Raw genomic sequence first — 260,403 nt, 5'->3', positions numbered from 1 at the left:
TCGCGTACGTGCAGTTACAGCGACACAGTATACCAGCATCTCACTCTCACACAGCCATCTACTACGACAGTAGTACCTATAACCCTCGTGTTGGCCATTTTGAATGGCATTGGACTTACATCCAATCCGACTTACGACCGATTGGTGGGAACCGATCCCGGTCGTAAGTCGGATGTTACTTGTATTTTACATTCCACGCCGAGAAAGGACCAGAAAAGACGCTGAGTGCCATAGGAGTATTAGGACACACTACACATGTGAACGCGCAAGTGTTCGGGTCAAAACCGAGTGTTAGGGTAAGAAATGGAACACAGCCTAAATCACCAATGCCACTAGTTAAGTTTGGACATGGCTAATAGCAACAAACTAAATAGACATTCGGTGCCCAAAACCTGCACAAGAAATGGAGCGAATAAGAAAACAGCTCTTGACAGTCATGGTTCTTCAGAATTTTCATTGAAATCTGTTTGTTCTTGAGGTTTATTTATTTATTTAAATGTACCCACAGACTCATATGGAGAAGCAGCTAACTTTGTCTTGGTAAGCAAGATGTTTCAGAGTGACTCAGCCACGACCTCATCACCAGAAACATCCGGTAGGTGAAAGCTACCTCTGGCCTGAGAATCAGTAGCGCAAGTTTGTTAAGAACCCAGCACCTAGCTTCAACACATACAACACGAAGCGAAAGACAATACTTGACATGCCACTGAATAGAGCGTCCTTGTTGTGCAAAGGGGTATAGAAAAAAAGGCCAAGGATGATGGCATCCTTGGTCGGCAGCAACAGCCGCACATGCCAACAGCTCTTCTTAATGGTATTCATGAGGAGTCATTCATGTGCTGCCTCTTGTTTGGTGTGTGCCTGCAATCCATACCATGTGCGAGCCATTTATAAATGATGTTGTCGACCTCTGAAAATGATGTTCATAACTGAGCTGCTGAAATAGCTGCGTCGCTAATATACAGTCGTCGAACAAAAGCGGATTTATCTTAAACGCCGGTGACTGCGACGCAACTGGAGCCAGCAGCCCACACAGGTGATGGATGAGAGCTGCTCCACATTAATAACAATGCAGAGTCTCTCGGAGCTTTGTAATTAATGACCGAAGTTGCAGTCTGGACTCCTGCAATGTTTGGCTGCTGCGCAGGGTGCAATTCTATTTATATGTAAAGAGAGAGCAGGAAATATCACACAGACACACTTGCAGGTCTGGTGGTTCATGTTGGTTCGTGTTGCATCGACAAGTGTGCTTCCTAATGGTTTAATAAAAGCAGCGGAAGCTTGAATTTGCACACGATTTCCGCACAAATCGTGCAAAGTACAAGTCATACACAGAAACTCTGTGGGGATTTAAGCATTTAAAATACAATGTCCCTCACAATGAGCATATTTGCCACCGGGTAGAGCTGGGCTTGTTTTAGCACGATGAGCTAAACCTGGTCAACAATTTGAGAGACTCACGTCTGCTCTGTGGGACTGACTCATGGTCTTGAGTACAGATGCTGGTTTGTGTGTCTTTCACTCAGAATTGATTTCACAATCCCACCACAAACTTTTGATAAGAAGGTCTTCTTTTTATTTTTTTTTAAGTGAATAACAGAAAACATGATGTCAACAGGTGTAGGCGAACATGTTATTTACTTTCTTATACAGAATTGCTCAAATGTTTCAAAGGAAAAAAAAAATCACTTCTCAGATGATGATTCATGAAACAGTGTCCTGACTTTCTTAGGCCTATAGATGGCACTATCTACAGTATAGTCATCGAACTATATAGTGACTGAACGCTTGCATAATGTTTAAACCAAGAGCACCACCTACTGAGCTCTGAAAACTAGGACACTGTTTCATGAAACCACATTTGGCCATCCCAAGTGTTGGACAATCACAGTGAACAGAGAACAAAACACACATGGCAGTCAGGACACACTCACAACAGGACAGTTGAATTAGCTGGAAGATTTTACGCAACAGGTGGCTCATCGACCTCTGATGGTTTATGGCTGTGTTTCAACTTGTCAAGCTCACAGAGCCGAAGTGAACGCAATTTAAAAGCAAAATAAAAGCAGAAAACAACTCACTTGCTTTGTTTGGGGAGGTGTCACTTTTTTATTTTAACCATCGATGAGTCATCTGTGAATTCAGAATCATAATAATGTGTTTTTGTATGTTTACAAACACAACAACAGACAGTGATGAAAGAATAAAAACAGACATGTTTACAGTTCATAAGTAGATCAGACCAATAACAACAGCTACAGTTTCACTGGAAAATCCATGAAGACATAAAGACACGTGAAAGGGGTCACGGATGCCTCGATACTCTCTTGGGGAACAAATGCATTATCAGCTGTCCTTCCACCAACAGGAAGGACCTTCTTGTGGACTCAATATAGGTGAGTGCACAAAATAGGATCAAGTTGACCCAAAGATGCGCCTTAAGAGCCACTCACAACGTACACGCCCCATTTACAATGCTACACTATTTTCAAGTGTTTGGGTCTTAAATATGGGCAGAAAATGACAAGCCACTGTCTGACAATAAGCTTTCTTTATATGAAGCAGTGTGGCGCGGCTGTGCTAGTTCAACTACAGAACATAAATGTTATTCACTCAGATGACTTCAAGCTTTTAACAGATTATAGGCCCAATCACCGTCAATGATACGGATGGATCGGGATACGGATGTCAGTGCGCTGCGTTCATTTCGTCCATTTGTCTGCACATTTCCACAAAGCTTACATACTGTATACAGGCCAAATGGAGCAGTACCGACGGAAACTGTGGGGGGCAGTGTTGCTGTTACTATGTAGCTCTAATGAGACACGAAGAAGAAATAGCAATGGCGGAAATTCTCCGTCCTCCAGTCGCGATGTATTTATATTTATTAATATATTTATAGATCCATCCATTTTCCTCTTTTGTGCAAGAGGTATGTTATCTGTACTTCTTCCACAGTCACCATGTTGGTTTTGGAATGTTTGACTGTGGGCTGCTCCCCCGGTGGATATATTGGTTAACAACAATACAGAATCAAAGAACACATGGAAGCACGTGCTCAATGACAGTAACAACGGACAGGTACAATTTCGAATTGTAAGGGAGCATAAATGGGCCTTTAAACAGCTTCCATTGACATGAAGCCCTTTATAGAGCCAGAGCTCAGTCATCCACAAGAGACAGAGGTCAGATGGAACTGAAAATAAATGAATTAAGGAATGGGTTTATGAGTGTCATTTGAAATATATCAATGAAAAGTTCCCTGACACGCTGTTCGAATGCAAAAGTTTGATGTCGAAAAAACAAAGAATGCTGAGAAGCTGACAGACGACGTGTTTGAAGTGGGAAACAAAGTCGAGGAGATCACATGGAGATCCGACAGAAGAAGAGAACACGCACGTGTGAGAGGGTGAATCAGACAGGAGGAAAACTCAACAACAAGAAAACATTGTGAGAGTATGGCGATGGTTTTTTTGCTGAAATGTGAGGAGCTTATTCTGCTGCTGTAACTGGCTTATACTCGCAACATTTCCAGAAATATTGAGAATATAGTTTGTTTAAGATCATATATTTGTCAGAACATTGTAGGCGCTAACACAGCTAACATGCCACATTCCCAATCAGCAATGCTCAGATCGCTCGGAGAAAAACTGTGACCAATTTTGGAGCTTGTGGTTTCTTCATCTGGGAGGGGAAGAGGAGGGGCAGCGAGGGGCAAGTCACATGATTAGGAATCAGGGTTCTGTCACATGGTTTGTGTTTGCAGGCTGAGCCACTGAGAGGAGGAGTGTTTTGCAAAAGTTTGTGTGAAAACAGGAAACTTTTGCCACTTCCATGTCCTTATTCTTGCTCTGAAACATCGGACTGGAACAACTGCAAGACGTCTGGACCAAAAGGCCAAAAATGGAGGTTCCAGCCATCAGTCTGAAGGTGACTTTGTTTGTTTGTTTGTGTGCGTGAGTGTGTGTGTGCGTGTGTGTGTGCGTGCAAGCAGGGCTAATAGTTTTGGTTAAGGACAACTGTATGCGGTGGAGTCATGTGAAAGTTATTCTGAGCACATTTGGCCTTTTGTTGCATCAAACTTTTTGACGGCGAATGTGGAACTTAATTAATCAAATAGTTTATTATTTCATTTATTTTGTCCTGAAGTTGTTGCTTCCATCGCAACATTGCAAGTGAATGAATATAAATTGTATTCATTGCAAACAGTGTTTAAAGTATGAGCGATAAATTGATAAAATGCCAAAAAAAAATTACATTTACAGAGTTAATTAAATACTGTTCATGACAAAATAAAAATAAAATGCTTTAATTATTGAAGAAATAAATAATACAAAAATCTGTTTGACAAGTAGCATTTTTAAGAAAAGTCAGCAGGATGATTTACTGCCATTTTGTATTGTCATATTCACATAGAAAATATCTCATCCAGCCAGATGCATGAATTTTTGGTTTCTTTTCTGATGATAAAACGGTCTGAACACTTCATTGCAGGCCATTGTCCTGGTCCACTGGCTGCTCACAGTGTGGTGAGTGCTGGCTCTTCTCTTTTTTGCACAAACCTGAGGAATTTCTCTCCTCTTGCCTCTGCGTTCTGTCACCATCTAACATGATGTGCATGTGTCAGGGGCTGCATGGCATGGCTGCCCTGGTCCTTTGCCTGGGGGAACTTCAGCATCTTAGCCGTCGGAGTGTGGGCCATCGCTCAGAGAGACTCCATCGACGCCGTGGTCATGGTGGGTTTCACTTCACTGTCTCGCTTACGCAGCCTTACGTTAGCCTGATATGTTAGCTCTGGTCGCAACACATGTCTTAAATAGAAACAAATACAATGGAGCAAGGTATGTAAACACATGAATTAGCATCACAGGTTTACTTTACATTTCAATTCACAGTGTGCTGCAACACCTCCTAATACGCTGTTAGCATCGTTAGCATGTTAGCATTAGCAGCTAATATCAAAACAAAATCATGTCCAGTAAAAAAAATAAATTACTGATATTAAAAACGAACAAATCGAGTCCTATACGTTAGCGATCACCTGAGTTATGTGTCACCATAAAAGTTAATATTTAGATGTATAGAATAAATACTTGTGCGGTGGACTTTCGCCATTGTATATATTTATTTGATTCAGTATTTTTCGTCATCTCATAACCACAATGTTTTTGTTTTAGCTAAATAGCACCTGCATTTTGCACAGTTCAAGTGAGTCGTAGTATGAAGAGGTCCTATCTTACCTCTTGTGCTCTTGTGTTATCCCTGCAGTTCCTGATCGGGTTAGCCATCACAATACTGACCGATGTCATTCATTTCGGGGTCTTTTACCCCCTACATGAGCTGGCCACGGAGGAGAGAGACTTGGTCCGCTTCAGCGTGGCCATGGCCATCCTCAGCCTGCTGCTCAAACCTGCGTCCTGCTTCTTTGTCTACCAAATGTACCGTGAGCGTGGGGGCGATTACAACGTCAACTTTGGTGAGTCCTTGGCAAGAATGGAGTGTGAAATCCACTGTGAATGCTAGCATCATGGCGTGACAGATTTAGCCTACGCGTGCTTCTGACACGATAGCATCATGTGAGCGCTGGTTTCTCTGAAGTCCGTTTTTCTGTCGAAAGCATTATTATGGTTTCAAGTTCCAGTCATTTCCATATTCTCTTGGAACGTTTTCCTGACCTTATCTCTGTCTGGTTAGCTTGAAGTTTAGCTCACCTTATATGACCAAAGCTGATGAAAAGTCTGCAACAGTTTCAGCATTGTCGCCAAAAACTGGGTCGACAGCAAACACTGATAAATATTTCTATTCCTTATTCTATTCTATGCCTACTTCTTTCCTTAAACTGTCATGAAGTAGGGTACTCTGTGAGTTTATTATTTAATCTATCACTGAAATATGTTTTTTCCTTTCTTGGAGTGTGACTTCTGTTTGAGATGACAGTCGAACCCAGTCAACCATCTGTGCGACTGGTGTCCCCTTCGTATCAAAGGACAGTCCTCTCTCCTGTTCTTATTCATTCATTCAGAGCTCTGGGGCTCTGGATTTTGTCGCCTTAAACATGCATTTAATACATTTTTGGACATTTGAATTGATTAAAAATCCCAAAAGGTTATAGCCAATGCTCTATTTTTGTCCTCAAATTTGACATTTGTAAGATCTCAACGCGTATTTGTGAAAATGATTGCCTGCAGAATAGACTTAATACTGGTATTTGCTACTTCAGTGGATAGTCTTCAGGTATTTATTGATTTACAATGAAAACCTTCAAATAAAAATATATATTATATCTATTATTTATATATATTTGCTGATGTATATATTATCAAATAGATAATTTCATGACATGTGATCGCACATTTTGAAATATGGAATTGCTACATTTTCTTTTCCTTTTTCCTTTGTTATTAACATTTCTTTTTTATATGTATTTCAGTTATTAATTTTGTCATTCTTTTGGTTTGATGGCCCCTCTATATATTGTGGCCACTTGGGATCTTTTTTTTTTTTTTTTTTTTAATTGACCACCCACCTTTAAAAGTAGACATAACATGCATTCTATTAAAACAAACTAACAACAAAACACCTAGTATTTAAGCCACCTATGAGCCTTGTGGTGAAAACCGATATTTGAGAACTTCGTGTTTTAACAACAAGCAAAAAGTCACATCAAATAAGCTAGTAAAAAGGTAGTCTTTTGTCCTAGGAGTCAAGATGCAAAATAGAATTGTTCTCCCCCACCACAAACACTGATTTATTTATTGTTACTTCCGGTTCCCAGATTTCATGAGCTCTCTGTAAACTTTCTGATAATTATTGATATTATAATACGCCATGTTTATTCTGGCAAATTTGTAATTGTTATGACTGCATTCAATAAATGATTCATATTTTTGGTTTTCAAATTGGTGCTAAATAAAAGCAGAAATTAGCTTTCACACACACTTCCTCCTCTTGTGACATACTAGTGGAACATGTGGTCAGTAATGTCCAGTGTTGCACCCACCATCACATGACATCATCTTTGTCACACAATATTTCGATTCCCCTGATGCTCCTCTCACACTGTCTTGACCAAGGTCTTTTTTCATCTTGTGGTCTAATCTGCTTTCCTTGCTGTTCCCCGGCTTCTCAGACTTAGAGACGTCTGTGGACAGTCGCTGTACTACGGACAGTGCGGACAGTGCGTTCATTGGCCGCCGCTATTGACTCCCTACCTCTTCCCCTTTTTCACCACTTCACTCCCTCATCATCCTCTCCTACCCTCCCCCAACCCACCCAGAAAGTAAGACTATCATTCATGCGTCTTCAGTGGTTTGTATGTTGTTTCTATCCCTGGATTTCTTCCTTTCATTTTTCTGTGCATGTTTTCTGTGTTGTTTTTCCACCTGCTAGTCATTTTTTAAATCCCCAGATGCGTTCAAAGTGGCTTTTTTTAGCCAGTTTTTTGAGGATTCATAATCGGTAATGGCTGTGACCCATTTTTAAGTTGAGGTAGTTTGAGGTTTCGCATGAGATCGTATAGAGGACAGAGGAGAGTCATCATCATGCGCTGGCTGCTGGAGAAAAACTGCATTAAATTCATTTTTATTTTACGTAGAAACGTAGACTTCAAACTTAAACGGCTACATAAACTCTTGCGATGTGCTTACAAATGTTTCCGTGGTGTCACTGAATTGAACTCCTCACAATGAGCCTGAAGACTGAGGTCTTCCTCCGTGGCCGATGAACCTCAAAACAACCTGTGTTTCAGACAGTGTTTCAAAGCCTCTGGGTCCAGGGCAGCATGAGGGTGACAATGTAGAATCAGCAGCCCTTCAGAGAGAGAAACAGGGGTTTGAATTTCTATTACTATGTTTCCCTCTGTCCAGCTTATCCACTCAGCGTTTAACTCGGCGATGGTAAAGCCTGTTCCCCTCAGTGGTTCTATATATAACCAGAGGCTGAGTAGATAACTAATCTGTACAACTGGGTCACAAATGTGTGGAGTTTGAAGCAGAAGGCTTTTCTTTGTGCCACTAATAATTATTTGTGACATTTTATTTACCTTAAAGTGCTCCATATGCGCTGTTTTCGCCTGCGTGTTCGCAGCTTCACCAACAGAGCCGATCTCCTGGAGAACAGGGGACTAGAACCAGCAGCTGAGACTGGCAGTGGAGTCGAACACGTGGGCGAAAAACGTTAATGTAAAGAAAAGATGTGAGGAAATCATGATTCAAAGTACATTGCCGAGTTTGTTTCATGAGTCAGTCTCAATGCTGGACCCCATTTTCAAAACTAGTTTAGAAGTGATCCTCATTCATTTTTAACTAGTGACTTCAACAGTGCAGACAGCACCACTGCACCTGTGGCTTTTAGACCGGTGCGTTTTATGTATGAACAAGATTTCTCTTCTGTCTTAAATTTAGTGGTTGCGGCTAAATATTGGAAATAGTTTCTGACTGTTGCCTTCCACAAACTTGAGATACACAAATGATTTCATGTAAATGTATTTTTTGAGAAAACGGGTTCACTAAATTTATACCATGATGAATTATATGCCGAGAAAGCCAACCTGAGCCACTGGAAGAAAGCAGTATGGAGAGGCTGGGGTCAAGACCTTACCAAAGGAATCATGACTCTATTTTCCTTTTCAAACAGAACAGACAGGTATCTGTTCAGTCGTGATGGCTAGATGAGGTATTACGAAACAGTATCGCAGGGTTGATAAACAGTGTCCCAATTTCCACTAGATGGCACTCTTGGTTAAAGAAATGGTTTCACTGAATTCGTTTTTCAACTCCAAACATTTCTCAGCATACAGCGCCCTCTGGTGGCCTCTGAAAATCAGGACACTGTCTCATGAAACCTCACCAACCCTTCAATTCTGTTCAGTTCATGGCCATTGCCTGTGACTTACTTAGAGTCGTATTTTACTGAGCGTTACTGAACATACCGATTCCTTCTACAGGTATTCCAACTGTAACACGAAACAGAGATGCCTATCAGTCAATCGACCAGCAGGGGGCGTCCTCATCTACAGCGAACCCATTCAACCAAGCTCAGGACAGCAAACAGCCCAGAGAGTACTGAAAGGACCCGAAACACTGGAGACCATAAGATGCTGTGAGAGTGAGATGAGAGTGGAACGTCGTGACCAAAAGTCTATTACAGGCGCGAAAAAAAGCTGTTGTCCCTCCAATCCGATGCTGTAGCTACTGACTTTTAGTTGTTTTTATGTTTGTACAGCGACATCTGTGGTACTAAGCGATGCACCCGTCTGAGCTGTGACTGTTTTTGTTCACGATACTGTCAAAATAAAATACTGAATCACAAACTGTATATATTTTTTCTTGATTAAATAAAAAAAAAAACTCCCTCTTGTGTTAAAAAACAAATTGGTAGAGATACATTTTCAAATCAAACAAGATTTTGGATTTAAGCATTATGTGCTGAAACGTCAAGCACGTCAAAAGTGGCAAGACGGGTACCTATCGGTAGATAACCTCGGGTGATGGTTATCTAGGAGTCAGAAAGTTGCACCATCTTTTACAACACAGGTCGTCCATGCAATGAAAATAACTCCAGAAAGGGTTTTTTGATCTATTGTTCCCTTTAAATTCCCACCTATTGTAGCATGATGTTGCCATTGCTTATTGAAAGGCAGATTTTCAGTGGCCAACACATGGCCCTGTCTGCTGTCAAATGTTTGTTTTTGGACAATAATTCAAGAAACTAAACCAAGAGTGCCCTCTAGTGGCCTCTGAACATTAAGACACTGTTTCATCAACTGTTTCATGATACCTCTTCTACCCATCACTGCCATTGAGTGATGAGTCCATTAGAAAAGAAAAACAAAAGGAAGTGAGGAAACAGGAACTGACTCACAAGACTCACAAAGGAGCACAACCAACGCTGGGTCAAAGAACTTCAGTTTGTGCTTGGTCTGAAGACACCACCGGTATGAAATAATGAGAAAAAAAACAATTTGTTTATTTGTTTTGTTTATTCTGGAAGGTTTTCAACCTCTTCGTACTTGACAAATAATAAAAGCCAAGACAAGCCGAGTTGCCCAGCATGTCCTTTGAGGCCAGGCAAACTTTTTCCAAGTTATGGCAACAACTGGAGTTTACTAAAATAACTTGATATGAAGGAGCTTTTCACACTGCGGGTTCTGTGTCTGGGGGCCTGAGTTTGATTCGCCCCCTGCTGTGCAGCCTCGCACATCTGCGCCTCAGGCGATGTCCTTTTTTCCTCCTCAGCTGGTGGCGCTCTACGTAAAATAGCTGGTTCGTGACCCACGACGAAGTACGTCTCAAGGAAGTCGTCATCAGCCGTGCGACAACCGTCTTCACCTCCTTATGTCTCTGTCAGTTCACACAACACCTTGAACACAGTGAGAGAGATTAATGACCATCGAGCAGATTTTAGGCATTTAAGCACAGATCCAGACATCAGAAATGAACAATGAATATTCTGGTATTCTTCAGTATCTTGGGAAAAATCAGAATCATCGTCTTTCCTCACCGCAGTCCTCCTCATGCAGACAGCTGCAAGATCACAGCAGTGAAAACAGTTACTGTAGAGTGCAGCATTATTCACTGAAGCAAATCTGTCTGTTAATAAAAACAGGTCTTTATCAGCCAAATAAAGGCGAAAACACGTGAGATATCAAACACCCGCACATATCACGAGCCCCGGACCGCTGCGCTGTGCTCCCCTTCCTGAGCACAATTTTCCTGCAGTTGAGGCTGCACACCTCAGTGTTCTGGGAGTTTGAGAAGTTGTTTTTGAACCATGTTGTCCATCCAGACAGCGATCAGACCCTTTACTGCCCGGCATCTATCATGCTTGTGTGGAGTCGCGCTTTACACATAGTTTCCGGAATCTAGCGCCGAGTCGCCTGAGGTGAGAAGCTCACCACCTGCTGAGAGTTTCCTGAGACAAAGTGCAGGTCTCCAGCCGGGATCAGGTCTGTGGCCGAAACCCGACTTGCTTGTTTTCACATCTCGGACTTCCGTGCCGAAAGAGCTTTGTCTCGAGACAGAACCTGCAGTGTGGAAGCACCCTGAGCGGATGGGAGAATGGAGAATCTCTTGCTGCTGCTTCTGGTCTGAGCCTTCAGTGGCAGGGCACATAGGTTTTTTTTGTCTTTGGGAAACCAGCTGGTTTTCTTCACACCGTCCATTTCTAATGGATTTGTTTACTGCCTTCGAGTCTCGCTGAGAAACGACAAGGGTTGACTCTTAATTACTGTAGTTGTTAATATTTAATTATCATTGAGCCCTCTGTTAATGGGATGTAAAGGCGGAGGAGGAGCCAAACAAGCTGTTGACTAACAGAGGTGGGGGTCTTCAGCCTCCCAGCTTTCAGGTCCGACACTCCCTCACCCAGTGGAGGATGTGCACACTCGCAGCTGCTGTTGTTCCTGAATCCAATAAAAGAAAGTCAATTTGTCTGCTGTGTTATTGCATTAGCATCAATCTCCAGAGAGATTCTGGAAGAATGAAAACTGCCAGTTTCTCTTCTACCAACAGAAGAAAAACCATTGAGGAGGCCAGCCTTTCTCACATTAAATGGTCTGACTCATGTTTTTTGAGTGACTGAAAGTATTGTGGATATCGTCTGAAACTTGATGTAACCAATTATCTATTGTGGCTCTCATGGTTGTCCTCTGTTGTGTTACAATGGGATCTGAAATCACAAATGTTTGTAATGTCTAGTCCTGTCTTGTGGTGGAGGACAGAGTAGAAAGAAAGTCACGTCCGGATGCTAGCTGAGCACAACAATTGGTTGCTATGGCAACTGTGAGGATCACATTGTTAGTTTACGGCAACACATCACACAGCTTGACACACAAGTCCTTGACTTGGTCGTGGAGGTGTGTGTATAGAAGAGAGTTTGTGGTTAGCACTATATAGCAACACTGCCAATAAATGGGAAGTCGTGGGTTTGCATCGAGCTGAGGTCACCAGTAGCCTAGACTAGACTAGTTAGTGTCCACTAAAACTCCTCACACTGCAGAGTGCTAAGTCACAGTTGAGGCCAGAGTACCGCTTCAATTTTTGCAAAGCTTTGCTTTCCAATAAACACAAGAGAAAAATGGAGGAGAAATTGTAAGACACCATCGTTGCATGACTCCCGTCTCCTTCTTTTTGAAGTGGTTGTGGCGGCTAATTCGGAAAGCTGTGGTGGTCTCATACAACCAACACTGTTGGACTCAAGAACAAGACTCGGAGCCAAAAGAACAGGACACGTACAGTTGACTACGCTAATTTCCATACCATAGAGTGCACAGGAATATTACTAAATTTAAGAAGGAGAATACATCTTGTTCTTACAAAAGCTGCACCAGTCTGTAAGCCACAGATGCTGTGTTGACTGTGTCTGTAAAATTGGGATCCAGCTTGGAGAATGACTCATGAAACGAACTCAGCAATGTTCTGAACTTGAATCATGGACTCTTCACATCTTTTATTGACATTAAAGCGCTCAAAGTGCACTGTTTTCGCCCAAGTGTCCAAAGTTCCGACACCACAGTCAGTCCTCCAGGAGATCAGGTCATAGGGTCTATTGGACAAAGTGGGTGCGCAATTGCAGTGGTATAAAGGGAGAAAGTGACGGTGCATAAATACTGTGGAGATTACAGGTTGATTTATAGAGTATTCACTGCTATCGAACTGCAGGGCCTTGTGCTTTTCTCCGGTTCAAAATGAAATGTAAGTGTGAAAAAGATCTATCTTTATTTGTTTGGACATAAAATACAGGAAAGCAAATCTGGCACACCACAGGAATGTAATGCTAAAATTGATTCTACTCTGACATTTTTATGCTTCAGGCCTTTTGCCTTCTCCAGGGTGCACTCTTTCAACCCTTGACCTTTTCTCTCCGAAGCCTGTGGTTGACGATAACAACAAAGAAATTGATTCCAGTTACCCTTCAGTCTTCCTTGACGTCTCCACTGCCGTTTGGATCAATTGTTGTTTATGTTCAAGTCAGAAATGGTGTGGCTAAGTGTGATGTAGCTTTTCATTTGTGCTGTCACAAATCCTTCGTCATGATTTCCTTTAATCTAATCCAAACCCTGAAGGTGCTTCCCAGAATGTTGTGCAGCGTTGACTGACTTAATACAGTTTTCTGTCCCATCATTTTCTGTCCCACTTTCCAAAAATTGCAATGCAAAACAAAGCTGTTTCAGCCATCCACATAAATTTACTGCAAATGATCGAAAACAGTGTAGTACATGTGCCAGGACTGTGGGGGCACTGTGATGCTGTTAAAAAAATAAGCATCTGCTGGCCGTGGTCGTGGTCGGGTGGACGTAAGTACGGGGTGGACGTAAGTACGGGGTGGGCGTAAGTAGTGCAGGTCGTAAGTTGGATGTTACTTGTATTAGCAGCGTTGCAAAACAAATAAAAAAGAGACGGTTGTCACTGCCCGATCTGGTCCGCCTGCCGGATATTACCAGTAAATGTCAGTTGGTACGCGTGTTACCAACGTCTGGTTCCAGCACCGCAATTTCCAGAAGTTTACTGATGATGCAGCTGAGCTTTTTTTTAACAAGTCAACCCTGAACGACAACTCGACAGAGGCTTGAGCAGGAGTGGTAAAGAGCGAGGTCAGCCTTCAGTTGAACGTGAGAGTGTCTGGCGTCCTACTCTGCTCCGTCAACGGTGACACTACACGTTCACTTGGTGTCATTAGAAAAGAGGGATAACGAACAGCCAGACAAATTCATGTTTAACAAGCTTAGAGGAGGGAATCGTGCCACTGAGGAAATAGAAGACTAACTCATTTGAATTGAGTCAATAAAGAGAAAAAGGGGCGAGCACAAACTTTTTAGGCATGAAAATGAACACTGCAGGTTTTGGTGACCTATTACATCATAGACTGAGCATGTTGGCCGAGAAAACCAAGTTAGAAAACTGAATAGTTTGGAGTTCAGACTTAAAATGCTTGTAAACAGCTTAGCCTGACTACTGGAGAGAAACTGGAATTTCTCTTAGTCGGACTACACGACCTGGATCATGTAGTTAATAGCTGGACTCAGCCGAGTAGCTCGACTGTGATCGGCCTGAGAGATGTCTAATAACCTTCTATACATTGGAGAAGTCATGTGTGTAAGCTGATGACAGATGAGTTACCTGTTAGAAATAGCAGAAGAGATTCACCATCCTCTCATGAGGTTGAACAACATGAGGTTCACTCTGTAAGCCAAGAGGGTCCCCGACCACAATCTGTTCCAGACGGCCGTTTGAGAAGCGTTTTGTTTGAAATCTGAATCGATTTTTCCTATTACAACTAATGGAAAAAGAAATAATGTGTTCCAAGCCTTAAAATAGTCTTTTGTAGGAGTGAATGTAGAGTGTCTGCTGCAGGTGGCTGTTCCTCTATGTGTGTGGCCGCTGCATGTGGGAGGGGTTGCCGAGTGAGTGACGTCTCTCCAGAAGTGAAGAGGTGCCCGGTGCGTGTCCAGCTCTGAATGTGCGCTTCTGTGCAGTTTGGCTGTGACAAAGTCATAAACCAAGTCACGCTCTGTCCCAGACTCGCCTCATCCCTGTCCCAACTCCAGCCCACAACAGGACATCAAACCCTGGAGTGAGCGCTCCAGCACCTCCCCTGTGACACTCTACCACGGTCCAGTGAGGAGACAGGAAAGGTTTTACACCTCAATATGAAGAAAAAACAGTCAGTAAATGTAGCTAACGGGACACGTCTGCATACAGAGGCTGCATTATACACAATAACAAAGCACGTCGTGGGTCAGCTGATCGGTCCACGCACCTTATGTTTTTACCGGCTCTTTCGGGGGCTTTCAAGTTCTGGATTTTGTTCGAAGTCTGGGACGTTCGAAAACTGAGGTACCGCTGTATATGAACACTATATTGTGTATTGTTAATAACACATTTTGGGTGTCACATTAGCATGATTGCTAACCATCGTCAAGCATGACCCCTCCTTGATGGGGATGGCTGTCAACTGTTGCTCTGAAGCGCTGATTCTGGTTCTGGTTCTACCTGTCTGCTTCTGCCTGTTCTTTTGCTACGGACAGCAGAACCTAAAGGACTGAAGAGCTCACGGCGCCACCCCTCACACAGAGGGGAACTACTCGTAGTTCAATAGTTTTTCCCACAAAAAAATGTTGGGACTAAAGTATGACTCAAGTCAAATAGAGGGAATCATTCAAGTGGTATCAGTACCTGATACTCATGGAGCTACCTCTCTAAATAGTACCATGAGCAAGTGCATTGCTCAAAAATACACAGTATTACTCCTCTAATATAAAGAGGTCGAGAGCTATTTTCAGTCAGATACTGAAGTCAGTTGAAGGGCGAGCAGAGGTGGCCATACTGCTGCTGCTTCTTATGGCTCCATTGTCGCGGGAATGCTTTCCACATTGGAGGCCATGTGAGATCTGCATCAACGCAAACCTGCTGAATAAGACTGTGCTCCAAAGAAAATAAGCAAAACTACTTTTTCCTTTCGAATTCCTGCCTTCTCAGGAACGAGGCACCTCGATAGAGAGAGTAATGACCAGAGAACGCGTAGCCGGTAGCTCGATGAAAGCCGATGATGAATGACCACGGGGATATAGTACAGATCCACCGCACCTCCATTTGTTACCCCGCTGTCACAAATGTATTTTTAATGAATCTTGCACCTCGGCAGAGCGGGACTTCTCCTCGAGGCTGCCGCGACCCGGATATTTTCAGAACAAACCCCAGTTTAGGTGTCTGCTCGCGATGCAAGTCATCTCTGAATCGTAAGAGTTGAACCTGGATGTTAGCAAGTCTTGTGGCTGTCATATACATCGCAGCAGCTTTCACCTCGAAACAGATTCTGAGAGTGAAAAATCCTGGTAAAAATAGCTTTCCTCTACTGCCTTGATCAATTCCTCATGTTTGCCTATCGACTGAAAAAAAAGTAGCTGAGAAATGGGGCTGTAGGAAGAAACACAAGGTCATCCAGCATATTATGTTTTAAAGAAACTAAAGCGGTGCGAGGGAGCAGAGTTCCATGAAACATTTCTGCCACACTTGACAAACTGTCTCATGCATTATGAGTACATTTGTGAGGCATCAATCAGCTATGCATTTAGAAGGTTTCATCGAAGATGTTATGCATGTTCATAATCATGGTGACAGCTTATAACCAGGTGCCACTGTACTGTGTCGTGTGGTGTAGACTTTGGTTGAGGCATCGCCGGTGGTGGATGGCAACTTGTCGCTGCTCTGTCGGACCTGCTGCTTGGGTTCTTCTAAGCACTTCTGGATATGAGTCTGTGTTCTCCTTTCCTTTCACTGTGAAATCAAATTCCTTTCATGGAACTACTGCTTTAGATTGGTCCATGTGGTAAGAGTAATTTTCCCCAACTACTCAGTCATCTGTCTCCAGTCATCCACTGTTTTGCGTCCTTCCACAGAGAGTTTTCCAGGATCTGGCTATTCGGCGTCCATTCATGACCTTAGTGTCTGTGTTTTGGAAGCATCTCATGGGTAGTCCAAAAGTCTCTAGCCTTATGGTTGTACTGGACCACGCACCACTGGCCACAACTCGAACGTAGGCATATTTACGTTCGAACTCCATTTTCATTTACAGTGAGTTTGCAAGGCTTAAAAAATAGTTCCTTCTCGATTTCTTGTCAAGATGTTTCAGTTAGGTGAAAATGAGGCATTACAAGAGAGGACATAAATCCTCCAGGCTAGTGATGTGCGAGGTCATATCTTGAACCATAATCTGAAGAACGGGATTAGGAATTGATTTGATGGAGACAGCACCGAAGCTTGGCCAGAATTCATTCCCTCAGAACATCTTCACCAGAACAAGATGGCTATTGTGAGCTGATTGTTGTTGTTGTGTTGACATTATTGAGCCTGTGTTATCACAGACCAATGCGCAGATGCAGCAGGAGAGAGACAGAGAGATGCCATGGGTGTTGGATTAAATCACCAATATCCAGCTACTTTCCCCAGCCCAGGACCACCATCCATCTCAGAGATGGTGTTTTTCCAGTATCTACTGAGCAGAGAGCGCTAACATGTTAGCACAGGGCTCTCTTGTAACTGATGTAAAACTGTCATAATTGTCAGGCCACACATCCCATTTGTCTGGCCTTCTAAGCCAAGTGACAATATATATACAGTGGTGCCTCGGTTTTCGACCGTCTCGGAATTCGAACAAATCGGAGTTTGAACAAAAATTTCGAGATTTTTTTGCTTTGGATTTCGAACGAAAATCCAGAACTCGAACGCCCCCGAAAAAAGCCGGGAAAAACATAACGTGCGCGGACCGATCAGCTGACCCACAACGCGCTTTGTTATTGTGTATAACGCAGCCTCTGTATGCAGACGTGTCCCGTTAGCTACATTTACTGACTGTTTTTTCTTCATATTGAGGTGTAAAACCTTTCCTGTCTCCGCACTGGACCGTGGTAGAGTGTCACAGGGGAGGTGCTGGAGCGCTCACTCCAGGGTTTGATGTCCTGTTGTGGGCTGGAGCTGGGACAGGGATGAGGCGAGTCTGGGACAGAGCGTGACTTGGTTTATGACTTTGTCACAGCCAAACTGCACAGAAGCGCACATTCAGAGCTGGACACGCACCGGGCACCTCTTCACTTCTGGAGAGACGTCACTCACTCGGCAACCCCTCCCACATGCAGCGGCCACACACATAGAGGAACAGCGCACCTGCAGCAGACACTCTACATTCACTCCTACAAAAGACTATTTTAAGGCTTGGAACGCATCATTTCTTTTTCCAGTCATTGTAATGGAAAAAATCTATTCGTATTTTGAACAAACAGCTTCTCGAACGGCCGTCTGGAACGGATTGTGGTCGAGAACTGAGGTGTACATATATATATATATATATATATATATATATATATATTTCGCTTTTTTGTTTTATGTTTTTATATTTGGTTCTATATCAGGCAACACACAATTGCCAAAAGAAAAGAAAACTGCTGACAGTATTCTCCAAGCTGCCCCCCCTTTCTTTGACACACACCAACACGACCTCCACATCGACATACACATCATTATATTAGCTCACACACTGGTTCAAGAGTCCGTTGGGAGATTGGACCCAGGAAGGCACCTATGCTTGGCTCGGGATGCTGCGCACACTGCTACACTGCTCCGGCTCATCTAAATTGAAACTCAGTTGCTTTCATGAACAGGATTCTCTTGGATGATGACGCTGTAACTTTAAACTGACCTGTGAAATGTCAAAAAGAGGATTTCATTTTACTCAACATCATTTTATTTACACCCAAAGAAGACGTAGTTGTCTTTCAGCTTCACACTCCAAAGTGACAACACAATAGTGACATCAGACTGTGCAACTCATTTAAAATGGGAAACAATAGACTTTTATCCCACCAATTCACCTATTAGCTTGAAATGATACGTCCAGTAAACAGCAGCCAAACACCCATGTTGGCAACCGTTTGCTAAATTCTAAAACAGTACAACAAGATTCTATGACCACTATAAACATTGTTGAATTGCTATTTAACTTTTGGAATAGAATACTTTTATCATTACCAAGCATTCATCAGCTACACTTTTTTTTGTCACTGACACCTGCTAATGCCGGAAGCTTATCCTGACAGGAAGGAAACAGATGACAATTAAACAAAAGACACTAAAACGAGAAAATCTTCTTCAGTACTTACATAAAAATTACTGCAGGAAACACACAAAATATTTTTTTTCCACAGCATAGCATGTAGCCTACTGGTAAGATCACTTGACCATCAAGCCACAAACATTTGAATGTCGTCTTGAAACGTCTTGTGCTCTTGTACTTCACGAATGAACATCATTTTCATGAAAAACAGAAGGACACAGTCATTTCAGAAGAATGCTTCTCTTCTCGCAGGGCTTGCTTCAACATAGGCAAGTGCTCTTCCACTTAGTCCCCGCTGTTAAAGGCTCCCATCTCTGGCTGCTGAAAAAACGTTTGGCATGTTCAGTGTGAGGACTGGAGAGTGAGCTGCATGCCATTGCCAGCCTGTTGCCATCGAATTAACCAGCTCTGCTGCTCCAAGACGCAGGCGTGGTGACAGGTTTTTATGAAGGTGTCACAATGAGGCTGGACGTCTCCGTGGGGCTGCGGTGCCTGCTGGGTCGATTGGTTTTGACAGGCGTCTCCGAGGACTCCAGAATCAGCGCATGGCTCTTCTGGTCCCCGTTGTGGTCGGTGGCCCCGCTTTGGTTGTCACAGTAGAAAGAATATTAAATTAGCTGCCTTGCTGTAAGATCAACACCCGCTACATAGATTTTTCTCCTCTGCAAGAGTGCTCACCTCGCTACTCTGTTTTCATTAATCATTCAGACAATGTGGAGAAGGCTGCATTGTCATGGAATCTAAAAATTGTCCGCATGACAAAAAATACTTTGTATTCAGCCAGCGACAGCAGGGAAGGATAGGAAACTGCATTACATTAACTTTAGTCCACATCATTTTGAAGATGGTTACCTTCCTTATGGCATGAAAACAACAACATCAACGCACACATTATTTACACTTTTTGTAATAATTTCTATTTCTAATTCCAAATGATATTTTTTCCATCATTCATTTCGACTGCACGTTTGGGAATGAAACAAAAGGGAAAGTTTGGACATTTACTGAATTGGTGACAACAAACCGCTATCTTTAATTGATGAGAAATAAATCTGTAAGATGCCGTCAACAGGGTCTGTCTCTTCACGTCAGGCTCGAATGCAGTACTTGAGTTCCAAGATCAGTCATTGAGATGTTTCTTACGGGAATCTTCCATGACAAACATGCTGAAAACCTTCATGTTCATCTCCACCTCCATGATGTGTTATGTGCTATGCGATTGTTTCGATGTTTTTTGATGTTTCCACTTCGTTTTATTACGTTTGATCACATGAGAGTAAATCTCACGCGGCAGCTCATCCAAAGAAAGTTACATAGGAGCGTAGCATTGGAGCTGGAGAGTCTGACTCTGGGATTTTTGACTGTTTAAACTGAAACCTGTCATCTCAGGAAATATGAAAATAATGTTTTTATGTCTAAATATTACGCATTGTTGCTTTAACATGGATATTACGAATGTAGTCCGTGGTGCGCTCGCAAAATGGCACTGTGGAGTGTCAGTTGGCTGCCCTACCATAAGCTACGTGAATCCATCAAAAAGTCCTTGGTCTACATGTGACAATAGTTGGTGTTTGGAAATAAAAGCTCATCACGAGTATTAAAATGTTGAGCAGGGCTGAAGCTCAACTTTCCAAATGTTCACCAGGAAATGGATGTGATTCCGCGTCTTGCTGCCGCCACAAAGTGAGAAAAAAAAAATCGATTGACAATTGAGAACTGATTCTTTCCCCAGCCTTAGTATAAAACAGTAAGTAAAAAACATGTACTTTCTGTTTAAGGCTGATTTTCCTCTTGGAAAAAAAAAACATTTCAGGTGTCTCTTTTCTTTGTGAAAAAATATTACATTTATGAATAAAATCTGGGACTGGAACACATTAATTATTAATTACACAAAAATAATAATCGATTTTTTAAGTATTAAGAAGTTTTCTTCGCAGCTCTCCAGGTGCACAACATTATATAATGTGACGTCACAACCAAAACATCCATGATGAGAAGACCCAGGTTCGCTCAAAGCCTGAAATGAACCTGCGACCTTCTCATGGTGAGTCTGTGTTGCAAAGCTAGCTGCGATATCTCTCACCTGTCATGGCTGTCTGTAGTGATGCTGCTGTCTTCATATATTTTCAGCATTGTTTCTGTGCGGTCATCATGAAGCTCTTTAGGTTCCTGGAACCTAGAGAAAGTATTTCTTGACGTCATATTATAAATGTTCATTAATATGCCCTGTTTACTTGTCAGAGTAGCATTTACAGCAGAGAATATCAAACCTGGGCTCCAGCCGCTCTTTGACCTTAGCTATGGACAGGATATATGGGCTGATCTGCCGTGCGATGGTGGTCAAATATGAGTTCTCCTGCTTCAGCTGCATCAGATCCTGCAGCTGAGCTGTGGGTCATTAAAAACAGAAATTAAATAAAAGCACTCTGGTTATTGAATTGAGGTCAAACCTTCATAAATCTCCTGCTCGTTCGTGACTCTTTGAAACGTGTCGTCCCATATCTGCGGCGAAAAGCATAATATAAGATGAAGACAGTGACACTACATTTAGCCTTCAATGGGTTGCTGTGGTTCCCGAAGAACCTTTGAATCTCAAAAACATTTTCAGGTGGAGAATAATTTTAAGCCATGACATCTTAAACTGAGTGTGTTGGTCCCCTCTCGTGTCTCCGCGGGTGTTGACCTTTCCAAGTCGTCACGTTTCAGTCAGTGAGCGTCTGAAGGTCAGAACATGGACATTTGTCACACCTCTTCAAACATGACTCTCATAGTTTCCACGGTGGAGTAGTGGGCTGTTATCTGGCTGTCGATGTGCAGTGATCTGTCCAGGATCTCGCCCATCTTATCCGTGTTGATGATGGAGTGGTGCTTGGTCAGGTCACGGTGCAGCTCCTGAACCTGGTCCTTCAGACTCTGAATTTCGGTCTGAAGTGTCTGTGTTAAAACAAAATGAAAAAGAATTAGAGTAGAGCGTAGAAAAAAAGTATCTGCAGGGATTTGATGGGAGTCTGGGTGAAGGGCATGGCAAGCTCGCAGCCCACTTGACAGGTTAAGGAGAATTAACTGTCAACTTTCTACTTTGAGGATCTGAGACGTTTCAGTTAAAGTGATCGCAGAGACGTGACGCTTCTGGAGGTGAATGTGTTTATATTAAGGTGATCCACTTAAAATTAAAAAAAAAAAAAAAAAGAAGTGCGGTATGATGTCACCTTCAGTGCATGTCTCTGTAAACCCGGAAAAAGAAGACTTGTTTTTCAACGCTACGCTTGTCAGAGAAATGCGTGATTCTTAAATGAGCAGTTCTGAAATAGACTGTTCAACTTTGTGATGCTTCACCCAAAAATTGGAATTGTGCAATGAAATACAGTAGATTGAGGCTGACCCGGTAAGTGTTCTCGTAGTTGTGGCAGTGCTCTGTGAACGGTGTCTCCTTCCCTTCGGCCAGCAGAACTTTGGTGCAGATGTTGCGATGAGACGTGGGTCGTCGCCCGAACACAGAGCTAGACGGCATGTCACTCAGAGACGGCGAGCGGCAAGACATGGAGAGAGGAGACTGGAGCCTGGGCAATTTTACATGAGTGAGTTTCACACCTAACACCTCATCAGCCATATTTCATACGGTCATGTTCAGTACAGTGATGATGGTGATCGAACTCCGAGGCTTGCACTTGTTACACTAGCTATACTTCAAATAGCATATATATATATATATATAGCAGATAAGACCAAAAGGTGGAAACTTGGAAAAATGGACAGAAATAAGCCAACATTAATTTCACATTAAAGATTAAGATGCAAGGAGCGTTTATGTTGACTCAGAGGGTGAGATGGAATAGTGAGTGCAGTCTTCACACACGACGCACTGAAAATAGTGGGTGCCTGAGTGTGCATGGAAAATCAAATGAAATGAAATAAACTCTTCAACTTCAAGAAACAAACAAGTAAAATACATGGAAATCTGAGGTGTTATGTTTAGCCAAACGGAAGTCACACCCTTGCAGGGCGGAAAAACCGACACCAAAACAAAGCTGTGTGGGATTATCTCATGAAAGTCTCATGAGGCTCGATGTTATATTGTCAAACTGCCACGACAGAGAACAACCTTCATTATTCTGCTGCTCTGAAACACTCGGTAATATGACAGTGACCTGTGTTAGACAAACAAATTAGAAAAAATATTTTTTTCATTTTGTTTGGTTTTGATTTTTGCCAATAAAAATACATCCAGCTGCACTGGTACCTTCCCTTTTCAAGCTCTATTTGGTCATAGATTTGTGTTTCATTCATTTCATAGTGATGTCTCTTGTGACCTGTGCACTTTAGAGAACTCAACACATGCTTCTTATGGGTTTCACTCTCTTCTTTTGGTGAAAATTCTATATTTATATCACACAAAGATCTGAAGCTCCAAATGAGTTTTGCAGAAGAGAGTAAATAGACTGTGGCCAAGTGAGAAAGAGAGAAAGTTGCATGACCGAGGCCTTAAAAGATGACATGGCTGCTGTTGATAAAAGCATATAAGAGACCGAGAACGCTACCATTTAAAGTTGTGATATTTGTGAGTCCTGGCAACAGCAACATATTGCGAACAAATAAAATAGAGTTTAAATGTACCTGGACTCTGGTTCCCTCCTCACATCTGCTCTCCTATAAAAACATCAGATCTGCTCCCGCGCTCGGCCACGTCTCGCTCTGCCAAAGTGGTGTCACTCGCCTAGACTCAGACCTCCCACCGCTGACGTGAATATTAGAGACTTTGCACGGACTAGAGCTCTGACATCAGCAGCTGGATCAAAGTGGCCGCCTGCTGCGCGCCAACTTCCACAAGAATCCTGGAGACTTCTGTGAATTCGGAGTAAAAATAGTGTGACAGTCGCTGGCCCTTGCGCCGGCAGAAAGATAAACAGAAGAGCCGGGAGGGAGTGTTGGCTGGACAGCAGACGTGGGCACTGTGCTGTTCTTGTACGGTGAGCATGTGAAATCCAACACCTAACAGGTTCAACATTCACCGTCAACAGTTGCTAGATAACAGTAAACACATCTGGAACACTTGTCTGTGTGTGGGTCCGGCTTGTATAAGACCTCATGACTGACCTTGGACTTCAATGGATAATTGAATAACAGAACACATTTCGTCTGCCTATTTTCACCTGTTTATTCCTGACAAGCTCCTTGAGGTACAACACAGTACGTAGCACCCCTGTTGTCATCTGAGCAAAATGAAACATCTGTGTTCTCCGTTTGCCTATGTTTATGTGTTTCGGTTCTTTCATGAAAACTTCCAGGTCGACAGAAAACTTCACTAAAGTTGTTGAAAAAAACCCTCACAAACAAGCATTGCATGAAAAGAAAAGTTCTGGTGCAAACTAAAATAGGTCACCGTTGAGGGAACATATATGTTTAGCAGAAAATGGTAACATTCCAAAGAAAGTAAGATTGGCCATGAAGTAGATCACCTGAACAGGCACTTAGACCCTCAAGGCGTTGGGCTCACCTCAACAGAGTACTTCCTGTTCTAACTTCATAATGGGTCCCTGTCTTGATAGTTGATATAACTAAGTGAAGGAAATGTGCATTTTTCAAGTGATTCCATTTTTTCCCCCTTATCAAGCGAGTTCCTCGAGCAGGTTCAAAGCCAGATTGAAGCCAACTTGCTGCTTGGGTCAACTCTCTTGGGTCTGCTATATCTGGAACGAGCAATATATGCACCATATCCAACGACAAACTCCAGGACAAACATGTGGACTGTGGAATCAGCATTGACATTGAGGAAAACAGATGCACCATTGTAGCAGGCAATGTGTTCGGTGAGGCCCTTAAATATATTGCGACTGGAATTGCGAAGAATTTCCACCATTGTTATGTCTTCTTCATGTCTCATTCGAGCCATGTAATAACAGCAACACTGCCCCCCACAGTTTCCAGTGGTACTCTCCCGTTTGGTCCGTATCCATACGCTTTGTGGAAATGTACAGAAATACGGACACAATGAACGCAGCGCACAGAAAGAACGAATTGAGCATAAATAGACCGGTTCAATCCAGAGTTTCGGCAGTCACCTGGCAGAGGTTTGCACTCTCTGAGTGCTTTTGCAGTAATCAACTGTTGCTCAAATAGGCATTTTTTTCTAGACATGAAACATGCATATTCACAAGAAGAGGGTGAGTATATCTCTCCTGGATATAAGTGCTATTCATGCTTCATGAGAGTCCAGTTTTCCCAGTGGTATCTAAAGCTTATAATGTCAACAGTTTATCTCCAATATATTTTAATAAGTTATTTACTTTATTTGAATCTTAGGTCAAAATTAGATTTTATTTCTATTTCAGTGACTGGTTTCATATAGTTTTTCCACATCAAAGCACTGTTTTGCTACTTAACTCTAGTCTTGTTCAAGAAAAAAAAATGATGGAGAAGTCATTTCAATTCAGCAGTACTAAATTTTCTATTACTACACAAAAGAAAGCACCATCATACTGTTTCTTGAGATTCTGGAACACTTTGGGAAGCTGCTGACTGACCGTCCTCTGTCTGTGCTCCGTCAGCCATGTGTGAAAGTGTCAAGGTGAGTTATGTAAACACATCAGCGGACAAAGATTACACACACACACACTGGATAGCTCTCATAGCCGGACTCAATGTGGCGCCTGCTCTCCTGTGCCCGCGCTCGTCACCGTCTGCTCTCTTTACGCGCAAACCACTCTGCTACTTGGAATTGAGATGCTTCACATACACCGATTTCCTGCTCATGGAAAGACCCACTGAAACAGACCACAAATTTACCCGGGAGAGGAAGGTGATGATGCAAGTGAGCAGAACCTCCCGTGGCTCCTTTGAAAACCTCCAGAACAGAGACCGTGCTAAATATATATTTGCTGATCTTACCGTGTCGCCACGCTTGAGCCGGTAATTGAGAGTGGGCAGCGCTGGCCGATCTGCAGCAACGGCTCCAGACAACGGGCAAACTCTGTCCTGTAATCCGTATTGATCTGAGGGAGAGCAAGAGAGCTTGAATGTTCTTGAAAAAGGGTGGCCGAGACTCAAGAAGCCTTGACCTCTTCCTTTACATATGAAATTATACACATCAAATGATGCTACTGATCACATGCTTGGAATGGAAACTTCTTCAAATTGAATGCAGCATGCGACCTACTTTGCTGCTCTGCACTGGTCTGAGTCTGTGTGGCAACTTCACGATCTTCTTCAGCCTCTCCATCAGTTGCTGTGGAAACACCAGCAGCCATTGAGTGGACATTGTCATGCCTCTCCAGTTTCAGCAGGGACACATCTCATAAAGACTCACCATCCATAGTTCATGAGTGAGCATGTCACATCACATTTCTGTGTGCATTCCTGAGCTGCTTGTGTTATTCTCACGATGCTGCAACTGTATTGGTATGTTGAAATGTCTGCTGAAAGTTGAACTAATAGAAGTCTTTCAAGTTCTGGTGTGTTCCTTTTTATTTCCCAATTTTCCCCAGTCAGTTTATCAGGTCTATGACATTCAAAATGATAAAACATGCAGAGAAAATGTAAATGAATATTCAAAAATGAAATAAAAAAAATCATGTCGCCCTCAGAGTCATAAACAAATGGACTTTTAAAGATGCTGTAAAGGAAAGTGCATCAGTCATGTCTACGTAATGACTTTGAAATATGCAGACTCCAAAAAGTGCAATTAAAAAAGGGAATGAAAAAAAAAACAAAAACATAAAACAGTGATATTGATCCACAAATATAATTCAAGTTAGTATTGTTCTGCTCTGCGTTGTTTGTTTCCCCCTTGGAATTACATGTGACTTAGGCACGAGAGTCAGTGTTTACAATCCTAGCGACCCTTTGTAAGGTTTCTTAAACATATATTCGGACTTTGCTGAACTAGCAACTGTCTGCTTCCTTTGTTCTACAGCATCAAGACGGCCCATGTCGTGATGGGTTGGCGAGGTTTTATGAAACTGCTGCAATGTGTAAACCTCAGTAGGTGGCGCTCTTTTGTTAAAAAATAATGATTCATATTTTGTCAAATTTCAGAAATATCTTATTTTCAACACAAAGACTTGTAAATTCCCAGAATATTGCGCTTAAATAAATAAACAAATAATAACTAATAAATAATAAGTAGTTTCTCAGGTCACATCCCTGTGTTGTTCATCGATTTAGAGTTTGACAGTCGCGAGAGAGGTTTGATGGAGCAACCTGAACCCTGGTGAGCAACCTTTTCTGCCCGACGCCATTAAAGCTGGGGCACGCTGGCATGACAACAAGTGAGTCAAACATACCTACCGCACCTTTACCTTGGCTATAGACAGGCTCAATGTTTGTGATCAGTAGTATTGTGAATAGAGGCAGGTGAGTAGTGTTTGGGGGCGCAGTGTGGATGATGTCATACTCACATAACCCATGTCCAAAAACTCAAACATGTTTGCAGAACTAAGGAAGGCAGAGCACGTCACCAGATGAACCTACAACAAGACAGATTCATCAGGACTGTAGCAGAGGCGTCCTTTGTTTATGACAGGTGTGATGACGTCACCTGCAGGGTGGGCAGGAGGACGCTGAGGTGAGTCAGCTGGTCCTTCAGCGCTCGCTCCTTCTCCTCATGTTGACTGCAAACCAGGAAGAGCTTTACTCTGACTGCAGTGTGGCGCCACAAACAACACATTTCCGTGGGACTATCTGACTCTTTAGCAGAATGTTGTTCTTGGAATCCTGAATTAAACCATGACTTGGTTTCCGTGCCACAGAATATCTTCAAGATACACTCAGTTTGGCTTGACACGTGGAACACCACTGAGCAAAAAGAAGTTCATTCAAATCTTATATATGGACTTTTTCTTTACTGAAACCTTTTTATTTTATAATCATTATTGAGTAAACAAATTGGTCATGAATTATCAATAAATATTTTTGGAATTAGAATAGTCAATAGTCAGTTTCAATAAAGACTTCAAATAAAAATGGAGCCAATTTATTGATGAATGTTTCATAAAAGATTCAGATTTGAAATTGCATTCTGTACTTCATGTAAGGTGGTGGCTTTATCACATGCCTGGAGCTGCACCACCTGCAAGTAGCTTAGCAGAAACTGAATTCAAAAGGCTGGTTTCCGCTGCAGAACAAAAGTTGGATGGGGACAAGTTGGAATAAAAATCACAACAGAACTTGGAGATTTGTATATCATCTTCCACAGGTGAACCGCCAATGATCAGCTTATTAATGGATTGCTTTTTTGCTTGTTGCTTTTCTAGACTGAAAAAATAATTATCCTCTATCCTCAAGCCATTTAGTCCGTGACCTAACAAATGTGTTCTTTGCTCTTTTTGTGTACAAGATGTAAAGTTTAGTCTGTAATCTTATCATTTAGAATTTGTCAGTATTTGTTAACTAGACTCAACTAGACTACTACTTAACTAGACTCTCTTCTTCCATTCTTGTTATTTAAGCTTTACTGTCACATTTCCTCAAAAAAATACCCACAAGTTCCCAGTTTGAGCTACAGTGGTACCACGGTTTTCGAACGTCCCGGAACTCAAACAAATCGGAGTTCGAACAAAAATTTCGAGATTTTTTTGCTTCAGATTTCGAACGAAAATCCAGAACTCAAACGCCACCGAAATAAGCCGGAAAAAACTTGATGAGGCGAGTCTCAGACAGAGCGTGACTTGGTTTATGACTTTGTCACAGCCAAACTGCACAGAAGCGCACATTCAGAGCTGGACACGCACCGGGCACCTCTTCACTTCTGGAGAGACCTCACTCACTCGGCAACCCCTCCCACATGCAGCGGCCACACACATAGAGGAACAGCCACCTGCAGCAGACACTCTACATTCACTCCTACAAAAGACTATTTTAAGGCTTGGAACGCATTATTTTTCATTGTAATGGGAAAAATCGATTCAGATTTTGAACTGATCGCTTCTCAAACGGCCGTCTGGAACGGATTGTGGTCGAGAACCGAGATTCCACTGTATATTTATTCTCAACTACAGCCTTCATCCAGTACCTAGTACCTAGTAGTAGATTTTTACAGACATCAACATCTTCTAACAGATTACTATTACGTTTCCAAAATAAAGATTGAGATCCTGATCTTTTTGGAAGAGAGCATTAATTTTAATTTAAAAAAATGGCTATGTGATCTGTAAGAGAGGTGGGCCAAATGTCTACGCTCTCACCTTCCTTTTCAAGATGATCTGAAATTAACCAAAAATCTACCCTTGAAAGATTGGAGCCTGATGGGGCGGCTCTGCCGTTAAGTGTCGTGCTGGGGGTGGAGTTGCAAATAATGCATTTATGTCTAAATGTTAGGCATTGTTGCTTTAACACCTTATAAGTGACCTTTGGCTTATTTTCAACAATGGAGCATTCGGGGTAGTTATTTGTGGAGCTTTACTGTGTTCTAATGTACTGTAATGTACTAAATGTGACATCCCATCTCTTTTCTTATATTTGTTCATGTTGCCGGGTCCATTGCGCACTGTTTTCCAATCTGTCCACAAGGACGCAAATTGGCAATTTGTAGTACCCACAGTTTACAATCCATCCAAACAGATTGGTGAAAATTTGTTTTTCTCAGTAGGAAAAGACGCTTGTTTTGGGCATGTTTGCAACGGCTGGTTGCTGATTTGTCTCACGAGATCTGGCAACCCTGACAGACACTCCGAGAGGCTGCGTGCTCAGCGGAGGAGGTTATCTAAAGTCATGGTGGACTCAAGGTCTAGGAGGTTTTTTGTCCCAGTCCCAGGCACAACATGGCCCGACAGTCTCCTCCTCTAAGAACGTAATCCTCGTACTTCTAGCTGTTTAACGTCTACCCTTCTATTCAAACACTTTCTGATGGAGCTTCTGCTTTGTTGTGCACCCAAATACATGAACTTTCTATTCAACATCTGACGACAAAATTGTGGAGCAGTAGTGAATATGATGTTGTTGTCGTTTACCTCTGAGCTGCTCTCAGTAGGATCTTCTTCCTCTCTGCAAGTTTCTCCTGCCGGATAAAAACGGTTAGATACAAAGCTGCAGAATAAGCTAAGAGTGCTCAGAGACCTCATGATATGTAATATTGTGCACTATTACAATAAGTGAATTTCTTTTTTGGCTCGGGTGAAAACATACGTTACTGGGCGGAACAACAGAGACATCTAATGGTTTAAAGTGTGAACTGCAGGTACGCATTTACTGACTTCCAATAAGTCAAACAGAATCATGACGATTAACTTTCTGTTCTGTGATTGAATTTGCTTATTGAATTATTTTCTCATTTTGCTACATGTAATAATTATTTATCCAAAGAAAAAAATAATAACGCGGCACATTTTGTATCACTTTAAAAAAGAATATTGCTGAACAATCCTTCATTTGTTTATGAAGATTTGAAAAAGGTACTGATTTTTGTTACAAAATAAATAAATGAGACCGAAAAGTAGTCACAAACAATGAATGTTTGTAATTAATATAATTTATCTGAAACGTATTTTAAGTGTTAAGCTGTGTGTGATCAAATTTAAGTCATTGTTTAAATCAAGGCAAAAAAGATTATTTTAGTAGTATTTGGTAAGTATTTTATACCCTTTATAATTGTGTCAGACATTTTTTTTACATTTGTCCCTGGTGTGTAAAAAAAAAAAAAAAAAGGTTATATAATACAGTGGTACCTCGGTTCTCGACCACAATCCGTTCCAGGCGGCCGTTCGAGAAGCGATTTGTTTGATATCTGAATCGATTTTCCCATTACAATGAATGGAAAAAGAAATAATGCGTTCCAAGCCTTAAAATAGGCTTTTGTAGGAGTGAATGGAGAGTGTCTGCTGCAGGTGCGCTGTTCCTCTATGTGTGTGGCCGCTGCATGTGGGAGGGGTTGCCGAGTGAGTGACGTCTCTCCAGAAGTGAAGAGGTGCCCGGTGCGTGTCCAGCTCTGAATGTGCGCTTCTGTGCAGTTTGGCTGTGACAAAGTCATAAACCAAGTCACGCTCTGTCCCAGACTCGCCTCATCCCTGTCCCAGCTCCAGCCCACAACAGGACATCAAACCCTGGAGTGGAGGTGTGGAGAGCGAGCACCTCCCCTGTGACACTCTACCACGGTCCAGTGTGGAGACAGGAAAGGTTTTACACCTCAATATGAAGAAAAAACAGTCAGTAAATGTAGCTAACGGGACACGTCTGCATACAGAGGCTGTGTTGTACACAATATCAAAGCATGCCGTGGGTCAGCTGATCGGTCCGCGCACGTTATGTTTTTTCCAGCTTTTTTTGGGGGCATTCGAGTTCTGGATTTTCATTCAAAATCCGAAGCAAAAAAATCTCAGAATTTTTGTTCAAACTCCGATTTGTTCGAAGTCCAGGACGTTCGAAAACCGAGGTACCACTGTGTCTGGAATAAAGTGTGGTTGAGAATTCATGAATTATCCAGTCGTCTCCGACCTAAATGAAGATAAATAAAGATGCATCTGATCGAATGTATTAGTTAGTTCCATGGCGTTGGCAGTCACCTGCAAGCTGTTGAAGAGAGCACAGATGGCGCTCTCCTCCTCCTCCACGTTCAGACACACCTCTCCAATCATGGCTCTCAGGAGATAAATGGCTTCTTGAGTGGACGTTTGAAGATCTTTCACCACCTTCACGTCGACAAAAACATATAAAAAAAAAACCCATTTAAATACAGCAAGAAAATGATTTTTAAATATTGGTAGATCTTTAACTTTTATTTTGTTTAAGCCCTTTCTTGATCCTTTCTTTTGCAGCTAGATTACAAATTATTATAAGACAAACTTTGATTTTTTTTTTGCATCACTTGACTGTATGTCTCCAGCATTTAAAATTGTGTTGTATTTCATTATTATCACTGTTTTCAAGAAACGTAGTTGGCCCCGGGTAACAAGTAAACTGTTGCTTAGCACCATGTTAGGCTAACCCAGTCCTTCCCAAATAGTGGGGCAGGCCCCCCTGGAGGGGCGTGGAGCGATAGGGGGGGGCGCAAGTGACCTCAGAACATGCTTTTTTCTGTATTAAAATAAAGTGTAATTGCACATCCACTCATGATTTATGTTTTTTTTTTATTTCAGGCAAATTGATGCTCTTTAAGTCTTTTCTGTTACAGACAAAAACAATGTTAATAATGTTATTCATTACTGTAAGGTGATCTATATCACTTAACAAGGATACAGTGCAATGCAGATGTGTACCATGATAATTTTACAGACAAATGATACTATTTACAGCAGTGACCAAGAGTTAGGGGGCGCGAAACATTTACTTCTCCCTGGCAGGACGCAACAGAAAATACCTTAATAATAAGTACTGGGTGCATTGTTATTTACAACAAACTAATGGAGTCCTACCAGAACCGCCTGGTCCAGTCTCTCACATCCCTGCATGTATGCCGTTTCTATATCAATGCAGTGCGTCCGACTCTCCCTGAGGATGCAATCACAAGTTCAGTTAAAGGAGCAAATTGAATCAGACTTAATAGCCTTGTGTGACTCACACTTGCATGTCTCTGAAACACTTGATACACAACATGGACTTGTTCTCAGTGGAGAAGAGGATGTAGGGCTCCTGATGGAGAGCTGCAGACAACCATGCACACTACTGTTACCCGACAGATTCAATGATTTACTACTGAACAGTTTGGGACTTACTGCACTTCCTGTGTTTTGCCTTGTTGCGCTTGGCCAAGGACACAATCTCATGATGGGCAAACATTCTGGCCTTATGTGTCAGCTCCCTGCAGGCGCTACACAGCGGCTGACAGCAGGTGTTGCAGTAGAACATCACCGCCGAGTCCTGCAGAAAAAGTTTCAATAATCTTACTCTGTCAATCAAAACATTCTTTTCATTAATTCTGTAGACATGCTAATAGAGTTCATTTGTTTTTGCCTTATTTGACTTGTCTCACTTGTGATACTTTAGATTATAAATATTGTTATTTATTTATATTATCTATTTATAGCTTTGCTTTATTTGTAGATGATCAATTCTGTTCTTTTGTTTCCCTCCTTCTATATGTGTGTGAATGTAAACCTTTTTATCGTTCTCTTCATCACAGTTGGCACATTGCACTTTCTCTTCAACATCCGCATTGTTGTCGACCAGAAACTTGAGCAGTCGATCCTCTGGTGGCAGAGAAGTGTTGCCTTTGACGATGGACAAGTATCTATCACAACGATATGAAATTGTTTAGGAGATATCCTGTAAAATAATCTCACATGCTGGAAAAAGGATCACATTCAATTTCGAACTCTTGAAGTACAAAGGCGTCTCATCTAAGTACAATTGGGAGTCTATGAGACAAACTGGAAAACTGAATATGCAGTACTGGTTTTAAACAGTGGCGGCAGCACTGAGAAGAATGCCGGCACTGCGGAAGTAGAAGAAGACATTGCGGAAGTTTCTAGAACACGTTCCTACGTCTGTCAACCAGAACATTCAAGCTGACAGTGTGCTGGTGAACGTGCGGTGTATTCGTCTGGAAGAATTTTGCCAACATGTCGGTCATTTCACAGACTAATGTCCGGGGGGAGAGTTTGTTCCGGGACATTAGCGCCGACAATGACGACGCCATGCCGACGGAGATTGAGAGCATGTGTATGAACTGTCACGAGGACGGTATGACCCGTTTGCTCCTCACTAAAATCCCGTTCTTCAAAGAGATCATCCTGAGCTCGTTTAACTGTGACCACTGCGGCTTTTCCAACACTGAGATACAGTCCGCTGGAAGGATTCAGGAGCAGGGCGTGTGTTACACTCTCAAAGTCCGATCCAAACAAGACCTGGACCGGGAGGTGGTGAAGGCTGACAGTGCAGTTACCAGGATCCCCGAGCTTGACTTTGAAATCCCTCCGTTCACGCAGAAAGGCTCGTTGTCGACTATCGAGGGTATTCTGGACCGAACCATCGCAGGACTGGTGCAGGACCAGCCTCTCAGAGAAGCTACGGATCCCGAAGTTGCAGCCAAAGTGTCTGAATTCATCGACAAGCTGAAAAAGCTGAAGGATGTCGAGGAAGAGTTCACGTTAGTGATTGAAGACTCATCCGGGAACAGTTTTGTTCAAAACCCATCCGCTCCTCACAAGGATGAGGCTCTGACTGTGACCCGATTCAAGCGCTCAGTTGAGCAGGATATGCAGCTGGGGATCAGAGCTGACGATGACTTCACTGAAGAGGAGAAGAAAGATGATCTGGACTCCATGAGAAGTGAGGTTCTGATGTTCAATACCAACTGCCCTGAGTGCAACGCACCAGCCTCCACCAACATGAAGCTGGTCCAGATCCCACACTTTAAAGAGGTGATCATCATGGCCACCAACTGTGACAACTGTGGACATCGTACCAATGAGGTGAAGTCAGGAGGTGCCACAGAAGACCTGGGTACTAAGATCACCCTGCACATCACAGATCCGTCAGACATGACCCGAGATGTACTCAAGTCTGAGACCTGCAGCGTTCTTATCCCGGAGTTGGACTTTGAGCTGGGTATGGCAGCGGTAGGGGGAAAGTTCACCACCCTGGAAGGTCTGCTCACTGACATCAAAACCCTCACCGTTTCCCAAAACCAATTTGTCTTCGGAGACAGCGGGACGGCCGACCAAATGGAGAAACTAAAGGCTTTTGAAGAGAAATTGAACAAGATCATCGCTGGAGAGATGGACGCCCACGTGGTGCTGGACGACCCAGCGGGCAACAGCTACCTTCAAAACGTCTATGCACCCGAGCCTGACCCGGAGATGACAACTGAAAAGTACCAGCGCACGTTTGAGCAGAATGAAGAACTGGGACTGAACGATATGAAGACAGAAGGCTATGAACAGTGAGCTGATGGAAAAACACTCGAGCTGTTTTGTGTTAAAATTAATGAGGGACTCATGAATTTCTCCACTTATTCTCTAATTTCAGTAACAGAAAAAACATTCCTCAGTGTAGAATTGCGTAAAAAATATAAAGCAATGGTGTTGCATGTTGGGGTTTTTCTTTTACAATCTTTGTTGTGCAAATAAAATCATAATTTACTGAAATTCTGCTTTTTATGTGTCAATTTTAATAACGACACGTGAGTGTAAGAAGTTAGACATGTTTATTGCCAAGTATGTGTATTATTTATATAAAAAAGTATTTTGTTATTGTGGGCGTGGTGAACAAAAATATGAATTTATAGTGCTATATACACACTTCATTGACCAAAAAAACTGTTGTTTTAAAAGGTCCCTTAACCTAGGATTGGAAATTTGAGGTTGCAGTTTGAATTGATGGAATAGAATTGAATAAAATGGAAAACATATTCTGTATATTTGAAATAATACAACATATGGACACATCAAGTGCATAACTAAACATCAAGACATAATAAATGTTAAGTATGGTTTTCCCTGTTGACAGTAAATGTCTTTTTTTTTTCCGATTCCCTCGTTGGTTTTTGTTTCGTGGTTGTCACGGCTGCAGCCTCTCCACACTCTGACCATCCGTGAAGGACATCGACATGTTAATCCAACTGGATTCCTTAATGGTGACCCACACGGACCATCACCGTGTCACTTTGATTGCTGTAAGCTGCCGCTCACGGTGCCACATTCCTGCTTGTGTTGTTTGTGGCATGACAGGTCATTGCGGAGCCATCTGGCCCGGATCAGAGCCACGGACCGCGATCTAAATCTGAGGCCAGTGTGACCCTGCAGCTGCTGCGACTGCTCATGCCGACCAGATCTTCGACGGACACTAAAGTGACTTGTGAACGGAACAATGCAAGCTTGAGGAAATACATAAGAAAATCCAAAGTAATTGCATTATTCCGCTTTCAATATTTATTTCAGATATTTTGTTTCTGGCCTCACACTGATAAATTCACCCTCAAGCATGAGGAATAACGTGGATGCTTTGTGTAACTTAAAGCATTTTTTTCTTTTTTTCGATTGTGAGTAAGGCAAGTAAATCTGACATGCTCTCAGTAAGTCATTTACGTTGTGGTTTGTTTTCATGCAGTGACCTTTTCTTACCCACAGAGGGGGCAGCTGAGGTGACACCCATTGGTCCGACCACGCAAACACCGAGCACAGAAGATGTGGTAGCAGTCCAGCAAGCAAGGACTCTGGTACTGCTCCCGACACAAGGGGCACACCAGCGGGTGCACGTTGGTACAGTCCACAGTACACAGATTGTCCAGGTTGGTGAAGATCCCTCCCGCCATGACTACTGTTGACCAGAATGTCAACAATCAGAACTCAAGATGAGACCTTTTTTTAGGGCCGTCTTACCTTAAAACGCAGCAGCAGTTTGTGGAGGCAACCAAACCACCATGGAGTTTGCTGGTGTGAATGCAGCCGAGAGCCAGAGAGCGACACACACAGAGCGACTGTCTTACCTTACAGTGGTGGTATCAGCTCCCCCAGTGGGAATGGCAACAATGCAGAAACTCTTCAATTGTAAGCTGGCACGGTCTCTCTGCCCACCAGCTGACAACACGCACACTCTCTCACACACACACACACACCAGGCCGGCCGAGAGGTGCCTGACCCAAATCTACACTCTCAGAGTCTTTCATGGGATGGACGGTCTTCTGCACCATTCGATCCAAAAGATCCAGACATTGTGCCACAGTATCCATAGATGGATAGATCTATCTAAAACAATATATAAGAGCCCGCATACACAAGTAAAAACCAACAACTATAACTGCATGACTGTTTTTAAACTATTAGTACTTGTGTTGTGCTTCTGCAAGTAGTAAAGTAACGTTTGTAAAACATTAATCCGATATATAAAATCAGCATTATCCATGAATGTGATGTGAAAACAAATGTAAAAGAGACAATGCTGTCAATTCATTTGCTTAATCAACCTCAGACTAATCGATCGAATCGATGATGCAGCGGTGTTTAATATTCCCTGCGCAGCGCCCGCTCCTTCCTTTTCGCTGAGTGTGTCCGACATGGCTCCGATTGTGAGTAGATTCGGCTCAAATATACGGCAGAATAAACCTTTCATTTTGAGAAAATTCGGCTCCGTTGCGCGAATACCATATAGAGGATTACAAACGTGCGTTCTATCTGTTTAATCTTTCAATTAAAGAACCTTTTTCATCTTGAGCAGAACCACGTTGAGCTAGCGGTTGTTGCTAAGCTAGTTAGCGTGCTGTAGTTGTGCAGGGAAAAAAACGGTCGCGGTACATGGGCTTTACTTTTTGTCGTGCCAGAGTTGACGTTCTCTTATAATGTGTTCCCTCGTGTTATGTTACAGAAGAAGCAGCCTGTGAGGAAGCAGGGTGGTGGGAAGAAGAAGAAGCAGATCCTGAAGTTCACTCTGGATTGCACTCACCCTGTCGAAGATGGAATCATGGACGCTGCCAACTTTGTAATTTGTTTTGAATTTATTTAGCGTTTCACTAGCTGACATTTCAGATTATCACTGTTACCGATGAATGATCATAGGGAGTTGTAAACAATACGTATGAATGCTGAATGTTTTTTCACCGGAACGACACTTGTTTTAGCATTTGAGGAGTAGAACCAGACACTTCCTGATAGTACACGTCCCATAGCCTTTATTACTGGAGGCATTTACGTTGCCTTGTCTAATATGGAGACATAAAACATGGCATCGTTCCCATCACTTCATGTTAAAGGTGCAATAAATAAATTGTTCCAACCCACCCACATGTCTCTGAGCTGGCCGCCATTAATGATGTGAAACGTCGTGTTGGAAATGGCCAGCTGTTGGAGGTGGGGGAGTCGCTGATGTTTTCCTTTTTGCTTGATCAGGAGCAGTACCTGCAGCAGCGCATCAAGGTCAATGGAAAAGCTGGAAACCTTGGTGATGGCCGTGTGTCCATTGAGAGGAGCAAGAGCAAGATTTCAGTGAACTCTGAGGTCCCTTTCTCCAAGAGGTAGGATCACCATCAGTTTGACAGTGATATATTTTGGTTCCTGACTGAAAGGTCTGGCTCTTTCTTGGCCTTATTTGGTATGTGCCCACTGCACCCGCACCTCAGTCAGGCCACTCGCACTCACAGAGGGGTTTGGAGCAGTGACGGATTGAAGTGCTGTCATAAGTTTGGATTCAAATCATTTTCTGATCTAATATAGTTTGTCTTAGTTCTGACATAACACTCAATTGAGGTGTGTACCATGTATTAGCATGTATTGCATGTGACACCAGAAACACTCCAGCTAAGGGAGCCAAGCTTGACAGCTGGCTATTATCCTGTCTGTTTTTTTTGGGGAAAAAAAAGTTTTACTTTCAAGTTTGTGCTACAGATGAGCTTACTTTAATAGTCAAAACTGGCAAACATAAGTTATGCTGAATATGTCATACTAATGTTAGTCTGATCTTGGTGAAATATTTTTTAACTGTGTGCAAAGAAAATTGTTTCACATTAATTGGTAAAATTCAAATGATGCCCAAACTGAATCATCACGATAAAAAAAAAAAAGAATGTCAGTAGTTAGCAGGTAGTTTTTAATTGTAGTAATTCACATGTCTAGTTCATGTGGTTTGCAAGTCATTTCTGAAATGGAACGCTTTGCTAGTTTCGTTGCTGCCTCACGTCCAGCCCACTTGAGTTGTGTTGCACATGCAGTCAGACCATCTGTTCAATAGCTTTTGTTCTACTGTAATACACCCATATGTGTGTAGTCTAACAATCACTGTTGTGTAGATGGACATGAACATCCAAAGTTTGTTTTGTGTTGCTTGACTACAATCATAACTTAATGGCAGTGAAGAATACTGCTGAAAGTACTTCCAGAATGTGATCCGAACTAGGTTCTTGGAAGAGCTTGTATGATCCTAACCACGAGGGGGCGGTGTTGCCCATCTGTTATTTATGAGCTCACCTAAATCCATGTAGTATCATATGCTTGTGAACCACTTATCAAACCTATTTCTTCTGCAGTTTAAACATCAAGGGTTCTGTGATGCTGATTCCTTTTTTTCTCCACAGGTACCTGAAGTATCTGACCAAGAAGTACCTGAAGAAGAACAACCTGAGGGACTGGCTGCGGGTGGTGGCTAACACCAAGGAAAGCTACGAGCTCCGTTACTTCCAGATCAATCAGGATGAAGAGGAAGAAGAGGAGGATTAAACTTCTGTCACCACATTTTAATAAAATATCTTCCAAAGTTAAATGGGCCACCATTTGGGCTTCGGAGAGTTTTATTTTCGATTCCTGTGTTGGTCAAATGTTATTTTGTTATGCAGATTTCTTGTCAGCTGGGCTTTCCTTAAGACAAAGAGCCATTGGGCTGATGCATCAAGAGGAAGCAGTTGAGGCGCCCAGTTTGTCTGGTCCGGATGATTTTGAAGACCTGTGAGGCAGACCTGGTTGTTGGTTCCAGCTCATGGGAAGAACCTCGCCAGCTGGCCGGGAAGATCAACAGCTTTAGTAAGATAAACAGTGTGGCCTTCTGCCTATATTTATGATGCCCTCACAGCAGTGTCACACTATGAAACTGATCAAGACACGTTTGGGGAAAGTAAAATGTAAAGGCCTGCTGCTCATAATCTAAAAATATACTGTGAAAGGAAAATACTTTTCTCCACATGGTGCCAGTTAGTTTTATTTTCATACTAGTGAGCGTTGCTTGGAAGTCTATTGCCTCTCAAAATAAAGATTATTTTGTTTTCATGTTCAGTGCACACAGCTAACACAGGTAGTACTTAATGTCGTAATACTTGCCATCATAGTACTTATTATTCTTCACTTATTTGTTTTTTTAAAGGGATTCGTTGAATTAAATGTATATTATAACCCATTAACTTCTTTTATTTGTTTGGCGCCGCCCTCCCAACAGTCCCAGTATATAATGTGTACTACAAAAGGACATTGAAGACGCAACAAAATGTTCACGATTTTAATTCATTACTAGAGAGTTGACATTCAACCATATTTTAAAGACTAATTAATTCATAAAACGTATGGGAACCTGGCACCTTTAAAGAGCTGTATTTTGCCCCTATATTTGAATGTATTTTTCGCGCGCGACAGCGGAGCGGCAGCTCTTTTGACGTCGCCTCGGTGAGGACATCGGTGTTACAGTGGTAACCTTGACAACCGACGGACCGCCGCTGCCACCAGCATCCACTTGAGTTGACTTTGGAACAACTCTCCGCGACACCGACGAGGCACCAACTCCAGCGTCCGTCAGGGACACGCATTGCTCCCGTAAACCGGTTCAAACAACCCCCTCTCTGCGTTCCCTTCTCACATCCCAGGAAGTTTTTGTCTGAAATCTCTGGACTCGAAATCTGCGTCCGAATCTGCGACCGCCTCTTTTCTCTTCCCCGATCGGCAAACGACAAGTTTACCTGCCGACTAGTCTGCCATGACTAACTAGTTGTGGCTGAAATTATGGGATGTATCGTCATGGCAACAGACCAGACGTCACAATCTGGGCATGTGTGTTCCATTTTGTCTTTTATTTTTCCGCCTGCGAGAGCCGCACAGAGATCAGAGGTAAATATATTTTCATTCGCAACACCCAGCTCAGTTTTTTTTTTTTAATTTAAATGGATAAAAATCTGTCGTGACTTTTTCTTTTTTCCCCCTTCTGGAGAAAGGATCGAGGCTGCGGCGCGTGGAGCGTTTTACTTTCTCGCTGTGAAAAGGAGGCGATGAGCTGAAGATGCCGGGGTCTCTGAGTAATGAAGACGAGGGACAGGACGACATGGATTTTGAGGACGACATGCCAGGTGAGGTGGGGGTGGGGGGGTGGTTGGAGGGGGGGCGGGGTGTCCTTCACATTATTTTTGCGCCGCTACGCCTTGAATGCGGGGAAAAGGGCTGAGACCAAAGAGGAGGGGTGGAGGGGGGCAGTCGAGCTGCTACCCAGCCGCACGACTCAAGGTGTGTTTGGACGTTTTCGCTGTGCCTTTGCATCCAACTGTGCGGACGAACGCAGAGCATGATGGAAAAAAAAAACCTGCCGCATGCTCGAGAAAGGATCTGCGCCTGCATGATAACTTACTAACAGTGCACCGAGCCATTTTGGATTAGACGGTTAACCCAACTTTTAATCGGTTCTAGAACACACCAGGTCGATTGTTAAACACTCATATAATGTATAGTGTTTCAGCCAAAAAGTAAATCTGCATATTTTATTTTCAAAATCATTTTAATATAGAATTTTAAAAGACCTGATCGCTTGTGTTTATCTGTCAAACTGTCCCGAAAAAAAAAAATAAAACAAATGTAATGGCGGATAATAAATAAGGTTTTAAGGACACGCTGATAAAAGCACTGGGAACATATGAGTCAATCCTGAATTAGCGTTTTGATTCATTCTGTGGCACAGAAGGAGCTCATGGAGAGTGATTGAGTACTGCCACCTGCTGGACATGTGCTCTCACGGCCATCAACAATGTATGAAATGCTAAAAAAAAATACCCCAAAAAAGAAGAAAAAACTACTATCGGCTGCTAAAACTGCTATCGAAACGTACAGATGAAACCAGGTAGTACATACCTGTGAACCTCTGCCAATAGCCCCCCTTATAAAGCGGTGCAATTCCCCTTATAAATTGAAAAGACACCTTACAAACACAATAGCGGTGAATTTTAATATTTTATTATTACTATCTACATCACAGCGAGACAGACAATCTACTGGAAAATGATAACAAAGACAACACATATAAAAGCTCTTGCATTGCATTTACCATGTGCAGCATGTTTTAAAATAAATAATTCTTCCATAGTGTCTTTCAATCAAAATATCATAGAACTAAGCATGGAAGAATCGGAGTCTGAATGATTCCTCTTGCGACACAATTCAAAACAACGGATGTGGGCCACAGTGCAACTCTCCTATCGGCAAAGCCGAAAGCAACGAGAAAGCTAAATGTGTGACTGAGGATAACTTTTGCTAGTATGATGCGCTGGCCGTCGTCAGCTACCAGCGAGATGAGACGATCCGTTTTGGATCCGAAATTGGCGAGTCAATATCGGCCTGACGTAAAACGTCAGTGGGAATTTTTGTTATTCGACTTTATTTTTCCCTTTATAAAAGTCGTACATGACTTGAAATTGTAAAAAAAAGTGTAGAACACAGGGAAAACATGTGAGTTGACAGGTATGGTAGTGTAAAAAAATCAGATGGTCAGAGGCGTCTTAGCACGACAATGCTAATGTTGCCGCTAAGATTTGTGTTCTACTGCCCATCGTATTCACACATGCAGTTTGAGGGCACGATATTTCTGCTTCATATTCAATGCAAATCATTCAGTCGGGGTGTGTTGATGTTGATATGTTGATGATACTGAGTTCACTGTCAAAGTAGAGCTGCACCTGCAGTGTTGTAAACTCTTTGGACTTGACACAGGATGTAGGTCTTCATCCTGGCTGAGGAACGTAATATGATCTCTATCTGAGGAGGCTGATAAAACACCAATCCTGACTGTGAAATGCAGGGAAAGATAAAGCTATTTTCAACGTATGTGGCTCTCAGTCAGATGTTGATGATCTGCTGATGTGTTAACCCTTCACGCCCCATACCATAAAAGCCAGATGCAACTGTCCACCGCCGTAGTATTTCTATTACAGCTGCAAATCTGTGTAAAAACGGTCCATTTTCTCCGCTCCTCCGTTGGATGTGATTACAGTTCACCCTTGATCTGAGTTGATGGGGCCATGCCAGGAGCTTTTCACACGCTGAGTGATGTAGAGGTTTTCTCCCAAGAGCTTTTCAGAAGAAGAGTCACAACCCTCCACTCTGTGATGGCTTGCTGAACGCTCTCCACCATCCTCACTTACCAGGCTCACAATTAAACTGCACAGACTCTGCAGAGGTGTAAAAACACTTGGAAACACTTGTCGCTCATTTATTTCCAAGCCAAAAAAAAAAAATCAGTTGGTCAGCCAGTGACAGACCGCGTGTCTGAACGTACGATAGCAGTGACCTGGGTCAACTGAACAAAAGTGGCCAACACATTTCGTCCAATCTGCTTCTCGGTGGTGGTTCTTCGTTGTTGTTGGTGAACCTGGATAGCAAGTCATGAGTGTTGAAATCTCAGTTACTCTGCTGCCCTACTACTCTTTGCTTTCTTCGCACGAGCATTCATGCTCATTCAGTTGAATGAGATTTAGATTTATTTCTGTTGAAGTAGACACTCTCCTGCTGGAGTAGAGCTGCAGGTGATGGTCATGTATCTCCAGGTTTTTCTGAGGACGTATCTGGTTTTGTTTAAGAGGCCTGGAGGAAGGTTCCTCACATCCATTCCTATTACCACTTGTCCAGTTCCCTCTTCCATTCTTGTCGTGATTATGATTATCAGCATATTTACAAAAATCCCCCCAAAATATATAAAAATAATAACATAAGTTTGAAGTACATGATGTTTCTCTAGAGAAAACATACAACATTTCTTTGTAATAACAGCGTCTTTAATAGGTGTAAGAAAATGTCGATATGCTCAAATGTTGCGATACTTGATTTTAAGATATTGTATCAATATATTTGCTAAAATATGGCAATACTTTTTGCGTGATATTGTCTTCATATTTTAACTTATCTATATCAAGATCAAATACATATATGCTTGGATATGCTGCTTCTTTTTTGCACATTGAAGTTATTTTGTTAATTCATTCCTCTGTTGGAGTGTGAAATTTAAGTAAACATGAAGTGAACTAGACACCATAACAAAAAACATGCAGATGCAGAGGTGCCTTTCTTTTCCGCAACATGCGTGTGCCTCAATTGAAAGCCTGATGCTTCAATGTGCAGAATGGAAGGCTGACTTCAGCGTCACTTTTGGGACGCAAAAATCCACTTGTAAGTCGTCCCTATTGGATTGTTGTCCTAAGCTCTATCTTTATTGACTGGGTAGCACAGAGGTAGTGATCCACAGCAGAATGTTATCAAAAATGTCATAATTCCCTCGAACACACTCCTTGAAACAAATGCAATATACAGTTTCGTACTGCAACTATCTGAGTCCTTAGAAAGCTGATCTGTATCTCAGAGCTTTAAGCACAATTCCAGAACAATTCAGTAAGTGAGCGCGTTTTGGGACATTTCTAATTGTTTTTATCCAGCGCTTCAATGTAACAGGGAATGTCAGGAATGTGGGTCATGTTCTTCTCATCATCAGGATTCTGGCAATTAATGCACAACAATGTCAAAGTGGGGGAGAATGAGACCTCTAAAAGCGTGTCCTCGCTGTGTTTGTCGCGGAGCACAAACTGTCCTCGTTCTCTTTGTTCCTCTGGAGATTCCAACGCTATCACAGCCCGTTTCCTGGTGTCTTCACTCTTGTTTTGTTCTTCGCCCCCTAAAATTGAAACATTATCACAGGCTTTTGTGTGCAGACTCATGTTATCCCCAGTTGAAAAATAATGTCTATTTTTGGAACGCACAGAAAGTTGACACCATTTCATTTCAGCTGCATGGATGCCTTTGAAATGTAGCGTCTCGACTTTAACTGCAGTCTCTTGCGTTTCATTACCATATCTATTAAACAGGATTACTCCTGAAAAACACGAGGGCCTCATTGGACAGGATGAGAGAACATCCTACCCTTCTTGCAAACTGGGCGGCAAGGTAGAAAAAAAAAAAAAAGATGAATTCACTTCCAGTAAACAGGCCTGCTCTCCAGGGAAAACCTTGCAACTGTTCTCACTAATGGGCCGTGCGCCGGTAGGATGCAACTCTGCTGTTACGCCGATGACTCGTTCATCTGACATGACTCCTGTCCGTTTGGTATCCTGGTGCCAAATGACTGGGCTGCCCTCACGCTCTTAACACCTGGCACCATCTGGCCACTAACAATACTCCACACTTTTGTCTGGTGGAGTCTGGAAGAATGATGTGGTTTGGCTCAGTATCGGTAAATAGTTAAGTATAAAAAAATATATACATATTAGTTTCTAATTATATCTGCGCTTCTGTGACTGCAGTCACATGCAGACAGTACTGTGACTAACAAAGGCACCGAGTCTTAGAACACTGTTGAATGTACTCCTTAGAGATTTTGAAGTTTTGAAGTGTTCCAATGTGTACCATTGGAGTCTAAGCCTAGAATTCTGCTACAGGAGTGCATCCACTTGTTAGCTTGTTGAAGTCGGAACCCTCTTGGATGAGGAGCCCTGGTGTTGTGCGTGACAGCAGGAACGCCTTCAACACTTGAGCGATGTTGCAAAGCGAAGGAATATTAATGGACCTCTAGCTGTAGTTTGCATGTTCCCCCTGTGCCTCACTAGGTCAATTGGATACTCTAAAATTGCCCCTACAGTAGGTGTGTGTGTGCCCTACCATGGACTGGCGACCTGTCCAGGGTGTAGTCCTAGCTCTCGCCCAATGACTGCTGGGATAGACTATGACAGACTACTAACAATGTATGTATGTATATTCATGATAATTTAGTTTTTTCCATCTTTTATTTGATCAACATTTTTGAAAAGGATAAATATAATGGTTATGTATGTCACGCTGGATGGTACAAAGGACTAGCATTACAGTGTGTCCTTTTGAAAGTGGCTTCACTTTTGGGTCATATGTTGCACTCCTTGATGTTCTAGAATTCTGACATGCTACGACGGTGAATGGGTCTTCACCTGGTTTTAAAAGATTACTATAAAACAACTGCATTCTCCCGTGAGCGTGGCGTGTCAATCGGTGTTAGCCAGCAGCAACACTCAACAAAATAAATGCCATAATCACACGCTATTGAGTGCAGATCAACTTTAACAGCCGCAGCACAAATAGATGGAGTGTCTGCCCTGCCGCTAAATGGGATCTCCCAGGAGGAGCACTGAGGGATACCGAGCATATCTTCCGCCTCTGTGCTTGCTGGAACCAGAGCGACCTGCTGTTGCTTGTCAGCTGTAATGATTCCGCGGCCGCCGTGTACAAACGTTGTGACTGCTGCCATGGAGAAGTAAAAGTCGCAGTCCTGATCCTAAACAACAGACCAAGCCACACAGATCCGAGCTTGTTCAGAGGGCAGCTCGGATTCGTTCTTACGTCCGCGTCTCATGTACAGACCGGAGGGCATGAAATATGCAGCGCGTGTATCAGAGTCAATCTGGCAACACTCGGCCTCCAGTTTAGTGCTCCCTTGGGTAGCAGGCGGGAAAGATCTGGGAGGAGGAATTCCTGTGTCGTCAGTACCTCCTCATCCACTTATCCTATTTAGCAATGAAAGCAGACCTGCGCGCACATCAGTGGTCTCCAAGCTTTAATCAGAGGAAATTACAGGTTGCAGCGGATTGAATCGATGTGACCCACAAACCGAGGCTAATGTGCACACAATGTCCATCCTAGTCTGATGGTGCTGAGGCTGATTTATCGCCATTGAAATTTTCATATGGAAGCAATGTGGTGGCGCTGTCATGATGTAAACGTGTTCATGGTACTGAACACTTTCCAGATGAAAAAAAAGTGCTGTCAAAGGTCATTTGAGTGTGAGGATGTCAGTTTTGCTCAGGGGCATTTGCAGAGCCCACGCTGTGTTATTTGGTGGCTTTAAATAGCTGTCAACAAAAACAGTGAAGAGGTGGTGGTGAAAGCTCAGAGACTTGTGCCCTGCCACCAATCTGCTTTCCATATCGTGGAGACCTTCAGAGGCTGAGCAAAAGGCCTTTTTACTGCTGTCCCATCTGTTCGTACCATCTGAACCTCCGTCTCTGGGAATGATTAAGTAGACTGACAAAAACTTCAGAATTATTGTGGCTTGCTCTCAGTTTCCTTGTGCATTCAGGTGGCATTGCCATTGCCGAGTGGTCTTTAGTCCCATTTTCGCTCCCTTTATATACAAAATTGTACCCGTCTGTTTCAAACCATAGTAGTGTTAATGATAAACCTTCTGTCAAAAATGAGTGTTGTATGACTGTCATAAAACTTGATGACCAAAATAAACCATTATGTTCATCATCTTTTTGACTCTGATAAAATGTTATGACTTCTAGGAGCAGGTGCAACTGGTGTCGGAAAAAAACTTTTTGAACCGGAGCTTGATCCTTGAACAATAATGGTTGCCATTACGACATACAACAGAACATGTTTTGAAAGAAAGAAAATATAAAGCAGGTAAATTACCCCTAAAGTAAAGTTTATGACTTCAAGATATTGGTTGGAACAAGCAGATACAGTGTTTTCCGCACTATAAGGCGCACCTAAAAGCCTTCAACTTTCTCAAAAGCTGTGCCTTATATATTGGTTACTCATGGCTACCGTAGTCAGGGGGCATCACCGAAGTAACAGAGGTAAGAATGGTAAAGAGGCATTCCAGTCCCACGCCATTTGTGTGTGTGTAAAGACCTCAAAATGGCTCCATTCAAGAGACACGCTTACAACACAGACTTCAAACTCCAGGCTATCAGTCATGCAGTAGAACATGGGAATGGAGCTGCAGCGAAAGAATTCAACATTCACGAATAAATGGTGTGAAAATGGAGGAAGCAACAAGATGACCTGCAGAAAGTAAAAAAGACACAACAGTTTCCGAGGGGACAAAGCAAGATGGCCACAGTTAGGGTGTTAGTGGGTTATTGACTAGAGAACAACAAGTAGAAGCGTCTCGACAGAATGAACTCTTGGAGTGAAAATGTGAACTTGACACCAAGAATTTAGAGGCGGTCCTTCTTGATGCTTTTGGTTTATGAAAAGACGTAATCTCGCCATCCGCACACAAACTAGTGTTTCTCAGCAACTGCCAAAAGACTACCAAGAAAAGCTGGCCGCTTTCCACACATACTGCAAAAACAAAATCGCTGAAAAAACGGATCAACATGGATGAGGTTCCACTCACCTTTGATATTCCTGTGAAGCGCACTGTGAATGTAGGCACCACAGGGAATGAGAAGTCATCATTCACTGCAGTTCTCGCCTGCTAGGCGAGTGGCCAGTAACCTCCAGCCATGGTTATTTTCAAGAGGAAAGCCTTGCTGAAAGAAAACTTTCGAGCCAGCGTGGTCATCAAAGCTAACCTGCAGGGATGGATGTGGCTGAGAGAAATTTGCGTCAAGAGACCGGGTGGCTTTTTTCACACAGCTCCGTCCAAGTCGATCTACGACTCCATGTGCTTCCATATCACCGATAGTGTCAAAAAAAAGTGAAGCATATTAATTCGGTGCATGCTGTCATCCCGGTTGGATTGACGAAAGAATCCAGACGCTAGATATTGGTGTCAACAGGGCATTTAAAGCTAGACTGCGAACTGCGTGGGAGCAGTGGGTGACAGAAGGCAAACACACGTTCACCAAGATGGGGAGACAGTGCCAAACCACATACGGCACTATCTGCCATTGGATCGTCAATGACCAGGCTGACATATCAGTCCCAACTGTGGTCCGAGCTTTCAGGAAGGCAGGAATTGTCACTGAACAGCAGCGACTCTGACTCGAATAATGATGACTTTGACGGGATGAAACCTGGCACGTTGGACGCCATATTCGCCCAACTGTTCAATTCAGACACTCAAGAAGAAGAATTCCAGGGATTTGTGGATGAGGAATGAACTGACAAAGTGAGCTTTACCTGTTTCTGAACGAGGATGGTAATATTGTGAATATGGACATGAACGTTGTTATATTGTTCTTGTTTTAAGAGTTCCTATATTGTGACTGCACTCACATTTGACTTTTACGTGTTTACTGAATCAAGGAAATGTTCCCTCCACTATGTGATAAAAAAAAAAAAACCTGTGCACCACCTGTTATACCTTGCTGTTGTTAAAAGCTGAACTGTGTCACAAAAATGCTACGTCACTGACATTACTTCGGGGAGAACAATAAAACAGCTGTTTATTCATTTTGGGAGTGAACAGAGTGGTCAGATCGCTGGTTCATATTCTATTACCGGTTATGAAGTTTGACTTATCTGACTGTTTAGTTGACATTCGCTTTAGCGCAGCTCCTTCTAGTGGATGGATAACGCAACCTTAGCCACTGCTTTAGCTTCTATTCTATGCGCCTTATAACGCGGTGCAGCCTACATATGAAAACTGTTTTAAAATAGGCCATTCATTGAAGGTGCGCCTTACAGTGCATAAAATATGGGGGTTAACGGTTGATAGTAGTTTTCAAGCAATTTAAAAATAAAGCCGTGTAAATGACCCTTAAAGCAGCAATATGTAGTTTAAGAATATTTGCTTTTGGCGATGCCAAAGCTGCCTTAAAGCTGGGTCTCTGGTCCCGCCCCCTATGAGGAAAGGCCATGGCGAAACAGTGAAAAATGTAATTACAGATGGCAATATACACAACACTGTCCAGCTTACACTTGCAAAGGCAACGCTAGAAGCATCTATCATTCAACATCAGGAATCGAACTCCGTCATGAAGCCAGTGAGGAGAGGCAGGATCCAGCAAGAGGCTGAAGCAGCTGCAAGACCGACAGGCCCAGATTATAAATCTTATGTTTAAGAAAATGGGAAAAGTTTGAGATTTACTGAATTGCTGACAATAAACCGCTATCTTTTGGTGATGAGAAAGAAATGTGTAAGACACAGCCGTCATCACGAGTCCGTCTCCTTCATGTTCATCTCCACCTACATGATGTGTTATGTGCTATCCGTTTGTATTGATGTTTCCACTTAGGCTTAGTTTAAATACCTTTGATCACCTGAGAGTACATCTTCAATAAGCGCTGCATCATGCATCATGACTCAGCGTATTTCAGTAAGGAGCAGACAAACAGAAATCAGAGCGTGAGCATCAAAACGTCCGCTCACACGTTTATTTCGAGTTGACTTTGGACACACACATCACAGTTAGAAACTATTCTTCTTCAATCAGTTCCTAAACAATCGCCAGGGATGATGAAATGTGGCGCTGGTCGCGTCTCTCAGCAGCTCTGAGCAGGTCTGCAGATCAGAGGACTCAACGGCAGCAGCGACAGACCAAACATGATATATAGCATGTTACTCTTGTCCAAACCAGATGGACCATAAACACTGCTAATGACAGTGAATCAACTATTTTTCTGTCTGATAAATGCTAGCGGAGGGTAACTGCTAGCGGCTAATGTCAGAGCTAATCCGTTTTGCTGGCGATATCTACACTATACTGTGATAAACACAATAAAATGAGAAACGGACACTTACACGTTTGTTGTCATCTCAAAAATAAGTTCCCCACATTTGATAAAACACCCAAGACCAGCGGTAAACACAAAGAATGCCTTACAAGTCCAGTACAAATACTGTTTTTCACAACAATATATTGACTAACATGACTAGCGTGATTATTAGCATCACGGCTAATCGGTTTTGCCAGCTATAGGTTCACTCTATGCTTCAACAGTGCATACAGTGAACAAAACTTTAACAGAGTTGCTAAGAAAAAAATTTGTCTCAAAGAAAGAAATAGCAGACTTTTAGGGTTCAACTTTATAAACAGCTTTCTAATTTGACTTCACCATTTTCTTCTGAACAGCACAAGTTTATAAAACATTCTAGTGTGTATTTTACAAAATACCTATATTCAGGTGCTTAGCAAATGAGGGATTGGCTGCAGTCAGCGTATCATAAGAGCCCGCGGGTGGGGTGAACACCTCCCCTACTTTCGGGTGCTTAAGGGACTATTCACACTGCGGACTCTTTCTCGAGACAAAGTGCTCAATAGTCCGACATGTGAACACAAGCAAACTGGGTTTTGGCGGCGCACTTGATCCTGCCTGGAGAGCTGCACCTCATCCCGGTAAGCTCTCCGCGGGGGTGAGGTTCAGGTGACTCGGCGCTAGATGCCGGAAACTACGTCCACACAAACATAATGAATGCCGGACAGTAAAGGGTCTGATTATTGTCTGGGCGAACAACATTGCTGCTTAAAAAAATCAAAATTTAACTTTTGTTTGAGGTTAACATGGGCACAGATCAACTGACCAGAAGTTCCATTTCTGTTTTTCCAGATGAGGATGACGATGGGGAGCGCCACTCTGTTCCCCTCAGTTCTCTTCTTCAAGAAAGCTTCTTCTCGGACGACGACTCCCTCAAACAACAGAAGAAGAAGAAGCCTAAAAAGATGAAAGAGGACAAGATGCCGAAGGTTAAGAAGAGGAAAAAGGAGGTATGGAGACTTTTTAGCATTGGATATGTCGGTCACAGTAGTTTGAGCTCAATATACTTTTAATAAGTAAGTTTATGTCTCTCTAGGCTGTTTTTCTTGAAGAAATGGTCCGTATTAAGTGGTGGTCACTTTCAGTAAGACCATGCACATGTTGAGTCATTGGGTAGCAGGAGGGAGGAATAAGAAATGCTGTTATATTGATGAGTCTGAGGACCTAAGAAGGACTTGAGTTTCTTCAGTAGACGCTTGGAAAACAACAGGGCTGAGTTGGGAGTCTGACAACTTCTGCTGTGAGTGGCTTGATGTTGGCCATTAGAGTTCACTTCAGTTGAAGTGTGAATGAACAGGGGTGAAGCAGGGGATCATTTTAAAAGGCAATTTACAGCAGGGTCTGAGTCTACGTTTCAGCATCCACGTCAACAGTTCCACAAACCCGGAATGCAGCCGTCTGAAACATTGTTTTATTCATTGGCAGCAGGAATGCACTGAAACTAAGCTACACGTGTGCGTCTGATTTCACAGCATCAGCGACATCGCCAGGATATTCCTCGCTGCTGGCGGGAGATGCCAGCAGTGCTGTGCGGAGTGTTGGCTGGCTGTCTGGCCCTTTGGCTGGTACACACTGAGCTAATGAGAGGAGACTCCCTCTGACACAGATCTGCTCTGTATTCTCTGCGATCTCCCCTCTCACCTTATACAGCTTTGATAACTGCTGCTCTGCCTGGTCCGGACTGAAGCATCGGTTCAGTCTCTCCCCAAATATCTCAGTCAGGCAAATGTCGGTCCTCCTCTAAATTGGAATAAGATGCTATTTTTTGATGCCGTGAAGTAAACTGAATATTATCGACTAGCTGCTCCTTCAGTCACCAGGGGATATCTGCCCCACTCCTGATGGCAAATCCATTATGAGGGAGCATCAGATTTGATTACAAGATCTGCACTTATCAGATTCCCTTCCCTCTTAAAGGAGTGACGGCACCTTTCGGGCTGTACCCTTCCTGTTCACCTACTGCAGCTGATGGTAGGAACATGACTGGCTCCACTGTGTCGGCCTCAGCTGAGATGAGGAGCCATCATTTAGTCTCAGTCATGTTGATATTCTGTTCCAACGCTGCTTGGCTTCACCTCAACTTGGCCAGTGAAAGCGTGGGCAACAAAGAATCTGTGGCACGCGTCCAGTTTTAGAATCCTAGACTTCACGATGTAGAGTCTTGGATACCACACACCCCATTCTGTCGGTGCCCCCCACACTCACTGTTTGTTTTCCGACATTGTTATTCTCAAGCTTACCCTGGTGTATGGGTTTGAGTCTGTCCATGTGTACTGGGATTGGCGAGTCCTCTGCCCCTCGCCCCGGCTGGGATGGGTTCCAGCCCCCCGTGACCTCGTTTAGGGAACAAGCTGTGGAAAACGATGCTGCAGTTTAACAGTCGTAACATCGCAACTGGGTCACACCACGCTTCGTCTTCATATGAGGACCAGCTCTCATGTGTACATGGAAGCTTTTGGACATATCTCTGACTGCAGGTGACTCATCTGAGGAGGACACAATATCTGACGTTCCTTTGTTTTTGTCATGAACCCCAAAGAAATTAAAGACGACTGATGTGGATCTCTTGCTATTGTTGCTGAGGAAGATGACAGCACTCCGGGTCCTCAGCAGTCTCTCTCTTGCTATTCTAAACTCTCCATTAAACCATTAAATGACATATTCTCAGCTTTGGTCTTTCACACACGGGTGCTTATCCTCCCAAAGGTTTGAGTGACAATGGTGACATGGAAAGCAAAGAGGCAGACTGAGAGGGGAAAAGGATCTGTAATCTAGCAGACAGGGGAAAGATACGTGCTGAAGCTTGAGCACGACTGAGAATGTATATGTGTCCTGTTAAAATCTGTGGCTGCTAGAATACAAGTAACGTCCGACTTACGACCGGGACAGAGGGAATTTAGACATAGACCCCATCCAGACGGCGATAAAAGGGTCTTATCCACGCAAGCTTTTGGTTGTTTAGGCCTGCCATCCAGACGAATCCAGTGTATCCACCCACTGTATCCAATACTTTTTAAAACTGGGTCCCAGATTTAGTTATCCTTTACAGATATGGAAACTCTTCTCTGTGTGGACAGTGGATCCGGTATTTTCTGAAAACATTCACATCAAGACATTGTTCCTCCTCTCTTATAGCCCTCTGACCCAGAAGGCATCAACAGTCACTTCATAACCACTAGAATGGTGAACTACGGCATGGCGCTCGCCCGGCAGCATCATTTGACCATACCGGAACTTTTAGCTGAACATCTGATCCACATAAACAGTCTGTTTACATCGCGCTTGCTTTTAAGCGCATGCGTTCCGCAGTCCTTTCTTACGTGTTACAGCGCTCCTACAGTCCTGGTATATGTACTACATTGTTTTCGCAGATTTATGTGGATGGCAGAAAAGGCTTTGTTTTTCACGGAGCACTTTTATGAAACCGGCGTGGAAAGTTTGTGTTGCTCCGTGTGGGTGTTGCCCTCAATGGGCAGAGATGGGCAGAATGAAGTGAGGGTGTTCTCCATTCATGTTAAAAAACGAATGAGGAAATTTCCAAAACGTGAGCGAATTAGGGATTTTAAATTCTCAAGGGCCAGTTATAGACTCATTGCTCATTGGATAGAAATGTTGCTTGGCCCCTTGTCAGTTTGACTCGCCTGCCATCAATTCTGTGGGCAGTGCTTTTTTAAACCTATGTCAGATGATCTGTGTTGAGAACTTCACCTTTAAATGGTCATAATGTAATGGCTAATGCATCTATGAAGTTTTTACAGTAAGAACTGATGGTGAGTATCTTATGTCATTTTTTTAAAAACTCTGAATATGACAAAAAAACTGGTGGATGGTTTCGATGTTGCTGCTGAACTGAGACTGTTGCTTGCTTCCACCTCATCTTTGCTTTCATCAGTTTTCATCTTTGGCTTATCACTTCTTCACCTCGATCATCAATGGTCTCCCCTCCCCCTCCCCAATCTTTCTCTCCCTCTCACACTGTTCTCTCTCTCTCTCTTTCTCCGACTCTCTCGCCGTCGTGCTCGCTCTGGCTTGTGCATAAATGAGATTTGTCTAGACGAGTGCTGGGGACTCAGCTCTGCAACCACAGGCCTCTGCATAACAAGCTTGTTTTGCACACGCTGCCGATTGGATGGCGGCGCTCCACTGACTGCCATCGAGTTGATGCATAGATGTTGAAAGGAGGGGTGGAAGATAGAGTGAAAGAAAGAGTGAGAGAGAACTAAAGCCAACGAGTGTAAGATTAATAGAGGGGTGAGATGTGCAGGAGGGAAAGTGAGAGAAAATGAAGGCGGGAGGGTGGGAGAGGAAGGAGAGGGAGCCAGACACTGCTCAATTTTGGTTGCCATGGCAACACTGCCAGGCTGCTGGTACAGGGATGGCGGGTGCTGCAGCAACGTGAGTCTTTCCACTGCGCCACAGAGCGAAACGCCAGTGAGTCTCTCAGTCGAATCACAGGACTGATGAGCAACAGGCAGAGAGCAGAGCAGTGCAGCTGCTGGGCTCCAGTTCTATCGCACACAAAGAGGAATGGTTTGATATAAACATACGCATCCATGGGATGAATATATTCAGAAGCCAAATACTGGGCAATGACTTCAGTTTTAAAACAAACACACAAAAAAACCCAGACAATCTTGTAATGGATCTTATGGTTGAAAGCAGCTGAAACCGACCGTAGTGTCGGAACTTTGGACACGCAGGCTAAAGCAGCGCATTTTGAGCCCTTTATTGTCAATAAAGATGTGTGGAGTTCATAATTCAAGTTTAGAACATTGCCCTGTTTGTTTCATGAGTCAGTCTCCATGCTGGAGCCCGTTTTCAAAACTAGTTCAGAAGTGATCCTCATGCATTTTTAATACAGGTGCATCACTGACCTTTCTACAACACAGTCAGCACCACTGCACCCGCAGCTTATAAACCTTACGCATGAACAAGATGTATTTTCCTTCTTACATTTAGTGGTAATTTATGGTAATTTCCCTCATATGTTCTTCTCCACAGGTCGTGATTTTGGTTGCTGTTTGAAGTAGTATTGATTTTCGTTTCAGCTACTGGCATTTATAGCTCTTGCGGGACGCCTTTGAAGTACTTGGTCCCCAGGCCGCGAGCCTGACACGTGTCTTTATTGTTAATCGTTGCTCTGTGGCTCAGGGGGGAATCCAGCCCACCTTCGACAGTGACCTGGAGGAGAACTCTGAGCATGAGGAGGAACGAGAACGTTTGGACATCGGGTCTGAGAGTGAGAGCAGCATGTTCGGCCCAACCAAGAAAAAGAAGAAGAAGCCCAGGGAGAAAAAGGAGAAGAAAGTGAGGAAGAAGAAGAGAGACGAGGAAGAAGACGATGACGACGACGATGATGAGGGAAACATGAAAGTGAGTTTAGAATAGACTGTCAGAACAATGATGAAAGTCAACTTTTTTTCCCACACACCGGAAGCAATGAGTATGTTTTTTATAAACATGTTCTCAATACTGCGACATGAAATGTCAAAATTCCCTTGGCTCTTTTTAAAAAATGGCCTCAGAAGTAACATCGAACACATTTGCTGTTGTTGTTATTTATCAGTGTGAGTCCACTGTTCCCTGTTCCTGCTTTTCTTCATCCACTCGGGTCACAAGCTGTCATGGATCAGCTGACTGAATAGGACCCAGCAGTGAAACATCCATATGATGAATTCATTTGTCTCAGTTGAGCGGAGCATGGCCGGAAAGTCCATGACGACGCAACTGAGACACGTGGCAAATCCAAAGTACTGCCAACTGACCTGAGGCCGCTGTCAGTGACAGGGGGTTTTAGAGTTCCAGCATCACAGGAAAGCACAGTTGACGTCGCCCCGCGGGCATGCAGATTCTGGGTTGTTGAAGACGCTACGGCTCTCTGCGGTTTTCATTACAGACACCAGAAAGGCAGGAACTGGACTGATTTTATTTATTTATTTATTTATTTTGTACGACCCAAACTTGAGAAAAAAAATCAGCGACTCCCACATTTCAGACTAGGTTCCAGAGACTTGAGAATATCCTCTTGCTATGACTCAATTGTTTCATGCATATCTTCAAAAAAACTAAAAAAAAAAAAAACGTAAACAAAAACACAATACAAGTAACTTCAGAATTACGACCTGCTCGACTTACGTCCACCCGTACTTACGACCGCTGCCAGCAGATGCTTATTTTTTGTAATTCAATGTCTGGCACCGCAGCACGTAGCAACCTGGCATCGCGTACGACAGTTATGGCAGCACAGTACTCTCACACAGCCATCTACCACTACAGTAGTACCTTTAACCCTTGCGTCGGCCATTTTGAATGGCATTCGACTTACGTCCAATCTGACTTACGACCGGTTGGTCGGAACCGAACCTGGTTGTAAGTCGGATGTTACTTCTAATTGCAAGAAACTACTCATGTGAAAGTAAAAAAATATAAAAATAAATACTTCAGTCTGACTATATAGAATTACTATGTTGTTATGTCGGTTATGTCTGTCAGGAGATTTGTGTTTCTCTCTGCTGTGGGTCTTCAGATGTTCACGATTCCCTCTAGTGAATCCTTTTCAAAGATCTTTGATATATATTGTTGTTGTTCAAAGTCATAAATCTTCCCCTCATGTTTCCCCAGGAGCCAAAATCATCCAGCCAGCTGATGCATGAGTGGGGTCTGGAAGACGTCCAATATGGTTTCACTGAGGACGATTACAAGACCATCACTAACTACAAAGCGTTCAGCCAGTTCCTCAGGTGTGCAGCTTCTTCTCCCGCTGTCTTTTCTGCTCTTTAGTTATTTTCCCGAGGCGTCTTCCTCTAGAGTGGGAGCAGAGGGAAGTGTCCCAAACAAACACTGCTCTTCGTGTTTGAGCTGGAAAACTCTGCTGTTGATATAAAGAGCTGGTCTCACCTGGGGGCTGTCTGGCACTGCTAAGCTTTTTTTTTCCTCCGACAAAGTGGATCACGGGCTCCTGCGGTGCTTCTGTGAAGACTCTGCTGCTCGCTGGATGTCAGAGACAGCTGGGGCTCGAGTGGTGCGGAGATTCTCCGGGATTTTTGAGCTCTGACCCACTGACTTGTGGTGTAGCAAACCGAGCGTTTTGAAACTGACAGTGAGTTGGAATACAAGCTGCAGTCCCTCCTGAAAGAGCGTCTGACAGTTGAGAGGTCATCTTCTAAGTGACTAATGCCCTTACTTTTTAAAACTGTCTATTCCTTTGATGAGTGTTTCCACATCCAACAGTGCCCTTCCTCAGTAGGTGGGAACATGCCTGATGAGAATGCTATGGTGGGCATGTTCTCGCCTTTGCACAGCCCATGGAGATGTTTGGACTGAACAAGAGAGTTGTAATTGTCATAATGGTGTCTCTACAGGCCTCTCATTGCCAAAAAGAACCCCAAGATTCCCATGTCCAAAATGATGACAGTGTTGGGGGCCAAGTGGCGAGAATTCAGCGGCAACAACCCATTCAAAGGCGCATCCGCCACCGCTGTGGCCGCTGCCGTGGCTGCTGCTGTCGAAACGGTGACGGTGGCGCCGTCAACTCCCATGGGCAGCCAGCTGAGCGCCCAGCCGTTGAAAAAAGCCAAAACCAAAGAGGGGAAGGGTAATTGAGCAATGGCATATTTAGAAATGAGAAGCAAGTCTAGCCATCTGTGCTCCTGTGTGTGCCAGGTCCAGGAGTGAGGAAGAGAAGTAAGTCTGTGAAGGAGGTGAAGAAGAAGCAGAAGCCCAAGAAGACCAAATCAAAGTCGGGCCAGAGTGGGAAGAAGAAGAAAGCCTCTTCGGTATGCCCTCCATCATTCAACTTATTTCAGTCCTTGTGCTCTTCCCTTCCAACATTTCTCGTGTTCTCACTTCCCCAGAGTGAGGAGGACTTCCTGGAGGAGTCGGACTTTGATGACATCAGCATCCACAGTGCCTCTGTGCTTTCTGAAACTTCAGGGGTCGTCACCAAGAAGAAGACCCGGCGGGGGAGGAAGAAAAGGAAAAGTGTGTTTTCAGTCTCCCACACTTTATCACATCAAGTTTGACTTAATATTCAACATGATGCGTTACATAAGGCAGTGTTTTTCAACCGGTGTGCTGTGGCACAGTAGTGAGCCGCGAGAGACTGTCAAGTGTGCTGTGGGAAATGATCCAGTTCCACTCAATTTGTCCAGAGATGGAGATATGATACCATTAAATATTGAACAATAAGAACCTGTTGATGAGCTACTAACCTGAGGAGATTGCATGGATTTGGTCACACTCTTTCCATACACTATAGATATGACGCTACCCATCCATCACTCGCAGCGCTCAATACTCCGCACTATGCTCCTCTTCCCACACACAGACAAAGACAAGCAAAGAAGCCACGACCTCCAGCTGTTTTTAAACCTGATGCGCCTCTAACTTGACCACACACCTTCACGACAGAAAGATTGAGGGCGGGATCCTTGTCTGACCCGAGACACCAAAGACAGTCTGCGTCACAGAGCTAACAGAGCTAACGTGACGTCTCCTTTCAAAACTTTATTGACACTTGTAGACTGTCAAAGTTTGCTCCGTGCTTTGAAAGTTAGCAAAAAACTAAATGCAGACCCAAATAAATGCACTCAAAATTGTGACTAGAGAAAGAATCATTATGAAGCAAGCAGAGGCAAAGAATGTTAAAGATATGTCCTTTAACTAAAATAAAATCATGCAAAAGGCATTGTGATGAAATCAAAACTGTTATTTAAAATAAATAATAAATAAATCATGACGTATTTTTGCCATATTGCCCAACCCTTTCTTGAAACATTGCAATTTGTTCCTGCAAATAATGAGGGTCGGTAACTAGAATTTTTCACATATTTAAAGGGATTTTAAAGTGTGGCAGTTGAAAAACACTGACATTGAGTACTTGACACTTATGCTTTCCTTAGTTTCATAAAATCCAGGTCCACCTCTATACTCTCAGACATCCCTGAAAATACCCCTGTGGAGAAACTTGTCTCTTCCTAACAAGGTTTTTCTTCCCCTCAGAGGAAGATGGCGATGGCTATGAAACGGACCATCAAGACTATTGTGAGGTTTGCCAGCAGGGAGGAGAAATCATCCTGTGCGACACCTGTCCGCGAGCTTATCACCTGGTCTGTCTGGACCCTGAGATGGAGAAGGCTCCCGAGGGAAAGTGGAGTTGCCCACACTGTGTGAGTCTCTTGATTTAGACAGAGACATTTAATCCCTCCAACTCAACCTGAAACATCTAATGAAAGTGGGAGAAGATACAAATCCAAGACATGCTTGTTTTACTGTGAGGAGCAGACGAGCAGGACAGGTGCTGAAAAGATGCGGTTCTGAAGCTGCGATTGGTAAACAGTAGTGATAGGTAGAAGAGGTATCATGAAACAGTACTGCAGGGTTGGTGAAACAGTGTCCTAATTTTAACTAGATGGCGCTCTTGGTCAAGAAATGATGTGAGGTTTCTCGGAATTAGTCCAAACATTATACAAACATTATATATAAAGCAGACAGAGCCATCTGGTGGCCTCTGAAAATCAGGAGACTGTTTCATGAAACCTCATCAACCCTTCAGTACTGCGTCATGAAACCTCATCTACTCACCATGAGTAAACAGCAACAGGCATCTTAAATCTACCGGCTGAACCAGTCGAGGGCAAGTCTTCATATGTTGGTGTCTTTCAAATTGTGGAGAGGAATTCAGGAGACAAATTGAGCGTATGATATGTATTGAGAAGAAGAAGGGAAACCTTTCCATTTGATCGGTGAGTCCTTGGTGTTGTTGACCATTTCGGTACGCTTCTTTATCTAGTTTTCGTTGACTTTCGATGGTTTCTGCACGTGGATCTGTCTTCTGTGTGCGGGAGCCATCGTGGAGATGAACACAAAGCTTTTTTATTTCTCTCTCATTGTCATTTGGGTCTTGCCGTCTTGACAGAGGGTACTGGTGGTCGAATCTGATCTTGGTCTGGTCATTCAAAATGATGCATAAAGCCTGTCATGCTGCCCAGAGATGGGTCGAGGCCTTGCTCCCTCAGTAGGCGTTTGGCTGGTCCCCTGTGCCGAGTCCATTATAAACCGCTCTTTAGAGCTTGCCTGGTCATTCATTAGGTTCTCCAGAAAGAGCTGTTCAGTTTCCATGTCATGAAGAATACATATGAAATGCAGGCGTAGGTTTTCCCGCAGGTGATAGCAGCGTCTACCTTTCAGTTGGGTTGTGGTCAGTCATCTGTCGCACAAGTCAAGTATTTGTCTTTCATTTTTGATCAAAGCCGAAGACGTATTAGGGGTATTTCTGCCTGAGCAGGGGTGGACAAACTGTTCCTCAAAGGGTTTGTTCCAGCCACTGAAGAGGACGCCTTTTCACCAGTCAGGTGTTTGAAGACTGTTGAATGCCAGTGCGGTGTTGCTTGTTTCAGCTGACACCTCATTGGTTAAATTGTGTGTGCTTGATCGGTTGGAACAAAATCCTGCACCAGGGCCTTTGAGGTCTGGTTTGCTCACCATTGTGCTACTGGGTGCAGTCTGGGTGCAACCATGAGTGAGGAGAACATGAGGGAGAGATGAAGGTGCACTTTGGGTGGATCTCTAAGTGCTGCAGTGGCTTGAGAAGATGGAAGCTGCTAACTCAAAAAATTATGTTGTTGAACAGCGTTTGTGTTCTCCCAGGAGAAGGAAGGAATCCAGTGGGAAGCCAAAGATGACGACGAGGAAGACGATGAGGTGGCAGGAGAGGAAGAGGACGACCACATGGAGTTCTGCCGAGTTTGCAAAGATGGAGGAGAGCTGTTGTGTTGTGACACATGTCCGTCCTCGTACCACATCCACTGTCTCAACCCCCCGCTGCCTGAGATTCCAAACGGCGAGTGGTTATGTCCACGCTGCATGGTGAGTTCACCGATGCTTTTGTTCCCTTCGAAACCCATTTGACTCATATTAGAACCTGTCCGCACCATCACAGTGCCCTCCTCTGAAGGGGAAGGTTCAGAAGATCCTACACTGGATGTGGGGAGATGCACCTCTGCCAAGTGATGCTCCACTGGGACTTGATGGTGGACCCACTGACCCACTCACCAAGCCCCCACTGAAGGGCCGACCAGAGAGAGAATTCTTTGTGAAGTGGGCGGGTTTGTCATACTGGCACTGCTCCTGGGTCAGTGAGCTGCAGGTAAGGGCCCTCAGACCATTCCAGTGCTTAATGTTATGTACTGAGCAGTTCACATGAGACAGACGTTTTGGTGTGCTTTGTGTTATAAAGGCCATTTTCATCATCTATCTATCTATCTATCTATCTATCTATCTATCTATCTATCTATCTATATATATATATATATATATATATATATATATATATACACCAGTTACACACGTTTGCGGCTCTCATTTAGGCATCATGTTGTTGCCCTTTAAATATTCCTCGAAGTTGCTTCAGAGTGAATCTTCAGTCAAATTGTGCTTTTGTTCGGTAGTGACAGTGGTTCTGACCAGGTTCTGTCTCTGCCCAGCTGGAGCTCTACCACACAGTCATGTACCGGAACTATCAGAGAAAGACGGACATGGACGAGCCGCCACCATACGACTATGGATCCGGGGAGGAGGAGATGAACAACGAGAAGCGGAAGAGCAAAGACCCTCACTATGCCGCGATGGAGGAGAGATTCTATCGCTACGGAATCAAACCAGAGTGGATGGTGATCCACCGCATTCTCAACCACAGGTGGTGCACTTGTCAGCTAAATGAAATCACTGACAACTTTCATTTATGTTGTGTGGGAATCTTTTCAAGAATGCAAATGAGTACCGTAATTTCCGGACTATAAGCTGCTACTTTTTCTTCGCGGCATGATATGGATTTTTACAAGCTAAAAAGCGTCATGCTGCTAAAATATTGAGCCTCCTTACATCAAACCGATGAAATCACAGGCGTGTTTCACCTTAAAGTGCTCAGAATGCAGTGTTTTCACCCGCGTGTCCGCGGCTCCACCAACAGAACAATACTGAGTAATAACACATTATTATTAGTCATCACAAACAGCTGTTAAAACAAGCTGTTCATTTATCAGTACCTGTTTTCCCCCAGTAATTCTTTTAATATTTGAAACCCAAAAACAAAATATCCCCTTTTCACTGTCAAACTTAGTTTGTCATACTGTATTTAACAATATTATCGTGTGTGTTTTTTCTCTCCTCTCCCATGTATTTATGTATTGTTTCGTACTTCCTGTATAGTTTTGATAAAGAAGGCGATGTGCATTATTTGATCAAATGGAGAGATCTGCCTTATGACCAGTGCACGTGGGAGGTGGATGACTTTGACGTTCCAGAATATGACACTCACAAAGCTTTCTATTGGGACCACAGGTGAGGACCCGAACACACACACACACACACTCTTTTCTTCGCTTTATATCATTCTTCACTTGAACTGGTGTTTTTTCATTTAGGGAGCAGATTGTAGGGGAGGACCAGCGCCCCCTGGTCTCTGGTGGCAGTAATAAACTGAAAGTGGAGTACCCAAAGAGGGAAATTCCCCCAGACGCTCCAATCATTGATGTAAGTGACACGTTTGAAATGACTCTAATTCACCTGACATCACTGACTTAAATCCTGCTCATGCAGCCCACGATCAAGTTTGAGCATCAGCCGTGGTACATCAATGCCACCGGAGGAACGCTGCACCCTTATCAGCTGGAGGGGCTCAACTGGCTCCGGTTCTCGTGGGCTCAGGGCACTGACACCATCCTGGCAGACGAGATGGGTCTGGGCAAGACAGTGCAGACCATCGTCTTCCTCTACTCACTCTACAAGGAGGTGATACTTAAGATCAATATGAAAATATGAATTCTGTCTTTGTTTATTTGACAGAGGGTTACATCATGAAGATATTCTCTATTAAATCATAATGCATTTGGATGTTATATATCCATATTATGCTCACAAGTAAACAATACATTTTTGAACATACCATTAAAAAAATGCTACTTTGTTAGTTTTGTTTAATTCCATGATGAAGAATTTTCAGAACACGAAAACAACCAAGCTAAACCAAAACAACCCCATCCAACGCATCAGGGTTTGTTGTCACGCTCCATGTGCGTCTCCTTCAGGGTCACTCCAAAGGTCCGTTCCTAGTCAGCGCGCCTCTGTCCACAATCATCAACTGGGAGAGAGAGTTCCAGATGTGGGCTCCGGACTTCTATGTGGTCACGTACACTGGAGACAAGGACAGTCGGGCCATCATCCGAGAGAATGAGTTCACCCACGAGGACGCTTCCATCAAAATGGGGCGGAAGGTGTTTCGGATGAAGGTAGCGCTCGCTGACGCGGCAGCTGCTCTATCCTCGAGCAGCGGTTTTGATATCCGGTTTTGTATCGCGCCTGTAGAAAGACTCTCCCATCAAGTTCCACGTCCTGCTGACCTCCTATGAGTTGATCACCATCGACCAAGCCATCCTGGGCTCCATCACCTGGGCCTGTCTCGTGGTGGACGAAGCCCACAGACTCAAGAACAACCAGTCTAAGGTTTGACTTCTGCGACCATTCTGTCTTTCACCTGATTTGTAAAACAAGAAATCCACTGAGGATCTTGACTCGATGAAATGTGTCTTGTTCAGTTTTTCAGAATCCTGAATGGCTACAAGATCTACTACAAGCTGCTGCTCACCGGGACGCCTCTGCAGAACAACTTGGAAGAACTTTTCCACCTGCTCAACTTCCTCACGCCCGACCGTTTCAAGTAAGTCCAGTCCGGTCTAGTTCCGTCTGGACAGATACAAGAGTGTGTTTTTCATACGTAGTAACCTGGAGGGCTTTCTGGAGGAGTTTGCTGATATCTCGAAAGAAGACCAGATCAAGAAGCTTCATGACCTGCTGGGACCCCACATGCTGCGGCGGCTCAAGGTCGATGTCTTCAAGAACATGCCGGCCAAAACTGAGCTCATTGTCCGAGTGGAGCTCAGCCCCATGCAGAAGTAGGGACGCTGACAGTATTTGAACAGGAAATAAATGATTGATTGTTTTTTGTTTCTCATCTTCCTTTTTAAATCTCACCTCAATAGAAAATACTACAAGTTCATTCTCACTCGGAACTTTGAGGCTCTGAACTCTAAAGGTGGCGGAAACCAAGTGTCGCTGCTCAACATCATGATGGATCTGAAGAAGTGCTGCAACCATCCGTACCTGTTTCCCGTTGCAGCAGGGGTATCCAAATTTTTTTATTTACGAAAACACAGTTTTTTCTGGTGTCTTGGTTATGTAAAGCAAATTTCTTTTCACCTCCTTTTTTGCTGTGGGCAGTCTACCAGAGAAGGATTGGAAGTAGCCTTGTGATGTTTGCTGATGATATAGTGATTTGTAGTGAGACTGAGAAAGGGGCTGAGTGTGAGCTGGAGAGAGGAGAATGTGTGTGTAAATGATAGAAATGCAGTAGGAAGAGTATAGGAAGTATAGGCACTAAAAACAAGTTCATACTTGTACCATTTATGTGTCTTAGGAAGCGCCGGTTCTATCTAGCGGATCATACGATGGAAACCATTTGGTGAAGTCCTCAGGAAAACTGACGCTGCTGCAGAAAATGTTGAAGAAACTCAAGGATGAAGGACACAGGGTTCTCATTTTCTCTCAAGTGAGTCCTGACACACACACACACACACACACACACACACACACACACACACACTATATATATATATATATATATATATATATATATATATATATATATATATATATATATATATATATATATATATATATAGAGACATGCAGTACCAGAGCTCCTGTGTGTCGTCTTTGTCACAGATGACAAAGATGCTGGACCTGCTGGAGGACTTCCTGGAGTTTGAAGGTTACAAATATGAACGGATCGATGGTGGGATCACTGGAGGTCTAAGACAGGAGGCAATTGATCGTTTCAACGGTGAGTCCTGGTTCAGAATGTCCAATCCAGGAATCAAACGTTCCTCTCTGTCTCAGCACCGGGGGCTCAGCAGTTCTGCTTCCTGCTCTCAACTCGAGCTGGAGGACTTGGCATCAACCTGGCGAGCGCAGACACAGTCATCATCTACGATTCCGACTGGAATCCCCATAACGACATTCAGGTACGGGCTTCAGTGCTCCAAGACTTGGGGATCTTCTGACTGAGTCCTCGTCCTTGCAGGCATTCAGCCGGGCTCACAGGATCGGTCAGAACAGGAAGGTTATGATCTATCGCTTCGTGACCCGAGGCTCAGTGGAGGAGAGGATCACCCAGGTGGCCAAGAGAAAGATGATGCTGACGCACCTGGTGGTGAGACCCGGCCTGGGCTCCAAAACTGGATCCATGTCTAAACAGGAGTTGGACGACATCCTCAAGTTTGGCACGGAGGAGCTTTTCAAGGATGAGATGGAGGCGGCGAGAACCATGGGTATGTTTGGACCTGCTTGCATTTTCGTCACCACTCATTCACTATTATCTTCTGCCTGTTTTTCCGATGGGGTTGTGAGTGGCTTGGGACAACCTGGATAGTTCAACAAAACAGACCTGCATTTGTCAATGCTTCCACACACTCAAGGTGCCGGCTTTTATTTTAAGCCGAGATGGAAAATTGAGATTTTTATTGGCCACTCGTGAGAAGCTTAATCGACAGATGATAACCCACCAAAGAAAGTCATGGTGTGTGTCTCCTCAACAGGCGACAACAAAGATGGCGAGGAGGGAAATGTGATCCACTACGACGATGATGCCATTTCAAAACTATTGGATCGCAGTCAAGACGCCACCGAAGACACCGATATCCAGAACATGAACGAGTACCTGAGCTCCTTCAAGGTGGCCCAGTATGTGGTGAAGGAGGAGGATGGAGAGGTGAGGGCTGTGGGGGATGCACATGGATTGTGACCTATCTGTCTTCTCTTGGCTCCTCCTGGGCGGCCAGAGAACCAGGAGACACCGTGACTCGTCCTTATGCAGAGAAACTAAATCTAGTCTCATGATATTTCTAAGCGAGAAGACAGTTGTGTGTCGCGTTTTTGATTTTCAATGACATGGATTTGAGCCCAGTAACACCTGCAGTAAATATTAATCTCAAATCACACTAAAGATTGATACCTAGTATCAGCAGACCTGTACACGGAGGGTGACACAGTGGATTTTTGTGGAGGGTTTAAAAACTGCTGGTGCCAGTTGTTAGGAACTTCTGGGAACAAGTGTTGTTTCATGACACTTGTTCCCAATAAATACTGACTAAGAGGTGAAATATACTGACTGCATTTGTGCTTAAGACGTGTGTTAAAGAGTTGCGAAACTGTTGAAATACTATCATTGCTATACAGTGATTCTTATGAATATAAACAGGACGAACTTTCACAAAGTTGAGTGATAAATGTTTGGAGAAATGTACTGTTAAACCTCAAATGGCAATATGTGTGCAGAAACCACGCAAAATAACATGAAATACAGTCAACAAATGTGTAAGTATATGTGTTATTGGTAAATTATATAAATGAATTTATTCATAAAATTAAAACAAATCTGTAAAATACGGAACACATAAATTCAATGTAATATGTTTGCGAGTGGTTTTATGCCAACCTCATTTTGACCTGACAGATCATGGTGAAATATCAGTCGATTTACCCAGTTTGTACCTGACACTGATGATGACTGGACTTGTGTGTCCAGGAGGAGGTGGAGCGCGAGATCATCAAACAAGAGGAGAACGTGGATCCGGACTACTGGGAGAAACTCCTGCGTCACCATTACGAGCAGCAGCAGGAGGATCTGGCCCGGAACCTTGGGAAAGGCAAACGCATCCGCAAGCAGGTCAACTACAACGACACCACGCAGGAGGACCAAGGTAAGTCCCACCAGTGCTCACAGCTCAGTCGCAGTTATGTGTCTCTCTGGGGCTCAGCGTCTCACTAGCACATTTAGATGATTTATTTAAACAAAACAAAGATGAGTCTGATGATGAATTTTCAGCCAACTCACCTTTATTTATTCCTTCTTATTCTGTATCCTGTTTTTTTTTATTGTTGACCTTATGCTCGTATTATTATTACGATGATACGATGACATCTAGTGGCTGAGGCTTGTAATATACAGTGGTGGACAAAAGTTGTCAGACACCCCATGCATTCTACATGCCAGTAAATGGCAGGGCTACTATTCATATTGAATATTCATATTGGTTTTTTTTATTTTTCTATTCAGTACTGAACATATTCCGTGTTATTTGTTGACATTGATTCTGACATATTGAAACTCTCAAGAATTTAGGTGTCTTAGTCTGTCTTGTAAACAAAACAAACCACACCCCACACACACAAAAAATATTCAAGCTTATATTTGAGATTGGATGCATATACATCTTACTTTCATTTGAACATAATTTAAAGCTATTTTGAGCAAATTTATTTCAATTGTCTGTTGTGTTATTTCTACTCTTTATTTACTAAATGAATTCTATGAAATATTATCCGAATTAAAAAAAAGTTAACGTCAAAGTTTAAACAAATCTTAATATTTTGTGCTTCTTCTTTGTTGCTTTTTAACATGAGACCCTGAAGAGTAATTGAGATTTTACCACCACTTTTTTTAAGCTATTTGTCTTTGAAATCTAGCACCGATCTGCGACTAAACATAACACGTTTTATTTATTTATATCTAATTCGGAACCAAAGCCTTGGTTTGAGTGGGTGTGATCTACCGACACAAACGCGTGGCAGCAGTCTCTTTGTGTTAGAGCTAAGTACTATGGCGCTCTCAGGTGGCCAAGCCTGAAAGCGACCACAACGTACTGTTTCTCTTTGATGTGTGGGCTCAGAATGGCAGGATGATCTTTCAGACAACCAGTCGGAGTATTCTGTGGGGTCCGAGGACGAGGACGAAGACTTTGAGGAGAGACCTGAAGGTAAGACAAGGCCACCCCCACAACAACATGTCTTTGTAATTTAAATACGTTATAAGTAACGTGACATGAAGCGGCGACTTCAGGACCATCTGTTCAAGTCAATATTGATAAATAAAATACGTTTCTTTTTATCTTATGCACATTATGTCGCAACAAACAAAGAACTGTTCAGTAAGCATTGAATGGATTTGAATTTGTTCTCAACAAGCTTATCTCGCTAATGTGAAACTATGTATATGTAACAGAAATCTGATTTTAAATGGATTTCGGGATGTAAGATTTGAAACTCACTTCAAAACCAAGTTCATGTTCAATATTGCGGATGGAGGTTTTACAGGTGAGATGAAGTACACTCTTTGCAGCAACATTATTAGACATATATTACAGATTTAAGTACAAATGCGAGGCTCGTAGTTACAACTGTGTTAGCTGATGTACTGTATGTTGTAGACAGAAGAAGTTCCGTCATGGGAAACTCGGAAGCGCGTACACCACATGTCCACGCAGTAGTCATGATCACAGACGTAGTAGTGGTACCAAAGAAGGAAGGTTGTAGCTTATATTTGTTGTTGCAGTTGCAATACCAGTCGTATAAAATGTTTGTTCAAACTATTTTAGGTTGGTAAATGAAGTTATTTTTACAGCAGTACTAGAGGTTGCAATGGTGATAACAGCAGTTGCAGTTAAATATGAAGTGCACTGATATTTAGAACTGAAGTTGCAATAGTACTCACAGTACAAGTAACAACAATCGAGCACCAAAAGTATTAGTGTCAGCTTCATTTCTTACAACAGAAGTAGAAAAAGTAATAGTCTCTTATAAATAACATGACATGAAGTGGTGACTTCAGGACCATCTGTTAAAAAGTCAATATTGATAAATAAAATATTGATTACATTTTTATCACTGCAAAACATTTCTTTTTAGATTATGCACGTTACGTCACAACAAACAAATATCTCTGTTCAGTCAGCATTGAATGGATTTGGATTTGTTATCTCAACAAACTTATCTTGCTAATGTGAAACAATGTTTATGTAACAGAAATCTGATTTTAAATGGATTTCGGGTTGTAAGATTTGAACTCACTTACAGTGAAAGCAGCTCTGCGTGGACGTAACTAATGATGCTGTGCTCTCGTAAACAAGGCAGCAGCCATCGCTCATCATTCTTCTTGATCCGAAGGTGGACGCAGACACTCCCGTCGACAGCTGAAGAATGAGAAGGACAAACCTCTTCCTCCGTTACTGGCTCGTGTGGGCGGCAGCATTGAGGTACGATGAGGAAGATGAATGTGCCACTTATGTTTCATACCGACCGTGACACACCAGGAACACGTCACCATCAGAATCCAGAGATTCTTACACTTCATCACTGTGACTGGCTCAGGTTCTGGGGTTCAACGCCCGTCAAAGGAAAGCCTTTCTAAATGCCATCATGAGGTGGGGGATGCCGCCTCAGGACGCCTTCAACTCTCATTGGCTGGTCAGAGACCTGAGAGGGAAGAGTGAGCGGGAATTCAGGTACATCCGCCAGGCCTTTCTTCTCTGATCGGGTTCTGATGTTGGGCTTGGGCCTGCTCTGGTCTCCAGGGCCTATGTGTCGCTGTTCATGCGGCACCTTTGTGAGCCTGGTGCCGACGGAGCTGAGACCTTTGCAGATGGAGTCCCACGTGAGGGACTGTCCCGCCAGCATGTCCTCACCAGGATCGGAGTCATGTCTCTTGTCAGGAAGAAGGTAAACGTTGTTGTTTACTTTGAAGCCTTACATGTGCACATAGCATTGCTAACATGCCTGAGGTTTGTGAGTCAGTTCCAACATTCTGATATAGGGTAATGAAGGGTTCATCTCCGCCGCAGGTGCAGGAGTTTGAGCACGTGAACGGGAAGCTAAGTTCACCGGATCTAATTCCAGTTGGAATAGAGCTGAAGAAGCTGACAGACAGTGTTTCCTCTGAACCCAACACACCAGTAGCAGAGAGCCCGGTGGCCACGCAGCCTGGCACGCCCATCGCTTCAGGTCCGAAACCCCCATGCACATTTTAATGATTCATCAGATGAAGTAGTTTGACTTTTTGTCTTGTTGTTCACCAAAGACAAGACTGAGAGTCTCCAGGGCAGCAGCGCAGAAGACAAGGAGTCTCCTGAGCTCGACAACAGGAAGCTGTCGGATCACGAGGTGCCATCTTTCTCTCGCTTTGTTGTCCATCTTCCCTAAAACACTTCTGTCAATCGCTTAATTTCTCCCCAGACCTCAGGCGCAGAGGCAGGATCAACCTCCGAAAAGTCGGCTGACAGCAAGGAGAGCAAGTCCAGCTCTCAGGAGAAGACGGACGAGAAAGAGAGAACCGAGTCACCTTCTAAAATGACTGATTCATCTCCAAAGGACATCGCCATGGAGACAGCAGAGCTAGCATCCAGTCAAAACTCTCTGAAACGTGAGGATTAAAATGCCGGGGAAGGTTTTTTTTTTTTTTATGAACTGTGTGGTTGTCATACGCAGCGGAGCTGGGAAAAGAGACAGAGAAGGACGAATGTTGTCTGACTAAAACGGATGACAACGACACTAAAGCAGGTATTTTCAAAACTGCACTGTTAAAGACTAATATTTTTCTGTTTAAATAAACAAATATATATATATATAAAATTATTGATATTAATGTTGACTCCTCTTCTGCTCATTGTTACTACTGCTATATTGTTAATAAACTGTCATGTTGCCCTTGACTGCGTCAGATGCGGTGAAAAGCGAAGATGCAGTGGAGACTCGGATGAATGGAGATAAGGATCATCTGGATGAGGTGGACGAGAGCAGGAAGGAGGACAAAAATGGATTCAAAACCAAGTTCATGTTCAATATTGCAGATGGAGGTTTTACAGGTGAGATGAAGTACACTCTTTTTGGCAGCATTATTAGACATATATTACAGATTTAAGTACAAATGCAAGGCTTGTAGTTACAATTGTGTTAGCTGATGTACTGTATGTTGTAGACAGAAGAAGTTCCATCATGGGAAACTAGTAGTACATGTCCACGCAGTAGTCATGGTCACAGACGTAGTAGTGGTACCAAAGAAGGAAGGTTGTAGCTTATATTTGTTATTGCAGTTGCAAATACCAGTTATACTATTATAATGCTACAATAATACTATAATACTATTATAGGTTGGTAAATGAAGTTATTTTTACAGCAGTACTGGAGGTTGCAATGGTGATAACAGCAGTTGCGGTTAAATATGAAGTGCAAGTGCACTGATATTTAGAACTGAAGTTGCAATAGTACTCACAGTACAAGTAACAAAAATCTAGCACCAAAAGTATTAGTGTTAGCTGCATTTCTTACAACAGAAGTGGAAAAAGTAATAGTAGAAGTACTAAATAGCCTGGTCGTATTCATTATAGCACAGTTATAGTACATAACTGAGTGAAAAGCAGTTTGGGAAGGAATATAAGTAGTTTTTTAGCTGATGCAGGTAGTAATATCACGTAAGTAAATAGCAATATAGTCCTGTACACTTCCAGGTGCAGCCATTATCTCATGCTAATGGTCATGTATCTTTGTTGTTGAATCACTGTCTTCCCCTCTAGAGTTGCACACTCTCTGGCAGACGGAGGAGCGGGCGGCACTCACCTCCGGGAAGATCCACGACATTTGGCACCGCCGCCATGACTACTGGTTGCTGGCCGGCATCGTCACGTATCCTTTTTACGTGCGATGCTACGGAACGGGAATACTTCTGTTTGTTTCCCCTTTGACTCGTCGCTCAGGCATGGCTACGCCCGCTGGCAGGACATCCAGAATGACCCGCGCTATGCCATCCTGAACGAGCCTTTCAAAACCGAGATCCACAAGGGCAACTACCTGGAGATGAAGAACAAATTCCTGGCTCGCCGCTTTAAGGTAATACCATTTTCTCCATGAAACAAAACTGCTGAAGGCTGAAATTATTCCAGGATAAACAGATTTGTTCTGCCTGTGTCCTCTCCACGTATGGGTTGAGTCCAGTTGCTGGAACAGGCTCTGGTGATCGAGGAGCAGCTGCGGCGTGCGGCATACCTGAACATGACTCAGGATTCCACTCACCCGGCCATGGCACTCAACACCCGCTTCGCTGAGGTGGAATGTTTGGCCGAGTCACACCAGCACCTTTCCAAAGAGTCTCTGGCCGGGAACAAGCCTGCCAATGCCGTGCTGCACAAAGGTCTGTGGAGCGGTACTGAAACACTAAGTTTCACTTCCAGTCATCGCCATGTACTGTGTTGGTGGCGGGGGAGTACTCATGCATCCATCCTACAGTCCCTGATGCTTGACAGGCTTGTTTACTTTGAGCTCTCAGTCTGTATTCATGTGTTTGCCCATGCATGTGCTTTGTCTCTTGTTGTTTTTGATGACGCATATGTTTCTAAAAGAAACGTTGGTGCAGAGTATGAAAAAATATTCTTTGCGTGCAGGCTTTTGTAATTTGGTGTTGTGGCAGTGACATATTTTGCGTTTAAAGTGCTTGAAATGTGTGATTTTGTGTGTGCACAAAACAGTCAGGTCTTGACAACAATGTGTGGTTTTTGTTTGTGTGTCCAGTTCTGAACCAGCTGGAGGAACTTCTGAGTGACATGAAGGCCGATGTGACTCGACTCCCCAACATGCTGTCCCGGATCCCTCCGGTGTCGGCCCGCCTGCAAATGTCAGAGCGAAGCATCTTGAGCCGCCTCACCAGTCGAGGCACTGAGCCGCCACCTCAGCAGGTCCCACCTTCAAGCACGGTGTTTCATTTGCCGCTTTAATGATTGATAGAGAACGTACGTCGCAAAAATCACCTCCAGGACCCGGTCACGGGGAAAGACACATCGAAGCCCACCGTAGACACGAGCTGGCAGATGCATTTCCTTGCTACTCTCTATCCCCGGGGAAAGGTTCCCTGGTGTCGCTGAGAAAAAATATGTTTACCTTCTGCGCTGAGCTCCAAGTTTGACTCCCCCGGGATTTGGAGTCAGACTTAAGTACTTTCTGCAACTTTCATCTCTCTGAGGTGGTCCGTCTATGCTTCCCACTCCCCCTTTTCTTCCCTCTGACTCAGCAAATCGCTCAAATTTCACGCTTCATTTCCTTGTTTGGTTTGAAAAGTGTTTGTTTTGCTTTTTCACAGACTTTCAGCTCAGGTGGATTTGGCTGCTCTCAGATGTACAGCGGTGGCTTTGGTGGAGGATTCAGGGGTCCAGGCGGGCAGCCCATGGTCAACTACAGTCAGATGCCTCTGGGGCCGTACGTTAGCGGTAGGTGACACATAAAAGGTACTTTAACAAACCAAATATGACTTTTAGTGCAACAATGACTTGTGATGGGCGCGATCCGAGTCAACACTTCAACAGTGATATCAAAGCCTTCAGACCTTTCTTCTGGGGAGCTGATTTAAAAGACAAAAACATATAAAAAGAAAAAAAATGAAAATCACCTTCAGTGGATAAAGCCAAACTATGATGACTGTTAACAAAGGTCTGACTAGGCTTCATGAAACAGTGTGCTATAGTACCGTCATGTCCAGACTGCAAGCTGCTACTTTTTCTACTTGCGGCCTGAAGCCTGTAGCTTATACAACACGGCTAAGATATAGATTTCTACCAGCTTACCGTTATTCTGCCAAAATATTGAGCCTCTTCACATCAAACCGATGAAATCACAGGTGTTTTATTTACCCTACAAATGCATGAGGATCACTTGTAAACTAGTTTTGGTCAAGCAACAAGACTGACTCTTGAAACGAACGCCAATGTTCTGAACTTAAACCATCAACTCCGCACAGCTTTGATTGACATCAAAATGCTAAAAATGCTCTGTTTTGCCAGCTGTGGTGTCGGAACTTCGGATATGCGGGCAAAAACAGCGCGTTTTGAACGCTTTAATGTAAATAAAAGATGTGAGGAGTTGATGATTCCAGTTCAGAACATTGCCAAGTGTGTGTCATGAGTCAGTCTCAATGCTGGACCCAGTTTTCAAGACTAGTTTAGAAGTGATCCTCATGCATTTTTAAGCCGGGTGCACCACTGACCCTTCTATTGCACAGACAGCACCACTGCACCCGAGACATTTAGATCGTTGCGGCTTATGTATGAACGTCTATCTATGTATGATCTATTATCCTTTTTAAATTTAGTGGGTACCGCTAATATTCTAGTGCGCTGTACAGTCCGGATTTATGGTAATTTTCACAGCTCAGTAGGTGGCGCTTTTGGTTTAAAAATCATGTTACGTTCATTGACGTAGTTGGTCATAACTCAACACTATACAGCAGGCAACGCCTCCGTCTTGTGACATCTGAAAATTAGGAAACACTTCCGTGAAAACTTATCAACTTGTCACTATTGAAGACATGACATTTATTTCCGGGGACGACCGGGGAAGACGTCATGAATTTGTGACCAAGAGTCGGACCCAAGTCTGCACAGACGCTTTAAAAGGTTGATCAGAATCAGAATTCAGAATCAGAATCAACTTTACTGCCATGGTCAGTGCTTCAGAATATAGTGCTGTCAATAAAATAAAATAAAATAAAATAAAATAAAATAAAATAAAGGTTGATCACAAATTCTGACCTGACGGCGGAGGGTGAAGAAGCTGTTCCTGCGACGGGAGGTTCTGGTCTGGATGGACCGTAGCCTCCTGCCAGAGGGAAGAGGGACCAACAGTCCGGGACCAGGGTGAGAAGGGTCGGCTCGGATCCCACCTGCATGATACTGGGATGTAGTTACAAACTAACCTATACTTCGATTGATCAAGAGGAAACCATTGACGTCTTGAAGAAATTCAGCCAAATTTCACTGTCCATAGATGATAAAAAAAAGCACTAGATCAAATGTGTTCAAGATTAGAGACTGGGGGAGGGAGATCTTTATCTTTTAATCTTTATGAATCCTTTCCTAAATAGCCATTTAAACCTCTCTCCCCATCAGTGTCTAACGGACCCCCACCCAACACAAGCCATTTGGACAAAAAGACACTTGAGTCGCTGAGAGATGTGACCACACCGGACCTCAAGTCAGGCAAACCCAGTGATGTCATCTGTATCGAGGACTAGATAAGGACCACAACCCTGGACGAGTCGTCCACTGAACCTGACGTGGCGTTTGGATTAAGGCCGTCGATCTTAGCAATTGCACTTTTAACTTTGAAAAGGATGTATTTGGCTTGAAATGTGACTTCGAGAGCCGAGGCTTGAGAAAGTAGCTCTTCTGAGAGACAGAGATGAGGAACTCCTTTTTTGATGTTGAGGCTCATTCAAATCTGGGAATGTTTTATTTGTCCCTGCCTTGACTTTTTATCATTCAGCCAATGTGCACAATGTTGCTTTCCATCCTTGCGCCTAACCCCTGTGCACTGTGACTTCCTGGAGCAGTACGTATGACAGCAGGTTGCTAACGCGAATCAGTGTGTTCTGTCATCCATGTAGAAATCAGTGGAGAATATATTTATTTCAAGACATAATTAACATGTACACTTAGTATTTTCTGGACTTTCTTGGTACTATTGGTACTATTCCGTACATCACTGCTGTGTGAAGAGTCATCGGTGGCAGCTACACTTGTTTGTGGACGCTTTTTGGTACGCTTTCAAAAGGCTTCATCAGATCCACGGAAACAACTTAAAGCATATTATAACAATATTATATATTTATATACCCTGTGGACAGGCGACCTTTCCAACCTGCCCGCCCTGGTTCTCAGATGATGTTGCTGTGAAAAAGAGTGCTCAAGAATTGGACCTACAAAATGTTCTTTGTTTTTCCTTCCCAAAGTTTTGACTTAACATTATCTCTTTACGTGAAATTCTCCTGGAAACATTTGTTTTTCTAGACTTTTCCACATTTTTTTTTCCAAAAAGAAGACATGATCACCAAAGAAATTCACAGTGATGGGTAGATGGGGCATCATGAAACAGTATCGCAGGGTTGATGAAACAGTGTCCTAATAGTCACTAGATGGCGCTCTTGGTTTAGAAATGATGTGAGGTTTCAGTTATTCAAGTCCAAACGTTTTACAGCAGACATCGCCACCTGGTGGCCTCTGAAAATCAGGAGACTGTTTCATGAAACCTCATCAACCATCACATGGAGTCCAGTATAACTCACATAGTTCAGGAGATCAATCAGCGGAATTTCAAAGTGGAACTAAAGTGGCAGATCATAAACACAATGAAACTGTGGCGGAACTACCTGGAAAAAAAGACCTTACAAGCTGAACTGACTGTTTTAGATTAAATGAAACGTTTCAATAATGAAGCAAAAATGAGGAAAAGTGAAGTACACTATTGAGGAGGCACTCTCTAAAGGCGCTTGTGTACAATAATATTTGTACAAAAACAGCACGGATACAGCACATACTCATGCTGGATGTAATTCCCGCCTTCTGTGAAAGAACCTAATCTACCCAGCTGCAGTTTAGACACCATGACCACCCCGAGAAGTTCAAAAGTCCGCAGGTTAGCTTGAATTGATGAGGCCTTTTGTCAGATTCTCTGCATTGAAGAAGTGGCTCTCCTTCTGTAACAAACTGACTTCATGATGATTTTACCTCAGCCATTCATCAACCTCACTTTTAGAGCAAGAGTTGCCCGTGTTTGTTTGTGAGCTTTGTATAAAGGAGGGCTTTGACTTACAGACGGATGACACATATACTAAGACATATCCTGAGCTCTGTCATGAGAGACTTGAAGACTTGCAACAATTTACTTGCATTTGTGGGAATTTAGCATTGATCCGCACACTTTGGTCCTTTACCAGTATTCACACATTTACTTCCTAGATTTGAAAGGTTTTAGCTATTAATTTAGCATGGAATTGCTTACAAATATTAGCCTAAACATTCTGACCTGTCTGTATTTATGATCCTAATCTCAAAGACGTGAATTATATTCACTTATGACTAATTAAGCCCTGAAAGACAATGCTGTTGTGGCTTGGATTTGACCACATTATCATCCATAAAATATTCTGAAGCTGACAAAGAACCCAGTGCAGTTCATATTTCCCCACTTACTTCTATGTTGCTCTGCGAGTGTTGATCCCAACACCTCACATTCCTGCAAATGCAGCCTTTACTGTCACGGTACTCCAGCCTTTTTAAAATGTATTGGATGAACATTCAGTTTAAAAAAATGGCATTATAATCAAACCTTTTTCACTCATGCAGCACCAAGACTTTTCAGTCAGTACATTGCTAGCAATTCAGCAGTAATGACCAATGAATCTGTAACCCAAACCATATTGTTTTTTTTTTGTGTGTGTGGAAAATCCTTTATATCTGGGGGTCTTGTTTGAAAGTGTTGGGGTTATAGAGTCATGATAAAGACTCATGGAACACAGCTTGTCATTCCGGACATTAGTGACCACTCATTTGGCCAGTTTTAAAATAAATGACTTCTTGAACTGAAACAAAGAGTTTCAAAGCTCCTGTGTATCCCGGCTCTAAAGCTCCTTTCATTCCCAACATTTATCTGTCAACCTGATCAAGTGTTTACAAGTGCTATTCGTTGATCTGTTGTGTTTTTGTTAAGCCATGAATTACTTGACTACTACATGTCGCAACGTCGCTCGACAGATAGAACCTCAGAAACATGTAAATACTTGAAAGTTCTTTGCAGGAATTAGTCCATATGAAGTAGAGTTATGTGTCCAAGTGATGAAAAAGCAAGGATGTCTGCTGGACTGTGTGGCCATGAACTACATCATTCTTGGGAGTGAAACTCTGCGCTCCAACAAGATACAATCAAACTGATGCTCGGATGAATGTAATGCCAGTCAGGATTGAAAAAAAACAAAAACAAATAAAAAAAAACAGACAAACAAACAAAAAAAACTTCAGTCTAATATTCTACATGTTACCAATGTATGTGCTTATGAATGTGGCTTCAAAGCGGCAGAAGACACTGCTACAATGGCACCTTTGTTGCAGCGGATGCACAGCATGTGGCACGTTGACCACGGTGTCCACGGCGGGGCTGCGTGTTTAGCATTTACTGAAAGTGAGCGCTAAGCGTGTTTTTGGTTTCTGATATTTGTGCTGTAAAGCGATTGAATGATAAAAACTGAATTGTCACATTTTTATTTGTATTCTGTGTATTTGTTCAATGTGTTTTAATAAATCTGTTCAAGAACCAACTCAGCTGTCAATCATCAGTGAATATTAATACATTTTTAAAGATTCATCTCCCTTTGTTGTACATTGTTTTGCTTGCATTGGATTTTTACCTTTTAATTTTTTTTGTTCATATCTGTCATCACAAAACACATTTTTTTCCCCCCAAACTCCATAGGTAGCTAGTGTTTTATTTTTATACATGTATTCTGAATTTAGCCAACAGGAGCTAATGCTGGTAACATGTCATTCCTTCTGAATGAATGAAATGGATTTATTTCAAACATGTGCAGTAAGCCACAATAATGAGTTCTTCGCTTCTGCCTCTGTCCAACAACTTACCAACAAACAGGAAGTGCTGCAAGTAAGAAATGCCCCTAATTCCCTCTGTCCCGCCTAACTAGTCCTGTGATTGGTCACTTGATGCCAACAATGTAGCCCTATTGGCTGCACATTGGGCTCAGCCCTCCTCCTATTGGCTGGCTGACTGGGGTAGCTCTTACTAACCTTTTTGCTGCTGTCTGGGCAACAGCCGGGGTCTGGATAGCAAAAGGAAGACTGTAGGAACACATTGGGAGAGAGGACAACTGAGCAAGAGAGGGGACAAGACCTGGAAGGAGGAGATCCTAACAAAGGGGTGGGATCAGGAGGGGGTTACCTCATCTAAAGCCGACATACTGTGCAGGGAAGAACTTGTGGGAAAGTAAACAGCTCACTAGCATTCCAGCCTGTGTTCAGTCACAGTGTGCAAGAGTCTGTGAAGATGAAGCAGCTCCACTCTGCATTCTGCTGAAACCTTGACTTTATGGAAGGTGACCGGGATTAAAGGGTCAATAGGGAGTTCCTGAAGCTGCCCCGAGGACACATTTCTGAGGAGGTATGTCTTTAAAACTCTCGCCTTCTACTTGCAATTGTCTGCACTGGTTTTTGCAAAGAGAGCTGCTTTGTCCAAGAGGGTCCATTGATAGAGAGGGGGGGGTGGGTGGTCCCTGTCCGGCAGCCACTGAACAGCTTGAGAGGGCAGGAGGGGGGACTGGAGGAGAGGATGACAGTTAGTGACCACATGAGTACACCCCATCATGGGCGATTAAACCTTGAGCCCGGCTCACACAGGGGGTAGGCCTTGTTATGATAGTGCCGGCCAGCATGAGAGGCAGAATTTGCCGCCTCATTCCACTGTTAGCACACTTGTCGGGCAGCATCCTGCTTTAGGACTGTTCCATTAGACCCTTTTTTCTTTACTCAGGCTAGAGCTGGCCAGTGCAGGGATACCATTTCTTAATTCATCGTTGAGCACATTTATCCAAGAATAACATGTTACATCAGAGGAAGGTTCGACCGGTCAATTTGATCAGAAGCCAAAGGACCCCAAGCCGATCTGGTCCCCAAAACTTTGTGCCAAGATATGTTGCAGTTCCCTAACACCCATCAGTAATGTGCTCTCCTACAGTCTAGACATGTTATGATGAAGGTGTGATGTATGTTAGCCAAATGCTCCTGTTAAGGAAAGTGATGAAATCTCACTGTCTCCTCTTAGAACACCTTTGATACACTGGACCTAAGTGGCTTGGTATGTCACATTACGCTAACTAAACACTCACAGATCTGAGTGAATCTTTGAGTGAAGTGATTCACAACAAGGTAGGCTGGTTTGAACTATAGCAGATTGGTGGTTGGTTCCTGGAATATAAAGCCCCTCCTGGGATGGATTTCATGCTGTTTCTATGGCCTGAACTGAAAAGGGGAGTCAGAGAGAAAAGGAGCTAAAGGGGGGACCTCTGACCAAAGCATTTGCATTTTGAGCAACAGCCTGGTTTCCTCCTCCCTCGCCGGATGTTTGAGAGGCCTCCACTGTACTGGATTTTTATCTCTTTAGTCATTCCGAAAACAGACATTAGCAATCAGCGCATGTATGTCCTGAAGCTAAGGCTTTCCCGGTCAGTGTGAGCCCGCCCATCCACGCAAAAATACACAAGGGCTGGGTGCTGAAACACACAGTCAGTCATCTGATAGCACTGACACGCCTGCCTAATGTTTACTAGGTGACTGGATTACACTGAAAGCATGTTCCCTTGGGAATGTCAAACAAGGAGGGCGGGAATATGAGGGTCATCACACGATGATGGTGATATCTCACTCTCACCGGAAATAACTTCAGAGGGGACTGTCTACTTTAAATGTATGAAAGGGAATATGGTTTAATGTCATGTGACCTTAAGAGTTTAGAGGTTTGTTGTGACAGCAGGTTGTCTAGAGCAGTCAGAAAAAAAAGCTTTAAATGTAGACGTCCCACCTTGTTGACCTCAATGCTGGTGTTTATGTGAGGGGATTATGTATGATTCCGCATGATATCTAAATTCCAGTCTTCTTAAATACAAAAGCACCCCACCCCCCACTTTTTTTTAGGCCAATCCAAAAAAAATACAGAATGCTGAGCTGCTTTGTCTTCAATGTGAAACACTTTATTGACATTATAATATTCATCTGTTAATAGAAACAAAACAAGGCAAACATTTTTGATGCTCCCAAACCTAAAATGTTCTGATGCTTGATGGTTAGGTTTACAATGTACAGCCTTGTCTTGTGTGGTATATTCCTAGAGTCCTTCAGGAAGCAATGCGTTTGGTGACTGATAAATTTATATAGTAACGGTGCTTTTAGAAAGGTTGATCTTTGTTGCTATGACGACGGCGAGCACACCATGTGATCAATGGCAGAAGCCTCTTTTGGAAAATAGCTTCCCCACTGTGCTGCTGCAATGCAGTTTGCAGTATGTGCAATTTGTGCTGTATTTTTATTTCTCAGCATCTCGCCTTGTTCACTTTGCATCCACATGTCATCACGGCTCGTAGCCTTCCTCTGCAGTGTGGATTTTGGACAGTACTGTATGACTGACTGCATCTTCTAAGGGTTCTGGCACTGAACCCAAGTGCCAGGGGAAGATGATGGTGAAACTCCTCGACATGTTCAAACACGTGTGGGCGGTGTTTTTAAGGCTTTAACACATTACTGTACATATACTGTATAAAGTTATACCGCTAGCTGTTAATTTTTTTTTATTTTTTATTGTTGCTGTACGATTGAAAATAACAAAATAGAAGCCAAAAATAAGTATCAACAATGAATCACAGTGTTGAAATTAGGCTTGTTTACTGAAGTACAGTGGAAGCTACTTTAGGCCCAAACAAGTAAATGAAGAATGTAACTATCATCACCGTATTATTTAGTCCATTTTAAACCACTACTTTGATCATGTTTGGTAACCAATGAGTTACCAGCTTTGTGACTCAGCTAACTACGTTACTTAGTCGTGCAGTCTTGTTGACACTTTTGGCAAAAATGTTTATTGGGGGCAGAAGGCCACTCAGACCAGTGGTGCTGGTGCCACGCGGTGAGCCGCCCTAACCACCTACCCACCTACCTGATACCTAGACAAATGGCTAGTTTTAACCATCATGTATTCATCCCCTTCCCCTTCCTCTCTTTGTTGAGCGGTTGAAGCTACTTGGGGTGAGAGGCAGCAGACAGTGACTCAGGATTTTAAAGCCCTTCCACACCTAGAAGCACTGTCAAGTAGAAGACGCACACATGCTCAGACAAAACTGCCGATGACATAATTACAAAGCTCCAGGCAACAAACGGGCGCAGGAATCCAGGTGATGCTCAGCAGAGCAGCCAGGTCTCTTTCACAACGGTTAATATTGCTGACTCATGATCCGACATGTTCACGCGGAACTCCTGTTAACTATGGTGAAATAGAACTTACTGGTTATGAGCGGAAAAAAGTCATTACTCATTTTTATGGTACTTTGAAACACACACTTTAAATACAATGCTTTTTTTCTTCACAATATACACTAATGATTTCATAAATTCCATGTTTCACCCCTCTATATTTATACTTGTCAAATGCGAATATCAAAACTTTTTGATTAGTTTTAGACATTGAGTCACTAAGGTCCTGAAAGATCCTTTTTTGTAAGAATATTTACTATTTTGTATGGTTGTTCATCAAGTATATTAGATATATTTTTCACCCATTAGTGATAATTTTTCATGTTATTGATTGCATTTGTCACTATTTTGCTTCCAAACTTTAATACATTTATCTTCTTTTCTCAAGTCAACTAATAACAGACTTAAAATATCAAAGGTGGCAACTTCGTGATTTACGTCAAAACTAGGGGTGGGATTTGATTAAAAAAATATGAATTTGACAATTTGTGATGAATTAATCTCAATTGATCACAGTTTAAAGGTATATACATTTTTCAATTGGAATGAATGTGGTATATTCCTGAATCAAATGATGGACCCATACATACATTTAAACAACAAAATATTGTTTATTTTGCATCAGTTTGACGATAGCACAATAAATCACGATGGTGGCTATATTGAAGTTTTTATATCACTTTATTTAAACTAAAGCTCTTTTCATGTCTTGAAAACATTTGTAAGAGAATTTAAATTTTGTCAGAATTTCAAATACATTTAGAGTAGAGGAAACACTGGCCATTGTGTAGTGAAAAACATCCCTGAACAAAAGCAAACAGAAGCTTTTGTTTGCTTTTGTTCAGGGATTCCTCCATGTTTGTTGTTGTTGTTATCATCCTCGCTGCCACGTGTCTTGTGCATCAGTGTGATCAGTGGACCAGGAACTCCTGCACTTGCAAAGGTTCCCCGTTGTCTGGAAAGCAAACTGTTGTTATATATGTTTCTAAATTAAATTAAATTATTATTTAATTTAATTTAATATTGTAATGCGTTTTTTATTGTAATGAATTAATCATAATGTCCCACCAGTAGTAAAAACACAAATCAAACAAAGTTCTTTCCTCCACGACTGTTGCAGTGTTGTGTTCCTCAGACAAATTCTAACAGATGCTCAGTCGCTTAGTAACTACCAGTCTGAAAACAATGAAGTCCTCAAGCTTCAAAACGGTGGTGGACCTTTTAGGACCGTCACTGCTGTCACTTCAACAAAGATTCTGCTATATTCCTCACAACAAATGAGGACCACTAAAGACAATATAATTCTGTGACATTATATAAGTAGTACCAGATGATCTCTTCAATTCCGTAAACTGAGAGCTGAGCATTCAATGAACTCAATTCACAAAGACTTGACTTAAGATGGATTCTTCATATTCAAATTGGATTAGCGGCATCATTTGTGCAGTATCCAGTAAATGTTTTTTCTATTCCAGCGGGCTCTGTTTCCATTGGCTCCTCTGCACTCAGCACCCGGCAGTAATTCACTCCGCTTGATCACAATTCAAGTCAATTCTGGCCCATAATCATCATGTTACACAGCTCATTTAATGAAGCTAAATCTGTTTAATTACGATTATCGTGAATTGATAAATGCTTTTGACTCACCAATCATTATGTTGCACCTTTCCTCCTGTTCGTCATAACATATTCCTCAATTCAAACGCTCTAATCTGCTTATATTTATTGGTTTATTCACCACAGGGATTTTATTGTCGGGGTACTTAATTCCTGAGACGAGTCATTTCTTTGTGAATGTGTTTGCTGTGGAACTGATGCACGAGGCAGAGCGAGAAGTCACAGTGTCCTTGGTTGAAGTGATGACACCCGCGGTTTGAAGCCTTGGTCGACGTAATCGAGTTACACCGCCCAGTGGCGAGCGCCAGCCTGCACAAATGAATGCCGAGTGCAGCAGCATGAGAGTCGGTAATTGAATACAAAGGGCTGCAAAATACAATATGTACGATAGGGACTGAATGCGGGCTGCAGAGTGGTGTACGCAACGGTAAAATCTACTCATGAGTTGTATTGGCAGAACAGTGATATAGTGGGTGGTGCTGCGACCTCACAACAAGAGGTCATGGGTTCGAGTTCTGCCTGGGGCAACATTGGGTCTGGAGTGAACCTGGCCCCTTTGTTCGATGCATGATCTCCCCCCTTAGTGTGGGTTTCATCTGGACACTCGGATTTCCTCCAACAGTCCAATAACATACAGCGGTTATTGAGTTTGTTGGAGTTGATTTAAAATGGTTCTCAAATACAGGGCTTGTTTCAGTTAATATGAGTAAAAATAAATGAAAGCATTCTCCACTTTTTATTAATTTTACACATGAAAAACACAAAAAACAAATGTATGAATATATGAAAGATAATGTGTTACATATAACTACTGAATTTATGGATCTGTCATGTTCAGTACCTCCGTCAAGGAGGTTGTTTTTGACAGTGTTGGTTTGTCTGTGTTTGAAATTACATGAAAAGTCATGCACGGGTTTGAATGAAATATTCAGGAAATACGTGAAATGGGCTTAAAAACACATTTGATTTGATTTTGGGAGTGATCCAGATCACTGCGTGGATCTAGGATTTTTTTATTTCATTGTATTTATTGGTGAAGGTTTGTGCTCTCTGACTGCTTTTCTAGTTTTTCTCTTTAAACTTAAACAATATAATAATGATGATGAAACAGTAATTGTACTACTAGTACTACTACTACTACTACTACGACAACTACTACTACTACTACTAGTAATAATAATATGATCATAATAATTTTTAATATAAGAATTATTTCTTGTTGTTGTTGTTGTTGTTGTTCTTCTTCTTCTTCTTCTTCTTCTTCTTCGTCTTCTTATTATTATTATTGTTATTGTTGTTATTAATTAGTGCCTTTATTTAAGCGGGACATATCTGTCCAGCGTATTATAGCTTTATTCAGTATTGTTTATTGCAGAATCTTTATTTTACACTGCACAAAGAGTGGTGGAGAATTAAAAAAAAAGACAAAATTGAACCACAATACATCAAAAATAAATTTGAAAGTTAAATTATTAAGTGTATCACAATATTGAGATTGCCTGATTAGTGGTTGGGCCATGTATAATGCAAATATAGATTTGCGTTTAGCATGTGAAGTTGCTGGTCATGCTAAAATATCCGTTTATAACTTTTTTATTTAACTTTTTATCTTTCTCAACTTCACTGTCTCACCACCACAAGGACTGTTTGCATTAGTCTTTGAGGCTTTTTTATTTAGAGCTTCTATTCCCTCAGCTATTCTCCACTTTTGCCCAATAACCTCTGTAGTAATACTTCTGTCTCTCAGTTAGTGAAACTGGACTCATGTAATAGGGAAGTCCTCAGGGAAGCAGAAGGATGAAACCATCTTGTTTGTCGCTCTTGTCTGTATTTTAATAAGAATAGGCCCCAAGATCCTTTCCCAGTTGTATTTATTCATTCACCAGCAGCTGTTGTGAGCCGCCTTTGTCTGCTGACACACTGCTGCCGGTTAAACACACACTCAGATTTATAACATCACTAAACACTCAGCTTCAAATGGTCCTCCTGAAGTGCTCGGCTCCTCCTTCTGCTTTAAGATCGCGTCGTTTAATTTTAGAAATGACTTCTGCCTGGGAGCTTTTTCGCTGACACTGCTTTTTCGGCTTCTTGTTAGGGTAACTGTCATGATTCGCTTTTATTTTGCACCACTTCCTCTTTTCGTCTCCTTCTCCTCTGATTTTTTGGAGCTTCACTTTGGAGCCGGCACTCAGCTGGAACTAATCTACACATCATCATCCCTCCCCTTCTTAAGCACCTTGGTTCCAGCAGTGAGTGCCAGATCGAATCAACTTGTTGCTAGGTAATTGGCTTCCGCGTTTTCTTCCCTTTGTCCGCTCGCTCTGTATTTTCGAATCTCTTGGTTTAGTCTCCCTGGTGCCTGAGTTAGGTTTGTCTTATTCCTCGTTTAATTCAGATCTCCGTGTACTTCTTGTTTATTCTGATTGTAGCTTAGTTATTCTCGTATTCTCGTTTTTACAACCGCGTTTGTGATCTTACTATTTGTCCCTGATCAACATTATCTTGTATTTTCAGATTCCTCATTCGTGATCTCCCGGTTCGGTGACGTTTTGGTTGGACTGATTTCCGTTTGTGTTCATCTCCCGGTTCGGTGACGCTTTTTGTTGGACTTATCTCCGTTGTGTTCTTCTCCCGGTTCGGTGACGCCTTCTGTTTGTAGTTTTGATCTCTGGTATTGATTATTGTGGAGTTTTTGTTGAGATTAAATATCGTTCATTTCTACTCCGTGAGTCTTTTTTCATTAAGGCATTTGGGTCCCGCTCCGCGAACCCTAACAGTTCGATCTGGCCATACAAACATGGACCCAGCCTTAATGAAAGACTTTCAGGATGCGTTAGGTACTCAGGCGACCAGGGTTAGGACACTTGAGAATGCCACCCAAACTATTATCAAGGAGTTACAGACGCTGTCCGGTGCGGTTGAACGTCTGTCCTCACGCCCCGATTCCCCCACTGCTTCTGCTGCTCCTTCAGACACTCCCCCTGCGAGTGAGCAGACGCTTTCCTTCTCTGCTCGAGAGCCCCAAATTCCTTCACCAGATAATTATTCTGGAGAGATCGGGGCATGTTCCAGATTTCTACTACAGTGTAGTCTGGTTTTTGAACTGCAGCCACGTTCCTATGTTTCTGATCGGGCAAAGATTGCTTACGTTATTAATCTCCTCAGAGACCGAGCGGCTCAGTGGGCGGCATCGTTGTGGGAGTCTAAGTCACCGGTGCTTGAAACATTTATTTCTTTTTCCACTGAGATGTGCCGCGTGTTTGACGCTCCATACAAGAGCGGAGCTTGTTCTTCCCGTCGTCTTCTTAATCTCCAGCAAAGCGCCAGATCTGAGCCGGTTTCAGAGTATTCTCTTCGTTTCCGGGTAGCTGCTGCTGAGAGTGGCTGGAACGAGCCTGCTCTTAAGTCCGCTTTTTCTAGAGGTTTGTCTTGCGAGATACAGGACCAACTTTCCACTCGGGACGAACCCGAGTCACTGGAGGACCTGATCACTCTGGCTATAAAGATAGATAATCGCATCCGGGAACGCCGCCGGGAGACACAGACCGGTATCCAGAGGACTGACGCTACGTTACTGCCATCTGCCGGTCAAAGCAGAGCATTACACCTGGAAACTTATGACTCTGTGGAACCCATGCAGGTGGGGAGAGCTCGTCTCTCACCTGAGGAACGGCAGTACCGGCTCACTCATGGACTTTGCTTATACTGTGGTGTTGCTGGTCACCTCATTAGGACATGTCCTGTATGTCCTAAGAGCTCTCGTTCTCCTCCTGTGACTCGTACCCAGGTCAGTAAAGATACTCCTCCTCCTGCTAAATTGAATCGTATCCTGTTACCTGCCACACTACGTTTTAATGATGTAGTTTCTCCGGTAGAATTGTTAATTGATTCAGGGGCAGATGACAATTTCATTGACTCGGTTTTTGCTCAGTCCCTTTCCATTCCTTTCATTAGGTTGGACTCACCTCGCTTTCTCTGTGCGATAGACGGCAGCGCCCTTCCTCAAGTCACTCACCGCACTGCTCCAATTCAACTAACCATATCTGGTAACCACACAGAAGCTATTTCTTTTCTAGTTACTTCCGCTTCTTCTCCTATTGTTCTTGGTCTTCCTTGGCTCACGCTCCACAATCCTCACATTGACTGGTCCAATACTAGGATCTCTGGGTGGAGCACTCATTGTCATGCCCATTGTCTCCGTTCAGCTCCTTTCTCTCTCCGTTGCAGTCCTACTCCCACTCTTGCTCCTTCTGACCTGTCGACTGTTCCTTCTTGCTATCACGACCTAAGTGAAGTTTTTAACAAGGACAAGGCTCTTTCTCTTCCCCCTCATAGACCATACGATTGTGCTATAGACTTAATTCCGGGCTCCCCACTTCCTTCTAGTCGGCTGTATAATGTTTCCCGTCCTGAGAGGGAGGCACTAGAGGATTACATTAATAACTCTCTTGCAGCCGGCCTCATCCGGCCTTCTTCCTCACCTCTTGGGGCAGGATTCTTCTTTGTCTCTAAGAAGGATGGAACTCTCAGACCGTGCGTTGATTTTAGAGGCCTTAACAACATAACGATTAAGAATCGTTATCCCCTTCCTCTAATGGACCCTTCTTTTGAACCCCTAAATCAGGCTACTATTTTCTCCAAGCTGGATCTCAGAAATGCTTATCACCTTGTACGAGTCCGGGAGGGGGACGAGTGGAAGACCGCTTTCAAGACCCCCATCGGTCATTTTGAATACCTTGTCATGCCTTTCGGACTTACTAATGCTCCTGCAGTCTTTCAATCTTTAATTAATGATGTTCTCCGGGATATGATCAATCTCTTCGTGTTTGTTTACCTTGACGACATTCTTATTTTCTCAAGAACTCTTGAAGAACACCAGCAACATGTACGACTGGTGCTACAAAGACTGCTCGAGAACAGACTTTATTGTAAGGCTGAGAAATGTGAATTTCATCTGGAGCGCATCACCTTCCTTGGTTTTATTCTCGGTCAAGGTCAACTACAACCTGATCCTGCTAAGATTCAAGCTGTGCTCAATTGGAGAGTTCCCTCCACACGCAGACAGTTGCAACAGTTTTTGGGTTTTGCTAACTTCTACCGACGATTCATCCGAGGTTTCAGCAAGGTGGCTGCTCCTCTCACCCTTCTGACGTCTACAAAGAAGTCCTTCCAATGGACACCTGAGGCAGATTCTGCCTTCAAAGAACTACTCCACCTGTTCTCCACAGCTCCGATCCTTCGCCATCCCAACCCTTCTCTTCAGTTCCTGGTGGAGGTGGATGCATCAGACTCTGGCATTGGAGCTGTTCTCTCACAACGGGATCCCTCGGATCGTAAGGTTCACCCATGTGCATTCTACTCTAGGAAGCTAACTCCGGCCGAATGCAATTATGACATTGGCAACAGGGAACTATTGGCAGTGGTTTCTGCCCTTCAGGAATGGAGGCATTGGCTGGAGGGATCCAAGGTTCCATTCCTGGTCATGACGGATCATAAGAATCTTACTTACCTTCGTTCCGCTAAGCGCCTCAATGCTCGTCAAGCTCGGTGGGCTCTATTCCTGGGCAGGTTTGATTTTTCCATCGCTTATCGTCCTGGCAGTCGAAACACCAAACCAGACGCTCTCTCCAGACTTCATGACGATTGCGTCAGTGACGGAGATTCAGACAATATACTGCCTGCTTCTTGTTTTATCAGGGCTGCTTCATGGGACATCGAAGGGGCAGTTCTGGAAGCCCAGAAAGAAGACCCTGATTCAGGTCAAGGACCCAAGGACTGTTTGTTTGTCCCTGCGCAGGTACGCACTCGGGTTTTGGAATGGGGTCACTCCTCTAAGTTGGCTTGTCATCCTGGCTCTTCCCGCACCACCAACCTTATTCGCCAGCGCTTCTGGTGGCCAGGGCTTGGCCGTGATGTCAAGGACTTTGTCAAAGCTTGTACGACCTGCTCCAGAAACAAGTCTTCCCACAGACCTCCTGCCGGGTTGCTTCAACCTCTACCTATCCCTAGTCGTCCCTGGTCGCATATCGCTGTGGATTTTGTAACTGGCTTACCACCCTCTGCAGGTATGACGACCATCATGACCATTGTTGACCGTTTCTCTAAGATGGCACACTTTGTTTCCCTACCTAAACTTCCTTCGGCTCTGGAGACGGCAGAGATCATGTTTTCTCAGGTTTTTAGACTTCACGGCATTCCTATCGATATTGTTTCTGACCGTGGTCCCCAATTTGCCTCTCAAGTCTGGCGCAGTTTCTGTAAAGCCATTGGGGCTACAGCCAGTCTTACCTCAGGTTATCACCCTCAGTCTAATGGGCAGACTGAGAGGACAAATCAGGACCTGGAGGCTGCTCTCCGATGCGTTTCCTCTCAACACCCTGCTTCCTGGTCACTACACCTTTCCTGGGTCGAATACGCACACAATACCCTGACTTCCTCTGCTACTGGGATGTCACCCTTCCAAGCGGCTTATGGCTACCAACCCCCTTTATTCTCCTACCAAGAGGCACAAGCCACCGTCCCTTCTATTGATCACCATCTGCGTCGATGCCACAACATTTGGAGTCACACCAGAGCCGCCCTCTCAAGAACTGCTGATCAAAACCGCAGACTGGCTGACAGACACCGTATCCCGGCTCCGGAATACAAGCCAGGTCAGAAGGTGTGGCTCTCCACCAGAGATCTTCCCATTCCAGGCGAAACCCGCAAGCTAAGTCCCAGGTTCATCGGTCCTTTTGAAATCGAAAGGATAATTAATCCCACTGCTGTCCGCCTTAAGCTCCCCACTTCTCTCCATGTTCATCCCACTTTTCATGTCTCTCTCCTGAAACCTGTCACCACCAGTTCCCTCAGTCCTCCCAACGAGCTTCCTCCTCCTCCCCTCATCATCGATGACCACCCCGCTTTCAAAGTAAGAGAGATTCTCGACATCAGACGGCGTGGTCGTGGATTCCAGTATCTGGTCGACTGGGAGGGTTACGGCCCAGAGGAGAGGTCCTGGATCTCTCCATCTCTCATTTTGGACCGTCAGCTCATCAATGACTTTCACCAACTAAACCCCAGTAAACCGGGTAAGGCACCTGGAGGTGCTCCTTAAAGGGGGGGTTCTGTCATGATTCGCTTTTATTTTGCACCACTTCCTCTTTTCGTCTCCTTCTCCTCTGATTTTTTGGAGCTTCACTTTGGAGCCGGCACTCAGCTGGAACTAATCTACACATCATCATCCCTCCCCTTCTTAAGCACCTTGGTTCCAGCAGTGAGTGCCAGATCGAATCAACTTGTTGCTAGGTAATTGGCTTCCGCGTTTTCTTCCCTTTGTCCGCTCGCTCTGTATTTTCGAATCTCTTGGTTTAGTCTCCCTGGTGCCTGAGTTAGGTTTGTCTTATTCCTCGTTTAATTCAGATCTCCGTGTACTTCTTGTTTATTCTGATTGTAGCTTAGTTATTCTCGTATTCTCGTTTTTACAACCGCGTTTGTGATCTTACTATTTGTCCCTGATCAACATTATCTTGTATTTTCAGATTCCTCATTCGTGATCTCCCGGTTCGGTGACGTTTTGGTTGGACTGATTTCCGTTTGTGTTCATCTCCCGGTTCGGTGACGCTTTTTGTTGGACTTATCTCCGTTGTGTTCTTCTCCCGGTTCGGTGACGCCTTCTGTTTGTAGTTTTGATCTCTGGTATTGATTATTGTGGAGTTTTTGTTGAGATTAAATATCGTTCATTTCTACTCCGTGAGTCTTTTTTCATTAAGGCATTTGGGTCCCGCTCCGCGAACCCTAACAGTAACCCCTCTTTTCTGGAGCGAGATGAGTGCGACATTATTGTGGCTGTATATGTGTATATATACATTGCACGTGTTTATAAGAACTTTTGAGTGTTGTAGTTCAAAAAAAGACCCAGCAACTTTTAGAGAACATATTCATCTGTAATAGAAAATAGGACTCGGCATGTTAAAGTGTCATATTAGAAGTCTGTTACTCTCCCTCTTTATTCTCAGATGGAAAACTTCTTAGGGTTTCTGGAGAACTTCCTTGTGTAGATCAGGGACAGGGAGTGTAGGAGTGGGTTTGATTTCTGTTCTCACTCTTCTTCTCCCCTCAAGAAAGCTCAGGGGATCTTTAAGTCTTCATCTATTTGATGAGACACATCAGGTGAGTGTGTTTGAACAGCGAGCGTTTCTATAATAGTTAGAGATCTTCAGTTATTAAGGAAAGTTATTGAAGCAAATGTTTCCTTTCTCAGAGGCAATTTTGGTTTTGGACCGGTTCTGATACGAGGGTCACAGACCTGAAGTCAACCCATACATAATTTGAAAGAATAAATACTGTGTTTTTGTTCTGTGCATACAAAAAAAAGCAAATAAAATGTTGTTTTCATATACAACCATAAATTACATTCAATCGTCAATAAGATGACTCCTGTTTATTTACAACCGTGGCCGGTGCTGCGGGTTTCCGGACCCGTTTTGAGTCCCCCGTGCTTCAGACACACTCAGATTCACTTCAGACTAACTTGCATGACCATCCCACTTTTGGTACCTTTTGAAACAACGACTCGGACTGTGACATACATTTTTATTTTTTATTTTAGTTCTTGTATTGTAAGCAAAACTTTCATACAATTCCTACAATGACACAACTCACCCTTTTTCAGAGTGACTCAGAACTACGATTTAGTTCCAGCCAATCTCGGCCCAAATGACCTGTGAGCTAAGCGCTGGTGCAGTGACGAACACTCCAACAATGCTTTTTTGAGGGCGAGCTGCAGATTTCTCCTGACAAAAGACTCTTTGTTCGTCCCACCAAAGAGTCAGTCAGTTGGAGAAACTGTGTTTGTGGTACTGATGAAGTTTACGCCTCTTAAAGCAGACATGAACCAAACCAAATCTGGGTCATGATTTTGATATTATTGAAGTGCCATCCATTTCTAAGAAAAAAAAAAAGGATGTTACTACTGCCATCCAGGCTGAGCTCTTAATTGAGATCTCCGTTGCTACCACCACTTCCACTTGTTTGGAAAGCCATATGGTCATCACTTTGACATTTTTGTGCACAAGAACTTTGGCTCAAGAACCCTTAGAGCAACCAGTAAAGCAAAAACAGCCTTGCGTAAATAGCAGACATATTTGTCTACTAGTTCGCTAGTGAACCAAAAACTCTTTATTTGTATGACTATTTACTAGCATTGATTCGGTCACGCTCTTTCTATACACTATAGATCTATGCTGACGCGTTGACTTATCCATAACTCCCACACACACTCACCTGATGTGTCTCTAGCTTGACCACACACCTTTACAACAGAACGATGGAGTCTGCTTTATCGGTCCTGCAACGCCAAAGACTGTTAGCACTAAGAATGAACTGCTATCTTCAAAACTTTATGGACAATTTTTATCTCAAGATACAATCGTAAACGTCAGCGCATGCTGTCTCCGATGCAAGTCAGTGTGCTTTTAACAATTTGATCAAGTGCCTTCTACTCAAAATAATACCATATGTGGCAAAGTTATACGTATTACGAGTCGCTGGATGCGACATGTATGACTTCATTTTTTTTTTTAATCCCGAGATACATATTATAACTGTTAGCTCGGGAGGAAAAAAAATAATGTCATGCATGCCAAATGTGGTATTATTTTGAGTAGAAGGCACTTGATCAGAGTGTTAAAAGCGCACAGACTTTGCCGTCGGCAATATTCTGACTTGCAGACAGTGAATGACAACGTTGACGAACAGTTACGCAGCCATGGGAGACATAGCGGTTAGAGGAAGTAATCGTTTCTTGAGATAACAGTTATCTCGAGATAAAAATGATCTCGAGATAACTGTTATCTCGGGATAAAAAAAATAAAGTCATGCATGCCACATCCAAAAAAAATAAACACATGCATATCACTTCCAGGGCTCCGTAGAAAACGAAGAGCACAACCAAATAAATATGCTCCAATACGTGAAGAGATAAGTACTCATTGTTGTTATGAAGCTACTGCAGGACTTTCAACTTGGCACACTTTGGCCGATGTTCCTTTGGTGGTGAGCCTCTGGATTTTTTCAGTGAACAAAGTCTGCCGTTCCTTAAAAAAGGTTGAAAAGCACTACATGTACTACTGATACAACTACATCTACTACTTTTTTCCACTGGCACTTCAAATCACTTTTTCCGCCTTACCATGACACAGACTCCTTCTTATACCATACACTTCAATATAATGGAATTATTACTTCTAAGGACTAAATAAATGCTTTATTGTAGTTTGTTGATTCTAGCTTTGAATGTGAGAAATAGTCAGGGCTCTGAAGTAAACAAATTACAAAGATGATGAAAAGAAAAGCTCTGAAGTTCTAAGCCTCATAGCACAAACAAACCTGTCAGAAGCAAGCTGTCAGGAGTTAGCAGATAACAACACAAAAGTTTGCCTCCATGGCTTGTGTGTCGTGGCTAAACAGTAAGCTCTGACAAAACGTTGTTCTCTCATACTTCAACCACCTTCATGGCTTCATACCTCATTCAAATCACTGCAGAACAGCGCAGTCTGTTTGCAAATACGTCTCCCTGGTTATTCTCTGACTGCTGCTTTACCTGCCTCCAGTGACGGAGCACGAGTGTCTGAGATGCCTCACCGTCTCTGGCTCTGAGGAATCTTAATTAATCTGCTGTTAAGCTTCTTGAGACTCTTCCATTTAGCTAACAGACTCTGTGTCACCTCCATATGTCAAGATTTTAGAGCTCCAACAGCTGCTCACATCTCTGATTCTTAGACAGGTTTCACACACTCCATAAGTTGTTGCAGTCAGTAGCTATGTTAATAACTGTTATCTCTGTGGCAGCTGTCACCGACCTGTTGTCATCAATAAACAGTCTACAAGTGTGTCTTCCATATTTTTATTTGTATGTGGTGACATTGCGCCTAAGTAAGGACTCCCTTTTTTTTTTTACAGTCATTACTCCTGTGACCTGTACTAGTCTTCAATGACTTGAGCTTCCATATCACGTCATAAATTAACATGAAAAGTAATTCACACATGAATGGGAAAAGCTAAAATATCATGGCCTCACTCAATCACACACGTCTGAGTGAGTCCCTCTTGAAGTGTTGGTCACTAGCATCCCAAATGTTTTAGCAGGGCCCCGTGACTTAAGGACCACAGTGTTCCCTCCCATGATTCTTAGATGAAGGTAGCTCTTTTATTTTATCTTTCGCCGTTCTCTGTGTTTGCAGCAAAATATTTTCACTACAGGCCACAGAGATTTTGAGTCCAGATGGATCGAGATACACGCATACAAACAGCTCCGAGCAATGTGGAGCAGAGGATGATGGAATTAAAAATGCATTGTGCGTAAAGTAAACTCAGTTTTACAATGTATTTATTTTCATGGATTCTCTCATTCTTTCTATACAATATAGATCTATGCTGATGCGTTGACCCGTCCATAGCTCATAACATTGAGTTGCTTTCTTACCTAGCTTTGATTTTGTTCCATCCAAATGTTTTAATATAACATGGTTTTTAAAGTTTTTAAACTTTTGCTGGCAGTTTTTTTTTTGTCAAATGTATTATTGGCTATAAAATCCTGATTAGAGTTTGGAATGATGTCAGTGACATCTACCGTAAATCGATAAGAAGGGCAGTAAACTATAGTCCTGTGCTCTGTTTCAGAACCATGTCCACTGCAGTGTCCCAGCAACCGCCAAAGGACGATGAAGAGGAGGAAGATGAGGAGCATGGCGAAGAGTTTCAGTTCGATGACAGCTCTGACGAGGAGAAACTTCCGGGTGTCGGGATAGTCTGTGACTCTGAGCAGCTGTCAAAAGAGGAAGTCAGCAAGTTGTTGGAGAATAAATCACAAACGGAAGTCCAGTGCGACTCTCAGCAGATGGTCAGATGTTCTACTCCCGCTGGAAAGGAGGGGAATCCCGATAAGGATGTAACTTCTAATGTCACAGCAGGTGAGAGACTCAGTTTAATGGGTGAATGGCCCGTCTTCTTCTTTTGTCTTCTTCTTTTCAAGTGGACTGAGAGTTACGAAGGGAGTTCTGGGTGCGGACAATGGCGTTTAGTGAGGTTCTGTTACATAATTGTGAGGTCATTACAGCGGAGAGAAGGGAGGGTTCTCTGTTACAAATTGACTCAAAGAGAAAACAGCCCATGCTTCGCACTGGAACTCTGTGTTGGATCTGCTGAGGAACATGACTATCACGTACATGGCACCGTGAAATCCAGCTAACAATGAGGCTTTTGTTTGTGCAACCTGAAAAGAACGCATTTTGAGCGCTTTAATGTAAATAAAAGATGTGAGGATTTCATGATTGAAGTTCAGAACATTGCAGAATTTGTTTCATGTGTCAGTCTCTATGCAGGAGAGACAGAGAGAGAGAGAGCGAGAGAAAGCGAGAGAGAGAGAGAGAGATCTAAATAAGATTGAATAATAGCTAGTTGCTAATAGCACCGATCCGACTGTGGTGCCGATCCGATACCAGTGTTTCAGTATTAACCATCTTTCCATGTTGTAAGAAACTGGTCAAGCTTTAAATTAAAAGGCAAAAATGACCTATTATGGAATTACAAACTTGATATTTATTGAAACAACGTGTTTACCAAACTACTACTACTTCACCACTGCTGCACTGCTTCAAATCGACAAGGATTCTATTTCTTGTGGTGCAACGTGCAGCACCACAACTTGGAGTGGAGAGGAACAAACTCAAAAGAAATGAACCCAAGAAAAGTGGGAACATTTCACAATAAAACTGTATGTTTTGACGTTATTTGCATTTTACTGTGACAGCAAATGTGAAATTCCAGCATGTACTGTAGCTCTGCATTGTATTAAACCAAAGCACGGCTGGACGACTGCGGACGACTATTGTTCACAGTCATGGTTTTGATTGGACTTTTGACACAAGAAACTCTCAACAGTTGTGATCCACCCGGGTGTCTATCTGAGTGGTAGACATCTGATTTATAACACGATCATTCTCTGCTGCAAGACGAACACAGAGCCAGGCGAAGCATGAGGAAACTCAGGAGGATTCACGGATCTGAGTGGGATAGTGCAGTAGCACGTGATCTAAGCTTGTTGGTTCAGCGTTTCACGTGATTATACTCTCATCTTAACTTGTCGTGTATTATTTTATTTTTCATAAGCACTTCCCTCAACACACACGTGCAGTTGCTGCAGACGTCCATTCATTCAAGTCAGCGACAAACTAGTGATCCGCTCAGCTTTGGGTGGAAATTGAAAACTCCGCTGCAGCAACGCTCTATCTACTGTGAGCTGCTGCCATATTATCATTATGATGAGCGAGACTTGAAATGCCAGGATCGGCTCCCACATCAGCAATTTTTCATCCCTAGTTTGTGACAGGTAGATGAGGTTTCATGTCACAGTGTTGAAAGGTTGATGAGGTTTCGTGAAACAGTGTTCTGATTTTCAGAGGGCAGCAAATCGCACTGTACTTCAACAACTTATTAAGCCTAACATAATGTCTAAACCAAGAGTGCCATCTAGTGGCCTCTAAAAACTAGGACAACGTCTCATCACTATTAGCCAGCAAAGAGCCAGCTATCGAGCTAGCTTGCCTAGGTCGCTGTAACGCATAAGGAAGTGTTACAGTAGCATCTGTCTCCTGGAAGGAGATAAGGTTTGAAATGTTTGAATGTTTTTCATGTGCGAAGAGTCATTATAAAAAAGGTTCACCCTCACTCTTGTGCCTCTCTCAGAAGTTCTTCCTCCCCGGTGAGCTTCACTGGTGTTGAACAAGCTTAAACAAGGCCTGTCATATTTAAAAATGTCTTTAATTTGCGTTGCTGTCAGTCGTCTCACAGTTGGTCTTCTTCTCATTTTGACAGATGTTCTCGTTAACGACTCATCCAGCCGGTAAGTTGCTTCTTGATTTCCTTCTCAGTCGGGAAAAATGACTGCTGACGTGTGACGAAAAATTCGCTTCCCATCACGCCGAGTGCTCTGTCGTTCTGTGTTTGCCACGAAGCCACACTCTGATTTACCCAAACACACACCAGTGGCTGTGAAACAACAGATGCAGCGCTGCGTTTGTTTGCGGAAGATTTCCGTGGCAGATGGCGCCGCGGCGACGGCTGCTCGTGACAAATCGAGAGTGATGGTGAAGAGAAATGAAAAGAGCGATACATAATGATGCTAGAGAGGAGTAGAAATCTGTTTGAATAAATGCTGGGATGATAGAGTTCTACGCATCAGTCAAACACTCCAGTGGTTCTATGGGGATTCACAGCATTTACTGAACTTGCATCTCATCCTATGGGCTCCAGCATATAAGCATAATGATGTGAAGAAAATAATATTAAAATAAATGACAATAAATATAAAAAAAAATAAAAAAATAAAAAATAATATAAAAAATAATATATATAAAAAATTATATATATATATATATATATATATATATATATATATATATATATATATACATAAAAAATATTTTAAAAAAACAAGGAAGAAATATATAATCCGGTTAAAAGAAAATTAAAAAGAAGCAGAGTTATAAAAAAGCTTGAATGTCCCTACATCCTTGACCCTTGGTTGTCAATTTCACTATGTACTGAAGAAAGCTCAGTACTCGTCTGTACATCAGGCTAGAGAAAGCTTTCAATTTCAAAGTTGCTTTCTTGGTTGCAGGCCATTACCCAGATTTCCCTCAAATAACTTCTTCCTAATGATTAAACAGAAAAATAATTTTGATGCTCACGTTGTGGAAAATGTAATTTGAAAACCTGCTGTGCAGCTGTTGGCAGCAGTGGAACGACAATCACGAACAGTTTGCCCAAGAAAATTGCTGCTTCATGGCATTTTGATATGATTTTGTTTTGTCTACTAACAGAATTGCCGTCCAACATTTGTTTTCAGAGCTGCACCAGCCGGTAAAACCAGGTGGAGCACTTATTTTCCTTGTTATTATTGGGCATTTATATACAAGGAAAATCTGCCTAATGTCACGTCTCCCTGATATTTGTTCATGAAAACATTATGAATTGCCAACCTGACTTCTCTCAAAAATATCTCTTTCCCTCAAGGCTGCAGCTTAGTGTTAACAGCATGAGATATATTGATTTTTCATGCTGTCAACGTTTTCAAGCCTCAAACATGGCGGGGGAAGATTGCTGATCCATGTCTGTGACAGAAGTGAAGTCCTTGAGCTGATTGGGGGTAAAAGACTTTCTCTGTGACAGATGGCTTGAATGTAACTGGGACAATTTATAAGGTAGACGTCCTAACTAAGAACACAGACAGTCAAGATGCCATCAATCAATTCAGCTGAGCGTCCTTGACTGAGTTGAAGGGACAAAACAGGGCTGGTCTTTCAAGGGCTGACCAGCACGTAGTATGTCTATTCTGCTTTAACAACATCATTATCAACTGGACTCAACTACTTGCTGTGTGTTGTGGTCAGCACAATAGTTTTGCTGTGTGGCAAATGCGTGATGGTTTAGGCTTAGTATTAGATTGAATGGCCTTTATTAGTGCCACAGTGGGGGAATTCAACATGTCAGCAGCCAATGACAATGAAGACAGTGACACATCTCAAATCCATTAAAGGTACACAGCAAACATCAAAGATGTCGACAAACTGTCAAACAACGGAGGACAAATAACTTCCCGTAATATATAAACAAATGTCATGACAAAATACATACAATATAAGTAAAGATAAGTAAATAGACAATACATAAATAATGATATGTTATGTAGATAATAAATCGTATCAATGGATAGATAATGAATAAACAATGATCGACAATGAACAATGGACATCTATCAGACTTTACTGTTGTACTACCTGACAGCACTGGGCAGAAACACTTACTGGGGTCTATTGGTCAGCGGTAGTCCAATACCCAGCCAGTGAGGTGGTGGACCACACCAGCATGAGTGGGCGGGATGGTGCTGACAGCACTGGAGAAACCAAAGAACATAATCCTCACAGTGCTCCCAGTCATCTTCAGGTGAGAGCGGGATGTGTGGAGGAGGAGGATTTACAGCTCTAAATTACCATTTGTGGGTCACAGAAAGACTTGCCAGGCTGGATTTGGCACCTGAGCCTCGAGTTTGACAAATGCTGTTTCACGCACAAAAATCATCTAACGGGGTACTTAAATCCTCACCATACTTTCAGCGTGTACTTTCAACGGGTGCGTGAAGGAGCTCACCATTGTGCCCAGGTGGGCGAGGATGAGTCTCTCCAGAGTCTTCATCAGATAAGATGTCAGCGGCACCGGCCTGTAGTGGTTTAGCTCCTTCTGCAGACCATCTCTTCACTGGCTGCCTCTTTACCAATGGTAGATGTACAGGCTTGAGGAGGACCAAGTAGTTGTCGGATTTGCCCAAGGGAGGGAGAGGAGATGATAAATATGATGAAGGATGGTGGTATTCCAGTATCTACAATCCAAACATGTTAGCGCAGGGTTGCCACTTCTCTTGTAACCGGTGTAAAACTCTGGCGAAAGAGGCTTTTGACAGGCCGCATTTTCCATTTGTCTGGCTTTTCTATATATTATGAATGTAGTGGTGCGCTCGCAAAGTGGCACCGTAGAGTGGCTGCCCAATGCAAGCGTCCTCTACGTGACTCCAGCAGCAAGTCCTTGGTATCCCATTTGGCAGTAGTTGGTGTTTAAAAATAAAAGCTTGTCACAAGTATTAAACTTGTGTGTTTCATTGCGCTTGAGCTCCGCTTCCCAAACGTTTGCCAGGGACCACTCATGTCGTCATAATGTGGTGAACACATTGATTCTGGCCAGAAATTTAGATATTAAATATTGTCATGAAAAAAATCTTATATTTGATAAAACAAAACATACAACAAATTTCCCAAAATGTTGTGTGAACATAACACATATTACTTCTCAGTCTTTAGAAAAATGGCTGTCTCCGCGCAGTATTGAATCCTCAACCTCTGGGCTCTCAAGTGAACACCAAGCTAATGCATCTGGCTCACTTGCTAATATTACTGGATATTTCACAACTCTTTCTATTTTTACATCATGATGTCAGTGGAAGTCCCCCAAACTGTGTCAAAAACAGCCATTGATCAGTTTGCTGAGGGCACCTCCTGCTGGAGTAAGAAAATGTGATGCTATTCTGAAGGAAAAAAAACAAAACAAACAAAAAACTTGCACCACATGCAGCCACTCTAAAACACTGTTGTGGTGGAAAACCTTGACCGCTGGTGCTCCTCAGGGTCTGGACGTTCCTGCTTATTTGTGATGAACATCAATAAAAAAAAAGTATAGTTAGCAAAAAGCTGTCTTGACGTTCTTGATCAGTCATGTGCTATTTAAAAAAACACCATCACCAAATACTGAAAAACATATTAATTGTGTTAGAGACAAACTAAAAACATCTCCGGGCAAAATGTTTGTTTCAGCAGCAAGCAGTTGTGCTACTGATCCATTCCCTTTACCTGTGTATCAAAGTGAAACCAAATAATCCTATGGATCCCTGAATGCTTTGACCTACAGTGTCTTGAACAAACTTAGTCATGGAAGTGTTTGAAAGCCTCTTTAGGGTCTTTTATTTGCTCAACAGAATCAGGTGAGTGCAGGCTGTGGAGTGAGCAGAGAAGCCACCTCAGTATTTCTGTCTTTATTTACTCCCAACATTCATTGCTGACTCCTCTTTCTGCCTCGTGATTAATCATTTCATTAACCTGTCCCAGCATCACAATGGTTGCCGAGGCGACGCGGCATCCAAACCCAGAGTCTGACTTTCCTTTTTGTGAAGTTGGACTTTATACCCTTTTGCATTACTTTATTGAACATATCTATTCTCCACTGTGGAAGACCTCTTCACCTTGCTGAGCTTAATTCAGCTGTAAGTGCTGCGAAAGGAAAAGTTGGCACCTTCAAACACAACGTTTGCACTTCAGTGTGTGTGTGTTCTTAGAGGAGATTTGCAGCTCCATCAGTATGGTCAGCACAATACTGTAAAGAACCGCGGTGCCCAGAGCAGTCCAGGGGGCAACGGTGAGGTAAACTATGGCAGCTGATGATACCTGTGGCGTCTGCTGAAGGGAATAGAAACAGATGGGATTGTGGGATTTGCATTCAGGCAGCATCTACTTCAGGCTCTGCTCTGCCCCAGGCTTTATCATTTGCATTGAAAAATGATTCCGGAGTCTCTCCTTGAGCTCTGTGACTTGCTGCTGCTTATTGGTATGAATAAATTGTGAGGGAGAAAGCAAAGATATGCCAGGATCGATGGGTAGACATGTTACCATTGTTCTCTTTGGCTTCCCCTCCACACTCTGGTGGGCAATCGCTTATTTGCCAGAAACATTTTGACAAACGTCTCCTTCAATTGTTGATGTCAGTGGGGTTTATTCTGTTGTTTCCGTAGAGGTTATTGATGGATTTATTCCCGCTGGAACACACGGAGGCTTTCGCTGTTCCACACAATTCATCGTGCGCTGGATGCGCTTCCGATATAGGAGATGAGCAGTGCATGAGGTGACAGAACGCCCTTTCACGCCACAGGCTCCTCTCCTTGATATTTCAGTTTGGACGACCATGGAAATGAAAAACACATGTATATAATAAGCCGTGTCATGATCATGAGCTAGCAAAGCTACAGTGCCCTCTTATGGCTGCAGTGAATGTTGACATTGGGAGCTGGACTCTTGTTGGCACATTAGAGTCATTCAAACCAAAACAGCACCGGTGATAGTCCTCAACACATTGGCTATTGTTTTCACAAAGTTGCAGTGATGCATGTCTGTTTGTACTCCTCTTGTTTCTTACTGCGAAAGGTGCAGCATTGTTTAAATCCTTACCTTTTCTGGTCACGACTTTCTTTCTTTTCCACTTGTGCATAACAACCACTTGGCTGGGGTGGAAAGCTAAAGGCTTGCAAGATTGCTGAATACAGATAGCTGCTTCAGTGTAGCAAAGTCTGGCAGTCTGCCTCCCTGATGTTTCTAAATTATAGCATTTTGTGTGCATTACGCTGCGAGCATGTCTTGCTTGCAGATGAGGCAGTCGTCACTCGGCTGTTACTGGTGATGGGGGTACGCCACTCATGGACAGATTTCATTAGTGAGGCTCAGACTTTGTGTGTGGGGGGGCTAGTTTATACTATTCTGGGAGACCAATCCTTGACACAACACTATTCATGTGAGGACTCATTGACTCTGTAGGGACATTTGGCTGGAAGGTTAAACCTCAATAAAACTTCAAAATAACTGGATGATTATAATCGGATTTCAGTTAGGTTCGCAGTCCTTGTGTTTTGGATGGTTAGGTTTAGAGTGAGAGGCTGGGGAAAGCATTATGGCAATGAGAAACCTCACAATGTCCCCGCAAGGATAGAATCAGAATCACTTTATTTATCCAGGGGGATATTGCTTTTTGTAACTCCTGCTCAAAGAGTAATGAAAAAACAGAAATAGTTGGTACTCAAACAAACATGCAAAATAGAATTTTTACTATTTACAGTCTATTCACATATAAAAATAAAGACATAATAATATATACCACTAAGTGTGATTAAAAAAGAACCATCTAGACCAGTGATTCTTAACCATGGGGCCATGGTCGGGCTGTGAGTGACACCTAGAGGGCCGCTTCAAGATTTTTGTGTTACACCTGTGGGTCACAAAGACACTCAGCCACTTGCCTCATGTGATGGCAGTGGTGAGTCATTGAATTGACTTGACAGCTGTATTTGTGATAGTTACCAACTATGGAGAAGTTCTTGGAAAGAAAAAATAACAATAATAAATGATGGTGCCCCAACAGTAAAAACTGTTCATGAAAGCGTTTTTTTTAAATCAATTTCAAAATTTAATGGTGATACTATCATTTACACTTTACTTATATCTTCTTTTGTTTATAGTTTGAAAAAAAATCTTATTTCACATTTAGAAATTGTTTTATTGTATTTATTTTAACCGTAATTAATTGTATTCATGACGTACTGTTTTTCCAATTTTCTCAACAGTTTGCATCAAGGATATTTTTTTCTTCTTTTTTCTTTAGTACATTTCATGAATATGACTTGCGCCTGTTTCTGCTGCTGGTTGGTCTTTTTGATGACATATAAATATCTTTGCGATGATCACATGGTTTCATGAAATTTCACAAGGTTTGGGTTTGTTCATGTGTAAGTAGATTAGATATGGTTAATGCACACAAAAGAAAGAGTCAGTGAATCAGTTCCATCCCTTGAAAGTGCCCCGGGACCATTTGCTGTGGAAAGGTTGCACCCTGAGATCAAAAAGGTTAAGAACCTGTATTCACATTAGAAGGCCATTGCACTGAAAGGGTTATTGCACAGAAGTCCAGAGACACTAGCTGACACTCTGATGGCGAAAGGTAGGAAAGATTTCCTGTGATGCTCTGTGCTGCATCGTGGTGTCATCAGATTGGTGCTGAAAGAACGCCGCTGCTTGATCATGACATTATGGAGTGGGTTGGACACACAGTCCAGGATGTCCTTCACTTTGTGAAGCGTTCTCCTCCGACCATTCTGACCATGGTCCTGCAGATATTGAAGGACCTCAGCCACCTTAAAAAGTATAGGAAAGGCCAGAGCCTCCTGTAGAGGGCACCAGTGTTGTTCTTCCAGTTGAGTTTCTCATCTATGATTACCTCTAGATATTTGTAGTCCTCCACAGAGTCAACACTGACCCCTGAATGACAACTGGGGTCACAGGTACCTTGGTCTTCCACAAGTCCCCCACCAGTTCTTTAGTCTTTGCCACATTCAGCTGAAGATGATTTTGTTCACACCATGTGATATAATTGTCTATGCGTGTGCGCTGTGTGTTTGTTTAGTTGCTGCATCGGGGTTTTGATTACTTATTTACAAACCGTTTTGGGGTACCATTTGTCTCACCTGAGCCAAGCACAAGCTATAACTCCTCTATCTTTTCTGTGATCTTTTCATCACATTAGCCTCTTGAAGTTGTTCGTCTTCTGTAAGCAAGTGATAGTTTGTGACGCTTTTCTTGGGATGTTGAAATTTAATCCAACCCATAGTGTAGGGCTGTCAATAGGTTGGAATTTTTAGTCACGGTCTGTGCCCTGCGGCTCATACAACAACGCGGCTAATTCATGGATTTTTACAGGCTGAAGAGTGCCATGCTGCCAAAATATTGGTCCTCGTCCCATCAAACCGTTGAAATCACAGGCGTTTTAGACCGGCTGTGGTGTCTGAACTTCAGACACGCAGAGGAAAACAGTGCATTTTGAGTGCTTTGATGTAAATAATAGATGTGAGGATTTCATGATTCAAGTTCAGAATGTTGCAGTTTGTTTCATGACTCTCCATGCTGGACCCTGTTTTCAACACTAGTTTAGAAGTGATCCTCATGGACCTTTTTAGATGGGCGCACCACTGTCCCTTCTACGGCAGCACCATTGCACCCATGACTTATAGACTGGTGCGGCTTATGTACTGAATGAACAACATCTATTTTCCTTCTTAAATTTAGTTTGTGTAGCTAATACTCCATTGTGCTATATAGTTTCAAATTCAAGGTAATACCAAATGAACTCTATTGTGCGATTAAAAGGAAGTTTAAAAGTTTCATCTATTGACAGCCCTATGAGAGACATAAATGACTCAAATAGCTGCCTGTGTTTAACTCCTCCTAAAAGATTCTGGACACATATCTGATGCTGCATTGTGTGGCCCTGATGAGGTGTATTCTCCCAGCATGATTTTGGTTTCATCACTTGCTTATCTAAAAACAGCAAGTTTTGAGCCTGCTCCTACTTTTTTGAGATTCTAGCACTCCACCCACATCATCCACGCTGTACAGCCTTAGCCAGAAGCACAAGTGCTCAGAGCTGCTTACATAATATTCTTTATATTCTGCTGCTGCTCTTGGTATTCTTGTTCTGTACTGGTCAGAATTAGAATCCAGAGGAAGGGGAAGTACAAGCAGAGTATCCGAGGCTATTTTGTGATGGGCGACAACTTATCGTACATGATAAACCGCCAAACACAATCTCCACGATGACAATTCTCCATCTCACGATAAATTCGATAAACGCGTGGCTCAATCGCTGCATTGGACCTGCACACATAAGCATGAGGAGACCGTGACGGCGCACCGCACTCTCCAGCACCGCGGCATTTGACAGCCGACACCAGCGTGTGACAGTTGTGGAGAGTGTGGTGAACTTCGGTGCTTCCTGCTGTGCTGGCGCTTCGGTGAAACACTGTGGTGACCATAGTTGGATATTGGACGGACCTCTGCTCCGGTATTGCCGGCGGTGTCCTCTCCATTAGAGTTCACTGATCGTGGACACACTCTCACAGGCAGCACTAATGCTACGACCCGACACCAGTTAGGGACTAACAGTTGGTAAAATCTTCAATAAGGCAATGAAAAACAACCATTTAAAGAGAGAGAATTGTGAAAAGGTTTTTCATCACACCAGACAGAGGACTGACAGTTTGTATAATGATTTCGAGAATAGATTATGACAAATTGATCTTTCTTCAATAGCATCTCGAAAATGTGTTCAGACTGGTCCATTCTTAAAGTCAACTGTTAAGAGACATGACATTGCTTAATTGAGGAAATTTCATCAACTAAATGTGATCTCTCTCCTTCGACCACAGTATTCACATGCAATATTTTGAAATTTCACGCTCCGTTTTCATTGTCATCTGCTGGATTCAGAACATGGGAACCTCTCTAAACAGGGTGATGTCAGTGAAGATATCGACCAGAAATTTTCCATGATAATAAATTGGGAACAATTCATCCCTGGCCCTACAACAACCAGACATTAGTACTGAAGTTTGGTTTTTGAACCGACATTCTCATACTGTCTACCGTATGCACCGAAGAGTTAGATGGAAATAAAAACTTCAACTTTGAAATGTATTTAGTACAGGGCATTGTTACTCCATAGCTACTTTATGGACATTTTTCTGTTTGTGCGGAATATACTTGCAGAGGAAATGGAGGGAAATTGTCTTCCTATCAGTTTTTGCTTGAATAAGATTGTAGTATTTGGACCGCCGCCCTTTCCTTTCACTGATATCAGCTGTTAATGAGGCACGCATTTGTTTCAGCAGCATCAATGTTTTTGGGTCTTTCCAGGTCCGACACAGCAGCAGACGAGGCCGGCACCACGAGCGAAGAACCTACTACTGCACCCTCAACCACTCAGGCTGATTCAGGACACGAGGATAAGGAAACTGTCGAGGAGAGCATCGAGCCTGGGGACGGTTCTGAAGGTACAGAAGCAAATTACGTTGACATGAAGTGATTCACCTTCAGTTGCACCGCAAGAGTTCAATTTCAAAGATTAGACCTGAGCTTGCCCCGAGATGCGGCTTCAATTCATGGATATTCTGCAGCTTGCAAGGTTGTTCCGATGAAAAGACCATTGTTATTTTCTCCAGGGTTTCATGGTGATTGTTGCAGGCAATGGTGCTTTTACTCCCAAGCTTTCTAAAAAAGTTCAAACAGCCTTGAAATACATTTACTGCAGAGAGCATGAAAAAAGAGTATCATTAAACGAACCTTCCTTACTTGCTCTCACTACAAGCTTTGAGTAGAGACAGAAAGATCCAGTGGCTGAAAAGAGTTTTCACCACCGCTCCTCTACTATGAGAATAGCTAAGAATGTTCTTGGAGAAGAGGAAGTCTGGCCTCTTAACTTAAGATGCTGCCCCCACAACCCATACTCAAATAAATGAAAGAAAATGGGGAGTTGTCACAGTTGTCTGCACATCATAGTTGAAGTCAGAGCATCTGCACCTGCGCCTTTTTTGTCATGCATTACAAGAAGAGAGTCCACCTGAAAAATAGTGGCGTCGACACAATCTCTGTCTGCAAAGCTCATGTTTGGATTCCCTGAGACAGCGCATTCACAACGCAGCCGCACACCCGCACACTGTGATGATTTGATTTCTACACCGCCGTGAATCCAATTAATCCAGAATGAGCATCAATAGGGAAGCTTTTCCACACCGAAAAATCTGCTTTTTGTGATTTTCACTCCGTCAGCGGTTCTGCTGGGTTTTGTAGACGGCTCAGAAGTGAGAAGGTGCCCTGCAACGCAATATTTCCAGACAATATTTCCGGACTGATGCCTATGATTATGAGATGAATAGACTTTTATTGTGTGCTGCCTTGTATATATATATATATATATATATATATATATATATATATATATATATATATATATATATATATATATATATATATACACGATTTGCTACGTTAGTCGAAGTTCAAGCCGGTGATCAAAAGCGCGACTCGGTGCTTCAGTTTGCTAGTTTAATCATATATATATATATGTATATATATATATATAACTTTAATTAACTTTAATACTTTTAACTATATATATTTGTAACTAACTAACTATATATATATATATATATATATATATATATATATATATATATATATATATATATATATATATAATTTTTAACTATGTGTGTGTGTGTGTAAAAATACAAAATTTTACACATACAATAAAATTTATTTTTTTAACTCCAGAATCAGCGCATCGTAGCGATGATTGAAGGCTGTTATGGAGCTGTCATCATCATCAATGATTTAACTGGGATTAAACTAGCAAACTGAAGCACCGAGTCGCGCTTTTGATCACCAGATTGAACTTCGACTAACGTAGCAAACCATGCTAACGTGGTGGTAACGTCGTACTTAATTCTACGTGTGATGATCAAAACTACCTGAGTGAAGGAAGTTGAAGAGCTGAGCAGGAGCTGAGTTGCCATGTAAAGATGACACCATCATGCTACAACGGTATTTACTGTTCCAGTAGCTAGAATTAATACCAAAAACTACAAGTGGTAAACTATCACTACTGCCATTACAACGTTAGCATGGTACTGAAATGATGTAATGAAGCTACAGAGACACTTAACTACAACCTCACTCTAGTATTATCAGAGCAACAACACAACAGCTAATACAAATATCATTTCTTTTGAGTCGTATTCCTCTTCAGCGTGCACTCGTGTTCAGCGACTGTGCCGAACACGAGTGCAGTATTGACTGACTTCCTCTCTTCTTTCTGCTGGATTCGTCATTAACTGCTTCCTGAGTGTTGCTGCCTAATTTAGCTTGCTGAGCTTTATTGATCAGGTTTTAAACCGTGATTTGTCTGCAACACCTTCCGCTAATCCTCTAACAGCAGCAGTCGCTGTTTTCAATTAATCTGATTGCCGACATGCTTTCTGCCGTGGATTATTGAGCCGAGTTCAGTCAGAAAATCAGAAATAACCTTGGACTCCATCTTGAAGATGAACAAAGGGAAACTGATTTCTTTTTTTCCCCTGACAAAAGAGGATTATCTAAACAAATGTTCTTCCTATCACGCTCGCTTTTTCCCGCTTGTGCATTCAGAGAAGATTCCGGGGGAACAAGAAAACAACTGGATTTAGTTTATCAGGCTGATAATCTGCATTTCTGGCAGGGATTAGATAAAAAAAATAGCTTATTCTGAAATGTGTTTGGACAAAAGACACTATTCCACACAGATTTAAAAGTGGGACAAAATATCTAGTCAATGGAAAAACGACAACCAATGCAACAACCGGCTCCAACTAACAAGAATGCAGATGCTACAGCGCGGGCCGTCGCCACAAGGTAGTTGACTTGGGTAGTAAGCCATGGAGCCCTAAAGAACACCGGGTTAATGCAACAACAAATTATGTCCGCCCCTTAAAATTCTGTCATGCAACCCCCCCTCAAACATCAGGCAGAGGACGCCTAGACGGTAATTCCATCTCAACAATGTGATGTCACAGAATGTGTTCAAATACAAATACAAAAACCCTCGGCGTGACCGCCGTGGAACGTCAGGCCACCGTTTACAGAGACGCCACGATACCGTTGGCATCCACCACTTCAGCAGTGACAGTCTCCTCCAGCTCACTGCGCAGTCTGAACAAGCAGGAGCGGTTCAAAAAAATCCTCTTCAGATTGTTTTTCATTTGATCGCTTTCCTCGTTGTTTACGGTGTCACATATCAAGCGGGACCTGCTCCGTCGTCATGGCGACGATTCAAGTGTTCTCAGTTTGCATTCAGTGTTGAACTTTGAAATTTCAAGGTTAAAGTTACGTTGCAGTTTGCAACGAGTGTTGAGTTAAACTATATAAAGCCTTCTGTTTACATGGTTAGTCTATCGACATCTGCCAAAAGGACAAGAATTAATTTGTTGTCGACTTGAATGCACTTTAGTTGTTTGAAATACATGTTCCGTCTGAAGGCCTAATATATATATATATATATATATATATATATATATATATATATATATATATATATATATATATATATATATATATATATATATATATATATATATTTGGCAAAGCCTCCTGGAATATGTTTTATGCGAAAATATGTAAAATGTTTGTCAAATATTAGAAAAAACAACAACTTCATATTCAGGATTTGGTCATTTTTACTGATATTATATTATCAACAGAACAGAGAAAAACCCAGATGTGTTCCAGATTCACAAATTCACTTCATTTGTGTTAATAATATGATGTTGCAAAAGCCTAACATTGTTAACTTTGGTTTTCATGGCTGCGGTGCATAGGCTCACTGCTATGCTTGCTGTTCTAGTTTTTACAGGGGCCCCCCAAATTCTTTGAAACGGCCCTGGCTACAACTGTATGTCAACAACAATCACATGCACAGCGAATCTGTGGTTATCATCACAATGAACACAGCAACAGCACCATTAGTAACTGCAACTACATGTCCAGCGACAATGATTTCCACACCAACATTTATCTCTGCAACGAGTAGTGTGTGTTTAGAGTGTGTGCCGACTCCACACATACCAGCAACTGCTACTGCAACAACTACACCTCGAATATTTGCAACCACAACTTACTTCATGGCTTACAGATGCTATAACAGCCATTAATACAAACGCAACATTTTCCAAAGCCAGCAACACAACAAGGACTGCACTGCTACTTTAGTCAGTGTCACGGCAATGTTATGAAGATGTTGTTGTGCTCACAGGAACCTGCATAATCCAGGGGTGTTTTGATTCGCAATCTTGCCCAGTAGCAAGTCCGACTCTCTCAGTTAAAGAACAACTTCATTCTCAATTTTTTTTCTTAATCCTCCCTGCAGCCCATGGTGTGGCAGAATCTGCACCTCAGCCCCCATTAGAGGTCATCTATGACGACGTCCCGTGTGAGGAGCCACACTCCCCTGATGATGGTTAGTCGTCACTGTTGCTTAAAGCTGCAAGGCATTTACAGGTTTCCGAAATTTCACGTTTATTGTACCTCCAGATCTGATCTACGAGGACGTCCAGAGAGACGGCGATGCAAATAACGGATGGAGTTCCAGCGAGTTTGAGAGCTATGACGAGCAGTCCGACAATGACGGCAAAGTACCTGCTCGCAGTAAGGTAAGGAGTGGTTGTTTATGGGCTCACCGGGTTTGTCGGGTTCAGTGAGAACTCATCGATCACATCATGTCAGCTTTGTGGTGAAACTACCATTGCTGGATTAAAGAAAGATCCAACTCAGTATGGAATGTTGGTGTATAGTCATGCGACTTAAATGTTAATGTTTCATGTAACTGGATTGGAGTTAAATATTTGCTGTCTTCAGTAGGGTCCTACCCCAAACTCAAGCAGATATATAATATAATATATAACTTAAGGTAGTGATTAAAATAAAGATTTTGAACCATAACACCATATTAAAAGGTTTAATAACTTAAAAAAGAGAGTGAATGTTTGACAATCTTTCTGAGTAATGAGAGTGAAAAAAGGGAAGCCACAGCTCTGCTTCTGCTGTTTCTGCTTAGTCACTGACCACGGGCTGCGTGTCAGTCTTCCACATGATGGCACTGTGTTCACGCTCACGCCTCTCCGCTCCATCACACGCTCCACTGCAGACACCCCACATTCTTCAAACTGTTCTGCTGACTGCAATCTTTTAATGTTTAGATTCCTCCTCGCCTTTGTGTCGTCTTTAAAAATAGAGTGTTTGTGCTCTGCTCGGGCTGTAATCCTTACAATAATTACAGGAGAGTGAGGGGTGGAATTCCCGGCTGGGCTGTCCCAGGCCACTGAGCAAAAGAAGGAGTTTAACTGCGCCGCTTGTGTCATTAATCAAGATACCTCCACCATTACGGTCCAGGCAAACTTCCACTTGAGCACAGCCTCCTTTCACATTTCTTTTAATTAGTCGCACTCAATTTACTCTCCGCTAGTGCACCTGAAGTCCTGCCCTAGTCCTGCACACTCCTTAATCCTGCCCAGAGTTAGTGAAGAATATGATGACCAACACGACAGCACAACCATCCTGTGCTGTCAGTGATGGTTAGTGAAAAAGTTCATTTTTCCTGCTTGCAGTAAATGCTGGAGCCCATGGCAAAACATGGAATAGGCCTTTTTGTTTGTTTGCACTGAGCGATTTCATGCACAATGTGGCACAAACATAAACATTAGTGAGGTGACAGGTCTCTATTAATGTTTTGCCTCAAACATTCAACATCACTTTTAGCTCAATTCAAGTAGCACTTTACCTGACAGTGCTGTTTAGCTCCATAGCTACCGTGTGTGATCCCAGCATTGCTGCAGCTACCAACACCATCGCTATCATTGTAAATGTTCATGAAAAGAAACACACGTTTTTATTATTTGTGCTCTATTTTGCTGTAATTGGTATGTTTTTGAATGAGTGGTTCAATTGTATTTTGTTTCTTTACATTCGTTTATAGCATTTATTTTTCATGTTAAAGGCGCTATCGTCTGCTGTAATAGTCATGTGTCATACCTTGTAGAATGCTGCTGGGGGCAGTATAACAATCCCCACAATTCAAAACAAGAGCTTCCTGCTAATATCTGCCATCAATCCAAAGGAACCTATCAATTGCTTGGGTGGAGGTTTTGTTTTGCCGTGATCACTTTCCCTTTTGCACTTCCTCTCCCCCTTTTTTGTTTCCTTCCTGCTGCTTCTGTGGTGTAACACCCCATACCTATCGCCTTGACCTCTTCCACACCTAGCTCTCTCCTGAGGTGCGTCGGCTGCGGGAGCGTTGTGCCAAGACCAAGCGTGAGCTGGCCACCAAACTGGCTGGCGCGCACATCTATGACATCAAGGTATATCCGAGAGATCTTCGCTCTTTTTTTGTTTTTTGTTTTTTTTCCTGGAAATGATCCAGAAGTGAACTGCGCTGTGTTGTCACTGTCCTCAGGATCCTTCCCAGCTCTTCTCTGTACTTTCCTCTGAGACTCTCTGTCAGTTGTTCAATATCGACGCACGCATCAATTATTTAACAATCGTCTGCATATCTGATTCCATAAACACCAGAGCAACAAATAATATTGACCTACTTTCCTGAAGTAAAAATACTCCCACCCAGTGTGTATTCTGGGTGTGTGGAGTCCTGTTGCCGGTCAGCTGATTTCCCCTGCACTGAGCTGCGAGGCCATGTTAATATGGAGGTCACTCTGTTACCATAATCTCTCTATGATATACTCATCGACTCTGTGATTAGAGGCGGCAGGGCGACCTGCGGGGAGTCGCAGATGGTGAGATTGGGGGCTGATCCCACTGAGAGCCACTTCTCTCATCTCCCTCCACAGAAGCACCGCAGGTTTTCGAGTCCCCCTTGCATGGCGCTTCCTTCGCACTCAGACGCTCCCTCTTCGTGTCTCTCTTCTCCTTCCAATCAGGTTCAGAAGCTCATGAAGGCGGCGAGAAGCGGCACAAAAGATGGACTGGAAAAAACCCGGATGGCTGTCATGAGGAAAGTCCCGTTCCTCAACAGAAAAGATGCAACTGATAACGCCCGTGAGTGGAGGCTTGTTTCACCCCTGTTTCTCCTCATGCTGTTTCAGCTGTGCTTTAAACTAATTCATGGTGAGGGAGGTGATGTTGCTATGACCTTCAAAACTAGACTCTAGGTTTGGATCTGGGCTTCGTTCGGTCGCACTTATTATTAGAGCTTCGGCTGTCCAAGTAGTGAGGTTATGTTACCATTTCAGCAACATACTGTAACTTTGGCAACACTAGCGCAATTGAATGATAAGTACGATGAATTTGCACTAGTATTTCATAGCATACAAGTCAAGCCAGCGTTCGTTTTGTCAGACGAAACAAGATGAAATATATTTTTCCCATGATGAAGATGAGACAATAGTGAGACGGCATCAATGTTCTCATTACACTGATAAAAACTTTGTGAAGGTGCACTATAATTGATGAATAAAATCAAGATTCAAATGTTTTGCAAGATAACTGAGTGTAGCTACAATGTTTCACAAAATAAAAGGTGTTTTCTACAGGAATTCTGACTTGACACAATCGCGCTTCGGCCGAGGCTCCTTTGGTGTGTCTCTGGATTTTTTTTTTAATGAACAGAGTCACTTGAAAAAGGTTGAACTTGGACTGATTCAAATGAATGACTGCTCATTACATCCAACATTGCTCAAAATCTTGTTTAATTGTTTTGTCCATGAATCCAATCTGATGAGAGTGGTGGTTCAAATTCATCTGCGTCTGCCTCCTTCGTGTCGATCGTCCATCTAAATGCTGTCCTCCTAGTAAAATCCTTCTGTCCGCGCTCATGCCTCACATGAATCTGAGGGTGGACTGAACACAATACCATTAATGGAGCAACTATCTCCATCAGAATACAGAACCATCCACATTTCCTTGCCCACACAAAAGCGGCGCCCGCTACACTTTATTTCCCCCCCTGTGTTATCTCTGCTAAGTCTTAATTGAAAAGGTGAACCTATCTGCAATCAATGTCTCACAGCTGAAGAGTTCTCGCTGGCCTCCGTCAAATGCCTTTGTGGCGGAGAGGTGTTGGTTCGTCTTCTGCAGATCCCTTTCTCTGCCGCTGCTTTACTCTCAAGATACAGCAATGTTTTGAAAACTTTTCATTCTTTTATTTTCACTAGGACTTTAACTTTCCTTCCCTTCCACTGACTCTCTCTTTTTTTTTTGTCTTTTCTGAGAGAACAGAAGTATTTTAGAGGTAATAAACTTGGTGTGTCGCAGTGTGTCTCCAGCTGCAGTGAGATCTGAAGGCTGCTTCTCTCTTGTTCCCTCTGCTTCTGTCGTCCCTGACACACAGATACACAGTCTCTTTCCTCTTCTCTTTTTAACTTCTATATCATTTTCCCCCTGCAGAAGAGGAGGACGACGCAGGGTACCTGGACGTGGTGGTGGCAGATGACAGACTCGCTCCTCCGCAGCTCAGCTCCATGCCAGAGGGTCTGACCAGCCACCAGGTTCCGATTCTTTCTTCATGCCTTTTAAAAAATGCCAAATACATGACGGTATATTTCCTTGTGGAAATATGGTCCACACAGAAAGCTCCAGGCTGTTGTGATTGGAGCATCATAATTCGTCTCATCCATTTCTGTTTTGCTTTTCAAAGCAGTGGTAGGCAAAAACCTTGACTCATGTGGTGCATGGAAAAATACATATCACCAATAATGTAGACGTGTGACTGTAGAAATGAAAAGATGTGTAATGAAATTCTTGAGTGAAAAGCCATTAGTTTTACAGATGATTATTAGTTATTGGAGAAAATAATAGCTAAAGAAAACATTTTTTGAAATGTATTTCAAATTTAATTTATTAAAAAAATATATTTATTTTAATAAAATGTAAAATACAAAAATAGAATAATTAAAAAAGAAGAAAACAAGAAAATATTTACATGAGTTAAGATAAATGCCATTGAAAAAAAACCCATAAATGAAAATAAATGATGAAACCAGAATGGGAATTTTGAGGAATTAAATATTTAAGTACTACTGTAAAGTATGAGCAAATATTTATTGAAATTAGTGAAAACAAGCTATATAAATTGATGAACATATATTTGTATATTCTACTTTTTATGAAGTGGAAAACTCATTGTTTATTATCACTTGTAAAGTGATGTATTTCCTACTTCTGCAACGTTAAATCTAAACTTTAAACTAAAACTTTAAGACAAGAAGTCACATAAAGAACACAGCACATGTGAAATATGCCAAAGGGAGCATTTGGAACCATTCCAAAAGTGCTAATAAAACAACGAAGGAGATATGAATGGCTCTTTAAGTCCATTTGTGGCAAACCCATGATAATAGCACCTTCCTCAACATTGCTGCTGAATCCATAAAGTCCTCTTAGCTCTTAATTGCCTCTCCGCTCTCCGTACAGGTTGTCAGGCGGCACATTCTCAGCTCCATCATCCAGAGCGAGCGGAGCTACCTGGAGTCTCTCCTGAGAATAACTCAGGTGAGCTTGTTTGGTCTCTGGTGTTTCTCCTCTGCCAGATGCAATCACTTCACTGCATGAGAAATAACCCAGAGAGGAGTGGTAATATCCATCTGGCAACAGGTAAAAATACTGACTGTTGTTTAGACAAGGAGAGCAGCAGACTCACAGAGAGTCACAGCGACAGCAGCTTCAGCGTTGAATTGAGATCCTCTTATCTGCGGGAAAAAAGAGGAGCTACTTACTGAATCGGCACTGATCAATAGCTGCTTTATGCGCTGCAAAATTGCTCACCGCATTCAGGTGTTGTTTAACTCGTTTTTTTCCTGTAAAATGACTCTATTATGCCAGATACGTTCGGAGATTTATCTACTTGGAAATGGCTACTAATTACGCAGAGCGTCTCGTTGAGTTCACACAGTTGGGATGAAAGAACACAAGTACAATTAAAAAGTTACAGTTCGTGAATGTGGGAAAATATCTGCTCGTCTCATTATGTTGAAATGACCGGGAGATTTGTAAAGAGTTTCCAAAACCGCTCCCAGAGAGAGCAATAATTTGTAGTTAAAGTAAAGTTTTGGAGAAATGGAGTCGGCCATTATCACCACAAAGCACGGATTGTAGTCATTCAGCCATTGTTTGGAAGCGTGGCTGCTGAAGCCCTCAAGCACAGTTCTGTGTGGCAAAGGCAGCTTGGTAACGGGAAGGCAAAGACAATCATGCTCTGCTATGATGCACTAAGAAAACAAAAGATGGTTGCAGGAAAACATGTTTATTTAGATAGATAGATTTACTTAGAAAATAGCTGCATTTATGGCTATAAACTCCATCGGTGGTGTTGTTGTTGGGTGTTGTCAAGTATCTCCGCAGCCCTTCAGCATACCATGAATTCTGGACTATGGAGGACACAGGAATATTAGCACCACTCACTAAATTTAAAAAGGAAAATAGATTTCTGCTCTATAAGCCGCAGGTGCAGTGGTGCTGTTTGCGTTGTAGAAAGGTCATTGGTGCACCTGGCTTAAAAACGCTTGAGGATCACCTGGACATGCATCATGAACTCCTCACATATTTTATTTATATTGAAGTGCTCAAAATGTGATATTTTTGCCCATATGTCTGAAGTTCAGACACCACAGCTGGTCTCAGCTGCTGCTTCCTGTCTCTGGTCCTCCAGCAGATCATCTCTGTTGGCGCAGCTGCGGACATGCGGGTGAAAACAGGGCATTTTTTATTTCATCGGTTTGATGTGACGAGGCTCAATATAGCACCACATGACGGTCATTACCCTGTAAAAATCCATATATTAGTCGCATCATTGTATAAGAAGCAGGTTTCAGACTGTGGGAAATAAGTAGCGACCTATAGTCTGGAAATGAATATAGAATACAGAGATTAGCACTCTCCTCCAATGATTTACTCTGAAGCCTTATGACCTTTGCCAGCTGGGACAAACAGGTGGTGGACTGATTCATAATGGTGATATTAAGATCAAAAGTGCCTTGGAGTCAAGCCGGAGCCCAGTCAGAGGAATGGACCTGTTTCCATCGTTACCACCAGCTTTTCTTCTGCATGATTGGCTGCCAATTCTTCATTCTGCATCTTTCTGACAAGTTATGTTTACAACATCAACAGAAAGACTATCTGCAGGCGATGTTAATATTCCCATGAGTAGCGACTGCAGAATCAGTCAATGCCCTTTCACTGTGAAGCTCTCACATCTCCAACTCTGCTCTGAGCGGCGCGTTCCTCACTTTTATTATTATTCTTGTCTTTATGATTCCAAGTCACCTTGAGGTGTGAATGTGTTTGCTCCAAACAAACATTATTTGTATGGGGAGATGCCTTTAGCTGATGTACCTTCACATGTTTGCCTACATCCCGCGGTTTATCTTTGAACCATCAGTCAACATGCAGGCTGACGTTGATAGAACGCACGCGGATACATATATGTTCTACATGAATTCATCGCCTCTGTGCAGGAATATCACAAACAACTGATGGAAGCGGATCCACGCATCTTAAGTCCACGGAAGATTCGCCCGATATTCTACAGAGTGAGAGAGATCACGCAGTGCCACTCCATGTTCCAGATTGCTTTGGCGTCACGTGTCGCGGAGTGGGACAGCAACGAGAAAATTGGAGACTTATTTGTTGCCTCGGTGAGTTTCAATGTGCCGTTTAGTACACGGCGTGTACACTGAAATTGTTTTATCACTGTCAATGTCAAGACTCTGGTTTGATTTAGTTTTGAAACACCCTCTGTGTCGAAGCAAAACAACCAGAATGCTCGCAACGGACAGAGCAGGGGTCACCAAACTGTTCCAGAGAGGGCAGTGGCGGCTGCAGGTTTTTGTTCCAAACAATTAAACACACACAGCTTCAGCAACCAGGTGATCTGCGATCAGCGATTGTCAGTCAGCTTCTGATAGTTTCAGCTGACACCTGATTGGTTGAACTGTGTGTGTTTGATTGGTTGGAACAAAAACCTGCGCCCGCTCTGCCCTTCCTGGAACAATTTGTTGACCCCCCAGCTAGAGTGTTGATGGGTTGCTTTGAGTGTGAGGAGAAGGAAGTCGAATAACATGAAACAATTCTCGACATTGTTTCCTCCTAAATTTGGAAGCAAGAGTCACAGAAAAATGTGACATGAACCAATACTGTTTTGGGGAAAATGTGTTAACAGAATGAAGTGTGGATTCTCCTCCTGCGCCGCTGCTGTGTGTTCAGTCATTCACTCCACTCATTATTTGTCTATTAGGAGGTTAATACCCCTCTAATTGTCAGCCGGGCATTAAAGTGATGTTGCATTGATATCCAATGAACTGCCAGCGAATGTGGCCACACTGGAAAATAGAAAGCGGTAATCAGCTGCTGCGCTGCGGGTCTGTCCCCAACGGGCTTTTATTATTATCATATCCTGACAGAGGCGACGAGGGGAAGGTGGCTAATTCAGTCATGCGAGTTGCTAATTCCCCCGCACTCGTCAAACCGCCACTATCAGCCACCCGCCGCGCGTTTAATTGAGGAGAGGGAAGCTACGTCGACCTCTTTACAGACATTCCAGCGTTTGTAAATGGCTCGTGAAGGTCGCAGCAAAGATGGTAAACAAACCAATTTTAGATGACTCCTTTACTTGAATGGTTGTTCGGGCTCTTTGGGTTGATGTGAAGTGGAATGTTAGACGGTGAACTTTGCGTGCATTCGTGGATGCGAAAACACTGCAGACTTTCAGGTCACAGTTTTCAGATTGTATTTATTCTCCTCAGTGATTAAATCGTGTGGACATGTCCGGAAAACATACAGTTTTCAAACTAATAAAAACCAAAATATGCATTTTGGTACTTTGATGCAAATATTTAGGACTTATGACTGTCACCAAATTTTCTTATCGCTTCCATTTGAAGCCTTTCAGTGTGTTTGGTCGTTTATGTCTTAAGAAACGAAAAGAGCAAGTTTTCCTGTAATATGAAAAAATGTAACACAATTCATTTTTTTATTTAGAAAGCATTTGTTTAAACTTATTGAAAGAAATTAACTAAAATAAAATAAAATACATGAGAAGAGAAAAAGATGCTTTTCAAAAAATAATTTATTTTCTTTTTTTTTTTTTTCTTTTTACATTTATTTCTCGATACACAGTTCTCCAAGTCCATGGTTCTGGATATTTACAGTGACTACGTCAATAACTTCACCAACGCCATGGCTCTCATCAAGAAGGCGTGTCTGTCCAAGCCTGCATTCCTGGACTTCCTGAAGGTTGGTTTCTTCTACAATAGCGAGGTCTATTTCTTTGGGATGGTACCTTTGCATTTTTGGCAAGAACAAATCTTTGCCCTTACAAAACATATGGGCAGTATTCACATTTTTTGCATGTATTGAGCATTTCACTTCCATTGGATCTCTTCCTCACTCTTGTATCAGACTAAACTTAAAGTAGATTTACAATTTTTCATTGATATTTTCGGACATGTTAATGCCTTGATCCTAAATCTTTACACTGTAGACATTTTCACTGTGAATTCACAATAAATTATTGGATAAGTTTTGCATGACTTTCACACTAAGGATTACAGGAGTATACTGTGAAATGTACTCACAGCCAATTTGCTGTAGTTTCTCATCTGTGATATTACGATGCACTGTTGTAAAAGCACAGCTGTATCCTGTAACATCACAGCTTCAGTGTCAAACCTAGTTACTATGATAATTCAGTGTATTATTGTGGAATTCCAACCTTTTGCTGTACATCACTACAACAAAGCCCTGAACTTTTACAGTGCGTAGTACTGCGCCCACAACCCACAACTCCGAAGTCAAGTCAATATTACCCAGCGGCATGTTTATTAACAACCAAGAAGGTCAACAACTCAACTTCCTAGTCATAAGAAGTGCACGTCACGCAGTGAAGTAACAACAACAACAACAACGACAACAACAAAAAGGTCCTTGCACATCGATGGGGAGGTGAATAAACGGAATGAAAAATCGGGAGACGAATATTGACATGCCTGTCTCGGCACCTCGGGGGCGATTAAACTCGTAACAGTCATGGCATGCAAGTCTCTAGGGCTCTGGAGAATAATATAGCCCAATGATTTTCGCGATCACAGACGAAATAATTTACAACGGAATTTACATCGAATATCGCAGAATTTGACGTAATGTGACCGATAAACTGTTTTTGTGTGGAATAGGGATGTGTGTTTACGTAAAATTTTGAGGAGGGATGCTACCCTGGAAGGCACAGCGAGCCCGCTGCAGCTCAGACGGGGCAGCATGAAGCTCTGCCTGTCAGCAAGAGAGCTACTCCCTCTGTTTACAGTGAGTGAGTGGACGCTTGTATGTATCTACTTTTCATGGTCAACCCAGACCTCGATACCACTTTCATATTACAAGCAATAAACTCAATGAGTGACAAGTGTCACAAGTGAAAGATAAACTTACCGTCCTTGATGGCCTTTAATAACTTTTTACTCTGGATAGGTTTGAAGTATTTCACCAGATCCCTCATCTCCATCAAGGCTAGTCACACACTCACATATCTTGTATCCTCACTGCTCATATTGCCTCTTGAAAAGAATGGCGGAGAGCAAGAAGGGACTGATCGTACACATATGCTGAAAAAGGAGAGTAGTCCAACAGATCTTCCTGCTCAACACACACATAATTGTCTATACAAGCAGAATTATCTAAAATAGCTCACTTTGTTTTTCATTGACAAATTACAGAACCCATCTGCTGTGGGGTGGAAAAATAATACAAAAATCCAACAAGGGTAAGGATTACTACACCGTCTCTTCAGTTTGTGAATCCATGCACACAGTTTATTAATCCGTGTGTTTTTTCCCACCCTACGCCAGCGGGGCTCTGTAAACAAATTCTCAGAGCAATTGAGCAAAATACACTGAACAAAAATATAAACGCCCCATTTGAGATATTGATGCCAAAGTGCACCACCCAAAAGTGAGCATACATTGTATTGTACTTGCAAAATGGATGTTTCTCTTGATTTAGTGTCCAAAATTAAGGTCCACCGCTTTCTGTGAGCATTTGCTCAGTGATGCATTCATTCCTTGCAATCCATGGGTATGGCATTTCCAGACACTGCTCAAACAGAATGAGCAGTACCCAGACACTCCCTATACTGGGGACAATAAAAGGCCACCCCAAAATGTCAAATTTTCACAAAAGCAGCAATGCCTTAGATGTCATGCGGGATCGTGCCATTGGCATGTTGGAAGTAGGAATGTCCACCAGATCATTCCTATGCAACTGAATGTTCACGATCGGACGATAGGACGTTTGGGAGTTCGGATTGCACTGCAAATTGACCTCATTGACGTTGGCCACGTTTGACCACCCCAGCACAGAATCGCGGCATCCGGCTTATTCACTTGCGGGATCGTCTCAGACCTGCTACACGTACAGCAAATGACACCTTTAGTCTGCACAACAGACGCGTCACACCACAAACAGTCCTTAACCACTTGTGAGAAGCCAACTTGCATGGCGTCCTCACCGTGGTCCACCATCAGAACCGACTAGCATGGGCAAGTGCACATGTTCGATAGCCTTCAGCACACTGGGGAAGAGTGATGTACACAGACGAATACCGCTTCCAGCTGTATCATGCAGATGGACGACAGCGTGTCGCGTGGGTGAGCAGTTTGCAGATGCAAATGTTGTACGGAGAGTCGCCCTTGGAGGTGGTGGTGTTATGGTGTGGGCAGCCATCGTGTATGGTCAAAGCACGCGTTGAAGGGAACTTGAATGCACAACGATATCAGGACGAGATACCCCCCTTTTGTTGTGCCGTTTGACTGCCAGTCACCTTTCAACATGAAACCGCCCGGCCACATGTTGCCAGGATTTGCGTCTAATTCCTTGAACCTGAATACATTCCAGTTCTGGACTGGCCTGCATATTCGCCAGACATGTCGCCCATAGAGCACGTTTGGGACGTTCTGGATCGGCATGTTCCAGTCTGTGTTGCTGGTCCAGATGATGTGCGTCTGCTTGGTGTGACACTCCCGGCAGAATGGAATAACATCCCATGTCCACCACAGACAACCTGGTGAACTTGATGCGAAGGAGATGTCTAGCTTTGAGAGATGCAAATACGGGACACACAAGATACTGAAGAGTGATTTTTTTTTCCAACCTGACCCCCATCATGATGGAAACAGTGACAATCTGTTTCACATGCCAATTTCACACAGCGGTCTGAATAGCGTCGTCTGACACAGTGATGTAATCAAACAGCATGCAGAGCAGGCTTGAATGACTGTTTGGCCTCAAAAGCCTGATGTAATAGACTGCATTTTTGAAACACATGAAAAATGTACTGCAGAGAAGAATGAAACTCACCGGATAGAAGCTGCCATCACTGCTGAAACGCAAGGAGTTTGTTTACCACACAGCGTCTAGGTGTAGGTTGCCTGTCTTTTCAGCTGGAGATATCTGTCCATCTGTATTATTATCATGTCATAATGCTGCTCACCACCTTCATATGCCACGGCGTGAAAACCCAAAAGTTGACGAAGAGGAAAGGGAAATGGTGCCTTCAGGTCCACATCTGGTTAGGCCATGTGACTTCCCAGGGAATATTTGAATATTTCACTGTAATAATACTGTTGAATGCAGTGAACCCCTTGCATTTTTAACTGTGTAGCTGTGATATTACAGGCCTTACTGTGATATAACAGGGGCATACAGAGGTACACAGAAGATACAGTAGGCTTCATGAGTGTTCAACAAGTTTCTTTAAAATAATACTGTAAATTATTGTCTAATGCTGGTGATGTTTATGAAGTACTTGCAATTGAGATGCGTACTTTTGAACCACTGCCGGTTGCTGTGCAAAGTACGGGGAGTAGTTTCCTGACTAGTTCATCGACTGTGATTTAAATTCTCATTAGATGGAGCCAAATGTTTCATTAGGTTTTGCTGTTAAAACAGCATTGCCTTCTTATTAGTGTGATATATTTAATGTTGGAAACTCCTTCAGGCTGTCATTATCACATCCTTGATTAACTCAAGCGTTATCAGATGATTAATCTCAATTTTTTATTGTTGGGGCTGATTCTTGCTCTCAGCAATCTCTGGTTAATCTTTATTTCTCGCCACTTTCTCAGGATCTTCAAGCGGCAAGCGTATCAACGATATGAATTTCAAATTTGAGCCTTGTTGATTTTGCGGATTCGATGGAAGAAACTGTCGTGTATAAGAGATTCTTCTCATTGTCATCGAAGGGAAATTCTCTCCACCTTCTGCCTGGCAGTTCCAACCTCAACATCTTCCTACCAATGTACTGGCTCTCTCTCCTCTGTACATGTCCAAACCATCTACATCTAGCCTCCCTGACTTTGTCTCTCTTGGCACTCTGTCGTACACTTTCTCCAGGTCTTCTGACCTTCTCTGTACTTCTCAATGAACATCCTCAAAGCAAACACTGCATCTGTGGTGCTCTTTTTTGGCATGAAGCCAAAATGTTGCTCACAAACGTTAACTTCTGCCCTTAATCTACTTTCCACTACTCTTTCCCACAACTTCCTCGTATGGCTCATCAACTTTATCCCTCAATAGTTGCCACAACACTGGACATCTCCCTTGTTCTTGAAGATGGGCACCAACACACTTCTCCTCCATTCCTCAGGAATCTTCTCACTCTCAAAGGACTTGTTTAATGTTCTACACAAAAAGTCTACTGCCACCTCTCCTAAACACTTCCACACCTCCACAGGTATATATCATCAGGACCCACTGCCTTTCCACTCTTCATCCTCTTCAATGCCCTTCTCACTTGAGCCTCACTAATCTTTGCTATGTCCTGATCTACGATGGTCACTCCTTCTACTCTTTGTTCTCTCTCATTTTCCTCATTCATCAGCTCTTCAAAGTACTCTGTCCATCTTACCAACACACTTCTGTTATCAGTCAAAACCCTCCCCTCACCATGACCTGCTGCACAACCTTCCCATCTCTATCTCTCTGCCTTGCAATCCTGTACAAATCTCTCTCACCATCTCACCGTGCAACCTCACATACAAGTCCTCGTAGGCCCTCTGTTGGGTCATTGACACCACTACCTTTGTCTGTTGCTGGGCCTCCCTGTACTCCTGCCTACTCTCTTCTGTTCTCTCAACATCCCACTTTTTCTTAGCTAACCTCTTCCTTTATACACACTCCTGCACTTCTTCATTCCACCACCAAGTCTCCTTATCCACTTTTCTTCCAGATGACACGCCAAGAACTCCTCTACCTGTCTCCCTGACCACCTCAGTCGTAGTTGTCCAGTCATCTGGAAGTCCTTCTTGGCCACCCAAAGCCTGCTTCAATCCCTCTGTCAGCTTCACAATAATCCGAATGTGTTGCATTAAATTAACCATTCCCAATGTGCCTAACATTCATGCATGACTATGATGTGGATCATTGTGCTGCTATGCTAATTTGCACAACCAGATCACACAGCTGACAGCCAGACGTGTGTCTTTTCAGATAACACGAGTGCTGCTGCCTTCTTCTTTTCTGCTGAAAGGTTCACACCTTTGTTGCTGCTCTCAGCGCGACGAATGCAAAATACGACCGCATGGATGACTAATTTTCATATAGTTGCATTCTGAAATGAGGTGGAAGATTGGCCCACAGGCATCATACTGTTCAGAAAATATGACGTCCCCATACGGTGACCGCTTTCCAAGAACTGCCCTATCCCACAGTAGAAAGTGTGCCACGTACAAGCACTCACACTACGAGCTGGTTAAACCACTTCATTATTTGACAGAGGATAATGCACTTCTCGGATTGCATTATATTGTTATTATACTTTTGATGGTGGGCTAAGGGAAAAACAAGTAGAGATTTGGATGACAGGTGAATAAACTTTATTGAACGTAACCCCAGACGATAGCACTTCAGTAGGAATGAATGTGGAAATGTGGATTCTGGATGTGTAGCCACACTTGGTATTTATTGGTATTTTTGAGAAGATGAGATTTCATGACGCAGTATTGAAGGGTAGATGAGGTTTCATGATCAGTGTCCTGATTTTCAGGGGCCACCAGATGCCACTGTCTGCTTTAAAATGTTTGGACTTGAACAACTCATTCAATGAAACACCATTTATAAACCGAGAGCGCCATCTACGGGGCTGTGAAAATTAGGACACTGTTTCATCAACCCTGCAATACTGTTTCATGATGGAAACCAAACGTTCACTCTAAACAACACCGTAATTACTGATTATTACACTAAATAAGCAAGTATTTGATTTATTGTGCCACATTGCTAACATGTTTGGAGTGGTAAGTGGTAATAACAAAATAGGATGTGTGGGTGACCTGTCAGTTTGGCGTTCACCCTTTGCATAATGCCACATACTGTATAAATAGAACTACGGATGTGTGTGGCGACGCAATGGAACTCACAGTCCTACTTTGCTTTTGTGTGAAAGAAGCTGCAGTTTCTGTGTCTTAAGATGTTGCTGGATAATGTGGACTTGAGATAGGGATTGTAAGAGAAAGGTGGAAATATTTGTGTGGGGTAAATGGATCATATGGGTAGTTATTTTGATTATTATCGATCCATTGAGTCTCTACATAAAAAAAAAAACCCTGGCAGCCCATTCCACCAGACGTGTGTCGCGCTACAAAATCTGCCACGCTGCTCTCCCATTTGTGAAGCGCTGCACCACGACTTCAATGCTGACCACACCATCTTAACAAGTCACTGCATGGTCTGCTGATGACCTGTCTGAGAGACCTACTGTACTCTATATTAACGCTGAACCCAGTCTTCAACAATAGAAAATAAAAACCCTGTATGTCAGAGGGTTTTGTGAGTGCCGCTTTACACCAGCGCTTTGTTCCTTAGTCTGATTTTATTAAGGCTTTAAGTCAATATTCTAGAGATTTAAGGTTTTTATTTTTCAGTTCAACAGTAAAATAAAGATCAGTGTATGCATCATTGGCCATTTCATCACAATATATGCGCCTGGCTTACAGGATTATATCAGAAGACGTAAACACGGTGACAAAAGGACCCAAGAAGCTGCACAAGAACCAGTGTTTCAGAAAATCATGAAAGTGTTTTGGAAAGCTATGGAATCGCATCAATGAATGAATATCGCGATATGTATCGTATTGTGAGATTAGTGTTTCGCTACAGCCCAAATCAGGACACGTACATACAGGTGCATTTCACTGAACTTTCTAATGTGAAACAGAATGAAGAACAATAAGAGGAATGGTATGTTGATAAGGTTCCTCTGGAGTTGAAACTTGAATTTGTGCACTGAATATTTTCTACGGCCGATGCCAGAAAGTATACCAGACTTCTATTTCTCTTTGTCGGGTTCCGTCATCATCATATTCCAGGTAAAGGTTGCATTTAACTTTGTGAGGCTATTGTTGAAGAGATTTCCGCAGATGTCTCATTCATCTATTACGACCAGATATAGCTGCATTGCATCATGCAGGAACACAAGCTTGGCAAATATAAAATATGTAGCAGCTCCAACTCCACTCCGAGGAAAGAAATCCACTGCCTCCTCTAGTTCACACTGGCTGGTGGACTAATGGGATTCTTAAACTTTAACTGCATTCCTCAGTGGAGTAAAGCGCTTGTAGCTCGCAGTATAGCAGCTCACTTATATGTGTCAGCATTAATTCAAGGATTGGACACAGGATAGAGGAAATCGGAAAGTAGTTTGTATTGGTTCACAAGCCACTTCATTGTCGTTAGTTTAGCGCCGGTGTGAAACCACTTCAGTCCGAGACAGTCTTCTTTTGTTGTGAAGCTGCAATACGTACTGTTGCAGCGGCCTAGCTTGAGGCTATTTTGGCTTCAGCAGTGATCAGAAGGCGGCTATTTCCACTTCCCGATTTCATCTTCACTTCTCGACAGGACAAACTTTAGCTGAATAAGACAATAATTCCAGCTGTTTCCAGGACAGTATGTGCTGTGTGTAGAGCAGCTGGAATGAGGATCAGATCATCCTATTTGAGACCATGGTTGTGTTGTATAACTTCAAGTATTGAGGGATCTTTTTCCACAAGTGTGGAAAGGATAAAGGGGTTGATTAACAGCTGTGCAATGGTCTGTCGAGAAGAAGAAAGAGCTGAGCCAGAAGGCAAAGTCCAGTCCAGTCCTTCATGAGTGATGGAGAGCAACCGAACAAGATCACTAGTGCAAGGGATCAGCTGGTAGTAATGTTCTCCTGTGCATTGAGAGTAGCCATTTAAGTTGCTGGGGCATCTGATATTTCTTGCATGCCGCAATACGGAGGAGTTTGCATCCGGTTCAACATGGGGTAGGTTCTGGGGTCAGGCCAGGATGCTTCTCTCTCATTTTGACATTGGGCCTCTTAGGGGCTTTTCGCACTATGGACTCTGCCTCCGGTGGCCTGAGTCCGATTTGCCCCTTGCTCTGCAGCCTTGCTCCCCTGCGCCTCAGGCCTTTTATCCTTTTTTCCTCCTCAGCTGGCGGCGCTCTGTGCAAAATAGCTGGTTTGTGAGACATGAAGAAGCACGTCCCAAGGAAGTCTTTATCAGCCGGGCGACACTATGGTGGCTGCGGTATTTACGACCGTCCGTGCCATGGTCAGTGGGGAGCCCACCAACTGGGAAAGTGTTTTGTTATAATGTGCTGATAAAATAAAATAAAATAAAATAAAATAAAATAAAATGACAACAATGCTGTTCACGAATTCAACAGTCTGACGGCCGAGGGGAAGAAGCTGTTCCTGTGACGGGAGGTTCTGGTCTGGATGGACCGTAGCCTCCTGCCAGAGGGAAGAGGGACAAACAGTCCATGACCAGGATGAGAAGGGTCGGCTCTGATCCGACCTTCACGTCTGTGGGTCCTGGAGGCATACAGGTCCTGAAGAGGTGGCAGGCTGCAACCGATCACCTTCTCAGCAGAACGTACGATGCGCTGCAGTCTGCTCTTGTCCCTGGAGGTGGCGCTGTTGTACCAGACAGTGATAGAGGAGGTGAGGATGGACTGGATGATGCTACTGCAATCGGCAGTGATAGTTTTCGTAGCTGCCTTAGAAAGAACATTCTCTGCTGGACCTTCCTGATGAGGGACCTGATGGTTGGCTCCCATTTGAGGTCCTCAGTGATGGTGGTTCCTAGGAAGCAGAAGGAGTCCACAATAGGAATAGGTAAACCAGCCAACATGAGAGGGGACAGAGAAACTGTTACTCTCCTCAAGTCTATGACCATCTCCACTGTCTTCTGGGCGTTCAGCTCCAGGTTGTTGTGGCTGCACCAGGACACCAGCCGCTCCACCTGCGATGATGGTGGCTTAACACTATGAGTCATCGTCAGATATTAACTGATGACGGATGTGGTGTTTCACAGCCAGTATATGTGAAAGAGTGTTGTCATGTTTATTTTCCAGAAAAATAATACTGAAATAGCGGAAACAGTCTACTTAATACAGACCATCTTGATTCATCAACGTGGCTCTCACAACAATTTGAACAAAGTGAGAGTGATTACTCACGTTCGAGAAGATTTTAATCAGTTAAATACAGATCAATGCTCTTCAGTAACTTTCGCCTCTCTATTTACCCATTCAACCACAGCTATTACACAGAAATAAAATATCTTTTAGAATGCTTTTAGAAGAACTGTCTCTTGCCAGGAGACTGAGGAGACTGATGCAGATTGAATGGGACAGACCAAATATGTCTAAGTGTCAGTGAGAAATACCAGTCTCTTTTAGGTTGCAAGACCATGTCGGTAGTGAGGGCGCAAAATTTATACTCAAAATGCAAAATATATCTCTCAAGGACTCGCATGTGTGTTGACTATAGAGAAACCATGAGGGATTTAACAGGTGATCTGCTCTTGGGCAATACGTGTATTAAATGTGTGCAGAGTCAGAAGGATTGTCAGCCCTGTATGCGCTTAGACCACAGTGCAAATGTTCTGGATAGTGAACATCCAGCTCACTGTATTATTTCACCCTCAGTATATACTTTTCTCCTTGAACACACACAAATGAGTCAATGTTCAATGAAGCATATTTTGGGTGAAATAATCACTGACACTGAAAGAAAAGTCAAAGTTTGCGGATGAGCAGTAGCTGCGCTCTTATCCTCTCTCATTGCTGGATAAGTTTTCAGATGGCTTCTTCGGCTGAGAAAGTTTTTTATTTAGATCAAACTCATTATATGTGACAATGCTCACTGTGGTTCCTGTTGACTAATGAATTAATGAACTCGGTGATTAATGATAAGGCGTTGATGACTAATGGACTAGAATGGAGCTCATTTACATCACGCATTACTGCAGTAACATTTCTGTTAATGCATTGTTTTGTCACTTCTCCCCTCTAAGTCAGTGGATGAAGGCAGCAGACTATTGGAAGTCTCTCAGCTCATGGCTTCAGAATTGAGGCCACACTGGCATAACAGATCTGCGCTTCTCTCCCTGCTTGTTAATACCACACTGCAGGAAGTAGATCTACTGCAATGTGTCACAAAGTAAGCGCATGCACTCATTCAGAGAGAAAGAAACTTCAGTGGAACAGATTATGTTCCACTGGACTTTAAAATGAATAACAAAGCCCAAAAAACTCACAGACAGAACTTTGTGATCTGTACATTTATTTACCTGACTATTAAGTTTGCTGTGCGTGTGTCAAAAAATGATTCCCCCAGTAAAACTCTACTCAATACTGTTTTCTGGTCGATCATTTTTTGAGATTTTTTTTTTCATTGCTAACAGCTAGCATACGCCTCCAACATTTAAAACATGTTGTGTTTTGCTGTTAAATTAATCGGTCTGATCGGTCCGTGCATGTTGTTTTTTTCCGCTTTTTTTCTAAATTTTTGTTCAAACTCCGATTTGTTCGAATTCCGGGACGTTTGAAAACTGAGGTACCACTGTATTATTATTATTATTATTATTATTATTATTATTATTATTATTATAGTTAGTATATATACTATTATATTATATATACTATTATTATGACTTGCACCTGGTTCTGGTGCTGGTGGACTTTTCAATGACAAATAAATATCTTTGCGATGATCGCATGGTTTCATGTCATTTCACAAGGTTTTGGTTTGTTTACGTGTTTACGAGTACATTAAATATGGTTATTGATCACAAATGGAATAATGAATCAGTTCTATTACTTGATCAAAAAGGTTAAGAGCCCCTGGTCGACAACTTCCTCTTTTTCTTGAACCACACCATAACTCCTCTCTGACGGCACTCTAACATGCCGCGGGGGACTGTTGTCATGCACCGGTGCTGACACATCGTAGTGGGCGAGCCTGTCTCTCATGGCAGAGTAGCAAATACTTAAGGTGCTCCAGCAAATCTTTCTAAGATCTATCAAGCCTCCTTGAGGTCAAAACCGGCTATTGACACGAGATGCACTAAGAGTCTTCAGAACAATATTGGGTTTTGATCATTCCTTCGGAGGTGAAGGGAAAGATCTCATGCTGGACTCGTGCCACGCTGTAGCTAAGTCAAACTAGACCACAATCCATTATCACTTTCCCGGCTTTGAATTGTCCTGTCTTTCTATTGTGCTCTGAAAGTCAACAGAGGAGCCAGTAATAGAAGTAACAAAATGCCATTATAATATAAAAAAAAAACACGCTGGTCAACAGGTTTGTCAAAAGTCTGTTGAAGCGATGATGAAACATTTCTTACTCCATAGCTGGAAAGTGCTGATGCCCTTCGACAGTCCGTGTCTGGCAACGACACAACATCATCAGCTCAAAATGAGGTCAAACTCAAGGCTCAACTTTGGAATTCTCCCCCGACTTTTGCACTCTAAATGAGGTTGTATCTTCGAATGCCTGTGAATACTGTTAATTTTCTGCAATTATAATTGGCACCAATGGTGCTGAGGAATTGGGTCCAATTGGTTTCAGCTGCCCTCGTTTTCATTCTCGGCTCAAACTTTTCCATTTACCGCGCCCTCTTGAATCCTCCACTAGGTGAACCACAATGCGCCCAGACAAGTCGTTTTATCTTGCATCTGCTCTCGGACATGAGACATCGCTTCCCACTTCACGAGGGTCGACTTGCTCTTTTTGAAAGCTCTCTGATCCCTGCATCAGGGCTCAGCTGACAACACTCACGTTTCCCACCTTCCCGATGAAGATGTTGTTGAAGCAGTTTGTCTGAGACAGGTGTGCTGGAAGGATTTTAACTGGGCTGCACCAAAAACGTTTTATCCACTCAGCGGTCACCTTTGCCATTTCGGGTATTTTTTCGTTTTTGCCATGAGAGAAAATTGGATAGAAAGCATGTCATGTGAACAACTTCCATTAATCCTATTCCTGTGTGTTTCTAGATTGTCAGTAGTGGGACGATGAACTGATATAAAGTTGTATTGAATATATCACTTTTTTGTAAAAATAAATGAATACATGAATAAAAATAAATAATAATAATAAAAAAAATATATCAAACTGCTTAATCTGACCACAGAAGTGATAAGATAACATTTTGAGTGAAAACTTTGCAGTTTTTTTTTTAATTTTCCAACTTTCTGCACAATCTTATTTAGTCGCGATTAAGCAATTTTTTTTTTTTAATTGGAAAATACAGCCTAAAGTTTTACTACACAAAACAAAGGGAGGTAACTTGATCATGGCTTCAGAGATGACCAAATAAGGTGCAGGCTCAGGTCCACATGTGGCGCCTGAGCTACCCAGTCTGTCCTTGGTTTTAGCTCAGACTGCCTGTTATTTTGGTTTTGAAAGGTGATACAGTGACATCAGAGTAGCTTTTAATAGTTAGGCTGCAAAAATATCCACTACAGTCCAACTAAACGTACAGCTATCTGTCTAGACGGGACTCACCAAGAGGTTCTTTTCATGTTCAAGTTCTGGGGGCTTTTGGGCCAAGGGTTCATAAACGTCTAACATCAACCTACCGATGAAGTTCCTGAACTCAGCTTTCCACTCTGCTTCTCACAAAGCTTCAAACTGCATCATGCTAGCCTGACTTGCCCATGAGGCAGTGGTCTGTGACTGTAACAACAACACTGCCCCCCACGGTTTCTGCTGGTACTGCTCCGATTGGTCCATATTCATAAGCTTTGTGGAAACGTGTAGAAATACAGACAGAATCAACACAGCGCACGGACAGAAGGTTTCCCTCTGTATCCAGATCTCAAACCTAATGTTGAGCATAAATGGGCCTTCAGTCTGTAGTCAGTCACTCAATAACCTTTATTTAACCAGGTTAAGATTATAATATCAACCTGAGCTGTGGGAGTTGCAACAGCAACTTAACCTAATGGCCCTCAGCAGGACTAAGTGGTGGTTAACTGACAATGTAGGTATGTACTGTATGTTCCTGCTTCAATTGAACACTGACTTCTGATCGTACGGTTGTTGCACTGCGTATCCCCCTGACCCACCATGGCCTCGATACATTAGCTCCTGCCTGCTTTATGAGAGATTCAATATCCTCCTCACACTCACTCACTCACACACCTACACAAAGCCCACAAATAATTATGCCAAGCTGATTAAATGTGACTGTGATTTAATGCAGTCCTTCTCCAATAGTGGGAGGCACATGTGACCTCAGGGAATATACTGTTTTGCCGTACTTGAATAAAGTGTAAATGCACATCCAGTCATGATGTTCTTTTTTTTTAATTTTTTTATTTCAGGCAAATTGATACACTTTAGGTGATTTCTGTTACGGACAAAAACAATGTTAATAAAGTTATTCTTTATTTTAAGTAGATCTATATTACTTGCTTTTTTTTTTGCTTATTTTCTTTAATGTTTACAATGATACAATGTTATGCAGAGGTGTGCTTATAATAATTTTATAAACAAAAGATACTATTTACAGAAGCGGCAGTGAGTTGTGGGCGCGAAACATGAAAAAAAAACCAAGTCTTCTATTTTAGTTGCGCCTCAGGAAATGTAGTATCTCTGACTGTCTTCTCTGTTTGCAGAAGAAGCAGGCCTCCAGTGTTGACCGTATTACGCTCTATGGCCTCATGGTGAAGCCCATCCAACGATTTCCTCAGTTCATACTCCTGCTGCAGGTATGGTTTCCTCAAATTTGTTCTGTCTGTTATGTCTCCTGGATACGAGCTGTCAAGTGTCAGCTATTTTGTATTATAATTTGATTCATTATAATTGTCAGGGATGCTCCGATCACCTGCTGCAGATCACAGATACCGATAAGCCATAGTGCCGATCATCGTTGATACCGATCACATGGATCGACAATGAATTTGTCATCAAGATGATGTGTCGTTCTATGCACATGATGTGAAAAATTTAACCATTAGATCATTTTAATTCAGACATGCTTTCATACACCTCTTCAAGGGGACAAAAAATAAAAAAAAAGCCTGCTGTATGCAGCAACTATTCTGTCAGAAGGAGACTGAAAACACTTAATGTGATGTGAGACGTTGCAGTTTGTTGAGTCTCTTGAGACTTTATTATGTCGTGAAATATTGACATACTGGCCGCTTGTAGCGGGACTCCGAGACAGAGAGCACTGCATTTATGAAAGTTTCCACTCCGGATATTTTCAAGAGTTTCAGACTCAGGTGGCCAATGAATGCTGCACCTGACTCCAAAACGGTGACGGATCTGTGTAATCAGAACATGAGTGAGTCTGCTCATCTAGCTGGGTGAAGTTAATAATTATTTCTAGGGCAATTCTGCTGAGGTCTCACTTTCATGAGCCCAGAAAACTCTTTGTGTTCCGTGCGGGAGCTTTAAATAGCGTGTTTAATTTGAAGGCGCTTCCCTGCACAGCACTTTCTTGTGCATGTGCTGCGTGATGCACACTTTCCGAGGCAGATTGAAAGAACCTCCACAGCAGACATGCTGCTGCCCAGTGAGCAGCGAGAAGGGTGGCGCGGACACATCACAACCAGCGGGGCTTCATCAGAGTGCCAGCTGTCACACATGATCAGTTGTGATCGGCAATGGCAGGTAGTGATTGACATCAACCGATAACGTTGATATCGGTTGATGGTGATTGGTGACTAATAATAGGCCAAAAAGTTTTTTGGATTGATTTCAATGAATAAAATCAGTAAAAATAAAAAATATTCTTGGTCATCTCAACTTTATTGTGACCAGATAAAAGGCAGAATGCTCCTCGGAATCTCACTCAGTGACTGCGGTCACATGGCAGCTGCGAATACCAGATTATTGCATTAGTCAGACTAAGTTTGGACGTTTAAAATGCATGTAAACAGCTTAACCCGACTACTGGAGAGAAATTGGTATTTATATTAGTAGGACTCCATGACCTGCATATTGTGATTAAAACTTGACTAAGATAGCATGTAGCCAAGTAGCTTGACTATTACCAGACGGGGTGATGTGCAGCTGCCTGAGCTTCAGCTATGCAGCGAACGTAAACAACCCCCCAGACTAATCACAGTCTAATGATGTCTAACAACATTTTATATAATTAAGAAATCGGGTGTGTAACCCTATGTGGTGTATATTTTATTCATAAGTTTGTGTTGACAATGACAACAGCTCCACGACGGTGACTGTGGTCAACCGGCGCTCCGAAGCACCGATTTTGCCTCTTGAGTTAAACTAGTTGGTCAGTCGGCACAATGGCTGTGTACAGACAACACAACAACTGTCTGAAACCACTTCTTGCTACCTGTCAGTTTTGCCTGCTCTTTTTGGGTGCACAGTTTCCCTGGAAGGGCAGATGCGCACCAGATGTCACGTTATCATTGAAGGACTGAAGAGCTCCATACGCCACCTCTTGTCATTTATCCAACCTCCTGTACTGCATGGAAACCGGGAACATGACGCAATGATGGCAGCTTAATCCAGCTATTGTTCTGCATGTATCCGCAGTCAGTAACATGTTAAAGGCATTCAACATTCCCTTTCTGATATTCTGGATTTCCTGGGCTTGGTGTCAACAGCATGATTTTGAAGACAGACAGGCAGGCTGAAATGATGTCTGACTGGTCAGTGATGCAGAGAGAGCATTTTTCATTTTTAAATGTCCCTTAAAGAGTCATCAAATCCCACATGCTAATAGAGTAGCTTTTCATCAAGGGATCATGGAGGATTGATAAATCCAGAGCTCGGCCTCGTCCCTGAAAAGAACCCTTCACACTGCTTATCTCAAATCACAAAGAGATCGCTCAAATGGATCTCATTAATAATAATGACTTTGGTCATATGCACGGAACAAGATGGAGCAGTAAACGTCCCCTCCCCCGGTCCAGCGCTGCTCGCCTGAGCAAATGTTTGGATCTGACTGCCGCCTCCTTGAAGTGCTGTTGCTCATTTCATCCCTCACTAGTTATTGATTAGCCATAAATTCTAAAGATACATTATGGATGCGAAAAAAGACCTTGCCAAAATTCAGCAACACAAAGTTTGTGCATTCAATCACACCTTGGTGACAGGTCGAGTGAAAACTAGGGGAGTGAATTTCAAACGCTCATAAGACAGGAAGCTTTTATTCGGGAAATATGGATCATTCTGACAGTTACTGATTTTTTATTTATTTTTTTACCTTGTTTTATTGGCCATTGCTGACAGATGAGTCAAAAATGAAGCACAATGTGACATACATTTCAATTTATATGTAAAAGAAAGCATATTCTCAGCTCATAAAAATGTCAGAGGACTTCCTTCTTTTATTTTGACAATTCTGAGCACGTCTGTTTTTCCAACACTTTTGCATCAATGAAACCATAAACAAGTGATGCGTTTAATGGTGAACAATGTTACCAAAAACATCACTCAGAATAAAGCTGACGAATTCTCAGCATCATTGAAAACTATCATATCAGTAGTAATTTAATATGTTCATGTCGACTGACAATTGAATTCAATTTAAATGACAGTTCACTTCCTCTTGCTCCCCTCCAGGACATGCTGAAGAACACGCCGAAGGGCCACGTGGACCGTCTGCCCTTGCAGCTCGCCCTGACCGAGCTGGAGATGCTGGCTGAGAAGCTGAATGAACAGAAACGCGTCGCTGACCAGATCGCAGAGACTCAGCAGCTCGCCCGCAGCGTCGGCGATCGCCTGCTCAGCAAGGTGACTTGTCAGACCTTCAACTCTACTTTTCACTCCATTCCACTGATCCTTCCCTCCAGCAGTTTCATTTTCATAAACGTGAAGAAGTGTCCAGGTTGTCCTCTTCCGGGTCATAGTCATGAATTGCAGTTATTTTTTTTTTTTTATGATTTTTGTCATATTAAAATAATGGCCTGTAACTACAAGTGGGACCCAATTAGAAAAAAATACTGTTAATTCCAGGCTATAGATCGCACCAGAGTATTAGCCACACCCACTAAATTTACGAAGCAAAACACATCTTGTTCATACATAAGCTGCACCGTTCTGTAAGTCGTGGGTGCAGTGGTGCTGTCTACGCTGTAGAGTCTCACTTCTGAACTAGTTTTGAAAATGCGCTACAGCATGGAGACTGACTCATGAAACAAACTCTGCAATGTCCTGAACTTGAGTCATGAATCTCTTATTTACATTAAAGCACTCAAAATGCGCTGTTTTCACCCGCGTGTCTGAAGTTCTGACACCACAGCTGGTATCAGCTGCTGCTTCTCGTCACTTTTTTTATGATATATATTTTTTTATTGTTTATGCACGTATGGAATTTAATTACTGCGCCACAAATTTCAGTGAAGGACACCATGGAAAACAGATTAAACACATGCAACTATGAAAAAGAAAAAAAAACAAAATTAAAAGACAGATGAAGAGAGAGACAAAAAGAGAAAATAAAGTACAATTAAACTGCGTCAGAGGCAATAATTATATTATTTCGTATTACGTTACTTGTTTTTTTTTCCAACAGTGGTCAAGGTTCTTCTTTTATTTTCAATTTAAATGTGAGTTTCTCCATAATGTTCAACAATGACAGTTTTTCGAGTAGTATAGGAATTGGCAGATGGGTTTTCGGGGAGCCAGTTACTCACACGTCCATCATGCCATACGACCCACCAGTTGAATCTGTACTCTTGGGCTTAAACATCCGGATGAGTGAACTCTGTGCTGTATCAAGTGCACAGAAAAAAAAAATTAAACTTCAATTATTTTGTCCATTATCGCATCATTTAATCTCCACCGTCAATTCAAAATATACAGGATTTAATATGGACAGTAACACCCTTGAGTCTGGAGACGCGGCTTGTTGGCGTTGTCTTATGGCGTACACTCGGGATGAGCTGTTAGCATTCCGTGCTAACTTGGTGCCGGTGATATGACATGAGGATGTCGTGCCGTGTCCGGTCGCTTGCCAACAGAGTAGTTTATAATGCTGTTTGACTCAGTATTACCAATATCATAAAGATAAATATGCATCAAATTGAAAACTTGTTACGGTTTTAAAAAAAGAAAAAACAGCCGTGCCTGCTGCTGTAAAGACGTCACCTCTCCATTAGCCCAATGGAATTATCGTCCTGCAGCTGTGGATCTGAACAAACGTGGCTCTGCAGAGGAAGAATTAGACCTTAAATGAGACATTTAATTGCAAACTGTGAGTGCTGCTTGTCTTTTGAGTTTCCTCTTCACTTCTCCTCTCGCCTGCCCTACCGCTTCCTCATTCTCCCTCTCACCCACCTGGCTCATTTTTCCTTTTATTTCTCTATATCAGCCGCTTTCTTCTAAAGCTGAGATAAGCTGATTCGGCCAGTCTTTGCCATTCAACACATAATTCCATTTCCATTGAGTTCCAATACCACAGCAGTCGCCTCTATTGACCCCATAAACACCCAATGAAATATTCATTCTTTGTCTCAGAGCATCTAAGTTGCTGGGCTAGGACGGATAACAATGTGATGGGTTTTTATTCCATCCAGACGCACACACTTGGCTGCACTCGCACAAACATGCCACTAAGCCTCTGTGCTTATCGATGCTTGAAGACTATTGGGGTGTATTCTTGTGGCAGCCGACCATCTGAGGTAACGCTGAGGTTTGGTGGCTATCGAGCCACGCCCCCATCCAGACAAATGACTCAGAAGAAGGAGCTGCTGGATTCTACACGACTGGACTGCAAAAGTGGTCAGACGTGTAATTGTCTGGTCAGAACTGTCACAGTGGCAAAATCATAAAAGGCAAGCTTTTAACACAGGAAGAAAAGTCAATGAGTTGGGTCGAATGTTGAACGGGTGACAGGGAAATTGATTTTACTTGTTAGTTTAGTCACGTAACAAGTCATTATTTTTAGTTTGAATTACGGCTGGGTGGTGTTTTTCATTAAAGGACAATACCATGCCATGGAATCCATCATTCTATTTGGTACCTGTTTCCAAAAAATTCTCTCAAGGGAAAAAAAAAGTGTCAATGTGTAGTTTAAGAATATTTGTTTTTGGCAGCATGGCTCGTAAAAAAAAAAAAAAAAAAACTGTTGTAAAGCTCTGCTCCCTGGTCCTTCCCCCCATCTCACGTTTGTTTACGAGGAGGGACCGTGGCAAAACAGTGAAAAACATAATCGATATATCTGTCTATGTGTTGGATAAATGCTAGCTAATGTTGGGGCTAACCCATTTGGCTGGCTATAAAAAAACACTATAAAATTACTGGCGGACCCCAACACTTTTGTTAGCATCTCAAAAATTAGTTTGACAACACACAAAAAAAACGAAAAAAATGCTGTGACTCCACTTGTTACTGATGTAAAATATTTCACATCGATACCCTTTACTGAAACATCAAATCTGCCTTTCGTGCAGAATCTTTCTGAGCTAGGTTTAGTCTCCACCTTTTGCCTTGCATTAGCTATTTAAATGAGTTTATGCGAGCCTGGCACCAAATGCACAAAAATATTGATTTGGGCACTCCAATACAAAGCTGGACCAAAGTGATAAAAGCACTTACCGATTTCCCCCTGCCAAGCATATGGCTGCCAGTGAGCCAATGTCCTGTCACGTAAACTGCTTTTGTTTTCCTCTATCCCTCTGTGTGTGTTTGCATCAGGTGCGGCTTTTTTCAAGGCTTTCAGCTGCATAGAAGTGCACTTGCTTCACCGTGGTGGAACGCATTTTCAGTCCAGATGCTTGTATGAGAAGCCAGATTGGATAGTGTGAAGACTTTGCTTCTTGAGCATCTTTGTGGAAAGGAAGGCTTTGAGAATTTAAGGAACAGCCTAGAATGTAAAGAGAACACGTATGCGACTGTCTGACCTTGAGGGTCATGTTTTTTTAATCTGTTAATAGCAGTGAGTTCCCTCCAGCTGGTCTCACGCATCCTCAGATTTGTAACTTAGGCCGTGGTCTCTGTGACATCTGCAATCTGTTTTGCTTTTAGCAACTGAATTTGGAGCAGGGCTCTCTGGTGCTCTGTGAAACCCTTATCGAGACGGTGTACGGCGAGCGAGGACAAGTTCTGAAGTCGAAGGAGAGAAAAGTCTTCCTCTTTGATGATGTGCTCATCTGCGCCAACATAAATGTCAAGTAAGTCTCTCTTGAGTGCAACTAACCGACCGTTGCAAGTCCAACTGCAACGCCAATCCTTTTAGTCTGTGTACTTTGGATGTGAAGTCATTGATGAAATTCTTACTGATACTGCTGCCACATTTGACTTCAAGATGGTGATGTGTCAAAACATAAGCCACTACAAAAGGCAAGGCGTCAATTGAATAGCTCTAAATATTAGAAGGTCTTGGAGCAGAGATGGAAAATGAAATTTCCTGTAAAGCCACATCATATAGTAGCAGTGTCGCGAGGGGTTGTTACACTGTAGAAAAGAAAGGAAATTCATTTGTTTTTTTCGGTATGCTATTTATTCAATTATAAGAAAATAAATGGAAATGGAAATATTGGAATGCTACTATAACTTTTAATGTTATCTGTAGACATAAGATTAAATTCATTATAAATATAAAGTCAATCAGCCTTGTAAGGTCACGACTACTACAACTACTACTACTACTACTAATAATAATAATAATGGAAAAATGCCACAAACTGAAATTGAGTTTTATAAATATGGACATAGAAACGGCTTTAAATAGTTCCTTTAAAGCACTGAAAATTAACTTGAAAAATAATGCCATAAATATCATTGACTACTGAACATTCTAAAGTATTGAAACCAAAACTGTCAGAACACAACACATACTCAGTTTGTCCTCCTGATGGCTACATTGAAGGAGGAGGGCCACATGTGGCCCCTGAGCTGCACTTTGCCCTGCTGTGTTTTTTAGGGATGTTAGAATTGCTAGAATTGTAGTATGCTACATTAAACCTTATTTTCCATTTACTTAAGTTGCGAATATAAATTTAAAGTAGTCTCGTTGTAATTACAATTTACTTTAAATCTAGTTATCATTCAATGTATCGAATTACTCTTTAAGTGACATACCAAAAAGAAATAATACATTCTGCTTTTTAAGTATCTTAAACAATATATGTATTTGTTTAAGGGTGTGTATATTGTGTGGCAGCTGCGGTGGCTGACCTCCGTCTCACATTGCAGACGCTTTAGAAACTCTGAACAAACAATCGGAAACTGAACCGCAGCGTCAGAAGTCATTGATGAGTAACCTAAAACATTTTTTTCCAGCCTCTTTCCTCTTCATCTTCTTTGACAGCTTCATTGATCACATCTGCAAAGGGACAGAGAAGTGGAAAGGAAAGCAGTTTTGTGTTCTTTGTTAAAAGCTCCTGTCAGTGATGCTGCTTTGACGCGCTTGTGTTCAGCCATCAAAGTAATTATCACCCCATGTCTCATTTCACTGGAGTGTCCCGGAGTTGACTACTCCGTCCTTCAGAGTCTTGACAAAGCGATCGCTGTGTTGATTGGTGCGCGATTACATGAATACATGAATAGAGATAAGACGTCTGCTCAACTGGACGCCATTTGTCGGTGAATGATCTTAGTGTAGGCATGACGTCTCAAAGAGCTGACTGATGTATTGCTGCTGTCTCCCCCAGAGGGTCTCCAGATATCAGCAGCCTGGTTCCTGTTGGACCCAAGTACACCATGAAATGGAGTGCCCCCTTGCAGCACGTTCAAGTTGTTGAAGTGGGACAAGAGGGCTCTCAAAGCAAAGACACCATCTTTCAACAGGGTGGAACGAAGAGGCCAGGTAAGGGAATTAAAGAGCATATTACCATGTTCGTGCCATGTGATCACACCCAGATGAAGCGCTTTTAAGAAAAAAAAAGTGACCAAATTCTGACTCACCAAAGGAAAACAAAATACACAATGTAAAATTCCATCCGATTGCAAAAGGCGCATTCCCAATTTTCACAGCATCCACTATTAGGTTAGTGTCTAACTGTCTGTGGCAGGTCGCAGATGGTTCCGCCGGTGCGGCATCTGGATGTGACGGTATTGAACCCTGGTTGTATCTCATGGTCTATGTGTGTGTGGCCTGTTAGCTGTGCTTCTGAACTTGTGGAAACGGGTTCTCTGAACAACTATTTGTTCGACGGTGGACACCAAGATGCGAGCCAGCATCTTTCATGCCAATGCTCCTTCACTCAACTGCAGGCATCTGTGGCATCATATTCAGAATCAGAATCGGCTTTATTGCCAATGTTAGTGAGGATCTCACCAAATAGGAAAGTGCTTTGCTACACTGTGCAATAAAATGAAATAAAATAGTAACTAATAAACTAATAAACCACAAGCAACAGGGGCTGTTCACAAATTGATCAGTCTGACAGCAGAGCGAAAAAAGCGTTTGTTGTGATGGAAGGTTCTGGTCTGGATGGACCGTAGCCTCCTGCCAGAGGGAAAAAGGACAAACAGTCCATGTCCAGGGTGAGAAGGGTCAACTCTGATCCGATCTGCACGTCTCTGGGTCCTGGAGATATACTGGTCATGTAGAGGTGTCAGGCTGCGACCGATCACCTTCTCAGCAGAGTGCACAATGCGCTGTAGTCTGCCCTTGTCCCTGGAGGTGGCGCCGCTGCTGTGATAGACAAGGTGAGGATGGACTCGATGATGGCTGTGTAGAACTCCGCCAGCAACTTCGTCTGCAGTTGCAGTTTCCTCAGCTGCCACAAGAAGAGCATTTTCTGCTGGGCCTTCTTGATGGGGGGGGGTACTGATGGTCGGCTGCCATTTGATGTCCTTGGTGATGGTGGTTCTCAGTAAGCGGAAGGAGTCCACCATGGCCATCATGAGAAGAGAGGAACTCTGGCTCTTCTGAAGTCCACCATCATCTCCACTGTCTTCTGGGCGTTCAGCTCCTGTAAGCTGACTCATCTCCATCTGAGATGGGCCCGATGATGGTGGTGTCATCTGCAAACTTCATCAGCTTCATGGATTGGTGGCTGGAGGTGCAGCAGTTAGTGTACAGAGAGAAGAGCCATGGAGGAAGAACACAGCCCTGAGGAGATCCGATGTTGAGTGTGGGAGACAGTCGTCTCCAGCTGCAAGCACTGACTCCGGCTGGTCAGGAAGTCCGTAATCCACGGGCTAATCTTTGCTTAGCTCGGCATTAATAGTGTCATTTTACCAACTAAACTTGCAGTTTGCCTACGACAGCCTCTTTGTTTTTTTCTTCTCGCAACTGGAATGGACTGTGACTCTGGCTCGACAAGTTTAATCCATTCTGTTTTCAAGTGTCTGACGGAGATGCCTCCTCGCTGTTTATCACCCTGATCGAGGACGTGTTTGCAGGGAGGATAGCGATGACAGTCACTTGTTCCCAGCTGCCAGGGGTGTTTTATCTCGGAGAGGGATGCAGGGACGGCGAGCCCCTAGTCGCTGGATCCCCACAGTCTCATTTCACTCTCTGATAGAACACAAACACATTGAGACTGGAGTCATCAATCTGCAGAGATTATTTGCTCCTTTTCAAGGCCCAATTAGAGAGCCAGTGGCAGTAGATAGGATTCAGAGGGTGAAACACTACTCCTCCAACATCCCTTTACACAACACTGGTGTGTACAGAGCCTGACAAGATCCGAGATAAAGGCGCCATAGGACAAGGAAGACACAAAGACTGATCAGGATAAAATGGTAGCCGGCTTTGAAAGCAGTCCCAGCTTTGAAAGTTGGTTTAGATTCTGGCTTGACCAAGTTTTGTGTTCAGGTAAAGTAACTTTGCTGCAAGGTTTCAGGGATGATCTAAGGTTAGCTCCCCATGTAGCTGTTTGTTTTGCTTTACTTATCATACTCTGTGAGTGTTGTGCCCCACAGATGTTGCTGTGACTCTGATATTCTTGCTGCTCTTTCTTTTGACGTGTTGCAGTCACCTTAATCATTTCTATCCAGAAACTGCCCCACAACATCTGTGGCGCCGCTCCCTGTTTTCTCTCCCAGGCTGTCCTGTCTATTTATATTCCATGTCCCCTGTGATGTCATTCAGTGGGGTGCCTGTGCTAAATCCAGCTCCCTCTGTGTGGCTCAAAATTGAATCTTTTTTTTTATTTATTCTACGCAGGCCACTGTGTGTGTGCCCTTCTTTATTAAATGTGTGCTCTTTGTGTTTGGTGAATCAAAGTGTCATTCATCTAGTTCAGCAAATGTACTTGACTTTGTGACCAAACAAGCGTTCTTTAAATCTCTGAATGTTAAAAAATGTTGTCACTTCTCTAGCTATTTGAAGAAAAATACAATTTCCCATGTGATGCGACTGTATTTATCAACAAAGATGGTCGTTTATCCTTGTGAACAGCATTCCGGATGGTTCTATATAAACACTTTTATTATTATTATTATAAGTCACATTCGGTCTTGCAACAGTACCTGTGCTTGAGCGACAGCCTCACGGCTGATCTGTCTGAACTTAAGAGAACATTTCAGATTCATAAATCATTTGGAGGACGGCGTCAGTCCACTTGTAACCACAACTTCACTGTTGCTTGCTAGTGCTTGCGGTGATCCTGTATGAGGTAAGAATGGGCGCTGTCTATGTCGCTGCTGGATATTTGAAGAATGGGAAATGCACATTTGTTAGGTGAAGAAGGTTCATGAAGTGGCCGCAAGCACACGGATCGGCCACGAGTGCAGGTACCAACTGCGAGCGTGTCGCAAGATGTACACCATATTATCAAAAGTATTTGCTCACCTGCTTTGACTCCCATATGGACATAAGTGCCTCCCCTTCCTAACCCATAGGGTTCAGTATGATGTCGGTCCACCTTTTGCAGCTATTGCAGCTTCAACTCTTCTGGGAAGGCTGTCCACAAGGTTGAGGAGTCTCTTTATGGGAAATTTTCAGCATTCTTCCAAAAGCACATTGGTGAGGTCATCATACACTGATGTTGGTGGAGAAGGCCTGGCTCTCAGTCTCGCCTCTAATTCATCCCATTCGGGTTCTGGTCAGGACACTTTGCAGACCAGTCAAGTTCAGTCACACCAGACTCTGTCATCCATGTTTTTATGGACCTTACTTATGGACTGGTGCACAGTCATGTTGGAGGAGGAAGGGGCCTGTTCCCACAAGGTTGGGAGCTTGAAATTGTCCAAATTCTTTTAGTATCCTGAAGCATTCAAAGTTAGTTTCAAGCCCAACTCCTGAAAAACGACCCCACACCATAGCTCCACCACATTTCACACTTGGCACAATGCAGTCTGAAATGAACTGTTCTTCTGGCAACCTCCAAACCCAGACTGGTCCTTCAGATTGCCAGATGGAAAAGCATGATTCATCACTCCAGAGACCATGTCTCCACTGCTCTATAGTCCAGTGGTGGCCTGCTTTACACAACTGCCTCCGGTGCTTTGCATTGCATTTGGTGATGTACGGCTTGGATGCGGCTGCTCAGCCATGGAAACCCATTCCACGAAGCTCTGTGCGTACTTTACTTGAGCTACTCTGAAGGCAACATGAAGTTTGGAGCTCTGTAGCAATTGAGTGTGCAGAAAGTCAGCGACCTCATTGCACCATGCATCTCAGCATCCGCTGACCTCTCTTCGTCAGTTCACATGGTGACCACTTTGTGGCTGAGTTGCTGTTGTTCCCAAACTCTTCCATTTTCTTATAATAAAGCTGACAGTTGACTGTGGAATATTTAGGATCGAGGAAATTTCAGGAATGGATTTGTTGCATAGATGATGCATCCTATGACAGTTCCACGCTGGAATTCACTGAGCTCCTGACAGCGGCCCATTCTCTCACAATTCTTGGTGCAGGACACCTGATTTTGGTCATTTGGATGGGTGAGCAAATACTTTTGGTAATACCGTGTACTTAACATGCTCGGGATTTGGCACCAAATTAACACCATCGAATTATTTTACTTAGATTCTGATTGGTGACCCCTGACTGTACCTCTTTACAGTTTCCTTCTGACAGTCGAATCCGATTGTACAGTTATGTTGTTATGTTGTTATGTTGTCCCATTTACACAGGTGTCTATTTTTACCTGCATTCAGTGATCCATGCTGTACTCGTCTGAAGTGTACCAGTGGGCTTTGGCGATGGATCAGACGCTCAGAGGTTTTGATGCAGGTGTTGAATCAAGCATTGTCTTTCAATCCGCTGGCTAGCTCCAGCAACACGGCAGCTGAGTGCTAGATCGCCGTCTAATTCCAGAGAAAGCCTGGATGATGTCCTCCAGGGTCGAGCTTTCTACCCTACAGAGCATGGCGTCTCGGGCACTGGCGTGGATTCTGGGTGTAAAACTCAAATCCAGCCTTGCCGACAGGATTAGGCTGGATTACAGCTCAGCACATTCACCTCTCAGCCAAACATGGGCCCCGGAGGGATGGGATGAACTTGTTGAAACCCTCAAAAGAGAAAAGGGAGTCCTTTTTTTCTCATTTATAGTTGATGTTTAACCAACCGATTATCGTCACTCAGAGCACTGACGATGCTGGCTGCAAGTGACAAAGATCCTTTTGAACCTTAAGGGCCGACTTGTTTCAGGAACACTTCCGGCAAGGATTTCTCTGCTGTTAGTCATGTTGGGTGGATGAGAGGTGCCTCACACCGCTCTGATGTTTTCTTTCTTTTATGGCCGTTGACATTGCTGGATGCTCAAATTCATCCACAGAGTTGAATGATTTTGTGTGGCCTGCTGAAGAGATAAGGGGGAACCAGGGGAGGTTGGAAGGAGGATGGCAGACAGGTGGAGACACAGCTATCGATTTGTGGCAGCAGGAGAGCAAGACATTAAAGGTAACAGTGCTTGAATCAATGCTGAATTTTGTGTCTAATGAGACACCTGGATTTTTTTCTGTGTAGCAAAAGTTGGATCACTGAGAAGCACTTTGTTGTGTGTCCAAACTACAGTTTGGACAGGCGTTCTGATTGAGTGTTTTTTTTCTTTATGTTTACTACTTTCTGCATTGTAGATACATACTGAAGACGACAAATACTGTATATGAAGCAGGATATACTGAATTATGAAGCAAAGAAAAAAAAGGTTGAATAACTCTAAATATGTTTCGTATGTTAAAGTAGCCACCTTTTGTTTTGTTCGCAGCGCTGCAAACCCTTAGCCTTCTTAATGTGCTTCATGATGTAGTCACTGGCTGTTTGGAGGAATCTAAAATATAAAACATGTTTGAGTAATTATGTACTTCTTTGTTTAATAACAATACAATTGTGTGTGCCTTTTATCAATTACAGGCCTTTTCTGTCTTGACCTTTCCAACAAGTTCCATACTTACTGTAATTGTTCTACTGCGTAATAATTTTATATATTGGGACAATAGAGTTTCATCTGAAGCGTTGTCTGTCTTCCCAGGAAAAGCTGCCCTGGGTCCACCACGTCTCTACCAGGAGCTGCAGGAACTTCAACACGACCTCTCAGTGGTGGAAGAGGTCACCCTTCTAGTGGGCACGCTGCAGGGAATGTACCAGGTACATGCACATGCTGACTCTCCTGAAGAACTAGACACGGGGACATCAATATCAAAGTATATATTAACTCAGCCCAGCATCTGTCTGCTGACCGTGGAGTCTGTTTTTATCAATCTCAGCGGTACACGAGTCACAAAATCACCATCCTGGAGTTTGTAGTTTCGTATAATGTGTATTGCAAGAGCAAGTCGACAATCATGAGTCTGCTTTGTTTCATTTGCTCTGACTCAAATATTGACCGTCTAATAACTGTTTGCAAGACAATCGACATTTCTATTTGCTGGTTGATGTGAACTTTTGTTCGTAACCATAAAATAAAAAAAGCCCACTTTGACATGACTTGTAGAATATTTAAAAATAGATACATCATTTGGCAAAATCAGGCGTCCAGAGAGGGTTCTTCAAGGCCCATTTGTGCTCAACGTTACATACGGACCCGGATATGGAGGGAGCCTTCTGTCCGTGCGCTGTGTTCATTCCGTCCGTATTCCTGCATGTTTTCACAAAGCTTTCAAATACAGACCAAACGGAGCAGTACCACCAGAGTCCTGTTACTACTTGCTGTTCGTACCTGATACGTAGCTGTAATGAGACACAGAGAAGACACAACAATGGTGGAAAGTCTCCTTCCTCCAGTCACGAGATTTTTAATGACCTCACCAACCACTGCCTCCAACAACGCTAACGCTGTTTCGTCTTTTGTGCAAGAGATACATTATTATTCCACAGTCTCCATGTTTGTATTGGAGTCTGTCATTGTCATAAACTTTTGAGTTTCGGCTGCTCCTCCTGGTTGGTGCATTAGTGAACAGCAATACCAATGCGAAGAGCACATGGGAGTTTGTACAATATTGTGCGTAAAGGTAGTATAAACAGGCCTTGAAACGGTTGTGTCAAAACAAGGTGAGGAGGATCTGCCTGAGACTAGGTGGGCTATTTTGCACACCTGACATTGGCATCTGTTATAATCAGGATGCTGAAATAATTTGTCTTTTTCAATGTGGAATATTACGACAGTATTGCATGTTTAAAAAACACCTATATTAATTTTAGTGATAAAAAAAAAATCCATTCATTGAGTTATATTCTACTATTATCTTGATGATTTTGAATGAACACTGTTCAAGATGAATGCTGCTGAAGACAGCCACTGCTGCCTCTCTGCAGTTTTATGACTGTGGTCTCATCTGCTGCTAGTAATTCTCAAACCTTTTTTTGGTCAAACCACCCTCAGTAATGCCACAATGCTGGGAATGACATGTTCCTGGAGATGTGCTTGATAGAAGATTTGGAAAGTTACAAAGTGAAAATGGAAGCGAGAGTCATTGGTGGGATCATCCATAAGACAAGAACGGTGTGTGTTCAGTTTGCCAGCAGAAAGCCTCCCACCTTAGCACCACTGTTACCTCCATTTGCAAAGAACACGCTCTTCTCAAGGAGCAATAGGAGCCAGGCTCTAGATTAGGGGTTTTTAACCTTTCTGTTCTTGGGGCCCACCTTTTCCTGAACAAATGGTTCAGAGGAATAGAACTGATTCATTGCTGTGATGACTGATTTCTGATGTCAGAGTTATATATTTTATTTGTGTTCAATAACCATACATGTCAACAAACCAAACCCCGTGCAATGACATGAAACCGTGTGATCAGCGGTTCCAAGATATTGGTCATCAGAAAGTCCAACCAGCAGCAGAAACAGGTTCAAGTCATGTTCATCAAATTTACTGAAGAAAAAAAAAACCCTTGAAGCAAACTGTTGAGAAAAAATCATGAAAAAAATTTCAGAATAAAATAAATACAATAAAACACTGTCTAAATATCATTAAATATTTTCTTTTTCATCCATGAACTCAAAAGAAGATAAGCAAAGTGTAAATGAAAGTATTGCCATAAAATGTTCTAATTACTTTTAAAAACTGCTCCAACAGCTGGACAGTTTTGCAGCTGTCAATTTTATTCAGTGACACACTACTGCCATGTCTTGCGGCCCTCACGGCCCATAGGTGTAAAACAAAAAAGTTGTCCCTATTGTTAAGAATCACTGCTTTAAATCACCCGTCAAGTTTTTTATTTAAAATTTTTGCCCCACTTGCCACCCAGTAATGATGTCCACTCGATAAATCCTCCTCAGTTTCAGTTGATATCAATCTGTTTAGCTGCAGATTAGAGTAGAAGAGACGGACGTTAGCTTAAGACCATCCGTAGTGAAGATGATGCTGAGACGTGGGTGGCAACTATGGTCGTGTTATGCCTAAAAACTAAGCTATCAAAAATGTGACCAGTGATGGGTGATGGTGACACTGTCAACTGCTAACAATTAGCACACATGGAAGCAGCGTTGTTCAAGCCTCTGAAGTTCACTATATATTCTGGCTGAGCCTGACTAACAGTGTGTGTTTCCATCAAAGAACCTGAACACCACCGTGGCCCAGGACTGGTGTTTGGCTCTGCAGCGGCTTATCCGAATCAAAGAAGAACAGATCCAGAGTGCGAACAAATGTCGCTTGCGCCTGCAGGTGCCCGGCAGGCCAGATAAGTGAGTACCATCGTAAATACAAATGTGGCTCACAGTCGATCTGTTGCTGGTGCTGAGATGTCAACGCATTTAATGCATGAGCTTCCGCAGGAAGCTGTTGTTTTAAAAAGCTGGAGAGGAGTCGCTGAAGTGCGTTGAGAAAATTTCGGTTGTTGAATTTAGTGGTCGTCCCGTCTACATGAATTTCTTCATATTAATAGTTCAATTAACATGGTGGAATTCACCAAAAATATTCTGTAAAGTGAAAGCAAGTATAGTTTCTGTGCACTATACATGTCATGCTCATACTTAAGTTTAGGGAACTGTGGTTGTATTTGCATATTTACAATGGGTAATTTTCACCCTTTATAAATATACAAAGCAGTTTATGAGCAACAACAAGGAGCCAGAACAGGTTCTGACAGCAATATATTCGAGGCTGAATTGTTTCAGCATTTGAAAGCTTGCATTATCACGGAACAATGTGCAGATGCAGCAGGAGAGAGAGATGCCGTGGAGCTGGATTAAACTACTACTAATATCCCTGCAGTTTTACAGCCCGGTACGGCCATCCTTCAGGGTGTTATTCCAGAATCTACAGTCCTCCAGAGCTGTACTAAGCAGCGGTTAGCAGAGAGCGCAAACATGTTACCACAGGATGGCCCTGTCTCTCATAACCAGTGTTAAACTCTGGCAAAAGAAGCTTTTGTCAGGCCACACTTCCCATTTGTCTCGCCGTTCTTTTCCAAGTGACTTAATATATATATATAATGAATGTAGTTCTTGGTGCACTCACAAAATGGCACTATGGAGCCACAGTTGGCTGCCCGATGCAAGCATCAGCTACTACATGAATCCAGCAACAAGTCCTTGGTTTGCATTTGACAATATAATAAAAGCTCTTCAGGAGTATTAAACCTGTGTGTTTGATCAGCTGCTTTAGTGAGCAGGAGACTTGCTTGAACTCGGCTTCCAAACTGTTTGCCAGGAAATGGATATGATGTTGTGTCTTGCGTGTCATCATGTTGGGAGAAAAAAAAGAAAAACGTGTCTGGAAAACAACAGGCTGGCCAGTGCTTAAAAGGGTTTACATGTCTGCTGTCCAGATTTTCTTTGGTCTTGTCATGACTCCACAGGTCAGATTCAGGTTTTTTTTAACCTGATCAAGAAGATAATTGGGGCAACTATAAAGTACTATGAAAAGTACAGTGGTACCTCGGTTTTCGTATGTCCCGGACTTGAAACAAATTGAAGTTCGAACAAAAATTGTGAGAATTTTTTGCTTCGGATTTCGAACAAAAATCCAGAACTCGAACGCCCCCGAAAAAAGCCGGAAAAAACATAACGTGTGCGGACCGATCAGCTGACCCACGACACGCTTTGTTATTGTGTATAACGCAGCCTCTGCATGCAGACGTGTCCCGTTAGCTACATTTACTGACTGTTTTTTCTTCCTATTGAGGTGTAAAACTTTTCCTGTCTCCGCACTGGACCGTGGTAGAGTGTCACAGGGGAGGTGCTCGCTCTCCACACCTCCGAGGCTCCACTCCAGGGTTTGATGTCCTGTTGTGGGCTGGAGCTGTGACAGGGATGAGTCGAGTCTGGGACAGAGCGTGACTTGGTTTATGACTTTGTCACAGCCAAACTGCACAGAAGCGCACATTCAGAGCTGGACACGCACCGGGCACCTCTTCACTTCTGGAGAGACGTCACTCACTCGGCAACCCCTCCCACATGCAGCGGCCACACACATAGAGGAACAGCGCACCTGCAGCAGACACTCTACATTCACTCCTACAAAAGACTATTTTAAGGCTTAGAACGCATTATTTCTTTTTCCATTCATTGTAATGGGAAAAATCCATTACAAAATTTGAAAAAAACGCTTCTTGAATGGCCGCCTGGAACGGATTGTGGTCGAGAACCGAGGTACCACTGTATAACATCCCATAATAGGATCACTTTGACACCTGCTTTACTCAGAGCAAAAGTGACAGCAGCACATTCCTCGTCCTCCAAACCTGACTTTTTATAATTCAGATGTGAGACCACTTGGTTGTGTGGGAGCAATTACTGGATTCAAATCATTAATTTCCTCTGCTACTGATGCGGAATAATGAGTAGCCCCCATCAACTCCTGTTTAACCTGCCTTCATTTATTTCTTTGGGATGGAGCTGAGCTTGTTTTATTGAAATACTTATCAATTCATGAGGAAATCCAGGCCGACAGGTGAGACTGTTTATCTTTCATATAATTCATTTTCCTTTTGCAGACTGTTCCGCTCCGGTGTCCAAGGACATGTGTTTTCATGGCTAATTTGTGTTGGTCGATGAAGCTTTTTGTTAAAGTCCATCGGGGCGTTTCCCGCCTCCCATCTTTTGTAATGTCATTGTTTTGTGCTGCTCAGTGCTGCTGCTTTGAGAATAGATAGTGTCTTAACTCTGCTCTTATCTCACACCCCGAGCCTCAGAGAATGACTGTTATTATCTGTGAGCTAAGTCTGAGAATTAATTTTGAATTGACGGCAGATCAAATGTCAGTCATACAGTGGCATTTTGCGATGACTAGCAGAAAGAACTCTGTTGAAGTTCAGTGCACTCTGTGGTGCAAATGAAAGCCCTGCAACATAATTGCCATTTGGACACAAACAGATGACCATAACAGTCGATTTAACGCCGACTGTGAATCATGGTGTGATCTATTCCAGTTCCCTATTCCATTTGTCTGCGTCTAGCCTGACAAAGTTTGTAAATGCACCCAGTTTATCCACTATCTATGTCGAGATATATTTGAAACCTCCCCATGTTGTTTATTTATTATTTTTCATTTGCTTTGTCAGTGAGCTCTACACTTTCACTGCCCCTATTGTTGTGTACATCTGTCTCAGTGTGGTTTTAGCAAATGGTTGGTCGATGCTCCTTCTTCTCTGCTCCTCTTCATCCAGAGCGAAATGTGTTGGAATCACCGGTGACCATCTCTCTTTTTACACTTCAGAACACATTAGGGATGCACTGAACATTTGGTGGCCGAATCAAATAAAAGAAAAGATGTAATTTTTTTTTTAAATACAAAAATGCGACTCGGAAGACAAATGAACTCTGCGAGACCACTGATGAAATTCTGGCAACCCACTCCACCATTCAGCTGTGACAGTTTCGACTCCGTGGCTCACTGCCGCTTGCAATGGAATCATGCCATAAAATGAAATTTGCATGTTTTTTAAATTATTGTTTTTTTTTTTAAAGCATATTCTGAAATATATACATAAAAAAGTGAAAATATTTAGTCATCTAAACATTCAATCTCTTTCATGCATCTAAATGCGTTCTAGACTTTTTATGCAATATTTTTATAGTAAAAATGTAACCACATGGAACATCCAGCGTTTGGTATTTGGCCAAGCATTTAAAACTTTATTCAATTCAATGCAACTAAACATAAACTAATTACTTAAATAATTCGTAATTATGATTTGAATGTCCATTTCTGGGTAAAAATTAGTCTGGCTTGACAAGAAGCTGATATGTAATAATATGTAATAACAAGTAAAATACTAATTACTTTCTTAAGCTTTAATAATAATCTTTTCCTGTTGAACAAAGCATTTGAAACAGTAACCACAGACCATTTCACTCTGTGCCTGTATGAAGCAGCACCGGAGTGTAAAACAAGTTTTTGCCGGATGTGGTGCTTGTTATCGGAAATGGAGGTGAGCCCAATGTTGCTGCTGTATAAATTGGCTTATTGGCCAGTGCTGGTGCAACAATCCTGCCGGTGAGCGTCCAGTGGAGTTGGAATGTGCAACTCTAACTGTTTGTTTTATAGTCTATTTTTGAAAAGATCTTTTGTCATCTCCGCATACTGTAAATGGCGGACAATGCAGTTTCTTTACAGATTCCCATCATGTTGATGTTCTGCAACCAATGTTAGCTTTTCAAACATTTATTTATTCCACACTCATTTCAAATTACAGCAGATATTTAGAGTCCTTCAGTGTTGAGTGACCACTTAAAGAAAGAAAAGAGAGCAAGGAAAGTGCAGCGGTTCTTAAACATGGACTGGGAATAGCAATAATGGTGCATTATAATGGATCCGACTTTGTGCCTTCTGCTGTGGAAAGGATAAGAGAGAGACAGGGGAGCCCAAAACGAAAAAAAGGGTTGTAAAGAAAAAGCCAGAATCCAGCAGGGAAAGCCGGAGGAAGGAGAAGGGGAGGAAGAAAACGAGTTGAAGTGATGATCAACCTCGCTCATGAAAGGCTTGGCTGTGTGCCGGCAGGGCAGCGGCAGTCGCAAGACTGGGCTTAATGCTTCAGAGCCACCGAGAGTCTTGCTGTGCCAAGCCGAGCAAAAGTGACAGATTGAGCAGCAGAGCAGTGCGGATCACTTCTCCCACATCTCCCTGCTTCCTTGTCGGCTGTCACAGCAGACCTGTAGGGCCAATCTGCTTACTCAGATGTTAGATGGGGCCAGCTGTCGTGCTTGCAAGTGAGTCTACAAATTCCCTTTTGAGGGAACCTTCTTGACTCACTTCATTTGATCATGCCATCAACAACTGTTGCCGCCTTGGAGAACCTTCGACTCATACGGCTGACAATTAGGAACTATATTCTGTTTCATGGCTTAAGTATTCCTTACGAATTCCAAACAAGTGGTACATGAGGTGGTTTTGTGTGTTTGTGGAGTGCTTAGTGGAGAATATCTGTTGAGAAAGAAAATCCAGGGCAAACGTTTCAGAGCCCCTCCCCTTGTCTGGAGTCATAGAGTCAATACAGTGTAATAAATGTGTTGGCCCTTTTGAGTAGGCGGAGATTCACCTTCAGTTCCCCATATCATGTGAACCTTTATATACTGGATATGTTCCATCAGACTTGAGTAAATATAGGAGGAACAGACACAAATATAAGAGAAATTAAATAAATACGTGGGTGGGATTTTTTCTTCAGTTAAAAAAAAACAACAAAAAAAATAGTGTTAGTTTTGTCCCCCATTATTCAATTTAGTCTTAGTCTTGTCAAAGTGAATCCTTCGTCTAAGTCACCTGTAGCCATTCACATACCATATTTTTGCTTGTCATGTTTTTGTTGACTACTTCATAATGATTTAGTCTAGTTTTAGTCAAATGAAAACTCGATGCATTTCAATCAAGTTCATTTTAATTCCAGGATGCTCTTCATTTATTCCAGTTGACTAATGTTCCATGGCTAAAAGTGCTGAGTGAATTGACATTTATTGCATTGGTGACAATAAAAACAGTAGTTTTAAATCAAGAGAAATAAATCTGTCTTCAATCTGCAGCTGTCCTCAACCTCTCTGCCTTTTCATCCGGCCTGATGTGCGACTTTAGTTCCGCACGAAACGGACTTCAATTATCTTTGCATCTGGAATTTTCTGTTAAAAACACGCCGAAAACCACCATAGTCCATGATGCATTATGGGTTTTCCTCTTGTTTTGATGTTTCCACCTTCTTTTAATATGTTGTATCACGTGATGTTTCATCTTTAAAAAGCCATGGTCATTCTGAAGGCCTTGTGGCTCATTTAAGCCAATGGTGGTGTGCTACGATTGTTAACATGTCGTGTTAACCCTGAAATGTAATATTCAGTAATATATCTGCATGCAGTTTTGTTTGAAGCCACAGGGCCGATACTTCAGCCGGCATAAACACGTAGCGTTTCTTCCTGTGTATTAAACAAAAATGAGGAGGGAGTTTTCCTTTATTTTTGTTATTTTGTCTGACAAAATTAACACAACAAGTAAGCTTATCCAACATGTAGATTAACCTTCTACACGAGATGCAGTATCTATGTGAAGCTATGTGATAGTAGTCAATCCGAGGCTGGTGTCGGGATCCCAGTCGGTGCCCAAACCATTTACATATTACAGGTGCGGCTGTGGCATGTGCCAGGTAACTGACTGAAACACTGTTTCTATTTTTCATTCGGAATAGGCAGCTTCAATGGCACGCAATCAAAGCCATTTGAAGACAAAGCAGCGCAAACTCACCAGATAGCATGAGGCCACAGCGAGAAACTGCTCTGTACTTAGTCGCTCCCTCGCTGTCTGGCCGCGAGCGTCTTTCTGCTGTCTGCCAGCACATCACAGCCTCCGCAGCGCAAACAGAGCAAGGACGTGGAGAGAATCCTGACAGAGGCCTCAAAGGCGTCGACCTACGTGTGACAGCAGTTCATTAACATCCGCTTTTTACTGCGACTGCTCGAGTGCTGATACATAAGCTGCACTGGAAGGCGATAACAGAGTTGAGATATCATCGTCAAAACTGGAATGTCTTCCGGCTCATTTACTTTGTGCAACTCTGAAAATGGGTAACCACGGTCAGGTCATGTAGATAAATGCTGACCTGAAATATATTAGCCAACCATTGCTCTGGAGTCAAGACGGGTTGGAAAACAAGCAGGGTTAAAGTGGTCAACAAAGGAAAATATTCAAGCAAATAACTGGTCTAGGTCTGAGTCTGGACAACATTTTTTCCCTAGATAGATCAAATGTCTTGCAAAAGGACTGCCTTAAAGTGTGGAACAGTTAAGCAGATTGTGCATTGTGTCAGGAAACTGGATGAAAGTGAGGATTTCAAGAATGATTGCAGAAGCAAACAGTTTTAAAAAGAGCTGTGGCATGATTCTCTGGCACTACGGGTCTCTTAAGGTTGTGCGAGGCAGACAATAGCTGAGATAAAACGGCACTCGAGGTGACACTGTTGCAGGCAAAGTCAATAGAAGGACTCTGGGACACAAATAAATCGAGAGAGAAATCCAAATAGTCTCATCTAGTGGAATGATTTGCCTGGGAGCCGAACGATTCATTTCATCAATGCCAGCATCTGTTTCTGTCTTTTTAAAGGGATTAACCCTTGAAGGAAAAGAGCGAGGATCATTTGAGTCATCTATATGACAGTCAGTACACAATGGTCGGTTGTAGTTGGTATAGTTGTCAAGACAGTTATACCTATGTCAACTATGTCCTTCATAGCTTCAATCAGGATTCGAAGTGTGTCAAGAAAATGTTTCTCACTCCATCACACCTCCAACAGCAGTATCTAATGCCACAAAAGGGTCTTAGCACGAACTCTGCTTTAGCACACCAGTTTTTTGGACTCTCATCAATTTGTCATTTGGTTTTCTGATGCGACACAATGATCTGCCAATGTTCCTCACCATTAGGCAGACTGTTCGCAATCTACAATCTCTACAATCATCTCAGGTTCTGCCTCATGGGCTTTTGTCCAGTTGGACAAGTCCAAAATATTTCACCAGGGAGGTGAGCAGAAGCTCGATTCCAGAACCGCCTCTGGTGCCTTGGCTCAGTGCGGAAGAGCAGGGGCTCTTCTCAGATCTGCTTCTGTTATCTGAGCTCACCTAGTTCTAAATGTTGGACATGCAGTTTGAGAACTTTGCATTTCTTTCCCATTTTGACTGACAGTCAGAGTCGATCAAATATAGGCTGTTACCTTTTTCTCCCATTCTGAACCCTGTGTCTTGTACAATGCGGCTAGCATATGGATTTTTACAGGCTAAAGAGCGTCATACTGCCAAAGTAATGAGCTTCGTCGCATCAATCAGATGAAATCGCTGGTGTTTTATTTACCTTAAAGTGCTCAAAATACGCAAAATATGACGAGAAGTATCAGCTGAGACCAGCTGTGGTGTTGGAACTTTGGACATGCGGGTGAAAAAAGTGCATTTAGAGCATTTTAATGTGAATAATAGATGTGAGGAGTTCAAGTTCAGAACATTGCTCACTTTGTTTCATGAGTCTGTCATCACTCTCCATAGTTTAAAAGTGATATTGTTGCTGAACCACTAAGTGTGAAAGCATGGTTAGTTAGTACTGTCAGTCCTTATAAATAAAGTTGTCATCAAGTTTTCATCATTATTTGGCGATGGCAAAAAGTAGTCAAATTAATTCACCAATTCAGGATGTTCAAATGGACTGTGCATTGTCTTCATATAAATATAAAAACAACTTTAGCTGCCTGTCACACTTCAGGTCACTACGCACTGCTGGTGACCAGGTGAAGACAGAGGAGAAATCAAGCTCTTGTCGTCGCACAGCCGATGGATCTCACACTCTATTCTCAAATTTCCTTGTATTTGCCAGTCGCTGTGGAAACTGAATGGTTTTACCGAGCACACTTGGATTGGAATTTGGATTTAGAGGCGATTTGACGGGGACCTGGATGACAAGCCGCCACTCAGCTTTCACTCCCTCGTCTGTCCGTCCTTGTGTATTAGTCTCACACATGCTTCAACGTTGACCCGCTGCCGTAAATCAGTCACCAGGGATGCCGTCTCCCTCTGCCCCTCACCTCTACATCCACCCAACTCTCTGCCTTCCCCTCCGCCCCCTACCATTCCTCTTCACCCTCCCCCTCTCCTGTGAGATCTTCTCACCTGCACTGCGGCTGTCAGTCAGCTCTGGCATGGAGGAGGAATCCGACAATGTGTTGCGATAAATCCCAATTTCTAAAATAGACAAGACATCTATCCAACTGACTCTTACATCTGTCTCACCTTGTCTCCACTTCAGTCTCCAGCAAATCACCTTTGCTGCATAGTAGCAGCATCTGTGTGAATTTCGCTTTTTTTCAAGATGTCAGGGAATTCTGAGATCTTACTCGCCCTCACCTGCTGCTCTTGTCTCATCTGCTGCCGCTATGTGAGATGAAAACGAATCTTTGTTGGGCAGCTGGGCTCCTGGCAGGAACAGAACTTTCAGGCTGTGCGACGTTCACCGTTCAATTGCTCTGTAATGATGTCTGAATGTCTGATAAGCGCCCTACCTTTCTTCTTTCATGCCATCAGAGGAAGCCAGCTGAATATTTTAGATAGTGACCAACATATGAGCAAGATTGATTCTTCATTTGTATTCATTACTGTGGGTTTTTACTGTGTTTTGTTGGCACTGCCGTGGACTCATTCAACGGCCGTATCTATCCAACATTATCATATTAACTTAAGAGAATCAGTACTCTCAAATGTTTCACTCAAATTCAATTTCTTAAATGTGGAGGTACTATGTCTTTTCGGAGACACCTCAGTCGTGTGTGTAGCACTAGTGTCACTGCTCGCACTCGAATTTGATACTGAGCCAGTTCCAACTTCAACAGAAGGAGCTGGACGGACTGTTGCACAAACCAGAGGCAAGACACTCATGATTTTAGCCTGCAAACTTCCTACAAATAATAAACACTAAACCACACACAAACAATGCACCTTCGAAAAGTAAAGCTTGAAAGCAATGTTCAGTACTCGTATACAATGTCTCTTGCAAGTACTGTAGTAAGAAAAGAAACAAAAATGTCCTCCCTCAACCTAACCAGGTTATGTACAAAGGACAAACAAAGACTTAGGTGTTGGTTCGCAAATAATGAGAACTGAAAAATGAGCGTCTCAAACTTCAAATGAAATTGAGTTCAGATCTCTGCAGTTCTGCATTGTTCAAAGATATCCAAAATAAACTGGGATACTCCGACTGTCTGGCAGGGAGTCACATCTGGGTCCATCCAATAAAGAATGACAGCGATCCAAGTTAAAGTCGTGGCTCTGCCTCGACATCTTGGTTCCAAAACATTGTCTCACCATACGTTTATGCAGCTTTCATCCTGCAGCCTGCCGATCATCACAAGGGAGAAAAACCTATCTGAACAGGTCATGAGAATGACCTTATTCTCCAAATTAAGCACACTACCGACAAATACATTAAAGACTCTGAGTATGGCATACTTGTTGGCTTGTAACTTTACAAGCTAATAAGCTAGAATTGCAAAACATTGAAAATTTAATACAGAAAACAAGGATAAACTCACTGAAACCACTCCAAACTTAACATTGACACCATCCACAGTGCACTCAGGATTGGTTAAAGGTCCTGACATTGACTATTTATTGTCACGTTCTGCGCTCTGTGCTCTTATTCTTTGTCTGTTCCGCGTGCTTTTATTTTGTTAACCCCTTGTAGTTTCCCTTTCCTTTGTCCCAAGATGTCACAGGAGGAGAGCCAGGGTTCTTTGGACGTACAGGACAGGTTCTCAGGAAATGACCAGCTGCACCACAATATAGACATAGGCCGCGAGACAAACAGAGTTGACGTACTTTTGGTGTTAGTCTTGTCCTCCCCACCAGAACCTCCGCTGTATGTCCGTGAACCTGCTGTTCTTTCTGTTCCTGAGCTTCCAGGAGATCTCCTGTAACCCATGCAGGTGGGAAGGACGAGACTCCCGACCTATGTCTCTATTGTGGTGCAGCTGGTGACTTCCTGAGAACCTGTCCTGTACGTCCAAAGAACCCTCGCTCTCCTCCTGTGACATCTTGGGACAAAGGAAAAGGAAACTACAGGGGGTTAACAAAATAAAAGCACGCAGAACAGACAAAGAATAACAGCACAGAGTGCAGAACGTGACATTTATATGATGTTTTCATATTATAATTTACCACACTTTAAGTAGTATATTACTTTTTAATAATTTTTATACTATGGTATATGCCACTATAACTATATATGTATTGGACCTTTACAACTTAATGTGGACTACACATGTATTCAACATAACACTAAAATAATGAGATAAAAATGACATCCGTTGTTATCAATTGTTACATCAGGAATCAGAATAGTTGTTACATCAGGAGTGTGAGAATGGAGTGTGCTGCGTTTCTTTGGGTAAAAGGCTTTCACTAGACTTTAAAAAGTCGTCTTATTCTCGGCCTGACTGATAGAATCAGACTTGGTCAAAGTGGCTCCTTTTCTCTACTGGACCCCCAAGAGCTGAGTCACTAGACCTGCCTTTTTCTGCCAGTCTTACTTTCCACTGGTCAGCAATATTGGCCTTGTTAGTTGAGCTGAAAGAAAAGTCAAATATTTGAACGGCGTTGGGGGTCTGAGCAGCTGTGAAATGTGATTAAAGCAAATCAAATATTCAGGTAAATGGATGGTGAGGAAATTAGTTTTCTAATCTTGTTACTTGAATCTGCAGCTGCACACAGTTTTTTTTGTTTTTTTTTATGCTCAGAGATTCTGATTAACAGCCCTTTACTTTTTGGCATCGGTTTAATGAGTAAGTCTGACAACGACATCTGTTGAACACTACAGCACATTTCTTATCCCAAGTGGAGTTGCAGCAAATAAAACACAATGTAACTATCCAAGCACAAACGCATTGTTAAACGCAAACAATAATAAATGGGTAAAGGCACAACCTCGGAACACAAACAGGTCTGGGCTGCTTCTTCTGGCATGGACCTCGACAGACAAAAAGTTCACTCAAACCTATGAACAAGTTCGTGGGAAGAAAAAAACTGAACACCTCAGTTAAAACTGCATGCAAGTAGATGTTACATGTTTGTAAAATGCTCGATGAATTTAGAAAAGTTGATGACACACTGCAGGCCCCCTCTGAGAGCGAGTTTAAATTGTCACCAAAAAAGCCACCATGTGTGATCAGAGAGTGTGCACTTGCTGTTGCAGATCCCAGCAGAGCCCTAAACATGAGCAGCTGTTTTATTGCCAACAGCCGACCAGGACCACTGCAGGATGATCGTAGCCATCCCGAATGTTGAAAAGCCTCCATATCACAAAACCTCATCCTCTGCCACAAAGTCTGGTAAAACTGCACACAGCAACACATTTGACAGTGAATTGAAGTAAGTCCCGGGAAATGGGAAAGTTGTGTATGAGGTATGGGCTGTCGAGCTGTGTGTATTTTTTTATTTATTTTTTGCATTGGAAATCTGTCTCTGTTGTGATGGAGTTCTTTTTTTTTTCTTGAAAATACTGAGTTCATGACGGACAGAGTGAAGTGCAGCTTGTTAAAATCCGATGTCTCACAGGCTTTGGTTGTCACAGGTTTGGATTGTGTCTGAGTTAACTCGTGTTGTCTCTTCAATGATATAGCATTTTATCATCTCTGATTTAGTGTTGGAGTCGAGACTAACTCAAGACTGAATCTAGACAATGGGTGAATTCCATTTCCTCCCTTGATCCTCCATTTTAACCCGCTACCTCAGACCTTAAACCCAAGTGTTAAGGGTCATGACTGTGGCTTCCTGGCACTGTTCAGTTGAGTCTATGCTTATTATTTACAATGAATCCAACTTGTTGCGCTACTTTTGCAACCACCTGACCTTGTTATTCACTTAGTTACGGTGACTGTTGTGCAGGTCTGGACGTCCTGTCAGCATAATGGTGGTCTTCAACACGCCCAGCCCGCTCAGCAAGATCTCCTGGGTCAACCGTCTGCACCTGGCGAAGATCGCACAAAGTAAGCATCAACGCTTCTTATAGCATTACAATGCCAGACGGCCTGATGCAAGAGCAAGACACCACAGGAACCACTGTTACAAATAGTGCCGCTCGCCACTATTTGCTTTCCTTTCATAAAAAAAAAAAAAAAAAAAAAATTCATAATGACCTGAGCTGGGTCAAGATACGTCTGTATGAAGTGCAAAGGGAAAGGAAATACTCTTATCTGAATGCCTCAAATCATCAAGAAACATTGTTTTACATACAACACGGTTATGATTCTATACACTCCTTTTCAAGGGGAAGAAATAAGGGACTGTGACATCCTCAGGTCAGATTAAAACCTATAACCTAGAGCACCAATGTCACCATTTGTAACTCCAGCTCTAATGGTTCAGTGATTTTATTTTTCATTTACAAAATAAATAATAACAATAATTTAGAAGATGCTATCAAAAACTTTCATGACTGCCACAGTAAAATGCTTGGCTCACCTGCATGACTCACCCAAGCTTGTATATATTCTTGTTACCAATGTAATAACAATGTTATTACCCTCACCTAGATTTCTTTCACAATGAAACATAAAATCATATCATTATTTCATTCAAGTGTCAGTTATGCAACCTCCAATTTATATATTTTTCCGTCCATGCCACAGTTTCAGCTGCCCTTCAGTAACCTGAGCGCAGTATTGTAGCATCAATGAGCGTCCCGTCTTCAGTAATTTCCTTTGCTCCATTCGCCACCTGGTGCGACATGTTGAAGGAAAGGAGAGAAACAAACACTTGAGGTGGCAGAGGCAAATAATGAATTTAATCCCAATCAATCATTTCAATATCTCACGTGGAATTAGCAAATATAAGGTTTTTGAGCGCCTCTTTTTTAAGTGAAAGTTTCTGTGTATCAATTGCAGTACTCTCCTTTAATAATCGAGCAAAACATAACACAATAACCTCCCCACCGTTGAAAGTATGCCCCATTTATTGCCGTGACCCAATAGTGAGCAAATAATACATTCAGTGAAAGTTGTAGAATCGAATGCCGGTCTGACCTCAGAGCTCCTCTCCGTCTCATCATTGTGTGCTGTCATCCAGAGATATCAGGAAGCGAAGATGGAGGCCATTAATCTGCTTATTAGCCCATGATAACTTGCCTGTTCAACTCTCTGCGCCTCCAGCCAGTCCTCTTCCTCATTTATTTGCCACTCAAAGTGTTGCTGTGAGCCTCCTGACGTGTCACATGCACATTGGCTCTTTGACATTCATGCAGCTTGGTTCTGTCTTAGTTTGAGAGCGAGCTCCAGATGTCGCCTCGTCGAGATATTGCTCTTTTTTGAGCCTTCGGCTGTTTTGAACTTTCACGGGAACTTAGTGAAAGTTGACAATTGCATGAATCATCATGTCCTGGCTGCTTCACATGAGGCAAAAGGAATTGAATTATCATGCAAAAAGCTCCCCCCGAGTCCATAATGTATTCTGGTAAGCATTCCATGATAGTGACAATTTCCATTATTTATCACACAGTAAATACCAGTGATCGAAGCAGATCAGTGGTTCAGAATGTAGAAATGGACTGTTGTGTAAACATGCTCTGTATAATTTATAATAATAATTTATACATCCCCTTAATCTTTCATTGCCTTTAGTCTTCCACCATTACTTACTATTTACTTACTATCGATCTTTCTTTGCTGTGTTCCGGTCAAATCTCTACACATGATGGAGATGTTTTCAGTTATACAACCACAAATCAAAAGTGATTTTACACAGCAAAATAAGGATGTATATCTATATATATCATTCTCTTCCATCAATACAGAGGAAAAAAAGTCACTGTATAAACATATTGATTTTTTTTTCTTCTTTTCACACAAAATCCAGAAGTTTAAAGAGATATATTCTCAACATTATTCAGTCGCTTGACTTAATGAATTACCACAACTTGAGGAGAATTGCAACAGTGCTCTTTTACTCACCAATGTTCTTCTGACTCCATGATTATGGCATTAAAGGCTCATGTAAACATTAATGCCAATGGTGGCTTTTCAATAGGGGGCACTTCGCAGTTCCTGCTTAAAGTCATATGGTAGATTTACTCATTTCTAACATATTTGCTTACTAATCATTAGTGCTTTGAGTGTTCGCCGTGCACTGCAGTATGTCACTGAAAAATATACAGCATTATGTTTTTTAGGAAACAGCTTCCTGTTTATTACATGCTGGCTGTGGGGCAGTGCCCATTATGCTCAGTGTTATGTATGGATCCAGATGGAGCCTTATGTCCGTGCTCTGCATTCATTTCGTCCGTATTTCAGCATGTTTCCACAAAACCTACCGATATGGACCAAAAGGAAGCAGTACCACGGAAAACACGTGGGGACAGTCATGCTGTTACAACCCAATACGTAGCAATAATAAGACATGAAGAAAACACGATATAATGGTACCTCGGTTTTTGAACGTCTCGGACTTCGAACAAATCGGAGATCAGACAGAAATTTCGAGATTTTTTTGCTTCGGATTTCGAACGAAAATCCAGAACTCGAACGCCCGCGAAAAAAGCCAGAAAAAACATAACATGCGTGGACCGATCAGCTGACCCACGACGCACTCTGTTATTGTGTATAATGCAGCCTCTGTATGCAGACGTGTCCCGTTAGCTACATTTACTGACTGTTTTTTCTACATATTGAGGTGTAAAACCTTTCCTGTCTCCACACTGGACCGTGGTAGAGTGTCACAGGGGAGGTGCTCGCTCTCCACACCTCTGAGGCTGGAGCGCTCACTCCAGGGTTTGATGTCCTGTTGTGGGCTGGAGCTGGGACAGGGATGAGGCGAGTCTGGGACAGAGCGAGACTTGGTTTATGACCTTGTCACAGCCAAACTGCACAGAAGCACACATTCAGAGCTGGACACGCACCAGGCACCTCTTCACTTCTGGAGAGACGTCACTCACTCGGCAACCCCTCCCACATGCAGCGGCCACACACATAGAGGAACAGCGCACCTGCAGCAGACACTCTACATTCACTCCTACAAAAGCCTGTTTTAAGGCTTGGAACACATTATTTCTTTTTCCATTCATTGTAATGGGAAAAATCGATTCAGATTTCAAACAAATCGCTTCTCAAAAGGCCGTCTGGAATGGATTGTGGTCGAGAACCGAGGTACCACTGTATGTCGTAACAGCCTCACCGACTACCACGCTGCCTCTCTTTGCTCTTTTGTGCAATAACTACATTATCAATACTTCTTTTATAGTCACCATGTTTGTTGTGGAGTTTGTCATTGTTATAAACCTTTTACTCTGGACTGCTCCCCCTGCTGGATATGAACAGGAAAGCATGTGATCAGTGAAAATAACGTTGTCTGAAATGGACGAACAAATTTTCTTACGTAAATAGAGCATTAAAGGGCTTTATGTGAGATGCTCAGTCTATCACAATTTGGAAGTGGTCACATGTCCTCAGAAGTCACCAATCAGCATTCTAGAATCCCCCAAGTTCTCTGTGTGAAACTCCCCATATTTAGAATGTATGAAGGGAAGAATTATTTTGGACACTGCCCTTAATAACAGACTTCCCAACAGTGCGGTGAAATTTTGTCGTGGATTCTTAAAAAAGAAAAACAAAGGCACACTTCCCCGGTCAACATAGACCACTTGTCGTGTTTTCCCAACCTAACTCCGTCGTCCGAATTGGGATGCACTAAATACATTACGGGGTAGCAGCCAATATAATGAATATCATCATCTGTTATAACTGCCAATACAAACAGAAAAGGGAAGGGATGTCGCATTGGTGCTAGTATCAAGATCCTTGGCTCAGTCATTAATACCATTAAGTATTATAGCGATGCCTAAAACAAGCTTTGAGCTTTTTGTCATGTGCTTCAAAAGACTGAAAAGATTTGTATGGAACATCTCTACTTGTCCTCAAATCATGGCCACCTGTTCTCTTGTTTGGTATTTTGGAAAGGATTTCAACCATCTGTGCTGTTTATATTTTGGAAAGATTTGAATTGTTCCGTTGTAGAAAATCACTCCAAATCAGTCAATATTTTTTGTTGTTCAACGCAATTGGAGCTATGCCGAAATCATCATTCTAGGGTAAATAATTCTCTTACCTTATCCCTGCAAGTTGTGCTAGAAAGAAGTCCATCTGGTCGCCAGTCTGCCTTCAGGTTTTTACTCACCAGGAGTCTTACAATGGGTGCAAACCATCTCAACTTAATCCTTTTCACATCGAAACTAAGGCTCTGCTTCCAGTCTCTGCAAGACCTGTGATCTAGTCCACTGGTTATCTCTGTGGGAGATGACAGCTTTGTAAGATGATACTTCATTTGACCTGAGTGGAAATGCAGTCGACTCAAAGGGACCCACTCAGATCTGTGGAATTCATTCAGTGACAATGGCAAAGACAAAGGCAAAAAAAAAGTGTATATATATATATATATATATATATATATATATATATATATATATATATATATATATATATATATATATATATATATATATAATATATATATATATTTTTTTTTAAATTTTATTTTATTTTTATTATTTTATTTTTTTTCATTTATTTTTACCCAATATTACCACACCACATTGACTCCATCTCATAGTCTGCGGCTCCCAAGATAAAGGTATTTAAACCCTAAATCATCTGTTAATCTGCTGTTTACTACTTCCATGATCAGGATTTCTCAAAGTTTGTTCGCAGAGGAAAAATAATATGATAGCACATATACGTGGATCACAGAGTCGTAAGCAGAGAGACTTCAAGTTCTTGGTTCTTGGAGCCGCTCTACCTGAACTCATTTCTGAATTAATACACGACGGACACTCGGCTTAAGGAAACTGTCTGTTGCCCGAGGCTGTCGCCATGCACTCGATGGTAAAAGGAGACTCATTAAATGTCCTCTGTATATGAGTGGGGAGAGATACTGGCTGAGTTTTTCAATAACCAGGCCAGGAGCGCGAGCATGATCAACTCGATGTGTGAGGCTGGAGGTCAAGAGGAAGCCTGAAGTGATTTGAGCTGCAGAGCAGTTTCCTCGAGTTTCGCCTGCGGTGCTTTCACACATATTGGTGGGAGATGCTGAATAGATTTGGCAAATTTGACGGTCCCTCTCAACAACCTTTGCATGCATGTTTATTTAATGAAATATTCAAAAGCTTTAAAAGTACCAAGCGGAGCAACTCTCCATTGATGCGTTTCACCTGACTTTCCACTACATTACACAATCCATCCCTTATATTCAAGTCGGAGCTCAACAGCATGTTACTTGTGTGTCACCTCCGCCTCTCACTGGACTAGAAGAGAGCACCGGGTTGATTCCACATCTCATATTTTGTAGAGTAGCGCAGCTTTGAAGGGTCTGGTGTAGAGTTTGTTGCATGCGGCTGGTGTCAAAGTCGCATCCGAAACCATCAAGTGAGAGTGCGGAGGCTGCGGCGGCTGCAGTGAAGCGTGCCGTTCCCAGACTTCCCTGGTTGCTCCCACCTTTATCAGCGACACAGCAGGCGTACTGATGAGGCTCAGGTACTGCACGCAGCGCACCAAGCTTCAATTTCAAATCATGCAAAGTTTCCAGAGCCTTGCATGGATGAGCGAATGGCTGCTGTAATATTTATAGACACTATAAATATCAAGTATGAGTCTGTGAAAATGTCCTTCACACAGGTGCGTTAATGAGAATGATAAATATTACATTTATTCCTTATTTTAGGTTTTTGCTACTTATACCAAACTAACTACATACGAATGCAGGCTTAATCTTCATTTTTAAGAAGTATTTTTTTGAGTTTTTCACGAAGCTATCCGTGTCAGAGGTGTCAAACAGAACCAAAAATGTATTAATGTCAGGTGGAAAAGGACCTTATTTAATCAGAATAGCAGTTGATATCTGTCTGCAAGCACTGCAACTAACAATACATTTAGTTTCCATCTCACCCAGTTAAGTGTCCATTTGGTTTCATTTGAAATCTATGTTTGTATTGATTTATATTTACATTTTTTAATTATTGTCTCACATCTTTTTTCCTGTCTGGGTCTTATTATATGAATAAACAGCATTATGAAGTGAATGAAGTATGAAATTATTTTATTGTTTCTATTATTTCTAGTCCTCCAAAACAAAAATAAACAAGACGTGAGGCACTAGTGCTGCCGTCTTTGAGAGACTCAACAACTTGTGTCTGCTTTCTACCTGCGAGTCAAGACTCAAAAACAATAAATGTCTCTCTTCTCATTCCATAATTTCACCCCAAGCAATTCTTACGTCAGGCATTTCCTGATTCTACAGTTTAACCAAGGTGATCGCCATGTTGCCTCTCATTTCCTGTTTCTTTTTCTTCTTCAAAAAAGCTTTTTGCACTCAAAGAAAAGGTCGGTTCCGCCATCTGTTTTTTTTTCTGTCAACTGAAGTTTTCGGTCACCAGTCAATTTCCAACATGGCAGCTTTAATAGTCAGTGTGTTTGATGATGGTCTTCCCCCCCAACTTGCATCTTCAACGAGTTGCAAACAGGATCCGAGTCAGAGCACAGAAGATTATGAAGACAGAGGAAGAGAAGAGGAGGACAGGATGCATTCGAGAGATGATGACAATACATCAACTTCTGGAATGCAATTAGAGCAGTGGAGCCAGAGAAAGTAATGATCATCCCTCCATCTGAGGATGTGTTGATTCACTCCTCTCTGGTTCGCAAGAGTTGACAGCATGGAGTGAAACTCATTTATTTCACATTTTGAAGTCAGACAACTGACCTTTTTTGGGGCTTCCCTTGCTTTGAGAGAATGGAATGTCTGTGGTGTGCATCCCAGACCCACCCTGAATTCCTTTGTGTCCTCAAACAGCAAGCCCAGATTTACAGTTGACATTCCACCCAGCATGAGAGTTTGTGGTTGAAGATCTAGGTCATGATGATCTATAGGGTAGGATGAGAAAATGAAATGTCTACTGGGTGTTTTTATGGTGATGCAACTCTCAATAATTGTAGAGTCATGTCAAAGTTGGTGACTCGCTCATGTCCTGCATTATGATTTACTCAACTTGAAATTTCCATTTCCCAACACACAGCGTTTCTTTCTCTATGTCGTAAGTTTGCAACAACCAAAAGTGAATTGCAACACATATGTTATCCACAAATGTACTTTTAAATTCTCATACCATAAAATGCCTGGAAGATTAATGAGTTTTATTTATGTAGAATAATTTCTGGATTGTACATGGCAACATTTTTCTTGTGGTCTGAACCCTGCCGTTTATAACATAATGCTAAAATATGGAGCTTTGTCACATCAAACCGCTGAAATCACATTTACGTTTTATTTTTTTTAATGTGATGTTTTCGCCCTCGTGTCCAGAGCTCCGGCTGTGGTGTCCGAACCTTACTGTAAATAAAAGATTCATTCGTTCATGATTCAAGTTCAGAACATTGCTGAGTTTGTTTCATGAGTCAGTCTCTATGCTGAACCCTATTTTTGTACCAAGTTTAGAAGTGATGCATTTTTAAGCAGGGCCCTCCACGGACCTTTTTATATATAGACCGGTGCAGCTTATGTATGAACATTTATTTTCCTTCTTAAATTAAGAAGTGTTGCAGCTAGTATTCTGGTGCGCTCTGTAGTCCAGAAGTTACGGTATATATATATATATATATATATATATATATATATATATATTTTTTTTTTTTTTTTTTTTTTTTTGAGTAGTGTCTTGGGTGCTCAGTAGAGGGCCCTTTTGTAGAGGGCCCTTTTGTGACTCCATAACCTTCGAATGTCACACGCATTCTGGCATCGGTCCGATAAACTTCTGCAATGGCAAGTCAAGTTCAGTGCTGCATGTGGTTTTCACTTTCAGATCTTGGATTGATGATGTGAGAGTTTCAACACTGTGTCGCGCTTTCTACGGCACATGCCAAAGATTCTCAATGGGTTAAGGTCTGAACTTGGAGGTGGTCTTCCGTGTGTGAAAATGATGCCTCGCACTCCACCCTTTCACAATTTGAGCCCGATGAATTCTGCCGTTGCCGTCTTGGAATATGGCTGTGCCTAGTTCGGGGGGTTTCCGTTGACCTCATTCTTTGGCCACATAATATTGCTGGATAGTTGATACTAGCTCAGGAGGAGAACTCTATGTATATCCTCAGTTAAACTTGTATGTGCAGTGTATTTGTAGCTTGTGAAATCTGCATGTATATATCATGAAAAAATAAAGTCAGAGTTACCTTCTTGCTCATTTCCCATATTTGCTATAACTTAGCAGTTCATTTTTGTGCCCCATATCCTTTTGTCGCTGCCATCTGTAGACCAGCAACCTCTGCTTTCTCTAATGTTCCAGTTTGCCGCATTAAATTCTCGTCTCTAAATTGCACTTCAGTGGTGACTGACTCTGTGGCCTCCTTGTGACTGTTCATTAAAATTCTACGGCCTGCGGTCGTTGCCGATTTTAATGTTTCATTTGTAATTGTTGCTGCTCCTGCTGGATGTGGAGATGCATCGGTGCGCAGATCCAGCGTGGCAGCCGAGCCCGATAGTTTTGCTGTCAAACCCTGCGTGTGGGCTCGTAACGTGTAAAAATGAGCGGCTGGCGGTGAGCGACAACTCCCTCGAAAAAGATAAAAAAAGTGAAAATTAGCTCTTGATGCCGCATCACCACAAGCCCTGCGGTCCATTAATAACATGACGTGACTGCGCATCATTTATGCCTTTCAGAGCCGTGCGATGGTTTCTGAAGGGTCTTGGTGAAATAGCCACAAGCGTCACCTAATGAATGGCCTTTCTTGTTGCAAAATTAATTGCTTCCTATTGAGGAGTCCCACATCTTTCAGAGGGGGTTAAGGATTCAGACGTTGATGGCCCTCACAAGGAGAACAATAGGCAGTCGGATAGCAAGAGTGTTAGAGGCAAATACAGAGGGACCATGACAAGGAAACAACGGGAGATCCAGAGTGTGTGTGTGTGTGTGTGTGTGTGTGTGTGTGTGTGTGTGTGTGTGTGGAGAGGACGGGCGAGTGGATGATTGAGACAGGCAATCAGCCCCACTGCGGGGAACAGAGAGGTTGGTAGGGGGCTGTTGCCTGCGGTTAAACTGCTAAGTGTGCCACTCTCTCGCCTTTCCCCCTCACAAACGGATCAATAGATGAGTGGAGTGTGGCTGGAAGCTTCGGGCACACACTCTGACACGCCCTCTTAATCCACTGTGTGATAACCCACGCCGTGCCGATGTATGCCGCGCAGGAGACTAGGGCCAAGAAACAGGCTCGCCTATCATTAGTTACTATGGCGACGGCATCCTGTGGTGTTTGCATATCAGCGTCCAAAATATTCTGAATACATTGATCTCTAAGGCGAAAGTTTCTTTCGGTTGACAGAGTGCAGGACAGATGGAGAGACGCCGTGAATCAGTTCTGACTGTGAATTCCTCGTGACGCATTTTTCCAAATCTCTTGTTTTGCTAATGTTACCGAAATATACCATTGTTCTTCCATCCACAGCAGCAGATTCAGTATCAGGGCCATGAAATCCAACGGAGAGAATGAGGAGATTGCCCTTGGTTTTCACATCTTTGCGGGAGGGATATAGAAGAAGTTGACCTCTTGTTGATCATCTGACAAAACGCTCGCATTGGAGGCTCTAAGTATAGGTCAATCCGACGACTGCCCCGGCTGACAGTTTTTGGTGGCAACATGAGCTACCTCAAATCGCTGCATCACAGTGCACTTTTCTATCATGGGCATGGCACGGGTTCCAGTTGGGCAGATGCTGAGTCAGTGAGCACAAGCTTGTGCTCTGGAACGATGTGAGAGTGTGATTCTTCCAGTAGGACTGGAGAACTGGGAGGAGTTGCAGGGGCGGGGCTACAGTATACAGTGCTTATACGGACAGTCGATCTCTGAGTCGAAGGAGGGATGTGGAACGGGGCATCCTTTATGTAGTGCAAAATGCTGCTTTGGTTTAAACAACAACCATAACTTGACTTGTCATTTAAAAAAAAAACAAAAAAAAAACATGTTTCATTCATGTTATATCAAATATAGGCAGACAACTGCTACATTTTCCTGCTGGACTGTCAGTAAATGTATAGAAATATAACTCTATAGAAATATAGTTATTTACTTTATCAGTAACTTATTGTTAATATTCTTCTCTTTCCATTCTCTGCTGCTGTTTTAGGTTTGCTCATGCCCTTCATCAAATTTCTCTTTATCTTCTCTTTGAGTTATGGAGTTATGAAGAATTGTTTGTTTATTTTTGGGGGCGCATCTTCCCGATATCTTCATCTCAAACATTCTTCATTCCGCATGGTCTCTTCTCTCCTCAAGTCCTTGCTCCTTCTCCACCTCAGGTGTCCCTCTGATGTGTCTTGTACATTCTAGTCACTCCCAATGAAATCCTGAGCCTCTTCTATGCTCAGAGACAGTGATCGACTAAGAATACATATTTACAGTACCTGAGTAGATTGGAAGGTAAACATCCGCAGACTCCAACATAAGGATGCCAAAGTCGAATATGTAACCATTAACTCATTGAAACCTTCTTCTCCTGGCAAATTTGCTGAACTGATCTAAGTATCATTCAAAAACGACAGTGAGAAAATACACCCCCCTCATTTTCCGTCAATGAACTTTTTTTTTTTTGATCTTTGCACTGCTTTGATATTGAATATGTCAGACAGCAAATATTATCTCTCCATCTTCAGCTCACCCAAACGCGGTGGATTGTTTATGATGAGTAAACATTATCAGGGATTTAATTAACAGACCCCACACTCGCATTGATCCATGGGAATTATCATTTGCTTTGCTGTATTTAATTAGTCTATATCTTTGCCCTTTGTGTCACTGGGGTTGATGGAGCTGCACGCGTTGTAAATTAGTCTTCAACATCACGACTGGAAACACAGCACGACGGGGATGAAGAAAGTGAGAGGGTGTTTTTCCTCCTCTGCCTTTCTACTGCCTCGAAGTGATGACATAAAACTGCTGTGACAGTCAAGAGCAGAAAACAAAAAAAAAACTTTGATGCAGCACTTACACCAAATAGTTCAGCATGAATGCAGGCCACTGCATTTATTTATATTCAGTTGCATGAATTACATTTTGTTTTAGATGTGTATCTCAGCATCAGAACAAACGGCTTAAACTAATGATGCCTAAATGAATCAGACATATCTGTCAGCAGGGGCCTTACACTGAATAATCACCAATATAAACAGGCATTGCTACTTTGACTGTCTTTTTCACTCTATTTTGGACTGCACTTTCCACACTGAGAGGACAAAACTCAGAGTCTTCATAGGGTGTCCTCTGTCACTGCAATGGGCTCCATAACGCACAAACAAAATATCAGTTTTTGTTCTATGTTTATAATTGTCCAAATTATATTATATCATATTTTATTATATACTTTTATCCACCATTCATACATATTTTCCATCTGTACTTGTGTTGTAATACTTAAGATTGGTCTAGATCTCGAGACAGGTCTTGGTCTCGAAAGCATTTTTACTCTGTCTTGTCTCAGTCTTGATCATGGACCGGTTGAGACCGACAGAGAAAACTGTCATCATTGGTAAAAGACGGATTCTGGCTTTTTGCTCAGTTTTGCTGTCTTTTTTAAATATTTTTCAGGCGTCCCAAACTGATCCACAAAAGGGCCACCACAGCTTACTTGTGGGTCAGTTTGAGACACCTTATATAAACTGTCTTGGGCTCTGTCTCGGTCTCAGTACCCTCCAGTCAGTACTGTTTTCATTTGGCCATATTTGTCCAGTTTCCCCTGTTTGAAACATTTGCTACAATATCATCCATTCTGACAAGATATTCACCTGTTGCAGTGCATTATGGGACTTCGAATGCTGGGAATCTTAAAAAAACCCAGGCATGAAACCATGTTCCAAACCATATGCCATTTAACCACAGTAGTGGCTACATTTAGGCTGAAAACTCTTCATAACCACTTGGACACCGACAGATTATTTAACAGTGGATTTATTCCGCTATGCTGTTTTTCAAGACCATCTGAAGAACTCCAGTAATTTACTTCACTTAAAGTACGTGTTCAATACAAATGCAATATACCTCCTGGTGTGCTGGTGAAGAGAGGCTCAGTCTCAGTAATTTAATTTCTTTAATTCGATTTAAACTCAAACAGCAGGTTTCCCGCTGACCTGGTTATTTGTAAATCATCTGTAGAGAGGCGTGTTGGTCTTGTACAAGGCTGGATTACAATAATTGATTTGTAATGTCTAGTGTTCTGATTCAGTGAGTTGATGTGCTGATCTATATACTGGAGCTAATATTGTGTAGGTACTTTCTCTATGGTAGCACTGATAAGACACCGTCTTTTTGTATTGCATGAGGAAGTCTGGAGTGGCAGAGGAATGTGTTGGAGTGGTGCAGGACATGTATGTCAGGTGTGAGACAGTGGTGAGGTGTGCTGCAGGTGGAACAGAGGAGTTCAAGGTGGAGGTGGGACTGCACCAAGGCTCAGCTCTGAACCCCTTTGTGTTTGTTATGGTGATGGACAGGTTGGAAGATGAGGTTAGACAAGAAGGCAATTGGACGATGATGTTTGCAGATGACATTGTGATCTGTGGTGAGAGCGGGGATCAAGAGGAAGGAAAGCTATAAAGGTGGAGGTTTGCCTTAGAAAGGAGAGGAATGAAGGTTAGCCGCAGTAAGACGGAACATGTGTGTGAATGAGAGGGAGCCAAGAGCACAGGTGAAATTCCAGGATGCAGAGATAAAGAAGGTGGAGGATTTTAAGTACTTTGGCTCAACCGTCCAGGGTGATGGAGAGTGTGAGACAGGGGCGAAGAAGCAGGTGCAGGCAGGATGGAATAATTGGAGAAAAGTGTCAGGTGTGATGTGTGACAAAAGGGTGTCGGCAAGGATGAACGGGAAAGTGTCCGAAACGGAGGTCAGGCCAGCAATGTTGCATGGTTTGGAAACAGTGGCGCTGTGGAAAAGACAGGAGGCAGAGCTGGAGGTAGCAGGGATGAAGATGCTGAGCTTCTCTCTGGGAGTGAGCAGGATGATGAAGCAGTAGATCAGAGGGACAGCGCATGTCAGGTGTTTAGGAGACCAAGTCAGAGACTGAGATGGTTTGGGCATGTACAGAGGAGAAAGAGCCAGTACATTGGTAGGAAGATGTTGAGTTGGAACTGCCAGGCAGAAGGTGGAGAGGAAGTTCAAAGAGGAGATTTATGGAGGTGGTGAAGGAGGACATGAGGTTTGTAGGTTTGAGAAAAGAGGAAGCAGAGGACAGGGTGAGATGGAGGACAATGATCCGCTGTCGCAACCCCTGAAGGGAGAAGCCGTAAGAAGAAGAAGATGTGACTTTGAGTGTTCAGACGGATGATAATGTCAGACCACTTAACGCCCACGCAGCAGCCTTTCCTTTTCACTTCATTTATATCTTCAGCCATATGTTAAATGCTCGAATGGTCCTAATCTTTCTTCCACTATTCACCATGTTTTTCCATCGAATACACTTCTACCTTTTAACTGCTGCTCTGACCTCCTCCTCCATAGTTTTTTCTTTTCATTTTAGAATAGTGTCCATAGTTGCTGCTTCCTGAGGTTGAAGTTAACCCCATGAAGAGTGAGTCCTACCCACTTTGTGGGAGGAACTAATGACTTTATTTAATGTTCTAGATCCAGAGTGCGGTTCGCTGTTTCCCACCTTGAGCTGAGGATGTAGCTGTTCCGACTGGAGTTGTGATGTTGTGGCGAGTCTACAGCGACAGACTTTTATTGACTCGGCATCTTACAGATTCCCCCGAGTATGTAGGCCACTGTGTTTCTCTACATGTGTGAAGGATCATGCTGACACACTCTTACCCACCAACAGACTCTGTTATGGCCACTATTGCCAAAGCAGGTTTATTTAATGACACTAACTAGTAGTCTTGGTCAACATCAAGCTGTAGAATTTGGTGAAAAGGAAAGACACTTAATGCAGCAATTGACTGTAGATATATAAAGGCAGGAGAGAATATTCTTAGGAAAAAGATTTTTGTTTGCTTGTGATGGTTGAAATCTACAGTCTCTGCCAAAGATCACACTTAAATCTTTAGCAAAATATGGAGTTTAAAAAAGGGCCTTCTTCTCTTTGGGATTTAGATTTGCTCTGAAATAGCAAATATATTTGTTCAAAGTTCTATGTCGGTTTTTCTTTAAATTTTTTCCCGTTTCCTTGCCAAGGATTAACTTGGAACAAAGGTGAGTGGTGAACTGCTATAGGCAAGACAAAGTTGAAGTGATCAGGCGCTGAATAAGAATTACACATAAAGGTCTTTTAAAGGGAGCGCAAAATGGGTTGGGGATTTAGAGCTGTTCCACACCTTCTTTCCAATGAGTGGAACAGGCATCAAGTCCTCTAGTCTTTTTGGTGGGCAGGGACATAGGTGGCATTTCATTCATTGTTTCAACACCAGAGTTCATGGATTCCTGTTCGGGATGCGGTGACTAAGATGAAGAACAGTGATGCACATGACACAATGAGTCCGGAACAACAAGGAAAGTCGCCTTTTGTGTTCTGATCATGTGAATTTGCGCAAAATTCCTGCATATTCCAACTGACTTGAGCACAAGCAACTCTTCAGTCTGCTCTCTGATGAGGACCGTGATTCATGGTCTGAACCCTGCGGCTTACAGTATAGCGACGTGGCAAATACGGGCTAAAGAGCGTCATGCTGCCGCAATATTGAGCCTTGTCACATCACATCGATTCAAATTGCTGGTGTTTTATTTTCCTTCAAGTGTGTAGTGTGCCCAGTGTGCTTCGTAGTGTGCTTGTCTCCACTGTGCCCAGGACTGGAGACAAGAAGCAGAAGCTGAGACTGGCTGTGCAAACAGTGCATTTTGAGCGCTTTAATGTAAATAACAGATGTGAGGAGTCCATGATTGAAGTTCAGAGTTGTTTCTCTACAGTACACTCGCATTTCACGCAGATTTTCAAAATCACCCGTAGGTGATTATAGTCATTTTCTAGCGCTATCTAACAATGGCTGTCAGATTTTGCTGCCGTGGGAATGTCATACACAGCAGTGCCCTTTTCGGCACCCAAAGGAGGTGGACTATAACTGGTCTGAATCAGACCCCTTGTTTTGTCCCCTTTCGGTGGTTCCGTGGCTTTTGGTGTTCCTCCCTTTGGTCTGCAAAAAAGTTTTGGAGCACAGTGTGGTGCCACACATGTGAATATCTTGGGCAGTATGGTGCTGCAGAAAGTACTTTGGGGCTAAAAAAAATGGCGAAAAGAAAAGTTGATCAACAATGGAAGACAGACAGGAATACCCTCTTGTTTGCATGCAGTTTGTCAACACATATTTAATCCTAGTGGTGAAGAAGGAAGCCCTATGCGTTGGATTTTGAAGCATTTGGCATCAACTCTATGCATGTTTTGCCTTTGTGTCCTGGCACTGTGAGCAGCAAATCATGTCAGAGAAAGGTACAGGTTAAGGTGCGTGAAGCGCATAACCATGTGAGTTGCAAAATGTAGCAGGAACTGAAGTCGCGCACCAGGCTGGACATATGAAGAGATGACTGAGGTAACACATATTCATTTCAGAGTGCAGTAAGTGTTGTGTGTAGCATTAGAAATTCCATCCATCCATCTTCATCCATGTATCTGTTGTTGATTCGCGGGGACAGCAGGTTCAAAAGGTGGCGCCAAACGGCCCCCAGCTCAAACTGGGGGGTTCTTGAGGCACTGCCAGGCCAGTGAAGAGATATAATCCCTCCACCTGGTCCTTGGTCTCCTCCGAGGGGGCCATGCCAGAAACACCTCCATGGAGCATCCTCATGTGATGCCTGGACTTACTCTGAGTCTCTCTCGAGTGACATAACTGAACTCATGCTATCTAAGTGGATGATGTCTGCTCTCTCTTACACAAAACAGTGCGGTAGAGCGACTCCAATACCGCACATGCTGCGCCAATTCACTGACCAATCTCTGACTCCCTCACCCCCTCACTAGAGAACAAGACCCCAAGATACTTTAACTTCTCCACTAAAGCATTAAATTAGCTCTCTAAATTTAAAATGATTTCAATTTGAGAATGAGTTTCCGTAGTTTGATCCTTTTTGTTTTCGCTTGTCAGTTTTTAGTTGCCTCAGTGCTGTTTCTCTGTCTGTGTCCATCTACGTTGAGCAGGAGTTGCTGTTTATTTTGCCGATCTGCTTGTTGTTGTTATTTAATGACCTCCGCTCAAGCTCCCCCTTAAAAATATGTCATGGCATCATAACATTTTTTTTTTCACCTAGTTTGTACTGGAGAAGGAAAATGGCCATAGCAGATATCAGTCGGCGCATATATTGTGCTTTATTTTAACTGCTTCAGACCTGAATAAACATTTTACTTTGACTGATCCACAGAGGTTTCAGTCTGAAGAGATCAATATCACACAACACAATTTGTTGTGTAGCACCGTCGGAGCTGCAAAGATGCGTGTGTGATGAAACCTTGAAGCTGTTGCTGCTGGTTGACTACGTCAGGAGACCAAGCCCCCGGCTTATTGTTACATTAGCATGCTAATGACCTTGTTAACATGAAGTACCAGCAGTAAACAAATTTCCATTCATTCATTATGTCTTGGCAATGCCATCGTAGGCACGTGGAGAATATGAAAAATGAAGGTCTACGTTTTCCATTTGAAGCCCACTTGTGTGACTCTTCAACTGGTTTAATATTAGCCTGCGGCTGTAGCACCTGTTTCTATTGTGCTGAAATAATGAGCTCTTATTACGCTTATTAGAAAATGATGATAAAATAAAAAAAGGGATTTGTTTAAAATCACGGTTACATCTATTGCCAAGCTTTTCATTTAAAAAAATATCAGAATAAAATACAAACTTCATAAAACCTAATTAAAAGAATCTAATTCAGAGACAATTTTCTCTCAAAACAGAAAAAAGTATATAATGAAAAGACATACAAGAGACATAACCAGAATTTAAATGAGTGCGATTTCTCTGACCTCACGAGAGTCGCAGGAATACAGGCCAAAACTTTGTTTTCAATTTGAGTTTCCATGTTTGGAAAATATTTTACAGATATTTAAGGTTTAAGCTTTATTTCATCCATTTAATCCAGCTTTTTATAGCAGATTTATATTTCTGTCTTGTGCATTTAATCTCAGTTGAGAGGGCCAGAGGAATAAGGTGTCAAAATCTAACTTATGCCTTGAACACTTTCAGGGCCAGAAAACTCGCCTGGATGGTTGTGTGGAGAAGACGATGGGAAGCCGGGGCCGTTGATGTACCCGCTGCTCATCTGCCACATGCCTGTTTTTTCAGTCAAGGCGCCACAGCGAAAGGTAAGATCCTCTCTAAAATCAATTATTCCCCGTGCAAATGAATTTTCCTCCGGAGCATAAGTACATTCTTGGGCACCTGTTCCTCAGTACAGATTACAGAGTAATGTCCTGTGGATAAGCACATTGGGATTAAAAACTTCGACTACTTTAAAAAGAAAATGAAATAGTACATTTCGTCACCAAAAGAACACCATGTTCCTCACAGAAAAATGCATGAATAAAGACATAATCTAATCATAATGAATCCAATTACTAAGTAATTACTAAGTAAGTAGTTTGTAAGTAAGTGTGTCAGTTGTAATTTTAGCCGCGCTGATAAGAACCCTGGATTTGACTGGCTTCGTGATTTATGGACCAAGACTCCAGTGTTGAAGTGGATTTAGTGATAAACTGGACTTACATAGTGAGTTTTGTTGTCTGTGTCCTTGTTTCAACCCAGCCAGCAGTTTCATGGATCCACCTTCTTATCACTCCTCAGATAGTGAGGGACGCTCGGTTGCTATAGACCAGTGCTTCTGAATTATTTTCTGTTGCACCCCCCCTCAGGAAGGCGTAAACGTTTCGCTCCTCCCAGCTCTCCGCTGCCACTGTAAATAGTATTGTTTGTCTATAAAGTGATCATAAGTACACCTCTGCGTAACATCGTGTCCTTGCTAACATTAAAGAAAAGAAAAATGAAAGTAATATAGAGCAAATTCCAATAAGAACAACGTTAACATTGTTTTCGTGTGTAACAGGGAAGACCTAAAGTGCATCAATTTGCCTGAAATTTTCAAAAATAAATCATGAGTAGATGTACAATTACACTCTTTTAGTACCGCAAAAGAGGTCACATCGCTCCGCGTTCCCTCATGGGGGCTCGCCCCACTATTTGAGTAAGACTACTATAGACAGAGCAACATCTGATAAACAGCGGATGCATAGATTTGAAATGGATTTGGTTAACTCTGGCCAACTACGATTCATCTGTTCATTCTTTAATATGACTCCATGTAAATCAGAGTCACAAGAAGTCCAGTCTCCTCCTCTTCCCATTAGACAATACATTGCAATGAAGCGCTGAATCCTTTGCAACTTCCTGGTAGCCCAGCCTCTTCCTCTGCCTGGTGGAGTTAGCAAAGTTAGCAAAGAGGAAACGACTTTCCTCTGTGTGATGCCAATTTGTCCTCTTAAGACACCATTAGACCCGAGTGGCTGCAAAACCTTGCTGAAAAAAAAAGATCTTTGACTCATCAAACACATTCATTCTCCATTGAGTGCAATCAAAGCGCACTCCACTCTAGCTAACTGCAGTGTTACATCCACTTGGGGGCTGATCTGAATGATCTGGACTATCGGTATTACAAGGTGACACCCAGTGCCCCCCACACCCCCCCAGCCACGATGCACAGGAATTACAATCAATATGAGCTGTTAAGACCTCGAAGGCACTGATAGATCATGTGGTCAGCGAAGGTGAGAGCGCCACTAAGAGCGTTTTAGAAGGCAGTGGAGATGGTATGGAATCAATTCGGATGGTATTTAGAACCACATTCCCTCGCACTATAATGTGATTATGGGTAATCCAGTATAGAGAGATTACTTTGGCAGCCAAAAGGAGGATGTTATAAAGTGCCCATGCAATTACCCTAATGGCAGTGGGACTCCGAAGCATGGCGCTACGTTCTGACATTAGATTAAGGCCTTGGCCTCATAGTCCAGCTGGAGGTGAAGAAAGAGGGACTTTGTGCTGGTGACTAGACACCCCCCTAAAGCTCAGGAACAGGAGTAGTAGGAGCAGCTGCAGCATTCTGTGAAATTGTGATGCACCTGCCTGCAAGCACTGCCAAGTCAATTATCATGGCAGCCTTCTTGTCTGTCTCAGAGGGTCTGACCCGATTGAGCAAATGCACCTGAGCATGCAGGTGAAGGGCAGAGGAAACATGTCAGTGGCAAACGGCGGCAAAAGTTTTGTCCAATACATGAGTCAAATTCAGCATTTATTTTGAAAAGCAACCTGTAAGATTATCGGTCACCGAATTTAAACCTTTAAAGGTTTTCGATATTGCAGTCAGACAACAACACTGTAGTCGTCCGTGTACCGGCATCACTGACCACCGCCTCCTACAGAGCCGCCTGCATTTGTCTTTCGAGCAAGAGGCACATCAATCAATCAATACAGCTCCCCCTTTTGGATATATTGGTGAACAGCAACACCTACGGTGCTCGGTGACGTTAACGTTGTTACACCGCACATGCCTCCTAAACCCCGGCCCTCCTTTTGGAATGTCATGTTGGAGGGGAAATTGAAAAACGTATACGTTAACATGAAACTCAAATAACTCATAAAAACATTGGATGCAAAAGTCTGTTTTTGGAATGTAAGTGTGTTGGCAGATTTTGAACTCTCATCGGTATCAAATGTTAACTGTGTTTATTGTGTATTTGTAGCACCTTTATGTATCCATGTGCTTCCCTCACGATGCCAACAAATACGCACTGTGAGTGAAACGCATGAGTATATGAAGTGCTATATATAGTAAGGTAACACTTTATAGGTTGATTGGAGCTTGTCATTCTTTTACGTGGAGTGATGCCTACATATATGCCGTGGCGGAACATGTTTCAGTTGAAGCGACGCGTCAACATGCAGCCCAGATGACAGTAGACGACAGGGTACAGGCTTGTTGCTCAGTACTTATGTCAATTATTTCAAACACTGCAATAATTCTCGAGCACCTGGAGCTGTGATTCTCGCGGTAAATCAAATTTGATCCTCATAATTGGACTTAATATGACTTCGTTCATCTCATCCCAGCATCATTATTATAGAAACACAGCAACATTTGAGTTTCCCTCTTTAAAGTCGTGGCAGTTCTTCCTGCCTCGCTGTGTGCTTTTGAAGACGGTCTGACCGCGGATGTGCAGCTTTTCTCCACCACTGGAAAAAAGGATTTGATAAGAATAGACAGCCGAAGCATCAGAAAAGCTGAGGAGGTAAGCAGTAGTATTGCTTTCCCATTTTTGGCTAAAGAGAGGGAAGCATTAAATGGAGTGACTTTAAGTCCTTCATGCAGAGCAGACTGTGATTAGGGGCTTAGCTCAGCAGCGCACCCCCAGCCCCTCTCCCCTTTTTCTCGCTTCCTCTGGGACAAACACGCCTTCCTGTGCCAAAGCGGTGCAGCGTTTCCTTCTTGGACTTGTTGTGTCTCATGGTGGTGTGAGTTACAGTTGGGTGGAAAGAAGCATAGAAGAAGATTAAAAGAGATCTGGAGAAGAAGTCGAAAGTCATATCCTCCAGAAACTCAAGTTTGAAAGGCAGCGCAGCTTGAGCAACATTCACTGGTCACCCCAGGGACAACATGGATGTCAAGGTGCTTGTCAGGGCACAAGAAAGAGGAACTGAGCGAACTAGAGTGAGAACGGCTGAGGCGCTCTCCATTTATCTCTTTCATCCTCTCTCTTCACACGCATTAAGAATCAGGTGTTTTTTGAGGTAACTGGCGAAGCACATTGTAACGGCACTTGTTTGACGAGTCGACGCACACTCTGTTTCACTGCCCCTGCTGCCATTTTGAGAGATGAAACAAAGCGTCTTTAGAAGGCGGCCGGTGGGGACGATGTATGGTGGTTGGCTTAAGTGATTAATAGGAGAGATAGTGTCAGAGGAGCGGCTGAACCGGTGAACCACAGGCACAGCTGCTCATATTTAGCAGGAATTTGAATCGCTGCTTTACAAAATTGTCATATTTAACTACAGAATGAACAGTCTTGCATCTTCCCTCTGAAACACGAACTGTTCAATTGTGTGCGTACTGTAAATGTAAGTATGTTTTCTTAAGTTTGTCTTTGAAATCTTATCTCTGGAGGACGTGCTGTGATGGGAAGGATAAATGCTGTCTTTCGTGAGGCTTACTGTAGAGCAGGAGTCTGACACTGATACGCAAAGGGGCCACAATGAGTGCAGGTGCACACAGTTTAACCAATCAGGTGTCAGCTGAAACAAGCAGCATCAGACTGTCATTCAATTGATGGAGAAAAGGTGGTTGTCTGGAGCCAAAACCTGCACCCAGTGTGGCCCTAGGAGAGCCGGTTTGATGTTTGTAGATGATGTACTCAGTGGCATGTTTCCATTTTTTCAAATCCCCCACTGGCTTCAAATGGTGCAAACTAGGGGTAATTTTGTATCTATCACATTCCCACTGCATTTCTTGTGGTACAATCGGCAAATGCGTTTGCTGTATAATGTTCCTCCTATCACAGACCAGCTGGCAGATAAGGAACCAAGAGGGAACGACAATCAGATGAAGCTTGCTTGGGTTTACAGAGTTTGTCATGTCATGTGGGGAAAGCCTGTGTGCCGTCAGTGCTGGGTAACCAGCTTGAGGGCAGGGTCAGATATATCATCACGGACAAGCAGATGGTGGGAGGGGTCAGGTACCAGTCGGCATGGGTGATGATGCTTCACAGAATGAATAAACCTTCTCCATATTTGCTAAACCTGTGTTTATATCATACAGTCTTGAATTGTCCTTGTCAGATCTCAAAGTACTAGTTTTACGTTGACTTTTCTATACTTTAAATTACTGACAACTTTTGTTCAAATGTAGGGAATTGTTTCTCAAGGCTCTTTCGGACAATTTTTGAAAGATATTTCAATTCTCTTTTTAGAGTGAAGAAGCGCTAAGATTGAAATATCATATCGGTACAAATATTTGCCTTTGTTCATCTGTATGTATTTTATCTTTCTTGTTTTTTTGTTTTTTTTACATTACTATTTTTTGGCTCTGTCTTTTGTTTTTAGGCTGGTGTGATAATTTCTTTTTCTGTCAGTATCCTCATCTTGGAGTGTTCATTAATTTTTGTTTCAATGTTCTTTTTCTTTTTTTTTTTGGAATGTTTATGGCAACATCCTTTTTTTTCATTTAATATTGCCCACATTCTTTCCCTTTCACAATGTGGTCAGTGTTCTTCCTCATCAGACATCACTTTTTGATGAGAATATTTGTATGTATGTATTTATTTTTTCCAGTTTACGCTCACATCACATTTTTTTTTTTTTTTACCATTGTTTGTGATATCACACATTTTCACCTGCTCATAATGGCTACCTTTTCAGTTGGAATGTGAAGTGTTACCCCCATTGTGAGTTTTCAGGGGTTTAATCAATTGCCACTCCTTGTTTCGATGGTGAGGATGAGAATCAGCCCCTCTAAGTCAGAGGCCATGGCTCTCAAAGGGAAATGGAAGGCTTGCACTGTCCAGATGAGGAATGAGTTCCTGCCTCAAGTAGAGACGTTTAAGGTTTAAGGTTAAGGAATTGGCGTAGGGACGGTATTCATGTGGATGCCCCAAGGACACGCCAACGATAGGAAACCAAGGGGTCGACCCAGGACCTGGTGGAGGGATTATATCCCTACACTGTCTTGGGAGCGTCTTGGGATCCCCCAGTCGGAGCTAGTGTATGTTGCCCGGGAGACTGGCTTTTGGTGCGACCTTTTGAAGCTGCTGGCAAAGGATAAGCAGTTGAGGGTGGATGAATGCATGCATGGATGGAGGTTGATAAGTTGGAAGTAGATAGTTTAAAGTTCATAGTATAGTAGATAGTCAACCACCTCTCTTCTCCTTCAACCATGATGAATGCGAGCCGTTTCCTTCCTGACTGTCACCGCAGTGACACACCCTAAAGCTCCCAATTTCTTTCAGTCCTATCCAGGCACAGAATCCTGGCGGCTGATAATCTGACAGCTCAGCAGAACTTTATAGCATTTGAATCCCTTCACTGTGCATAAGGACATGAATGGCCCGACTTGGCTCAGGACTCTTTTGTGGTGGACAGTTTCTCCTTGTAAGTACTTGATCAGCAAAGATTTGAAGAATATTGATTCCCGCCTTCTGGCTCCACATAACTATTCGCAGGGAGCTTCATTCAGAGAGCCATATTTTACAGCCAGGGGACAGGAACTCCTTTTCATAGTGATTTACAAACTCCTCCTATCTCCTGCAGTCGGGAAGCACCTCAGCTTAAGGAGCCAACGAGTTTGGAAATAGTAAAAGCGCATGTTTTGCGATTTATAAGGCATTAGTCACGAACTGGGTGGGTGGTGTGCCAGAGCTCTTATAATACCAGGGGGATTTCATCATGTACGCTTTGAAGTGCAGAACAACAAACTGGGAAAAGGGATCGGCAGCATCAGGGTCTGCTCCCTTTCTCTTATGTTTCTAGAGGATTACCCACAAAGCTAGCTCACACCACGTGCCACGAGGACGCACTCCTCTAGTTTACATGAAACTGATTCATGGCAGGGAATATGCCATATATTTTGCTGCCATTCACCAGTTGTAGTAGCATTGTGGCGGGTCACTGGGATATGAGGTTGTGTGGTTGTGCAGGAGCGTTTTGAGGGCATGTTTTGCATGTTCCCTACTCGGCATGTCATCCATCTTCCTTGCTGATACTGATAACAGCTGCATTGTTGGTGTGAAACACAGAAAATCAGCTATTTATTCCTCACAAATGGTGACACCAGTCAAAACTCTAAAGGGATTTCAGTGCCAGACAACTAAAATAACAAGACACAGAATGTACTGCCGTCAGAAAGATTGTCCAGCTTGGATGATTAATAGCATCTCTCTTGTACTAAACCTACGGTTGTTTTGAGAAAATCTTTGTACTGACAAGTTACACAAGGCTTCTCCTGCTGTTTGTATCGAAAGTCATTTTTGACATTTCAAAGGGGAAAACCACAAGTCACCCCTTTTATGTCGACACCGGACATGTATTAAAAACCTACCTTTTACCTAAAATCCATCAGGGTTTAACAGCTTTCTCAAAAACCTGCCAGATATCCACTCTGCGGCAAAGAAAACAAAATCATTGCAGCAAGGAAGGTAAAAATATTTCTCTTTAGACGTGATCTAGTATTAATCCTTTCAGCACTGCTGTGGCACGCAACGTCATGGCATTTAAACAAGCCAAGTTGCAAATATGAAGCCTGATGCAGTTAGTACTTTGCACAAGCAGATGGCAACGGCTGTCAATATAAGAAACTTATGAGGGTATATTTCTATCAAAGGGCGGGAAAGTGATGCTGCTCCTATGTGTAACGACAACGTGTTTGTTTGTGGTGACTGTCTACAAGCGGCACATTCTGCAGCTGTTGCTTTGCTTCTCCATGCGCTGTGCCATGTTGAGGCAACTTCAAAACAAACCGCTGCTCGTTGGGAATGTTAAAAAAAACACAACACACAAAAATCTACAGAAGGAAAAATGACTTACCTGGGGTTTTAAAGTGGAATTCAACATCTTCGACATATAGCATGAGCTTCACCAAACACTGTTGAACACTGAACGTTACACCAATATGCCAATGACAGCGCAAACCTCACCCCTTCTCATTCACCCTTCATTCCCTCTGCCTCCTCCCTGCCCTCCATGCTAAATCAGTGGCACCTTGAAGATAACTCGAAAGACAAACATTGCCATTGAAAACACTTTTAAAAACTGTCTGAAAAAAAGAATATTGGAATTAAAAATGGAATATTGGCTGAAACAATTTTGTACAACCCAGAATGGTGTTAAAATTAAAAATAAGAATATATTTCTATATTTTATCAGCCAATATTCTTTTTTGTCAGTGTCAATATTCTGTTATTCAAAACTTTTTTCCAACGCCAATGTAAGCTGCCCCTGTTCGAGCCCCATAGTATTTGGTCTCTCCATCAGTCCATGTGCCAACACAATAACCCCGAAAACAGAAAAACGCAATTTGATAAAATTTTCATGGTTGGTTGGAAATGATCTGACATAGGAAGAGTTTGAGTTTGGTGGTGTTCTGCAGGTTCATTTGAATTCGCCTATTTTTTGGATGGCAAATGGACTAATGCCTTGGTCTTGACTGTGGAACTAGTAATATGCCGCTGGCTATTCCATGGCACATACACAGAGGGTGAATGAAGGCAGTTCATTTTCCATTGGTGTGCTGCATGCTTCTTCGTCTACTTGTGCCCTGTGACTTTGTTAATGATGCATTGATGCGGCATTATGAAACGGTGTCCTGCTACTAGAGGCCTCTGTCTGCTGTAAAATGTTGGGACTTGAACAACTAGTTCAAACCACCAAGTGGCCTCTAAAAATGAAGACACTGTTTCCTCAACCCTTCAATACTGTTTCATGATACCTCATCTACCCATCACTGCTTTATGCATCTCTTCTACCGAGTACTTCGGAGTCTCCGCCCCCTTGCAAGTCTGGCCTCCATTAACCTGTGATAGACAATGGATGACATGTTTTTTTCACTCAAATCTTTCACTTAATTTAAGGCCAACCTGACTATTGATCGGGTTAAAAAAGCAGTTGCATTAAGTCGTCTTATCCACCTCTCTCAAATTATTTGCAATACTGGTGGTACTGCTTCCGATTGTGACAGATAGAGATAATGTGATATTCTGTGTCTTGGCGGTGGTTTCGCTGAGCTCAGCAGTTGCAGCACAAATGTCTCAGAGGCAAAAACACACCTTCATTTTTCAAGAACCTGTAACCCAATTTTAAAATGGTTCAAAATATAAATATATATATATTTTGGATTACAAATACATTACTACAGGAAAACACGAAAATGCTCCGTATGCAGGACTTATAAAGGGGTAAAACTACACAAGCTGACAGGCAGAATTGTGATGTAGATCTGGCTTGACTTGGAGCTGGTCCTGAAAAAGTAGAGCTGCATCACAAGAGGTCTGTCGTGAACGCTAATGTAGCTTTGGCATTCTGGTTTGCTAAGCTCTCCAAACTCATCACCGTCACCAACACAACACAGCAATGTCTGATAAGCTGCCATGAATCAAACTCTACCGCGGCCAGTCAGGGCTGCAGTCAGACTTTGACATTCTCAAAGAACATCTCTCGTCTGGGTTGTGACAGTTTTTAACATCACTTCTTGGTATGGCTGAACTGTGCAGAGGTCAGACTTTCTTCTTCTGCAGGGAAAGATCACCTCTCTGCCAAGACGAATCAGCTTCCAGGTGAATGATCTCTGTTGGACAATGGCTATTCAGAGAAGTGTCTTTCTGAGAGTCAACCTGAAGTAAAAAGAGTAGTGGTTTAAGAGAAAAAAAAAATTGTCATAAAAGCTGGAGATACTGAATATTGCCTTACTCTATTATAGCGTGAAACTCTTCATCCTCAAAAATGAAAAATAGCATTTTTTTTTATTCCACCATTCACAAGACATCTTCATGCATTTATCAGGCATTAATGTATAGATGGTGTTTGAATGTTCATCATGTAAGGTAATAGGAAGGTTTATCAAATATTACAAGGAGTGGATTTAACTTAACCTAGTTATTAAGACTCAATAAAGACTCTTCAACTAACCACACTGCATTACTCGATTACTACTACTATTCTTTCAAAGGGCCCCACGGCGGCTTGTGGTTAGCACTCTTGCCTTACAGCAAGAAGGTTCCACGGCTGGACTGCGGGCATGTGTGTGTATGTGCCCTATGATGGACTGGCGACCTGTCCAGGGTATATTCCTACCTCTCGCTCAATGACCGCTGGGATTGCACTCCCTGCAACTGTGGACAGGACGACGCGGTGGTTAACTGACGATGCATTTCATGCATTTCAACATTCATAACATCGTCTATGAAGTCTTATAAATGCATTGTGTTGTCTTATGTATCTCTTCTGCTCTTCCAATACTACTAAAATATCTTAAACCTTATAACTTGTAATACATGTACTATAACTACAGAGCACATGCCCATCCATCTCTATTGTGGTGGTCATGAGCAGCACCTCTCTCTTACTGGTAATTCAGTGAAGGTCATATGCCAGTGCTGTCATTGCTACAACCTTTGCTAAATCACTCTTTTAGTTTACTGTCTACCACTACTTCTAAGTATTACTTTGACAAGCAACCGCTACAACGACTCCAGCTTCAATAGCAACAGACTGTTGGCCCTGTAGAACCAGTACTACCAAAAACAACTCAATTTATTTTTATGTGTTTCTGCTACCTCTACAGTACTGTGCCTATCGTGCACAGTACAACTTCATGTTCAGTGTTCTACTGCTGTAGTTTGTGCTATGACCACTACTTAAAAATTGACTGCACTGATAAAAGATCATTGCTCTTGGCATGAGAGCAGAAGTTATGCCATGGATGGTTTCCGTGCCGTCCAGCCGCGCTGCCTATTTTCCCTCCCACTCGTTGGCTAACACAGAGGCTTTTATGACATGCTGCCACTGTGTATTGAAAGACTTGAAGCGGTGACAAAAGACCTTTTTAAAAACCAGGTTTTCTCAAGGTTTTAATTGCCGGTGTACTCACCAGTAGTGAAAGACATTCAGTCTTACCAAACATAACTTTCTATCAGTCACATGTATTAAACATTTATCAATGTATCCTTGTTTTTTCTATTATTGATAGTACAGACATGGAGGCAACAAAAGTAAGACCATTTTCTAATGCTCTAGTGTCAAAAGCCCTGGAAACATGCTGGTGCAAGGTAGAGATGGGTTTCAGTCCTGAAATTCGGAGCTCAAAAGAAGCCCACCCTCATGCCAGCCAAGAAAGAGAGAAGGTCTGGCCTGTGTTCTGACCGTCATTCCAGGTCAGATCATGATATTCGCATGGTCCAATTGAGCCTCATCACATCAAACCGATGATGTTGCAAGCGTTTTATTGACCTTAAAGCACTCAAAATTTTGCCAGATCTGCGGGCAACGGAGCTGGTCTCTCGGAGGACCGGAGATGAGAAGCAGCAGCCGAGACCAGCTATGGTGTTGGAACTTTGGAAACGCGGGTGAAAACAGCACATTTTGAGCATTATAATGGAAGGAGTTTGGAGGATTGCTGAGTTTGTTTCATGAGTCAATGTCCGTTCTGGACACCGTTTTCAAAACTAGTTCAGAAGTGATCCTCATACTTTTTCAAACCCGGACCACTGACCTTTCTACGGCGCAGAGAGCACCACTGCACCCGTGGCTTGTAGACCGGTGCGATTTATGTATGAACAAGATCTATTTTCCTTCTTAAATTTAGTGACTGCTCTCTATCGTGTGGAATTCACAGTAATCATCTCTTAGTGTTTTTGGATAGTGGCCAGCGTCTCTGAATAAATCTCCATCCATGTCTGAAAGCATAAAAAGTTCACTATTTGGTTTCTGCTGATCTTTGTTGTAAAGTGCGACAAAATACACAAAACAAAGAATAGTTTTCAGTGTATTTTAATAGTATATGACATGCAATAAATGAGACACGCAGGTTTTCAATGTTACAGCAAGAGCACGAATCAAAAGAAGAGCTCAATCCTTGTAAATGCAAAATTTATACCATATCAGTTTCCGGGATTGGACGACGTACAGAAGATGAATTCACTGACATTTGAATCAAAAACATCGGAATCCACTTTCTTCTTATCTCCCTTCCCATTTAAAGAGGTGTCCACACCACCACACCCACTGGGGAAACTGAAGTCAATCATCCGCACGTGCGTGTGACATCACATGGCTACAGGTTTAAGTGTTGAAGTACAGTTAAAAATGTATTGTCATAGATGATCAGAGTTATAGAAATATGTCATTTTTTTCTCCCAACATTGTAGAGTCCCGCTAATAATTCAACATTTAGAAAGGTTACGTGTCAACCAACGTCATTCTGAAGTGTATGTTATATATCTATAAGTGGTGAGGGAGAGGAACTTCAAAGTGACCGGCGGGAAGACAGGAAGCAGCAGTTCAAAGAAAAAGAAAAGAAAACCGACCTTCCTGTTTGATTTCCAATTTTGCCAAATGGAACCTGGCTGCGATGTTGACATTGTCTCCCTTTACTCTTGAGCAGTGCTAATTGGCTGTGCTCCTTTATTTCAAAGACAAGCCGTTCCAACATCTCTGACGCTGCGTAATTTGTTGTCGAGTGTCCTTGTATCACAGGATAGGCTGTTTTCAACCTCTAAATTGGATGCAACTCTGTAACTTGTTTTTGTCTTCTTGTGAGGACACAATTCAACATCATTATTTATGTAAAGTATTATTTCTACTATTGTTCTTGCAGGGTTCAGTTGTGTTTGCTTTAAAACTGCCTCCGTTGAGTTTGTTCTCACGGGACTCAGCAGTAACCAGGGAACTCGGTGGCTACTACCTCAACTACTATAGTTTCCATACTGTCTACGCCGTAAAAAGATCAGCAAATTCCGGGTACCAGCTTTCTGAACTTCTGAAATGGTTTCTAAAATGGGGTTCTGCATCCAAACTGAAGCAAACTTGGGCTGAACGCACATCATGTTGCCTATATAATGAGACTGTAAGGACTGTACTGTAAGTAGCAAATCTGTCCGCTTACCGAATGTGTCTTATCTTATGATGACGTCACATTCGGCGCTTTCTATCACAATGTAACGTGAATATCTGCAAAATACAATGTTTGTCATTGTGTCGTTTGTTTCTTCTCCACAGTCTGCAGAACAACGCATTGTGATCGGCTAGCATGTGTGGGTCATTGCTGATTTGTCGATTCTGGCTTTGGTGCGATATCAAAGCTGTCAAATACTGCATTTCATCGTTCATTCCGCAGCAGGCAGGACACATTCGGTCAGCGGACGGATTTGGTACCTACATTGGCACATGAGACCAATTAAATGACAAGATTTTTTGTTTATTTACATTACAGCGCTTAATGTTTTTTACAGCCCGTCTCAGATGCAGCACAGATCTGCGGGTGAAAACAATGCATTGAGTGCTTTGACTTAAATAAAACACACATATATTCGGCCTTCAATATTTTGGCGGCATGTAGCATGTTTGCCTGTAAAAATCCATACATCAGCCACATTGCTGTTTCAGCGTCAGGGTTCTAAGAGAAAAAGTGAAAGCGCGTGGTCCGGAAATTACGGTAAATCAGCATGTTTCAGCATGTTGAAAATATTTGACTGATGTCATGCAAAACAACTTTCAGCGCCTCTCGAACAGAACTGCAACATGGCCTGACGCGAACGCTGGGATCTTTGTTCCCCGCTTCCTGCCATTTGATGTTAAAGATTATAGAAAGCTACATCCGCGTCTGTGCCTGGCTTCTTCCTTGGCTGCCATGTTGACAAACTCTTGTTTCAGTTTCTGTCTTTGAGGTGGGTGAAGATCACTCATCCACATCTTGCCCACGGACGTCAGCCTCCGTCTTGAGCGAAAGGGAAGAATAATTCAGAGGAAGCGAATGATGACGCTGGGAAGTGTGTTCTTTTAGGTTCTTTTGAACCTATTAATGCAGGGGCAGCGCGTCACTTTCATCCAGAGTTCGCCACAGGACTCAGGGGTGTGGGCGGAAGCACGTGTGTGCGTATAAAGAGTCGGCATAGCGATACGGCACATTTGCATAACATTTATTAGCCGTGTTGCAGCTAGCAGCAATGAAGGACACAGGAAGGAAAATCACAGCCGACTCATGAATATGAGTCTGTGATGTCCTACCAATGTCAGGCACGGAGCAGCGATATGCAAAATCCCTTCCCAACTTCATTCCACTTACTGCCGATATGATCTGTGGCACAGGGCTGTTACTGTACTGAAAGCGGTTATTACACTGAAAGAAGCGTCCTGAGCCAGTTACACTTCTAATCTGACAGCGGAAAGGTTGTCGCGCAAATGATAATCGCCTCGAAAGGCAGCGATCAGGGGTTAAGAAATCTGTCCGTCCACTCGGGGGACACTGATGCAGACAGGTTAATCTCATTGTCTTCCAGTGACTTTGAAAGTTCTGATAGTAAAGCTGCCCTGCGAGCACAGCAGGTGGTTCGCCATTTGATCTCTGCTCTGAGATGCATTTGGAATTTAAATGACATGAAGCTCATGAAATGATATCATGAATATCAATTTATAACTTTGATCCTCTTGTCCTATTATATTAAGTCCGTTTAGTACAGACTGGGGCGCCACCATCGCTTGCTGTCTGGCAATGTAAAGATTGAACCCAAATCTAGGACACACTTTTTGTGTCATGTGTTTTGTCAGTGTTCTTCAAAATGATGTCGAAAATGAATACGAGCTCCTGCTTGGTACATTCTGGAGATGGAAGGTTCAACTTCAATTTTGACTACAAGTGCTTTAAATATATATGAAAAGAACCAAAAACAATATCCATTAATTTAAAGGGAGACTGATATTTTCTTTAGACTGCACAGAAAAAGTCGTACATACCACATGTATGACTGCTACCAGTGATATTTGCTTCACATTCATTTGCGTATAAGTGTCTTATGCCATGTTACCCTGCCAAGTCTTTTATGATTTCTTTACTTAGGGATGCTCTGATCGATCGGTCACCGATCATGATCGGTGAATGCATGCCTGTACATTGGTCACTCCATTCTGCAGTTTGTACCTATTTAACAGAAAGAACCTGGAGCCAAAACCCGCCTTCCAGATCTATCCGCTGCAGGATGTGCAGTATCTATGGTATTCATGAGTGTGTAGGAACCCAAAGTACACGTAAAAAATCCTAAATTGGACGGGTGGTGTTTGCTGATAAAACATACAGGTGAGCAGCTCTGTGAAATGGGCATGCAAGGTTCTCAGCGTATGAACAGACAGCACAGCAAAACATTTTCTGAAATGAAGCAGTGTCTTGAATTCCATTGACTTTCTACATATGTATGGCTTGGATTTGGATCTGAAGTCGACAAATGTGGATCAGTGCATCCATAGTTTGTGTTGTGTACACGCGTATTTAAACCAGAGATTGTTCACAGCTGAACATGCTTAGGTCCTTTAATCTGAAAAGGAATATTGAAATGTGCCTGACCCATGAAAATGAAAATTGTGAGGTAAATTGTGACTCCATGCTCCATGGCAGATTAATGTCCCACGAAAACGGACATGCATTGTTTGCATGTACCATCTGAATGTGGCGGAAGCTATAAAAATCAGGTAGTAAATATGTGACGTTGCAATTTCCTCTCTCAGAACGCAAGCATGTACTTCAATGAGTGTACAAATACACATGCTAGTTTGCTAGCGTACACAGAAATCCTGAGTCAATCACCCTCAAAGACGTAAAGAAGAATTCTTTGACATGTACAGTTGCACTTTAGGAAGTATTTTGGCTTTGCTCACCACATTTCCTCAAGTCATAAATACCACTTATCAAGGCCATTTGGAGGACCTCTGAAGTTGTGCCTGTCAGGGAGTTTTCCTCTAGTGCTTGTTAGTGTGTATGAAAATATTGTTTCCGTGTGCAAAGGATGGATCAGTAGCTGTGCAAAAAACGTGTTTTCCTTGTTTTGCATGGGCCCAATATACACAGCACCCAAACCCTCTTTTCCCCGGCAGACAATACACTTGGTTTTTAACAGGCAGGACGGTGCAATACATCTACAATACTTACTAATTTTGCTTGAACAGCTTAGAAATGTGCGCTTGGGGACACTTCTAAGTGCAGTGCACTCTTTCAAATAAGAAAAAATGTAAGCCATTTTATAACTACGCTGGAGGCCAAACCAGCGCCGGGATCTGCAGTGGAGGTCTTGTCATTGATAACGCCGCTGAATATGATGCATGGACTCCTCTGGGAGAGAAATTCTATCAAAGCTATTGTGTGATAGAGTGTTCACTTCGCACCACTGAGTTCTGGGAAGTGAAAGGAATTGAAGTCATAATTATTTGGGTGCTGCATTATTTATGTTGATGTTGTTTTGTGGATTATCATTTTCAATCTTGAATGGGTCTTGCTTGCTTATAGTACTTTGTGGGGACCAATTCTTGACAAAGCATTATCCTTGTGGGGACCTCATGCCCTCATGGGGACCTCTTGCCGGTCCCCACAAGTCCAAACTTCAAAATAACTGTCATTGGGTTTCAGTTTGGTTCAGACTCATGGTTAAGGTGAGTCATTTGTTTTGGATGGTTAGGTTTAAGGTGAGAGGCTGGGGAAAGGGTTATGGCAATGAGAAATCTCACAATGACCCCACAAGGACAACAAATGTGTGTGTGTGTGCGCCATGGGATCGATACAGGCCGGCAGAGTTGAAGACTGCCTTCACCTTGTATAAAATGTGTGATGGTATAAATCATTTGGAGAAGCTAATTCAATTTAAATAATATTTATAATCCTAATAAAGCATTATTTATATAGCACACTGTTCACAAAGTGCTTTACCAGCGAAACAGCAAAGACTGTTCGCACTTGCTCGACCATGAAGTTGGACGGCTAGACCCTCAGTGAGCCAGATATAAGGAAACATTAGCTGGATGATACATAAATGCGAGCCAATAAAAGTCCGTTTTTAGCAGGTGGTGGTGCACATTTGGGATCTCACCTGGCAGGCTGTTGCAGTGTGGAGGAGACCTGACAAAAACATCATATTGACCGGACCAGTCTATACACTTACTTTATTAAATGTGTTCTTAAAATCACTTCGTATCTCTGACATCACAACTTCTTTCTTTTGTCCTCGACTCCACTGTCGCCGAGGACAAAACCTCCCAGGCTGCAAACCATACACTAGACTCCCGAACTGTTTACCTGCTCAACTGGGAATTCTCCGCAGCACCAACTCTGGAATGACAGTTCTGAAACAAGGGAAATTCAGGCAAAGTTACATGCACCGTAGCTTCATTGCCAATTCGTCTCAGCTCTTACAAGGTTGGGTGCAAAACATAAATACATTTACATTTATCTCCTTGAAATGTGTGCGCATCTGCTAAAGATGGTGATGCAGCGTTCGCTGTGTCGACCAGTGGGTCATTGGTAACCAGCAGCTGGGAGGCCGTCCTCTCATCACATCAACAAATCTTACTTTAATTAGCTCTCCTGCCCGTTTCCTCCCGTCTCCAACCCCACGCTCCCCAAAGTCCTCCATCAACCCTCCTTGATCCGACACACTGGCTCACCTCCATCGCATCCTGCGTCTGCAGCAGGGAATTCAACACATACACAGCAGCACACACGGATGATCCGATAGCCGCGGCCCATATTTCCTCTCTGTGATAATGCCCTGAATATCAGACGGCCATCTTAGCCCGCATTGTTCAGCGTCTTCACATTGGCTACAGGGGGGGTCAATAAGTAGCCACTGGTTTACAGTATGGATCCACCATTGTCTGCACAGTAATCGGCATAATCGCCTGCACACAATCACGCCTGCTCTCGAGTGTATCGCTCGGCGCCTCATGCCTTGTTAGACCTCCAAGATTACCATCTTGTGAGTGTTTCAGATGCAGCCCGGGTCTTTTATCAGTCAGAATGTCGTGATACCATTTACATTATATTGTGTGGATGCAAGTGATCTTCAATACAAGTAAACAGACTTGGCTCCTTCTTCGGCTGGAATGTGTCCCCCTCACTATTCTAGCTTGCCGCCCATCTGACAAAGTTAGTCCTCACAGAAACAGTTGCCTACACTCATTTATTCAATTCATTTATGCTGCCTCCATGTACAAAATTATACCCGTCCATTTCAAACAATGTTACGGTCACTGGTCATGTGCCTCCATTCGTTCTTTGCATTGGTATTGCTGTCCAGCAATATATCCACCAGGGTGCTCCACCCACAGCCAGAAGTCTATGACAGCGACAAACTCAAAAAGCAACCTGCTGAAATACAGAGGAAATGAACGCAGAGCTTGGACTGAAGGCTCCATCCGTATCCGGTACGTAACGTTGAGCATAAATGGGCCTTAAGGTGTTGGTTGGTTCATGCTTCTCACCAGTGAGGCAACATCAGGTTGCTGGTTTGTGTCTGTCTTTGTCAGTTTATCTGGTAACTGGACTAATGACAAAGATGTGAAGGACAATAAAATACATCAACAGTCAATATTATCTACACCCCTCCCACTGTATTTAGCCTCCAGAAAGCCCCTAGTAGAATTTTAAAAAAATCAAAATTTGGGTCAGTTTTGTTTTTTCCCACCCGTTCCGATAGCTCGGACCACCGTGCAGGACTGTCCCACGTGGTGATGGAATCCACCGCCTCCCTATTTTCGAGCTGTGGAGCGGCCGTATGGGCCAGTATCAGCACTGCCACTTGAATACCTGGGAAAACCTTCACTGCACCTATGGAGGACCAGCAGACGGCTTGTCGGGGATGAGGCATTAGTTCAAATAAATCAACATTAGGATTGGCATAATGGTGTTGCGGTGCAGATGGAAGGAGTCGTGTCCGGGAACCTTGTTCCCCCCCCCCACCCTCGCTCAGTGTTTACAAAAACGCACAATAACAGAGGGAGGAGTGGGAGGTTCCTGACCTGGGGAGACTATAAATTACCAAAGATGGATGCTCGCCGAGGTAGAGGACGACAATTAAAGACGAGCGGAGCTCATCGGTGACCCTCTTACACTCACCTCCCCCTCCCTATCCTCTCGCGCTCTCCTCTCACCCACTCCCAGCAGCATCAACACACAATTAGCTGCTCTATCTGTCATGAGGCCCACGTTTACAGCACCAAATGATAATCACCCTTCAGAGGCAGATTGCTAGACTGGGAACGCAGATTTCTCTATGGGGGTTTGATACATTCGCAACAGGATCCACCCTTAAATGTCAAGTTACTCATTCAGGGCCACATGCATGTTCAAGAAATGCAGACTAGATAATGACTAAGGTAAGATAAGGTAGATTTATTGTCAAGTCTCACATATGCATTGCATGTAGAGGGTTGAAATGTTATTACTCGGCAGCCCGTGCAGTGACATTGAACTATGTATAAAAATACAACATAGACAACAAAAAACAACAATATGAACAACAAAAAACAAACATAAACACCAATGAAAACACAAGTGTCGAGTTAACAGTGGGAGTGCAAACAATGAAAGTGCAACTCGGAGTGTGGGTGTGTGTATGAGTGTGCATGTGTGAATGAATAAACACGTAAGTCCCGACAAGTCGAGTCTGAGCTTTATTAACCCCTTGGGCCTTTTTAATGTGCACGTGGGCATATATGAGTTTCTGCCAAGCCACGAACACTGGACTATCACTGAAGGCAAATGCTCACAAAACAATAGGAAATACAATTCATTAGATTACTGTTATCTATAGCACTGCTGGACTCTATAAAGGCCAGTGTAATCTAAAATCTCCAGGCTGACACTGGAGTCTCCAGCGAAAAAGTCATTCTAAATATGTTTTATTGTTTCAGACGATCGCTCAATGATAAATCTTCATTTCATCAACACATCCCTGTACTGTAGATACACTTCCATGCACGGTATGAGCATTCAAAATAAACATCATCCACCTGCCTATGCTCTTCATGTGTTGTCTCCCTCTATTTTTTCCCCTTCCCCTTCTTCACTTTCTAACATTCTTTGTCTGACATATTCCCCCTCTACTGTTTAAAACAATCCCAGTCCCCAAACTTATCACACTATGTCTTTAAACTTTTCTACATGAGCAAGCCCATGTTAATGCAATGGGCTTCCTGGGGCTTCAACCCAGCGACCCATGATATTGTGAGAGAAAAAATCTTTTAAAAGTTTCAGGGGGGGTTTTCTTCGTCTGGGATGAGGAGAGGGCAGGACTATTGTCAGATATCTGATCAAAAAAGGAACTTGGACATAGCTCTAGAGTCCCATTTATGCTCAACGTTACCAAAGGATCTGGATATGGACGGAATTTTCAGTTCGTGCTCTGCATTCATGTCGCTTTCCACAAAGCTTAGAGATTTGGGCCAAACACAGCAGGACCACCAGAAACTGTGGGGGCAGTCTTGCTGTCACTACCCAATACGTAGCTCTAATCAGACATAAAGAAGACATAGCCATACCACCGTCTCCTACAACGCTGCCTCCGTTTTCCTCTTTTGTGCAAGAAGTTCATTACCGATACTTCTTCAACAGTCGCCATGTTTGTTTTGGAGTGTTTTCTTGTCATAAACATTGGACTCTAGGCTGCTTCCCCTGGTGTGTATATTTGTGAACAGCAATACCAACGTAAAGAAAGCATGTGATCAGTGACGGTAACAATGTTTGAAAAGGACTGGTACAATTTTAAATGTAAAGGGAGCATAAAACGGCCGATACCCCTTAGACAACAAAAAGTTGGATGCTCAAAGCTACACTAAACTGCCTTAACTACTTTCTATTCTTCAGAAATGTAACGGTGTGTTGTAACTGTTTCATGAAACTTTAAATTTTTTACATACATCCAGTGGTTCTTATGTGTTGTTTGTTCTATAACTGATTTATTTATTTTCCTAGTTTTACTTCCTGTGATTTTGTGGGCATGTGCATTTGTTCAGGGCACAAAAAAAAAAACGAAGCCGTGCCTATCCTCCTATTCACACATAAATTAAGCACCATGTGTCAAGTGCCACCAGTTAAAAAGAGCATCATGAAAACTGCAGCCGCTCTCACCCGGTCTGTCCCTTCTAGCGTATGGGTTGTACACACAAGCTTTAGTTCCGCCAGCAGCGCTAGTGTTTCTGTCATTCATTTTTTGCACTTTATAATATTATTTCTTTTTTATTTTTATTGTAATATGTTGTGTACAGAGCATGTTAGCAACATAATTTCCCTTGGGATTAATAAAGTGTTCTGATTCTGATTCTGAATCAGATTATGAGTTATTATGGTGTTTCTTAATGGATTTACCATTTAAAAACAAGTTGGTTCATTTTAGTACATGCAAGTCACGAGACTTTGAAAATAGTCTGGAAATTAAAGTATTGTTTGGCACTTCAGACAGCTCAGTGTGTTTATGTCATGTTAAGTAAGAGAACGCGTTCAATAAAACATTTTCTTATAAATTATTACTGTAGAAATTCTAATACATCATTTGAATAAGCAATAGCACAAGCGCAGTTTCATGCCATTTCAGATCCTGAGCATAATTTTGCGACCAAACTTTTACTTTTTCAGACTGACATATCAAAATATATTCATATTTATTCACGCCCTTTCAATTTAGAACCGACTCATTGGAATTTAAATTTTTGCAGGCCTCAATTCTCACCAGCTTCTGGAAATATAAACATGGGACTGCACAAAAAAAAGGATTAATTTTTGGTTCATGATGTGCTCTAAATCAATATTCATTTTGTCTCTTGTAGCTGGAGGCTGCACTCCACAATCCTGTTCACTGTGCCATGCTTGGCTTCTCTGCCGCCAGCACCTCATTACCTCAAGGATACCTTTGGGTAAGTCTTGTGCGGAAGCATGTCTCCCCACACACACACACAAGCACAATTACTTCAATGTATCTAGCGATCAAGACTGTGATAACCCGGGTTAGAGAAGTGATGGACGGCCAGAAAAGCTTAAAAACCAATCTCATCCATGACCCCTTTCAGCTTTCGTATGGTCAATGTTTGGTCCGATCAGCTTTGGAAAAGAGATTCTAACCTTAAATATCCCTTTCAATACCAAGTAGTCTGTCATGAAGTAGGTGTTGTGAGAGAGCTAGCTAGACTGAAGTAAGAATAATGGAATGATGCTATGTGTACAGTGGTCTCACGCTGTATCGCGCTACACCTTCCGTGTCTTCAGTGTATCGTGGGTTTTTACAGGGCTGAAAACTCTCACACAGATGAGACTTATCAGAGATTCTAATGCCACACCTTGTATTTCTTGTGTCGTAAATATACTCCCCAATGTGCGGCGTTGTGGCGGACATTGCCGATTCAAATTGGTGACCTTCCTGTTTTTTTAAGGAGCGGCAGTTTCCAATCGAAGTAGAGGGGTCATTCAGACGTTATTAGTACTTTACTTGACTGTTGTTTTAATTTTACATTTAACACAAGAAACTCTAGACTTGAGGCTGTTGATTCCCATTGCTCAGCTTCTGACAGAAATAGACGGTGCTCTTTCCCTGGGCATCCAGGGCGACATACATACGATAAACAAGTGAACTCTTTATTTAACACTGTGTTTTGGAAGCAGTAGTGTATTTGGTCGGAGGTGGAAAGAATTTGTGCACTCCAGGGACTTGTTTAGCTGTAAACATGCTTGGGCACTCCAAGTCAATTCATTCACTAGACGGCAACTTTGATCACGGTTACATGATTTTTACAATTCCAGAGCAGCTCAAAAAGAAGGTGGCAGCCCTTACAGCCAAATTTCTGTGCATAAGACCTAGGTTGCTAAAAAGTCACCTAGGCATCAAGACCAACAACATTAATGGCATAAAAATGCTTACTCCACACTTCTGAGTGAACATATTATTTAGTCTCGTATCATCCAAAGAGTGTTTAATCTCCGTTCTGTGGAATGAGGGCTGTGAATTATGAGGAAAGGTAGGAACTGGAAAGCACAATTTTTCTTCATAAAATGCCAGAATAATGGCAAATTAGTATGATATAAAGTCAAGTGCGAGGTAACTGCTGCAGAGTGTTTTGTGATGAGTGCAGCAATTCGCACGGCCAGACCTGCCCTTCACAACCTGAGCACCAGTGGGAATTTATCTGGAAAATAGCGAGAGAAAGAGGAAAAATGACGCAGTGATTCTGCTATTAATCTTTAAGGCTCAATTTTTGGCTCTCTTTCTCTTTTCAGATGCTGGGCAATTTATCAGATAATTCCATTCTGACCTAAAATGTGGCTAAATAAGATGTTGGCCCTCCCAGACTATGGATCAACCTCTCCGACTTAATTGCTATTGTGCAGCTCGGAGTGTGCAGTCAATAGAGGCAGAAAATGTGGTGACAGTGGCATTTAAGAAGTTGTTATCAGTGATGGGGAAAGAGCGGGTCCAACTTTTAAAAGCATTCTGCACTAATATAGCTCAGTTGTCACTCGTGCCATTTATCAGACAGAAATAAAATGCTGAATAAGGTGACTGCTTGTGTGAGCCACTGTCTTCACTTGTCTCAAGAAGATGGGATGAGATGTTTGTTGCCATCTTCCTTCACATATTCACTTTCATCTTAGGTGCCAAAATTTGCATTCAAACAAGTCCACCTGCAAATATTAAGCCTGATGTAGTTACCACTTGACACCTGTATGTTCAATCTGAGCAACATTTGTGCACAAACTTGTGAATGTGACTAGGACTAAGATTCTGAAGAAGAATATCCACACTGTTTTGAGAGCGAGGTGGAAGTAGGGAGAATGTTTAAAAAAAAAAAGACAGGAAACACAGGAAACTAGTGGTGGACACGGTTGATGCCTTGGGAGAAAATACAGCACAAATTCACAGTCCTGCCGTAAACATCAGTGGTAACCCCCAGCCATTATAAGCATCATTAACGGGGTTTCCATCCGAATGTTTAGACATTTTTGACATTTCCATTTGTTATTATTTTGCGATCATTGAGAGAAGAGTGCGTCATGAGATGACGTCATCACAAACAAAACACACAACAAGCATTAGTCTCCACCCACCAGGTGCACACGGATCATTTTTCATGCAGCTTTATAAAAGTGCTCCATAAAAACGAAAGCATTTCTGCCGGTCAGAAACATGAGAGAAGTGAGAGTGTGAAGGGACAAGAGTGTCCAGCTGGTCTGTAGTCACCTGTTTCCTCCTCCATCGACACCATGGGGACCAATCGGCTTGATTTTCATTTCCATAAGTTCACGTTCGATTGTGGTTTTGAGAAAATAAATGTTTGCTCAAAATACTAAACCCACGTTTGTGACTAGCTTCTCTGAAGAGTGTGTGCTGCTCACGTCCGAGGCACATCTGTCTCCACAATCGGTCGCTGTTTATAATGACAGCAGAATATTTAGTGTTAATATTGGCAGTAACCTGACAGTAGTTGTACACTCATTTGTCGTGCGCCAGGATGACTTTTGGGAGACAGCCGAGGCAGTCATCATTCAGCACAAAACCAGCTTGGTGGCCAAAAGTCGTAATTACTTTTCATCCATACGCAGAAAATCCACCTCCTCCAAACACTTTATTTATTTATTTTTTTATTATTATTTATTTTTTTTACGAATTTTCTGCCTTCAAATATCTAGCTTTTCCATTCATGTTGATTTTATTTGGCAATGTTTTTGTGAAAAATTGAATGAGAGTAGGTGTATGGAAACTCCATTACTGTCGCTAGATGAGGAACCACCACCTAGTGACATCGTAATACATACAAATCAGATGAGCAAATTACGCCCATCTCAAACTCAAAGTCATTTCGCATTCACTGTATGCTTTTATCGAACCATTTCCAAGCTACAGCCTTTGAAAGTAGCAATGAATATTTAACTGACGGCCAAAAGGGTTAAGCTAACTTAGCGATTGAGCTAGCTTTTTAGTTTCCCAATGTTACACACTATGCTGTCTATTTAGCTTCATAGCTGTTGTCGACGTTTATCAAGCAAAGAGTGAATGTTAATTTGTGTCATGCGAGTAAACATTTCAACTACAAAGCATATTAGCATAATCACTTGGATAAATAGCCATGTCTGTTTCTTTGCTACTTCATCTGTGTTGGTTGTGTTCTTATGTTTACAACTGAGCGACAGTTCTTTACTTATCTTTGTTTGTTTTTTTTTTCTTTTATATATATATATATATATATATATTAGTGGCTCAACTACTGTATGAACTACTGTACCATACCAATAGCATTAGGTTTGTGGAGATGAATTAGTCACGTAAAGATAGATTCTTTTTCGTCTGGACTAAACCACTGTATGTTTGCAGCTTCAGTAACTCCTAGGTTTGGTTTCTGACACGAGTGTTTGGTTTCGTTGGCACCACTTCTTTGTCAGGTCTTTAGTTTATATTTGCTAAAACTTCAAGTCCACTGTTAAAAGCTGAATATATTTCTGCTGACTTTGATGACTTTTCTTATTCAACTCTCTCTCATGTTTAAAACAATAGCCATATTGGCTTCTTCCGGTTGCTTGTTTAATTGCCGTTCATCGTTTCGGGATTTCCACAAAATTTGTTTTTAATTGAACCACGGACTGTTTGGCTTTCTGTAATGGATGGAGGTCATAAAATAATTATGCACTCACTAACTGAGCTCGTAAATCAGGCAAGCTTGTCTTTTTTCCTCAGCCATCCAGTAACAGGAATTGTGGAAACTTTGGGGAGGCCTGTGACTTGGACGTCCGCCTAAGCTGCTCGACTAACGTTGTTATTTTTCGGGGGATACTCTCATCTGACATCCTCCCTTTGGTGCTCGTGGGAGTCTTCGCTCTGTGTGCAAACAGAGATCTCAGTTGGTGAACTGCTCTTGCTTCACCCTAACCCGAAATTGTATTTGAGAGCTCTCGATTTGAAGTTAAGTCATCCAGCTACATAAGGAATACATTTCAGTATCACCCATCCATTTCCCACAGTTGCCCGAGGGAAGGTTACAGGGTTCATTACAACAGTTTACCCTGAGGATTCCGATGTAACAGAGAAGCTACGTTTGCACCAGTGGAGACAAGCTAGTCAGATAAACGTCAACTCACTTTCTTTATTATTCATTTTCTGTTCTGTTCTTTATCTCGCACGCACACACACAGAAATCACTCCCTGCATTCGAGTTACATCCTCCAGAACGGGCTCCTACACTTGGTAGCGTGGCTCCCATGTCTTCAAAATCCAAGGTTTTCCCACAACCAAAACAGGCCGTGGTTTATTCACGAGCGCACAGACTCAGACACAGACTGTTGATCATTATGAAACAACTATTGTTGTTTGGGCTGGTTCTGCTGCTCCTGGAGCACTTGCGGCTGTTAGCATCTCTGTCTATTTGCTCATAGGGGCAGACTGGCATGTGTTGGATTCCTGCATCTTGGGCGTCAGAGCCCAAGTAAGATGTCTTTGATTTAGCCACTGAATGTGTTTAAGCAATTCCCCTTAGTTGCAGCACTCTCTATTACAGAGCTGTGATGCATCGCTGACTGCGGAGCCAAATATATAACCGCAGGCACAACGTTTGGTTGTCCAAAATAGTGAATCTGAGTCAACAAAAGTGCAGAATTGTGACTTGAAGGTTGAAGATTTTAAGACCTAAGTCATTCAAAAAAACATTGGAGATTATCTGTTAAACGAAATAATTTCAAACTACAATATCTGGTCTGGTGTGTTGAAATATTTACAACTTACAAGATGCTTGAGGACATCTTTGAATATGATGGTTTTGATCTCCTTTTTTAAAATTCTATCACAAATATTTTAAATAGGAAACAAAAACTACTGTTCAAATGGTTACCATAAATGCCTTAATAAACATAGCATCCAGCCATGATAGTCTGCATTATGACAGCTATATATTTACTCAGTGTGACTGTCTGTTCCAAATATTCAAGGGGGCACATCAAACAAAACAATTACAGAAACTCCACCGCTGACTCTTGTTACATAAACCTACATTGCCATGTTTTTTTTGTTTTTTTTTTTGCCTTCTGCGCACCAAGATTAGTCCCTATCTTCCGTTCGCCCTGTGCAGCGCAGCATTACTTGTCCTGTCTCATTTTCGAGAGCCTGCAGCTTCACCCCTGTCCAGATCCGGCACACTGATACAAATCAAACAAATGATTGCATGCAAATAGGAGTGAGCGTGGAGGAGCTGTGCTGAGCACTATATATAGCTCATGAGACAGTCACAGAACGTGATGCTAACGTAGGATAAATATTCAGCATCTTGCAGATATCAGACGTGGCACTTTCTTCTCCCCCAGGAAGGACACAGAGTGCTGTCAGGAAACAAAAGCAGTTCCACCTTATAAGCACAGGGGAACGCGGGAAATATCCTCGCACTCTGCTATGCATTGACAAGTTTACGTTAATGCTGAAATAAACGCCTTGGATATGGATCTTCTGCAGTTCCCATGAGAGGGGCCACGCCTTTCTTTCTGATCCTCCCTCACTGACACCTCGCCGTCTTCATGTATTTATCACATCCACACACCTTGTTGGTTGTCTTCCTCTTCTCCTTTCTCCTTGTGTTGCCATCTCCACCATTATGAATTCTGATTATCATTATATCCATATATATTACCGCTACCTTTTCCTCGTAGTCTGAACCCTGCGGCGTATGCAACTACTACACGGCTAATATTTTTACAGGCTAAAGAGCATCACGCTGCTAAAATATTGAGCCTTGTCAAACCAATGAAATCACAGGCTTTTTATTTACCTTAAACCATCCAGAATGTGCTGTTTTTGTATGGATGTCTGCAGCTCCACTAGCGGAGCCAATCCCCCCTGCAGGGCCGGAGAAGAGAAGCAGCAGCTGAGACCGGCTGTGGTGCCAGAACTTCTAGCACATGGGCAAAAACAGCACACTTTTAATCGTTTTAATGTGAATAAAAAAGTTCATGATTCAAGTTCAGCTTATAGACCGCTGCGGCTTATGTATGAACAAGATCTATTTTCCTTCTTAAATCTGGCGGGTGTGGCTAATATTCTGGTGCGCTCTATTGGAATTTACGGGACATGATCCTCCTTCATACATTTACCTTTTTTTTTTTTTTTTACTTCTACAAGTCAATCAACCCATGTTAAAGCAGGCTTTCACATCCTTTCACATCCGTCGTTTCAGTGTCATGACTTACACTTCCCAGGAGGTCAAACTAGTCAGCAGTCTGAGGGACTCACGTCTGAGTCTGAAGGACTTACCAAACGTGTTGGATGACACTCTGTGCTCCTCACAACGTCCTATAATTTGACCAATTTAATGAAGTATTCTTCTTTTTCTCACTGTTATGCCTCGCCTTCTGGCCATCGTCTTTGCATTTAAAGTGAAGATCCAGAAGCTCGAAAGTCAAAAGGGTTCTCTGAGAGAGCCCACGGAAGTCCATTCACGTGTAGGAGTGGTACTGGGCAAGAGGGCTGGGCTCTAGTCGGGTGTGTGGACTCTTAGCGCACCTGGGAGCAAACTTTCCAAACGTTGCGGTAACATCTCTCCATCTCTGCAGGTGGCCGGAAGTGGAGGTGAAGGGTCCCTTGGGCAGATCGAGATCTTCTCCCTCAATAGGCCGACACCAAGAACCGTGAAAAGCCTTCAGGTGGACTCTGCCGTCCGCTGTTTAGAATACGTGCCAGAATCGTCTCCCACGGAGGAGTCCGAGCCGGAGGTTCAGAAGACATCGCCCACAGTCTGTGTTGGTTTAGATGATGGACGGTGAGATGCAAATGCAATTATAAGTGAAGCAAATGATAAAATAATTCAGGAGTTTTGAATTGAGGGTGATGGGCGTCCAACCGGTCTGGAAAGAGAGGATGTGGGGTATTTTCACACCTCAATTAATGTAAAAATTCACACTGTTTTAAATGTATTTTTTAAACTCTATTGTTATTGGTATAAAATGCAAATAAGCTGATAACTGTGGGTATTTGCAGTTCAACTTATTTATTTAAATAAATAAAATATATTAATTCCTTTATAATGGCCATATTATGATAACATTTTTCTCTTTTTTGTACCCTAAAAAATATTAAAATATTTATAAATAATGTCTTTCTGCAGCCCAAATGTTGGGGTCAATGAATTAAATATTTTCATGATTTTAATGTGTGTGCAGGAAATATTTGTGATTTTCAAAATTATGCCCCTTTAATCGGTGGAAAGATATTTATTGATATAAATCCGTCTAATTTATATCCCACAAAACCCATCTCTATTGGGGATACACAGTTATTATCATACTGCATGCTACATGGCAGAGTGTCCTGAATTAGAAACCATGTCTCAGCTCTCATCTCTTGTCCACTCATTGTCTTTGTTTCCAATTGTCTTTCGAGAGAAGAGAGAAGAGAGCGGAATGAAAACACAGTGTCAGCATTTTAGCACAAACTGTCAGCTTCAATGTCACAAAACATTTTCTTCAGACAAACTAACAGCGACGTGCATTTGTCATTTTGAAGAAAACAATGAGATACAGCGCGGTAACACGGAAAAAGACCAAGTGGCTGTGCGCACACTAAGCTGCTCTCCGGAGTCAGAGTTTAAATCAAACTGCATGAAAATGAGTCGCTGTGTCATTGGAAATGACACTCATTCATCACCTCGCTGCGTCTTTTCTCCCCGCAGAATTCTGGTGTTTGGCAGCATCGACACAGCGGCCCAGTGTCTTCTGACTCTTCACAACAGCGATGGCTGTCCGGTGCTCTGCCTCAAGCACTCGCAGCGCTTCCTGTTCGCTGGCCTGCGCAACGGAGACTTGATGGTCTATCCCAGGAGGAAGAGCGGTGAGACTCGCATTACAGCTGAGAGCTAGACTTGTCCTCAGCTCCACACACTGACTTCCAGTCACCACCAAACTTCTTCTATTTGTATCGTTACTTTCTTTCTTTTCCTCCCTTTCTTTCTTAATTCCTTGCTTCTCCGATACACTTTCGTGATCTTCATTCCTCTTGGATTTCCTCCTCACTTTCTCTCATTTATGCTCACTGCCTTTCTCTCGTTCTTTCCTTAGGGATTCACGTCCCATCTCTCAAGTTCTCTTCCCATCAATCTCTTCTATTTTTTTTCTCCCTTGTCTTCTCGATTGGTCTCTCCCTTTTTCATCTGTTGCACCAACAATTTATTATTTATTCTCATCTATTTTTTTACTTTTTTTACTTTTTTATTATTTCTGTCTTGATTCCTCATGACTTCTTTCTTCTTTCCTTTTTCCATTCATCCATCTTGTCCATATTGCAAACGCTTCATTCACGCATCTATTAATTTTGTTTTTTGTCTTCTGTTCTCTTCTTCTTTTGTTTACACCAGAATACTGTTGCAGATCCTTGCCCCCTCACAAAAAAGAAGTGATAGAAAAACACTGAAGCAGAGGGGAGAGTTTTGACATTTACTGACCATAAAAAATTGTTTTTATTCACGAGAAGTAAATCATCATCCCTCCTCACGCGGTCTGTCTCCTTACATGTATGGCAGGAATGCACGACTAGAGTTCCGTGAGCAACGGATATGAGTCATAATGAAGTATCTTTCGACATTTAAAAAAAAAAAACCTTTATGTTCATGGCCGCCTCCATGATGTGTTATGTGTTATCTTCTTGTTTCAACGTTTCCACTATGTATTAATATGTTTAATCATGTGTGAATTGAACTTTATAAAGAGACCACTTTCTGAAGGCATGGCGGCTCTCATTTAAGTTGTAGCGCTACGCCACGCTCCTTTACATGTAGCGGGAACCTTGTATTGACAATGCTTCAATTGCAAATATGTGTTCCATATGTTTACCATGTTTTAGCAGCACGTGTATTTTTACTCACACATATAAGTCGAATTGAATATCTGCAATAGCAAACCCAAGTGTTTGGATGGCTTTGCTCAAGGTCACTTGTGTAACTATGGGAACTTAGCAACATCCCCGCAGAGTCTGAGGTCTATCGGGCCAGCGGGATCACAATAACTCTGTCACAATGTTCTTCTCACCAGAGCTACAGAATGTCAATACATCCGCTTCCTCCTGCGCCGGTCTCCTCCTGAGCGGAGAGGATGATTAATTACCGCGCAGGAGCCGCCGATTAAATATTGCTATTCATGCTTTGTGTAGAAGGATAGAAGAAAAAGCTCCCAGCGGGAACGCAGCAAGGCTGATAACGCCGCCACATCATTTACACCTCACAACTTCTCTTAAAGAGATTGTTGTTAAATATTAAAGTTTCACCAAAAAAAAAAAAATGTGTTCCATGTCGGGAATTTTCTTCCACAAAATACTTAAAAGGGTGGAAGAATGACCTTTACATGGTGCCAAGCAATTAACCTGAGGAAGTCACAAAGCAGTGGCGGGCTATTGTGCGAGGCACGGCAGACATAAACAACTCCAAATGTTAATTAAATGACCAGGCAGGGTACCTTTAATTTTACTTCATTAACGCGCAGCATGTGCACAGCTTTGTTACCACCAATAATCCATTGTATCTGCAGCGTGTCATCGGAACACCAAAGGAGAATTTTCACTGAAGCCGTGAGATGAAAAGAAGAGAATGAATGTATTCACCCCGTACTCGCTCCGTGAAGAGCTGGATGTGTAAACACACGTGCTTAGTTGCGTTCAGTGTGTTTCAAAATAAGTGACGCTCGTATTCAGAGAACATTGGCATGAAAGCTTAACATTACCAGATCATTTAGCGTGTTTAAATTGGCTGGAAAGTCTCCCAAATGCTGCTTAAACCTGCTGCAATGCAACCGAAAAATAATAACATTGGCAAATACATTGAGTGAGTGTATGTTTGGGGTAAAATAAAAGTAGAGGTGCATTCACTGTCCTCATCATGGAGTCTCATTTTCCTTTTCCAGATCACCTGTGGGACGATGACTCCCGCAGATGTGTGATCGTGGGTTCCGAACCGGTGAGAACCATGTTGGTGCTGGACGACACGGTGTGGGCCAGTTGTGGGAATTCTGTCACCGTTTTGGAAATCTCCACTTTCAACACTCAGGTAATTCAACTGTAGTTAAAGGTGGATTTCAATTCCTCCCTTAATCCTCTGTCTCACTCCTCAAGATTAGCCCTCAAAACCAAATGTTAACTGAGAAATGGGACACCCCTTAAATGCAGATACGTCCTCAGACTGTGGGGGTCACATCGAGAGAAAGCGGCGTTCAGTAAATCACACTTTGCACTGAAGAGTCGCCATCATGACAGTTGCTGGCTGCACTTGATACTTGACACCATGGACTAACAAAGGATCAAAGAGGAAACGCGTGAAAATAACTTTGATTTGTGTTGAGCCGCTACTGTTCGGTCACCTGCCGACCGTGCAATGTGTCAAATGGTGTTGTTGATTTGAAGCGAAAACCATCGTTCAGACCTGCTCTGTACGTTGTTTCATTGTGTCGTCACATCACTCGCCACTATTCTAACACAATAACATCAGCAATAACTATCTATAATAACTCTGCAGCTGCAGGAGACAACATTAGCCATATTATACTATTATATACTATTATACTATACTACATGCACAAGCATGTTACACAAGCGGTTATCTTGATAAAACAACTACATTATAAAATGGGCATAAACTTGGATAATACAATGGTTTTCCGATGTTTTTTTATTATTTATTTTTATTTTTATTTTTTTACATTTGTAGTTTGCTTTCTTCACCACTTTGGATGCTATTTTTTACTAGCTGAAAATAAACAAAGCATTCTGGGTATTCCTCAATCTTGAGGAAGGTGCCGGCGTATCTCAAGAGTGAGGAAGATACTTCATCTCAGTCTTGCTCCTCAACTTCTTTAGAATCGGGACAGTCCCTGCACTTCGCAGGAGCACGCATCCTTGAGTAACTTCAAAAATAACAAGATTTTTTTTTTCCTTTTAAGAGCAGGACAGTATTAAGATTTGTGGACTCAATATGGACAGAAACAAAAAAAAAAAAACTAAATAGATAGATAATAATAAATAAAGAAAATAATAATTTCAAATCATTTGGAGATGAATTTTATTTAAGATATTTAGCATGAACACTTAGAGAAATGGTCTCATACTTGGTGATGTCCGAACAAATTTCGCTCAGTATTTTCTTGGTTTTCCTAGGACTCTCCTTTAGGCTGTTACAAACTCAAAAATACCTGTTATTGTCTGAACCGCACGCCTCAATAATTCACTGGAGGAAACAAACATGCACATTGTCTCCAGCGTGCTTTTACATTTATAAACGCTTATTTCCTCAGGTGTACAGCTGCACATTAGCATCATGCAGGGTCAAACCTTATCTGCTGGTGGTGGACAATACTGAATGACAGTAGAGAAACTCCACCAGGTCATGTTAATAGTGTATTCAGATGCAGTACTGCAAACCATTACCATTTAATTATGGCTCCCAGATGTGTGTGTGTGTGTGTGTGTGTGTTTGTGTGTGTAGTTATACAAATGGGCAGCTGGGCTTTTATTGAGAAAAGGCAAACAATCCCAAAATGAATAATATGAAGGCAAAAAAGAAAGATGATTGTAAAAGTGAAATGTGCAGTTTGGCCTGCTTTTTGAAATAATTTCCAATAGTATTTTTTTCTAGAATATCCTGACCTGTACCTGGATTTGTCTGACACTAGACTTGTAGGGTTACGCCGGAGTTCTATGAGTATGTGCGATCCTTCTGACGGTCCTTTCCCTGGACTCTGCCCTGCACTTGATAGAGATTAACCCAGCTGGATGAGAGGATGACCAATGGAACATTAGTAGAGCCTGAAGCTTCTCCACAATTGTACTTCACACTTGAGCAGGAGCAGCGGGATGCATGTCCTCCCAGCCTGCCGTCACTTAGCCACAATGGCCCGCAAGCCCTACGTTTCCCCAAGGACCACCCTTAGGTGAGACACAGACTTCAGACAGAGAAGTCATGGCAGTGCGCCCTGCTCAATCTCAACAGGCCGAAACACTTCCATAAACCTTTCCCGTGGCAACCCACTAGAGAATGGTCTACTTCTTCCCATTTCTCACCCTTAACACAAGCACTTTTGAGTTTGAGTGAGTTTGAGATGATTTTGAGTGTCTGACGACGAAGTGAGAAGTGGTTGACATCCCTAAGAATTGGGGCAGAACTACATGACGTTACGCTATATTCACGTCATGCGTACAGACAACGTAAGCGCCATTGGCTGCCGTGGCAGTTGCCCAACTGGGCCCAACTGAAGCCGCAATTTTTGCGGTGATACATATGTCAGAGGTATGTCAACTTTACCGTTCGCCTGAATGCTAGCCGACTGTTGTTTGTACTCATTCATGTTGTATTGCTAATTTTGTCGGACCCCTCAGGTCTCTAACGTGTGATACGAATAGGAAGTAAGCGAGCGGAGGAGTAGTTCCTGTTAATGTTCCTACTGTCCTGTCTCCCGTTGTTTTCAAGTTATTCTTTTTAATGTTATTCTATACACATTTTGGTAATCGTGGGAATCTATCCACACTTCATATACTTGGTTTCAAGTCAGCTCCAAGGCCCCGTCGGTTTGAGGGGATCATTTCAAGTGATGAACGGCAGGTGCCCTTGGTCTTAGGAGTACTGGGACACACTGCACTTACACATGCAAAAACGAGTGTTCGGGTGAGAATTGGGCCAGGCCCCTCTTCTGTCCATCAATTTCGCAAGATTGTTCTGTCCGTTAAAAAGTCTCCTCACATTCCTCAGTGATCGTGATCAGCATGGAGAATGAAGAGTGCTATGCGAAAGGACATCTACCCTTTCATACCCAGTCCAGCCCTTGAGGGGACCAGACTTAATCAGCTGAGTGGCGCACTGCGAAGTCACAGTTCTGCTCCACTGTATCTCCTGCAGAACTTAACAGGTCAGCTGTGATTACCACTTTGCTAACCTTGTCTTCCTCACTAATGTGGACCCCGGAGGATTGACTAGGGAGCGAGACTCAAGCTAGTCGAGAAACCACAATTCCAAGCACCGCTCCGAGTAAGAGGAGCGGTGAAATACCATTCATTTCACATTGTTTTCCCAATCTCCACAAGTACATATTTAACCCTGATGAAGAATTCATGAGCGACTTTCCAGAGTCCTGTGCTCTTGTCTTGTTTGACGCCTGCTACGCCCCCGCGCGACAGTGCTGCAGCTTGAAAATTTAATCGCCTGGTGCTTTTCAAACTGAAACTAGCTTTTTACTGTCATTTCAAAGAAAACAACGCATATTTGTGGCAATATAGAGAGACACCCTCCCAGAGGATAATTGCTGCTTTTAAATTCTGTGTATTTGCACTTTTCTACAATGGCATTATGCACAAGATCCTTTTGGGGATGTGAGAAAAAATAATGATGACCTGTGCACTTCAGGCGCCGGGAGGGAAATTAACACCAGAATAGATGTGATGTAACAACAAGCTAAATGAGAAACCAAATAGCAAATGGAGCAGTACTGTATTGTACAGTCAAGATGAAGTGTTTTAACAAAGAGTATGCTGTCGCATTCACACAGCAGGCCTAGGCCCAAAATAGACCCATGTCCATCTCATTGCTTGCTGTTCCACTTCATGCCTCTTTCCTCGTTGCTCTCTTAACTGCGTCCCATTCATTCAATTCTCACTCCGCCCAACTAGAGGTGCGACATAGAGAATTGTTTATAATCCAGTTTCTTTGCGGCCATTGTTTCAACTGGTTAAAATTCCTCCTTCCTCTAGGTCCAAATTCTCACTCGCCAGGTCTCAAATGGGGACCTTTTTCAGGTGGAATTTGCCTCCAATGTTGACCCCAAATTCATTTTTCCACAGTAGACAGACTTAAATGATTAAGAGTGCTGAATGAAATCTCTTTGTGTCGACCTCTTTACAGTCATGCATAAAATATGTATCGACTGCGCAGATTTTTCTTTAACTCTGAGTCAGTGCACAAGTTGGTGTCATGCTCTTGCGTTCACTCCTATTCCAATGCCTGTGCCTGTGCACTGCCACTCACAGTTGACCCGTCTCTGTAGCTTCTCATAGCATGCTAATGTTTCATGCCACGTCTCAGACTCCCTCCTGAATGAATATTGCTTTTGACAGCCTTTTTGTAGATGAAGACAAGCAACCACGATACTCCAACCAACTAGTAGAAGGTCGACAGCAGTCAGTATCTGAAGTATGATTCCTGTAAATGCACCAACTTGAAGAGATTACTCTCCTCTCTACCAGGCATGAGTACCGCTTTATTGAGCTGTCCGGTTTTACGCCAAAGAGCTACCATTAAACGCATCCTTGCACTCGGAGTCTTTACTGAAAGCAGGGCGGATTACGATAAGGTGCCACTGGCAGCCTACATTGATTTCTGTAAGCTGTTCGAGTCCCACAGCTGGGAGGTTCTCTGTAAGATCCTGGAAGTCAAACAGATCCCTCTTCCCTACCTGGCATGTCTGACTGTATGTCGTGCCTTCATTTTGAGAGCGGGAACACTGGGCTTAGACTGCATCCGTTATCAACGTCTTTTGCATGGAGCGTAGAAACGGTTGACTAACCAACAAAACCCTCTTGGTAAGTTGATCCCACAATTCTGTGTTCAGAAACTTGTGGGTTTCTTGAGTCCAAGTGAGTTGAAATTCTTCTATAAGGACTTTTCTCTCTTGCCTTGTTCAGGCATAAACTACTAAGCTTGTAAAATGGGTGCCATTTGCAGGGCAAGGCATATAAAACACGCAATGCTTGTTTGGTTGTAGGAATTCACTAGCTGTGAATTGGTAGATTTGGACTTTTGTCCGAGGGCCACACAACGATGGAGAAGAAGCAATAACATGACATGCTTTTCATTAGGGGGAAACAACACTGAAAGCCGCTGTTTTGACTGTAAGAAATTCCTAACAAAGGAAGCTTAAAATTAGATCTATTTCAAGATCGTTCGAAATGTCAACTTGTCAACACGAATGAATAAAATCTATTCAAGTTGCAGTTTGCAGAGAGGAGGGTACCTGTTGCGAAAATTGTTCATAAAATTCCTCTTCGTCTTTTTATTATTATCCTTATGTGAGATCTGCAGTCGAGGCCGGGGGAACAATTCTCAGAAGAGCTCGAATGTATGCCCCATCGGACACCAAAATCAGTTTCAAATGTTCTTTCCTTAAGAATTCAGACAGAAAAATGGGCCCCAGTAAATATTTCACACTGGGACAAAGGGGTTTATGCTAGAGCACCAGTATCTATGGGTCTATCTGTGCATGTGATAAACATATGTACTTGGTGCCTTGAGTCAATGTTGCTAGAACATGTTTCTGCCCACCTTTTCACCAAAAACAAAGTTAGAAAAAAAACTAGAGTAGATTAATTCGGAGTTCACCCACGTCTTCGCTGACCCCTCCGGTCCTCATCTTTTTGACTACTTTCTGCATGCCAATATCACAAAACAAACAGCTGTATTCTAACATCCAGGGAACACAGAACAGGTGTTATTTTAACAAGCTAGGAAAAAAAAATCTTCCCAATTAAACATTTTTTATTTATTTCAGCCACATTATTTGAAACAAAACAGACTAGCCAAAAACACTGCACCCCTCGTGATGCGGCTCGATACAAGCTATCAATTGATTTCTTTCTTCCGGTTTTCTTTTCTCACATCCCCCCTCAGGTGCTCCAAGACTTGGTGTGACTTGGAACAAAGATGACGCGTTCGCTGAAGTAATGAAGGACTGTTGAGATGCTCGGGTGTTTGTACCTCCAGCTCAGGAGTTGCTTGCCCCTGTCATAGAAAATAATTCTACGACACGGTGGCTTTGACAGTGAAGGCTAGATTGTACAGTTGTGGCATTCACCGACTCCACAGTTACACCAGCAATGTAGTGGTGCTGCAGTGTGCTTGCAGATAATTCTTTTCATTCCAGTTGAATTCTTGCAAGCAATTGAGATAGCTGCCGACATTTCTCAATGTCCTTTAAATGCATAGCATGTGTGGACATCTATCTGTGGTGAAGCTCTTATATTTTATTCACGATGAATATGGCGATTGCCCCACCACTTGTAACTGTGAGTCTGACATGGGTCAGACTTGCAGTTACGAAGAGTCATCTGATATCGCTAGGGACTTCCAGTATGGCGGCTGGGCGATACGACGTGTTGAACAGGAGGTCTGAGACGGGTCACTTATTTCTCCCCCTAGTCAACTTGAATATTAAAGACATGGTGGGGGAACAACAACTAAGAGCCAGAGGCAAGTCTGCCAAAAGAGAAGACGACTTCGAGGGTGATCACAAGGTGATGCTTAGCCTGCTAGTTAGCATCGGAGCGATACATTCTGAAATTAAAGCTATTAGGTCAAACATGAAGATGGACAGATTTTGTATAAAATTCACCAAAGAAAAGGGAACTCACTGAAGTCAGAGAGGAGGTGAACCGCCACCTATTCGACATTGACACTGAACTAATACTACTGCCGTGTCAGTGCTAAGGAGGCGATAGCGCTTGCTCTTCTCCACCAAGAACAAATCCAGAACAAAATGTTGGACATCCAATTATTGGCACAGAGAAACAACCAATGCATATTTGGAATACAAGAAGGAACCACGTGCTTACATGCCAATACGGAAGCTGCAATTTCCGCTTCCAAACCCCTCCACCAGCGAAACTCAGTGTGTTCTTTGACAACAGCCCTGCTACTGACAACAGCGGCACTGAAGCTACAGTGGACTTGAAAAAGAGGGGGCTTGTCACAGAGAGAGTTGCGGAACTGAAGACCACAGCTCACTCAAAAGACGTCCGGACACCAACTCCTGGACGAAGGTGCAGCAAAAGTGAGACAGACACAGAGAGAGAATCAGAGACATGTTGCTCAGCTACCGTCGTGATCGCAGTAAGAAAAGACATCAAAACTATTTGCGATCGCAGCAAGACTGTCATTGGTTCATGAGCAACATGTTTCATAGTTTCAGTCTGATCTAGTCGAAGTAATCCTTAAAAGATGTTCAACTCATTTTGGGGTATTAAATTTAGAAAGTCTGTCAGATTTGTCTTTTATTTACTGTAGTAATTTAGTTCCTGGCTCAATAATTTTGTGGAACAAGTGGACACTAATCTTGATAAACCTCTCAGTAAGTAAACAGATTGGATATCTCTGGATGGAGGGGAGTCAATCGGCACAGAGAAAAGGATCTTCCTCTGCCATTTAAGACTCTTACTGATGTTCTCTTTTTCAGGCACTTGTTTAGAGTGCTTCATGTGTTCTTGTATTGCGGTGTGTTCGGGACACTGTGACATGCTAGTAATAATAATATGGCACATCAGGTTTATAATATAGTATGGACTGTACAAACCACACAAGAAAGGTATCCCTGGAATCACAAATAGTTCTGAACAAGCTGAAAGAGGCAGGAATGTTTGATATCCGTCCACCAAACAATTGACTTTACCGTCACATACCGTCTACTGTCGGCTTGATAATCTCATGTGTTTCAGTCAGACAAACATGGAATGTGAGATCAGAATGCAGGATGTATCTGACCATGCAGGTGTTCAAATAAGAGCAGTATGGGATGCACCAAAAAATCATGTGGAATCAGTGCATTTGGAGCGCTTTGGTGTAAATAAAAGATGTGAGGAGTTCGTGATTCAAGTTCAGAACATTGCAGAGTTTGTGTCATGAGTACGTCTCCATGCTGTTTTCAAAACTAGTTTAGAAGTGATCTTCATGCATTTTTAACCTTATTAACATTTCTACGGCGCAGACAGCACCACTGCACCCGCAGTGTAGAGACTGGTGCCGCTTATCTATGAGCAAGACCTATTTTCCTTCTTAAATTTAGTGATGTGCAGTCTGTAGTCCGGAATTTACGATAGATTATTCTTTAATACAAGTAGTGGAATCCCCACTGGATCTGAGAGCAGCAGATATCTGCAACTTTAAAAAACCCTCAAAATGAACAAATCCGATCAAGGAATACATCAAGAGGCCCTTCCTAAAATCTAAATATGCAAAGCGTTTACATCATTAATGCCTTGCATACTCTGACTCTCTGATGATTGGATCTTATTTTTCTTTTATGTGAATTTTTGAAGAAGCATTGCATGGAATCTTAAAGGAAAATAACATCAGTGCCTGGATTTTCTCCATGTTGCATCGTGAGGTCTTAAGGATGCAAGGACATATATCATAGGAGGTCAAATGTAAAAAGATCAGAGCTGAGGCGTCAAACAGAAAAGATAATAAGGGCTGGGTGCGCTGAGAATCCGGATCTGTCAGTGGTTGTTGTTTAAGGAAACCTATTGACTGATCCATGTTCTTGTTTCAAGGGTCAGAGGTCATGGTTAATGGCTGGAAAAACTAATATGCAAGGGCCATTACCTTGCAGGAGGTAACGCTCCGCAGAAGTCTGGCGTCCCCCTGACCTGAGACCTGGGACAGTTCATATTTGTAAAGAAAGGAGGAGTAGTATGTGGAAAGGAATGTGTCCTGCCACACTTGCTTCCTGACCTGAAGGTGGATGGATGGATTTCACACTCTTTGCCCAGCAATACGACTCATTCCGCAATGTTAATGTTTCACCTTGATCAGTTCAGCGCGGCTGTTTCCTCATTCAAACCTCATTTGCAATGCGTAATTATCGCTTTTTTTTTTTTTTTTTTTTTTACTTTATTGTGCTAATCCATTTGGCTCCCCTTGAAACACAAAGAGATGCTGATGCAAATCCAGCAGACACACTCTGCCGCAGAGTCAATTAAAAGAGAAATCACATCAAAGAATTTATTCTTTTTTTACCTAATTTCCAGCAAAGAAGGGCCCACCGGCAAGGGCACGGAAACAGGTGTTAATCCCCGTCCGCCAGTCAGGTTTTGGGGAGGGGAGGGCTGAGTTACCATCTTCGCCCGCTCTCTTTCTCATTGGCTAATTGCTCGGCCTCATGCAGCTCATGCACTGGCAGTGATAGGGGCTGTGCCATGATGCCCAAACCACCCGTTGTCACGCCGCAAACCACAGGGCCTGCGTGTGTTCTCATGATAAGGCGCATCGCAGTTATTTCAAGCTGCTCATTAAGGCTCCGCGCCTCAAACTCTGCATTTCCATTGTACTCTTTCGGAGATAGACCCCGCAGGACAGATGCAAAAACATGCACTTGCGTGTTCAAGGAAATTACAGAGTCAGAAAACAGTGTTGGATACGGAGCCCTGGAAGTGACATGGATATGTTTATTTTTTTTGGATATGACATGCATCATTTTTTTTAGCCGGAGATAACAGTTATCTGGAGATAATTTTTATCAAATTTTTATTTTATTTTACCGCCTCCCCTTGTTCTGTTCTGTCTGTTCTGCTCTGTTCTATGTGTGGAGGTAGAACTTCCACCTCATGAGACCTAAGTGAACAAAAAATATGAACGGGAATCGATGGAGAGACTAACCCTCTTAAAGATCTCACATATGATGTCTGTAAATTTGAAAGATACATTGTAATAGGTCACATTGTAAAGGTCACAGTAAGTCGTAGCTTTTACCTTTGATACCTTTAGCGTCTGACTTAGCACCGGATCAGTCAGATCCTGCTGTGATGTCATACACGAAACGTTTGATTTGTAGCACAAATAATTACGCATTTTTACAAGCAAAGAAATCATAAATTACACGACAAACGTAGTCACAACTCACATGATTATTTGTCATTTAAATCAAGGTACAGCAAATGTGTGATACAGGGCATGAGGCATAGTACATGCCCCATAGACATAGACGACATTGAGCTATGTATAAAATACAACATAAATAACAACAAAAACCAACATAAACATCGGGCCATCGAGTTAACAATGGGAGTGCACACAATTGGAGTGTAACATAAGTCCCTGAGATTCTAACATCTCATTGTCCATACTCCGATGGCCTGGTGGATGAAGCTGTCCTTCAGCCCCCGGACTTCACAGCCTTCTTCCTGATGGTAGCAGATTGAAGAGGCTGCATGAAGGGTGTGAGGCATCTTGCATTATCCGAACGGCTTCCTGAGTGAGGCGGGATGTCCACACAGTGATGCACCTGGTTAGGATACTCTCTATGGCCCCTCTGGAGAACAAGCACATGATGGAGTCGGGACACTGGCTCTTCTCAGCCTGTGGGCTTTCTTGACCAGTGGTGAGATGTTTCTGGTCCAGGAGAGGTGCTTGGCGATTTAGGCTCCCTATAGTGGCCATTCTTCTCCCACACTCCCTTGGAGTCCTCGTGCCCGGTGGCGCAATGGTGCGCCAGTGCATTCACGATGTTGAGTTTTCGTTCCAGAGGCCTGGTTCGAAAGCGAAAACGTGGGGCCCGACTGGGAACGGTGCTGTATTACCTTTCTCGGACCTAGGTGCCAGCATTCCCGAGATATTCCTATACTTAAAACGTAGCTGCAGACCACTACTGTCGCGCGCAGAGCTGCAGTCAAGCTGTTTATTCAGAAACAGCAGTGTCTAGTTTCTTAGGCTGTATGTTTTATTTTTATTTTAGAGTGAATGCAATGGGTGCGTTGACCAAATGGTGCGGCACAGAAACATGACAATCTCTAATTTTGTACTCGCACTTGGCCTCTCTCGTATGATGTGCTCATAAGTACTTTTGGAATTTGTGTGAGACTCGAAAACATGGTTTTCTATCCATTGTTATTGCATTAATGCAGAGTAAAATCACGGCAAGTTACTCATTTTCAACTCGCCATACTGCCCAAACCGCAGACTGTTGACACATGAAATTCGTCTCAATAAGAGACGAAAGCCTCAGGATTCTCACGATGTGCTTATTTTATTTCTTTTGATATTTGTTCGGGGTGTTCATTTTGGCCAGAATGACTCAGTGACTCATCTGCGGAGCCTGTGAGAGTGAGAGGGGAGGAGGAGCGGCAGAGTAGGGGTAAGGTCACAGGCAACTGTTGCGTACACAGCCGCCGTCGCGACACACTGCATTCACATGCTGTTTCTTCAGAAGCAGCATCGTCTAGTTTGTTGCAAAATAATGTATTTATTTTTGCTCATGATCTGCTTTACAGAAATTCGAAGTTCATCCAGAGCCACTGGTCAGTGTTGCTCACATGGCCCGAGCAGGTGGAGGTGTGTGGATGGCGTTTTCGGAGGGGTCCTCCATTCGGTTGTTCCATACAGAAACCCTGGAGCTGCTGCAGGAAATCAACGTCTCAACGCGCTCCACGTTGCTCAACATTGGTATGAAAACCAGCCCTAAATCTTCTGTAACACAGTGACTACTCTCGAGATTGGTCGCACTGCTGACAGTTCCCTTGGAAATGAACTAGCTAGCGTTACACTGCGTGATAGTTGTAATTGCGCCTTGATAAAACACAGAACAGAAACCGCAGGTTGCTGTACAGCAAGCGCTATCTTTTTCAAGGGGTTGTCAATAAGGAGATCAATACACCTCAGACTCCAGGGGCCCCGGAGAAGCAGGAGAGGTTTTTCCGATATTATTTTACCTCCAACAGCACATGAATCTCATTTTCATATCAACAGTTATAACTCAAAAATGTATTTCAAGTGCCTGTAAATATGTTTGTGATTGGTTCTCATAGCGTGAAACATGTTTTCACAGTGAGAAAATGAATAAAGTTTGGAAAATATTTAAACAAGCTGCAGTCACGCAAGCTGTTAGTAACTTCCGAGCTTGGGTTTGTCGCTGACCACCACATTGGCCTGGTTACGTCTCTCAGTTGCACTCTTGTTGTGTCCTTCCTTAAACATCAGTGGACACTTGTGTATCGCTGCGAGTGAGTGACAGTCGAATTCTCAACATGATTAATTACTGTGATACTCCAGAATCAACCATTTTGACTTCATATAAATTTCAGCTTGCACCGTTGTCGAGGTTATCAGTGGAAAACCAATCTTCTCCACAAATGATTTTCCCGTCCAGGCCTCTCTTCATGTCCAGCACTTTCCTTACTGACCTGAATTAGCCTCCTCTAAGGCTTTTATGAATCCATAACAGTGTCACACTGTGGGAAATTGGGATTAATAAAGAAGAAAGGTAATAAAACGCCACCTAGACATATTTCCATACAGCCAGTTCCCATGGTAACGCTTGTCTTTCTGGCTGCTGCGCTATCGTGTCCAAATTCTTCCCCATTTTTCTCAACACACACCTTCCATTTTCCTCCTCTTTGTGATAATGCATGGCTTTCTGTTTGTCCTACTTTCATTTGCTGGGCTGTAAATCCTCTCATCCTCCCTGTCTGCGCGCTCACAGCAGTCTGTTATGGGATGCCACAGATATCTCTTGGTTTCTCTGTGACTTCCTTCATCATGACTGAAATATTTACCGCAGTTTTTTTTTTTTTTTTTTTGAAGCAGGATGTACTGCAGGAAACAAATTAAATGAGAAAACTTTATTGTCATTGTTTGTGAAGCTGCAAGGCATAGCATCTGCTAATCCTTTTTTTTTTAGGTTTCATGGAGATGCGGTTTGTGGTTGAACATATGCACCTGTGTTTGGGTCTTATTCTCACAGATGATGCACATCGTGATTGATCTATTCAGAACAATAGGAGTCAAGGATGCTGACACTACAACAGCAGTTTCTTCAGAGCAAGAAGGAGCTAAAATGTTTCTTATTCTTTTTCCTTTTGTGGTAGCTACAGCATTAGCAAGATGAAAGGCCAACTTGTCTTGGAATGTGACATGTATTTAGGAGTTATTTATTTTAAAGATAAGACTCTTCTTGACCCTGAAGTGCATGTACATAATTCCCATGAACAATCTCAGATTTATGGATGCTAGAGATGTAAGAAAATATTGATGCGCTTAATGTTTGCGATACTTGATTGCAAGATATTGTATTGATATTTTTACTGAAATATCGCAATACTTGATAGTGTGACATCGTCTTGATATTTTAAGTCAGCTATATTGATATTTAAGGCTTACGTACTTGGATATGATGCTGCATTTGTGACATGTTTCATGCTAACAACATTTTCTTTCTGTACACTGAAGTTAGTTTGTTGATAAAGTGGAGCTGTTCATTCCACTGTTGGGCTGCAATATTTAACTGAAAGTCAAGTATATAACAATACACTTGTTTTCATACACATAATATTGCACTACATTATCTGATTTTCCCCCGTAAAATGATGGATCTTGTTAACAAATATTACAATATATTGCTGAACCTAGAGTATCACGATATATTGCAATGTATCATATCAAAACTCCTGCATCGGAATCTGTATCGACAATACAATACAACAATACAAATCCACTGGATCAGAATGTTGCGTTAGTGACGACATTGCTTCACTGGGATCTGAACCCACAACCAGTGGCAGCTGGTGAAAAAACTTCTTGGAGGTGGACTCACATTCAAAACATCTGAATACATATGACTTAATAAGAACGGCAGCTTATCATGTTACACTGAATTTATGTTATAATTGGTGTTTGGAGCTGTAAAATATTCGTCTATGAGTTAACATTCACTAAAACGCACTGAAAGTTTGGCTAGTTGTCACATTGAAGCAGCAGTCAGACACTTAAGTTCTCTGTATATTACAAAAATAGTTTTTTTTTTTCAAAATATCTAAAATAAATGTAAAAATATTGTTAATCTTGTGTGAACATTAAACATCTTAATTTTCAGAAAATGTAAGAAATACTTCCTCTTTCAACAACGATGTTTATATATTGAGCATTTTGTTGATTTATTTATTTTTTGTCTCAGTCAGTCAGCCACACTAGCTGCCCGGGCACTGTCGACATCATGGCAGAAAGGCGGTGATACATAAATCCTACTCCTTTCTAGGTGCAGGTCAAGTGTGCCCCAACATCACTGTGTGCATCACACCAAAAAGTAGCCAATACGCTGTTTGAAGTGGGACTAAGCTTGAGGATCAGGGTCCATGTGGCATTGAATTGTTGCGGAATGTAGTTGATACATTTGCTGAGATATGCTGAGCTATTTTAGGGCGAAGGTTTGCTCAGAATTCCTTCACCCCGGAAATCCTTGTTGTGGTGACTCATCTCTTGCAGCACGCTGAGTAAATGAATGGCACAGTTGAGCCAGTTATGCAAATAACAACAAGCTGAGTGTGACAACAAACATGTAAATACATATGCACACGAATGCTCTTTTTGTAACTCCCACAAGTGTCGGTTTAATTCAATTATGGTGAGCATGGGTGGTGAATGGCTCTATAGATAACAAGGCCGGAACGGGAGTTGAGTTGAGAAGAAAAAAAAATCTGCAACAATGTTATTTTTTTTCCAGCCCTTTGTTAACAGAAGACAAATGATCTGCATTTATAATAAGAGCGTTCCATTACTGGTCCCTGAGTCCACCCATGGATGATGTGACTCTTCTCTAACTATTACAGCCGTTCAGTAGTGTCTTCGCCGAGACATAAGAATGTCTGGGCTCTTTAAGTCGAGCAACTCAACACTTCCACAGTGACATCATTGACTGTAAGAAGAAATTGCGCAACATTAATGAAGTGATTTCCGATGCTCTTTCCCTGTTTGCAGGTCAACAGAACATGCGAGTGACGAGTCTGCTGATTTGCCAAGGGCTGCTGTGGGTGGGAACCGCCCAAGGCCTGATTATAACACTCCCAGTTCCCAAACTAGAGGGCATCCCCAAAATAAAAGGTACTGATGTCTGACGTCAATGATGTTTGTGGATGCTATTGTGAACTTAGGTTATGACTGAACTCAATTCCGTGGCATCTTATGCTGTGAAAACTAAGTTAGGGAAACACATTTCGATGACAATAAGACAATCTGAACGGTGAAAGCCTCTTGTATAACAGCAGAGAAGGAAATGCAGAAGTCAAACAAATCTGCACTTGGTGCTTCCAGACTCTCCCTGGTATCAACGGGTTTTGGCTCAGAGACAAGCACGACAAATATATATGACTGATTATTCCTTTTCTCCGCTCGGCAGGAAAGGGAATGGTCTCCCTGAATGCTCATTGTGGTCCCGTAGAGTTCCTGGTGGCCACCAGCAGCTCTCTTTCTCCTGATCTACTGAAGCGAGACTCCGTGGGAGATGGCCCGGATTCAGCTTTTGGAGGCGAGGAGCCCAGCGACACGTCTTCTCAGGAGTCTCTTCAACAACCGTCCCCCTATCCAGCAGAGGGCCGAGGAAAGGGCAGAGGCATTCTGCTGCAGTACAGGCTGCGCTCCACGTCTGGACTTCCAGGGCGACCACTCACAGCCCTGGTGGATGAAGCATCCGACTCGTCTCTGGAGTCTTTGGAGCACAGTGTGGAGGACGGCTCTATATATGAGCTGAGTGATGACCCGGAAATGTGGGTTCGTGGGCGATCTGTGGAGAAAGACGGGGCCCGTAGGGACAGGGTTATATCGGCGGCTGTCCTCTCTGGGGGAAAGGGCTTCCGTCGGCTCACAGGTAGTACTCAAGCAGGTACAAGGACAAGCGGCGAGAGTACGGAGAACGTTCTAATGGCCTGGCAGCTCCCATTGACAGTATGAAGTGTGCAATGAACCACACAGTGACAGTTGTGTTTAGGGTTCTGCCCTCTAGATCCATATGGAAGGCCAGGTGTTAGCGCTCTCACACACTTCTTTAGGCACTGAACGGAAGGTACATCAGCGACTAACATCTTCCAGTCGAGCTGCATCGATAAACCTCATGATCACTAATGCCAACGCGTCACCATATTGACATGTGGCAATGCTTCTGCGCTGACACTTTTCAATCTGCCATGCTCGGCGGACAAGGAAATGGACGGCTGATCCTGTGGGAAAGTCCCAATCGGTTTAAGGCGCAGGGGACAACTGCAGGGAGCACATTTGCATCCTCTTCTCAGCCTTCACAGCACCTTGTGTCCCACCTAATGTGAATGTCCGACGCCAACTAGAGTGTCAGAGAAAAAAAAATAACAAAAAAAGTATGTTCCAGAATGTGTAAATACTAAGGTATTTTCAGGTGAGCTTGAACAAAACATCATGAACTGTGTTTACGATTGTGTTTATGCGGTTTATCTGGTCATTTTCATCCCCTAAAAACCCTCTTTGCATGGAACCACCTGCTATTGAATCTAAACATTTAGCCTATTACCCGAATGCCAGCAACATTTGTTCAGTGAAGCTCTATTTCAAGTGTCTACAGCCGGCTAAGACAAATGGATGACATAAAGCAGCACTACGTAGTTCAAGAATATTTGGTTTTGACACCGCCACTGGTAAAAGAGCGTAACAACAAACTGTTATGAAGCCCCGCGTCTGCAGTCCCGCTTCATGTTTGTTTGGGAGGATGGATCACGGACACTCAACAAGAGTGTGTATTCACTCGTGCGATCAACCACAAAACCAAAGGGAATTTTAGATATGTTTTCTGTCGTTCGGTATAAGAATTTGAGCTCAATCATTATGGCCAGTAAAGAAAGCCTGAAACAAGCGAGCGGCTCAAGAATTTGAAAGAAGACTGGCTATAATAAAGGGATGTTTGTTCACAAAGTGCTTCACTTGAGAGAAGACAAGGTCTTTTTTTGGTTTGTTTTTTTTACGTTCTTACATTATAAACTCAGCTTGTGATCAAAGAGAGTGTGATCACCACAACGTTGATTTCTTTTCAGTTGAAAGTGAAGCCAGATTTCAGGTCAACAAGCTAGCGTTCTTCAGAGAGTTGTACACTAGAATGGCAAACGGGGATGATGTGTGATATGTTGACGTCGCTCAGTAGGTTTGTGGTGTGTCTGCAGGGACTGCAGAGAGACAGTTGTGATGTCACACAATTGAGGTGGTGCTTCAACACTGCTAATAAAATTAAATTTACTATACCCATCACAGCTAATCCGTTTGTCTGGCTATATCAACGCTAAAGGTTGGTATAGAAAATAAAACCGCTTTAATAAAGTAATTGCCTGCAAGCCAATTCAAGTTCCGTGTGAGCGGAAAATATGAATAAAATAATTACTCGAAAAATCATTTAAAAGAATCATGAAATTCTACGTAGTGTTGCTTTATCATGGTTTACACAAAACACAATTCCACTTCTGATTTTAGAATACAAAAGAAACATTCAAACAATCATGAATCGTGGGTACAGAACCTTGTAATTCGAACCCAGAACAAGACCAAGGAAAAAGCAATGTTAAGCTGAAGGTAAGTAGCTTCACTGCTATTGTCAGCCAGGCTGTCTCACAGCTCTGTGTTCTTTCTTTTGAAAGCTCTTTTGTCTCCATTTACCACCTCAGTTAAAGTCCAATGCACTTATACTATACTACTCTAATGTACGACAGTGTTGACGCTCACCAAGCAATTCACATGTATAGTCTGCAGATCTGAATATGTGTGAGACATGTCAGTGACAAGTGACTCTGTGAGCTGTTCAATATTGTGACTGTGTAAAACTCGGCTATCAAATGAAATGCTCGTCATGTGAAATCACTGAAACAACAGTATGGTATTCAGCGTTGTCAACGTCTGCAAACATGTAAGGAAGTTAAGCATTTAATGTGCCGAAGTCACGTGTATTATCTGGAGACGGTGAATATTCATGACTGGTCCAACTGTACTAATGAGAATTTGACTGTAATTAAACTAACTCCTTTGAGAAACAAGGAGAATGGCAGTGTTGTTGTTTAAATGAGGGAAGACGCCGACCTCCCTAACAGTTGCCGTCGGGTTGGACCATTTTAATGAGCTGTATTTGTTTTATTTGGGTCGTGGGTGTTGCAGGTGGCACTGAAGTGTGGCTTTTGCTCCTTTGTCAGAATATTGCCTGGAGTTAACCACCGCTCAAAGGCGTCCCAGATGTGTTAAGGAAGACACATCCTCAGATTTGCAAATATTTGTCACTATGTTGCATGTCAGAGAGCGTTTTGTCGCTTTATAATAGGGCGCATAAATCATGTGTAGCGAGTTATTATTATTTATAAGATGGAGTTCAACAAGCTGCTGGCTGGTGGCGCTGCTGGAGCAAGGTGTTCATTATATTTTACTATTTGTCCAGACTGGAGGTCGACCAATATGAATTTTTAGGGCAGGTGCCGTTATCTTAGGAAAACCGATATTAGGCCGATATTCTGATCAGATCGGAAAAATCCATTGTGGAGATAGGAATTTGTTTGTTTGCAAATTTTCCATGAGAAAAAAAGACAGTATATATTATTCTGAATGGTTTTATTAAGTTGAATAGGAAACGTTGACTCCCAAAACATTATTATTAAATGTTATAATAACCCATACAAACAACATGTAATGAATAAAAATAAAAATAAAAAGGCAGTAGAATTCACTTGTATAGACAAGTAACCTCGGACTTGCGACCTGCTCGACTTAGTCCACCCGTACTTATTATCACAGCCAGCAGAATCTTTTTTTTTTCTTATTCAACGTCTGCCGCCGCAGCACGTAGCAACCCAGCATCGCGTACGACAGTTACGGCAGCACAGTATCCCAGCATCTCACTCTCACACAGCAATCTCCCACTACAGTTGTACCTATAACCCTCGCGTCGGCTATTTTGAATGGCATTCGACTTACGTCCAATCTGACTTACAACTGGTTGGTCGGAACCGATCCTGGTTGTAAGTCGGATGTTACTTGTATTATTAACACAAGAGGGCACTATTGGACAAATATAGAAGAGATCAATATGATGAGACCAATAACATCGCAGACCAATAAGTGAAATCTCTCCGAACACTTTGGTGTGCAGCCGCAGCTGCTGGGGAACTGGATCGCAGTGCAGTTGTCCAGGACTCGCTAAGTGTGCAACATTTCACAGCAGGGGATGAATCGGACTCAGGCCACCCGAGACAAAATCCGCAGTGTGAAAAGTCCCCAATGGAAAGTGGTGGAAAGTCGATGTTTTGCAGATTATTACTCTTCTTAGTGAGTGACTGGGGCACCTGCATCACTCAAACTGACTGGTTACGGGCATAATGGACTGATCACGATGGAAAAAGGACGAAGTGAAACGCATCAGGACATGGAGAAGTCAATTCCTCCAAAGATGCGGGCGACTTGTGAAGCCACTTTTGGACTTAGAAGATTGGTGTGCACTTCAAGTGAGAGTGGAGGCATAAGAAATAAAAGGCAGAATAACATTGACCAATAACAGGCTTCAAAACAAAGACTGAACCTTTGACGTGAGAGATGCCACGAGCCATGACTTTTCGTAATGCTATTGTGGTGTTGGCTGCAGGTGTTTACCAGGCTACAAGCTCAAGCTCTTCCTGATGCTGCCTCCAGGAGAAATGAAATTGAGTAGGAAGCTTCAAGTGCTTTGTAGCACTGCCAAACAAAGCATCTCCTTTAGTGGTCTTTCTATTTGTGGATAACATGCCCCGTTACAGCAGCATGAGTCATAGGTGTTTATTTCATTCAAGGAAAATGATCCTGGGATGTCGTCACGTCCTGCTGGCCAACCTGTCCAATGGCTGAAAGCTTTCCAATGGAACAGATCATGAGACAAACCCAAGTGCAGACACGTGCTGTGTGTCGCTGACTTGTCAGTCTGAGCCAAAACACTGCTCAATCCATCATGGCGCAGGATAATGCAGTGGAGTGTTTCCTCATGACCAGCCATTGGGTCACCGTGCACGTCCTCCATTACAACCAACATTAATGGCCCTGTCATCCTACTAAGCCCACAAAGAGCTGTCCAGCCACATAAAACATGCCTTTGGTGGCATCAATGTCATGTAAAAGGGGCACAGGGCGAAGGAGCGCAGCCGAGCACTCGCTGAAGTGTGGCTCAGCAGTCGCCCACAGGAAATGAGTGGGAAAAGGTCAACGCCGAAATGGATGGTGCACTAAATGAGTGGAGTCAGGTGGGAAGTTCAGGAATGGGGAGCAACAATTAGAAGGTTCTGGTGCAGCAGTGGAGTGGCACTGCCACATGGGATGGTTTAACACATTGTCTGAACTAATTGTACATAAAACTCAACGTTGCTCTGGTACTCAACTGGTTGGAGTCAGATTTGTTCGGAATTCATCAGAGATGACTGGAAGAGCTTTCATGAAACAGTGTCCCAATGTTCAGAGCTCAGTAGGTGGCGCTCTTGGTTCGCGAATGATGTGCTGTTTTAGTGAAGTAGTAGTTAACAGCCACAGATTATATAGCACATACGTTTAGCTACCAAATATTGTATTATTTTCAATCAAACTTGAAACTTGAACTGTTAAATGAATTGTAAAATGAATATATATATATATATACATATATATATATATATATATATATTAATTTGACAGTGCCGTTATTGTGGCTATATATTTTTTTTATATTTTACTAGCAATTTAAATTTTGAGTTGCCAGTATGATAATTTTTTGTACACTTTTTTGTAGATGGCTGAACCTAATAAGATGAAGTATGGAGTGCTGAGTCGTCCCATAATTTGTTTTTCAGTGAGATACCTGGGAAATACTGCCACTTCTGTACCAGCAGAGAGAGTATTTTCAAAGGCAGGAGAGGTTCTGAGCAAAAAATGGAACAGACTAAAGGTGGAGGCAGTAAATAGTATTATTATATATTTATATATATTATATATTATTCCTGAACAAAAACCTGTGAGTGAGGGAACAGTGATAATGTCGGATGCTGTGTCTGCATATTCAATGTTAATGTTGAATTACATTTATAGTGGTTGTTCATGATTAAAGACATTAAAAATTAATGTTTTATTTTTTCAGACTAAATAAATAAATAAACGAGTTGCTCATCCTTGTATGCAAGGAAGCAATGAGCTATAGGTTTAGTCACATACACGTAGGTATCGGTATCGCCAATATCCAGCCTAAATATTACTCCGTATCGGATCGGAAAATTTCTTCTGCTCAACTTTTATCAGAGATTTTCACTTTCAACAAAAATAAATAAATAAATAAATAAATAAATAATGGCTTCCCTAATGGAAATATCATGTCAGAGATATAAAGTGTTGGGCAGTGGTTCCTGACTAGTCTGGCGACTATATGCTGTGACCCAAATTTGTTTAATTGAATACTATTTTATTTTATTTTTTCTGAAAAGCAGGAAATCTTGAATCCTTAATTCCAATTCCAAATCTTCCATTTATCGACATCAAAAGACTGAAACTTCCGACTGCTCCTCCAGTCCACAGAGCTCTTACCAACGGTGAAATTCTGAGGTGAATTCTGTCCGGAAGGACAAAGGTACGGTGGCTTGTGCAGCTTCAGCAAAAGATGGTTGCAGGTTCGAATCTAGCCCAAGGCAACTAGAACGTGTTCTCCCCAAGTCCATCCACAGCACAAAGCATCCCACGAGTAACTGATGGCTTTCAATGGTTAGTATCCTCGAGTTTCCAAAGCATACCCTTGAAGCACTTGGATTTGGTCAAGTGACCGGAATAGACGATCATAACTATCGACACCATCTTCATAAATTTAGAGTCATGCTTCATCTGTGTCTTTGATAAGCGTGTGGCCCTGGAATAAAGTATTAGAGCAGATTGTGATCCACTTGTGAGTGGAGCACTTGACGGCTGTCTTGGCGCTCGTGGTGCTTCAGTGAGCCACTAGTCCCTTCCCAGTGCTCGCACTCTGAACGTCGTGTCTCCTCTTCATCGGAGGAGTTTCTGCTGGGTGTCCGTCGTCTCCCACAAGCTCACACTCTGAATGTCCTTCAGTTATCAGCCTAATGTGTCATCACAAGTTGTGTTTCTGGCCCCTCACGCTCCAGAGACATGTACAGACAGAGCCGTTGTGGTGCTGAAGCACCAGTCCTTTTCTTTGCATGAGGTCAGGTCTGAGTCAGATTTGTTCGGAATTCATCAGAGATGACTTGAGTTTTCATGAAACAGTGTCCCAATTTTCAGTAGGTGGTGCTCTTCACGCTCTAGAGACATGTACAGACAGAGCCTCTGTGGTGCTGAAGCACCAGTCCTTTTCCCTGCAAAGTGCCCTTTTTGCTTCATATTTAAATTCTGAAAAAAGAAAAACTCTCTTTCTCATTAATTCTGCCCACTGCTTCTCGATCAGAGGTGAGTGGCCAAAAATGATTCTTCTGACCCTCATCATCCGACAGACCATTCAAATCCAAACCCGACATTAGCCACATCAGTGCCACTGAAAACAACGTCAGTGACCCAACGTTACTGAAATCCACCAAACAAGCACACACAGTTTAACCAATCAGGTGCCGCAAAAACAAGCAGCAGCAGACTCACAAACTACTTGCAGTTTTTAGTGACTGAAATCCCCTTTATTTCATGTAGAGTTTTAACATATTTAATTCTATCTCAAAGCATATCCACTTAGTTTTCTAAGTTTAAAAACAAAAACATATTTATGTCATGATCTGGTGTTAAGCAATATTACTACAATTTTGAGCCGATGAGCGTGTCCATATCTGGTCAGAACATTAGCAAAACGTTACAGAAGTATCCGCCTCGACCATCATGTCGCATATTATACATTTTTATTCAATTACGTTACACAACTTTACACTTACCGCTCAGATTGTGTCTTCAAGTGACGGACACGGTTTGAAAATGTTGGCTGGTTGATCTCAGCACCGCAGTTCAAAGCACTGAAGCCGGCTAATGTTCAATATATATTCATCTTTTTGAAAATTAAAACTGAAAACTCTGAACCAACAACAATGAAGCCATTGAAGTCATCGTGTTTCAAGTCAAGTCATGAGTCTTAAACTTCCAAATCCAAGTCGAGTCTCAATTTTTTAAATTTTTAGTAAAGTCCCAAGACAGAAACAGCGACTCAAGTTGACTCGAGTCTGAGTCACTACAACTGCCAATTAACCTAGTGAGCGTTTTTGGGCGGTGGGAGGAAACCAGAGTACCTGGAGAAAACCCACACAGGCACAACGTCACTTGCGTCACCGAACAGTGGTAAAGTTTACACCTGGATTCCCTGAAGCCACGTCATTGTCACATGAAGCTGACAGACTGGACGTTTGTCATGTTAGAAACACGGTGTCCTCCCATGACTCAATGATCAATGGAAAGATCTGGCAGATGTCAGTCACAAGCAGAGACTGTTCTGAGCTATTTGTCTGTGAGAATTTTGAGATTAACACGTCTCTCAGGGTGCAGCTTCAAAACCAGCCTCCAGTGCAGTTTCAGATGTATTGCTTTCGACAAGATCCCACTCTCCTTCAGCCTGAGAGTTGATCATATTGAAGTGTTAACATCATCACTTAATGTGCGCGGCTCCATCTTAACAAATGCCTCTTCCCGTCCAAATGGCACACAAATATATTTTAATGTGGTAAAAGCGCAACGCTGCAAATAGCAGACGACGCTGTTAAAAGCTTCCTGATTCGTGGTTGATGATGTTGTTTACTTGAACTCTCTGCGGCTCGCTCCTTCAAACACTGGCGCATTTCTCTCCTTGCCGAGCCTGAAATCTGAACTGACATCCCGAGACTCAATAAGGGCTGCAGCTCTAAAGGAAGATGCTGAAAGGAGCCCATAAAGCTCCACTGAGAATTGAGAATGTCAAACTGATCTGATAAAGCTCTGCTGAATCGCACCTTGTTCAGAACTTTGGGTTGGTGCCGGAAAAAATCCCTGCCAGGAGGTAAGATGACAGCCAAAATGTTGCGCTCGGACGCAAACCGGGTCATTTGTTCGTCCAATATTCAACTAAAGGTAAAACATCTGGATATTTAGTCGTGACTGTGATCATTCATGGCTTGAAAAGTCGCACTGAAATCAAGAAAAATAACAACACATCACTGCAAAATGGCTGCTGAGTTGCAAGGTACAGGTAGAATCGGGTCGAGCCTCGCTACATAGGGCGCAAACCATGCTGGTGCCTCAGACCGAACTGTTACATTGAATCTATATGGTGAATAAGCCGATGATGCGCGGGACAAAATGTGTTTTCCTCCTCTCCTTCTCTTCTATCCAAGCATTTCTATAGATATTTCTTGCCAATTAACCTGCCGCAGAGGAGATTCTCATATCTGGAGTCGCAGCTTTGTGCTCAGGCGGCCGCCGGTGTCACTGTTGCTGTGTCTCAGGTATCATTTGCATGGCTCTGTCAAGGCTGAGCTGAGGCACAGGGAGCTCTGAAGGTCTCCCCGCTTTATCTGCAGACTCCTAAGACCCGTCTGCATTTGCATTGCTTTTCATTTCCTGTCAGCTCGGCGGAGCGAGCGATAAAGAAAGAGGAACGCACTGTACGGACCATGCTTAACAAAGGAGGCGGAGGCTAATAATTAGCATCCGGAAAATGTGTAGATCAGGAAACGCACACCGCTGCCTGGCTGTTTTTATCATCCATCAGAGCTCAGAGCTGATGCCTGTCAACATCATTGCTCGCACATTACATTCACAAAATACAGTGGTACCTCGGTTCTCGACCACAATCCGTTCCAGACGGCCGTTCGAGGAGCGATTTGTTGGAAATCTGAATCGATTTTTCCCATTACAATGAATGGCAAAAGAAATCATGCGTTCCAAGCCTTAAAACAGGCTTTTGTAGGAGTGAATGTAGAGTGTCTGCTGCAGGTGCGCTGTTCCTCTATGTGTGTGGCCGCTGCATGTGGGAGGGGTTGCCGAGTGAGTGACGTCTCTCCAGAAGTGAAGAGGTGCCCGGTGCGTGTCCAGCTCTGAATGTGCGCTTCTGTGCAGTTTGGCTGTGACAAAGTCATAAACCAAGTCACGCTCTGTCCCAGACTCGCCTCATCCCTGTCCCAGCTCCAGCCCACAACAGGACATCAAACCCTGGAGTGAGCGCTCCAGCCTCGGAGGTGTGGAGAGCGAGCACCTCCCCTGTGACACTCTACCACGGTCCAGTGTGGAGACAGGAAAGGTTTTACACCTCAATATGAAGAAAAAACAGTCAGTAAATGTAGCTAACGGGACACGTCTGCATACAGAGGCTGCGTTATACACAATAACAAAGCGCGTCGTGGGTCAGCTGATCGGTCCACACACGTTATGTTTTTTCCGGCTTTTTTCGGGGGCGTTCGAGTTCTGGATTTTCGTTCAAAATCCGAAGCAAAAAAAATCTCGAAATTTTTCTTTGAACTCCGATTTGTTCGAATTCTAGGATGTTCAAAAACAGAGGTACCACTGTATTGATTTGGTGAGCTGGTGAAAGGAATGTTCTGATTCAGGTTTTCATTTACATGAATGGTAACGTTGTTCTGTGCACTCTGAATGAACATTTATGTCCAGGTCAACTCGCCTCGTCACGGTACAGTAAGATATGCCTGTAACTCTACAAATGGCACAACAGACGGTCAGGCAGTTCTCCGTCTCAGTCCCTTCAGTGACCAAATTTCATGACCACAGATGAGATTTGCAACTGGTAAATCAATCTTTTTTTTCCACCTCAACCGACCGATATATAGATAGAGTCCTCGGCAGCACCGATCTGTCCGACGATCTCACGCACCGGCTCACTTGTGAGTGAGACTCCTGGGGATTGAGTAGCTTCCAACATTAATCCATTTCTGTTTAAGAACCATCAGACTCAAACCACCGTCTCAGACTCAATTTCCTATTTAAAAATGCATTGAAGTACCACACAGAGAATTATTCCCTGTGACACTGTCACATTACTGCGAAACTATCAGCCAATATTGCCTGAGGCGACCATCAATGCTGGCTTTGTGTTAACACGGTTTCAGAGTGCATTTTCTCGTGTTCTCATTGACACCAGCATCATGTAAAGACAGCCACGATCATTAGCACGTACTATTTAGTTTTAAAGAAAACAAATTTAAGGTGATTAAGACAATAAATAAGGGACTTCAACTTGTCTTCTGACAGGCAGCCACTAAGGGGCAGCACTGAGAAGGAGCTTGCCGTGCTACCTGAAGGATCTTTTACCCTGGTAGAACCGGGATGCTTGGAAACACTTCAGTTCATCCCTGGTTGTCTTCCCCAGGGATAACATTGGTTCGCGAAAGAAGTCTGTGTTAAGCTAATGGCTACATTCAAGAGTCACTCCTCATTTCCAGTGCATCCAGTGATGTGACTCTTCCTGCAACTGTGTCTCTGACAAAAACAAGTAGCACAAAGAGAGCAGTTCCTCGTATTCTTCTGGCAGATAAGCAGCGATGAGCATGCTTGCACATAATACAAAGATGTCGAAAATGAATCTTCTCATGTGAAGTCGATTCCACCTGAAACAATTTTCCACTTCACTTGCGGAAGCAAAAACATCTTATCATCGACGTGTGGAGCCATCAATCTTTCCGTTTCATATGTCCATTTGTGATTCCGTGAGTGCTGCTGGATAAAAAGTTTTTTTTTTCCTGAAAGAGTGAAAATATTAATGAGGGTTTGATCATCTCGACCCTGGAATGGGGTCACAGCCTGATGGAGCCATGAGAAACCTGTGCAGAATATGATCACGGCCGTGTGCTTGTGCTTGAAAAATGAAGAAAACTTTGCTTCATCGGTGTGTTGGTGGAAGAAGCTCGGCAAAAGGTTGTGCAAACTGAGGCAGCCATTGCTTTGTAAAAATCGAACAGTATTCAATAAACACAACGTAAGCTACTGATAGCTCACCTCAACATCTTATTTGCTTATTCAAGCTACGCAATGAATCTCAGACAAGCGTCATCGACAAATAAAGTGGATTGTTCTTCCTCATTTTTGCGTCTTTTAATGCGTTGTGGCCCTGTAAAACTCTGGATGCCACATGGTTATGGTTGTCACTTTCTCGTACGCGTATTGTACTGCGGCTAGCATGGTGTCAACAACAGACGAACAAAGACAATACTCAACACTAGAGTGCGAGGGGGTGAATTGAGGTGGTTCCTTAAGATTGAGCCATATCTTTTTTCTTTATTTACCACTTCCTGTCACGAGACGAAGGGACGAGGGAGCTAAAGCCACGTATAGGGGACGTGGTGTCGGACCCAAGTGCGAGTGGTGAAAGGCACAGGAGGCAGGACGGAGTCAAAATTAGATATTTAATAATTAAACAAACAACTGAATCACAACTGAAAGCGTCACCGAACCGGGAGTTAAATGAACTTAAATCACAAATGAAACCGAGAATAAACTACAAAAGAAACCAAGAAACCAAAAACACTAACTCAGGAACCACAGTTAAACACAGACAAATCCAAAATAAGCTAGCTCACAGAACGAGAGACCGAGAACAGCTGGCAGAACAGAACAAAACAGAACAAAAAGCCGAACACAGGAAGAGACACGAGAACCAGGAGTTACCACGGGGAATGAGAGGAGTCCAAAACCACAGGAACCAGAGGAAACATCACAGGGAACATGGGAACACACAGGGACTAGAAGAACAGGCAGGAAACAAAGACAACGATCTGGCACATGTTGCTGGAGCCCAGGTGTTTTTGAAGACAGTTCGTCAGTGGTTAATCGGCTCCAGCCGTGTGCCAAAGGAACAGAGGGGAAAAAAGCAAAACCAGGACTCGGAGCCTGGAAGCGGAGCCATGACACTTCCCCCGACAAAACTGACATAATCGCTGACTTGTAGTAGAGAATTTTTATCTGCAATTTTTCCAAAATCACCAGGAAATATCTCCTCCCCTTTCGGTCCTCTTCTTATTTACTGTTGTATGTATAAAAATGGCAGTTTTACTCCGACTTCCATCACCGTGTCACAGTTGAACTGAATATCAACCGGTCGCCCTTCACTTCAAACATCCGTTGCCTTTCTCTGTGACCTCTGAGGAGGAGCTACTTTCTCTCTTTTTTTATGTCTCCACTTTATGAATGCTCTCCCTGTGATGCCGAGTGAGTGTTCAAACCGAGCGTTAAAATTCATGTCTGCTCCTTCCTGCGCTGGCATTGAATGAGGGCCAGAGAACATTTCTGAGGTAAATAAGGTGTTGGATGTGGCGTTAACCTGGCTGACTTTCGACACAACTTGAATCATTTTCAGCATCAAAAGCAGCGCAATCTCGTCTTTGGCTTTGACACTGCGTCTCTGTGATGCGTTGATGCAAGACTTGCAGCTCGCCCTGATTCACACGAATACTGAGCAGACTTGACCTGTTGATTTTGATGTTAGACATCTGGACATAGATGTATTTCCACTGTGAGAAAACCCATAGTTTTAGGTAAATGTATAAAACTATAAAGGGAAGAAACCTTTTTTAGGCCTTTAAAGAAGACAAGCCTCTTTTGGTTTTGAGTCAAGTTAAAGTTACTTAGACTTAGACTTTCTTTATTGTCATTGCACAAAAACATATCACTATATTATGGCAACGAAATTTCAGTCTGAGGCCTCCGGTTTCCAAAAAACAAAAACTATGTGTCCAAAAAAAACTATATGTCCAAATAAATAAATAAAGACAAAAATACAAATAAAGATTAAATAACCGTGAATAATCTCACATGTTAAGCCATGTGTATGGCCTGACATACATGTAGATAAGGGAATACAAAACTAAATAAATGTTATGTCTGATATGTATTTATAACAGTAAAGAGGAAAACAAGTATCTGGCAAAATTATATGGTTTGCAGGACTCAAAATGACATTATTGACTTGAGTGATTATGTTGTTTGTCAGTGCTCATAACTGAAGTCTTAGATACACTTTCGTGTGTATTCTCCTGGTGCTTTGTTTGGTTTTGATCGATTGTGTGTGTGTTCAATTCTACCACATTGTGTTTCTTTTTTGCCATGCGTGTCTTTCACTGTGCGTCTGTTGCTTTCCTCGGGTGACTGTTTTGTTTCTCACGTTTTCCTTGTGTGCGCTTTTCACCAACGGAGTGTCTTCTATTGTTTTGGCTCTCTGTTTTGTGCATTTGTTCACCCGGTTTTTAGGCCACCAGATTGTTATTGTATTGTCTGAGTGTTGTGTTTCATAAATCATACTCACGAGTCTTCTGTTTACCTTTTTCGTTTAACACTTAGGTCTGGCTGAGAGCCACAATTATGACAAAGCTTATAGATGATGGTATGAATGCTTCAATTCATGAATGACAAGGTTAACAAGGTTTATAAGGTGCACAATTTGAGAAGTGTCATTTGTCATAAGATGGTTAGTGTTATGGTTCAGGGTTCTTGAGCAGGCAAACTCCCCACTGTATAATACGTCATAAATCACTATTATTATGAATCTAAAAAGCCTCATAAATGCATTATGATGTTTTGTAAATGTACTAATAATGCAGTACAAATGAGAGCTTTAAGTCCCAATATTTTATGCTATTTTCATTGAAAATTTTTGAAGAGTTGATGTTGACATTCATGAAAAATACAGCAGAAATATATTCCATAAAAGACAGGATCAGGAAAAAAGTTTCCCCTGTGTAGGACCTTAGCAAGACTGACTGTCCATTTAAAGGAGAATACATTTTTATACTCATTTATCATCTTTTTAATACTGGCTGTCTCTCTATCACTCGGTTCTGCTTCTCTTGTTTGAAGAGTTGTGGCGCTCTTGTTGTCATGTGGCAGATGGCATCAATTAAAACACATTTTCACTCCATTACGGTAAATAACTAAGCATGTTTGAGATAATATCCCAATTCCCAGCAAGCTGCTTGAGACAACAGTGTTAGAAATGCCAGTGCATTTCCAGAGAGAGCGTTCCCGGAGGGCTGTGTTGCATTAGTGTCCAGTGTGCATCGCTGAAAGTGACAGTGCTGAGACGCTCGCCTCTTCGCGCTGCTTGAAAAGATGAAGTTTTGAGTCGCAATGTTTCAAATTGAAATCGATATCTGCGGCCATGGTTATGATCTATGCTAAAAAAATGTACTCTCTTAAAGAAGGAGCCTCAACTGCTCTGAGACTGGACAGTAACTATTGATGACAGTTTCTATTTTGGAACCTACATGAGAGAACTGAGTGTTTGGTTGGCACTGATGTAGAGGAGAGCTTAACCCACACGGACACACTTCTCTTGAGCAAAATCATACATTGTGTTAGTCAGACTTTTGTACGTTTTTTTCCCAGACATCCTGTTACATATTACTGTGAGTTGAATGGAACGTCCGAATTTCATTTCTTTTTATTTAGTTATTGATTTATTGTTCAATACATTTTATTTTTATTTTTTATTTATCAAACTAATCTCAGCCCCACGGTCGAACGTCACAGCGAAAGTGGAACGCAGCTATATCACTACCATTTTTGGACTTTGAAACAACTTCTGACCTCCAGTTGAAAGAAGCTCGATCATGATAAAGAAATAGTCCAACAACTCTTTCTTGATGGTAAATCCTGTTATCACCTGTCTCTCCATTCAAAGGGTCTCAAAGAAACATTAGCTTAAAAGTAGCGCACGAACAATAACACATTTCTATTGTCATGATATTACGTCAATAATTGTCTTTTATTGAATTCTGTATTTTTATCATTTATGATTTTATGAACTTATTTCATGTTTTAAAAATGGCGGTTGAAAAAAATTGTTTTCTCGATGCATCGTGATAAAGATATGAAAAATTCTGGATCGATGTCATGGTTATTTTTATTAATGTCTTTACGTTATACTCAGCAACTTTCAATTCCACGGACATTAGGAGTGTTAGTTCGCTACATAAGCAACAGCTTCATGGCAGCCGACAGTAACCCAGAGTGAATCAATTGCAAAAGAAAAACAAGGAAAATGGCTCATAAAAACGTTCCCGCTGGGTTCATCTTGTATTTTACGAAGTAGTTGGAAGTTGCCGAGATGCACACTGAAAGTGCCACACGCCCAACAATGTTAGTGCTTATATCGTTATTGAATAAGTGCGTTCAAGACGGATACCACCAACAAATACATTGCTATTCCGCACTCTTCAAGGTAAGAAAAGCTAACATAAGTGAACATGACTGTTTCTCTGAATATGTGCAATGAAGAAGAGAACAGATATTTAACAAAGAGAGATGAAACTTACCGGGCTATTTGCTTGGGTCCATGGATACAAAAGCAGATGTTCTGTCGCACAAGAATGTAGGATGTCAACTGAACAGTGGATTGAATCGTACGCAGTAAAATCGTAATTGATGACATCCGTGAGACCACTGAGGTTGCTCAGCCCTAGTTTCCACTGAGTTACATTCTCACACAACATGTTTGTGTTTCGCCAGCGAGTGCAGTGGCACAGAAGCAGCAGTCTGAAGAGTCCTCATCAGCTGCTGCGGCACTTGAGAGAGAAAGGTCACACAGAATTTACAAGTGAGAGGCCCGACTCTGCTTGGAATATAGGAGAGTCAACAGCACTGGAGCTAGATGCCGAAGTTCAGATGGGAGCTTATTCCCTCAGATTAGTCGAGATTCGTCTGGACACTTCAAAGGGAGAATAGAAAGTTTGTTGAGAGAGTCAACACGAAAAAGCGACAAGGTAAGGTACTGCAGCTTTTATTGTCAATTCTGCCATATGCATTGCATATAGAGGTGTCCCTTGAAGTGACATGTACGGCAATAACCATGGATAAAATACAATATTAACAACATAAACAACAACAAAAAGATAAGTGTCGAGTTTACAATGATCGTGCAAACAATTGAAATGCAACTAGAAATGTAAGAGTGGGTAGAAAGTTCAGCATCCTGATGGCCTGGTGGATGAAGTTGTGCTTCAGTCGACAGGTCAGCTGGTTCGGGCTCGCAGACTTCACACCCTCCTGATGGAAGCAGATTCCACAGATTAAAATTAAAGAAGTTGTCAGGGATATTCTGTCACGCGGCGTCAGTTATGTTAAATTTGATTTGTTCAGGCGTTTGGACCGTGTGCACCTTGTCCATCTTATTGCGATGCACCCTAACCCCTTTACCCTATCCCACCTGTGTTATTGCTTCGTGTTCCTCCTGTCTTTTGTTCTTTGTTAGTATTGCAAATACACCAAGGCAAGTCAAGCCAAGTTAAGCACAAACGTGCCAAGTCAAGTCATGTTTGTAACCTTCATCATGAGGCGCCTTTTGTTGAGATTTGATTTTGAGTTTGTGTCATGTCCGCACTTTGTCCGCTCATTTTTTGTATTTTCCTCCGTGTTCGTTCTCGTGCTTTTATTTTGTTATCTGCAGTTGTCCTCTTTTCCTGTTCCTTCTCTCTCTCCAGCTTCACAGGCAACACAGCTGGCGTGCATTCCCTCATCAAACTTTCCATGGATATCAACCCGTCAACGCCAGCTCCTGTTGCCAGATGGTTGCTTCTCGCTCCATTACGGTCATCTCCTTGACCTTTTATAGATTTTCCCTGCGCGCTCGAATTCCTATTCAGCCGCCTCCTGAGTTCCTCGTCCTTCCTCACTCCGCTTCTGTTTTCTCCTTTTCACCATTCAGCCCGTGTGTGAGCAGTTCTAGAGTCTCACTTTCTATTTCTCTCTCCGACGTTTATTCCTCGTGTGTGTGTGTGTGTGTGTGTGATTCTCCACCACCGAGCGCTTTCTGTTTATTGCCACCTCGAGAGCTTAACTCTGAGTGTGTTTTGTGTTCGCCCAGTTTTAGGCTTCAATTCTATTTGGCCTCTCTTGTGTTTCAGATTCTTCCCCAGTCCATGTGTGTTGTTCCCGTTCCGCGTTTCTGCCTATTTATTGTTTACTCATCGATTAAATCTTGATAATATTCATCTCGTCTCCCGTGCCTTCTGTCGGACAGCACTTCCTGCACATGGGTCCATTCCTCCGAAACCATGACAGTTTGAGTTGGACAGTTTTTTTTCCCTTCGTGAAGCGCCCTTCGTTGGAAGTTTTGCCTTTGTATATCTCCCTTTGTTCTTGTTTATTTAAAGCAAACCTTTGCCTGTGAACTGAATCCTTTGCCTCCTCTCCTGCACGTGGGTCCCTGCATTGGGCGACATTGTAAAAAAAAAAAAAAGATTAACGCATTGCAATCACAATCTGATGGAACTAACAAAACACTGAGGTGGAGAATTTTGGGCTCTGCGGAGAATTTATCGTGACACAAAACCGCAACATGTGGCAGATGGGAAATCAGCAGAAGAGGAAAAAGAATGTCAACATCTCACTTTAACATGTCTGAAATATGAGTATCATTCACAGGGAAAAGATGCGAGTGTCAGTTAAAGGCTTAGAGCAGAACTTGCTCGCAGGCAGAAATGAACACACTCCGGTTTCCTCCCATTAACCAAGGGTTTGGGTGAGGGGTTGCCATTTTAAGACGCTAAATGGATGAGAGCGCATTAATGCGTGTTTAATAGCTGTAAACATTTGATATTTTATTTCCTCAGTAATTAAATTGTAATAAAGGTCAATAGTAATAGCAAAGCTTTTTTCCTCACAAACGTTCTCCAGACAAAACCAACCCCTTATAAGACAAATGCGACCAATAACAGTGTTGCTGTGAGTTATTATTCCTGTAATTACTTGGCGCCGTTCGATTTCCACAAATGGTTTACCATTATCATGATTATCCTCACACACACCGTTTTCACCTCCCAGTGGTGAGGAGATTTATTAAAAGTGACCCCCTGCGTCAATGTGCCATGATTTATTTGTGCAAACAGTTGGATCTCAATGGATTTAATGACTTGAAAACGCCAGGATTTTGTGTTGTGAGCATTGTGAAGAACCACAAACAGCTCTTTCACCTTGTACTAATTTCTGTGTTTGTTGATGAAACAGGGTTCATTTCTGCCTTGTAAGTGGCTGTCAGGAGGAAAGAATAATAACACACATTATAATAATTCACTCGCAGAATTATGGTCCCAATTTGCAACATCCGATTGGATTTATATCACGATTGTCATTTATTCATTTGAAACAAATAATAATACAAATGCACATCACGGTTTCCCACATTTGGTCAAAGTGGTGACGGTGGTTGTTTTTGTCTATTTAGTCACTTCTGGCTGACACACCTTTCTAGCCAAGTGACGCATGTATACAGTGTATGTTATGAAGGCAGTCTGTGGTGCGTTGGCGACATGGCACTGTGTAGTAACAGTTGGCTGCTCAATCAGCTGCGTGAGTCCTTGGTTATACGTTTGACAATTGTTTGAAAATAAAAGCTTGTCACAAACAATGTGTTTGATCGGCAGGGCTTGAGCTCGGCTTCCCAACTGTTTACCAGGGAACGGATATGACGTTGTCATAATGTGGAAAACTGAATTGATCATGGGGCTCATCTCAGATGGAGATGAATCGGCTTACAGCAGGGAGGAGCGGCTGGTGTCCTGGTGCAGCCACAACAACCTGGAGCTCAACGCCCAGAAGACAGTGGAGATGGTCATAGACTTCAAGAGAGTCACAGTTTCTCTGTCCCCTCTCATGTTGGCTGGTTTACCTATTCCTATTGTAGACTCCTTCTGCTTCCTAGGAACCACCACCACAGAGGACCTCAAATGGGAGCCAACCATCAGGTCCCTCATCAGGAAGGCCCAGCAGAGAATGTTCTTCCTGAGGCAGCTACGAAAACTACGACTGCCGATTGCAGTAGCATCATCCAGTCCATCCTCACCTCCTCCATCACTGTCTGGTACATCAGCGCCACCTCCAGGGACAAGAGCAGACTGCAGCGCATCGTACGTTCTGCTGAGAAGGTGATCGGTTGCAGCCTGCCACCTCTTCAGGACCTGTATGCCTCTAGGACCCAGAGACGTGCAGGTCGGATCAGAGCCGACCCTTCTCACCCTGGACATGGACTGTTTGTTCCTCTTCCCTCTGGCAGGAGGCTACGGTCCATCCAGACCAGAACCTCCCGTCACAGAAACAGCTTCTTCCCCTCTGGCGTCAGACTGTTGGATTCGTGATCAGCCTTTGTTATTTTATTGACAGCACTTTATTCCTAAGCACTTTCCTAGGTGGTGGGATCCCCACTGACCATGGCAATAAATTTCATTTTGCTTCTGATTATGTTTAAGAATCATTTTTTTCCCCAGACTTTGCATTTGTAATTGAAACCAATTTCACAAGGCACATATTTATATTGAGGCAGCTTAAGTGTGAGAGTTCCATTACGCTCAGTATTTCCTCAAGCGGATGAATTTTGGGGGGGATCTTGTCACAATCTTGACGCCATGCTCTCGATTTAACTGTCACCCCTTTAAACCCACCAGCCTAAATGTCTTGTCCAATGCAAATTTCCTGCTAGGTTAAGATGCTATTATCAGGGGATCTCAGTCTTTTCTGATGCGGCCGCTCACTCGCAGAGGAAACGCATTAGAGCTTAGCTCTCGGCAGATTGCTATGAACCCACTTCATCTGATGATGTACTGTCAAAATACAGTCACTTCACTGATGTGTTTTGTGGATTTACTCTTGAGAATTTATCACCTGACTGGAAGGCGCTGCATTATTCATTGATCGAGGGAGTGCGTAGTGTGCAATCTGAATGTAGACAACGTTGTGCTGCCGCCTCAGAGCCACAATGACAGCAATGTCTCTTCACGACGCCCTTGTTAAAAGTCTGGTCTGAATAATGCGAAGAAAAGGGGTTTCATTACTCTGCTGAATCGCTTTGTGCACCAACAGGAAGAGAGGTGAACCGTGCTTAGTCCATTCAGGACAGTTCTGTCAGGTTTTCCTTCTTGCTGTCGCCATTCTTCATCATTGTGCTTAAAGCTCTATTTGTTTTAATTCTCCGATTGTCTTGTGAAGCTGTGATACATTACTCACTACTTCTTTTTAAGATACCATCTATATCTATACCATATATCCAACCAAGGGGGGGGCTGCTCAGGGTGAAAAGTTTATGACAACGACAACCTCCTAAACAAACGTGGCAATGAACCTCTTGCACAAAAGTGGAAACAGAAGCAGCATTGTGGGACTTTGTGGTCGGTGAGGCCATCAAAGATATTGCCACAGGAGGACGGAGAATTTCCGACATTGGTATGCCTTCATTCACGGCTTCCTCCATATGTGGGTTCGTACATAACGTTGAGCATAAATGGGTCTTTAAGTGAACAGTCCCACACTGCATTGCACCCATGGAGGTCCAGAGTCATTCCCTATCATCTCAAAGGTTGATTCCAATCATAGAGTCGCACATAAAAGTGCACTCCAACAGCATGAACATGGTACAACAAAGAACTGCCTCAAAGAATGTTTGCACTTAAAATGTTAGCATCCTCCAGATATGTCTACATTGTGCTTAAAATAATCCTGTTCCGAGATGTGGAACCCATGTTACCAAAGACATGCACCCAGGAGCTCTGTTTCAAAACCTTAGGGTTTCAGTGACTGACAACACCTCAGTTGCGGTGTTCACGCAGCTGTTTATTGTGTTTAATGCAGGGAATAGTCTGCATGTTCCCTGTGCGACACTGACTCACCAAGTGTGCAAGTCCTTTCAAGGACTTATAATCACATGTATAAACATGTATGTCAGAAATTCAACAATTACGCAAAGCTGGCTGGTTGTGATGGTTATCAGTGTCTGCTGTAAAATGTTTAGGCTTAAACAACAAATTCAATGAAATCTTGCATCATTTCTTTCTGCCATCTAGTGGCCTCTGAACTGTCAGTAAAAAGGGGCAGAAATAATATGAATTGTTATTCTACCTGCTTCTTTCTGATCACGTTGAGAAAGTCGAGTTGTTGTTGAATGAAATAAACTTCTTTACCTATTCGCAAGTGCATATATATATATATATATATATATATATATATATATATATATATATGATATGTCAACTCATGTACAACATGTTGTTGTAAAACAAGTGCATCACCAACAAATCTGAGTCAATAACACAGCATCTGAAGCTTCATCACTGGGACCAGATGAGATAGTCACCAACAGCCAGAGTCAGTTAAACTGACACAAGTTGAAGAGCTGACACGACCATTCTTGACCAGAGTCTGAGGAAAGTGTCTTTGAAAGTCAGAAGCAAAGAAACATAAGACATCCAAATTGTGGCTAAAAAGTACAAACTCACAGACTTAGACACATCAGACTTCAAGCAAAATTGCGGGCATGATGAAGAAGTGCCGGAGGTCCAAAGCCAATGAAAGGAAATTTCCAAAATAAGATTCAAAAGAAAAAGAAATCTGAGGAAACCACCAAAATACAAGTTGCCTCGCATGGGATTTCAAACTGGGGCACATGTAGACTAAACATAATCTTGAGAATTTTTGGCTGTCAAGGTCAAGAATTACATGTAAAATATGAAGAAAAAAATGAACATAAAATTGACACATACTTTAATTTTGAAAAAAAAAATTGTTATCTCAATACTACTTTTCATCATAAGTCTGTCTTCTATTTCGGTAGTCACTTCACGTCTATAAACAAATGAACACTGGAGTTGTTGGTCTCAAGAGTCAAGCCACCGCTCGCCTCTAGATTGTAAACACATAGTGAGTGTGGAAGTTCTATGCTTGGATACAGTGCGAGCCATTAAATGCCTGCTCACGTCCCAGCTGAAGCAATGTTCCATTCTATTGAAAAAAAAAAAACAAACCAAAACCTTAATCCTCCTAGGAGAACTCTAAGTTTGAGACCGCTATTAACTCTCTGCAACATCATTTAGACTCCCTGATGGTCTCCTTTGTGCGCACGTATGGACTCAGTGAAACAGGTAGACAACTCCAATGAACCGTCTCGCCAGCACCACAGATTCCCTGCACACATCTGTGACACTGAATACGACAACTTGAAGCCGATTTGAATAATTTAAAACATGCATTATTTACATCTACATTAGCAAGCTGGCAGACTCCTCCGCTGCCTTTTCCGGCTGCATTGTTACATTATCTGGCACATTCATGCCACTGATGCCACTGCCAGCCGGTGCAGAAGCAGAGCACCCGGAGTATGATATGTGAATCACGTTGCCAAGAGCCTTGAGAGTCTGCCTGAGCTGCAAACAAAAATTATGAAATCATTAGCATGATCACAAGCTGGCCCCATATTCCTGTTTTCAATCAAACATCTCATAACCGTCTTTTGCCTTCCAGTCTGTTATGAGAGAGACGTCATTTGGATTCATTTAATTAACTGAAAATGTCAAATCGGAGGTTGTTTGTCGGAAAGTTTGGGAATATTTTTTCTGCATATTGGAACTGGAATACTTTCCAGATTCATATCCAGACGATGGCATTAAAGATGCATGCATTTCATTTTCCATCATTTTAAGGTATTCACTTTTTTTTTTTTTTTAATCTCAGAGAAATAAGGTTCAGAATGAAGTTTCAACATTAAAATTCCGCCTGTAATGTGTGTCTTGTCCTCACATTTGTGTGAGCAACTTAATATTTTATCAACACAATATACACATAAATAATTCTCTAGATGCGTATACATATAAATCTTTTAGCTATTACGGCCCACATTTCTGAGGGCTGCAGATATTTTTGAAAGACTCTAGTCTCTTGTCATAAACTCCATCAATGTATTTGGAGAGTACTTTTTTTTTACACAAATGTTTCACATTGTACAATATTCTTATTTACTTGCTTGTTTTCCCCTAATAAGCTGTTTTAGTATATTTTATTACATTTATTTTCTCTTGTTTGCCTTTTCTATAAGCTGTTTCTCCACTAGAGGCCTGACCAGCCGGTGAGCCCTGAACAAGGGGCACTCTGGTGTACGGCAGCCAGTTTGGCAGTTCCTGCACTTTCTGAGCGTTTTGTGTTTTTTAGTCTGCTGTTATATTTTAGTTTGGTTTCTGCGTGCATATCCCGGACCCGACATGGGCAGTGATACCCTTGCATCCGGAGACACTGCTCATTGCTATCGTGCCATTGTCCACACTCTGGATCACATTACATGCTTACGACATGCTTGTGTTGCGACCCAGGTGGCGTTCACCCTGGTGCGGAGCTGGGAGGAACTGGACTGGAACTGGAGCTGGGAGTGAGGAGGGGTACATGACACAAACTGTTGGGTCTCTCCCCAGCAATGCGACAACGCTAGTCCAGCATCAATGGGAGAGTAAAACACGATGCTTGCGTGGAGACATGGCTATCGGCAGATGCGACCCACATTCCAGCTGTCAGTCCGCGGCCTCTCTCTCACTCTAGTGGTGCTGGGCAGGACATCTCTGGAGACGCACTTGTCTACCTTCACTGCAAGAGGGAGCGATTCCATCCTTGCTTCCTGCTCACTGCTATCACGTTGCACATTGGTGGATTCCAACTGGGCTCACTGTTCACTGTTGGGGATTCGTTTCATTTGATTTTGATTTATTATTATTATTATTTAATTACATTACATTTTTGTTATGATCTTTTACCCCCCAGTGTTTCCTTTGTTACTATAATGCTGGTTTTGTTGTTGCACTTGTCAGTTTTCAATTTTTGTATGCTGCCCTTTAAAAACCGAAATTTCATCATTGTGCCAAGAATAATATAATATAATATATGATCCAGTATTCCAAGCTCTTGAGAAGCTCATCAGAACATAATATTTGAGGCAAAAACACCGGTTCTCCATGTGGGATCGGATCAACTCAAGTTCAAGATGACCAACACGTTGGTTATCACTTGCCCTCCTTTCCTGTTAGAGAAGATGGACAAATGCGATTCAGCTCGAGGGCTGTGCAGCCCTGATGGATTGAGACCTGACACTGACCCTCCACGTCGAGTATCTGGCTTGACAAGCTTCAATTTTCACCAAGTCACTGGCAGAAACGGATCTCTATCACATCATACCCAAATTAAAGTCAGAATGGAAGTCTTATCAGCATTGACAGTGAGCGTAATGAGCGGCTGGCAGAACACGGCTTGCCTCGATAGCTGGCTTGTTATACCTTTTCAATCTTCCCCGGGGATAAGATGCCGTAGACCTGCGGACATCAATAAGGTACATCAGCAGTCTACCACGGTCTTGTTAAAATATAATTGGCCATTCTTGTAAGCCGTATTCATGTGCGGAAACCTGCACTGCCGCTGCCCTCTAAAGAACGGATGACACAGCAACCTTTTCGTACTTGTCTTAAAATGGCAGGAGATTAAAAAAAATTCACTCACTGAACAATCTGGTTGTCATTTATGTTTGTACTTAATCCCCAACCGTGTAGCCACGTAGAGAAGGAACAAGGGTCATTGAGTCCTGTTTCATTGCCACTACATGAGTTAGCAGCACAGGTAAAGCAAAGCATTACATTTAATTGGGAACAAAGGTAATATATGGATTTGACACAAATTTGCATCATGAAAAATATGTCCTGTAGTTTTTGTTAGCCACTGAGGTTTAGGAGAAGACTTTCTTCTGAGCTTATATTTTGTTATATTTCAAACATGATGCCAAAGAGGTGTCCAAACCGGTCCTCAGAGGGACTGCTGGTGCAGTTTACAGTCAGCTGAAGCAAGCAACACCAGACTCTCTGAACAGACTCACTGCTCACTGTGTGTGCTGGACCTTATTTGAAGACCAGTCTGGACACCCCTGCATTAAGGTATTATCTTTCAAAAGTGCTGAAACGCGAATCTCCAGTCAAGCTCTTTGTTCCGAAATATATTGCCCTTAACATACAATTGAATTCAATACCCAGCCATTTTATTGGTGACTCTGAATGTGATAACATTAGCGTTGTGGCAGGACAGAAGGAGCAGGACCAGTTCTGTGAGGTTTATTCATAGTTTTCATGAACAGAGATTCAACACGTGTGTCCCATACAGCATCTATTTATAAAGAATCACAGTTCCCTACCCATCATCCCACTGGGTGAGAGACCACACCCCGAGCACCCACTACACTGTACACATTTTTTTTAACCAGCAAGTGTACAAAACAATTCTGGTTAAAATTGTGTCAAGGAGCAGAGGCCCCACTTTGACCCTAGTTGCCCACAGATATGAAAAGGCAAATCAAAATGGGAGTGAATTTAGGGGAGAGATCAGGTGTATGGGACGGGCAGTTTTTATGAAAATGTTTGGAGACAATGTTTTGGATTGCAGTTTATTTTACATGTAGAGAGAAGAGACAGAGTTATACAGAAAGTATGAGTATGAAAACCAGTCAGATTCACCAATGTGGTGCATGAGGGTATGAAGCGGAAAGGTGCAGATGATGGGAAAGGGAACTTGACTGAAACTCAAGTTAAGACTTTGGCTGCTCCACCAACTGTTCTGATGCAAGTGTGATGCACTGATATCCATCGACTCTTCACCTGCTGAAGAAAGACTTAAAATTCCAGCGAGTAATTACTAGAATTTCTTACTGTGGATATACACAGTTATACCAGTTTTTTTCTGTCCGAGCCCAGTATTGCTGGCATTGCACGACTTACAAGAGTTTTGACGTACAAGAGATTTGGGATCAAGGCAACAAGCTGGTGAGCAGGATTCACAATATCATTTATACAGAGTTTCTGCCTCATTTAACGCACATCTTCGCATACGTCAAACATCGTACCAAGTGTGACAGGTTTGATAATTGAATCCACCAAAATTATTTTTTCTTCTAGTTTCTTCTAGTTATATATTTGTTTAAGCACCAGCTGCGTATGTGTTTTGAATGTAGAATGTTTAGGTGTGTTCTCGATGTTGATGTTCTCTATGTGTCTTTAAGGTGCATGGGCTGCCTGGCAGAGGTAAGATGTGAGCTGCCGCTCTGGTTTGATATCGTGCCAAAGAGTGATTTGATTTTTCTAGCATGATGTCAGAGCCATGTATTGAATCGATGCATATGTTGTGGGTGCATTTTGGAATTGTCCATGTGTTCATTCAAGTGTGGCTGTTCTTTTGCTTTCGTTTACAGAGAGAGTGGTGTAGTACTGGGCTTTTACACCACAGATATGAATTGTTTTTGCATTTGTATGATAGTATCCTATATAGTAATTTGTTGACTGTAATCTTTGAGTGAGTGCGCACTTGCTGCCTGACAGCGAGAGAGCGGTAGAGTGAGCGCGGGGCATGTGATTCATGCCGATTTTCTTTCACACCCCAGAGCTGCAATAAAGAGTGGACTGGACCGATAAGTGTCAGTTATTTCTCGAACACAACGCAGAAAAGAAACCGGTTCCACAAGCACTCAACGTCGAAAGCACAGCAAACAATTCAAATCTGTTGCTCCAAGGTTCATTTATGCTCCCTTTACGAACAAAGTTGTACCCGTCTGTTTCAAACTGTCTTATCGTCTCTGATGATATGCTTCCGTGAGTTCTTCACGTTGGTATATCCACCAGGAGGAGCAGCCAAAAGTGAGTCAAAAGTGTATCACAAACTCCAAAGCATCTGTGGAAGAAGTATTGATAATGTACCTCTTGCACAAAAGGGGACAACAGAAGCAGCGTTGAGGGAGGGGGTGGTCGATGAGGGTGCTAAATATATTGTAACTGGAGGACGGACAATTCCCGCCATTTTTATGTCTTCTTGGTGTCTCATTTAGAGCTATGTATTTCGTAGTAACAGCAACACTGCCCCCAACGGTTTCTGGTGGTACTGCTCCATTTGGAAACATGCAGAAATATGGACGAAATGAACGCAGAGCATGGACAGAAACAATACAACAGAGCTGTTTGTATTCGGATCTGTAGGAATGTGGAGCATTAATAGGCCTTTAATTCATACATTCTATCCCACTTGTGACATAAAAAATACATCCCATGGAGGCAACACCTTGATCTAAACTCTTTTGAAACAATGTCAGAGGAGCAACACACCACAGAGAAACCATTTTCTGTGCCTCGCTCTATGTCTTTCGAGAAGCGGCAGAGCTTGGATGACGATCAGCATATTGTTCTTTTCTCACGTTGGATCATAATGACAGTTGTGGTCTGGGGCTGTGAGCGGCGAAGCTGACTGACAGACGGAGCGCTGCAGAGCTGACAGGCTTTGCACATCCAATGGCAGATACAGATGTCACATGCATCACAGGTCCGACTCATTGCTGGGGAAGAGAACAAGACAGTCACCACCAGAGGGGCAGCAGAGCACAGACAGATATCTCACTGACTTAAAAGCTTCAGTCGTCTCAGCCATAACTTCATTAAATCTGGAAACATGTTTGACACGCCACGCAGAGATTTCCTAAACGCCCTACTGCTTTTATGTTTGTGCTGCATTGCTGCGTCACATGCGTGTCCGTGCAGGAAACACGTCGATTAAATATGAAACAGGGCAACCAATTCTCAGCCATGTAATAGAGCAACGGCAAAAATAAAAAACTGCCACGGCGAAGCCGACTTGAACGACCTAATTAGACGTGACAAAGTTGGGCATCTCTTGGGGATAGGATTAAAAACACATTGTGGAATAGAGACCGTTTGGGGAAAAATCGATTATGACACTAATCCTTGATGAATAATGAATATGGTCATTTAACAAGAATGCTGCAGGGACACGGGCCGTTGTGTGACGAGGAAAACTATGTTTGAGTAATCAGGCTGAAGTTGTGTGTGTGTGTGTGTGTGTGTGTGTGTGTGTGTGTGTGCTGTCACCCTTTTGACATTGGGAGGTGAGGAGAACATTATCAACTATGGAGAAAAAGCAATGGAGACATTGTAAGAGCGTCGCTCACCAGTGGCCATGACTGCAGTTTTCAAACGCATTTCAATGGACAGTGTGAAGACTAGAGTGCAAATGCGTTTGTTTGTTCATGCCACATAGTTTCGTTTGATTTCTTTATTGAGCTTTTATGCGAACCACATTGGTCCTTCAGATCAAACTCCAGTCACACTTGCTTATATAAAGTACAGGGTCACACTTTAGGTTCGGGAACATATTACCATAAATAAAGCGCTTATCCGTACGTGGATTTGCGGCATCATAATTTCAGATTATTGACCATAAATAATCAAATAATTTGTTCATTAATAGTCAACATACAGTATGTTCCCCATTCTGAAGTGCTCCCACCTTTTGAACCAGGGGTTGGGAACCTATTGTGTTCGCCCGACGAAGTGTTTTGGCTTGAAAGGCTCTATGATATCAGAGGTCAAAACATGTGCATGTGCAGTTTCCCTCACTTCAGTCCAATTTATCCATACACTTCAGCCACTATAATACTAAGTCAAGTGGCATGTGAGGTGCCATCACTCTCAACAACAAGCCCAGTAACAGAGTATCATATCATCCATATGTATTCTTCTTCTTCCCCTATTTCTCTGTTCCCAGAGCCCTGCTCAGCTGACCAGCTGTGGATGTGGAACTAGGTTGTGGAGATCAATAACTGTGATTTTACTAGACTGCAAAGCATCATGGCAACTGTTACCAAGTGAGTTTGTTATTGAGAGTGAGAGTGTGCACAAGTGGTGACAAACAGGTGGGACGCAATGACGTATCTCCCCGTTTTTGGGTAATCCTGCGCCCAACCTCATGCTGGTGCTGAATCACCTTTGGGCAAAACAACTGACACTTTCTTTCCTTTCTGACCTTTCTCTTTGATCAACACTCCATTCTGCTCCTCCTACCTGCTGCCCTAGAATAGCATCATAGTTGTGGAACACTCATTCACCTTTCGAGGAAAATTGAGCAGCGGCATGTTAAAAAATGAGTCATCTTCCTGAAACCAAGAGTTGGTCTGTTCCTTCTTCAGAGAGACAGAGAGATTTCCTCACAGATGTTTGTCACTTTTGCGGATAGAGGCAGGTGAGTCTTGACATTTTGATCGGAGGATTCTTACTTTTCATTCAGTCTTTGTCATTCAATTTCACAGTTATCCTAGAGTACCAAATACCTTCAATTATATGCATTTATTTATAACTATGTCGTTGTAAAGGCTGTTCCACAATACCTTTGGTAGCACTCAGAATGAATCCAAAATGCTCACTAATGAAGCCTAAACAGTGTGAAATGCAGGTCCTGGAATTCTAAATGACGTTCGTTGGTTACCTGCTCCTCTGGGAGGATATAAACTCACTCCCCTCTAGCTGCGACGCTTAAATAATTTAGCTCATAAAAGACTACTTGAGGGATGTGTTGACTTGAAATCAATTGCAGACGTCCACAGCCCTGTATGTCTCTTTCGCTGCGTTGGCTGCAGCTCTTCTTTGGAGGGCGCTGTGTTTACAGCCCAAGAATTATTCGAATATTCTTGTTATGATCGACGAATGGATTGGGACCAAAATGTCGTGATGAGGAACTCACAGGAGACAAGATGTGCAGCGAGTGCAATATTTAATGTAGCACAGCAATAAAACCAGAACAGAAAGTGTCACCGAACCAGGTGAAAACAAAGCGAAGTCAAAATGTCCAAAACTAAAGCATCACCAGGAGAGAAGTCCATAAGCGTCCAACAAAAAGCGTCAGGAACTCATAGGAGACAAGATGTCTCAATAAAATGTCCCAACAAAAAGCCTCAGGAACTCACAGGAGACAAGATGTGCAGCGAGTGCAATATTTAATGTAGCACAACAATAAAACCAGGACAGAAAGTGTCACCGAACCAGGTGAAAACAAAGCAAAGTCAAAATGTCCAAAACTAAAGCATCACCAGGAGAGAAGTCCATAAGCGTCCAACAAAAAGAGCCACAGAACCGGGGGAATGAAACGTAAATCTGGAAACGGAGAGACAAATCGCAGAACAACGGAATGGAATGAACGGAAACAGAGGATGGAGCAAAACACTAACTCAAGCACCAGGGATAATCGAGGAGTAAATAAGCAATAAAACATGCGAACAACAGAGAATGCGAACGCGGAGAGCCAATTTACCACACGAACAAACGGAGTCCATCTGGCACATGTTGCTGAAGTCTCTATGCTTCAGAGATCTTGACGCTTATTTGATCATGAACTCCAGCCGTGTGCCATTAACCAGGAAACAAAACACAAAACGGAAGTTACAATAAACAAAATAAAAACGAATCATGACAATTCTTTTCCATTACAACAAATGATGCATCTGTTGTCTGTTCTGACTACAGACAACTCCTCTCAAAAATGTGCCCACAGACAACACAGCTCTAATGTCGAGGACGATGTCTTCACCTCAAGCCCACTTACCTTACAGTCAGCACAGGATTTTAATTGAGACATAACAAAGAAAACATGTCTGAACCACTCTGCAGTTTCCGCTCTGCTACTTCTGCCCACTTAAAATGTGATTTACGACAGAAATGACCCAGAACTATACAGTTGTTGGCTGGACTGTAATACAGATAATAGTCTGTAAAAAGCCCATTTCTCCTCAACAGAGAGACTTACTAAGTTTGCTTGAGGCCAAGACGCCTGGATATTGTTCTCCAAGTCTATTGTTGTCCTTTGATTTTTCTCAACTTGAACTGCCAGATCACACTTCAGAGCGCAGCAGTGACAAATCCAAGTTTGATTCACTTTTCTCTATGAAGAAACAGTGTCTTATGAGGCTGTGTTCTTCTGTGGAACACAAATGGATCCAGCTTTACCCACCCATGTAAAGTCATGTAAACATCGTGGCAAAATTAATAACTCCTCATCTCCAGCTTTGCATTCTGATGTATTGATCTTTAATATACAGAATATGTTTTGAGATGTTTACACACCCAGAGAGAGACTGAAAATGAAAATCGCTGCCATAAAGTGTTTTTAGTTATACGGAGAAGCTAATATAATATTAGTAGTAGTAGTTGTATTATTATTATTATTAGACAAGGGGAACCACAGGGCTCCATGCCTTGGCCTCTGCACTTTGTTGTATACATTTTACAGTCATTTGTACTGGTGACATTTGTACCTGGAAGAGTCAACCAAAGAGCGGACATACTTGAAGATGCAAAACTGCATAAACGTGAAGCAGCATGATGGGTGCAATTCCAGCTGGTGTCACTCTGGGTTGGGAGAGACCCTGGGTGCTTCACGTGTGTGGAGTTTGTATGTTCTCTCTTTGCTTGTGTAGATTTTCTCTGGGTTCCTCCCAGCAAAGAAATGCAGTGGTTAATAGATGACTCTAAATGGTCTGATAGCGCGAGTATAGTATGAGTATAGTAGTATAAATCTCTGCCTTATACAGCAAGTTCACGAAGCCCGTGGACAAATCTGGTCTAAAATGATGGCAAAACGGTGGACTATCCTGAAGTGGGCTTGTTGTACATAGGTATTAAAGTTAGCTGCAGTGTTATCAAAATGACTCAACTGATGATGAATAATTTGGCACCAAAAAAAACAAGTCTTTACGAGACATTACCCCTATGATGTTGAGCTCCTTCCGCACCAAGAACATCACACCTTTTATGAACAAACTAAATGCTTCGGTGATGAAACTTTTCGAGCCATGAAACCAGAGGTGACTGAGGGGTACAGTTGAGTCCCCATGTTTGTGGTCCGTATTTGCAACATTTAAAATTCTGCTATGATGTGAAGCTACTCTATCAGTGTGTGAGATTTGATTCCAGAAGAGAAAAAACTGGACAGGGGTGCCCTTTAATAATTTACAACAACATGTCAAAACTGCTGTTCACGATTTGTTTTCTGTCAGTAATAGGCATGTGAGTAATATCTGAGTACAGTACATGGGAAGCTGGAAGCTACTGACTGGTTACAGCATCTCAAGCTCAGGTTTCTTCGATTTTCACTTTGATGTGTCATCTTAAAGGTAGATGTTGTGCAATACAAACGTAATAGTGATCAGTGCTTTTACACCTGATATGCTGTAGAATGATTCTAAGTGTGTCATGCTTCACCTCTTTTCTCCAAGCGAGTCCTTTTTGAGCGTGTCTAACAAAACAAACAGCTCGAGGACTGAATCGATAACAACTGGTGAAACACTCTCCACATCCCCAGGGCCAGATAAAAATGAACGCCGATACTTGCTCACAATAATCACTCAACTCCTACTCCGGTACATAAAGACCGACTACATGATCGTCTTTGATTTGTCACTATCGAACAAGCAGTGGTTTGGTTTCATTATTATGCTGAGAGAGCAGCAGTGGAACGTATCGTCGATGAGAAAGGAAGGACATAGTGGGGTAGTATGTTTGTCTTGCATGGTCTGAGAGTGATGAAAACCCCAGGTACATGTCGATAAAAAATATTTCTGCTAGTTGCCTAGTAGCAAGATGAAGAAAAAAATGACCAGCAAATTTAAAAATAGAATGAGAAGAGTGACATCCACAACACTACTGGTTGTAAAGCCCTTCTTATTGGCTATTGACTTGGGTGCAGTACCACTGTACAAACCACCGCTAGAGTAACACTTACTTACCTACTTGACTCACTCTTTATTGCATACTGAAGTTATGGTGAACACATGAATTAATTCTCAGTTTGGTTTCATGAAAGTCATGATCACATCCTGCTCCTTCAGCAGATATATCAGGATTGATGTGAAGGCTTTGTATTTTGGCTACACTTTCGATGAAACCCTAACCCCATATATTACCATCAATTATCAACTTATTCATATGTGTGTTAGCAACATATTAGCCTCTTATTAATCGTAATGAAGTACTGGTTTATGTTCTGTTAAGCCAGACTATATTTTGCCCAGGAATGGTCACTGAAAGGTCACGCTAAATAACATAGTAATAACTTATTATTAACTGTTTATAAGCAAGTAATTAGCTTATTTATTGTTAATATATGTTACCCAAGTGTTACTTGTATTTCTTGGGATTGTTTTTGCTGTCGCTAGTGAAGGAAGCACTTGGTATCCAACTTGGCTCCTAACAGCAGAAGCCAGAGGAGCGCTGAGACCCTGTGAGTGATGATGATTGGCTAAGGCGGCGTTACCTTTCATGGCGAACCAGGGTTCAGCTCACAAGCACAACTGCTCCATGCAGCTCAACAGTCAGTGGTGAGTCCATTTTAAATTGGAAGTATCGACACCTGAAGTAAAAGGAACGTGTAAAACAACATGCAAGCAGCAGGAGTTTGATTTTCGTTTTCCGTCTCTATGTAAACTTGTGACACAGACTCAACACAACAGAATGTTTGTAGGGTATGCTATTGAGAACATGCTTCTGATGTGTAATAAAGCCCTGTCTACGAAACTCTGCTTCATACAAATGGCTTATGAAAACAGCTGGGACACATATTTAACTGAAAAAGGCTTTTCAAGTCGCTTACACTCGGGGGAGGTAACTCATCTGCATAATGAAGTCCTTTTCAAAACAAGTGTGAACGAACAGACTGTAACACTTCTAACGCTCAGGCATCACTGGGACTTTTGTGTACGGACTCAGTCCTGAAATGTAGTTGGTTAGAGTTTTATGCCAGAGCTGTCTATAAATCTGTTCATGCACTCAGTAATATGGGTTTTTAGTTCCTTCACCAATCTCCAAAACAAACGTGGCAATTGTGGAAGAGAATCTCCACCATTGTTCTGTCTTGTTTGACTCAATAAAGCTATGTATCGGGTAGTAACTCCGGGTCCTGCTCCGTTTGGCCCATATCCGTAAGCTTTAGGGAAGCACAGACAGAAGGCTCTGTCTGCATCCGGATCCGTAGGTAATGTTGGGCATGAATGTCCTCTCTAGCACAATTAAAACATCTTGCCGTGACACAATAGTTTGGAGTTCTAATTCAGCAGGATCAACCTTGTAGATGCTATATCATCATTTCATACAGCACGCTTATGCACACTTCCACAGTGACGTTTTAAGAATCAAAACATTACAAGACGATGTTTTGTTTATTTAGTTATAAAAAGTGAAAAAAACAAGATGCGTTACGAATCTCCTCCAGCATTCCAAAGTCCAATAGCCTTAATGGAGACGGTCCTGCTGACCTTTAGCATTTGAAAGTTAACTGAACTTGTGTGCCATCCAACCAGACACATCTAGACAGGCTTGAACAGCAGTGACACTTTGAGAATTCCTAAAAACAACCGTCAGCATGGAGGCTACTCAAAAGTCATTTCTCTGGTGTGGAGGAACCTTTATGTTATGGTTCAAGATGCAGGACGGGACCCGAGTGCAGTGATGAGTGACTTACAGGAGGCAAGGTACAATATTTAATAATTCACAACAATAAAACCAGAACAGAAAGCGCCACCGAACCGGGAGAAACAAAGCCAAGTCTAAATGTCCGAAATCAAAGCATCACCAAACCGGGAGAAGTCCATATACAAGAATAAGAGTCCAACAAAAAGTGTCACCGAACCGGGAGAATCAAACGTACTTAAATTTGTAAACAGAGAGACAAACACAATGAGCAGAAATAATCACTGAACAAACCAGGAAACACGCAGAAACAGAGGATGGGTCAAAACACTAACTCAGGCACCAGGGTTTCAGGAAGGGGAATCACAATATGCAAACAAGCGCACAGAGAGAGAACGAACGAGGAGAGCCAATTTACCACAGGAACAAGAGGTGACGATCTGGTACACGTTACTGGAGTCCAGGTGTCTTTAAGCTGTTGACGCCAACGAAATAACAAACTCCAGCTGTGTGCCACAAAACAGGAAGGCAGGAGGGAGACACAAAACAGAAATGAAGGGACGAAATAAAAGCAGATCATGACACTTTAGGCCTGAAAGTTTGGGTAAAACAGGTCCTGAAACCAACGGCAACACCCACAATTCAAAAGTAAACAAGCAGCAACACATCAAAGCATCAGGGATAAGCAGTGGAGTCAGAAAAGAGTGTGCCTCTTTATTTACCTGCTCACATTTTGTACTGTTGACAGTTCTCAAGAGAACATTGTGTCCCGTTCAATTAGATTTTTTTTTTTAATATGTTTATGCATGACCCAGTTATGACAATCAAGTGTTGTACTCTTCTGCATCACTGTGTAGTTTACGGTATCGCAGATTATTTACATAAAAATACATACACAGAATGATTTTTTTTGTCATTTTGAGCTTCATGTTGGTGACCCCTTACCGACTATATATATATCGCTGATATGTTATTCTACTTCATCAATGTCCATTTACATGCATGCACGTATGTAGGAAGTATTTGCTTTCAAGTTATATTTTATGGTGAGATTTTTAGAGCACGTTGCTCTAAAAAAGATGGCAATCATG

General features: G+C 42.5%; 6 protein-coding genes across 12 annotated transcripts; 5 read left to right on the top strand and 1 right to left on the bottom strand.

The window, feature by feature from the left end:
- Positions 1 to 3,771: 3,771 nt before the first annotated feature.
- Positions 3,772 to 9,301, top strand: agtrap (angiotensin II receptor-associated protein). Of its 2 annotated transcripts, XR_008414884.1 has the most exons (6): positions 3,772 to 3,930; positions 4,495 to 4,529; positions 4,628 to 4,736; positions 5,269 to 5,476; positions 7,130 to 7,279; positions 8,945 to 9,301. XR_008414884.1 is itself a non-coding variant. In XM_053868618.1 (5 exons), the coding sequence occupies exons 1-5, from the start codon at positions 3,904 to 3,906 to the stop codon at positions 9,064 to 9,066; spliced, it is 501 nt and encodes a 166-aa protein (XP_053724593.1). In that variant the 5' UTR covers positions 3,772 to 3,903; the 3' UTR covers positions 9,067 to 9,301. The 2 variants fall into 2 exon arrangements, 1 of the variants encoding a protein (XP_053724593.1); XM_053868618.1 differs by lacking the exon at positions 7,130 to 7,279.
- Positions 9,302 to 18,253: 8,952 nt separating this feature from the next.
- rnf207a (ring finger protein 207a) lies at positions 18,254 to 35,971 on the bottom strand. 2 transcript variants are annotated; one of them, XM_053869207.1, is made up of 18 exons: positions 35,853 to 35,971; positions 35,595 to 35,790; positions 32,629 to 32,761; positions 32,247 to 32,391; positions 32,093 to 32,174; positions 31,947 to 32,022; positions 31,098 to 31,223; positions 29,550 to 29,596; positions 27,140 to 27,212; positions 27,000 to 27,068; positions 25,760 to 25,828; positions 25,492 to 25,595; positions 21,989 to 22,166; positions 21,355 to 21,540; positions 21,057 to 21,108; positions 20,877 to 20,994; positions 20,690 to 20,782; positions 18,254 to 19,188 (listed from the first exon to the last, which is right to left on the bottom strand). In XM_053869207.1, exons 2-18 carry the CDS (start codon positions 35,783 to 35,785, stop codon positions 19,050 to 19,052), a joined length of 1,881 nt encoding a protein of 626 aa, XP_053725182.1. In that variant the 5' UTR covers positions 35,786 to 35,790; positions 35,853 to 35,971; the 3' UTR covers positions 18,254 to 19,049. The 2 variants fall into 2 exon arrangements, with proteins under 2 accessions (XP_053725182.1, XP_053725183.1); XM_053869208.1 differs by having other exon boundaries at positions 35,595 to 35,787; positions 35,853 to 35,903.
- Positions 32,976 to 35,037, top strand: zpr1 (ZPR1 zinc finger). Its single transcript, XM_053869210.1, has one exon. It carries the CDS (start codon positions 33,093 to 33,095, stop codon positions 34,416 to 34,418), a length of 1,326 nt encoding a protein of 441 aa, XP_053725185.1. The 5' UTR covers positions 32,976 to 33,092; the 3' UTR covers positions 34,419 to 35,037.
- Positions 35,972 to 36,486: 515 nt separating the features above from the next.
- rpl22 (ribosomal protein L22) lies at positions 36,487 to 38,722 on the top strand. Its single transcript, XM_053868401.1, has 4 exons — positions 36,487 to 36,539; positions 36,836 to 36,949; positions 37,357 to 37,481; positions 38,538 to 38,722. The coding sequence occupies exons 1-4, from the start codon at positions 36,528 to 36,530 to the stop codon at positions 38,677 to 38,679; spliced, it is 393 nt and encodes a 130-aa protein (XP_053724376.1). The 5' UTR covers positions 36,487 to 36,527; the 3' UTR covers positions 38,680 to 38,722.
- Positions 38,723 to 39,677: 955 nt separating this feature from the next.
- Positions 39,678 to 77,588, top strand: chd5 (chromodomain helicase DNA binding protein 5). 4 transcript variants are annotated; one of them, XM_053869068.1, is made up of 41 exons: positions 39,678 to 40,050; positions 40,155 to 40,286; positions 50,440 to 50,597; positions 54,799 to 55,020; positions 56,269 to 56,387; positions 57,009 to 57,241; positions 57,310 to 57,422; positions 57,501 to 57,627; positions 58,648 to 58,814; positions 60,295 to 60,513; positions 60,587 to 60,793; positions 61,131 to 61,342; positions 61,855 to 61,986; positions 62,070 to 62,178; positions 62,245 to 62,436; positions 62,733 to 62,933; positions 63,010 to 63,147; positions 63,240 to 63,361; positions 63,423 to 63,596; positions 63,684 to 63,825; positions 64,118 to 64,249; positions 64,426 to 64,543; positions 64,600 to 64,724; positions 64,784 to 65,030; positions 65,298 to 65,470; positions 66,287 to 66,461; positions 67,431 to 67,517; positions 68,704 to 68,792; positions 68,908 to 69,041; positions 69,111 to 69,255; positions 69,384 to 69,537; positions 69,614 to 69,696; positions 69,769 to 69,955; positions 70,021 to 70,092; positions 70,254 to 70,397; positions 71,106 to 71,214; positions 71,286 to 71,418; positions 71,524 to 71,719; positions 72,097 to 72,260; positions 72,662 to 72,788; positions 74,463 to 77,588. In XM_053869068.1, the coding sequence occupies exons 2-41, from the start codon at positions 40,220 to 40,222 to the stop codon at positions 74,585 to 74,587; spliced, it is 5,973 nt and encodes a 1,990-aa protein (XP_053725043.1). In that variant the 5' UTR covers positions 39,678 to 40,050; positions 40,155 to 40,219; the 3' UTR covers positions 74,588 to 77,588. The 4 variants fall into 4 exon arrangements, with proteins under 4 accessions (XP_053725043.1, XP_053725041.1, XP_053725042.1 ...); XM_053869066.1 differs by having other exon boundaries at positions 69,378 to 69,537; positions 74,463 to 77,587; XM_053869067.1 differs by having other exon boundaries at positions 40,151 to 40,286; positions 69,378 to 69,537; positions 74,463 to 77,587.
- Positions 77,589 to 78,069: 481 nt separating this feature from the next.
- On the top strand, positions 78,070 to 227,373 carry arhgef10la (Rho guanine nucleotide exchange factor (GEF) 10-like a). Of its 2 annotated transcripts, XM_053869070.1 has the most exons (27): positions 78,070 to 78,519; positions 94,656 to 94,945; positions 96,849 to 96,876; positions 106,088 to 106,224; positions 110,130 to 110,219; positions 110,294 to 110,412; positions 112,021 to 112,116; positions 112,693 to 112,810; positions 114,158 to 114,258; positions 115,184 to 115,261; positions 117,223 to 117,402; positions 118,883 to 118,999; positions 132,698 to 132,790; positions 135,624 to 135,794; positions 139,029 to 139,174; positions 140,657 to 140,811; positions 146,375 to 146,490; positions 148,898 to 149,025; positions 161,182 to 161,282; positions 178,476 to 178,594; positions 199,620 to 199,706; positions 206,368 to 206,573; positions 207,483 to 207,640; positions 209,701 to 209,843; positions 220,811 to 220,982; positions 224,289 to 224,411; positions 224,707 to 227,373. In XM_053869070.1, exons 2-27 carry the CDS (start codon positions 94,660 to 94,662, stop codon positions 225,255 to 225,257), a joined length of 3,819 nt encoding a protein of 1,272 aa, XP_053725045.1. In that variant the 5' UTR covers positions 78,070 to 78,519; positions 94,656 to 94,659; the 3' UTR covers positions 225,258 to 227,373. The 2 variants fall into 2 exon arrangements, with proteins under 2 accessions (XP_053725045.1, XP_053725046.1); XM_053869071.1 differs by lacking the exon at positions 112,021 to 112,116.
- The last annotated feature ends 33,030 nt before the right edge of the window (positions 227,374 to 260,403 follow it).

The sequence above is a fragment of the Synchiropus splendidus genome, chromosome 6 (genome assembly GCF_027744825.2).
Source record: "Synchiropus splendidus isolate RoL2022-P1 chromosome 6, RoL_Sspl_1.0, whole genome shotgun sequence".
In the NCBI taxonomy this organism is placed as follows: domain Eukaryota; kingdom Metazoa; phylum Chordata; class Actinopteri; order Syngnathiformes; family Callionymidae; genus Synchiropus; species Synchiropus splendidus.
The sequence above is the reverse complement of the archived record's forward strand: the minus strand, read 5'-3'. Positions and strand labels throughout refer to the sequence as shown.

Bases quoted from the DNA above. Each gene is read 5' to 3' on its own strand.
- rpl22 (XM_053868401.1), top strand. The intron at 36,950-37,356 runs GTAATTTGTTTT...TTGCTTGATCAG, and splicing joins TCATGGACGCTGCCAACTTT to GAGCAGTACCTGCAGCAGCG. The intron at 37,482-38,537 runs GTAGGATCACCA...TTTTCTCCACAG, and splicing joins GAGGTCCCTTTCTCCAAGAG to GTACCTGAAGTATCTGACCA.
- arhgef10la (XM_053869070.1), top strand. From the start codon at position 94,660: ATGTCCACTGCAGTGTCCCAGCAACCGCCAAAGGACGATGAAGAGGAG. The intron at 135,795-139,028 runs GTGACTTGTCAG...TTTTGCTTTTAG, and splicing joins GCGATCGCCTGCTCAGCAAG to CAACTGAATTTGGAGCAGGG. The intron at 146,491-148,897 runs GTACATGCACAT...TTTCCATCAAAG, and splicing joins CGCTGCAGGGAATGTACCAG to AACCTGAACACCACCGTGGC.
- rnf207a (XM_053869207.1), bottom strand. From the start codon at position 35,785: ATGGCGGGAGGGATCTTCACCAACCTGGACAATCTGTGTACTGTGGAC. The intron at 32,175-32,246 runs GTAAGTCCCAAA...GGTTGTCTGCAG, and splicing joins GGCAAAACACAGGAAGTGCA to CTCTCCATCAGGAGCCCTAC. The intron at 20,995-21,056 runs GTTTGACCTCAA...AATGACCCACAG, and splicing joins CGAGCAGGAGATTTATGAAG to CTCAGCTGCAGGATCTGATG.
- zpr1 (XM_053869210.1), top strand. From the start codon at position 33,093: ATGTCGGTCATTTCACAGACTAATGTCCGGGGGGAGAGTTTGTTCCGG.
- agtrap (XM_053868618.1), top strand. From the start codon at position 3,904: ATGGAGGTTCCAGCCATCAGTCTGAAG. The intron at 3,931-4,494 runs GTGACTTTGTTT...ACTTCATTGCAG, and splicing joins TTCCAGCCATCAGTCTGAAG to GCCATTGTCCTGGTCCACTG. The intron at 5,477-8,944 runs GTGAGTCCTTGG...TTCCTTCTACAG, and splicing joins CGATTACAACGTCAACTTTG to GTATTCCAACTGTAACACGA.
- chd5 (XM_053869066.1), top strand. From the start codon at position 40,220: ATGCCGGGGTCTCTGAGTAATGAAGACGAGGGACAGGACGACATGGAT. The intron at 71,419-71,523 runs GTAATACCATTT...GGTTGAGTCCAG, and splicing joins TCCTGGCTCGCCGCTTTAAG to TTGCTGGAACAGGCTCTGGT. The intron at 71,720-72,096 runs GTCTGTGGAGCG...TTGTGTGTCCAG, and splicing joins CAATGCCGTGCTGCACAAAG to TTCTGAACCAGCTGGAGGAA.